This window comes from Spermophilus citellus, assembly GCF_964194105.1.
Source record: "Spermophilus citellus genome assembly, chromosome: 15".
Taxonomy (NCBI): domain Eukaryota; kingdom Metazoa; phylum Chordata; class Mammalia; order Rodentia; family Sciuridae; genus Spermophilus; species Spermophilus citellus.
This window is the reverse complement of record NC_138195.1, coordinates 86,789,594-87,077,951: the sequence shown is the minus strand read 5'-3', so window position 1 is coordinate 87,077,951 and position 288,358 is coordinate 86,789,594. Positions and strand designations below refer to the sequence as shown.

Here is a 288,358-nt window from a genome sequence, read left to right as displayed (position 1 = left end):
CTTGGACAGGCCTTGCTCTGAGGTAGAGTCTGGTTTCTCAAAAATGGAGTCACATCAGTTTCTCAAAAGTGCCTGCGTTGGCAGGACTGCCTCTCTTCTGCAAGCACCTCTCCAGAGGCTCTCTGCTCCTTCTCGCTTCCTTTGGTTGCTTCTGCTTGTGGTCACCATGGACAGGAACCAGGGCGTGGTGCTGGGGAAAGAGAAAGGACACCATTCAGGAGTAGGTGTCTCCTCTAAATGAAAAACGTCTCATTCAACAGGAGAGCTGCCCAGGGGTTGGGACAAGTCCTATCATGGGACAGGGTTGTGGCCAACCTGGCACTCCAGGACAGATTGCTCTTGGAATCCTCACTCGGGAGAAGTTTATGGTCGGCAAGCCCTCAAGATCTAAGTTTCCAGGCTACACCATCACTCCATCTTCATCTCCTGTCACTGGCTGTAGCAGACCTCGGAGCTGCTCTCTCAGGATATGATGCAAGTCCAAAGAAGGACAACAGATCCGCTTCAAAACAGCCTCATGCCAACTCCTGATTGCCATGATTCAGCACCTTATCATTTACATGGTCGGCATTTCAACAGTCACGATTGGCAGGAATTTTCCTTTAACAAATAAGCAGTGGTTCTTTTCCAGGGGGTCCCCCCACCCCTGCCCATGCTTGTGTTGGCTTCCCCTTCAAGTCCTGATGATTTGAGGCCTGCTGTGGAATGACTGCCCTCAGACAACCCTGACCACTGACACACAGGCTGTTGTCACCTACAGGGACGAGTCAAAATGGACCTACTGGCCACACTAAAATCCTACTGTCAGTAGGACACATCAACTGTTTGGAGTCAGTCGCCTGGCTCCAAAGACTAACTTCCCCATCCCCCAAGAAGAGCTGTCCAAGGGTGGGCCCTGCTGGCTCACCTGATCCTTACCCACCAATAAAAAGCACCCCATGCCAACTATCAAATAACCCCCCCACCCCGCTCTTTAAATATGCAGAGCTGTTCCTCAATAAACGGGCATTTTCTCCGATGGCAAGCCTTGATCATTCTTTCATCAACTCTTCCAAAACCAAAATTGTTGATTTTATATTCTGCCTTCAAGTATTTTATATAATCACCAAAATAATTAATTAAGCCCTGACTCTCTATATGGCAGCACTGGTCACTAAGATGTGACACCCTTATAATTTATCTTCTGAGGTACAATTGACCTTCCATTACAGTCACTAAAAGTTGCTTCCAACTTTTAGCCATAACTTTTAGTCTAGCCAACCTAAACAGGGAATTCACTCATTGAGTTCCCTCAGGAACTTGACCACCAAGTCACTTTACAGAATATACCAAGAAAGTACAATGCTTCCGGTTACGAGTCAACCCAGACTGACTCGTGGCCCACCAAGGCCTCCAAAACGGGCCCTCTCCACCTCCCTGCCTCGTCCCACACCTTTTCCCTTGCTTCCTGGGATCTGCCCACCTGGATCTGCCCTCAGTCCCTGCAGTATCAAGCACTTCCTGCTTCCAGCCTTTGCTCCTGCCGTGCCTCTCCAGTCAGTGTCTTATGCAGGCTGCAGCCTCAGTGTCCCCTGCCATGGAGAACAACTGTTCCTGTTGAGAGAGGCCCTCACCTGACTTCATCCAAGACCCCCTCACATCACCCTCCCCGCCTCCCAGCACTCAGCACAACTCAGTGGTCTTCTATTGTTTATTCACTTACATCTTCACTCTCCATCTCTCAAGGCAAGGACGTGGTCTCTGTCCTTAACACCCACACAGTGTGGGAACTCAACAATGCCCATAGTGATTAAATCTGTCTCAATATTTTTTCTACCTCAGTCCATAAAATTTGGGTGCCTTAACCTCTTGGTGAATTAGAGCAGATCCAAAATTGTTTTCTCTCTGTGGGCCACCTCCACAGGCAGATGTGCTAGCCTCAGATCAGGCCCAAGCCCTGGTCAGACGTTTTCCCTCACCTTTTTTATCAGTACGTACATTACAGTTGTACATAAAGATGGGATTCATTGCTACATATTCATACACACACACACTATAACAACGTGTGTGGAAGTCAGTATGAAGGGTCAATATAATTTGGCTGATATCATTCCCTAGGATTTCCTCCTTCCCTCCTTCCTCCCTCCCCTGGGTCCCATTGCTCTATTCTACTGATCTCCCTTCAATTTTCATGAGATCTCCTCCCAACCTTTACTTTCCTTCTTCCTCTTTAGTGTCCACATATGCGGGAATATGACCCTGGATCTTCTCAGTTTGGCTTTTTTTGCTTAACATAATGGTCTCAAGTTCTATCCATTTTCCCACAAATGACACAATTTTATTTTTCTTTAATGATTGAATAAAACTCCATTGTATATATGCCACATTTTCTTTATCCATTCATCCATTGATGGCCACCCAGGCTAGTTCCATAATTTGGCTATTGTCAATCATGCTGCTATACATATGAGTGTGCATATACCTCATGTAGTATGATGACTTTAATTCTTTGGGGTAAATACCAAGGAGTGGTACAGATCAGTCATACAGTGTTTCCATCCTTAGTTTATTGAGAAAACTTCATACTGACTTCCATAGCAGTTGTACTAGTTTAAAATCCCACCAATAGTGTAAAATCGTTCTTTTCCTCCACATCCTTTTCAGCATTTATTATTGTTTGTTTGTTTCTTGGAGTTTTTTGTTTGTTTGTTTTTGTACCAGGGAGTGAACCCAGGGGCTCTTAACCACTGGGCCACATCCGCAGCCCTTTTATGTAGATATATAAATAGATATTTTTTATCTAGAGACAGGGTCTCGCTGAGTTGCTTAGTGCCTCACTGAGACTGTCTTTGAACCTGTGATCCACCTGCCTCAGCCTCCCCAGCCCCTGGGGTTACAGGCATGTGCCACCATTTTCCCTCAAATGCCTGGCTATTGTTTGTAGTCTTGATGACTGTCATTCCGACTGATGTGAGATGAAATTTTGATTAGCCTTTCCATAATTGCTAATGATGTTGAACATTTTTTCATGTATTTGTTGCTGGCCAGACTTATGACTTCCCTCTTGTCTTAGAAGGACAGCCTTCTTTGCTCCAGCCCAAGGCTCTGCCCTTAAGGGGTGACTTGGTTAATGCTATGTAGCTGCTTGTCAGTAGACACACATCAAACTCACTGCCAGCCCACTTTTAACCACTCTTTTGTATTTGAGAGAAATAATGTTGATTGATGGCTGCCTGGAGAACCTGTCACTCATTCTTTTCTTTAATTTTAAGTACAATCTTTAGAATCAGCCAGACACTTGGATGGGTAAATGGAACCATTTTTGCTTCCCATATAAAAGTTTTTACTAAACTACTTTTTCACTATTCCATTGACCTACATTGAAAGATGCTGTGAGAAACAACCCTGGGAAACTCATTAGGACATATCATTATATATTCTTTATGAATGTTTTTCAGAGTATTATTTTCTGCTTCACACTGGGCCTCCTATTGAAGACCCACAAGAGAAATTTCTCAGCTGTCTTGTAATAATAGCTGTGCTTCTCTGAACTATTGGTTTATTTTTAATCTTTTACATGCCATGAATCTTATTTATTCCTGTGCTTGGAGGCTAAGAAGCTCATAGGCACACTTTGGGGACCAGACCATGGGCACTTTATATACTAATCCTACCCTGGGCTTCATCAGATTTTTTTATACCCTTATTTTCCTTTGACCCTAATTTCTTTACTCACTTTTTAAAATCTTGTTGAACTAAGTATACTATTAGAGACGGTCTTACATCCTTTCTGGAACAAGGTAAGGGATCTCTATAACTGAAGTTAAGATTTTGACAGTTCCATACCAATTTACACAGAACAGTGACATAGAGGCTCTTTGGGGTAATCTGACTTAAAAAGTAGACGATGAAGCATTCCCAGGATTAAGTTCTGAGTTTCCTAGGGTTACCCCCTAGGAAAAATACAATTTTTCTATTGTCAATTATGCTACTATATAAACATGGGTGTGCATGCATCATGTAGTATGATGACTTTAACTCTTTGGGGTAAATACCAAGGAGTGGTACAGCTCAGTCATATGGTGTTTCCATTCTTTTTTTAAAAAAGATATTTATTTTTTTAGTTGTAGTTGGACACAATATCTTTATTTTATTTATTTATGTGGTGCTGAGGATTGAACCCAGGGCCTCGCACTTCCTAAGCGAGCACTCTACCACTGAGCCCCAGCCCCAGCCCCCCTTATTTTAATATTTATTTTTTTAGTTGTAGTCGGACACAATATCTTTATTTTATTTATTTCCATTCTTAGTTTATTGAGAAACCTTCATAGTGACTTCCATAGCAGTTGTACTAGTTTAAAAAACTCCAAGAACGACTGAGACTTAAACTCAGGAATAAATCGATGTTGTGGTCTGTTGGAAAAGCTGCTCCATGATATCAGGGGTGAAGAAAACATAGGGTGGTTTCCAGGATAAACAAGTCAAACTCCTTAGGTTGAATGGTCCCAAGCTGCAATTGTCGATTTGTGATAGAGCTTCTTCTTGCATGGGTACCTGTTTTTAGTGTGCTTCACATGTGTTCCAGCATTGCATACTTCCTCCCTATAACTCCATCCCTCACCTCCCTGCCCTCCAGAACCCCTCTGTGCATACCCTTTATCAATGTATATCCCACTATGGTTTGAATGCATCCCCAGAATTCATGTGTTGGAAACTTAATCTTCAATGCAACACTGTTGGGAGGCGGGGCTTTATGGGAGGTGTTTAGGTCATGAGTACTCTGCTCTTGTGAGTAGATTAATGTTATTATAAAAAGTATTCATGGAAGTGAGTTCTCTCTCTTGCACCCTTTGCCCTCTGTCTTCCACCATGTGATGTCAGCAAGAATGTCCTCGCCAGGAAAATCTTTGCCACCAGCACCTCAGATAAGGCATTAGTCTCCAGGATATATAAAGAACTCAAAAAACTTAACACCGAAAAAAATAAATAACCCAGTCAAAGGAACTGGGCAAAGGAACTGAACAGGCACTTCACAGAAGAAGAAATACAGTCAGTCAACAAATATATGGAAAAAAAATCAACATCTCTAGCAATTAGAAAAATGCAAATTAAAACTACAGTGAGATTTCATCCCAATCCAGTCAGAATGGCAATTATCAAGAATACAAGTAATAATAAATGTTGGCAAGGATGTGGAGGAAAAGGTACCCTTACACATTGCTGGTGGGACTGCAAATTGTTGCAATCACTCTGGAAAGAAGTATGGAGACTCCTCAGAAAACATGGAATGGAACCAGCATTCGACCCAGCTATTCCACTCTTCAAGATATACCCAAAGGACTTAAAATTAGCATATTATAATGACACAACCACATCAATGTTTACAGCAGCTCAGTTCACAATAGATAAGCTATGGAACCAACCTAGGTGCCCTTCAACAGATGAATGATAAAGAAAATGTAGTACATATACTCATGGAATATTACTCCTCAGCCATAAAGAAGAATGAAGTTATGGCATTTGCTGGTAAATAGATAGAATATGATTCTAAGTGAGATAAGTCAATCCCAAAAAAGCAAAGGCCAAATGTCCTCTCTGACATGCAGATGCTAACACACAATAAGAGGGGGAGGAGGGATGAATAGAAGTTCCCTGGATTTGACAAAGGGGAAGGGGGGGGATGGGAATAGGAAGACCGTAGAATGAATTATGCATAACTTTTCTATGTCCATATATGAATTCACAACCAGTGTAATTCCACATCATGTACATCCACAAGAATGGGAAATTGTACCCCATGTATGTATAATATGTCAAAATATACTCTACTGTCGTATAAAAAAATTTAATAAACTATTTTCAACATTAAAAAAAAAAAGAATGCCCTCACCAGATGCCTGATGCCTGCACCTTGAGGTTGGATTTCCCAGCCTCCAAAACTGAGCTAATAGGTTTCTTTCTGATCAACATTAATAGATTCATCTGTGACATTTTGTTATAGCACCATAGAAAGACTAAGGGACCCCAAACTCCTCAGACTTTTCTCAGAAGTCTTCCTTTGTGTTCCTCTAGAAGTCAGAGGGTCTTGCAGGAGTGGGGGAAGCATGCCCTCCGATGCTCTCCATCTGTGGCTCTGGAAATGAAACCCACAAAAGACAGATTAACAAAACAATAACAGAGTTTATTAACGTGACATGCATACCCAGGGAAAAACTCAGTGACGAGTAACTCCAAGGGGTGGCTAGAACTTGGGCCTTGTTTAGCAAGGTAATGAAGAACGGCAAATAGGTCAAGAAGTGACAAGACAAAGGGGGGGGATAAGCTTTTAGGGGGAGCAAACTGGAGAAAATACACATTGGGAGAAATCAGTGGGCGATAAGGTTAATTTAGTAGGTTGGTTTGCCCAGGTCCACCTGGCTGCCCACTTTCCATCTTTCTCATGGCCATAAAACTTCCATGGGAGAGGGATTTATGGCAACCCTCATTTCTCCAGAGTTTCTGTGTTTAGTTGGATAAGGGAAGCTTTGGGAGGCTTCTTTCTGCATCTGCTGATCTTCATTTATCTCCCGTCTGAAGTCCTCCTTATGCCAGAGCGGCCTGAGTCAGGGCAGCCTGATCACAGCGCATCCCTGGAGCCAGGGACAACAGTGTTATACAGTGAACATCCTCTGTGACCCTCAGAGACAGCTCTGGCTGCAGCCCCCTCCAGCAGAGGCTGCTTTTCCTTCTGCACATCACACCCCTGAAAGCCTGGGATGTTCTTGGGAAGGGAACATCCATCATCAGACTTCATGGCTCCTCATGGCTGTCACCTGCCAAGCTCCCAGCCACTCCTCCCCGTTCACTGAGGATGGCAGCATCTGTCTCCCTCCCTTCCTCCTCCCTCTACTGCTATAATCACCTTCACTGATTTCAACACACTTATGGAAACCCCACCCCCACACTGGCCACCCAGCTTCTTTAATCTCAGCACCAGCATGAGAAGCATCTTTCCTTTACCACCTCACAGCTGGGGTCGCCGTCGGTAACCCTGTAACCTTCCACATTTCCAAGTCAAGCATCCAAAGCTTTGGCCATCCTCTCCGACCATCCCACTCACCTTCTACTGTAAAGGTTTCCTGGTCCACTGGCCCAGGTTCTTCACTACCCAGAACCCCCACTGTGTTAAGCCCAGGCGTGCAGAGGAACGCTTCTAGAGAGACCTCCGTGGCCGGGCAGAGTGGACTCCCTCCAGCTTTATGACCACGAGTGTCAAATGTGCATTCAACACCGGCAGGAACTCTACACCTCCCAAATGAACCCCCTTCCCACTCTCTGGGATTACGGAAACTGGAACAGTCCAAGCCTTCAGTGAGCACCGCCTGGTTTCCCTGACCACTTCAGGCAGTGATGGGCTACCAGAGGGGTCCAGTCATGAGAGTCGCTCAGATTTCATAGGTGAGTGAGGGTCCTCGGTTCCTTCTGCACTCCCGGGGCTCCCTGGGAGTGTTTCCTGGGCACTCCTGTGCAGTCCTTTGGCACTAACCCTTCCTTCTCCTCTCAGTGGTGTCTGCCACCCAAAAAGCCACTTGAGGAGTCACATCCCTGCAGCTGGCCATGACAGGATGACTTTCAGGTAACGCTGTGAAATGTGTGTACTGCTTGCTCAGGACCCCTCCCCATTCCCTGCAGTGCTAGTAGGACTGTCATCAATACCCCAGCCCCAGGACTCACTCCCCCTGGGCTCAGCAGATCACAGGGGGCACCTCCCTAACCCTGGTCACTCAGATCTTCTCAAAAATCATTGGGAGAGAAAAGGACTCTTTCCCAGGAAGGATGTGAATCTGAGCACCTGCAGCCATTTCTCTATCCAGGTAGAGGGAACCTTTCATCAGAGGACCACTGCTCAGAGGAGGAGGGAGCTCAAGGACCGTCACCTGAACCCTCACATCCACCCAGGCCTGAAGATTGGCAAGGCAGAACTAGACAGGGACAGGGACCCACTGATCCTCCTTCCCTGCAGGACCTGGTTGCATTGGGGGTCTTTTGTAACTAAAACTAAGCAGCATTATACGGTGAGTTGGCCGTACCAAGAATGCCACCACCTGACACTCGGGTTCTGGTCCACACCAAGGGTCAGATCAGCTTGGAAGTCCTTGGACTCTTCACCACACCTGAGCCACTCTGTGTTCCCACACAGAAGCAAGGGTGGAGTGTCCCCCACTACACTACACACGGAAGTGCAAACACACCCCAGAACCTCACAGGCTTCTATAGCTTCCACCAGTGGCCACCCTCCAAGAGACTAAGACTAAGACCTTCGTCTGAACTGGAGGTAAGTACACAAGGCGGGAGCTGTGCTGTGCTCCAAGCTCTCCCTCAGTGCAGCCAAAACCCTGGTCCTCTCCTCTCCCAGCCAATGGTCCTCTGCCGCCCATCAACACTGTGCTTGGAAGCCTGCACCCCAGCTGAATCCAGCCTGCCAGCATCCACCCACACACGCATGTGCTTCCAAGCAAAAGGAACCAAGGAAAAGAACTGTGGTATGTGTTGTTCAGAAGGGTCAAGAGGAAGGAGACCCATGAAAGCAAAATGAAGAAAACAACGAACAGAATAAATGAACAATCTGCTTTTACCTTCAAGTGCCAGCCAAGAAATAAAAAGATCCAGCCTCTACTTCAAAACATAGCCAAACTGTAACTTCACGTGATTGATTCCATTGCGCAATTGGTTTTTGCCCAGTTCCATTTCTGGGGAATTGCCCCTCCTGTCTACCCACAGGCTTACAGTGGGAACAGCCATGATCATACAGAATGAGTCCACCCCCACATGCCTCCTACCAGGAATTTGGAATGAAGACCAAAGAAGCAGCTCATCCTTGCAGAAAGGAGCAGAAGGGTACACGTTGCAGGAGATACTGCAGCAGTCCTCTAGGTGTTGCACACCTGGCCCTGATCCACACTGAAGGTCCACCATGTCTCTACTTGTGGGTTTGCACAGACTTAAGAAATTCTGTCTGCTGAAACTAGCTCTAGTTATGTTTGTCACTTGCTGCCAAAAGAGCATTCATGAGAAGAGGCTTCTAATGAGGCAAAGATGATTACTGGCGGAACTTGAAATGAAAAGAGCAAAGTGGCCCTCCTCCTCAAAAAAAGTCTGAAACCAAATCCACATCTATATAAAAGGACACGTGCATGGACCATGGGCACAGAATTCTCCCCAAAAGCTAATAATGTCAAGATGAAGGAAGGGAGTGGCACCATGAGAAAGAAAACCAGCACTGACCTGGGAACAGACAGAAGGGGCCACCAATGACATCTGACTTCATGTCTACACATGTGCCAGGTTTCACATGAACCCAATCAGCTACACTGCCACCCCGAGGTCAGACTCCCCTAGGGAGTGCTGGAAAACTGAGTTGGAAAGCTGAGTCCCAAATTTCTCAGCTAAGGACACTATTCTCAAGAAGAACCAATGAAGTGACAGATGGGAAGTTTGTTTTGCAAACTCACAGTCACTCCACCAGCACAAAAGAGAGACATCGACATCTGATTTCCATCACCCAATGGTTGAATCGAACCTGTGGAGGAACAAAAGGAGAGAGGGACACCAACCAAAGAAAAGCCACTGTCTAAAATTAAAACAAAAATTGTCAGCGTCTAGAATTCTGGTCCCATATTTCCTACAGATCAGGTCTAAGACCCCTGCACTGTGGCTCCTGCCACTGCCCAGCCTGCCCCTCTGCACACCAGCAGCAACACCGAATGCTCATAGTTCAGCCACCACGATGCTCCCCATCTGGGTCCCTCATGGTCAACTGCCAGCTCATCGCATTCCTTGTTAACACAAATTTTATTTTCTCACTTTTTTTCATCGCTTTGTTCTTTTCACTTGTAGGTAGTCTAATAATCATCTTTGTTTCACTGAATGTCCTTTAGCTAAAGCAGTAAAGGAAAAAAAATTTTAACTCATTTAAACAAAAAGAATAGGTTGGAAGGCTACTGCCTGCCCCAGCTCACCTGGCCCATTCACCTGCCTCTCTTCCTTGCTCTATAAGCTTCAGTTTGTGGATGACCCACCCTGGGAAGCATCCAGCACCCTTCTGGGTCCAATAACCCACATTTGCTCCCATGGTGCCCTCTGTAATATTTTCTACCATCTCCTCCACCAGTTTGACCATAAGCTGAGGAGGAGGACTGTATTCCCCAGTGTCAATACTTTGCATAACTGGTTGTGACAATTCTGTAAATGTTTCTGGACACATATACAAATTATCAAGAAGGCAAATTCTTGCTGGAGATCAATGTAATTAATAGAAATGCAATGACTAGACACTATCGCCACTACACACATTTTTTAAAAAATCCTAAATAATAGTTCTTGCCAGTGGAATCCTATCTCTTGGCACTCAATTTCAGTCAGTTTCACATCCATTCTGCCTGCCTTCAGAGTCTCTGGTGCCCTCTCCTGCAGCAAAGCAGATTTTCCATTTGAACTTGGGATTGCTCCATTTATCACTATTATGTTGTTCTGGAAGAAGGCACTCATTATTGTGGACTCTGTTATCTGGTGACATAAACACTTAATTAGAGATTATCTCATGTTTCAGATCTCAAGATGTTTTTTCAACAATGCTTGTTACTTAAATAACAATGATAAGTACCTTTTATTAAGACCGAACTAAACACTTTCCATGTAGAATCTCACTTAACCCTCATAATAACCAGGAATTATTATTGCCTTTTTTATAGACAAGGAAACTGGTATTTAGAGAGGTCAAGTAACTTGCTAGGTACCATTCCGATATATTGTATCAAATGGGAGAGCCCAGAACCAAGCCCAGGAGATCTGATTCAAAGTCACCCATTGGCAATGTCCAAAAAAGAAGCCAAATAAAGAAAAAGAGCTGGTGGTGGTGGTTGAGAATGGACATGATCTGAACCCAGAAAGATGGAGAGAAGATTGACCCAAAGCAGGTGGGTCATACATTTCATTATGTCCCTGTGCAGCTTTTCGATTGCTCTAAGAATATTTGTTCATTTCATTATTCTCCTGTTATCTGTCATAAAACTGGGAATCTGAACCTGAGGCTAAAAGTGAAGGAGAATGTATTATTATTACCCACTTCTCAGCTGGAATTTGACATAAGACCATATATCTAAGGTCAGATTAGGAATCTCTTGAAAGCAATAAGTTCACACACAAGACCGCCAGTGGCAGAGCAAACCCACTTGGCGTTCATCCATTATGCAGCCCCTCCCGTGGAGACTCCCATTTCTCTCAGAGAACAACGTGAGCACGAGTCTCAAGCATAATGAGGACAGGAAGACTCTGAGGGCTCTCCCTAGCAGTAGACACCACCCCTGTTCTGTGCAACCCCACGTGGGCTTCCTGAAGGACTCAACCCTAAAAACTACACGATGCTCTAACAACATCCAGTGACTGCACAGCAGAGCCTCCAGTCTGCTTGACTGGTTCTCATCAGGGAACACTCCTCCGATGGGCCAGGAAAAGGAAAATCTCAAAAGCGCCAAGTCCAGGTATTTTAAATTAATGAAAAAAAAAAAACATATCGAAATTTAATGGGAGAAAATAGGTCAGCTCCTATTTCTTATCAAGAAAAAGGTCCTGGTGGTACAGCCTTGGAATGCACCATGCACCAAAAAGTGTTGCCATTAGAGAAACTGAAATGAGGTCTAAGGGGTCCTCTGTCTTTGACTTTCTGTCTCCCCAAGTGACGGGCAATGTGGTTTATTTGTAGAATTTCACTGTGAATTGTTTGAGGAAAGTTGACTTGAAGAAAAAAAATCTATTGAAATAAAGTCAAATGTTTCCTGGAAGTCAAGGACATAAACAGAAGAGAATGTTCAGGTCCTCCTGAACTACCGGGAACAGCCAAGATGGCTGCTGTGAACCAAGGAGGGATGGAAAGGCTGCTAATCCACATAGAGTAAGCCCTGTCTAATTAATCTTGAGATCCAAGGGAAGCAGATGGGAGATAAGGCAAAGAATTCCAACTTGCCAGGTACCAAGAGCATTCTTCTCCATCTCCATAGATGAGATTGTGCCCCTGGAGCATGCCAGGCAGTGACCCTCCCAAGAGCACATGTTACCTCCCCAAGTTGTCACATGTACTCTTGCACCTGATTCCAAACAAGATATTCAAGAAAGAAAAGGCAGAAACAGCCCAAATGTCCACCACAGACAAGTGGGTAAACACAATGTTGTCTATACAGACACACAATAGAGATCCCTCAGCCATAAAGATGGGGATGGACCTTGAAAAGAGTATGCTAAGTGAAATAAGTTGGATCCAAAAGCCCACTCATTTTATGATTCCATTGTTGTTTGTATTTTAGTGGTCATTCCTTTCCTTTCCTCATCCCCAGCTTTATTGAAGTATAAATGACAAACAAAACTGTATATATCCAACATGTTTGATGTGAATTATTTGATAAACATATTCATTGTGCAATGATTTTGCCACAATCAAATTGATTAATACAACGAACACCACACACAGTTACCACTGGGGGTGGGGATAAGGATACGTAACCTCCACTCTCCTAGTACATTTCAAGTAAACAATACGGTATTCCTATTTTCACCCTGCGGTACATTAGACCCCCAGTACTTATTCATCTTATTGAAACTTTCCACCCTTGGATCAACATCTTCCTGTTTTCCCTAACTCCTCCCCCAAGCACCTGGCAGCACTGTTCTATTCTTCGATTCTATGAGATCAACTTTTCAATTCTACATATAAGTTAGACCATACAGTATTTGACTCTCCGTGTCTGCTTATTTCCCTTAGCATAATGTCTTCCAGGTTCATCCATGTTGTCACGAGTGGCAGACCTTCTTTCTTCTTTAGGGCTGAATAGCTCTCAATTGTATGAAGGTACCACCTGTTCTTCATCCATTCACCTGTTGCATACTGGGTTGTTTCCATATCTTGGCTATTGTGAATAAGGCTGCAGAGAACGTGGGGTTTCAGATACCTCTTTGACACAGTGAGCTCATTTCCTCTGGGTGTGTGCCAAAAAGTGGTATTGCTGAATTTTATGATAGTTCTATTTTAGTTTTTTGAGGAATCTGCATACTGTTTTTCATGATGGATGTTCCAATTTACATTCCCACCATTAGTGATTCCAATTTCTCCTCATCCTTGCCCACTCTTACTATCTCTGGTCTTTTTTATAACGGTCATCCTAACAGACATGATGTGATATCTCACTGTGGTTTTAATGTGAATTTCTCTGATGATTAATGATGGTAAGCATCTTTTTATATACGTGTTGAACATTCGTACAACTTCTTTGGGGAAAAGAATCTCTGTTCAGGTCCTTTGGGCATTTTTAAATTAGGGGGAGATTTTTGTTCTGGTTTTGCTATTGAGTTTGATAAGTTCCTTACATATTTTGGATATTAATCCCTTGTCAAATACAGGGTTTGCATGTATTTTTCCAATTACGAAGGTTACCCCTCCTTTCTCCCTCTTTCATCTGCAATGTTTGGAAGGAAACCAAGGCCTTACACATGCTACACAAGTCACATCCCCGTCCTGTATTTTCACATTTTTTAAAATTACTTTCTTTGCTATGAAGATTTTTAGTTTAATGTAGTTCCATTTATTTTTTTCTTTTTTTGCTTGTACTTTTGCTATCTACCCCCCCAAAATCATCTCTAAGAGCAATATTAAAGAGTTCTTTCTCCATTATCTTCTAGGAACTTTATGGTTTCAGGTTTTACATTTGGGTCTTTAATCCATTTCAATTTAATTTTTGTATATGGCAGAAAGAGAATCCAGGCTCATTTTTGCATGAGGATATCCAATTTTCCCAGCACCATTTATTGAAGAGACTCTTCTTGCTCTTGTCAATGAGTGACCATAAATGTGTAAGTTTATCTCTGGGTTTATGTGGTTCCATTTATGGGAAATATCAGAATAAGCAAATCTATAGGGTCAGAACACAGAAAGTTGCCAGGGACCAGGGAGGGAGAAATATCAGTGGTTTAATGGGTACTGGGTTTCCTTTGGGGTTGATGGCAATGTTTGGGAACTAGATAAAGATGGTGAGCATACAATATTGTGAATGTAATTAATGCCACTGAATTCTTCACTTTAAAATTCTTAATTTTATATTAATTTTACCCTGATAAAAATGATTTAATAAAACAAGAACTTTACCTTCTGTTTTATAAAATACTCTATGGAAATTCTAACCCCCAAGTAAAGATTAGGACAGAATGACAACTGCTTTTTAAACAAGATTCTGAGAGCTGACCTCCTGTCCTCCACATCACTCAAGAGTAAAGCATAAAATCCTTTGAATGGGTCAAAATTTTCTGAGGAGACATGGATTCAATGAAAGAACTGTAGGTTTAGTTAAGCAGAAAACCTCCCAGTCACAATACTGTACCCAACGTCTCCTATACACATTCTCCTAAGGGGGGAAAAAAAGGTTAATGTCAACATGTCCCAAAGTTCTTTCTTTAAAGCTGAGACTTTGTGATATCTGTATCCTGCTGAGTCCCATGGGGGTGGAAGAGCATGCTGTCCCACCACCAGAGAGGTTCCTCGGGTTCATGAAGGTGCCATGCATCAAAGGATTCATGAGCTCATCTGAGGACATAAACCTGCCTCAGGGTCCAACCCCTTCAGAGAAAGAAAACAGAACTTTCACCAGATCGAGGAACCTGAAACACCTGGAAAGCTCACTTTGCACTGACTCAGGCTTTATGATATTTGTTTCATAGCATCTCACAGAAAACCCTGCTCTAAGAAAACGCACTACACAAAGCAGACACACTAGTTATGGCTCCCAGGTCACTCAGTGTGCTTAAATCCTACCCTCCACAGAAAGAAATACCCTGGAAGTTCAAAACTTCTTGACTTATAAAATAACTTATTGGGACTTTAAAATTACTCTGTGACTATGATGAGAATAGCATCAAATTGGCTTAAGCAGGTTTAAAGTTCAAAATGGGAGGAAGAGACAGTTCAGTTCTTTCCACACAAGGCGGGGATGGGGGGCGGGATACATGGACATAATGCCCTTCCTTACACACCCTCTTTTGGGTTGAACATTTGCACAGGGCCGTGGCTATAAAATAGACATATCTGAGTGCACACAGCAGCTCATAGGCCATGATCCAGAGTTGGAACCAGGAGCTGAGCACAAACCACAAAACTGTATTTGTAGAACATCTTCATTTAAAAATTCTTAGATTTTGCAGGAGGAAAATCCAATTTGACAGTATTCATGGGAAAAAAGACATGACTATTCCAAAAACTACCTACCTTGGGACCCATTTCGACAGAGGCAGGCACAGAATTCATGGCAATACACATACTATGAACTGTCCAGGGTTCCCATCTGAATCTACCATTACCTTCCTTGAGAAAAAGGAAAGAAATAAACCAAGGGGAAAAGACACTGTCACATCGCATTGGTAATTAGAAAATCAGTAATCAACAATCATAAAGATAGGATGCTCTCATATTTGTCTTCCTCTCCTTACTCTAGAAATTTCTGCACATCCTTGGGAGGGAAGGGGACTCATCAAAATGGTAAGATACTGAAAGTCCACCTGTTTTGTCAGCTTTTTCACCACTGTGACCAAAAGACTTAACAAGAACAACTTAAAAGGAGGAAAAGTTTATTCTGGCGTATGGTTCAGTGCATGATTGGCCACAGTGAGGCAGAACATCATGGCAGAAGGGCTTGGTAGAGGAAAACAGCTCAGGACTTAGCACCAGGAAGCAGAGAAAGGGCTCTGATCATGGACAAAATGTAACCCCAAAGGTATGCCTACAGTTACCACCCAGTTAATCCATATCAGTGGATTAATCCACTGATTAGGTTAAATCTCTAGAAATCTAATAGTTTCACTGCTAAACCTTCTTGCATTGCCTCACACGGGAACTTTGGGGGACACCTCATAAAACTACCTCTCCTTGCTAAAAACACAGCATCCCTCTCTTTCTGCATCTCTACTCAAACCAATGAACACAAAGAAGACAGAGGTTTGCATTAATTCTTTTTTTTAACATATTCTTTTTAAAGAGAGAGAGAACTTTAATATTTACTTTTTAGTTTTCGGCAGACACAGCATCTTTGTTTGTATGTGGTGCTGAGGATCGAACCCGGGCCGCACGCCACTTGAGCCACAGCCCCAGCCCTGCATTAATTCTTAATCAGACAGAGACCACCTGAATCTGTGAACTCTCTAAAATGTCACACAAAATATTGGGCTTTGTGCCTCATCTAGAGAGGGGGTCAGTAAGTTCCTCAGGCTTTCTGCAGGATCCCTGAATCAAAAAAGCTCTAGATTCATTATTTTCAAAGGCTCCTAGGAGAGATCAGTAACTAAGCAGAGGGCCAATGCTGTGTTCACGACACTCAGAACCAGCTCTCCAGGAACTGCAGGGCTATTTCCACTCCACTAATTCTCTCCACCAGTTTTTGTTGTGCCTAATCTATGGTGGAATAGGGGTGGAGCCAAGAATCATAAAATTGAAAACCAGGTCCCAAATGATCAGGCACACATCACTCAAGAGAATTTACAACAGGAAACCCAATCAGGTACATTTTTACAGAAACCGTGCTTGTTCCAAGTCAGTCATGAACTTGAGTCACCCAGCCCACTGGATGCTTGAGTTCAGATCAGTCTGAGTGGGATAAACCTCCTAAACCCTTCCACCTCCCTTGGTTTACCCTGTACCCATGCATATAGCCTTGTGAGAAGGTTACAATTGAAATTCACATCACATGTCTGCAGATAACAAAACTGGATTAAGTCATTAACATATTGTGCTTTCCCAAGACTTTAGTCCTACCAGCTGCTACTGATTTATCTGGCATGATTCCAGGTGGGACCAGTTCTGTTCCCTAGAATCTTCTCTGGCAGATTCCAGAGTTACCCACAGTAACTCAGAAAGCATATGTCAGATTCACATGGATGCTGAGTTTTAAAAATCTTGTTTCAGGATGGAGAATGAAGGACCCTTACAGACCTCTTGCCATCCTGTTCCCAATGTATTTCTTTCATTCTCAGACAGTTGGCAAGGCTTGGAGATGTTCAAGTTCACATAGATAGAAAGCAGCAGGGCTGGATGGGAAGGAAGTCCTTGCTGCAGCTGCAGACCCTAGCTATTCTGGGAAGGCAGCGTCCCACTTTACAGATGAGATAACAAAGGTACATCCACGCCTACAAAACATCTTAGTCACCCACAGGTCAGCATTACTCCCATGCCTCTGGCAGCTGTCAGTTACTCTGAAGGATCTATCACAGCACGGAGTCAGCACTGAGCGGAGCCCCCATCAGTCTCAGGCAAGACAGGGCTGGCCGCCTTGGGCTTTCTCTCCTCTCACCCCTCTGCCCCTCTGTTGTATTGGACAACCTAACAGGCACGGTCCCTAAGCCACATTGCTTGTTGCTTAATTAAACAGAAGGATGGAGATGCTGAGAGCCATAGCCAAGTAGGAATGATGCATGGCATTTTTGGTTGAAAGGTGACGCCAGCAAGCCATTGAGATGATATGATTATGTTAAGATCTGCATTCAATTGGAGATTAGACCCCTGCTGTCCACCTGGGCCTGCTACTTTGGAGCTCTAGCGGGATTCCCGGAGAGTTCCCATTGGTTGGGGAAGTGCGGTAGGAGGGATTTCCGGAGGAGGGATTTTCCTGTTGGAGTAGGGTGTCCCGGGAGGAGCGGCGTGGCGACGTTTGATATATTTCCCGGGAGCGTGTGTGGAGTGTGCTGGTGGAGTTCAGAAATAAAGTTTGTTCCTGCTTCAGGGTAGTGCTACGGGGAAGTGCTATGGCCCTTTAGGAGATGGGAGGTCTTAAGTCACTGGGGGTGTATTCCCAAAGGGGGATGTTGGACCCCCATCTCTTCCTGTCTTTCTCTGCTGCTTGGCTCATGAGTGAGCAGTTTGCTCCACCAATGACCTCTCTCCATGATGTGCTGCCTGCCAGACACACTATGAGTTTAGTCTTGGATGGGAACCTCCAGGACCATAAGCCAAAATAAACCTTTTCTCTTTATAATTTAACTGCCTCAGGTGTTTTGTTTAGTGATGGAACACTGATTAATACACTCCCCGAGTCAAAATGTGTGCATCTCAGCAGTGGCTTTTGAAGATCAAGCCTCCCTAACTGTAGTCTGTCTTAGATGCTCCTGCAGTAGGGACTGTGACTTTCAGCACAGGCAGCAGGGCAAATGCAAATCCCCTGCATGTATTTAAGCCATTTGTTCCAATCTTGCTCCTGCCAGCCTTTCCTGTCAAATGCAACTTTGTGTTTTTTGGCTCCTTTGACTTTCCCTGCCCCAAATCCTCAGGGAGCTATTAATGAATGGAGAGTTGCCCAGAGAGCAGCAGCCAGAGGCCAGCAGAGGTTGCAAAGCTGGAGGACTTCCAAAGGCGACAGGCACTGGTGACAGGTGACACCGCCTACCTGTACAGCAGGACCAATGCCCCAGCTTCATGATACCCAGTGGCTCTGTGCGGTCACCTACGGGGTCCCCTTAGTATTTGGGTGTACAGGAGCAACAACCACAGACCCTTGAGCCACGCAATCTTGCACCAGACCTCCTGGACAGCATGCACACCCCAGCGCCATCTGCTGGTCGCTCTTTGCACTTGGGTCTCCATCTCTGTACACTGGGTGATTATAACAGGGATCGTGGGGAACCCTGCTTAAGAGCGAGCAAGCGCCATAGAAAAAGTTTACTCATTCGACACATTCTGGATCCCCGCCCCCCACCACGCGGTACTGGGATTGAACCCAGGGCCTCTCACATGCTTGGCAAGTGCTAGCATATAAAATACTAGCTACATTGCCCTTCTCGGACTATTTCCTGAAGACCTTAAAAGAGCACAGGGATACTGCCACATCGATGTTCATAGCAGCACAATTCACAATTGCTAGACTGTGGAATCAACCCAGATGCCCTTCAATAGATGAATGGATAAAAAAAATGTGGCATTTATACACCATGGAGTATTAAGCAGCACTAAAAAATGACAAAATCACGGAATTTGCAGGGAAATGGATGGCACTAGAGCAGATTATGCTTAGTGAAGCTAGCCAATCCCTAAAAAACAAATACCAAATGTCTTCTTTGATATAATGAGAGCAACTAAGAACAGAACAGGGAGGAAGAGCAGGAAGAAAAGATTAACATTAAACAGAGACATGAGGTGGGAGGGAAAGGGAGAAAAAAGGGAAATTGCATGAAAATGGAGGGAGACCCTCATTGTTATACAAAATTACATATAAGAGGTTATGAGGGGAATGGGATAACAAACATGGAGGGAAATGAATTACAGTAGATGGGGTAGAGAGAGAAGATGGGAGGGGAGGGGAGGGGGGATAGTAGAGGATAGGAAAGGTAGCAGAATACAACAGTCACTAATATGGCATTATGTAAAAATGTGATGTGTAACCGATGTGATTCTGCAATCTGTATTTGGGGTAAAAATGGGAGTTCATAACCCACTTGATTCTAATGTATGAAATATGATCTGTCAAGAGCTTTGTAATGTTGTGAACAACCAATAAAAAAAATTAAAAAAAAATAAAATTAAAAACAAACTTATTTTAGGAATAAAAAAAAAAATAAAGTACTAGCTACATCCCCAGTCCCTTTCTGGTTTCTTTGTAACCCTCGTTTTTCTATTATGTTTCTCAAATCACCAGATCTCACTGCATTTCAGGTCACAGAGGCGCACACTACAACACACGGCGTTGCCACTCAAGCTCTTCACTGACTCCCAAGAGGAAAACCAGGGTTTACAACCTAGATGCCCTTCAATAGATGAATGGATAAAGAAAATGTGGCATCTATACACAATGGAATATTATGCAGCACTAAGAAATGACAAAATCATAGAATTTGCAGGGAAATGGATGGCATTAGAGCAGATTATGCTAAGTGAAGCTAGCCAAGCCCTAAAAAACAAATGCCAAATGTCTGCTTTGATATAAAGAGAACAACTAAGAACAGAACAGGAAGGAAGAGCATGTGGAAAAGACTACAGATAACAAAGACGAATGGGGGGAGAGAAACGGAGAGAGAAGGGAAAGCATATGGAAATGGTAGGAGACCTTCAAGGATACATAAAATTACAAGAGGCTATGAGGGGCAAGGGGGAGGGAAAAAAAAGGGAGAGAATTGAACAACAGCAGGGGAGATAGAGAGGGAAGATGGGAGGGGAGGGGAGGGGAGGGGTGATAGTAGGGGTTAGGAAAGGTAGCAGAATACAACAGACACTAATATGGCATTATGTAAAAATGTGAATATGTAACAGATGTGATTCTGCAATCTATATTTGGGGTGAAAATGGGAGTTCAAAACACAATTTGAGTCTAATGTATGAAAGATGATATATCATGAGCTATGTAATGCTTTAAATAATCAATAAAAAATTAAAAAAAAAAAAAAAAAAAAAAAAGAAAACCAGGGTTTACTCCCAGGGGCACACAGGGCCAAGGGAAAAGCACCGTTCATCTGATCACTAACACCTCAGCCTTGGCTATGGTTTTCTATATTGTCTCTTAGCAGCTGGAATGACATCTCCTGTTGCAAAGCCATTTTGCTAAGGATTTGGGTGACTATGGTAAGACCCCCGAAGTTCTGCTTCAGTAAAACTACAGGGTCACTAAACTGCTTTCAGATGAAGGCAGGTTCTTGACTGCAGTTTTTCATCTGGCTGAGCAAGTTAGCTTGAGCCCAGCACAGGGAAGGAAAGAGACCTTTAGTAGTAAGGTAAGAGACAAGAGGCTTTGGAAGACAGGCCAGACACACCCAGTCAAGATTTTTAGGTTAGTTACTGGGAAAAAGGAGCAGTAAAATAAAATTCTTTCTTCCGGAATTTTCTAGCGACTACTCCATAGCTCCTTGGAGCTTGGGAAGGGTCTTGGCCAGTGAAAAGGACAGGGGGACAGCAGAGAGCTGGGTTAGCCCAGAAGCTATGTGTCCATAATCACTGATTGGGGAGCATGTACACAAAGAACACGGCCTGACTCCACGTAAGAACTATTCCCAGGAACAACACACTTCAAAAGCAACCAGAGGCTGCTGGGCCATCCTTCCCACTTATCGTCAAGGGAGCATCCTGAGGAAACACCACTTGGCCCACGGGCTACCAGACCAGCCTTGTCCAGCCGTCTCCAGCTCACTGCAGGTTTTCCTCGTGGACTGGTGTTGAGTTTCCTCAAGTGTTTCTCTGACACGTGTTGGGATGATCATACCACTTTTCTCGTTTGATCTCTTAATACGATCATTTACACTAATTGATCTTGTAATGTTAAAACAAAACCGACTTGTACATGAGGTACACATCCAACTGATGTAGATTTGGCTTGCTAAGATCACCTGTAGGATTTTTTATAATTACATTAAGTGACTTTCCTTTGCCATTCAGTCTTTGTGGGGTTATGGGGTCAGAGATATGCAGCTCTCAAGAAAAAAAAAATGAGTTGTGGATTAGTCCCTCTTTTTTCAATATTATAAAATAACTTATATAAAAATTGGGATTATTAATTTCTTAAATGTCTAATAGAAATTCCCAGTAAACCAGGCTTGGTGGTACATACCTGTAATCCCAGCAATTTTGAAAGTTGAGGCAGGACAATCACGAGTTCAAGATCAGCCTAATCAACTTAACAAGGCCCTAAACAACTTAGCAAGATCCTGTCTCAAAATAAAACATAAAAAGGGCTGGGGATGTAGTTCAGTGGCTAAGCACCCTTGGGTTCAATCCCTGATACTGAAAAAAAAAAAAAAAAGAAAAGAAATTTCCAGTAAAAACTATCAGGTATATCCTTTGTGGGAAGATTTTTAACAAGTGGCTCAATTTCCTTAAATAATAAGACTGCTTGGAATTCTCTTTCTTCTTGAATCAGTTTTGGTATGCTACATTTTTCTATAAAGTTTTCCATTTCATCAAAATTTAATTTTATAAGCTTTACGTGACTTGTATATCTTATTATGTTTTAATGTCTGTATTTCTAACAATTTCTATTTCAAATATATTTATGTTTCTTTCCCTCTTTTTAGATCATTCTTCCCAGAAGTTTGAAACTAATTTGTCAGAAAACCAAATCAGTTTTGCTAATTCCATCAGAAATGTTTTCTGTTATCATTCTACAATTTTCTGTTTTCTCATGTCTATGTGTAACCTATTGCTTTCATCATTTTGATTTTCCCTTGGAGTTTATTCCACTTTTCTCCTTCTGACTGAAGTTCAATTATTGTTAGCTCAGGAATATTAACATTAAAAATTAACATATTAAATATGGTAGAGTGCAATACAAATAAACTCGACTATATTTCAAATATGATATAAATATCCTATCCTAAATTATATTAAATATTTCATGCTATCAATTTCCTTCTAAGAAATATCCTACATGTTTTACTATTTTTTTTTTTGACCTTGTGCACCACCCACCCAAGGAACTAGGGGGCAGTTTGCTTGGTAAGATTAACTCAGGGCCTTTGGGTCCCCATCAGTGGCCCCCAAGTCCCATGGCAGACCCCTCTGCTTGCCCTCCCTTTCTTACTAGCAGACACCAGTACTGTCCAGGAATCCAGTGACCCCTGCTTCATGGGCTGTCCCCAGCTCTGAGGGGCAAAGGCTGAGTGGTCTCCACGGCAAGAACCCAATTCCTTGACCAGTGATGAGTACAGCCATGAGCCTGCAACTCGATCCTAGCCACCCGGATGGGGGGAAAGTCAGGGGAGAATTCAGAGAAAGGATTTTCTTTTCAATAGAAAGAGATATTATAAGGGAGAAGATGGCTCCTCTTTTCTGTATTTTGTTACCTTTGGATGTGGGAAACACACACACACACACACACACACACACACCTGCAAAGCTATGGTGTAACTATGAGGGAGGAGAAATGTTAAACTAGAACGGCAGAGCTAAAAGCTGGAAAGCCACAGAGATGATGCTGACGTCCCGCATCTGCAGTAGGTAAGAGGCCCCCCGAGTGCTTCAGGTGCACATTACAAGACCCAGTTCCCTTTGCCACAGGTGCCACAGGAGACCAGCCTCTTGGCTCCTGAACAGCATTTGACAGCAGGTTTTTTTTTTTTTTTTTTTTGTGGCTTTATAACACAGTCTTCCAATGCTTGCTATGAATCAGGCAACTGGAAAAGACACGTGGTACAGCTGTGTCACTTTTGTCACCTTCACAAAAGCACATTAATCTATGCTCTATAGCTCTGAAATGATTCCACATGCTGACATTTTGCTACATGGTGTTTGTGTTTGGGAATCTGTGTTTTTGTTTTGTTTCCATGTGTTGTTGCCACATGTGAGAACCTGCAATGAACTTCCCTTTCTCTTAGGAATGTGAGGCCACACTTCATCAGACCTCATGCTCCATGGGTGAGTTGCTGACCTCAACTACTGGACTTCAAATACTTACCAACTCCAGGGTTTGACTGATACTCTGAAAGCGTAGGCTGTGACCGGCCACATTCTTGTCAGCTGCTTCTCCAAATGCCAAGAACTCGGGCTACATCTATGCAACACCCTGTCAGACGTGTGCTAATCCCAAAGCCTCACCTGCCCACACCAGCACCACCCTGCGACATGCAGGGATCTCACGTGCCCTCCAGGATCTCTCCTGTGGCTCAGTCCAGCTTCGCCCAAGAACCACTCACATGAAGCCCACCTCAGACTCTAACTAGGCTCTACAGCCCACAGAGGCTTCTATCGTTCCTGTAACTGGACTTTAATAATTCTGCCATTCACTCGCTATGTTCTTACTGTACCTGGTCTGCCATGTCTTCATTGGGTGGCTTGTTCATGTCCTCCTCCTCCTTTAACCCTGAAAATCTGAGAAAAGTCTCTGTACAGCAACAACAAACCATGGGGTTCGTGAAGTTGAGCGCTTTCTTATCCCCACCATAGCAGCAGTCTACATTGCCCTTTTGTTCTTAGGAACTCAAGACAATTTCTTTCGTAAATTCATATTTAAATGGTAGATGGTCAGAATAAACTTCTGAGGGAAAAGCAAAATAAATGCAGTGAAATGGAGCTTGTACCTGCCCTTTGTTGTTCCCAAGCAGACTCCTGGAAAGCCCCAGGGCAAGCAGGTCTCTCCTCTCTCCCTACAGTCTGTGGGCTGGGAGCTGTCCTGCAGGTGCCTCACAACAGCCAAGGTCAGACAGGCACACTGGAATGGTCTCGGCAGAGCACTCGCTTTTCTGGGAGATAACATTTCCATTTTATGACCTTTTCTCACAAAATCTTAAGCCATTATCTTTGATTTGTATTATTAAGTGTCCTTTGGTTGCAAATGACTGAAACATTATCTCAGATTAGTTTTAAAAGGCACAAATGAGGACCACAAATTTAATGGCTCACATAAGTAAATCAACGAAAGGGTGTCTATATGTGAGAATTTAAACTATCTGGACTACTGCTTCTCCCCTCTCTTCCTTTCTCTGCACATCGACTCCATTCTCTCAGGTGAGATCTTTGTAAAGCTAGACCCATGATGGCAAGCAGCCCCATGGTGATCACACAAACACTCAGACTGAATCTCCCACCGGTTCCAGCATAAAACTCCAAGTGGAAAACTCTCTGACTGGTCCAGTGGAGTGATGTCATTATCACAGGACCAATCACTAAGGGAAAGAAGATGTGGTGGGTTAAATTGTGTCCCCCTAAAAGATATGCTCATGACCTCATTTCTGGTGTCTGTAAATGTGACTTTATTTGGAATAAAATGAAATCAACACAAGAGAAACTACAGACACTATAAAATACATGGAAATTGAAAAATACATTTTTGAATGATCAGTGGTTTATTGAAGAAATCAGGGATGGGGAATCAGAAAATTCCTAGAATCAAATGAAAATGGAGTCACAACATATAAGAATTTGTGGAATACAGCAAAGGAATTTAATAGCTATTATTTCCTAATTTAAAAATTAGAGGGATCTTAAATAACCTACTCATGTATCTCAGGGTCTTAGAAAAACAGGAATAAACCAAACCCAAAACCAGCAGAAGGAAAGAAATAATGAAAATCAATTAGAGCTAAGATTAATGAAATAGAGAATGAAAGAACAACAAAGGAACAATGAAGCAGAGTTGGTTCCTTGAATAGAAAACAATATTGATAAGCCCTTAGTTCAACTCACCAAAAAAAGGGAAAAAATTCAAATTAATAAGTTTAGAGGTGAAAGAGGGATTTTACAACAGACTCCACTGAAGTCCAGAAGCTCATTAGGGACTATTTTGAAAACTTATATTCCAGAAAATTAAAAAATCTAGAAGAAACTAATAAATTTCTAGATACACATGACCTGCCAAAAGTAAACCAAGATGATATAAAACATCTAAAAAGACCAATAACAAACATGAGTTTGAAGCAGTAATCAAAAGACTCCCAACCAAAGGTTTTTTTGGTGAGTTGAACTAAGGGCTTATCCAGGAATGGACACATTCACTGATGAATTTTACCAGATCCTTAAAGAACACACACCAATGCTCCTCAAACTATTCCATGACATAGAAAGGAAGGAATGCTTCCTAACTCATTCCACAAGACCAGTATCACCCTGATGTCCAAACTGGATAAGGACACTACAAACAGGAAAGCTACAGACCATCATCCTTGATGAAAATAATTGAAAAATACTCAATAAAATACTTTCAAACTGAATTCAACAACATATTAAAAAGATCATACAACTTAATCAAGTTGGTTTCATTTCAGGAATGCAAGGATGGTTCAATACATGCAAATCAATAAATATAATACCACATGAATAGAATCAATTCAGCATCCCTTCATGATAAAGCCCTAAAAAAGCCAGATATAGAAGGATCTTACCTCAACATAGTAAAGGGAACATATAACAAACCCAAAACCAGCATAATAATGAATTGGGGAAAACAAAGCCTTTTCTTTAAAATCAGCAATGAGACAAAGAGTTTTCTTCTCACAACTCCTATTCAATATAGTACTTGAAATTTTAACCAAAAGAATAAGGTAAAAGCAAGGGGGGGGGAAGGAATACTAATAGGAAGAGAAGAAGTCAAATTTTCCCTACTTGCGGATGATGAGATCCTATATTTAGAAGATCCTAAAGATTTCACTAGACTATTAGATCTAATAAACAAATTCAGCAAAGTATCAGGATACAGAATAAACATAGAAAAACCAATAGCTTTTTATATACCAGCAATGAACCCATTGAGAAAGATATCAGGAAAACAACTATATTTATAATAACTTCAAAAAATAAAGCAAAATACCTAGGAATAAAACTAAGCAAGGTGGTAAATGACTTCTAAAATAAAATTACAGAACACTGAAGAAAGAAATTGAAGAAGATACTACAAGATGAAAAGACCTCCCATGTTCATGGATTGACAGAACTAATATCATTGGAATGGCCATATTACTGAAAGCAATCTACAGATTCAATGCAATCTCCATCAAAATACCAACAACAGTCTTCATGGAACTTTTTTAATGTCCTAAAACTCATATGGAAGAACAAAAGATCCAGATGGCTGAACAAAAAGAGCAAAGCTAGAGATATCATAATACCCAATTTCAAAATATTTTATGGAGTCATAGTAATAAAACCAGCATGGTACTGGCATAAAAGCAGACATGTATACCTGTGGAATAGATAGAGAACCCAGAAATAACCCTACACAACTACAGCCATTGGATTTTTGAGAAAGGTGCCAAAAACATGCATTGGAGAAAAGATAGCCTCTTTAACAAATGGTCTGGGAAAACTCAATACCCACATGTAGAAGATTGAAGCTAGATTCTCTCTTTCACCTGGTTAAAAAAAAAAAAAAAAAAAAAAAACCAATTCAAAATGAATCAAAGCATAAGACCTGAAACTTTAAAACTGTCAGAGGAAAACATTTCAAGATACAGGTACAAGGAACAACTTCCTAAATTAGAGTCCTATATTCAGAAAATAATAGCAAGAATCAACAAATGGAATTGCATCAAATTAAAAAGCTTCTGCACAGCAAAGGAAACAATTAACAGGGTGAAGAAATAGCCTGAAGAATGGGAGAAAATCTTTGCCAGCTATTCTTCCAACAGAGGATTAGTATCCAGAATATACAAACAATTCAAAACACTTAACACCAAAAAAAATCAATAAATGGGCAAATTAACTGAACAAACACTTCTCAAAATAAGAAATAAAAATGGTCAATGATTATATGAAAAATTGTTCAACATTTTTAGCCATCAGAGAAATGCAGATCAAAACTACATTGAGATTCCATGTCACCCCAGTCAGAATGGCAATCATCAAGAACACAAATAATGGTAAAAGCTGGCAAGGACATAGGGGGAAAGGAACACCTGTACAGGATTGGTGGGAATGTATACTGGTACGGCCACTATGGAGTATTATTTAGCCATAAAGAAGAGAAAAATCATGTCATTTAGAGAAATTAGAGATCTTCATGTTAAGCAAAACAAGCCCAGACTCAAGAGACAAAAATATCACGTTTTCTCTCATATGTGGAATTTAGAGAGAAAAAAAAAAGATGGCATGAAAGTTTAAGGATGACTCTCAGAGAAGAGGAACAGGACGTAGGGAGGAAGATAAAGGAGAGGATGGATGTGATTAAAGTGGGTTACATCATGTGCTAATATGCCACAAGGAAAAAAATAAACAGCCACAACCCAAAGAGCAGAGAGGGCTCCGTTACTAGAAGAGAAAGGAAGGTGTCCTGGTGAAGCAAGCCCAGAGTCACTGTGACAATACATACAGTCATTGTCTTCGGCCAGATTTCTTATTCATAGAGACAAAGGAATGTGGTTTTGCCTTGGAGAAAAAATGTTTATTCCTTCTTCCAAAGATAGTACAGAATTCCTTCATTTAAAGTTAGGAATGTACAAGCACTACCATTTGAACAGCTTTATTCTTTAAATAAAGATCGAAGGAGCTTGATTTGCTTTGACACTCAGGAAGTTCCTGGGATTCATTCAGTTGTGCAATTCTGCTGTAAGAAATGTTTTATTAATTACACCAAGGCACATAAAAAATTAAAAGTTAAGTTCCTGCGAAGCATATATTCTGTCAGTTACCTCAGATTTAACCTATTATTTCCATAATAAAACTCAAATTATTCATCAAATATAATAAAGATCTATCCAATGAATTGAAACTACTTGTTACTTTAATGAGCTTTTAAACTATTTATAATTGCTAACATGACTATATTAAATGGTCAGTTCAAAGATGGAAAAGTGTTGCTTATAAGGAGTAATCTTGAAGCAGACACCATCAGAGGGCCTTGCGCTTAAAGATTCTATTTCAAGGCAAGCCCTGCTGCAGATAGAATTCTAATGAGCCACACAGACAGAATCCTTTAACAGCCTGAGCTGCGAGGAACCTTCTCCACAACCTCATACACTTTTAAAATGCAAACCTTGCAATCAAAAGTGAAAGGTAAAGGAATTAGTCCCACGAATATGCACTCAGACCAGCCACCCATCAAAGTGTCTTCTAGATGCTGTTGGTAATAGCCCAAATGATGCTCTGTGTACTCCACAGACACCAAGGGGGTTCACTGTCAAATCACCCTGTGGGTGGGCACTAGTGTTATCCCCCATTTTACAGAAGTAACCTGAGAAATAGAGGTGACAACACTTGCCCAGAATCCCAGCCAAGTAGGTGACAGAACACCAAGATTCCAACCCAGACTGTCCAGCTCCAGAGTCCCTGATCTTAACCTACCTGGGACACAAAGACCCAACAAGGTCACTAAAGGGTGATGACACCTTTGATGAGATAAAACCTCCCCAGTGAATGATACCCAACAGGGTCTGGTGGTATATAGTGAAATGATTAGTACAGAAATCAGTCCTATTGCTCAATGAGGTGTTGACGTGTGCCATCGAGCCAGGGAGAGTGGGATAGGAGGTGAAAGGGGTCACCCCAGGAGGACAGTCAGGACTGGGTTAGGATGAGCAGCATCCAGGTGCTGCAACCACAGCACAGTTTGTCTCTTCTTTGACATAGAACAGTCATGTTTTCCTTTCACATAGCTGGAAGCAGAGCCCACAGGTCACCAGGAAACAACACAATCATTAGGGCAATAGCTGTGAGCCCTTGTAACTAGGGTGAGCAAGTCACTGTGGTCTCTCCCAGTTTCAACGCTAACATCCTGAGTCTGAAAACCCCTGGTGTCCTGGGCAAAGCCAGATGGTCAACCACCCTCTTTGTTAAATTCTGATAGAATAAGAAAATATTTTCTAAAAGGAACAGTTTAAAACCAAACGTATACCATATATGTTTACATGAAATAAGGTGAATCCTTGGGATAGCTAATTTTATGCATGAATTTTAACTGGGCTAAGAGATGCCCAGATTGCTGGCACGTGATTTCTAAGTGTGTCTGTGAGGTGTTTCCAGAATAGACAGTTGAGCTGTAAACTGAGTAAAGATCACCATCACCACCAGTGCAGGGGCCTTGAGGGCCCAAACAGAACAGGAAGTGGGAGAAAAGGTGAATCTTCCCCCTGCTTCAGTTGGGACATCCAATTTCCCCTGCTTCTGGACGTCAGTGCTCCTGATTCTTGGACCTTCAGACTAGGACTGGGTCTTGCACCACTGGCTCCCCTGGTCCTCAGGCCTTTGGACGCAGATCGGATTTCCTGGTCCTCCAGCTTACAGAAGGCAGATCATGGGATTTCTTGGCTTTCACAGTTGCATGAGCCAGTTCCTATAATAAGCATATACCTCCTAAGGTCTTGCTTCCCTGAAGACTAAAGTTCTAACCACAGAGCTTCCAAAAACCACCTCAGAGAGGCTGTAGGAACTTGGGACATCAGCTCCTTTCTCTGCACCCACTTTCCCCACCTGTGAAGTTAAAGGTTTAAGTTCACATTCACAGCTAATACCTAGTCTATTGTTCTCGAGTTAACATCAGTGTTAAAGGAGAGCCCCTGACACAAACATACCCTGCAACACACCTACACAAAGTGTTCTTATTTAGGAGAAAAAAAAAACTTATGTTACACATTATTTCTCACTTAAGATATGAATTAATTTGAGGTATACTATAAGATGAATGTAATTCTTGGTTTTGGTTTATTAACCATGATTCTTCTAGATTTTTAAATGTTTCCTAATTGTATAGTCAGTTCTAATCAATTTTACAAACAAGGGTGGGAAATACTTTCAGGATAAATTAACTGCTAAAAATCACAGGATACTCCTTGTGAATAGCAGCCATTGGACCACAAGCTCAGGAAAGCCGCCACAACCAGGAACTCTCTGCTCCAAATAACAAGGCCCCCTGTGGACAGGCTACCCCCTGCCACAAGAAGGCAAGAGTAGAGTTAATGCAGTGGATTGATTATTAAAGGAATGAAGCAAAGAACAATTCAAGTCAACAAAAATTTATTGAGCATGTGGACCACAGGGAGAGAGGCTCAGCAGATACAACTGAAATATCAGCAACTCCACTTTCATAAGTAAAACATAATGATTGTGAATTCCCCTGGGGTGGAAGACAGACTTTCCAAAGGTGTATCATGTGACCCACTCACCTTTCTCCTGTGCCTTGCGGTGGCTGCACTCTTACTCTGTGATTCCAAAGGAGCACAAGGCCAGCTCACCTCATCACGTCTTTGTTCCTGAAACAGGCTGTGTACTCTAGGAATAGATTGAAACAACCAACGCTGCTGCCCTTCTGACCTGACTCAGCTTTGTTCTTGGCTCCTGGGTTCAACCTACTTAAATGGAAGGCAGGTGGCAAATAAAAGCACAATTATTTGTCCTATCCACTACAGCTGGGCTGCATCACAGGGAAAGGATTCATAGCCCAGGTCACAATGCCAATCAGAGACAGAAAAAAATGGATTCTAGACATCTGATAAACAGAGCAATAATTTTTTTTTTACTTTTCATATCAGCAAAAGGGGTATCTCATCCTCCTCAACTTGATAAGCTTTTCTGCAGAGACAGCAATTTAACCCTTCACATGTCATCTCTGATGGGAGCAAGAGCTAACTTCCTTTCATTTCATATCTCCAGGCACAGGGTAATATCCAAGACTTATTTTACAGACCCCTAAATACAGAGGCACCCCTGAGTTTGGTTATCACAGAGCATTCTTAAGCAACTTAATAAAAAGAAACTTAACTGAAGGTTTAATCCCAGAATAGAAATTCTCTTCACTGCACATGGAATTGTCCGTGTGATTTGGGATGTTCCAAAGAGTCACTTACCATTGATTGTTTTCATTAGAGTTTTATTTCTGAGGTACCTGAGGCTTTTCATTCTCTTGTTATATTTTCCCAAACTTCAGTCTTTTAAGGTAGTGTGGTTTCTATGGGAAAAATAAGTGAATAAATAAATGAAATAGAATGCTGTCCAGAACTAGACACACATATATATGATCATTCATAGTTCAACAAAGGGCAATCTATTGGGGAAAAAAAAAAAACCTTTGCAACAAATGGTCATCAATGCAAAACACCAAACACACATACAACTTCAAACTTTATCTCACATTACACAGAAAAAAATAACTCAAAATGGGTCACAGAACTAAATATGCAAGCCAATACTATAAAACTTCTAGAAGAATAGGAGAAAATCTTAATGACTTTGGGTTAGGCAAAAATTTCTTAAGACACAAAAAGCAAGAACTATTTTTAAAACTTGATAAATTGGACTGCACCAAAATACAAATCTTTCAAAAAACCACCACTAAGGCAATAAAAAAGACAAGCTAAAGACTGAGAGAAATATTTGCCAAACTTATGTCTATCTAAAATAGATAAAAAACACTTTATTCACATTTTTATTAGTGCAATATAGTTGTACATACTGATGAGATTTGCTGTTACATATTTGTATATGCACACAACCTAACAATATAATTTGACTAATATCACTCCCCAGCACTCCCCCCTCCCTCCACAGCTCGCATTCCTGGCTCCCTTTCCTCATGTGATCTTTCTTTGATTTTCATAAGATTTGCCCCCACTTTTCTTTTCCTTTTTTTTCTCTAGCTTCCATATAGGAGAGAAAACTTATGACCCTTAACTTTCTGAGCTTAACTTATTTCATTTAACTCGATGGTCTCTAGTTCCAACCATTTTCCTGCAAATACCATAATTTTGTTTTACTTAATGGCTGAATAAAACTCCATTGTGTATAAACACAACCTCTTCTTTATCCACGCATGTATTGATGGACTCCTAGGCTGGTTCCATAGTTTGGCTGTTGTTAATTGTGCTACTATAAACATGGGTATGCATGTATCACTGGAGTAAGATGAATATAAAGGACACTTATAATTCAATAATAAGATACATGGAAAAGATTTTAACAGACTCTTCCCCAAAGAAGGTAAATGATGGCAAATTAAATAAGCACATGAAAATGTTTTCCACACGACTAATCGTCAGGGAAATAAAAATTAAAGTCACAATGAGACCCAAGTACACACCCACTGGAATGGCTTAAATTAAAAAGACAATAACAAATGCTCACAAAGGTGTGGAGCAATGGCATTCTCAAACATTGCTGATAGGAGTGAAATATTATATAAATTATAAATTTAACATAGTCCTACTAGAGGAACCAGCATTCCTGCTCCTTGTTATTTACCCAAAAGAAATTAAAGCATAAATAAAGTCCACATAAAACTTTCATGTGAAGGCTCATAATAGACCAAAATTGCATATAATCCAAATGTTCATCAATAGATAAACAAATTTTGATATACCCATACTAAGGAACACTCTACAAAAAAATGAATAAACTACCAATACACACAACTTAGATATCTCAAAAACATCAGAATGAAAGAAGCTAGGCCCAAAATACATGTTCTGTATGATTCCATATACTTGAAATTCTAGAAAATGCAATCTCATCTACGTGACAAAAGCAGACCAGTGGTTGCCTAGGATCTGAATAGGGAGAGGGATGGAGAGGCAGAAGATCCTTGAACCTGGTGGAAAGGTGTATCTTGATCATGGTGATGGTCACAATGTATACACTCATCAAATTCACCAAGATTAAAATTGGTGGTTTATTTCATATAAATTTACCTCAGTAAACTTGATTTGTCGTTCTAAAAAAAAAAACTTACCAAAAAATGATGACTTAAAATGCATAAGGCAACAAATTGAAACTGTCTTCCTGGGGTAATGAGAAAATTGAAAAGGAATTTTAAAGGAGTAATTTTCGGCTTCACCCTGCTGATGCCAGCAGTATCTGTTGGAAATGTTGGACAGCTTGCAATAGATCTGATCATTTCTACATTGAACATGCGTAAAATTGGCTACTTCTATACCGATTGCCTGGTGCCAATAGTTGGGAACAATCCATATGCAACTGAAGAAGACAATTCAACAGAGCTCAGTACAAATGCTGAAGTATATTCATTGCCTTCAAAGAAGCTTGTGGCTCTTCAGTTAAGATCCATTTTTATCAAGTACTCCCTTCCGGTACCTGCTTACACCTTCTGTGCAAAAAAATGTTCAAAGTAAAATACAGAGCCTTAACTGGCAAGAAATGGAAAAAAGTCCATGCATCCCTCAAATGGGTGATTCTGAGTTTTGTGTCCGTGTTCCAGGAGGAGGGATCACAACAACACTCTATAATGAAAGCTGTTCTAAAGAAATCCAAATGGTGGTTCTGCTGAAATTTGTTTCAGAGGGAGACAATATCCCAGATGCACTAGGTCTTGTGGAGTAAGTTAATGAATGGCTTCAGATAATCAAACCATGTAGTGATAACCCTGCAGCATCTGCCTTGCCGGGGAAAATTCCAAGTTCTTGGAGGTTACTCTTTGGCAGTGGTCTTCCCCCTGCACTGTTTTGATCTGTTTCTTGTTTTATACCTTATTTATACACTTATGCCAGCACAACTGCTATTTAACAGCTGTTAAATAATCTGTATAAAGAATGTGACTTTGCAAGGGTACATTAGAAAAAGGATGAGCAAAAGATCTTTGGCTGTACTTTTCATCACATGTAACAAATGTAAATTTCATACAGTAAAATTTTATTTCCGGACTGAAAAAAAAAAGGAGTAATTTTCATCCAGTGAGTCTTCTCAATATCTGGAATCAGTGTGAGGACTCATGAGAACCATGGACTTCTGCCAGCACAACTATCTCTGGAGAGGGTCTCTCTTTTCTATCCCCTACCCCCATCTTTGGGTAAGATTTTTTTGTTGTTGTGCCTAAATAGTTACAGTTTTAAATCAAGTTGTAGATGGACACAATACTTTCCTTCCTTCCTTCCTTCCTTCCTTCCTTCCTTCCTTCCTTCCTTCCTTCCTTCCTTTCTTATTTAGTGCTGAGAATTGAACTCAGTGCCTCACACATGCTAGGCAAGTGCTCTACCACCAAGCCCCAACCCCAGCCCAAGTTTTAATTATCAGCTAATGATTTGGCAGGAATTAGTTGGCAACCATGCGAGAGGGCAAGCTTTAGAGAAATGGAGAAAAACCCTGGTTTTGCCTGAAGGGTTAGGAGCACAGCCCCAAGTACTCTGGAGAGGGAGGTGAAGAAGCAGAGGGAAGACAGCGAAAAGTAGAAAGGCCCGTGCTCTTAGCCACTCAGCCCTCTTGCTCAGGGAGTTGATCCATATGGTTTTATCTTTATTCCATGAAGCAACCTGGACTCAGGTGGGGGAGCAAGGAACCCAGCAAACCAACAGTTCAGAATAAGCAGCCCTGGCTGCCTGAGGCCAGGGTTAGCTCTGCCCACCCCCAACATGTACAGAGCTGCAGGTCAGCAGTCCAAGAGGAGGCCTCGTGTTTGTTGTGCCTAAATAGTCACAGTTTTAAACCAAGCTGTCAAACTGCTAAATGAAATGTGTTTTGTCTTTCTAAGTACAGCTTCATAAGGCTAATACTAAAAATACATGTAAAGTTAGGCTTTCACATAACTAAAAGTGGGCAAACCATCAAACAACCAAATTTGTCATTGCACATCTGGGTGCTTTGTTAAATAATAAAGGTATACATACATCATTCACAAATTATATTTATTTCAGAATTTTTCTTGACCTCCTTTCAGTAAAAGTATAATTATAATTTTGCAATCAAGATTTTCATATAATTTGTACTATATTGATATAATGTTTAAATTTTTAAATAGTAAAAATATAATATTCAAAACATACAAAATTAGAATAAATTTTCATCAAAAATGTAAATTAAAATAAAACATTTGCCCAGTTGCGGTGCACACACCTGTAATCCCAGTGGCTCAAGAGGCTAAGACAGGAAGGTAGCGAGTTCGACCCTGTCTCTAAATAAAATACAAAATTGGGCTGGAAAGGTGGAGCAGTGGTTGAGTTTCCCTAAGTTCAATCCCTGGTACCAAAAAAAAAATAAAGTAAAACATTTGATTTTGAACATGGAAATACTTTTCAAGCTTTCAAAATAGTTTTTTTAATAATATTTGGAAATGTATGTGTACACAAAATATAAATTTAATTAGCAAATATAAAATTTTTAAATCAAGAGTTCTTAAAGCTGGGGTTTTCTTTACATTTTTGAAAGTATAATTGAAGCTTATTAAGTGCATTTTTATAGAAGAAAAGTAACTCTTAGTTCTTACATTCAATTTCTACCTGGTTGCCTATGTAAAGAATAAGTATTGTATTTTGGGCATATTATATTTAGACCTACATAATTACAAATTTAAGAATAATATGTAGTGTTTTAATATTGCAAATTATTCCCCAGCTGCCATGTGTAACTACTGCAAACCCTGTGCTAATTTATGAGGACCTCTGGAACCAAGAATTGGAACACAAAGCAAAGCAAGAAAATGAACGTTTGGCACTACTATGAAACAATAACTCTTCATGCAAAAATCGATTGCAAGTTAATTAAAGATAAATTAATTAAATGGTCTTTTCTTTACCTTAGTGCTCTGCTGCCCAAATCATCCTTTCTTCCAAGCCGGCCCAGCTCACAGGAACACCCACTATCAAGGTGATGGCATTTGGGTGCCTTGGCCTTTGTTTCAAAGACTTAGGGCAGCAGATAGCCAGGAGCATTTCCCTGGAGCCTGAACCTGGGCAAATCCCCAAAGCAGATGCTTAGGGCTGTGAGTCATACTGCGCACACACACTGAGTGCTCCTGGTGGCAGAGCTGCCTGTTAGCTCTGTGACATTTGTGTGTGTGTGATATGGAAGACTCTCTAAAGCCTGAGACTCAGGACACCCTCTTATCTAGGTCCAAACACAGCACGACTTGTGACGTCTCCAAATTTTCACCTGACTATATCCACTTTTCTGATGTTGAGATCTGTTATTTTTAATTATGCAGGTAATGTGTGAACGTATTTTTTCCAAAATTATTTCAACATTGAAGATAAAATAAAGCTAAATGCCAACTCATTCATCTACCCCACCCCACTGTTAGAAGTTTGGCTACAACAAACTATGGAACTAGCCTGGGTGTCCATCAGCGGGTGAATGGATGAAGAAAAAGTGGTACATGGACAACGGAGTTTGAATCCTTCATAAAGAAAAATGTCATTTGCAGGAAAATGGATGTAACTTGAGACCCTTATGTTAAGTGAAATAAACCAAATTCAGAAGGTCAAGAGTGGTATCTTCTCTCATGTGTGGAAGCTAGAGAGGAAAAAGACAAAGGTAGGGGGTAGTTGAATGAAAAGCAAAGGGAGATAATAGAATAGAGGAAGGGAAGGGGGGGGGGAGCGGGGAAGTGCTGGGGAGGGATGTTAGCCAAACTGTATTGTTACATTGTGTTGCACATGTACTGATGTGAACCAACAAATCCCCCTGTTGTGTATGACTATAATGCACCAATTAAAAAAAAAAAACTTTGGCTCTAAGTTCAGTACAAGTCTTCCTCGGTGCATTGCATCATAGCAGTAGCTAAGGCTGCTGTGACAGACATTGCGCTGAGCATTTTACACCCAGCATTTTCATCTTTCTAAATCCTCATAACAACCCTATGACAGCTACTTTACATACTTGTATTCAAATGTTTATACATATACAACCTGGAGTGACGTGTATGTTTAACATAAAGTGTGTTGTACATAAAGTTTGTCCCGAAATGTTTCTGTTTTCTTTATCCCTCTCAAGACCTGCTCATGTTAGTACATTTAGCTCAGCTTCCTTCTTAATAACACAGTTCCTTCTTAATTCTGAATGTATGCAAATTTTGCTTTGGGAGGGAAACAATAGTTCGCTAAAGACCTTCAGACTTTCTCATTGACTGAGAATTCTGATTTCTTGATTTCCAATTACTTTCAGCTTCTGAGAGACACAGCAATTAGCCACAGGTGAAAGGTTAACTGCCCAGCTGGCCAAGGAACATCCTCCCTCTGCAAAAACTCCAGTGTGCGGTGCGACATTTTTTTTACCACTAGAGATATGACAGTTCTCCAAATGAAAATGAAAAAAAAAAGACAAAAAGGCTACTTCAGGATGATTTTATAAAACATACATATGAAAAAGCAGAAATTGCAATATCCATGTGATTTTCTTTAATTGGAGAAGCCCTACCACCCTGCACTAAATTCCTCAAGTGCCAGATTCACCTGGCCAGCCCTTCTGCCTCCTGCACCTGCACCCATCAGCACCAGCCACTCTCTCTTGCCTTCTACTCTGGCAAGCTCTCCCCCAGTTCCACACTGCTCCTTCCTCCTGCCCGCTTCCAGTTGCTTCTTCACCTTATAAACAGATGGATTCCTTTCACCTTGGCACAGAGAGAAAAATTCATCTAGGTTATTTAACACTATTAATTGAGCGTCTGGCACTTCCCCTTGCAAAACTGTCCACTGGATGTCTTGTTTCCATCTAAACTGCTCCCTGTTTGGTGAATTGAGGCTCCTTTGGGGACACCAACCAAACGCTCCTTTTTATTGTAGTCAGTAGGAAAGACTACCTAGCTCATTAGTATTTATGATGCATCAAACAAGATGAGACCAGGTAGTGATGCAAAGCAGAGCTGAGCATAAATAAACAGATAAGGTGATCATCATGAGAGAACCAAGGTCGCGGGATCGTAAACCTCCCAGCAAGAGACGGGGAGGTGGGGAGGGACTTCAACACGGTATGGGGAGAATATGGGGAGATTTAATGAGAAGGAACATTTTTATCCTTTCTTCTTTGCAATAGCAAAGTAGAACCCAACTCCTTTATAAATCAGGGATTTGATTTTTAGCAAGCAAGAACCTTTCTGTGGCTTCCTGAAAAGAAGTAGCTGGATGGTTTTCCACGTTTTTATTTGTCCCCATATTCTCATGGGGGAGGGGCACCATCACCCAGAGTCAGTTGGGAAAATAAAATTCATGAAAACCTCACCCATGTAGGTCTTGTCTCTAGGGAATCCTTTAGTTTTAAGCTCTCACTAACCCTTATGCATAAAACAGATGTGTGACATTCACACCAGCTCTGAAATGTAGTTCCAGTACAATTCACATAGTTGCGCTAACTTTAATCAACAGAAACCCGGTGATGGCAGACTATGTGGATGCTAAATTCTGGGACAACCCTGCCTAGAACAGCCACTAATCCTCCCTCAGTCTGAGGCCCAGCCCTTCTACCCAGATCCTCCCACAGCCCCTGATACTCTGCCCTCCCAGAGATAGGCTGTAAGTCCTCACAGTTTCTTACATTTGGATGAATCCACCTGCCTGGGTCTGCCAGAGCCCTGGAAAGAAGTCCGTGGTCCACTCTGCCATGTTCACACACCAACTCCAGGCTTCCCAGTGGGCAGAACGCCACACTGTGCCAGAAGGCTGGTCTTTCCTGAGAAACTGCCATTTCTCTGCCAGCAGAGCCAAGCTCTTCTCTCTCCTGCCCTCTCCCATTCCTTCCCCCCACCCTTTTTTGGGGGAACTGCTATGGAAGTTCTGACACAAACTCCTTAGCTAGAAGCTGAGCAAATGGCCACTCCACTTGCTGCAGAGCACATGGGTAGCCCAAGGCTGGGGCTGCCTATCCCCCCTTAGGCTCCCTCCTCCTAAGGTAAACTCAACCCAGGAAGCCAAGATGATTTCTAGAGAGGGAGAAGCAGCCCCCTGCACAGATGGTGACCAGCCCTGACTGCAGGGCAGCAGAAGTGGTCATCCAGCCCCTGGGCAAGGACATATAGTGACCAGCCAGAGCATCTAACAGGTAAGGGGGGAATCCTTGAATCAGGTGTTTCTGTGTCCCAATCCCAGCCCCTTCACTCACAAACTGGAGCTTCTCTGAACCTAATCTCCCCATCTGGGCATCGGGGATAATAGCATCCCTCACTGATTCCTGGATATGCTGTAAGGATCATGAACTAAGATGTGTGAAACCTTTAGTGCTCTGTGAAAGGGAGCTGCTCTCATGATCCAATCAGCAGCCAGCTGGGGCAGCTAGAGCAAACCTGAATGCAAATGCACAAGGCAGCCCACCTTCCAGGCACGCAGTCTGTGCTGCAGATGGGAAGCCAACCAGGGTTATTCCTAGATCCAGTAGAGACCAGAGGTTTCCCACAAGGACTAGAGGAAGTGCACTCTGTGGGAGATCTCAGGAACCAGGTAATTCTGGAGGAGTGGCAGGTTTGTGCAAATGAAGTCCACTTTAAAAACTGGGGCTCCTCCTGCCCCCGAGGGCCTTAGTCTGCCTTACAGGAACTTACCAGTACCCAACCCAGCTTTTGACAACTGGGTTCAAAACAGTCCCTGAACCGAGCAGACACTTCACAGAAAATAGAATCCATCAACAAATACTGGAAAAAAATGTGCAACATCTCTAGCAATTAGAGAAATGCAAATTAAAACTACCCTGAGATTTCATCTCACTCCACCCAGAATGGCAATTATCAAGAATACAAGTAATATAATAGCTAAATTGTGGAACCAACCCAGATACCCTTCAGTAGATGAATGGATAGGAACACTTTGATACATAGACACAATGGAATATTACTCAGCATTAAAGGAGAATAAAATCATGGCATTTGCAGGTAAATGGATGGAATTGGAGAATATAATACTAAACAAGAAAATCCAAAAAAAAAAAACAAAGGCCAAATGTTTTCTTTGATATGAGGATGCTGACTCATAATGGTGATGGAGAGAGGGGGAGCATGGGAGGAATGGAGGAACTTTAGATAGGGCAAAGGGGAGGGAGGGAAAAGAAGGGGTCACAGGGGTAGGAAAGACGGTGGAATGAGTTAGACATCATTACCCTAAGTACATGTATGAAGACACGAATGGTGTGAAAATACTTTGTGTATAACCAGAGACTTGGAAACTGTGCTCTATATGTGTAATATGAAACAAATTCCATTCAGCCATCATATATAACAAATTAGAATAAATAAGTAATTTAATAAAAAAAAGAATACAAGTAACAATAAAAGCAAGGATATGGGGAAAAGGTTCACTCATACATCGTTAATAGGACTGCAAATTGGTGCAACCACTCTGGAAAGCAGTATGGAGATTCCTCAGAAAACTCGGAATGGAACCACCATTTGACCCAGTTATCCCACTTCTTGGTTTATACCCAAAGGATTAAAGTCAGCACACACAGCCACATCAAATGTTTATAGCAGCTCAACTCACACTAACTAAACTATGGAACCAACCTAGGTGCCCTTCAACACATGAATGGACAAAGAAAATGTATATATACACAATGGCATATTACTCAGCCTTAAAGAAGAATGAAATTACGGCATTTGCTGGTAAATGGATGGAGTTGGAGAACATCAAGCTAAATGAAATAAACCAATCCCAAAGAACCAAAGGCCTAATGTTTTCTCTATTGTGTGGATGTTAAGTCACAATAAGTGGGGGAGGGGCTAGGGAAGAATAGAAGTACTTTGGATTAGACTGAGGGGAGTGAAGGGTGGGGAAGGGATACGGGACTGGAAGGATAGTAGAATGAGTCAGACATTATGATCCTATGTGCATATATGACTACACAACTGGGGTAATTCTACATCATGTACAACCAGAAGAATGAGAAATTATACTCCACTTATGTATGTTGTGTCAAAATGCATTCTACTGTCATGTATTACTAATTAGAACAAATTTTTTTAAAAAAAAGGCAGTCCCTGATTAGAACATGGAAATCTCCCAATCCCATTCCCTCTGTTCCTACTGAAGACAGTTTTCCCACTTTGTAGTGAAAATGTTAAAAGAATTTGCTGTGATCTTAATTTTTTACCCTGGTCCCCAAATTCATGTGTTCAAATCCCACCACCCCGGTGATAGAATTAAGAGATGGCGCCTTGGCGAAGAGATTAGGTAATGAGGGCTCTTGCCTTTATAAAAGGGATTAACGCCTTGATAGAAGAGGCCCAAGAGAGATCCTTTGTCCCTTCTACCATGTGAGGACATAAAGGAGGTGCACCTTGTTATTTTGTTCTTCTAGCCTCAAGAACTATGAGCAATAAATTTCTGTTATTTATAAATCCTAGTCTTCAGGTATTTTGTTACAGCTGCCTGAATAGACTGAGATGCTGGGGATGCAGGATTCTAAATTGTTTTAAAGATGATGCTACTAAAATACTCTGTTTAAAGATCACTAGGTCCTCAGGTTATAGCTCAATGATAGACTGCTTGCCTAGCATATGTGAGGCCCTGGATTCAATCCTCAGCATTGCAAAAAGAAAGAAAAAGAGAGAGAGATTCTGGGGTTGGATCTGCATTTTTTTAATATTTATTTTTTAGTTGTAGTTAGACACAATACCTTTATTTCACTTATTTATTTTTATGTGGTGCTAAGGATCAAACCCAGGTCTCACACGTGCAAGGCAATCGCTCTACTGCTGAGCCACAACCCCAGCCCTGGATCTGCATTTTTAACAGACTATATAAAATATTCTTACAGAAGTAGCCTGTAGATCAGAGTTTTTGAAAGACATTAAAACATGATTCATGGCTGGGTGTGGTAGTGCATGCCTATAATCACAAATTTGAGGCCAGCTGTGCAACTTAATCCCTGTCTCAAAATTTAAAAGGGCTGGGAGGTCAGACACAGGGACACACACCTGTAATTCCAGTGGCTCAAGAGACTAGGAAGGAGGATTGCAAATTCAAAGCCAGCCTCAGCAACTTAGTGAGGCTCTAAACAACTTAGCAAGCCTGTAAGCAACGTAGCAAGACCCTGTCTCTACATGAAACAAAAAAAGGGCTGGGGATGTGGCTCAGTGATAGATAGAGTGCCCTGAGTTCAATCCCTAGTAAAAGAAAAGGAGAAGAAGAGAAATAGGAAGAAAAGGAAGGACAGACGAAATTTATTAAGGAAGGAAGTTCTCCCTATTCAGGCAGTGCTAAAGAGAAATGGAAATCAAAAACTCATTTCTAACCTAGGATTTCTCCAATAGGTTTCCAGGAGAAACACAGAAGTTCTCCTGGATGTACACCATCAGCCTGAAGTCTTCCACCACAAGAAAACAGCTAATTCATCTTACCTTTCAAAGTAACTTTCTTTATGCCAAGTCATAGTAGAAAACAGTGGAAAGAAACGCCTTTCAGACCTCATGGATTTAAATGACTCTAAGAATAGCCTCACCTTTAACCTGTCCTTTTCAAGACCTCGAAAAGCAGTACATTTCATAGTGATTTATTACTGTGAAATTACTCAGTCATTTGCTTCTCAATGGGACTTGAGACTTTTTCTTTTTTCTCTTTTCTTTTTTGGTTCTGGGGATGGGAAACTTTACCTCTGAGCTATATCCCCAGCCCTTTTTATTTTGAGACAGGGTCTACTAAAGTTGCTTAGGGCCTCCCTAAGTTGCTGAGGCTGACCTCAAACATGGGATCTTCCTGCCTCAGCCTCCCTAGTGACTGTGATTACAGGAGTGTGCCATCACACCTTGGAAGAGTTTTTCATTTAAATAAATTCTTTTGTGGTATCATCTATTGAAATTTTATGTATGAACCACTGTCTTTATGTACTCTTTGCAGAAACACTAAATAATAGTTAATAATTATTCAGTACTTCACCAGGTGAGAGGTCTAAGTCCTTGATGTGTTTTGATTTATTAATCTTAGGAAGCACTTCCCATTTTACAGGTGAGGAAAATAAAGCTCAGAGAGGTTAAGTTTTCTGAATACACAACAGTTAAGTTGTAGGGTCAGAAGTCAAGCACAGACCATTAACCCTGAAGCCCACACTCTTACAAAAAGTGAGGTGCCCTGCAAGAGTGGTTTTTTTATTATCAGCAAAGAGCAGCTGATAATAAAATCAAAATCTGATAATAAAAGCTGTTCTTCCCTGATAATAAAAGGGGAAACTGAGGCCAGCAACTGGTTTGACATTCTCTTCAGAATCCTCCAGATGTTAAATACTTGAGATAATTTACCTTTGAGGTCCATCTAACCCTAGTCTGGTTGAAATTTTAAAATTAAAACAGCTTCACCCCAGCAGACCCAAAGAGACTCCATGAATGCACAGTTTCCCACACTTCATCACGTCTGTACCATCTGCAAGATTTTCTCACATTCATGTAGTTCATAATCTAATTATACACTTAATATTTTCATTTAAATCATCTACTCTGTTTCAAAAGGATTTTATAATATCTCTGAAGTCAATGGTTTGGTGTTCTGGTTGTATTTTTTCAAGTACCTTTAAAAACAAACATATAGGGCTGAGGATGTGGCTCAAGCGGTAATACACTCACCTGGCATGCGCGGGGTGCTGGGTTCAATCCTCAGCACCACATAAAAATAAAATAAAATGTTGTGTCCACCGAAAAACTAAAAAATAAATATTTAAAAATTCTCTCTCTCTCTCTCTCTCTCTCTCTTTAAAAAAAAAAATATATATATATATATATATATATATATATATATATATATATATGTATGTATATATCTCCACTGAAACTTTAAAAACCATCATGGATCCCCTAAGATCTTTTCTAATTATTCTACTGACAATATATCGCAAAGTTGGGACACACTGGAATTAAAAATCTGTGGCTTCTAGAACTATGAGAGACAAGAGATCTGCGAGAAGGTCTTTATTGGAAACCAGTATTTATCTTTGCCAATAAAGACAAATCCAAGAACAAGTTCAACACAACCTTCTGTGACTTTTAAACCCCAACCAACTGCCATGAAGAATTCAGTGAAGTCACAAGGTACAGATTTTGTGACCCTCAATGCATGGTTTGTGCTTGCATTAAGTGTAACACATCATATTATTTAGCAACTAGGTCTTGTTAAAGTCTGTTGTCTCCTGGAAGTTTGGAATCCTTTCTAATGGCCAAATACCTTGAGTTGACTGTGAAGGGCATCTTTCCACTGCTTAAAGGAGGGCAGGGTTTTAAGGTCACCACCAGTATGGGGACTAAATTACTGAACTGGAATCTCTAGCATTTGGTGAAAAGAAATTTATTAAAAAAAAAAACAGCTTTAATCACAGTGTGTCCCCCACCCCCACCCCAATGACCAGAACATAAAGGAGAAAAGGCAGGAAGTATAGCCAAACTCTACTCACCCTTTTTCTCATCATCTACATAGAATGAGACTTATTCATAGTTCTTTGGGTTAGCACCAGTCCATGCTGCCAGATGTGAAGCCACAGTACATCCCCTGCTGGCCTCATGGGTGGTTTTAGGACGCACTGAGGAAGCAGGAGGGAGCTGTGCATGTTGGGGGGCGTAGGTGGACATTGTCACCTTTCATGTCACAAAATGCAGTAGACCCTAATAATGGAGAAAGGAGCTCCACAAGCTTTTTGGTTTCATAATTGATGCGACCATTTTCCTCTATTCATCAAGGCAAATGACATCATGACACTGAAATCAATTTAGGCTAAAATTCACATTAGGAAAGTAAACATAACCACTGATATTTCCATTATAAATTTATTTTTCATTCGGCCTTTTTACAAGACCACAGAATTCACTCCTTAAGCCAAAGTTTCATTTGCATATGTTAAAAACACATCTAGAACAGTTAACTTTTAAAGTCAGCCCATCAGTTCTGTTAAAGGGTGGGCTAAAGGGGATTTAATGAGAGAACTCATCTGATAGGCCAGTAATTCACAGGACACAGGCAAAATAAGAGCTTGGGGATTTCAGAGAGATGTTTTTAAAATCTATGAAAAGATCACATGACATGTTGGGCAGTTTTATTACCTTTACCTACAGTGCTCAGATGCCAAGTACAGCCCACAGATGTGGGTTTTTTCCACCTGCATAGGCTTTTGAAAAATTGATTTCCCTGCTGCATTTAACAATTGGAGGATTTCCTATAAAAGTATGGGTTTCCAACCACACTAAAAGCATAATTTCTGGCAACACTATGCCCACCTTCCAGCATGTCATCAATAGGTGGAACTATCCTATAAGGGTTCAATTTTACCCATTTCCCCAATTCTGTCACCAACCCAGATCTGCAAGTACTTGGATTTTCACCCCCTGCTGGGGACCCAGGACCTAATGGGCAGCTGGTAAAGGAATCAATAGCAGATTCTTCTGTAAGGGTCCGGCGAAGCGTCGGAGAAGGAGAGACCACAGGAGACTAACTCCATGCAATGGCAAGGGGGATTTTTATTAGGGGGATCCGTTCCAGCGCGCTGGGACTCTGTGCTCACTCAAGAAGGGAGTGCAGCCCAGAGCCCAGAGCAGAGGTCAAGCAGAGCTTAAGTACACTTTTTGGAGAGGGTGGGGGGCTTTGCATACATCAGAACAAATCATCATGAGGCGCGGGGAAATTGAACAACAATTCTGATACATGATTAGTCCATTCATTGGCGGGAACAGTTTGGGTAGGGGTGATTGGTCACTTCTAAGTGGGGTACACCTGATTGGTTCTGGGGCCTGGATGCCTACGTGCCATGTTACCTGGAGCCCTTAGCTATTAAACAACCAGGGAATCAATAGAGATATTTACTGAGCAGCTCCCGCATTGTCCTAACAACTTTACAGAGATAACAGGTTCCGGGGATAGCAGGGGAATTGTAATAGGCTTTTACCTTTTAGCCCAGGCCTTATAATCTAGAAGCTTTACAATGCCCTAGTCTTTTACACTTTAACTTTAACTCAGGATTTTGCAGCTTAAAAATTTTACCTTTACACTTCTGTTAGTATTGGAGCCAGCATTAACACTTGCCACCTTCCCTCTGAAGGCAGGTGGCATTTGCAAACAATGTGACAATAAGGTCTTCAGGCTCTTTGATGTTTCCAGACACCTCCACAACTCTTTGCCTTAGGAGCCAACTGGGAAGCTTTCTATTTCTCCAGAGTTTCTGAGAGGCTCTTCATGTGCAAGTCTGATACACATACAAATGTGCAACTATAAATGTAGAGACACAAGATATATCCCATCTTCAGATTCTTTAATTCAACTTAAATGCAGGTAGCACCTGAAAGGAAAGTGACCACAACACTCGGAGCGACCACTGCTTTATTGCAGCAGCCCAAAAGAGGAGAAAAGAGAGAGAGAGAGAGAGAGAGAGAGAGAGAGAGAGAGAGAGAGAGATAAGAAAGAGCAAGGGAGAGCAAAAGCAAGAGAGGGAGACAGAGAGAGCAAGAGAGAGGGGCCCAGCAGGAGGGAGTTTTTATAGCCCAAATCTAATGGGGTCTCTGGGTCTGCAAGCTGCCTTGTTGGTGTACAGTGATTGGATCATACAGTAGTTGCTAAGGGTGTCATCTTCTATCTTCAGGCAGATGGGGCAGGGGTCAGATGTGGGTTTCTGTTGCACCAGACAGGTGGGGGTTGGGTGTTCAGCCTTGAGTGGGGTTGAGTGTTCAGACTTGACACAAACAGATGATAAAGGACCAGAGGGGGTTTGAGTGCATGGGTTACCCTGCAGCTAACATTCATTCAGCCTGCCCTGCAGATAACTTAGTTCAGCCTGTCCTGCATCTAACAGCACCAAGCCATGATCACCACACGCAGTGTCACTGTGACGAAGTGAGAATTAACCAGCATAGGGGCAGCACTCAGGGAAGATGCAAAGAACCAGCCTCCTCCCAGGGTCCTCCAAAGACATCAGAGGGAAAAGTCTTCTCTCCCAGAGCAGGCTGGGCTTTTGCTCCGATCTCATGTCCTGGTAACCATCCCACTCCATCAGGGTCAATGACACCACAGGGTACCAGCTGGGGATTAACGAGTGGCCGTGGTCTGTTTGGCACTGTGAGCCCATTAATTAAGTAAATCGGGCATGAGTACAGGGAAGGGGGAGAAGATATTGGAAATCTATGACCTAGTGGCTGCTGGAAAGAATACACGAAAAGGCAATTTGCAGAAGGCGCATGGGTGAAGGAAATGTCTGGAAGGATGCACACCAGGTGTCAACATGGACCCTCTGGGTGGGAGGCAGGGAGCCCTAAGAAAGAAAAGCTGTCACCTTACACAGTCTGCTCCACTTACTTATGTTTTCTAAACTGAACAGGGATTGCTTTCATAATTATAAAAACTTTCTTTCCTTTTTCTTCTTTTTTTGGTACTGGAGATTCAGCTCAGGGATGCTTTACCACTGAGCTACAACCTTAGCCCCCCTCTTTTTTTTTTTTTTTTTTTTTTTTTTGGAGACAGGGTCTTGCTAAGTTGCTGAAAGGCCTACTAAGTTGCCCAGGTTGGCCTCGAACTTGCGATCCTCCTGCCTTAGCCTCCCAGTTTGCTGTATTACAAGCATTTGCCACTGCCCCTGGTTATTAAGACTCTTAAAATAGAATATTTAAAATGTTAAATATAAAACATTCTTATAAATGGTAGCAGAATACAACAGTCACTAATATGCCATTATGTAAAAATATGAGTAACAGATATGATTCTGCAATCTGTATTTGGGGTAAAAATGGGAGTTCAAAACCCAATTGAGTCAAATGTATGAAAGATGATATATCATGAGCTCTGTAATGTTTTGAACAATCAATAAAAAAATAAATAAATAAATAAAACATTCTTATAAAATATATGTTATGCATAGAAATACACTTAGGCAGAGAAAAAATAACTTATCTGTGGGTGGAAAAACTAAAAGTAATTATTTTCTTTTCAAAATTGTTCATATCATCCAAAATTTCTACTTCTATAACCTGAGGAAAAAAAATAATAAACTTTAACAGGAAATTTTGAGATGAATCTCATAGTATCTTAATGTCACCTCTCACCTCCTCCTTTCAATTCTAAAAATTTAACTGAAACAATTTGATTTTTTTTGTCTCTGCCTCCCTGATTTTATATGTTATATCCTATAACATTCAATCACAATGTGATTAAGTCACAGCTACCCATCTTATGACAACATCTGTTGTGACCAACAAATGACAACATGTCAAACAGCATCCCAGTGTTAGGATGCTCAGAAGTAAACCTTTCCAGGTGGCTGGTTCCTAACTGTGACATTTATCAAGCTCCCCTGTGCCCCCAGTGTCCACACCCACTATGTTCTGAAGTCCTGTCACTCAAAACAAACATCCCAAGATGACTACAGACCATTTAGGTAGAAGGCACATCCCCCTGGTGGTCCTATGTTGTGCTCTCCCCTAGTCTGCACTATGGAAGCTTCCCAAGTCTTTATCTGGGTATATTCTGGGTAAAGAGCATATATGGGTTGGGCTGGGGATATGGCTCTGGAGTAGTGCACTTTCCTGGTATATGTGAGGCCCTGGGTTTATTCCCCACCACATACACACACACACACACACACACACACACTCACACTCACACTCACACTCAAAAGAAAAAAAGCCATACAACAAATTTGCTGAGCTCCAGATAATGTGGCTGAACTGCTACACTCACTCCTGAAATCTACTACAGACTGTAAGAGTTAATTTTATGTCACATGAAATGGGCCCTGGGGTGCCTCGATATTTGGTTAATCATTATTCTGGGTGTATCTTTGGGGGTTTCTGGAAGAGATTAGGATTTCAATGTGTGGCCTGAGAAAAGCCGCCCCAGTGTGGACGGCACCATCCAATCCACCCAAGGCCTGAACAGACCAGGAGGAGATGGAGGCAGGGAGCTCCCCGCAACGGCTTGAGCCGAAGACAGAGTGGGGCTTCCACTCTGTTGCCTGTGACAACACAAAGGCCGAGAAATACACGGCACAAACGGAAGGGGACAAATGGATGAGACCAGCACAACTCATGGTGGGACGGAGGTTAAGAGAATGATTCTATCAACCGAGCCCAGGGACTGGGACTGGCTCCACACGTGCCTTCTTCGCCAAAATGCAATCTGCCTGCAGCCCCGCGTGGCCTGAGGGGACAGGAAACGTCACCATCCTCAACAAACTGGGGCAGCGGCGGAAGGCCTGACAGTGTGGGTATGAGGATGGGGGTTAGTAGAGGAGGGCTGGTTATCAAACAAGAGACGGGGTTGCCAACAACTAACCCCCCAGGCCACACTTCCCAGCACGAGGCACTGCCCTGGGCTGCTCCTTGCTCCCTAGGCACAGGGGCAGAAGAGGGAAGGCCAGGTGTGGGCTCCCCACGGGCACCCAGCTCAGGCCCACTCCTCTCCAGGGGGCTCTGCTACCTCAGGCTCTTCCTTAAATAAAACTTGCTCTCTGCACTTGCCTCGGTGTTTCTCTGCGGCTTAATCCTCGACACTGGGGGAAGGAGGGCCCTTTCCTGACCTGCGAGGCTCTGGTCGGAGCGGGGGGCCCACGGCGTCTGGTTGGACCCTCCCACAGATCCAAAAGGACAAGAGAAAAAGGACCCAAGCTGCCCAGTGCCCACGCCTGGCCTCCGGGGCGGGGAGTGCCGAGCAGTGGGCAGGGGTACGTGGCCCTTCCGCCTGTCCCTGATTTAGAACTCGATCGAATGGCCGTGATAGCCGTGAGTGAGGCTCCGCAGAGGACACTGTCCTGGCAGGAACACGAGTGACCAAGTCCAAGTCATCCCTTTCTAGTTGAGGCCGAGCGGGGGTCTGGCACCTGGGGAAGGGAACGAATCACCCGAACTCTTCGGCCCTTCCCCCTGGGGGTCCGAGTCCTGCTTGACCCCACCCAGTAGGGGCGGCCCGATGATTGGCGACCTCCCACCCGCCCTGGTGTCCCTCCCTCTGTGGCGGCTGCTCCTCCTCCTACCTCCCAGCACGGGAGCCCCGGGGGAGACGCTGGTCAGGCCCCGCCGGGAAGCACGCTGGCTGCGCCCAGCTTCCCAGGGGCCAGGAAATGCGTGGTGAACCCCGGGGGCCTCCGCCACCACGACAGGCCCCCAACGACACCACAGGTGTGGGTGCCCCCAGGCTGAGTTTCCCACTCGAGCTGAGGAGGAAAAGGGGATGTTTCCCCCGTGTCGAGAAGGGACCAGAATGTGGCGCTCCCGTGGGAGGGACCACCGCGGGATCCAGGTTCTTTTGGTTGGGCACATTTTTGGACAACTGGATCAGGTCGGGTTCCGGCTGTCCGCCCTAGTGGACGGGGACTTCAAGGGAAGATTCTGAGCTCACCTTGCCCCCTCCCGAGTCTGCTACTGGAGCAGGAGGAAGAACAGGATTGGGGCAAATGTGCAGTACCTTCACGACCTGCGGGCCCAGCTGGGGACCACGGACAGGTGCTGCCTTCAGCCTCGCTTTCCTTGAGAGTCAGAGGGATTCAGGCACCTTCCAGGGCCTTGGTGAACCAGGGAAACCCTCAGTGCATGATCGCTTCTCCCATTTCCTCCCGACCCCAGGCAGATTCTCCAGGTCTGTCCTGCAGCAGCCCTTCTGAGGCAGCCCTCGCAGTAGAGGTGAGGCCAACACGTGGTGTTTGTCTTACATATGCTCCGCCCACAAGTCCCCATCTAACAAAGTTGCAGGTAACTCTCTATTTCCCTCAAAATAACATAGAACAAATCTGGGGGAGATTTTTTTAGAGGCCTACTTCAAAACTTGCGTAGTAGATGGGCACGGTGGTGCAAGACTGTCATCCCAGCAGCTCGGGAGGTTGAGACAGGATGGCAAGCCATCCTCAGAAACTTAGGGAAATCCTGTCTCAAAATAAAAAGTAAAAAGGACTGGGGATGTGGTTTAGTGGTTAAGCACCCCTGGATAAATCCCTAGTACAAAGAAATAAATTTTGCACAGTAATTTATTGACCCTACTATATTCCAGATATTGGGCAAGTACTTTATAAATCTAATATTAAGATCCTAAGAGGTGCATATTATTTTACAAATGAGGACAAAGAAATAGATATTCTTAACTGTCTTACACATGTAAAGTGAAGAGCTAAGAAGTTGCATCATTAATAATCACAATAATATGTAAGTTAAGCACGTCTCATACACCAGACATCATTTTGTGTCCCTCTCTTAAATAAAAATATAAATGTGGGGGTAGATGTGAGTGCCCATCCTGAGACACCAGAGTCATGGGCTCTCAAAAATTCAGACATCCTTGTTTGTAAAGCACTCATAATTTTTTTTTTACCCACTGGATGTGAACTCTCCCTCCTCCAAACCCTCAGAGCATTTCTTGGTCTTTCTTGTGGGATTTCTCGTATTTTGACTTAGAGTGCAGTTACTGGAGGCCTCCTCCTCTCAGCCCTTGTGGAATTGAGAGCCTTGGTTAAAAAGTAGATCTGGGGCCGGGGTTGTGGCTCAGAGGTAGCCAGCTTGTCTAGCATGTGTAAGGCACAGGGTTCAAACCTCAGCACCACATAAAAATAAATACAAATAAATATATTGTGCCATCTACGACCAAAGCAACAACAACAAGAAAGTAGATCTGGTTGCTGGGTAAAAGGCCCCTTCAAATGACAATGCTAAAACAAGTGCAGGTTTGTTTCCCCCTCCCATCCTGGTGCAGTTGCAGAGTGTGGGGCTGGAGGGAGACTCTGCTCCACAGTGTCATGCAGGGATCGAAGGACCTTCTGTCTGTGCCTCTGCCATCCCCAGAGGGCTCCCCTCATCTGACTATAGTGGCTCAACACCTTGACTACCATCCAGCCAGTAAGAAGGGGTAAAGTTAACAAGGGGAGGGCAAGCCCCTGCTTTCAAAGACAGAACCAAGTTAAAAATCCCTTACTACTGAGGTTACAATGGCCAATCCATATATGACAGAGTGCTCAACATCACTAATCATCAGGGAAACGCAAGTCACAACCACAAAGGGACACCATTGTACCCCAGTAAGAACGGCTATTATCTCAAAGACAAAAGATAACAACTGCTGGGCAGAATGAAGAGAAAGGAATTTTTGCACACTGATGGTGGGAATGTAAATTAGTATAGCCATTATGGAAAGCAGTATGGAGGCACCTCAAAAAATTGAAAATAGAGCTACCTTGTGATCCAGCAATCCCAAATCAATACTCAAAGAGACATTGGCACTCTCATGTTTATTGCAACACTGTTCACAATAGCCAAGCAAAGGAAAACACATGTCCATCAGTTGATGAATGAGTAAAGAAAATGTGGTCCATCTGGGGACACAGCTCAGAGGTAGAACACTTGTTTTGCATGCACAAGGCCCTGGATTTGACTCCCAGGACTGTTCATGCACACATGTGCACGCACGTGCACACACACACAGAAGACAATGTGGTACACATACCCAATGGAATACTATTCTGCCATTAAAAAGAAAAGGATGAAATCTTTATGGCAACATGGATGAAACTGGAGATCATTATGTTAAGGGAAATAAGCCAGGCATAGAAAGACAAGTACTTCATAATCTCATGCATATATGAATTCTAAAAAAGTTCATCTCATAGAGTTTAGAGTAGAATGGTAGTTGCCATTGACTGAGGAGAGGAGAAGAGAGGGAGAGCTAGGGGAAGTTGATAAATAAAAATGTTTATTAAAAATATTTAATTACTAATAATGAGAGGGAAAACATAGAATAAAAACAATTAGTCTGGATGAAACTGGAGAATATCATGCTAAGTGAAATAAGCCAGTCCCAAAAAAACAAAGGCAGAGTGTTCTCACTGGTATGTGGATGCTAAGCCACAACAGGGAGGGGAAAATTAGAAGTTCACTGGACCAGACAAAGGGGAATGAAGGGCAGGGAGCAGGGATGGGAATAGAAAAGACAGTAGAATGAATCGGACATCACTTTACTGTCCATACATGACCAATGTAGCTCCACATCATATACAACCACAATAATGGGATCCTAATTGGAACCAGTCATACTTATTCTATGTATGTGCAATATGCCAAAGTACACCCTACTGTCATGTATATCTTGAAAGAACAAATAAAAATGTAAAAACAATTAGTCATGTCAAGTGGACATGTCTTAGGAAATGTATTCAAAACAATGTTATATGCATGCAATACAATCTTTCTTCATTCAACAGATACATGTATAAAATGCCACCATACGTCAGTTAATGAGCTAATCGTTGGAAAACCAATGTAAAGTTTTTATGATTAATGGGTAAATAAATGAAGCAGCCCTTTTTTGGAATAGCATTCTGGAGGTAAAACCATGAAAATTTCAGGAAGTCAAATAATTTAAAATAGGAACACAAGTAATTTCTTCCCATAGAAGGTCGTAGATAAAAACAGACATATTTAAAGCTGAATTTCCTGTGGCTTGCTTAAAAATATGGAAAATCAATTATAAAGCAAACAAACAGCCCTGATTTATCAGGCTATACTGCCACTAGCAAAATATATTGCAGAGCCTCAATCCTGAATTTTTACTATAATGACTTTTTCTGTATTTGACTGTGAAACATTTTTATTTTTTCCCCATACCAAAGAAAACAAAACAAATTGTCACTTACTGCATTTAGATAAATATATGGGTCTAAAATTGAATTCTTTTCATGTCTTCTATAAGATAAACATTCAAGGGATTTAATCTGGGAGAGGAGCCAAAAGTCCAACTCTAATTTATTATTATTTTTAAATTATATATAAGCCACAGCACAGAGCCTTTAATAATAATGTCAGCGGAAATGCCCCCGGAATTCATGACTGTTTCAACCACAGACATCACCAGCTCCGCTTTTCTCATTTCCCAAATTCCATCAAGATTTATTCCATCTTCCCAGATGTGCCATCACCCCCTGCAGTTCCCCACCATAAAAAGTCCAAAAAAATTATTTGCACTTAGCCTTTAACTAAAATGCCAATAGTAATGTGAAGAGTCATATTAAAGAGTAAACATTTTAAAGTGAAATGTTGAGATGATGTTGAGTTTCTCACTGAATTAAAATTAAGTTGTATTTAATCAGAATGAAGTTGGGCTTCAGGTTTCAAAGAGGCAGAGACAAGTGAGGAATTTGTATTTTCCTCCCCCATGTTCTTGGCTCATGTTGTCTTTCTCTGCTATGGAACATTGCTCCTAAGAACCCCGACTTAATTTCTGCCCTCTCCTTGGCTTATCTAAAAGGAATAATGGATTCCCAGGAACCAAATAAGACTTACCTATCTAGGGGAGACAGAGTTCCTTAGAAACAATTTTGCAATTCTTATATTATGTAACAATTGGATAGACATTTATTTAGCAAATATAAAGTATAATGTGTCTGGCCCACACCTAATAGTTACTATTTGTTTAGGAGTTACTATAATTAAGGCACAATTCTAAGTCCTCTGAATATTGCAACTCATTGGTCCATTAAAAATATCTAGGGAGCTGGGCATGGTGACACACACCTACAATCTCAGTGGCTCAGAAGGCTGAGGCAGGAGGAGCGCAAATTCAAAGCCAGCCTCAGCATTTTAGCAAGGCTCTAAGCAATTTAGTGAGACCTGTCTCAAAATAAATAATAAAAAGGGCTGAGGCTGTGACTCAGTTGTTAAGCACCCTTGGGTTCAATTCCTGGTACCAATAAATAAATAAGAAAGAAAGGAAGGGAGGAAGGAAGGAAGAAAGAAAGGAAGGAAAAAAACAGGTACAGAGGTATATGCCTGTAATCCCAGCAATTTGGGAGGCAGAGACAGGAGGATTAAAGGTTTAAGTCCAGCCTCAGCACCTTAGTAAGATCTTATCTCAAAAATTAAAATTAAAAAATAAGGATGTAGCTCAGTGGTAAACTGCCCCTGAGTTCAATCCCCAGTTTTAAAATTAAACTAAATAAATAAAAATATTTATGGATCATTAACTATATGTATATCTGCCGCAGTCTGGCTGGGCACAAAATCACGAGCCACTCACACCTTGTAGATTCAAACAGCAACTCTTTATTCTCGAACTGTCACCGGCACTCTACACACAAGTTCTCGGCAAAATCCACGTTCTGGGCAAAATTCACATACTCCACCAGGCTCTGAATCCCAAATACTTTCTGAATCCCGTGAGAACTCAACGGGAACTCAAGGAGCAGGCTGGCGCTTGAGGCAGCAGGATACGCCCTATTCCCAGCAGGGTACACCTTAAACCTGGAACCGCCCTAAACCCAAGGAGCAGGATACTCCCTAATCCTAGCAGGATACACCCTAAACCTGGATCCGCCCTGGTCCTTGAGCAAGGTCACCTTACTCAAGCATACATGCAATGTCACTGCAAATGACCTGGGTCCAAAGGCAAGCCCATTTCCACAATGGAGAGTCCTTCCTCTAAGCAACATGGAGTAGGCTGACAAAGAAATTGCCATGCGTCATTCCTACTTGGCAATGGCTCTCAGCATATATCCATTCTGCATGTATTTATATAGCAACAACTATGCACCAGGCATCATGCTGAGTTTGCATAAGCCCCTGCTTTTATGGATCTGTGGATGATTAGGGAAGGAAGACAACCAAACACTTGTTCTCAGTACTGTAACCTGTATAAAGTCTGGGTCCCCATGGTTCAATATCCCAGCAGTGTCACAGTTAAGGAAACACAATTCAACAAACCAAAGTAATTACTATATAGCTCAGATCTCTGTCAAGGTCCTAAAAAATAAGGAAACATCAAGAAACCGTCACAAACGGGGGAGATTGGGGAGATGTGAAAACTAAATGCCAGCAAGGCCCAGTGGTACTCACCTGAAATCCCAGCAACTCAGGAGGCTGAGGCAGGAGGATCATGAGTTCAAGGCCAGCCTCAGCAATTTAGCAAGACCCTTAGCAACTTAGTAAGACCCTATCTCAAAACATAAAACTAAAATTAAAAAAACCAGGGATGTAACTCAGTGGTAATGCACCTTTGTGTTCAATTCCCAGTCCAGAAAAATAAAAAAAAAATTAAAAAAAAAATGCAATGGAGTGTGCTGGATTGGATCCTGGAACAGAAAGAGAATATTAATGGGGAAAATGGTAAATTCAATTAAAGTCTGGAGTTTGTTTACTGAACTGAACAATATCAGTTTCTTGGTTTTAACAAATATATAGCAGTACTGTGAGGTATACGGAAACCCTCTGGTCAATCTTTTTAACCTTTCTGTAAACCTAAACTTACTCCAAAATATGGAGTACACTTAAAAAAATAGCTCATATCATTACTTGAATTCTCAAAAACCCACAATGAGGGCTGGGGTCATAACTCAGTGGCAGAGCACTTACCTAGTAAGTGTGGTACTGAGTTTAATCCTTAGTCAACATAAAAATAAAATAAAGGTATTGTGTCCATCTTCAACTAAACTCCTTTTAAAAAACCACTGTGATATCTAAATACAGTCCATAGTAACATTTATGAAAGTCTTGAGCTGTGGTTTAGTTCTTAAATGAATTATCTGTGGCTGCGTGTCAAACTAACCCCAAACCTAGTAGCTGAAAATGTCAAAGATTTCTCCTCTGACACCATGTCCAAAGGCCCAGGGACTGGAGTGGCTGAGCTAAGTGAGCCTGTCTCCAGGTCTCAGGAAACCACAATCCAGTTGCAGACATCTGAAGCTTCCCCTTCTATAATTTACCTATTCACATAACTTCTCCTAATTTCCTCAAGTGCCTCCTGTTTTGTTTTCCCACACTGATTTCAGATGTTTTTCTCTGCATTCTAGAAACTATTTTTTTTTCAATCATGAATGTTACAAACACATGTCACAAGCTGTCACCTATTAATTGGCTCTGATGATGGTGTTTGCCTTCCAACAGCAGCCAGGAACAGGACTTGTTAATGTATTCAAATCTATTTTTTTTTATGTATGTACTTTAAGGATCCCATTGTGTTTGTCAGCTGTGCGTCACTGTAACAAAATACCTGAGAGAATCAACTTAATAAGCGAAAAGGCTTACTTGAGCTCACAGTTTCAGAGGTTTCAGTTCATGGTCGCTGGGCCCATTTGTGTCACATACTACATTGTGGTGGGAGCATATGGTAGAGGAGGCCCCTTTGCCTCATGGCAGTCAGGAGGCAAAGAGACAGGAAGAAGCAGAGGCCCCAATATTGCCTTCAAGGGACACTTTCCATGACAAAACTACCTTTTATGAGGCCCCACCTCCTGAAGGTTCCACTGTCTCCCAATAGCATTGACTGAGGTCAAAGCCTTTGACACATGGGCCCTTGAGGGACATTTAAGATCCAACCAAGTGGGAGTGTGACTCAGTGGTAGAGCACTTGCCTAGAATGCACCAGGCCCTGGATTTGATCTCCAGCACCACTGGAAAAAAATAATAATAATAATTAAGTTTCAGGGCAAGGCTTGTAGCTAAGTGGTAAATTGCTTGCCTGCATGCATAAGGCCCCAAGCTCAATCCCCAACACCACCAGAAAATAAATAAATAAAAATGCAAACCACAGCACTTATTAATGAATACTTCCCCACCCAAGCTCAAAAAGAATAATCTACATTTTTTCCATTGTGCTTTCTCTGTAAATTTCAGTCTTTCATCCACCAGAAGTTGACTTTTGGATATAGAATGAGATGAGGACCCCACTGTATTTTTCTGCCAGATGATGACTCAATTTTCACAAGATTATTTACTAAATATTCCACCATTCCCCTATCTCTAAAAACTGCCGGGTTCCATCTCAGAGAAACCCTATGTCTAGAGACCTGCTACTCCCCTAGGACTGTATTTGTCAGGATCTGGTAGCATGAATCTCCTTTCTTTTTTCTAAAAAATGTTTCTCAGTTATTCATGAAGCTTTATTCATCTGTCTCATTTGTAGAATTCATTTATTAAGTCCTCTAACTACACTTCTAACGTTTTAATTGAAGTTGCATTGAATTTGTAGACTAATTAGGTGAGAATCAACAGTGTTTTAATGTTGTCTTCCTATCCATGGTTCTTCATTTATTTACATCTTACTTTATACCCTTTAATAGAGTTTCAAAATTATTCTTCATAAAGGTCTTGAGACTTTTATTATTATAATTTCTAGAAAATTTATAGGTTTGTGGGATGTAGGCTTTTTTGCTGTTTTAATTGGTTCCTGATTGTCTCTCACATTTATGAATTATTTCTAGAGTGAAAGGGATAATGAATATTGACTTTGTACCCCCAAAAGCTTGCTGAGCTTTTAATTCTCATTAGTTCTAATGCTTTGTTTATTCTCTTCAGTTTACTATGTAAATTCTCATGCCATCTACAAATAATGACAATTTTTGTCTCTTCAGTTCAAAATAACTGGGGCTTAAAGACAGAAATTCATTTGTGTCACATAGAAAAGTCAGGCTGGAGGAAATTCAGTCGACACATAGCTCTGCCGCCATCCAGGACCCAGGCCAGTCCACCGACCTGGCCCCTCACCCTCATGTTCAAGACGTCACTTGTCATGATGTCCACATTCTCCGCAGCAGGACATCAGAAGCTTCACTTATAGCTCCTCTCCTATTGTCAACCTGCTCCCCAAAACCTAGTTTGAGATATTGAAAATCAACTATCAATTACTTATTTTACTTCCCTATTTCAGGAATTTCTGCTTTTACCATTATACTTTTTTCTTTTCTTTTTTCTTTCTTTCTTTCTTTTTTTTTTTTTTTTTTTTTTGTACCTGAGATTGAACTCAGGGGCACTCAACCACTGAGCCACACCCCAGCCCTATTTTGTATTTTTTTTTTTTAATTTAGACACAGGGTCTCACTGAGTTGCTTAGTGCCTCGCCGTTGCTGAGGCTGGCTTTTTTTTTTTTTTAGTTGGACACAATATCTTTATTTTATTGATTGATTGATTGATTTTTATGTGGTGCTGAGGATCGAACCCAGGGCCTCACACATGCAGGTGAGCACTCTACCGCTGAGCCACAGCCCTAGCCCACTGAGGCTGGCTTTGAACTCGAAATCCTCCTGCCTCAGCCTCTAGAACCACTTGGATTACAGACATGCACCACCGTATTTGAATTCACTCAATTTTCTATCTCCCAGGCACTTAAATTGAGAACAGAGCCCATGTGTTTTCTATATTTCTTGTTTCTAATTGTATTCAAACCACAAACTGCCCCGCCCTCCCCGTATAGTTTGAGTGGCAGTGAGTAAACTCCCCCTGGATTGGCACTTGGTCCCCTTGTGGCAGGAAGCTTCTCACTTGGCTCTGGGAATCCCTGCTTCCTGGGACTCTGTCCTTATGTAATCTCCTGCCCTTGAGGGAGGGCTTGTCCTACAGACTTGCTTCTAGACTAGGACACAGGGGATGGAGTCCCTTCTGAATAAGCCACAAAAAACTCTGAAGTCCTTCTGGTCATGCTCCCTCTCTTGCCCACTCAGATGGAGAGTTGACATAGGAGAGGAGTCCACCGAGCAGACAGCCTCTGGCCAGCCACCTGCAAGGATCTGACATCTGCCAACGGCCTGAGCAAACCTGGAGAAAGAGCCTTCCCCAGTTAAGCCCTAAAATGACTGCAGCCTCAGTCCACAACTTGACCTTGAGCCAGGGCACATAGCTGAGCTGCACTGAATTCCTGATCCACTCAAACTGTGAGATAAATAAACGTTGTGTCTTCTGCCAGGGAGTTTGGGGATCATCTGTTACACAGCCATAGATGATGTATATACCCCTCCAGCGTCTTTAACCCAGGAATTATTTAGTGGTCTGGAATTCTTTCATTAGTCTTCTGGGTTCGTTTTTTCTTACCACTGTGACAAATCACAAGCTTAGTGGCTTTAAAACAACCCAAATGTATTACCCAAGGGTTCTGGAGGTCGGAGGCTGGACAAAGGTGTCCCATGGCTACAGCCCACAGGTCTGCATGGCTGTGCTGTCTGGAGGCTCCAGGGAGGACCCACTTTCCCCCTCCTTCAGGTTGTCAGCAGAATTCAGTTCCTTGCTGTTAGGACAAAGAGCCCTGTTTCCCTCTGGCTTTTAGCTGAGGACACAGCTTCTAGAGGCCACCTGCCCTCTTAGGCCCAGAGGCCCCTTCCTCCTTCTTCAAAGCCAGCAATGGCCGGAATGTCTTTCTCAGGTGGCATCCCTGGCCACCCTTGCGTAGCCACGTGTCCTACCTGTGGAGGAGGCTCTCCACTCTTGAGGTCCCTTGTGGTGAGACTGGGCACACCTGCGTGATCCAGGCAACCCTCACCTTCTCAACCTTGACCTTCATCACTTCCGCAAAGCCACTTTTGCCACATAAGGTAACAGATTCACAGGTTCTGCAGACACCTTTGAAGGGCCCTGTTCTTCCTACCACATACTGACCCTGATTTATGATTTTCTTATGTTTCCAACACAACACATAGTTTATATGAAGTCATTTCTTCCAAATTCATAGATATTTTCTTTGTAGCACCATAACAAGTAATTTTGTGCTCTTTCTTCATGTATGCAAAAGAATACGATGTTTCTTTTTTTATTTATTTTTCACTTTTCAGTGGACACAACTTCTTTATTTTGTGGTGCTAAGGATCAAACCCAGCGCCCCGCACATGCCAGGCGAGCGCATTACCACTTGAGCCACATCCCCAGCCCTATAATCTGTTTCTTCAAGGTAAAGTTAAATGTATCTAATTTGAATATAATCAATGTTATTAAACACTCCTGTGTCCTTTGGGTTTTTTTGCTTGATTTGTCCATTTTAAATACATACTAAAATTCCCAACTGCAATTCTTGATTTTTCTGTCTCTTGTCTTAATTGTATCACAAATGCACACCCATAATCCCAACAACTTTGGAGGCTGAGGCAAAAGGATTGCAAGTTTGAGACCAGCCTCAGCAACTGGTGAGGCCCTAAGCAATTGAGCGACACTGTGTCTCAAAGTAAGAAATTACAAAAGGGGATGTGGCTTAGTGGTAAAGCGCCCCTGGATTCAATTCCCAGTACCAAACACAAAACGCAAACAAACAGCTTTATAAATTTCAACATCTGACACAAGGGTGTACATCGAGGTCGGCACATCCCTTGGTCTGTCATTCCTCACTCAGCATACAGCACCTTGCTTTGTCTTCAGTTGTGCTATTTTGCCATAAATGTTTTGTCTGGTAGCAAGCTGCTAAAGTTTGGTTTTTAGGGTTTTTTGCTTTCTACTTGCTGGGTACATCTTTTCCTCTCTTCCTTGTCCATCTGCCTCTCCTTCTGTTTTAAGTGTGACTTGGTGGATACTGAACTGGGGCCTCAGGCCCAGCTGCTTAGCACAGCAGAGGGTCTCTGACATTCAACAGCTATCTTCCTCCCAGGCCACCTGCTCCTCAGATGCCCAGCTGTTCCCAAGCTCGCCTGGTTCTCTTAAGGCTGACCACTGTCTGGCTAGTGATTGCTCTTGGTAGACAGGACAGCCACTAGGCCCTACCCAGTGCTTCTCCAGGTGAGTCTGGGGTGGAGAGACGAATCCTCCACCCAGGCTTTCTGGGCTCGAGTGCCTCCGCCTGGGGACCCTCTGCAGTGTTAGTGGTGAAGGTTCTGCTTTCCCGGAGATGGGTGCCCAATCTACGTGTATCCGTTTTCCTGCTTCTTGGCCTGCTGATTTCCGACCTTCATAGACTGAGCTGTCAGCCTCCCTGCTCTTCTGGATCAGAAGTCATCAGCTTCTTTGGCCAAAAGATAAATTCTGAATGGCCTGTAACAGGAATTTGGTTTTTTACAAGAAATTGTACAACTGGGGGATTCCAACATGGCGGCGGGCGCGGAGAGATTAAGTCTCTGACCTCTTCAGCTGTGCGGGCATAGGGAGTCGTAAACAACCTAAATCTGTTTGCTCAGGATCACTAGGCAATGCTGAGCTGACGTGGATCTGGAGCGAACAGTCTGGGCCTCTCAGAATACACACTGAGCCCGGATCGGATGAATTCAAGCTCCCGTTCGCCCACTTCCCGCAGACAAACAGCTGTGACTCAGCATTAATCCATCCGGCTGAAACAACTGGTCAGCCCTTCTGATCCTACGGAGGTAAATGCCTACCGAGCCTTCATAAGTAGTGGCCACAGGTTTGAAACGGGGCTTGGGAGAGACAGTAAGGACCCACCCGTTGCATTGGTCGCCCGGCAAAGGGAAACAAACTGTCGCCATTTGCAAGAGACACCACTATGGCAGAGAACTGACGTCATCAGACTGCGGCGGAGGAGATAACTTCATTGAAACCTGCGGCTACAGGTGTGTAATCCCCTAGCCTTCCCTTTCCACACATCGGGGAAACCTTAAGGGCCCCTCCCAGCTCTCCCGTAAGGGCCCCTCCCAGCTCTCCCGTGAGTGCGACAGCCAGCCCGAGGGAATCAGAGGTTGCGCAGGACCCGCGGCGCGGAACTACCGCTCCCACCAGGGCTGACTGCTGAGGTCTCTTGCACCAGCTACTGGGGGAGCGGCTACCGGAGGGCAAGTAAAATTCGCTGAGGATTCTCAGCCCCAAGCTCTACAAACTTAGGGTCTGAGGGAATGGCAAACTGGAAGAGTATGCCCAGTCGTTCATGAAAACAGGGCTCCCGGGAGCAGCAGACCTGGCGTGTAGCCAGTATTGTGATGAGCGGCACCCGTGAGAGGGGCCTGGCTAGAGGAAAAGTGGGAAGTGACTAGACACAAGAGGAGGCCCTAGACACTCAGGATTGGAGACTCGCCCAGTCTGGGAGGAGCTGCTCCCAGTGATTGGTTCCCGCGTATTGACAGGAGAAACTTGACCTGGTGGGCACAGCGCCACCTACTGGAAGAGAAGTTAATCAAACTCTAAGACTGCATTTATTAGTATTTTTTTTCTTTTTTTCTTTTCTCTTTTTTTTTGATTTGGGTTTTTCTTTCATTTTCCTTTTTCTTTCTTATTGTTTTTTTAAATTTTTTTTACAATTTTTTTAAATTTTTTTTCTTCTAATTTTAATTTTAATTTTTTTATTATTTTTTTAATTTTTTTTCTTTTTTATTTCCTATTTTTTTTCTTCTTTTGTCTTTTCATTTTTCTTATCCCCCCTTCCTTGAATTCTACCTGCTTACTGTCATTCTCTTTAGTGACTTCTTCCCTTCCCTTCTAATACCTTTCCTCCCAAGCATCAAATAAATTTATAGGAGTAAACAGTAACTCAGCAGTCAAACAGAACAAGAAGTAACATGAGCAGCTTCAAAAAGCAAGGAAGAAAAGGAGTACAAACAATGCAGGACAGCCTAAATATTCAGGAGGACCTAGAGTCATCAGAAAAATGGTCATATAAAGACCTCAAGGAACACCTTAGAGAGATGGAATGGAAACTTAAAGAGGATACAAGACAGCAAATTCAAGCAGCGAAAGAACACATTGAGAATGAATTACATAAACAGATAGAAGAAGAAGTTAAGCATCTTTATCAGGAGATAGAGATTATAAAAAATAATCAAACAATAATTCTAGAAATGAAGGAAACGATAAACCAAATTAAAAACTCAATTGAGAGTATCACTAACAGAGTGGAGCAAGTAGAAGCCAGAACGTCAGATAATGAAGACAAAATATATAATCTTGAAAAGAGTCTAGCCAACTCAGAAAGGCTGGTAAAAAATCACGAGAAAAACATCCAAGAGTTATGGGATAACATAAAAAAACCAAACTTACGAGTCATCAGGATAGAAGAAGGTACAGAGATTCAAACCAAAGGAATGAGTAACCTGCTGAATGAAATAATTACAGAAAACTTTCCAGAAATAAAAAAGGAAACAGATATACAAATTGAAGATGCATACAGGACAGCGAGCACACAAAATCACAGTAGACCAACGCCAAGACACATTGTTATGAAGATATCCAATATACAGAACAAAGAGAAAATATTAAAAGCTACAAGAGAAAGGAGACAGATTACATTCAGGGGTAAACCAATAAGGTTAACAACGGATTTTTCATCACAGACACTGAAAGCAAGAAGGTCATGGAACAATGTATTTCAAACACTGAAAGACAATGGATGCCAACCAAGAATTCTGTATCCAGCAAAATTAAGCTTCAGGTATGACAACGAAATAAAAATCTTTCATGATAAACAAAAGTTAAAAGAATTTGCAGCCAGAAAACCAGCATTGCAAAGCATTTTGAGCAAAACACTACACGAGGAAGAAATGAAAAACAATAACCAAAACCATCAGTGGGAAGTGCCTCAGTAAAGACAGAGGGCGAGGGGAAAGATAATCATGGAGAAACAAACTAAATTTTTTAAAAAAAGGATAAACAATCAAACATGGATGGAAGTACAAACCATATATCAATAGTAACTCTGAATGTTAATGGCTTAAACTCTCCAATAAAGCGACATAGGCTGGTATCATGGATTAAAAAAACAAATCCAACAATATGCTGCCTCCAGGAGACACATCTGATTGGAAAAGACATACACAGGCTGAAGGTGAAAGGATGGGAAAAAATATACCAGGCACACGGTCCTCGTAAGCAAGCAGGGGTGGCCATCCTCATATCGAATAAAATCGACTTCAAGACTAAGTTAATCAAAAGGGATAAAGAAGGTCATTATATACTGTTAAAAGGAACCATTCACCAACAAGACATAACAATTATCAATATTTATGCACCAAATAATGGTGCTGCAACATTCATAAATCAAATTCTCCTCAAGTTCAAGAATCAAATAGACCACAACACAATAATTATGGGTGACTTCAACACACCTCTCTCACCATTGGACAGTTCCTCCAAACAAAAGTTGAATAAAGAAACTATAGAACTCAATATCACAATCAATAACCTAGACTTAACTGACATATATAGAATATATCAACCATCATCAAATGGATATACTTTTTTCTCAGCAGCACATGGATCCTTCTCAAAAATAGACCATATATTATGCCATAGGGCAACCCTCAGTAAATATAAAGGGGTGGAGATAATACCATGCATTTTATCTGATCATAATGGAATGAAACTGGAAATCAATGATAAAAGAAGGAAGGAAAAATCCTACATCACATGGAAAATGAACAATATGTTACTGAATGATCAATGGGTTACAGAAGACATAAAGGAGGAAATCAAAAAATTCTTAGAGATAAATGAAAATACAGACACAACATATCGGAATCTATGGGACACAATGAAAGCAGTTTTAACAGGGAAATTCATCGCCTGGTGGTCATTCCTCAAAAAAAGAAAAAACCAACAAATAAATGAGCTCACACTTCATCTCAAAGCCCTAGAAAAGGAAGAGCAAAACAACAGCAAATGTAGCAGAAGGCAAGAAATAATTAAAATCAGAGCGGAAATCAATGAAATTGAAACAAAAGAAACTATTGAAAAAATTAACAAAACGAAAAGTTGGTTCTTCGAAAAAATAAATAAGATCGACAGACCTTTAGCCATGCTAACGAAGAGAAGAAGAGAGAGAACTCAAATTACTAACATACGGGATGAAAAAGGCAATATCACAACAGATGCTACAGAAATACAGAAGACAATTAGAAATTATTTTGAAAACCTATATTCCAATAAAATAGAAGATAGAGAAGACATCGATAAATTTCTTAAGTCATATGATTTGCCCAGACTGAGTCAGGAGGATACACACAATTTGAACAGACCAATATCAATGGATGAAATTGAAGAAGCCATCAAAAGACTATCAACCAAGAAAAGCCCAGGGCCGGATGGGTATACAGCGGAGTTTTACAAAACCTTTAAAGAAGAATTAATACCAATACTTTTCAAGTTATTTCAGGAAATAGAAAAAGAGGGAGCTCTTCCAAATTCATTCTATGAGGCCAACATCACCCTGATTCCGAAACCAAACAAAGACACCTCAAAGAAAGAAAACTACAGACCAATATCTCTAATGAACCTAGATGCAAAAATCCTCAATAAAATTCTGGCGAATCGAATACAAAAACACATCAAAAAAATTGTGCACCATGATCAAGTAGGATTCATCCCTGGGATGCAAGGATGGTTCAACATACGGAAATCAATAAATGTTATTCACCACATCAATAGACTTAAAGATAAGAACCATATGATCATCTCGATAGATGCAGAGAAAGCATTCGACAAAGTACAGCATCCCTTTATGTTCAAAACATTAGAAAAACTAGGGATAACAGGAACTTACCTTGACATTGTAAAAGCTATCTATGGTAAGCCTCAGGCTAGCATCATTCTGAATGGACAAAAGTTGAAGGCATTCCCTCTAAAATCCGGAACAAGACAGGGATGCCCTCTATCACCACTTCTATTCAATATAGTTCTTGAAACACTGGCCAGAGCAATTAGACAGACGAAAGAAATTAAAGGCATAAAAATAGGAAAAGAAGAACTTAAATTATCACTATTTGCAGATGACATGATTCTATACCTAGAAGACCCAAAAGGGTCTACAAAGAAACTACTAGAACTAATAAATGAATTCAGCAAAGTGGCAGGATATAAAATCAACACGCATAAATCAAAGGCATTTCTGTATATCAGCGACAAAACTTCTGAAACGGAAATGAGGGAAAAACACTCTATTCACAATATCCTCAAAAAAAAAATAAAACACTTGGGAATCAACCTAACAAAAGAGGTGAAAGATTTATACAATGAAAACTACAGAACCCTAAAGAGAGAAGTAGAAGAAGATCTTAGAAGATGGAAAAATATACCATGTTCACGGATAGGCAGAACTAACATCATCAAAATGGTGATATTACCAAAAGTTCTCTATAGGTTTAATGCAATGCCAATCAAAATCCCAATGGCATTTCTTGTAGAAACAGATAAAGCAATCATGAAATTCATATGGAAAAATAAAAGACCCAGAATAGCAAAAGCAATTCTAAGCAGGAAGTGTGAATCAGGCGGTATAGCGATACCAGATTTCAAACTATATTACAGAGCAATAGTGACAAAAACAGCATGGTACTGGTACCAAAACAGGCGGGTGGACCAATGGTATAGAATAGAGGATACAGAGACTAATCCACAAAGTTACAACTATCTTATATTTGATAAAGGGGCTAAAAGCATGCAATGGAGGAAGGATAGCATCTTCAACAAATGGTGTTGGGAAAACTGGAAATCCATATGCAACAAAATGAAACTGAATCCCTTTCTCTCGCCATGCACAAAAGTTAACTCAAAATGGATCAAGGAGCTTGATATCAAATCAGAGACTCTGCGTCTGATAGAAGAAAAAGTTGGCTCCGATCTACATATTGTGGGGTCGGGCTCCAAATTCCTTAATAGGACACCCATAGCACAAGAGTTAACAACAAGAATCAACAAATGGGACTTATTTAAACTTAAAGTTTTTTCTCAGCAAGAGAAACAATAAGAGAGGTAAATAGGGAGCCTACATCCTGGGAACAAATTTTTACTCCTCACACTTCAGATAGAGCCCTAATATCCAGAGTATACAAAGAACTCAAAAAATTAGGCAATAAGATAACAAATAACCCAATCAACAAATGGGCCAAGGACCTGAACAGACACTTCTCAGAGGAGGACATACAATCAATCAACAAGTACATGAAAAAATGCTCACCATCTCTAGCAGTCAGAGAAATGCAAATCAAAACCACCCTAAGATACCATCTCACTCCAGTAAGATTGGCAGCCACTATGAAGTCAAACAACAACAAGTGCTGGCGAGGATGTGGAGAAAAGGGTACACTTGTACGTTGCTGGTGGGACTGCAAATTGGTGCGGCCAATTTGGAAAGCAGTTTGGAGATTCCTGGGAAAGCTGGGAATGGAACCACCATTTGACCCTGCTATTGCTCTTCTCGGACTATTCCCTGAAGACCTTAAAAGAGCATGCTACAGGGATACTGCCACATCGATGTTCATAGCAGCACAATTCACAAAAGCTAGACTGTGGAACCAACCCAGATGCCCTTCAATAGATGAATGGATAAAAAAAATGTGGCATCTATACACAATGGAGTACTATGCAGCAATAAAAAACGACAAAATCATAGAATTTTCAGGGAAATGGATGGCACTAGAGCAGATTATGCTTAGTGAAGCTAGCCAATCCCTAAAAAACAAATACCAAATGTCTTCTTTGATATAATGAGAGCAACTATGAACAGAGCAGGGAGGAAGAGCAGGAAGAAAAGATTAACATTAAACAGAGACATGAGATGGGAGGGAAAGGGAGAGAAAAGGGAAATTGCATGGAAATGAAGGGAGACCCTCATTGCTATACAAAATTACATATAAGAGGTTGTGAGGGGAATGGGAAAATAAACAAGGAGAGAAATGAATTACAGTAGATGGGGTAGAGAGAGAAGATGGTAGGGGAGGGGAGGGGGGATAGTAGGGGATAGGAAAGGTAGCAGAATACAACAATTACTAATAGGGCATTATGTAAAATTGTGGATGTGTAACCGACGTGATTCTGTAATCTGCATTTGGGGTAAAATTGGGGGTTCATAACCCACTTCAATCTAATGTATGAAATATGATATGTCAAGAGCTTTGTAATGTTGTGAACAACCAATAAAAAAATATTTTAATAAACATTTTTAGATATTAAAAAAAAAAGAAATTGTACAACTGTTCATTGCCTAAGAGTCAAATTCATTTAGACTTGGAGCCTTGCCTAGGGTCAGGCCAGCGGGAAACACAGGAGCCCTTTCCATCTTTGTTTTCAATAGTTGGTATGTTCACATGGCTCAAAAATAAAAAATAAAAGTGTTACTGTGAGATCTATCTCCCGCCTCCATCTATAATCACCGATGTTGGTTTCTTACTCACCTTCCCAAAGTTTCATTCCACACACAACAAGCATAAGGATGTCTTAGAGATATATGGGCCTCCATATTCATTCATTCTCATGTCCTCTCTCTCTGTCTCTCCCTCCCTCTCTCCCTCCCCCAACTCTCTCCAAAGAAACACTCTTCTGTACAATCTACTCAGCATTTTGTCTTTGTTATTTCACTTTAAATTCTGGTTGATCATTCTTTTCTACAGCTATGTGGGATCCCATGGCATGGAGGACTGCCGTTTATCTAACCATCTCCCTTTGATAGACGTTGAGGGCATGCACAGTCTTCAGCCATTAGAGACAGCGCTGCGTTGAGTAAAAGAGAGTTAAAATAATGGGGGGGGTGCTTTGAGGGGACAAGTCGAGGAATTTAATTTTCAGAGTGTTTCCCTGTAATTTCTTTCCTCTGTTGCTGTTTCTTCCCACTGCATTTTTATTCTCCTGGGAGCCAAATGTTGATGCTTTATTGCAGTTTGCACATTGTTCAGGGTCATTTTAGTGGTTGGAATTACGCCATAAAATAGAAAAATGTACATTGGTGGAAGTCCTGAAAGTTAACAATAATAGCTACAAATCTCCCGTTTGCTGGGTGCCTTCTATAGCCCCAAGCGCAGAGCCAGTCTACGGTGGGGACTTGCAAGCTCAACACAGACGATCAGCCAAGACACCTCCTTGCTGTCACGACAGCCTAAGAGGCACAAGGAGTGACAGACCACTCCTCGCACAGCTACTGAGACCACAAAAGGTTGAGAGAACTTTTCTTCATTGCTCCATAGTTTTCAAAATCCCATGGGGTACACATCCAAAAGAATTGAAAGCGAGGACATTCATACAATCACCAAGGAATGGTAGCAATCTAGATGTCCATGGACCAATGAATGGACTGAAAGAATGTGGATATATACGATGGAATAATCCACCTGGAGGACGTTATCTAGATGAAATAAGCCAGGCACAGAAGGACATGCTGGCACTCACCTGAGGACCTGCGTATATGAGGTGCCCACAGTAGTCACGTTCACAGAGACGAGGGGCAGTGGGGGTGGGAGTGTTGTCTAAGGAATGGAGTGTAAGATGTGTGAGATGAAGAGCGCTCTGGCTATTCGCATGTACTTAATGCCACTGAACTTGTCACTTAGAAATAGTTACTTTGGTAAATTTTACATTATGGTAGTCTTTCTGTTTAAGCAGAGCCCTGCTCTGATCAAATCATTTCCCCCAATGATCCATTTTTCCACTATAAGTGAAGAGAAGCACATAGGAAAGATCTCCTCATGAAGATGATGTTAGTGAAAATCAGAGTTCACAGAATCAATCAAGCCCACTGGGCTCCTCACCTCCTCCCACTGGGTCCTTGGAAAGCGCTACAAGGTCAACCTCTGCACATCCAGGAGGAACCACTGAAAACTGTTGGCACCAACAAGAAGGAAGGATAAGGCAGACAGACATGCACTGAGGGTCAGTCAGCCCTTCCCAGGTATTAGAATAACCAATCCGCAATTGTTAAAAACAAAATTCACAACAGGCCAAGCTACAAAATACTACAAAGAAACTATAAAAATCTACTGGAGAAATATAAACAGGATAGGCTAATATTTCTGATATTAGGAGAAATGTATTTTTCCAATTTTATGCAGTGTATTACATTATAATTTAAACTATATAAATATGCATTTACAGGCTGCAGTTGTGGCTCAGTGGTGGAGCGCTTGCCTAGCATGCTTGAGACACTGAGTTCGATCCTCAGTATCACATAAATGTAAAATAAAGATATTGTGTCTACTTAAAACTAAAAAATAAATATTAAAAATAAGTAAATATGCATTTACAAGGAGAGCAAAATGAATCAGAGTAAAATACCTAGTGTGTATAGATGTAAATAATTATTGAAATATATAAATTACATGAAAATATAAAAAAATTCATATATGAAAAAAATTTACCACCCAAGAAATAGTAGTCAGGTTAATGAGCAGTTGAATTAGGAATACAAGATTCAATTAATGGAAATTGTTAGGAAATAATTTTCTGATAGACAAAATGGTGAATTTTATGCATCCTTGTTTCTAAAAGGCAGGAAAAGGTGTATCTTAAATTTGGTCTGAGTAGTAAACTTTTATTATCAGGAAAAAAATCCTTTAACCATCCAGGTGGTTTATTTGATCCTATTTATCTAGCTCTTTGGAAACTTTTCAAACTTAGTGTTTACTTCTTCCTTTGAAGGGTGGAGTTGGCCAACTCTTGTACATACTAAAGAGATTAATTTTTAAGCTCTCTCCTCTGATTTAAAATGTACACCATTTCTTCTCCTTTCATGTTCAGCTCCCACTGGAGGAAACCAAGCACTAAGATTTTGGAGAAGTCTCAACTATTATTAAGGAAGAAATAAGTGGCTGCTGATCAGCCTGAAGGAATAGGTGGAGGAGATTTGAAAGCAAACCAACCCATGAGTGGGCTTCTCTATGTCAACCACTTTCAATTCATGAGCTCATTTAAATCTCAGAGCAGTCCTGAAGAGCAAGTTAAGGTTGTAATCTTTGTTGTACAATTTGGGGCACTAAAGCTTTGAGAGGTGAGGGACTGGTCCAAGATGTCAAGGTGAGTACATGGTGGATCAAGGACTTGGACAAACACAGCAGTCTGTGCTTTCCTGCAGCCTCAGCCTCCTCCCTACATCACCTCCAAGCCTGCAGTGATACCATAAATGGGAGATATGCCAGGGCAGTTGAGGTATGCACTCTGGTGTTTCTCCCCTTGGATTGTGGACAAAAGTACCCCAAGACCACTAGCTCTTGGAGCAGAGCAACCTCCTGAGGACAAAAGCTGGTCACTGGGTAAAATTCTGCATCATGAAAGCTGACCCTTGACATATGTTCCCCACCAGAGACTCGACTAGTGGGAACTCCAAAGGCAAGCTGTGGAAGCAGTTATGGAATTTCATGGCAAAGGTGCTTGTCCATTGTTATTAATCTGTTTTCTGTCGCCAATAGCACAATACCATAGACTGAGTGATTTATAATGAAGAGGTTGATTTTGGCTCACGGGTCTGGCCAATGTTGAGGGCCACATCTGATAATGGCCCTGCTGGCAGAATCCCAAGGCCATACAGGATATCACATGCAGGAGACAGGAAATTGTGTGTGTGTGTGTGTGTGTGTGCGTGCGCGCGCGCGCATACACAAACATGCGTTGGTCTCTCTTCTTATAAAGCCACCAGGCTCAAACAAGGCTGACCCAGATGACCTTATCTAATCAAAGTCCCCACCTTTTTAACACCAGTCAGATTAAGCATCCATCTTCTTAATGCCTCACATTGGGAATTAAATTTCAATCCATGAACCTCTGAGGAACACAGTCAAATCAAAACTAAGACATAGCACCATTTAGGCGAAGGTCTATTTAGACCTTCTATTTAGACCATTATTGTCAAGTAGTGACTTTAGCGATTTTGAAGTCACCCAGGATTTTACCATCATGGGTCTTAATGTCTGCTTTTCTTTGCATTTATCCAGCTTGTTTAGTGCTTCACCAGTTTGGGACAGTCCTCATTATCCCTTCAACTACTGCTCCTGCCCTGTTCTCTGTCCTCTGCTCTCAAGGTCTCCAGTTACACTCTTTCCTGTGTTTTCTGTCCTCTTCCTCTCTGTGCTTCAGTTTCTTTCTTTCTGACCTGCCTTCCAATTCACCATTTCTCTCTTCAACTATGCCTTTTTTGTTGTGAAACTCATTGTTGAATTCTTAGGTTCTGTTATTATATTTTCCGATTCTAGAATTACTATTGAGTTCTTTTTTATATCTTCAGTTCTTTAGAAGTCTCTACATTGTCATCTAATTTCTTGATAATATTTAATCAATTACTCTTAAGACTCCGTCTAATAATTCCAACACCTGGATCTGTTTGTTTACCATGTTGTCTTTTTTGGTTTTCAGTTACATACATTAGACATTGTGGGTGAAAAACTGTGGAGACAACTTAAAGTTCTGGGTGATACAATCTTCCTCCCAAAAGGATTTGTTTTGCTCCTTGCAGGTGGCTTGGAGTAGGTTAAATTTCCTTGAAATAATCAAGGATGAAGCTGATTTAAGTCTGAGCCTCAATCTTTGGGAGGGCTGCTCTACTACTGTCAGAAGTTCAAACTGGAATTCCAGGGTACTTAACCAGAGTCCTTCCTCCTTGGTATACCCTAAAATATAATTTTTTTGTCCCCTCAGTCCCATAGGTAAGCCAGAACCTCTACAATCACCTTTTCCACCTCTCAGTCATCACTTTCTGCCTTGGCCAATCACTTTGCCGTCCTCCCTTCTTGTTCTGGATCTTGGCCCCTCATGTCTTCACTTCCTTGATGGGTCTCTTTTTCTATTAAATAGATTTTTTTTCTGTATGCTTTATTTTCTAGGAGGAGGTCTGGTATACAATAAGCTAGTATACCAGTTTACCTATCCAACTGAATCGGATGGGTAAATAGCCAAGAAGGAGACAAGACTCCCTAACAAGAGAAACACTGGGTGGACTATTCAGATCTCTCCCTTCTCCTTTCAGATGCATAATTTAGATTTAAGAGCTTCTAAGAGGTAAATTAAAGATCTGAACAGGTTTGTGGGGAAAATAATACCTACAGCCAATAATTAGATTTTCTGAAAATAAATTTTTATGTTCAGGGGAAATTTTCATTTTAAAGTAAGAATAAATGAAATGAAATGCCACAGACACTGCAAAAAGAGTTTAAAATATTACTAATGCTAGCTATGGGAGTCAGCCCAAATACTAAAATCAGACATATGCATCTGAACAAAAACAAATAAACACAATGCAAATCATACACAAGGCATAAACAAGATAATTCAAAACTTTCCAAAACAGAGTCTTTCTCAGATTGGCTCAGAAATGGCCACTGAGTTACATGACCATATGTGTGAGCCATATTTGAATGGCACCCACTGGCCAAACCAGTTTATATATTTGGAAGCAAGGTGCAACTTTGTAATGAACTCTCTCCTTCTGGCTGAATCGGACTTGAAAGCTCCAATAAATGGACTAGAGGGCTGCTGAGTTCTAGTAGAGAATGCCTTACAGAAGTCACTCGCTTCCCGTAACTGACTCTTCTTCTCTTCCATCTTCTTGTCTGGTTCTTTAGGATTCATTTTTTACTGAAAAATAGATCACTTTTATTGCCTAGCTGGGTTGCTAAGGTCTAAACCTACATTTAACATACTTTTGGTGGACACTGGTGCTGCCACTCAGGGACCAGACCCCTCATGAGCTTCAGAGGGGATGTGCCAAGCCCTGGACAATATTCATCCAATAAAGTCCCATTTCCTTAGCAATTTCTGTTTTATTCAGCCTCAGAGAAATTTCGTACATTCTGTGGTTACATTTCAAACCTGACTCAAACATTCACAGAGCTTCCTCTAAAAAGAGGCTCGTCAAAGGGTGAATCCTCAACAACTCTATTTTCCATCCATAGACACACGCACACACACAAAAATCAAATAATAGAGGGCTAAGTAAAAATAGATTTCATGGGACATCATTATACAAAGTACATGTATGAAGACTTGAATTGGGTATCAACATACTTCATATATAAACAGAGATATAAAAATAGTGGTACATATGTGTACTAAGAGTTGTAATGCAAAAAAAACCACAAAGTACATGTATAAAGGCATAAATTGGCGTGAACATACTTGATATGAAAAAATGTGCTCTGTGCAATAAGAATTGTAATGCAAAAAAATAGATTTTATGAAAGTTTTTTGTTGTTTTGTTAGCAATGAAAAAATTTTCAAGATCTTGGAACTAGAAAAAGCAATTCCAAACATCATATAATGTGATCCCATTTTTATAAGAAAAAAATGCAAAAAGAGAGGATGGAATACATTTTATTTTTATTTTCTCAATAATACTTCTTTGCATTTTCCAATTTTTTTTTAATCCAACATGGTACCAGAAACTGTTTTGTATCTACCTACTTTAGGGCCTCTCAGAGTTATCAATAATCAATATTAGATTTCCAAAGAGAAACAAAACAGTGCCACAGAAAGAGGACTGGGCCTAGGATAGGAGGCTCCCACAGAAGTCCCAGCTTCCCACTTTTCCTGACTCACTGTGGACAAGTCACACAGCTTCCAGAAGCCTCAGCGCTCTCATCTGTAAGATGGAGACCATCCAAGGATGTGAGGTAATACAAATTTATTAGCTTGATTTGGCAATCCACAATGGGTGCAAGATCAAGACATCAGATTGAGCACCATAAATACGCACGATTTTTATTTGTCAGTTTAAAATGAGAAAAATGCGTGGAAAAAATAAATTAAAAATGAAAAAAATTTTTAAATGAAAAATGTGAAAAAATGGAGCTCATCATCCCTGTCCAGCTTTCCTCCTTTAATGAACATTCAGAGCAAATGAAATAAAGTCTCTAAAGCCATCTGCAAAGCAGACGTGCAATTCAAGAAAAGGAAGACTCCATCACTACTAAAGATGCTCTGCAAGCTCATGTGCAGCTGTGACTCCAGCTCCCAAGGGTCAAGGCTCAGAATTTTAAATCAGATAAAACCTCCATCCTCACCATGCAGCTGCTCCCCCACACGTGATTGTGGGAACCTGCAAGAGGACCCAAGAAGGAGAGCGGGACAGGCATGTAGTAACAGAGAGAAAACAAGACGTTCACAAAAACCATCAAAGTGAAGACACAACTGCCCCGGGGAGGCACATGATCAACAGAGACGAGAGGCAGACAAAGGCAAAAACAGGCTGTGTCCACCTAGGAGGGACAGGATCCTGTTTCAGATGTATACAATCTCCTCTCCCTTCCAAATGTACTGAAACGAAATGCTGATGAACGTGCTGTGAGACGTGTTCCCTGAGAAACACTCGTAAGTGAAACTTGGAATTTCATCTCATTTAAAAATTTCTGCTCTTTACTCTGTCCACAATTCTACCACTTCATCTTTATGTGATGCTGGACAGGCCATACCACTTTTCTGACCTGTTCCCTGTCTGTAGGCTGGCCCTGCACCACTCCTTCACTGCAAACATGGGAGTGAGGTATGAAGTAACTCATCAGTTTTAGATTCAAGTTGGATACCAATGAACTTGCCCCTAGGAGCCTGGACTCCAGTGTTGTTGGCATGATCTACAACGTGACCACACCTGCTCCCCTCTCAGATCACCTGTGACTGGTGAGGAGGACTCTGGAGCCCCACTCCAGTCCAATTACATGCTGGGCCTCTCTGTTGTCTCAGACCTGTCGGTTTACATACAGGTGACCCACCTGTTATTTCTACAGTGACAGTGCTGCTTCTGTACAGAGTGCTGACTTCATATAACTGTACTACCAGCCTGCCACCAATAGATAGAGGGTCACTTGATTTTCTAGTAACAGAATGATCTGATCCATCTATGAGTTTTTATTGTCTGATTAAGATACCTGTTACCAAGACTAGAAATTTAGACTAATAATTCAGCATATATTCATCTCTGGTTTTTTTTAAGATTATTTCTAAAAATGTGATTACTGAGTTAATAGGTACAGACCATTACATTATACCTTATTACACCAAACTGTTTTCTGGAAAAAACATACCACGGGGCTGGAGTTGTGGCCCAGTGGTAGAGTGCTTGCCTAGCATGCATGAGGCACTGGGTTCAATCCTCAGCACCACATAATAATAAAAAATTAAAGATATTGTGTCCACCTAAAACTAAAAGATAAATATTAAAAAACATACAAATTAATTTCCCTACTAGCAATGTGAGTTTAATATGCCCATCTTTTTCATTAGCAGCTAAGCCAGGCGTGTGCTCAGGAGGCTGGGGAAGGAGATCACTCTGGCCCAAGGGTTAGAGAATAGCCTGGCAACATAGGGAGATCCTGTTTCAAAGCGGGGAAGGTGGAATCATAGTTTAAAAAAAAAAACACCTCTTCAGATTTTAATTTACATTTTTGAGATAAGAGAATGAATATTTTCTTTCAAGGTTACTGGATTTTTTTTCTTATTTTTTAAGTTGTTAAAAAATGCATCATGACAAAAACGTGAAGAGAGCGCCTACAAAATGGGAGAAAATCTTTGCCACCTGCACTCAGAGCATTAATCTCCAGGATATATAAAGAACTCAAAAAAATTAACATCAGAAAGACTAATAACCCAATCAATAAATGGATACAGGAACTAACAGGCACTTCACAGAAGAAGAAATGTGATCAGTTAACAAATATATGAAAAAATGTTCAACATCTCTAGCAATTAGAGAAATGAAATTAAAACTACACTGAGATTTCATCTCACTCCAGCCAGAATGGCAATTATCAAGAATATCAATAACAATCCAGGTGCAGTGGTACATGCCTGTAATTCTAGCAGCTCGAGGAGGCTGAGGTAGGATGATCACGAGTTCAAAGCCAGCCTAAGCAATTTAGCAAGGCCCTAAGCAACCCAGTGAGATGCTGTTTCTAAAATGAAATACAAAAAGATCTGGGGATGTGCCTCAGTGGTTGAGTGCCCCTGAGTTCAATCCCTGGTACCAAAAAAAAAAAAAAAAAAAAAGGATATAAGTAACAATAAATGTTGGTGAGGATGTGGGGAAAAGGGTACACTTATACATTGCTGGTAGGACTGCAAATTGGTATAATCACTCTGGAAAGCAATATGGAGATTCCTCAGAAAACTTGGAATGGAACCACCACTTGACCCAGCTATCCCAATCCTTGGTATATACTCAAAAGACTTAAAATCAGCAACAATGACACAACCACATCAATGTTTATAACAGCTCAATTCACAATAGCTAAACTGTGGAACCAAACTGGGTGCCCTTCAACAGATGAATGGATAAAGAAACTGTGGTGTATATACTCAATGGAATATTACTCAGCCTTACAGAAAAATGAAATTATGACATTTGCTGGTAATGGTTGGAGCTGGAGAATATTCTGCTAAATGAAATAAGTTGATCCCAAAAAACCAAAGGCCAAATGTTTTCTCTGATATGTGATGCTAATTCACAAATGTAGGGAGCGGGGTTAGGAAAGAATAGAGATACTTTGGATTGGGAGGGGAGTTAAGGGAGAGAAGGGATATGGGGGGTAGGAAGGATAGAATGAACCTGACATATGGTCCTATGTGCATATGATTACACAACTGGTGTGATTCTACATCATGTACAACCAGAAGAATAAGAAGTTGCACTCCATTTGTGTGTGATGTGTCAAAATGCATTCTACTGTCATGTATGACTAATTAGAACAAATTTTAAAAAAGAAAGAACACCACGAGTATGTGTTCCAATCCTAAGACAGAGAAGAGCTGCTGCCCTAGAACTGAAACAAAATCTCTCCTGCTTTCTCTCTCTCACACTCAGGATAGAACAGGCTGGAAGGTGCTGGGGTGGAGCTCGGAGGCAGAGCACCTGCCTGGCACGCACCAGGCCCTCGGTTCAATCCTCAGAGCGGAAAACCAAAAAAGCAAGCTGGAAGGAGACTTAAAGGCCCAGCCAGACGTGAACTGCAGGAAGTCCTAATACAAATAACAGAGAAGGCACACTTCAAAATAGGCAAATTAAGTCTCTCTAGGCAAAGCTATCATAGGTACAAAAGAAGCAAAAACAAATGTTTTGACACATGATAATTTGGAGAGGTTTAAATCTTTCCACAGACAAAACGCTTTATAATAGGTTTTCATTCAGATGAACAAAGAGCATTAAATCCAAAATCCCTGAAGTGAATTGTACTTCCCACCAACAAGGCCACCTTCCCCAGATGGCAGCCTATTCTAGACGGGCAGCTTCTTTCCTCAGCAACCGCAGCCAACAGGGCATTGCATAAGCACTGGAGAGCGGGGGTGAAGGCGTTATTCATACTCCAGCTTACAGTTCACGAGGGCCAAGGAGCGACTGTGACTAGACGCTTCCATGCTACAGTTCCCGTCCTGGTTGGGGAAGGGGGTGCAGGAGCACTGAGCTGCAGGTGCCAGGGAGGAGAGAGGAAGGGGTCCTCATAGTCCTTTTCTGACTCTGGCTGTTCCTCGAAGGACATGAATGAATAACTGGGCTCAGTTTCTGCAGAGGGAGCAAAAAGCAAGGCCAGGGGAGAAGCTGGGGAGCAGGCAGCGAGGATGGAAATTCTGGGCCAAGGACATCAGCTTGTCCCTTCCCATGGTATGGGGAGCTAGGAAAGGCTTCCCAGGATAAGCTAGGAAGCAGAGGTGTCAGGATAGATGGAGCCAGAGGAAGCCCAGCTACCCAGGCTCAGCAAGCAGAGCAGTGGACGTGAGAATGGAGAACCAACCCTCAACAGGGACCACAAAGCAGCTAGGGATGGGGACACAGGCTAGGGACACTTTCTATGCTCTTTAAGAATAGAACAACTGGGCTGGGGTTGTAGCTCAGTGGAAGAGCACTTGCCTAGCATGTGTAAGGCACTGGGTTCGATTCTCAGCACTATATACAAATAAAAAAATTTAAAAGTCCATCAAAACTAAAAAAAATAAAATAGAACAATTTGCTAGGCATGGTGGCACATGCCTGTATTCCCATCAACTTGGGAGGGCCTTGACCATGCTAGGCAGTCTACCACTAAGCTACACCCCAGTCCTGGGTCCTGTTTAAAATCGTATTTGAAAACCTTCATTTTTATCCCATTAAAAAAAAAAAACCTACTTGAGGCAACACAGCAAATTATAGTCCCCATCTCCTAACCTCTTCTTTCAAAGGTATCCTTTGAAAAGATGTTTGCTTGTACAAAAAAAAAAAAAAAAAAAAAATTCATTGCCTAGGTGTTTGCAAAAGAGAGGCAGGCAATTTGCAAGTATTTGAAAAGGCATCTTTTTAGCAGAGACTTCCCTTTATTCTTTTTTTTTTTTTTTTTTTTAATGTAAGCTCAGTTGATTCTCCCCTGCAGGACAGCTAGTCTGCCTACTCGAGCCTCAGTCCTCTCATCTGTAAACAGGGCAGATGCTACCTACCTCAGCTGGGCTTCTGTCACCATTACAGGAAGTGAGCTTGCAGGGCCTGAAACAGTGGGCACCCAACAAACCAGAGTCCCCTCCCCAGCTCTGTTCCAGAGAGCAGCACTCAGAACAGCAGCAGCCTAGTCCACCTGACACTGCTCAGAGTCAGAAGTGTTCTTCAGAATGGCTGAGCAACTTCTGACTGGCCAGTCGATGCTGGAGAGAAGCAGAGGCCTGGGAGAACGAGCTGGGCGTCAGTTTCGAGAGGCACAAACACCTCCCAGAGCTCCTTTCAACAGGAGTGAATGCCATCACATGGCCGCCAACGAGAAAGCACCACTGGAAATGCTTTTGAAATCGTTTAATGAAAAGTACACCTGACATTCTTCTTACAGCTCTTGCTGCACTTCATACGGAACTTCATTTCTTCAGTTGCTCCCATGAGTGATGCCTCCCAACTCGTGTCTTTCCACAGGTGCACCTTCACCTGGCCACTGGACTCACCTTTTTAGGTACCAGACACCACCACCAAAGCTGGGAGAGCCGCACATGGGGATTCATTACCACCCTGTGCTTCTGAGTGTATGTACACATCCCTTAATAAGGTCTTAGAAATAAGTATTCATCAAGGGATTGGGGGTGGCTCAGTAGCAGATTTCTTGCCTAGCACATGTGAGGCTCTGGGTTACACACACACATACACACACACACACACACACACACACAGAGTCACACTTTAATACAAGAAATAAAAGAACACAGTGGGCCATTCCAAGTACACCAATTCCATACCCTTGAACCTAAGCTGCAGCTCACCACTGACTAATGTGCGGCATTTTGTCCACTATTTTATGGATTTTCTTGCTAACCCCTGACCTGTTTTATATGATGCCCTACAAAATGTCCTATATGGAAGATTGCTGTGATCTTTTCATATTTACCCTAGTGGTACACATGTGGACTGCCCAAGCTCATTTCACTTGGTCTGAAGCATAAAGAAGAAAAATAAGCATTTTCTTCATCCTTTGATCCTTATTCCAAATGAGTCAAATTGTAGCACACTGACATTATCCAAAGGCATTTTGCAAGAGGCCAGATGAAGACAGGCAAATAATTATCACCATCCCTCACTTCCACCCATGCCAACACACGCCATGCCACCCCCCTTCTAATGGCTGCACCTCTCCAGCCTTGCACACCCTGCACCCCTGCAGATCTCCAGGCTCTGCCGCTCCTCGGACGGCTCTGTGAGCAGAGGAAGGCTCTCTCTCTGTGGCAGTGCTCACTGCCAGAATCCTGGCCACCGTATGACCAGGAAGGATGAGGGTGGTAGTGACCTGCCACTGAAGGCCTGGTCTTCCCAGCACCTGAGCACTCGTGGCAAAACAATAGCATGGTACTAACCAGCTAAGGCTATGAGTGCCTACTGTGTGCTGAACACAGTACTAACCAGCTAAGGCCACGAGTGCCTACTGTGTGCTGAGCATAGTACTAACCAGCTAAGGCCACGAGTGTCTACTGTGTGCTGCTCACCAACAAAGGGGCCTTACTCATACTTTTGTTTAATCCTTACAGCTCCCCCATGAGGTTGAGGAACTTCTGGGTAGAGGAAACTGACCCAGAACAAAACGAAACCAAAACACACTTTGCTGAGAAGTTAGTGGGAAGAAATCATGCACAAGGATTCACAACTGAGAGGTAAAGCTTGGACACAAGCCAACACAGGTAGACACTGGAGGTTTACTATGCTTTTGAGTTTTTGGTGAGCTCAATTTGTAAAAATAAAATACCAGGACAAAACCGATAACTTGGTCAAAATATCACAGAAACATCAACAGACAAGTCAGCTGACCATCCATCCTGCACTCCCCAGGGCAATGGCTGACAACAGGAGCAGCGTTGGCACCTTGGCACATGAAGAGTGTGAACTGCCAATTCGCCCCGGGAACAAACCTATTTTCAGAATGCCATCTTGCTACGTAATAATAAGAACTACACTTGGAGGAAAAGCATCCAGTGTCTGCCGTTCAATTCACCCTCCTCTGAGTGGCAAAACTGAGTTCTCACCAAACAAGTGCTTGGCATACACGACGGCCCAGCACCAAGGTGGTGAGATGCCTCCCAATCAGATGCCTGAAACAACAGAACATGAACACCACCAGGGCCAGTCACCCTGGCTTGTCTGGGACAAGCCTGACCTCCAGTTATTCTTATAGTCACACCAGGTTACCATTTCAGCTCTTAGAGCATCCCCCCAGCACAGTGGTCTCTACTCTAATGCTCATTCCCAAGGGTCCATGTCAATCACACCTTTCAGGAAACATACTTACCTCAAAAATAACTATAGCTTGTGTTGTTTCCTTTTCTTTTAATCATACTGTTCAGAGAAAACATGCTTATCTGCTTGGATTCAAGAAACACAAGTGACTGTCAGACTTGGGAAGCCACATGCACTCATGCACTACAGCATTAGCATGACTCACTAGGCTCGAGGTTCTGGCCAGTTGTAAGACGACTCTTATCCTTTGAGTTCAGATGCTAACATTTTTAAAGTTTTGTTCCAAACTCTGCACATGAACACTTCCAGAATGACTAAAGACTTGATTTTCCCCACCTAGGGAAGATAAGAGCATTAGTCTAGAACAGGGGCTGGGTAAGGTCTCAAGCTGCTCCTGAGGAGAGGAGGCAGTTTGGTCAGCTGTGCTCTCATCTTGTCTACAAACTGGAATTTGAAAATGTTTTCAATGAAAGAGTCCTGCTGCTTTTCAAAACCCTGCAAACCACCCATCTAGATGATCCTCTCGGGTCTCTTTCAAAGTGTCAAATTATGGTTTTGATTTTAAAAATTCCCTTATTCAACAAATATCTGGGAAGTGCCTCACTCTGTGGAAAGACTCTGTGCTCGGCATGGTGGTGACAACAGTGACCAAGACTTTGCTCCAGACTCTGCCCTCAGGAGAACTACAAAAAGACTGTATAATGATGGAAAAATAGGTCATCGGCCAGGTCCAAAAAATTCTATTTTATGCTTCTTCAGGTTTAAAATGAAATGGCAAGAATCCAGGCCTGGCACACATTTCTTCCATGGACAATGGCCCAAAGGCCCTTCTCTTAACCCATCACTCAGAAGACAGGCAGAACAAAACACAAAACTCACTGTAAGTTGAAAAATCAAACAGGATTTTATTAAAATATATATAAATAACCCTCTTTTTTTTTATTTCATCAGTACTGGGAAGTTAAGTGAAAATTAAGTGAAAAGCAATTTGTCCTGGTGTGGAGAAACGAAGGCTGGAAGGGAGTCAATAAATCTGTGTTCCAGCCCAGATCTGCCATGTGTCAGTCTGGAAAAGGCATTTAGTGTTGTTCCTCAGCTAGAAAATTGAGGCGGTTGGAATACAGGCCATCCAGGGTCAACTGCAGCTCCAAAATTTTACTGTTCTCATTCTACTATTAGTAGCAAATTATAAACTCCTGTATTAGCTACAAAGCAGCTACTCACAATAGAAAGGGAATGACACTGAACTCATAGGATTTTTCTTCTCCCCCAGTACTGGGGACTGAACCTAGGGGTACTGTACCATTGAGCGACATCCCTCAGCCCTTTTTATTTTATTTTAAGACAGGGTCTCACTAAGTTGTCCAGGCTGGCCCTAAACTTGCGATTCTGCTGCCTCAGCCTCCCAAGTTGTTGGGATTACAAACATGTGCCAGCACGCCTAGCTCAAAGGAATACTATTAAAGGAAGACATGAGAATACAGAAGTTTGCTGCTTAAAAAATCATTGATGTTACTGTTTTATTCACACCAATTAGAATATATATACACAAAAATGTGTATCATATATAGCTTTCAAAAAATTCCATGTTCCATGAGAACTATATAAACAATGTAAAATGTTTCCACTACATAACACAAGAAGAAAATCAGCATTTCTGTGTAGGATTAGGAAAATATTTGGATAATTTGAATTTATGGTAAAACAAAGTGAAATACCACAGAGCAGTCTTTTCGTGAAGTAGCTTTACAGCCTAGAAGCAGAACATTTCATACTTTCAAAGACTTTGGTATAAAGGAAATTAATAAACCAGAAAACAAAAACCTCTACTTTGGTTCTCACGTTAAGTAGAACTTCAGCAATGAGGCAACTGCCAGCTTCATCTGATGACCAAATGAAACCTGACATGTGCTCCTTCCTCCTTGCGTAGGTGGACACTCCCAGAGAGCCCATCACAGGACTTCTGGAAAGTCAAAGCACTTCATAACTAGGCTTCCGGTAGTGTGAAGGCTCCACAACACCGCAGACCCAGCGTGGGCTGCAAGTGACCTTGGCCACTTCCTCAGAAAGGACCCTGCATCCCAGCAGCTCAGAACCATGCTTCACATTGAAAGTGTGATATCTTTCCTGAAAATCATGTTACCAGAGTTTCTCAAGAAGTCCATACCTGAATAAAAGGAACATACTGCACTAATAAAAAGAAAAATGTAAGTTTAATAGCCCATTGATGGTGGTTTTTCAGAAACAGAAATAACCATTTGCATGCTACAAATATTTCTTCATTTAACTCACACTTAACTTGGACAACTATACAACTAAACAAATCGGAGGAATTTTTCATTGCATTATTTTTATAATTACATTTTCTCATCCATACTGTCCAAATGCAGTAGATTTTGTCATTGCCTTTTCGCTCCATGTGTTGCCTTCTGAATGAAGCCCACACCTGAGAGTCATGTGTGAACAACTGTTGACGCATCGCTTTTCAATCTTCCATCACAGGAGCAGACTGGGAACATCCATGGAGAGTTCTTTCAGCAAGGTGATTTTCCCTGGGACTTTCTGTGAAGAGAAGAAAGTCTTAAAAAGAAAACTTGGTAAATGTCACAAATTTACAGTAAGAATATAATGCACTGCCGCTCCTTCCTGAAGTGAAAGAACATACAGGTTCATGCTCAACCTTCCTGAGCAAACACTGCAGATGGCCTCCAAATAACACAGCCTGGGAGCGCACAGCCTCAGACGTGCCATCCGAAGGCTTGGGAGGGCACAAGGTTATTTCAGCAAGAGAAATCTTTGTAACAAAGCAAGTATGGAAAGTGAAAGACAAAATCTTAAGTTAATTATCAGGTTAATTTAAGGCTTTTTAAAAAAGCAATAAAAGGAAATAAACATGAAAATATTATTTAGCTTAACTGGTCTCTGAATGAATCAAGCATAATATTTTCAATTAATTATTTTATCAGTTTAGTATTAAAAACTTAGATTCTAGCCTAAATTTTATAAGCAAATACATATGGAAATAAAGTCACTAGAGTGAACAAATCCTATGTGAGATAAAAGGTTCTGACTGAGGTTTCCAAAATCCAGGAGTGTTGTTTTGGGGTTTTGTTTGTTTTAAGAGGGTAGAGAGAGTCAAGACTGTGGTATACTGAGAACTTGTATTGCCAGACATTCAAAAGTAAAAAATTACCATTATTAACACACCATAGAGCATGCCATTGTTTTATGCACAAAATGAAAGATGCCCAGGAAAGAGAGTCTCAAAGGAGTCAGGAGACTTTCAAACAAGTAGGGATACCGAATGGTCACAACCCTGATTAGTTAGACATAAAAAGAAAAACCATCCAAGCAAAAAGGATGGCAAAAAACCCTCACACCTCTTATCTGACATGGGAAGAGGGGGGAAAATTCCCTGTACACTGAATGGTACCGTTGTCCCCTCCACCTGCAGATTCTGAGGTCTGAGTTGACACTACCAGCATGGACCAAGAACATCTCAAGTAGAGAAATCAGCTTAAGTAGACCAGGTGGGTAGTGACCCCCAGTGGCTGGCAGAGAACAATACATGCCCTCTCAGAAACCAACTTACAGCCAACAGCTGATGTTGAGATGCATTCCAAACTTAAAGATGCTAAAATAGGGTATATGACCTGAAATCAATGAAATATGATGGAGAGATAAATAAGTCAATAGAAAAGACCAGAAAGCTCAGGAAATGGGCTAGGAGTACAGCTCAGTGGTATGGCTTACTAATATATGAGGCCCTGTAACTCTAAAGCATAAACAAAATTAAAAGTAACATGTATGAAGACATGAATTGATGTGTACATATTTTATATACAAACAGAGGTATAAAAAATTGTTCTATATGTGTAATAAGAATTGTGATGCATTCTGCTGTCATGTATTTAAAAAAATAAAACCAATTAAAAAAAATTAAAGGGGCTGGGGATGTGGCTCAAGCGGTAGTGCGCTCGCCTGGCATGCGTGCGGCCTGGGTTTGATCCTCAGCACCACATACAAACAAGTTGTGTCCACCGAAAACTGAAAAAATAAATATTAAAAAAAAAACTAACTCTCCCCTCCCTCCCTCCCTCCCTCTCTCTCTCTCTCTCTCTCTCTCTCTCTCTCTCTCTCTCAAAACAACAACAACAAAAAAAATTAAAACCAGCCTACCTCACACCTCCAGAAAAAATACAAAAGGGTCAGGAACAAGCAATTAACAAAAGAAGAAATACAATCAGGGAGGCATATTCATACACCAAAAATACTCAACTTCACTAGTAATGGGTACATGGACAGATGGATGGGTGCATGGACAGATGGATGGGTGCCCTGATATGGAACACTCTCCAAGACACAAGGTCACTTTAAAAAAATGAAAAATTTTACTGTGTGTAAGCAGAAGTCTGGAAGGATACACAAAAAAGATGATCCTTCACTTCTGTCACTTCAAAAATCTAAATCAAGTGTTTATATAACTCATTCAGAAAAGCAAACAAGAACTGTAAGTATACCAGACACATGAGCACATGCATGCACACACGGTATAGGCCGATATGGGAAAATTACACAACATCTTAAGCAGAAAAAACAGGCTATAAAATAGCAAACAGTGTAAAACAGACTTAGAAATACTTTAACATTTTTGGTTGGTAAGATTATGGGTAGTTTCTACTGTTGCTTATTCTTTTCTGTATTTTCTTTCTTTTTTGTGTGTGTGATACCCAGGGGGTACTCTACTACTGAGTTCCATCCCCAGTTCTTTTTATTCTTTTAAATTTTGAGACAGGGTCTCAGCAAGTTGCCCAGGATGGTCTATAACATGCAATCTCCTGCCTCAGCCTCCTAAGCAGCTAGAATTCAAGGCACATACCACCACACCCAGCTCTTTTCCGTATTTCTTACATCTCAAGGCCCTACAAAAAGAAGTACAAATCAACACCAAAATCAGTAGAAGACAGGAAATTAATCAAAATCAGAGAGAAAATTAATTGAATTGAAATCTTTAAAAAATGTTTTTTAAATCAACAAAACAAAGTTGTTTCTTTGAAAAAATAAACAAAACTGATAAACTCTAGCCAAACTAACCAAAAGAAAGAGGGGAAAAAACTCAAATAATTAAAATTCATGAGAAAAAGCAAATATCACCACAGACAATACTGAAATACACAGGATAATCAAACTATTTTGAAAATTTATAATCCAAATAAATTAGAAAATCTTGAAGACATCAACAAATTTCTAGAATCAACCTACCCAAATTGAATCAGGAAGATACAGAAAATTTAAACAGATCAATTTTAAATCATGAAATTTAAGACATCAGCAAAAGCCTACCAACAAAGAAAAGCCCAGGACCAGGGCTAGGATCATAGCTCAGTGGTACAGCGCTTAACCTGCATGTGTGAGGCACTGGGTTTGATCCTCAGCACCACATAAAAAAATAAATAAGTAAAATAAAGGTATTGTGTTATATACAAAAAAAGAAAGAAAGAAAGAAAGAAAAAACAAAGAAACTTTTTTTAAAAAAGAAAGAAAAACCCAAGGCTGGATGAATTCTTAGTCAAGTTCCACCAGACCCTTTAAAAAAAAAAAAAAGCTAATACAAATCCGCCTCAAATTATTCCACGAAAATAGAAAAGGAGGGAACTCTTCCGAATTCATTATATGAAGCTAATATCACCCTGATATCAAAACTAGACAAAGACACATTAAGAAAACTTCAGACCAATATCCTTTATGAACATAGATGTAAAAATTCTTAATAAAATACTAGCAAATCACATACACACATTAAAAAGATAGTGCACCATGATAAAGTGGGGTTCATCCCAGAGATACAAGGTTGGTTCAACATACAGAAATCAATAAATGCAATTCACCACATAAACAGACTTAAGGTCTGAGTCACTATCATGACTGCTTTTAAAAATGGCCTTCAAGTACGTGGAGCATTTGTTTTACAGTATGAAAGCACCAATCAACTCTATCATGATAGAGTTGATTGGTGCTGTCACACTATGAAACCCCCATTCCAAATGGCACAATTCTCCTACCAAAACCTCCCATTCCCATCTTCAAATCACTAACGAGGGTGTTCCCCACTCCCATCTGTAATCTCTCCTGCCACCAAGTCTCTGTCATCTCCCATTCCTGTCTGTCTTTCCCTTGCTGTCCCGCTTATCGGCTAACCCTTAACTGGCAAACCTAAATACCTGCTTACTGTGAACTTCACCCAAGGAGCAGAACATCACCAAAGAAAAGCCAGGCAATTGTGCCAACTGTACTGACTTCAAATATATGACCAAAATAGCAAACGGGCTTTCGGCCTGCAATACAATTCTATTACCCCAGGCTGGTAAATTCCTTTTCCCACACTGAGGTAATATCACCTATTCCTCTCTCCTCAACCTCTCAAACCCTCTACACACTTCAGAGCAAAAACTGAAGTAACCCCAGGACCCTCCTCCTCCCACCTGCAATCGGTGTCTGAATTCTATGCCCTCCTCCAGGGCAGGGGATGCATCCCTGCTCCTTTCCTAAGGCTCAACTCTCCACCTTACCCTGGCCCCATGCCTCCCATCACACTCCTTTCCCAATATTTCCTCCATCAAGTATCCCCTCGCACTCTTATATTATCAATTTTCCCCTTGGTTTTGAATTATTCCTACTGGCAAATAAGCACAACTTACTACCATCCACTGCCACCCTCTGCCTTACTTCCATTACTGTTTACAGCAAAGCTCTTTCCTCACTAATCCCCCACCTCTTCTCAACCACTGTGACTCCTGCCAAGACATTAAAACAGCTTTGATCAAAGTCACTGATGATGTCCCATCTCTTCCTGAATCCAAGTCCTCTTCTTGCCTAACCTCTCAGCAGCATCTGACACTGCCTGAAGCAATCTTCCCTGAGCCTCCCTGAGATACAGCCCTTGGGTTTTCTTCACTTCACTGGCTCCTCCTTCTCCACCTTCAACACTCTAGGTGAACTCACCGTCTGCAGCTTCAAATAGCAAGTATATGCCCATGAGCATATACTCCAAAGTTACCTTGAGCTGAGCTTCAGGCCAACATCATTAACTACTGACTGGACAAACAGAACTACTCATTCCCCATGCCCCACACCCCAACAACATCTGTTCCCACAACAGCTTTGCCAGGGAAATGCACACTGACCACCCAACTGCTCACATCAAAATCCTAAGAGTCACCCTGAATTATTCTTTCCCTCACAGTGAATTCACCAGTAAGTCATTGTGGGGAGCCATTCTCACACGTGACTGGGCAACTCCGGGATTGGGTGTGAGGCGCTCTGGCTAAACTGTGTCGGAGTTTTCCCGACCCTCTCCTGGTGCGAGAGCCTGTCCGTGTGGGGGGTGTGACTGACCACTAACCTGGAGGCCAATCATTGACCCTGACCTTGGAGTGCTGCCCCCCTCAACCTTCATTGGATGGAATTCTCCCCTGAATTTCTTGTTCCCCAATAAAAGGCCACTCCCTGGCGTGCTCTCTCTCTCTCTCCTGCTAGCCCTAAGTAATCCTTTCTGCCCTACCGGGTGGTTCGAGGTGTGAGCCAGAGGGGGAGCTGTCTCGGACCTGGTCATAGAAAAAGGTAATTGAGTCTGTGTGTTTATTTTGATCTCACTAGCTAACTTTTATGCCAAGAACCTCTTTAATGAAACCAGTGCGCTGGTCGCATGGTGGAAAGTCATGAACTATTCTTCCTCCAAAACAGACCCAGATTTATCACCTCTCATCACTGCTAACCCTGTGCCCTAATCAGTCACCACTGACCTTTTAACTATCCTCCCTGTTCCTTCCTTGACCCACTAATAGGACACCCTCCACCCAGCACCCACACAAGCTTTCTAGAGAAACCAAATCATGTCACTCCTCTTCTCGAAAGCCTGCAATGTTTTCACCCCACTTAGAACCAGGTTCTTCATCATCAAACCCACCTATCTCTCTGACTCCCTCACCCCCACTCTGCCTTCACTCACACCTCCAGCTACACTGTCTGCTCTCTGTCCCTGAACCACGGCAGGTCTGCTCCCCTCTCATGACCTCTGCAGCTGCTCTTCCTTCTGCTTTTTCTTCCCCCATCCCCGCATATGTCCACCTTCTTCTCACCCAAGACTCAAATTTTAATCCAAATGTCATCAAACTCAGCCAGGAATTTCCTGGAAATAAGCCCCATGTTATGGCTTAGATGTGGTGTCCCCCAGAAGCTCATGTGTGAGACAATGCAAGATTTGGAGGAGGAATGATTGGGCTATAACCTTAACCTAACTAATGAATTGATTCCCTGACGAAATTAACTGAGTGGTGGCTAGAGCCTGGTGGGGTGTGACTGGAGGAAGTGGTTAATTGGGGGCATGGCTATGGGGTATATATTTTGTATCTTCAGAGTGGAGTCTCTCTCTTTGCTTCCTGATCATCATGTGAGCTGCTTCCCTCTGCCACACTCTTCTACCATAATGTTCTGCCTTACAGTGAGAGCCTTGAGGAATGGAGCCTGCCTTTTATGGACTAAGAACTCTGAAACCATGCACTCCTAAATAAACATTTTCTCCTCTATATTTGTGCTGGCAGGGTCCTTTATCACAGCAGCAAAAAAGCTTGACTAAAACACCCCAGCTGCCCTCTATCATTTCCAATTTAATCTTCTCCACCAAACCTACAAATATTTGAAGTTGTGCATTAAAGGGATCAGGTTTACTGTCAATCTTCTCCCAGTAGAAGGTAAATCCCTTAAAGGTGAGGATGCAATCTTGTTGATTACTTATCCTCAGCATAAAAATGGGTGTCTGGCACACAGTAGGTACTGAATAAATATTTGTCCATCAAGTAAATAACTATTTTATAATTGAAAATCTGTACTATGAGAAGCTTTTGACATTACATTCAGTTTATTTTAATATTATAATATCAGAAGTGGTGGGAACTAATAAAATGATATACGATGTGATTATGTAATTATTTTTTAGATGAAACTATTCTGAAATATTACAATATCAGAAATGGTAGGAACTGATAAAATTATATACAATACAATTACAAAGTAGTTGTTTAGACCAAACTATTCTGTTGACTAAGACTGCCTAATATATAGCATTAAAAAACACTGAAAATTATCTAAATGTTCATTCACAGGAAACTGGCTCACACACACGATAGGAATACCAAGTGAGCTGCTTGGCTGACGGAAAACAGCCAAGTTCAAGACAATATATTGAATGAGATCCCTTTGTTTTAAAATGCATGAATATTTACTTGAATATATGCATAAAAATTTCTCTAAGGGAACCCCAGTGAAAATGGTTACCTCTCTAAAATGAGAAAGTGGAGGCTAAAGGGAATCTTCATTTATCATTTACTACCAGAAAACCAAAATGTGCTAGGAGTTACTTTTGATTTTGGCAATGTAGAGATCAGTACTTTTTATTCCATTCTTTCAAAGGCTTTAAAATGTCTTTTTAAAAGTAATGCATTATCTAGTGATGAAAAACAAGTATCCAGTGTCTCAGGAGGACAGTTAGGAACATAGAGCATGACAAAAACACAGACTGGCACACTCATCACAGACTTAACCCTCTTCTCTATTCCTTCTCTAAAGACTGGGAATACTTACAGCATCACCTTTGCTAGGGTGGCCACAGGCCTAGTCTATAGGTGTGAGAGAGTATTTGACCACGCTTTTGCTTTTCTAATTTAAAAGGGATAGGCAAGGTAGTCGCTGCTCTGCATGCCAGATACAGACATGTCTGGAACGATGGGAGCATGTTATAAACACAAGGCAGTAAGAGCCGACACTGATGCAGGAAGACGCCAGCAGTCCAGGTGTCTGGTGGCATCACTCAACAAAGGAACCATTCCTGTCACTGAAGGAAAATAAACTCTACTTGTTTAAAGTGTTGTAAATGGGTAATGAGACCTATACCCAAAGGAATTCTCAACTGACATTTCTAGGATCTGTTTTTTAAAAAAAAGACAAAACCAAAAAAAACCAAAAAACTAAAAGACTCAAATTCTGTGTAGTTTTGGAAAGAAGATAATAATGAATCAGAAATACATACTGCAAACTAATCCCCTTCCTTGCTATCTGTATTCTGAATTTAAACAAAACAAACAAACAAACAAAAAATCTCAGAGGAAACAGAAAAGAGCAAAGAGAAAAATCCCAGTCAATATCAGCTCCATACAAAAAAGCTTCAGAATGCAAACATTCAAACTTTTTATGTATAAAAGAGATAAACTCACAGTAAAATAGAAGTCCGATCAATGCTGGGGCTGCTCTGGACTAATGTTCATTGTTCGATAAATTTCTTTAAGTAGTAAGAGAGCAGTATCTTCCGATTCCCTATCAAAAAGAAAAGCATATTTATTTAAAAGACAATTAGTAGAATTAACTCTGTGCACAAAGGTGGTAAATGCAGTTTAGTTGTTCTATTCAACTCTATCTAACAGGGGCAAATGATGGCAAGGCAATGTGATCTCACAGCTATCCTTAAAAACTGCACAGAGACCAGCTCCAGAACAGTCAAGCTCTTGGTGATAAGATCATAAAGAAGAAATGGCTTTCCCAAATCCCTACAACTCCCACTACGAAAGACTCCTACAAAAACAGTGTGCAAGCACCAAAGGCCTCTGGGTAAAGGCAGATAACATACCGCCACCTTGTGGATAACTCAAATATGCAGATTAGAAAGATAAAAAGTTAGAAATATACTGCACACCTCTATTCTGAATTTTTTTAAAAATTAAAGGAGAAAAGTTATGATTTGAGATATATGAGTTAGAATTAACAGACCATAACAAATATTGAAATCAGTAAAAGAATCTCACTAAAACTAAACTGTCGTTATGTGATGGCATCTAAAGTCTCTCAAATGTTATCAAAGTGAAGAACACTTACCAATAGCACAAATGACTCTGAAGAGCGAAAAGATATTCATTAAAACTCTCTATTGGCTTTTCTTGAAGAACGTAATCGATTCGGCGGCCTCCATTTAACATTCCAACTTTTCCTAAGTAGTCTTCATCCTTGGAAAAATCTGGAGTTTCAACAATCTTTTCTGCTAGAATTTAAACCATTTCAATATAAAAGTCAATCACTTAATCATTATCCTTTGACTTTAGCTGACTTTCTGGCTCAATGAGTAATATGGCTTGACACACGTAGCAACTGGGGAGCTACCAGGCTCACTCCCCATTCCTCCAAAGAACAGGGGAAGAGAGAGGAGAAAGAGCCAACAGCTGACAGAAGTTGTGAAGATAAGAGGTGAGAAAGCATTGTAGAGAGAAAGGAAATAGAATTAGAATCTGAAAGTCAAACATATCATGGCACAATGACCTGACATTATATATGAAGTCTATAAGGACACAGTTAAACCACAGTATCAGGAAGATAATAACTTCTTTGAGTCTTTAAAATGCCTGAATACAAACACTTCTCAACTCTGATATTCCATTCTGGCCTTAAGAAACTCAACAAAATATTTAAAAGTTCAGTAACTATCAGTTAAAAACCTAGTTAACAAAGAATGATGTTGAAATAATGCACTTGATGGTATAGTTTACTATGACAAATTCTCCTTTATAGGAAGGATCTACACAATTTCACAAAATAAGACTAGAAAATAAAAGCATTATTAAGTAATGCATCAGTGTTATGGTTCATAAGTAACATTTGTACTGGAAAATGCCTCAAATGTCAAATTTACCTTCAACTACTTGCTTTTCTTCTTCCTCTTTGATTTGATGGGCAACTTTCTCCAATTCTTCTTGCAACTGAGTTGAAGAGGTATGAGCACGGGCAAACTCATTAAGTGTCTGCCAAGCACTTTTCAGAGAGCTAATAAAACCCTGCTTCAAATCAGATCCCATTCGAGAGAGACTTTCTTTCAACTCTAAAGAGATCAAGAAAACACATCAAGTTAATCAGTCACTGGGTAAAATTCCATTATCACAGAAATTAATATTCCATTGAGGAGCTCTTCTTCCTCTCTTAAAGTCAAATATACAGAATGACTCAGCCAGAATGCTTAGCATGATAAAATAACTTGATGAATCTAATTCTGTCATTTTTTATTTTTATTTTTTGGTACCAGGGATTGAACCCAGGGGTGCTTAACCACTGAGCCACATCCACATCCCCATCCCTTTTTATTTTTTACTTTGAGACAGGCTCTCACTAAGTTGCTTAGGGCTTCATAAAGTTGTTGGGGCTGGCTATGAACTTTCAATCTTCCTGCCTCAGCCTCCAGAGCCACAAGGATTATAGGTATGGGCCACCACGCTTGACTTATTCTGTCATTTTTTTTCATGACTAAACTTGATCCAGCCCAAGAATATAAATTTCTCCTATCCAAAGAAAGAAGTTTAAATACTACAAAAATATAAGCAACATTCATAAGTACTTTTTACTGGAAGTTTTTTTAAAAATGGACCCAAGAGACTAAAAATATCACTGCTTTTCTAATCTGTAACAGTGAAATGGTTTTGAGAATTTAAGATTCTAATAACTACAATTTAAACCTCTACTTTAGAAATGAAAAAACCTCTGCTCCTTCATTATTTCTCCTCTTATATAATAATCATATTTGAATTCAAGGTCTTTGAGTTATCAAATTTCTCATTTTAACTTCTAAAGAGTTAAATATTTTTTAAAAATCATGCCACCAGCCAAACAAACAAAACATATCCCCCTTTTTGGGTGTGGGGGGGACACTGGGAATTGAATGGGGGAGGGGGGTATCTACTACTGAGACAGATAGATACTCATTTATTTTTATTTTGAAACAAGGTCTTGCCAAGCTGCCCAAGCTGGCCTCAAATTTGCAATCCTCCTGCCTCAGCCTCCCAAGTAGCTAGAAAAAAACTTTTTCTTTTCTTTTTTTTTTTTTTGGGGGGGGAGCACTAGGGATTGAACCAAAGGGTACTTAAATCACTGAGCCATATCCCAAGCCACCCCCCCCCTTTTTTTTTAGAGAGAGACAGGGTCTTGCTGAGTTGCCAAATGCCTCCTCACTAAACTGCTGAGGCTGGCTTTGAACTTATGATCCTCCTACCTCCGCCTCCTGAGTTACTGGAATTACAGGCATACACCACCAAACCCAGCTAAAAACATGTTTAAATAAAAGGTCATGATCACTTTTCCTTTTCTTGTCCATGCTCACAACCCTTCCACCCAATCTTTTAAGTCTAGGGATAAGTAATACACATAATTAACAGAAATTATCCATCTATTAGGCTAAATGATGTGTGTGTATGTGTGTGTATGTGTGTGTGTGTGTGTGTGTGTGTTGCTAGGGATGGAACTCAGAGCCTCAATAAAGCTAAGCATGTGCTGTACCACTGAGCTACTCCCCAGCCCTGCCAGGGGAATTTTTTTTAATAGGAAAAGTTTGTCTAGTTACAAGAAAACAACACTTTTCTTGACTTAGACAACATCAAATTAATTTCTTTATTATTTGGTCATTAAGTGTTACCCTTCTTCCCAGTTTCAAAAACTGTAACCAAATTACCAAAATTTAATTATTTCTTATTGCTTTATTACCAACTTGCCCCTTTTTCAATATCATCAAAAAGAAGGAATTCATTTAAAACTTTATACCTCCTTCAAATTCTTCCTTTTTCTGAACTAAGTAGACATTTAAGTAGTATTAATTCTATCAGAAAGAATTTAGTGTTACAATTTTCATAATACTAATATTAGAATATTAGATTACAAAATAATACTAATAATACAGATTATAAAATATCAGGAGTGACAAGTTTTTACACTTGTTTCTTACCCAAATGAAGTCTTTTTCTGCCTTTGTGATGTGGGATGAGGACTGCTTTTAGATCCAAATCTGGAACAATCATAGGTTCTAATCTATATGCCACTGGATCAAGCTACAAATGGAAGAATTGAAAAGCTGTTTTGAGTTGTATGCTTTTAGTTGGGTAAGAAAATGATAACTGGCAAATCAGAGATTGACTTTTTCCTACTCCTTATTCAAATACTGGCAATTTTAAGAAGTTTTTCTATAGTCTATAGGTAAAACTAATTTGCAAGCAAAGCAATAGAATTATTTCTTTGAACAGGATTTCTGCTATTAGAAAATAACAGACTATATCTCTTAGGATGGAAGACTTAAGTCCTACAAAATCAAGATCAATATTAACTCCCAAGAAATAAGAACCTGAGAACCTTTAAGGTAAAGAGGACAGGCTCTTTTTCAAAAGAAAAAAAAAATCAGTTCACTCACAGGATGATAAATATTGAAGAATCCTTTACAAGTAGGAAGCCTGTAGTTTTCATCTATCTTATCCACTCCTCGGATGGTAAGAAACATACCAACTGGAGATCCCAAAGCAAAGAAAATCTCTGGCTCAAAGTCTAATGAGCTGTAAATAACAGAAACCTAGAAGAAAGCAAGTAGCAATAAAAAAAGATCATTCCAATATCACAAAAGACAAAATTCTTTGGGGTTTTCAAGTGTTCTTGGAGTATACTTAATTTAAACACAGAAGATACTCTTCTATGGATAGCTGCTGCTGCCATAGAAGACTAAAAAATTCTCTCTAAAATCTTCAGTCTATCACATCCTCTGGCTACAAATTTATTTACTGTCCTATATAAGAAACACAGTATATAAGCATGACCGTATCAATTATGGTCATATATGTGGTTAAAACTGTAGTAATCTGGAGTCACACTGCTGGGTCTGAATCCACTCTTTATTCACTGTGTTTTGGTTTGGGTCTGGAATGTGCTCATGTGCTGAAGGTTTGGTCCTAGTGCAGCAGTGTTCCAAGGGGAGGCTTTGGGGGAAGTGATTGGATCATGAGGGCTCTGACCTCTTCAGTAGATTCGTCCACTGACAGATTTATTATCTAATGGCATTACTGGAAGATGGTGGAAACTGTAGGAGGGTGAGCCACATTGAAAGAAGTGGATCACTGGGGTCATACCCTGTAAGGTATTATCTTGGCCCTGGCCTTGATTCTTTCTCTCTCTTTCACCCCTGAAACCATGAGTCAAAATAAATCTTTGCTCTGTTGTTGTTTATCTCAGGTATTCTGCCAAGTGACAAAAAACTAACACACTGTGTGACCTTGGGCAAGTTAACTTCTTCATGAGGACTACCTTTATTATAATTTCCATCCTTTTGAAGCCAGACAGGCAAGGGTTGGATCCAGAGAATGGAGGAATTAAAATGTTAATGCCTTCAGAACCCTTCCACCACCCTATAAAGATAACCTGCCCCTGTTCCAACCTATTGCTAAGGTAACCTGTCCCAGGAATTGCCTCTCTCTACAGGGAGTTATAAAGTTATTAATTAATGTGTGCTGGGCCAATCCATCCTGCCCTTCCCCCTTCCCCGTTTCCCACCTTTAGGCCACAACACCCAGCATCTAGGAAAGAGATAAGGGGAAGAGAGCAGGAGAAGAACAGAATCCTAAGACATATAAAAAGGCAAAACATCCTCGCTTCTTGGGATACCAGGATACTAGCTTTGGCCCCCTTCTCCCTCCTAGGAGAAGTCTGTGTTACCCCTTTTAAAATAAACCTTGCTTTATGTGCTTGCCTTGGCGTGATTTTCTAATATTATACTTCAACATGTGAGGGAGCAGAACTCATCACCAGTAACCCCGGAGGTATCACTTTCTATTTAAGGCAAGTTTCTTCAGTCAAAATGACTTATCCTGAAAGAACTCTCTTTGGGTAGCTTGCACACAATTGTTCTCTCAAGAAAAAGTAACAAGGGTACAACTCTTTCATTTTCCTCAGTGGTAGGACAATGTCTTTTTCATTTTAGTGTCTGGAACTCCTACAAAGAACAATGAATGGCATAACCCGAGTGTGCAACAAAGGTCCACCAGGAGAAGAAGGTATCGCAAGACTCACCATGCTCACTTCTCAGATGAAGAGACTGAGGCTTAAGAGGTGTGTAACTCACCCAGGGGCACACAGTCAGTGAATGACAGAAAGTAGACTTAGCCCAGCACTTCTAACTCCAAATCCAAGCCCTCTACCATGCCCGGAGAGTCCCTCAACAGTCTGGACTTCATAACCTGAGGTTTGTCTTTATATTTGCAAATTCAATAGTTTGGCTCTCCCATAAAAAGGCGGGGGGGGGGACTTAAAAGAAATTATATAAACTGAAAAAATATTTACAACATAAATGATAAGGGGCAAACAGTCAATATATACAGATTTATTAAATATCAGTAAAAAAAATCCAATAGAAAACAGGTAAAAACCAGAAGTTCATAAAAGAAAAATACTTTCAAAACATACAGAAAATATCTAACCTCTCAAGTACTCAAAAAAAAATGTAATGCAATACCATTATTCCTATCAGTTTATCAGAAACAAACAAAATGCTAAAAAAAAAGGTAAAAAATTTACTTTCACATAACTCATTTATTTAGAAGTAAGTTATTAAAGTGAAACTACTACATGGTTTTACAGAAGAATGAGGGCTGGTGGTGTACCTCAGTGGGAGAACACTTGCTGAGCATGGGTGAGAAAGGTCCTGAGTTCCATCCCTGGCACAGCGAGAGAGAGAGAGAGAGAGAGAGAGAGAGAGAGAGACAGAGAGACAGAGAGACAGACAGAGAGAGAAACAATTATGCCAGTACTGGCAAGGGACAGATGAGAGCATCAACCTTATAAACTGCCAGTCGGAGGCAAATGGTACCTTTCAGAAGTACAGAAACCATCAGAACTTTCACGTGTACATCTTTTGGCCCAACTACTCTGCTTCTCCCAATTTAACTGAAAGAAAATAATGAAGAATATACACAGAAAGTTGATTTTAAAATGTTTATCACTGAATTGTTTAAGAGTGAAAAACGGCCAGGTACAGTAGCACAAGCCTATAATCCCAGAGACTCAGGAAACTGAGGTGGGAGGATCTCAAGTTCAAGGCCAGCCTCAGCAACTTATGGAGACTGTCTTGAATTAAAACATAAAAGGGGTTTAGAGATGTAGCCAAGTGGTACAGCACCCCTGGGTACAATCCCCAGTACTGCATACAAAGAAAAAATAGAATACAAATTGGAAATTGCCTAAATGGTGCAATGTTATAGGCTGAACTTGTGTCCTCTCAAAAAAAGATATAAAATCCTAACCCCCAATATCTTTAAATAAAATCTTTAAAAAGGTAATCAAGTTAAAATGAGATCATTATGATAGGCCCTAGTCCAATTATGACCAGTGTTGTCATAAAAAGGGAAAATTTGGACACAGAGTCCTACACACAAAAAGGGATCTCAAGTTTGAGGCCAGGGAAAAGACAGAAATGACATAAAAATGGGGGATTAGAGAGATGGTCTATAAGCCAAGGACAGCTGAAGACAGCCCACGAACCACCAGGAGCTAGAAAGACACAAGGAAGGAGTTCTATACGGGTTTCAGAGGAAGCATGGCACTGCCGACACTTTGTCTCAGACTCTTGGCCTCCAGAACTGTGAGAGAAGAAATTTCCATGTCCAAAGCCACCCAGGATGTGTACTTTGTTATAGGAGCCCTTGGAAACTAATAAATCCAGTAAATAATAAGGAAACGACAGAACACATAATTATCTTCCCAGTGATTTAAAATCCCAACAGTCACTAAAAATAAAGTTCTGGAGGAATATTTACTTACATGGGAATATATTTATAATACACTATTTGAAGACAACAGGATGATTTAATAAAATACTACATATAGCATTTTCTCATTTTGGTTAAAATATACATGTAAACATATATCCAAACAAAATTCCAAAGGCCTTACTCAAATAGTTGATGGCATTTAGCTGTAGCTGATGAGGTTAGAGTAAAGCCAGGACAGTGACACATGCCTGTAATCCCAGCTGGGGGTTTATTTTCTTTTTCAAATGTCCTGGTGTTTAGCTGGTTTCTGTGACTTTCTGGCAATGAATAATATACTCTGTGGCTGCTATTTGTATTGCCCAACAACCCTTTGGTTACAGATCTTGCCTACCTGCCTCAGTGCTCCAACCACAGAAGTGGCATATGAACTGGTCTGTATCAATCTGCGGCCACACCCAGGCTACAAACTGGTCCAGAATGGACTCAAACCAGGTAAACCAAAATCACTCTTTGGAATTTTCCTAACTGGACCTAGCAGGACAGATTCCTTTTCTTTTACAGTCCTAACACTATAAGGAGATGACTCTGGTTTCATGGACAAGGTTCCCTCCCAGAGAGGTGTGTACTGAGTATCCTAGTAGCTCATAGACCCCTATACTTTCAGCTTTCAAAGGAAGGTGAGAAAACATTTTGCCATTTATTTGTTAAGGTCTGATCACATTTGTCATGTTTGAAAAAGAAATATTTAAAATTGCAACCAGTAAGAATGAAATGGGCTTGAAATTTTAAATGAGGTAATGTAAAAATCAAGTTCCATCTTGTACCTTCATGAACTCACTTGTGATACTCAACTGTAAATACATTGAAAGCAATGCTGTCTAAAAGGAATTTAATATTTCTAAGCCACTGAGATACAACTATATGAAAGCATAACGTTAAATGAAGCATTATAAACTACTTGATCAATTTTTATAAGAATTTTTCCCCAAGGCAAGAATTGTGAACACTAGAAAACATAAGTTGAGCAAATACAACAAATTTCTCCCACAGAAATTTAGGTATATTCTAAACATAGTTTTCTAACATAGCCACTTCTGATTAGTGATAATGACACTAAGGGTATAAAATTATGAGTGTAAAGCCAGGACAGTGACACACGCCTGTAATCCCAGTGATTCAGAAAGCCAAAGCAGGAGAATCACAAGTTTGAGGCCAGCCTCAGCAATATTCCTCCCTGTCTTAAAACTTAAATAAAATAAAATAAAATAAAATGGTCTGAGAATATAACTCAGTGGCAAAGTGGCCCTCAGTTCAATTTCTGGTACAAAAAATAGAAAATTTTTGAGTGTTAGAAAAGCTGAAATAAAGCTAACTTCAAAAGTAGATGTCTTGTACTATACAGGTTCAAACTTTTACTGGGAACATTATAAAAAGCATTAAGTAGTAAAAGGAAATCAGTTTTCTCCACACAGCCCCAAATACATGTTATATAAATATTTAAAGAATGTACAACCAATCCAAATGATAAAGATGTGCTCATTCCAACATAAAAAATGTAAACTCACCTGTCCAGTGCCAACTTCAAAAGACTCATAATCAATGTGCACAGAAGAAACGTAAGCACCAACTGGAAGCTTCCTCTTAGATTCACTAGATTCTGAAGGGACAGAAGCCACTTCTTTAGCTTTCTGAGCACTTTCATCTTGTCCCTTTGTCGAAGCAGCCATCATTGCCTTCTTTTCTGATGCTGCTTTTTTCTGTTCCTATGAAACACAAATACTTCACAACATAATCTTGAGGATAAGTTCAGTTCTCATCTATCACTGCAAAACATGCCATCTCAATATTAAGGAATGATGAGTAACATAGGCATAATAATAGCACTGGGGCCATGAGAGAAATGTCCTTCTGGGACACAACTAACCATTTAGGGAAAAAATGCCATGGCATCTATAATTTACTTTAAAATTCTTAAGAAAAAAAGATTACAAAAGAAAAAAATTAGTTTACAATTAAATAATTAAAATTAAACATAAGTATCGGCTCCCGCAACTAGTACTCGGGATTGAACCCATGGGCACTACCACTGAACTATACTCCAGCCCCTTTTATTTCTTATTTTGAGACAGTTTCGCCAAATTGTCCAGGCTGGCAGAGAACTTGTGATCTTCCTGTCTCAGCCTCCCAAGTAGCTGGGATTACATGTATGCTCCACCATATCCAGGTAAGTACTGGCTATCTTGATGAATCTTAAAATATTATTTGTTTTTAAAGATTTGCAATTTTATGTATTTGCAGTGCTGAAAATCAAACTCAGCACTTTGTGCAGGCTAGGCAATTATTCTACTAAGATCTATATATCCAGTCCTCAAAAACATTATTTTAAGTATAAGAGGGCAAATACAAAACAGTACATGCTATTGATTCTACTCAGATGAATTTCTAGAAATCAGGACAGTGGTTATAGGGAGGGTGGAGGAGTTAGCTAGAAAGAAGCATAAGGAGCTACCTAATGGATAGATGTGTTGGGTTTTTGTTGCAGGTCATGATTACACAAGTGAATACAACCACCAAAACTTACTGCACAAAACTTTCAAGATCTGTGCATTTCCATAAACAAAAGCCATGCTCGGTGGTAACTGCATCCTGAATTCAGCAATGTTGGGCGAATGTAAACCTTGTCTTGGGCAACTCATCTATGCCGCAGGTTTTTTTTTGTTTTTTTTTTTTTTTTAGATACAACTATATGAAAGCATAACGTTAAATGCAGCATTATAAACTACTTGATCAATCTTTGTAAGAATTTTTCCCCAAGGCAAGAATTGTGAACACTAGAAAACATAAGTTGAGCAAATACAACAAATTTTTCCCCAGGCTGAGGACTATGTGGTGGTCTCTGTGTTTTCAGTGTGTGTCTGTGTATGGTACTAGGGACTGAACCCAGAAGTACATTACCACTGAGCTATATCCCCAGTCCTTTTTATTTTTAATTTGAGACAGAGACTTGCTAAGTTGTTCAGGGCCTCACTAAGTTGTTGAGGCTGGCCTCAAACTTGCATTCTTCCCAGCACAGCCTCCTGAGTCACAGGCATTATAAAGCATGTGCCACCATGCCAAGCAACTATGTTTATTAGTTTCTGAACAGACTGACTCAACAAAATATTTGGCCAAACTGGTCAATCTGCTAATTAAAGTACTAAGAAATCATAAATCCAACTGGTTAATCCAAGAGACAAAATAGGAAAATGAAAACTCAGCCAGATTTTAACTGATTCTATCATCAGTGTTTTGGAAAGTTTATTTCTTCCCTTTTGAGGCAGCACAAGTTTTTTTGTTTGTTTTTGTTTTTTTAAGTTGTAAATGGACACAATATCTTTATTTATTTAATTATTTATTATTATGTGGTGCTGAGGATCGAACTCAGTGCCTCACACATGCTAGGCAATCGCTCTACCACTGAGCCACAACCCCCAGCCCTGAGGCGGCAGAAGTTTAAAGATGAAATCCAAAAAGAATATTTTCAGAGTTCTTCAGCTTAAATATGCTTCTCACTCAGAACTACCACCTATTATACTCATAAAACCTGACATTACACATTGCTAAAGAGAGTTCTCACAAGAGATCATAAACCGATCTATTGCCAAGAACTATTTTGCTCCCCTAAAATTCTATGCATTAAGTTTAAAACTAAGTGAATCAACATATAAATACTTAACAATACTGCAAACCCTAAAAACTATTACTTTTCAAAAGAAAAATCACTAAACCCATTTACAAAGAAAAACAGCACATGGGCCATGTATATTTGATCTCTTTACTATAAAATAATTGGCTAATTTTGGTCACATTGTTTCAGTGATAGTAAATCAACAGGACACACCATATATTATCTTATCTGGCAGCACTTTGTTATCTGAGAGCAACATAGAACAATCAATGTAGCTCAGCCAAGAACACTTCATAGTTCATCCAAAGGAAATTACTCTTAAATTTAAAAAACAAGATCATGTTATAGATTTTTGTTCATTTCAAAACACCCTTATAATGTCATAATTTACATATCTAAGCAACTGTAGTTTATAAAACAGGCTCCTAGAAATTATTCAATAACTACAGAATACTTTTCCACTTATCCTTTTTTACAGAATAAAATTAAGGATATGACGTAGGGCCTAAAACACAGCTCTTCTGGGTTTTGCCTTGCTTACAGGCCTCTGCTTCACTGCTGTGGGCATGCAGCACCCAGTCTACAAACAGCAACACCACAACACAGGATCCCAATCTTGGTTTAACCACCAAGTTCATCACAAATTAATACCTAGGGATCTGCCCACAGTATTGCCAGGGACTCAGGTGAGACGAACTACAGAATGATTTAGCATACAGAAAAAATAAGATGAAAGACACCCCTCAACTGCCAAGTGAACAATCCTTCTCAACACTTAACTCAAATATGGTATGCTCTGTTCCAGATGGTTTTGAGAGTTGCTTCTTTCCTTTCCATCTCGTGAGTTTATATCCCAAATCACAATTCCACTCACTCACAATCATCTCTCACTCACAATTCCAATAACCACTCTACAAATTCCCAGCAGCCTCCAGCTTCATCCTCTTCCAACACCTGATAATGGTAACCAAGAGGACTCTTCCTGTGGTATTTCCCACACTGTCCAATGGCCTAAGCATGGCAAGGTTCTCAAGTGGCATCTAGGTAGACCCTGAAGCAAGGATTTACTGCTGCTAAAGGGAAAGTGTGGCTCAATCCACAGGGGGAAAAAAATCAAGCTGATAACAGGCCTGTCTCAATATTAAGATTTGTTACAAGTTTTATTTTTGTTTGCCTTTAGTACTCTCTATAAACCAACAGACCCTGGTCAACAGCAAAAGAAGGCAAATAATAATTTAAGAAAATAGAAGAGTTAATACCTTAAAATTTCCATTCATTATAAATAACTCATGGATATTTTATTTATAATATAGTTTATGGCATTTATTTTTAATTTTTTTTTAATTTCTAAGCAAGTTAAAACTAAAATTTAGACTAAATAGATTTGGTGCTAAACCATAACTTGTCACAGAATTAACCAGCAAATCCGCACCATGACTTTCACAGCTGTAAAACTGTATCTGATAACCACTCCTTTATAAAAGAGAATCCAACCTTCCACCTGGTACTTGGGCCTCTGCAGCCTTCCCTTCTCTCCATTCACACCTCACCTGACATTTCGGCTGTGGAGAACATGGGCCTGCTCCTGGGGGGCCATTTCACTCCTACTCCCTCTCCTGCTCAGCAAACCACGGTCCCCTCTCCACAAGCAGAACTGCCACCCTTGGTCTGCTTCGGGACATGCAGACAGCACCTCGTATGTGGTCACTTGTGGTCAACTCTTTACCCTAACTGGACTAACTGGACTGCACACTTGTGGTTCATCTCCAAATCCCAAGATTCAAGCATCGTGTCTGACCTAGATGTTTAGTAAAATGCTGACTCAATTCCTTAAGCTAATCATAAAAAAATCAATGTCTAATCATATCATATAAAGAAGTGGTATATGTTAACTTCCAAATAAGTACCCAAAACAAGAGAACCAGAGATGATCAAATGGAAAGGATCAGGGCTGGGAGTGTGGTTCAGTGGCAAAGCACATTCCTAGCATGTATGAGGCCCAGGATTCAATTCCCAGCATTGTAAAAACAGAAACCAAGATGCCAGAACCATCAGAGACCATATGCTGATAAGTTAAAACAAGTTTTTCCAAAGATGTTTTTTTGTTGTTGTTTTGTTTTGGTTTGGTTTGGTTTTTTTGGTACTAGGGGGGGCAGATGCTTAACCACTGAGCCACATCCCCATTTCTTTTTATTCTGAGACAGGGTCTCACTAATTTGCTTAGGGCCTCACTAAGTTATAGAGGCTGGCCTCAAACTTGTGATCCTTATGCCTTAGCCTCCCTAGTTGCTGGGATTACAGGCGTGCACCACCACACCTAGCTGCTTTTTTAAAAATGATTTTTAGTTGTTGCTTTGTTGTGCAGTAAAATTTGTTGTGTAGTTGTTACTTAGTGAGATTTCAGCATATGCTTCCTCACCTCTCTAGATGGGGAGAAAGAACAAGTAAGCTGCTGCAGGTGTGACCACATACATCATTTCTCGATCACTCCAACCTATCTACCTCTCCCACTTTAGAAAGAAGGAAATTGGGGCTGGGGATGTGGCTCAAGTGGTAGCGTGCTCGCCTGGCATGCGTGCGGCCCGGGTTCGATCCTCAGCACCACATACCAACAAAGATGTTGTGTCCGCCGAGAACTAAAAAATAAATATTAAAAATTCTTTCTCTCTCTCTCTCTCTCTCTCTCTCTCCTCTCTCTTTAAAAAAAAAAAAAAAAGAAAGAAGGAAATCAGAGATCAGAGAAACTAAACCAATGTCTCATGAGTGTGCAGTTAATAAGTGTCTGAACTGGGAGTCAGGGCAACCAACTCATCTATTTGACCAGTACTTCACCAGTTTAAAAACAAAAACCTCCGGCCTGCAAAGTCTTTGGTCCCAGGAAAACAAGGATGGTCAGTTGGCCAGATTTGGATTTAAGCCCAGTTCTGAAAAACTCAAGTGTGGTTTCCATCAACTCCATTACCATGCTATAGATAGGTGCAAACAAACTTGCCTAACCACAGGGGTACTAAACACTTCTAAAACAAAATGTGCTGGTCACACATTGAGAGTAGAAATGAACGTTACCAATTTGGCTGCTTTAAGTTTTACAAAGTTAGCTATCTTCTTCCTGGGTCCAAGGGGTATTCCCATTTCCTTCAGGTCATCAACTGTACACATAAGCTTTAAAAAGAAACAAGCACATTATTAATCATTTTAGAGGTAGACGAATTGAAATTAGAATGTGAAAATTATAAAAGACATCATCTAAAACAACCTAAGAGCCAACTTTTAAGTTAATTTGTTTTTAAATAATAGATTATTTTAAGCTATATAATCTTATCCCTGTCCACCTAAAACATCCTATTATTATTATTTTAGTTGTTGATGGGCTTTTATTTCATCTATTTTTATGTGGTGCTGACAACTGAACCCAGTGCCTCACACATGCTAGGCAAGTGCTCTACCACTGAGCCACAACCCCAGCCCCCTATTATTTTTAATAGAAAATATGTACATGTTGTACAAAATTCCAAAGTACAATCAAGCACACAATAGTCATTTCCTTCCATTCCTGCCTCAACCACCCGACTCACCTCTCAGCAACACCTGCTCATAATTTGCTTCCCTGCAGAGATATTTCATGTGCACATAGCATCTACATGTATATTTATATGTTTATGTATGTATCTTATACACACACAGCACTGAACTTTAAGAATAAAGTTTCACCAGATGTATCTAAGAGATCAGTATACCTGTGACCACCTCATTCATCCATTCACAATGCAGGTTTGCCTCTCCGCTGTGTTGATGCCCACTGACAATCAACTAATTTCTACTAGTAGGTACGGAAGGTGTTTCTAAGTTTTCACTATGTTAGCAATAGCTCTGCATCACATGTCCTCACAGATTTTTTTTTTTTTTTTTAAGTACTGGGGATTGAACTCAGGGACATTCAACCACTGAGCCACATCCCAGCCCTATTTTTTATTTTATTTTAATTTTTTTAGATGGATACAATACTTTTATTTTATTTATTTTTATATAGTACTGAGGATTGAATCCAGTGCCTCACACATGCTAGCAAGCACTCTACAACTGAGCCACAACCCCAGCCCCCTTTTGGTATTTTATTTAGAGACCGGGTCTCGCTAGTTGCTTGGTCCTCCAAGATATTCTTATGTATTTCTCTATATAACATATTTCTGGCCAGACACAGTGGAACACCTGTAATCCCAGGAGCTCTGAAGGCTGAGACAAGAGGATCACAAGTTCAAAGCCAGCCTAAGCAAAGGTGAGGTGCTAAGCAACTAAGTGAGACTCTGTCTCCAAATACAACACAAAATAGGGCTGGGTTGTGGCTCAGTGGTTGAGTGTCCCTGAGTTCAATCCCTGGTATGCAAAAAGACGAAAAGGAAATATGTTTAGCAGTAAAATTCCCAGGGAAAAGGATATTTTAAAAGGTGTTTATTTCAGAGCTGGGTGCAGTGGCACATGCTTGGCTGTAACCCCAAATACTTGGGAGGCTGAGATGGGAGGATACTTGAACCCAAGAGTTGGATACCAGCCTGGACAACACAGTGAGACCATGTCAAAAAACAATTAATTAATTAATTAAAAGATGTTGTAGGGCTGGAGTTGTGGCTCAGTGGTAGAGCACTTGCCTAGCATGTGTAAGGCACTGGGTTCAATCCTTAGCACCACAGAAAAAAATAAAGTTATTTTTAAAAAAAACAGATGTTGCAAAATTGACCTCCATAGAGGCTGTACCAGTTTACATGCTCACCAATAATAAATAATAGTACCTACTTTTCCCTATCCTGGCATATTATCCAATCTATTTTTGTCAAACTCAGAAGTTAAAAAAAAAAAAAAAAGAACTGCACTTTTAATTTGCATTTCTCTTCTGAGTATTCATATGGTATGAAGTCATTGGTCTACAAATCACTTTTATATCCTTTGTCTGAACTATTACTTTCTTACCAATAGTTTTGCAGAAGCTTTGAATACTAAAGTCCGCTATTTGTAATGTGTGCTCCATCTATGTTTCCCCGTCCATCATTAGCCTGCAATGTAACTTATGGTACCTACTGCGTTGCACTTCTTTTTCTTTTATGATTTCTCGATTTTGTGTCATACTTAGAAAAGCTTTCACAGGTACTATTCATTAATAATTCCTGTTCTTTTGAATTTTTTAAACATTTAAACATTAAACATTTATTCCTGCCTCATCAGGAATAAATTTTGACATAAGCAATATTCTAAATCATTCTTAGTTTTCAATCTTACACATAGAAAAAATAATTTTTAAAAAAATGAATTCAATTAACATCAGTACCAGAGATTCCATATCAATCTTTTCCTTCTCAAAAGTATTAACATATTCAGAGAGGCTAAGTGCTTCCAGAGTTTCTTGCAAAGTTAGGACTTCTTCATTTTCAACATCAAGGTCACATGAATCATCCAAAGCCAGCTTTGACTCTTCGTGCATCTTAATAAAAAAAAAAAAAAAAAAAGGAGGAAACATTACAAAGCTCAGAAAAACTCCCATAAAATGTCTTCTGATTTATAGAAAATCTTTAAAAAATTCTGCCCTATAGACAAATCAAAATTTTAGGTAGTCTGCCACCCAATGCTTGAATGTTTCAAAACATATATAAACTTATCAATCACTCACATTCCTATTTTCTATAATTTTCTTTGTATTTTTAAAAACCATAAACTTTCACATTTACACTTATAATCCATAAGGAAAAGAGAAATGTTTAAAATGAGTCACACGACTCCATTATACTTCTTAACCTTTTGATAAATAAAAAGTTTCAGAAAAAATTTCAGTTCCAGCTCTAAACCTAATGCTAACAGGGTCAGGTGCAGACATACCTGCTTGTCCTGCAAATGGGGCTGCTTCACAACTCCATTAGCAACAGCGGGAGGTCCCGGAGACTTGGAGAAATTCAAATCTTTTTGATTAGATAGGATATCAAACAATATTAAAGAACCTAAGAAAAAGAAGTATTTTGCTTTATAATGTACTTTCTGGGTGTTTTTATAATACTAAACAAATTCTCCTTTCTTTCAAAGTCCCTAGGCAGAAGTCCTCCGAAAATTACACGTAAATTAAGATCTGATAATCAACATTCTTCTTCTACCGAACAGCAGAATAAGTTAAAATATATGGCAGTCCTATGAATCATGTGAAGAAAAAAAGGCAGACTGTAAGCTCAAAGCATTCATTTCTGCCCTTTATAAAAGTTAAGATGTATAATTCTGAGTTCCATACTAAAGATGTTATCCACAATAAAAGAACTAACAACTTAAACATCACATTTATAAGGTGTGTATTTAACAGCTTTACCTAAACTGTGTCCAGCAACAGAGACTCTTCCTTTGAAATCTGGATTCCGACTCATGAAGAGTGCATAGAGACGATTTATTTCCACTCCCACTTTCTCCACAATTGTTTGACAGTAGGTGGGGCTATTATAAAATAAAATATCTAGCAAGGTCTCATTGGTAAAGTGACGAAAACGACCAATACTTGGCAAAGTGATTTTCTTGATATTCCTGTTTAAAAACAAAAAAAAGTCAGTACCTTCAATCTAAGGGTTTTTAAAAGTTTTAATTTCTTATTTCTGAAAAAATAGAGTAAAAACGTTTAACTGATTAGTACATTATTAATTAATTATCAGTGAAGTTCATGAACATCCACTGAGAAAGAAAATGCCCTCATAAAACCTAACACTAACAGAATGCTGTTTGTACAATTGGTTTTATTAAAACCATGTGCACTAAAACATTATTTTAAACATTTATTTAAAATCCAGATGCTATTAACCTCTGTGCCAGCATTAATATAGCCTGTATTTGTGGCTCTCAAATGGGCATATTCAAAATTGAGTGGGGTGTTTGTTGAATTTATCACAGTTCCTGGTGAGCATTGCTACCACTGAGTAGCATTCAGACAAGAGATGCTAAGTGGTCTACAATGTAACACAGTTGTGCCACAAAGAACTGCACTACTGTCAAGAGTATTCTCCATTGAGAAACAATAAGTCTACATCAGAGGTTCCCAGCCATAGGTGACTTTACCCCCCAAGGACATGGAAGTTTCTGGAGATATTTTTGGTTGTCACATGGTGAGGGAAAGACACACTACCATTATTTAGCCAGGGATGCTGCTAAGCATCCTAAAATGTACAGGACAGCACCCTGTCTAAACCACCATATACTAGTATTTCATAAAAATCATCTTAGGGTCCAGTGAGATAGCTCAGTGGTAGAGCATGTGCTTAACACACCTGAGGAATGGGTTCAATGTCCAGGTCCAAAAATGATTATCAAAACCAGCTAAATTTCTTAGATTCACTTAAACACACAGAGAAAAATGGTATATAAATGGTACAGCCAGTAATCACATGTCAGAGGAAGTATGTAATTAAAAAAAAAAAAAAGAAACATTTGTTGAAGTCATAATAAACTACTTCATATTACTATTTAAATTTTGAATCTAGGTTTAACTAATCTGAAAAATAAGATGAAAATCTACAAACCTGTCAACACCCGTTGCATCCCCACCCAAGGCACTGTGCCAGTGAACTGGGAGGAACTCCACTCGGCTGACTTTCCCCTCATCTAAAGATTTCTTGAAATGTGTCTGCAGCAATTTGAGAGAAACCACCCTAAAATCATCCACTTAAAACAAACAAACAAACAAACAAAAAAAAAACACATAAAATTAAATTGATTAATTTTGAGACAGATCTTGCTAAATTGCTTAGGGCCTTGCTAAATTTCTGGGGCTAACCTTAAGATTGTGATCTCCTGCCTCAACCTTCCAGATTGCCAGGTATACAAACATGCACAGGAAAGTAGTTATAGCACAAAGAATGGTACTTCAAAAGAATTTGTATCATTTTGTATTTGTTCAATTCAAAATAAGAGAATATTTGCTTTTACTCCTCTCTAGCCATTGATTATGTTGTCAAATTTGAATTTTTGTCTATTAATGTCATCAGCATAATTTTAATTGCATTTATTATGAACCAGTATTTTTTCAAATGGTCAGGAGCCACTTGCCATTGGATTTTTGTTTTGAGAAGAGTTTTGACCTTGACATAGCTGTTGCTACCTTTTGCAGGCAAGCATCCCTCCTACCACAACTTCCTGAGTGCTGGAACTATATGTGGGCACCACTGAACCCAGCCCCCTTTTTATATTGTAGTAAATCCTTTGGTAGCTCTTGCAGGACATTTTTTCTATGGGACTGTTCTTAACTTTTTTCTCTCTCCTGTTTTTATATATCAATGCTACTAAAAGTTTGCCTGGTTTATAATTTGCAAATTATTTTCCCAGATCATTTTTCTTTATGCTTTTTGTTGTTGTTGTTGTTGTAGGTGGACACAATACTTTATTTCATTTTTCATGTGGTGCTGAGGTACAAACCCAGTGCCTCACATGTGCTAGGCGATCACTCTACTACTGAGCCACAACCCCAGCCCCTCTTTATACTTTTTCTGTGCCATTTTTGTTTCCTTGCTGTTTTATTATGTAGTGCTGGGAATCAAACCCCAGGTTTCTGTATCCCCAGCCCTATGTTTTATTTTAATATTTGATAGGACTCACTCACATTCTTGCTACTCTGTAAGATTTTCTTTTCTTTTTTAGTATAATATATGTGATTGTGTGTGTTTATTAATGTTGTGCTGAGTGTCAAACCCAGTGCCTCACACTCGCTGGGCAAGTTCTCTTACCACTGAGCCACAAGGCCATCTGTAAGATTTTCTTTTTTCTTTTTGCTTCCAAATATAAAATTTTATTTTATAAAATAAAACTTTGTATACTTTTAATAATCTAATGATATAACTGGCATCTTCATAATATTGAGTCTTATTCAATAGCATGAATTTTCTATTCATTCAATATAGTTTCCCTTAAGAATGTTTTAAACTTTTCCACATAAGTTTCCTTAAAAGAAATGTCATTAAGCAAAATGTAAATGAAATTTTACATCATTTTCTTCCCAATTCTTACATAAGATAAGGTTAATTATTTTATTATGTTGATATATAACAGTAACACTTCCAGTATTAAATTATTTCATGAAAATTGCCTTTTAGAAAATATTATATACTCTCATTCACATACCGTTTTCTTGAAAAGGTGCATTATAGTCACTTTCCTCTACCTAAAATTCAATGTGTTTTATTATTTTGTTTTTTAGAGTTCAAAGAGCTTTTATTTCAGTTTTTGTTGTTTAGGGCATTGAAATCATTAAAGGGAAAAGTTTAAAAAAAAATTAAATTGATTAAATTGTCTTACCTTTGAAGCTAGTTAACAATTATATCAAATGTCAGCATTTACAAATAAAATTTTTTTAAATGATGACAAAATTAGGAAAAAATAGCCAACCTTTAGGAAGCTCTTTTAACTTTTCATTGTTTTAGAGGAATGTATAAATGCCTAAAAAAACTTAGTTTAAATGCCTCTACTAGGGGGAAGCATGGCACAATGGGTTAAGACCAAAAGACTAGAATCAAAACTACCTGCTGTGGGGTCCTGGAGCCAATACCTGTTATTGACTATGACACAAAGGAACTGAACTTACCCTTGGGCCTTAAGTTCTCCACCTAACAGTGGGGGATAACAATAATAGCGCCTACACCCCACCATTGTATCTGTGAGGGTTAAATGACACACTACATACAAGGTACTTGGCACATATCAGGTATTCAGTAAATATAAACTATTAGTATACAGATATAAAAATGAACCTTCAAAAATTTTAAGTCATCCAGGCAGATTTATGAGTTCATTAAGCAACTTTTCACAACTGTCTCCCTATAAATCAGTTCAGTGCAAAGGTGCTCAAAGTTGCTGGAAGTACTCAGTCAGAGGCTGCCTGTCAGAAAGGCTAAATTACTTCCAAGATCCCTTTTAATTCTTTAGAACTCAGGATTCTATGAGTTATTTATATGGTAAGAGAAAATCAAGTACAAATTAGTATTTCCCACTGATCATATAAATATTTACCACTCTTTAGCAAGTGGCCAGGAACTAAAAATGAAACTTAAAAGCTCTTCTATTAGTTCCCAGATCATTATATGAAATAAACTATGACTAACACTTACCACATTCAACAATGCTTCTAAAGCGCAAGTCACACACAGGTCCAATACCATGTACCATGAATACCAAATGGTCAATCTGAGGCATTTCCCCTGTTTAAAAATAAAAATATATACATACATACATAAAAACTGGGAATTGTTTGGGTTTTCTTTTTTCTAATATTTACTTTTAGTTGTAGTTGGACACAATACCTTTATTTTGTTTTTTTTATTTTTATGTGGTGCTGAGGATCGAACCCAGGTCCTCGCATATGCTAGGCGAGCGCTCTACCGCTGAGCCCCAGCCCCAGCCCCAGCCCCTGTTTGGGTTTTCTTAATAGCAAAATTCTTGATATCCCTTTTGTCATCATAAACTGGCCAAAGAAATTCATGACTCTTCCAAGTAAATAAGACTTGTTATCCTCTATCAAATCAGAGCAATTTGTCCATCTTGGCACATTAACAGGACACTAGACTGATATGGGGAGGAAGCAGACTACCTGTTCCGAAAGGCTATCTATCAATATATGGTAACCAGCAGTTTCGTACACATGGAGGCTCCATAATGTTGTGATCATTTCAGAATTCCTCAGGGCAGGGGGTATAGTTCAGTGGTAAAGTATATGCTTGTACATACAAGGCCCGGCATTCAATCCCAGCACTAGCAAAGAAAATAAAAATAAAATACACCTCCCCAGAACACTAAACCCCACCTTGAGAAGCAAACTATCAATATGAAACTTTAAGGGGCTGGCAACATAGCTTAGCAGTACAGCACTCTCCTAGCATTCACAAGTCCCTGGTTTCAATCCTACTACATAAAATCAGTATTAATACTTTCAAAACTTTCCCCAGAACTCTATACCTTGATTCACAAGTACTATAGGAACATTTCCAAATCAAATCTTTTTTTCACTCAGATTTAATAATACCCATTTATTTTATAATTTTATTAGACAAAAATGAAATATGTGTAATTATCAAAATAAAACCCACACTTCTTAGGGGAAACCAAAGCACATACACTAGGGCAGGGGTTGGCAAACTACGGTCTACAGGCCAAATCTTGCCCACTATCTGTTTTTGAAAATAAAGGTTTCCTGGAACACAGCTATGTCCATTTGTCTAAATACATTCTAGAAACACTTTCAAACTAAGCTGAGTGGTGGCAAGAGTCCACATGACCTGCAAAGCCTAAAAGTTTGCCATGCTAGAGTAACATGATGTATGAAAATGTATGAAAGCACAACCCCAAAATCTTAGTTCCAACCAGCAAAAATGATTCTTCACAATACATATTTAGAATCTATATTATGTAGTGTGCAAATATTCAACAGAATTCCAAATTTATTTATTTACTTATTTATCTTGGTACTGGGGATTGAACCCAGGGGTTAGCACTGAACTTCATTCCCAGCCCTTTTTATTTTAAGACAAGGTCTCCCTATTTGAACTTGTGATCTTCCAATCTTCCTTCCTTGGCCTCCTAAGTCACTGGGATTACAGATCTGAGTCACCATGCCCAACTATTTATTTATTTTTATTTTTAAAAAATTTTTTGGTACTAGGGATTAAACCTGGGGTGCTTTACTACTGAGTAATATCCTGAATCCTTTTTTTTTTTTTTTTGAGAAAGGGTCTCACTAAGTTGCTGAGAATCTTGTTGAAGTTGGCTTCAAACTTGCAATCTTCCTGCCTCAGTCTTCCTCAGTCACTGAGATTACAGATGTACATCATTGTGCCAGAATTATAAATTTAAAAATAAAGATATAAAAGTATTAAATAAGAAAGATATGTGTGAAATTGGCTGATTTCTGCATGCTATAGTAGATAATCCTAATAAGTATTTCTTCTTTTATCTTTCTGAAGAATGATGTTCCAATAGAGATGACTAAAAAAGACTCCACTCCTAACAAACTATACACACCATCAGGAATCTCATCAAGGTTGTCGTCAATCCCACGTTTTACAACCCTGGGCCTTGTCTGTCCATCCTGTGTGGTCCCCCACTCGTCGGGCACTGAAGAAGGCTGGAACTGAACAATAACCTTCAAGATACAATAGGATTATGACAAAGCTCAATGGCACATTCTTTTCCAATGCAGGCTAAGCAATGTATTTTAATACATAGAAAATATGCCTCATAGTAAGACAGCTTATAATCTAGTTGCAGTATTAAATGGCAAGATTCCCAATTAATTTACGAATTCAGTCTCAACTACAAAAACTTAAACCGACCACTTTTCAGGAAGAAATCTATCATTAAGTCAACTGATTAAATTCAGCCCTGTGCCGTACAGAAATTTCTCTTTCAAAAAAAAGAAAAAAGAACATACAGATAATTTTATGTAAGTCTGTGTTCATGTAAAAAAACAAAAAGTAGGAGGTTCTCATTTTTCACTTGATACTATTTTATACTGTTTAAATTTATTGTGAACATATGAATTTTTTATTTACACCGGTATCAATAAGGACTAGAAAAGTGTTTAGGATGACTTACTTTTCTTTTATATTTTTCTTTAAAAATAAATGAATAAAAAGTCTATGTTCTCAGAAGCTACCATATGCCAAGCCCTGTTCTAGATGCTTTGCATAAATTATTTCATCTAAAAATTTATGTGGAATAACATTACTGGAGGCAAGGACCTGGGGATCAGAGAAATTAAATGTGGTAAATCAAAGTATGAAAACACTACTAATCAATTATTTTTGAAAACAAGAAAAGTTTATGGAGACAATAAAAAAAAGAAAAAGAAAGCATACTTTTTTTTTTTTTTTTTTTTTTACTTGAAAGGTTAAAACAAACCATCAAGGGCAGATAAGCACATTATGGCCCCCAGGATAAAAAAGTTCCACTGAAAAATCACACCCATACAGCAAAGTAATGATTAAAATGAACCTCACACTCTAATCAACATTACCTTTGGATTGTGCATAACAATGGTCTCTCCACTTGGAAACTCTAATCTGCGGTGCCACTGATTTGTGGTTACAGCTTTTTTATATTCTGCCTACGATAAAGTAAAAAACATATAATCCAGTATGACAAATCTGTATCACGTCAAGAGTGTGGGGCACAAGGAAAACCAGGATTGTGACAAAAATAGCAGCTCTGACTTATTGTAACCCTACTTTTTAATTACTTTATATATAATTACCTCATTTAAGTAATTACTCTCAATCATTTCTAAATATTATTGTCCCCACTGTGTAGAAAGGAAAACCAAGGTTTTGGACAGTGAATTAGTTTCTGAAGTTTCAAACACAAAGTACCACAAATTGGGCAGCTTAAAACAAAATTTCTGGAGGCTAGCGGTCCAAAAATCAAGGTGTTAGGAGGGCTCTGGTCCCTCTGAAACCAGTAAAGAAATCCCCCTTGCCTCTTCTCAGTTTCTGGTGGTTGCCTGCAACCTTTGGCATTTCTGGCTTGCAATGATCTCCAATCTAAGCCTCCATCATCATGTGGCATGCCCCCCTCTGTCTTAACATGGCTGTCTTTTTATGAAGACACCAGACTGCTCAGAGGTCTGCCCTACTCATGTATGATCTCATCTTAACTAATTACATTTGCAGTGACACTATTTCAAATTAAGCTCATGTTCTGAGGTACTGGTGGTTAGAACTTCAACATATGATTTGGGGACAAAAAGGGAAGGGAACACTATTCAACACATAACAGGCAGTTTATGCACTGCACACAGTTACATAAGATCATATAATCAAGTGAGTGTGGTAGTGCACACTTACAATCTCAGCAACTTAGGAGGCTGAGACAGGAGGATCCAAGTTCAAGGCCAGCCTCAGCAACTTAATGAGACCCTAAGCAACTTAGTGACACTCTGTCACAAAATAATAAATAAATAGATAGATAGATAAATAGATAAATAAAGGGTTGGGGATATAGCTCAGTGGTAAAGTACCCCTATGTTCAATTCCCATTACCACTACAAAAAAAAAAAAAAAAAGATTACACAACCAGTTATGAGCAAATAGTAGAATGGTGGTTCACTCCCATCCAAGACTTTCCAACTCCCAAATATTGACTGTGCAACCATTTTCTTACTCTTTCTCCTCCTTCAGATACATTATTCTGCTTTCTGTAAAGGTCTGAAGGCCTCTTGAAGACAGATTTAACAGGAGGTAATGGGGAACCCCTGACATACCCAGTCTATAATGTCTGTTTTTTAATTTTGCTAATTTACAAGTATAGATTGCTAGAGTTTTTTTTTTTTTTTTTTTTTTTTTTTAGTAATGGGCTCAGTCATAGAGCACTTGCCTAACATGCATGAGGCCCTGAGCTTAATCCCCGATATGGAAAAAAAAAAAAATTAGTAATTGATTATTTGAGAATCACGTCAAAATATAAGTCTTTCTTTTTGTGTCCTGGGCAATCATTCAGTAACAATCCCTCTTCATCAGGATTCTGTACTTTTGACCTTTTCATTTTTTTCTAATTTTTAACCTATTTATAAATAAATAGACCACAAAAATGGAAGAAAGAAAAGGTTCACCCTCTTAAGAATTATCTTCACTTTAAACTCCCTTTTAATACATAACTTACAGTACTTACATATAATAGATAACTTATAGTACATCTTTTCTGGAGAGTAAGATCACGAAAAGCAATACTTTCAATTGGTCTTAGTTACTTTTACTAGTTTGATCTTTCATCTAAAATTTAGGGGCAGGGTTGGGTACAGTGGTGCACTCCTGTAATCCCAGCAAATAGGGAGGCTGAGGCAGAAGGGTCACAAGGTCAAAGCCAGCCACAGCAACTTAGCAAGGCCCTGCCTAAAATTTAAAAAAATAAAATAAAAAAGTGTAGGGATGTGGCTCAGTGATTAAGTGACCCTGGGTTCAATCCCTGCTACATAAAAAAAAAAAAAAGCAAGATACCCACACACAAAAAAAACTGCAATTGTTAGAAAAAAATATGTACACGGATAGATGAAGAACAATCTAGAAAACATTTTTTAATGTAGATGTATCTTTTTAATTTTTTAAAGTTGTGGATGGACACAACACCTTTATTTTATTTATTCATTTTTATTCGGTGCTGAGGAACCAAACCCAGTGCCTCACACATGGTAGGCAGGTACTCAACCAATGAGCTGCAACCCCAGGCCCTAGAAAACATTTTATTTTTTAGGTGTAGATGGACACAACACAATGCCTTTATTTTTATGTGGGGCTGAGAATCGAACCTGGGTCCTGCCCATGCTAGGTGAGCGCGCTACCACTGAGCTACAATCCCAGCCCCCGAAAACATTTTTTTTAAATAGAGTATAATTTGAAAAAGTGATAAGACTATGGTTAAATTTTTTTTATTATGATATATCATGAGCTATGTAATGCTTTAAATAATCAATAAAAAAAATTTATTTCTATTATATGTTCCTCAAGGGAAAAAATTATTAATTTTATAATGAGATTTGAACAGTCAGCTCCTAAACAAAATACAAGCCTTATCCCTTGCTTAAAATTATTCAAAATACAATTAACATTTTAGAGTTCTACAAGCTTGAAGAATTACTAAATTAAAAAAAAAAATCAACTAAAATGTTCTAACTTCCCAAGTATGCAACTAAATTCATTTAACTTTTCAAATATTTAACACTCAACAATTCTACTTTATAAAGTAGAATTATTATAATAAATTGACACAATTACATACAAAAATTTTAACCAGTAGTTTTTTTGGATTTTCTTTTGTTGTCATACTGGAGACTGAACCCAGGAGCACTATACATTCCCAGCTCTTTTTACTATGAGACAGAGTCTCAAACTTGCAATCCTCCTGCCTCAGCCTCCCAAGTCTCTGAGACTACAGACATGCATATACGCACCCAGCTATAACCACCAGTTTTAAGATGGTTAAGTCTACTGATATTTCTTTCTATTCTGTTTCATATTTATTGTCACAAATGATAATTTAATTTCAAGCTTTACTAAATATTAATATGAAAAATGTCTCAATGCCTGGCATCTATTGTCAACATCAAATCCCTGCATCCTATTTTTTTTTTTAAATGACTATTTATTTATTTATTGGTACCGGGGATTGAACTCAGGAGCACTTAACCACTGAATCACATCTCCAGCCCTATTTTGTATTTTATTTGGAGACAGGGTCTCACTGAGTTTCTAAGCACCTCACTATTGCTGAGGCTGGCTTTGAACTCTCGATCCTCCTGTCTCAGCCTCCCGAGCTGTTGGGATTACGGGCATGTCACTGGGCCTGTTTAAGTTCTTTTGAAGGTCTGATATAAACAGCTTATTAGATCTATGATGTGCCCCTGAAAAACACAGAAATCTAACTTTAGACATGGAAGCTACAATAAGCACATCATGAATGCTGGCACCACTTTAAAAGCAATCATCTTTTTTGTAAACAGCATCAAGACAGGCTACCTTGCAAATAAAAATCAACTCCAGTGAGTGATGTCACATAAGGTTCCAATGCTTACAGGATTTGCATGAAAAGCATTATATGAATAAAGCACTCATACCTCTAGTTTTTCACTGAACTCCTCTGTATAGGGAACAAATCTGCTATCTGTGTCCCCCTTGTAAAACCAAGTACAGCGTCTCACTTCAGCAGGCTCCTCCTCCCAGTACACAGCTTTTCTCATTCGGTCATAGAGGTAAACATCATAGCGCCCTCCATCTGTACCCAGGATCACATTCTCAGGATCTGGCTGGACTAAACAACAAAGACCACATTTTCCCCAAAAGTTATGAGGCATATTTAAAAATGATTAATGAGAATGCAGTAACTAATCAATGCTTAAAGATTAAAAACTGAGGGGCTGGGGATGTGGCTCAAGCGGTAGCGAGCTCGCCTGGCATGCGTGTGGCCCAGGTTCGATCCTCAGCACCACATACCAACAAAGATGTTGTGTCCGCCGAGAACTAAAAAATAAATATTAAAAATTCTCTCTCTCTCTCTCTCCCCTCTCTCACTCTCTCTTTAAAAAAAAAAAAAGATTAAAAACTGAGCTCACTTTAAAAAAAAAAAAAAAGAAGTTTAAGACTAATCTGTACTGTTTAAAATCACGACTCTTCTTAAGTGGAAAAGAAATAGCCAGGGCAAACTTTAAAAATGTGATCATAAAACAAATAACACATGAATTTTGTTTTTAATCAAAGCAGTAAATATTTATAAACAGCAATGCTCCATAAAGTGTTTCCAGAGTTAATACATGATTTCAAATCCCATAATCACATAATAAACAAAGAAATATATTTCTACATATTTTTCAGAGCCTTAAGGCATTCCTGTGCATCATCTCTCAAGATGGATATAGAAGCAGAATTCCCAAACCAATCTGACCATGCAACACTTTTTTCACAGAGCCAATATTCCAGAATAAGAATTCCACAGAAAACGCTTTTATTCAAAACTACAAATGAATAAGAAAAATAGGAAAACTGAAACTTGGATTATATGACCTACTCTACTTCTCTGATTTAAAACACCTTTAAACAATTTACTAAACCAGTTCTTCAGATACCTTGCTCAGATAACTTGTGATTTACATTAGTATCACATCTCATTCCTTCTCTTCCTGGAAACAAATGATCCATGATAGGTACTTACCAGAATTATAAATTTCTTCAAGATTTGAAGAGTCAAACACACTGAAAGGCATCCATAGTTGCTTATATTCTACCTCCTTGCAGTAAAACCAGTGGGGTTGAACAGGTTCATATTGATTTTGAAGTACAAAAGGTGGCGGCCCTGGCACAGAGGGACCCACAGGTCTAGCAAGTACCTGCTGCTGTGTTGGTGACTGCACTGAAGGAGGAATCTAAAAGGGAAAACAAAGAATGTTGTGTTTGTCCAAAAGAATTATTTTGAATATGCTTCAGACTCAAACTGACATTAGTAATAATTATCCTACATACTTTTTGTAATAACAATTACAAAAATTTACCAAGGATGTACACCAAATGTTTGTTGTACATTATATTCATTCAAATATTGGCATTCTCTAAAGCCATTAAAAATGTTTTAGAAAAAAATTTAGTAACATGTTCACAAAACTAAAGACTATTTTTTAAAGGATATGTATCCATATGGGATTATTATTATTTGTATTCTTGTCAGCAAGAATACAAATAGGAAGCAGGGCGCAGTGGTGCACACCTGTAATCCCAGCAGCACTCATGCTCAGGAGGCTGAGGCAGTAGGATTTCGAGTTCAAAGTTGGCCTCAGCAACAGCAATGTGCTAAGCAACTCCATGAGACTCTATCTCTAAATAAAATACAAAATAGGGCTGGGGATATGGCTCAATGGTCAAATGCCCAACTTCAATCCCTGGTACAAAAAAAAAAGAATACAAATAATAACTGGGCACGGTGTTGCACACCTGTAATCCCAGCAGCTTGAGAGGCTAAGACAGGAGGATCACGAGTTCAAAGCTAGCCTCAAAAACTTAGTGAGGCTCTAAGCAACTTAGCGAGACCTGTCTCTAAATAAAATATAAAAAGGTCTGGGGATGTGGCTCAGTGGTTAGAGTTCCCCTGGGTTCAATCCCCAGTACCAAAAAAATAAAAATAATAATACAAATAATAATAAATGCTAGAGAGGATGTGGACAGAAAGGAACACTTTTGCACTCTTGATGAGCCTATAAATTAGTACAATCACTATGGAAATCAGTGTAGAATCTAGTCTTTTGAGGAGCCTCCATACTGACTTCCACAGTGGTTGCACTAATTTATAGTCTCACCAACAGTGTAAAAGTGTTCCTAGCTGACCCAGCTATACCACTTCTCAGTATTCTCAGTATTCACAATAGCCAAACTATGGAACCAGCCTAGTTATTCATCAACGATGAATGGATAAAGAAAATGTGATACAGATACACAATGGAGTTTTATCTAGCCATAAAGAATGAAGTTATGGCATTTGCAGGAAAATGGATGGAACTGGAAACCATCATGTTAAGCAAAATAAGTCAAACTCAGGTTAAGGGTCCTGTGTTTTCACTCATATGCAAAAGCTAGAGAGGAAAAAGGAAAACAAAGGTGGGGGTTGATCTCCTAAAAATCAAAGGGAGATCAGTAGAGGAAAGGATAAGGGGTAGAGGGAAAGGAAGTGGTAAAGAGTGCTATTAGTCAAATTATATTGTCATATTGTATGCATGTATAAATATGTAATAATAAATTCCATCAATATGAAAGTATAATGCACCAATAAAAAAAAATGTGTGTGTGTGTGTGTGTGTGTGTGTGTGTGGGTGTGTGTGGTGGGGGAAGCTGGGGATGTGGCTCAATGGTTAAGTCCCCCTGGGTTCAACTCCCAGGTCTGGTGGGAAAAAAAAACAAAACCCAGAAATTTGGTTACTTTCTAATGTATGATGAAACCCAACATTATCAAGAATTTGTATACTAGTATGATTTAAATAATAAAGTAGATCTGCAGGGCGTAGGAAGTACCTCAGTAGTACAGTGTTTACCTAGCATACATTAGGTCCTGAGTTCAATCCCTAAAAAAGCATATCTCCAGGAGACATATTGTCATTCTCTCCCACATTGGGTTGGGTGCTTAATTCTTTTCATCTCCCTTTTTATTTTATATAGCCTCCTCTGGAAGTCAGATGAACAATTCGTGGGGAAAAAAGTATAAAGAAAATTCACAAAATTTACCTAAGGTAAATGTTATTCCATTACCCTCCTTCAGATAGAATTTAACTGACTGGATCCAAATGCCGTGTAAATATAAATTACTGGAGAAATCAATTTTTGTCCCTATAATTATTTGTATTAAATAGTAAATTAGGAGATGAGAAGCTGGCACTCTGTTAAGACAATAATTGCCTCAACTCTCATGTGTTCCTAGGTAACATTTATTAGTAGTATCTTACCCTAAAACTGCACTAACTCATTAAAATCAATTATTACATCAGCAAACAGGTAAAATAAATTTCAAAGCATGTAACTTACAAAGTTGAAATAAACAGTGGTGATGAAAAAAGTGAATCTGACCCCCATGGAGGACAAGTGGCCACTTGAACCTTTGATTTCAGCATCCACCAGGGCTGACAGACTATGTGCCTAATATTTCTACCTATACAGACCTACCCCATTTCTAAATCATACAAGTAAAAATCTGTGACAGGCTCTATTTTAATTTCTAAAGGGTTGAATCTAATAGAGTCTAATAAACATCTATAGTTGTTTTAGCTCTAATACCTGCTAAACAAGTACAAGCATCTTTTTTTTTTTTTTTTTGGTGGTGCTAGGGATTGAATCCAGGGCTTGTGCATGCAAGGCAAGCACTCTACCAACTGAGCTATATTCCCAGCCCCAACTACAACATCTTTGTTTACTGTCTGTTTTATGTGTACTTGTGCACTCCTGAGTATTACCTATGGTATCTACATATGTGGTTGTGTCCATACAGCATGTGCATGGTATCAAAGTTGGCTTACAGGTGGGTGCAATGGTGCACACCTATAATCCCAGCGGCTCAGGAGGCTGAGACAGGAGGATTTAGAGTTCAAAGCCACCCTCAGCAGTAACGAGGTCTCAACCCAGTGAGACCATCTCTGAATAAAATACAATAGGGCTGGGGATGTGGCTTAGTGGTCAAGTGCCCCTGAGTTCAATCCTCAATACCAAAATAAAAGTTGGCTTACAGCCAAATGAGTACAAATGAGTAAATTTCACACATGGATCCAAATGCCTTTTGGTTCATGTGACTTAAATAAAACTTTAGCAAAAAGGGTCAATTTAAATTGGTAAGAGTAATGATGTCTTTGAAATTACCAACTCATGTATTTTTAGGTGGCCAGTGAATCAAAGCACTTATTTCTATCAGATGTTTTAAGTGCAATAACCATTGCTTTAAAGGATTTTTCTTTTTCATGAAAAACTTGCTATCAGTCCCCTGTCTTGTGGGAGTTCTATCTATTTGAAACCAAATAAATCCTATTCCATTTACTTTTATGGAAAAAAAAAAAACATAAAAAACAAAAAGCATAACTCATTCTCATTTGAATTATAAAACACACAAAAGTTCTTTCAAACATTGGCCAAGGTGAGAGAAAAAAAGTAAGAGCGAATAATTAGGACACAAAACCTATCTCTACATACCAGTGGCAAAGATCCTGGAGGTGTCTGGTACATCTGCATAGGGGGTCCAGAGGGTGGAGGGTGAGAGAGATGGCCTGGTGTTTGGCACTGTTGCAGCTGTGGTGGTGCAATATATGGATTAGCCCTGCTGCTGACAGGGGTATGGCGATATGGATTGTACCCTTGGGGGGTTCCTTGGGATGGGCTCCCAAAATTTGAAGGAGGGAGACTACTTGGCTGAGAAGGCAGGTAAGTATTCATTCCCATCTGTGGGGAAGGTGGAGCACCATATGGAGGCTTCGATACAGATGGTGGAAATGCATTCAACACATCTTGGGATCCAGTTGTAAAAGGGAGAGCAGTGGGGGAATTGGAGAATGCAGATTGTCCAACCGATGTTGCTGCAGTTGTTAAGGGTGACTGTCCAATATTCCCAAAAGGATCACTACTGCTTGATACCTGAGAGAAGTAACTAAATGTCTGTGGGGTGGATGTGTGAACAGAAGTCTGACCGAGGAAGCTGTCCTCCTCACCCACATCTGTGGAATCCTCTGAAACAGAACAGGAGAGTAAATGATTTAAAGTTTTCTAACATTCTGTAGATATAATTCTGTAAGGAAAAACCAGCAATTCTACCTCTTACGTATTAATCTAACTCATATTTCTGCTTTTCATTTCTTTGAAATGAAAATCTAGAAAATATTCATAGGAAAAAATCAAAAGCAGGAAAATATACAATTCATTGATAAGCCCACCTCCCAGAGACAATCACATTTTGGTATATACTCTTTCATACTTTTTAAATAAATGCTTTTACAGAGGTGCTTTTAAAAACAGAAATATTAACTATACCTACAACTTTTTTGGGGGGAGAGGGGTGTACCAGGGATTGAACTCAGGGGCACTCAAGTCCTAAGCCACATCCCCACCCCTATTTAGAGACAGGGTCTCACTGAGTTGCTTAGCACCTTGCGGTTGCTGAGGCTAGCTTTAAACTTACAATCCTCCTGTCTCAGCCTCCCAAGCTGCTGGGATTACAGGCATGCGCCATCACACCCAGCTATACCTACAACTTTTACATATTATTATAAATTTTTTCTCTCCCTGGTAAAATATGACTCAAATGTTATTCCATCACCCAAATGCACATCATCTTAATTTCTACAGTCACGAAGAGAAACTAAAGTACATATTAACTCTGTGGACAAGAAGGGGTGTAACAGGGCTCTTACTTACAAAGCACTTATTATACAAATGAACATGTTATGTGTATTCCCAAAGAAAAATATGTCAACCTTAATTTCCATCCCTAACATCATACAGTGTCACAACCAAATAATTAGTCATTACAGAACACCAGATAGCTAGGAAAGCCATTTTTCTAAGGAAGTTCTCATCTCTCTTTGCCCAACTTGATCTTCACTGTGGGTATTAAATCAAAGGATTTTCTTTTGTTCTGCTACCAACTCATGAATAAAATAAAAGCATATACCCTCCACATGACCTACAAAGTCCACCCTGCTCTTCCTCACTGAACTTTCCCAAGCCCTGAGCTTGCAGCTTTCGTCCTTCTCCTTTCTTTCTCCTGTCTTATCCTTCTTATCTCTTACTACTGGAGGCATGGAGTCCCTCAGAGGGTGGCCTCTCTCCCAGCACACAAGTACACAGTGGTCCCTGTCTGTGGGGAGCCATTCTGACACGTGATTGGGTGACTCCCGTTAAGGGCCTGAGGCACTCTGGCTGTGTCAGAGTTATCCCGACCCTTTCCTGATGAGAGAGCCCATCCGTGTGGGGGTGTGCGTAACCACTGACCCTGGAGACCCAATCACTGACCCTGACCTTGGAGTACAGCCCCCCCTCAACCTTCATTGGATGGAATTCTCCCCTGAATCTCTTGTCCCCCCAAATAAAAGGCTACTCCCCGGCGTGTTCGCTCTCTCTCTCTCCTGCTAGCCCAGAGTAATCCTCGCTGCCCTGCTGGGCGGCTTGAGGCGGGGACCAGGGAGGCGAGCCGTCTCGGACCTAGCATTAAAATAAGGTACTGTCTGTGTGTTTTATTTTGATCTCTTCTAACTAACTTAATGCCAGAACCTCATTAATGAAACCACTGCGCAGGCCGCGTGGTAGACCTGTCCTTGGAGGCTTGCCAAGCTTTGTGCCCCTCCTTGACCTCTGCTGAGAAGACCACTGGGCTCACAGGAGATTCTGCCTTGAGTGCCTAGGCTGCTCCCCTTAGATTTCACATACACCAAACTACCAAGACACTCCACTATAAATGTTTGGACCATCATCCCAAAAGACTCACAAGATTATGGCATTAGGGATTGAATCTTTTGGATTATGATCAGCATGGTACTATTTTTCTTAATATTTACTTTAATTGTAGTTGGACACAATACGGTTGTTTTATTTATTTATTTATTTATATGTGGTCCTGAGGATGGAACCCAGGGCCTCATTACACTGAGCCACAACCCAGCCCTGCATGGTACTATTTAAAAGACTCCTAAAACTTGTTTCTTTGTATCAAAAAAAAAAAAAAATCCTTCCTATTCAAGACTCTGTCTGCTTTTCTCTTTCTACTTTTCTAATGTATTTCCAGTTTCCACCTAACCTTCACCTTCCTGTGAACCTTACTTGGAATTCTCTGTATTTCTTAGCTCATCCCTCAACAATGAACTGCGTGTGATGGGAAGAGGGGGAGGGCCTTATGTGCTATCTTTCACCCTTTAAGAGAATTTGAAATTAACCTGGTCCAAGAAATATTTTTCTAATTAGTATCAATCATAAATGAAATGACAACATTCTGTTAGCTTCCCCTGAGGTTTTGTTTGTTTATTTTTTTCTGCAGCATTGGGATTGACCCAGGGCCTCATGCATACTGGAACACTGCCCCACCACTGAGCCACACTCTAGCCCTCAGGACTCAATGTTCATGAGCAGTCTATACTCAGGACTCTACCAACTGTCTCAAACCAAGACTGCCATGTGTTCCAGAAGCTATTTTTTAATCACTCCTTCAATATTTCTGACAGATGCAGCTTCGTATGCTTCAATTTAATAGGCTTAAAACTAAATTTATGGGGTTGGGGTTGTGGCTCAGTGGTAGAGTGCTTGCCTAGCATGTGTAGGGCACTGAGTTCAATCCTTGGCACCACATAAAAATAAACAAAATAAAGGTCCACTGACAACTAAAACATATTTAAAAAAAAAAACACTAAATTTATTACACTGACCACCCCATGTCCTTTTTAAAAAAAAATATTCTTTTAGTTATCAATGGACTTTATTTTATTTGTTTATATGTGGTACTGAGAATCAAACTCAGTGCCTCATACCTGCTAGGCAAGCGCTCTACCACTGAGCCACAATCCTAGCCCCACCCATGTCCTTTCACCGGTTCTTACAACCTCAACAGGAGTTCACCAACAACATCAAGATTTCAGCAAAAACCTCGAGTCTGTCAGACCCTTCCTCTAATACCCTTCATTTAATCGGATGCTCTTCAATAAATATTTATACAGCACCCCATATGTGCCAGGTACAGAGCTTAGTCTTAGAGCCAAAACTGAACAAGAACAGACCTCTGCACTGACAAAGCTAATAATCTGACCACCAGTGAGTCAAAAACTTTATAGACTAAAAATCTCTCCCATCTGTTCCCTGCTCTCCATACCCAATGTCAGTCACCTGGGCTAGATGCCATTTGCTCCTATCTGAAGTACAATGGCCACCCAAATGACCATTCTTAGTATAGTCAGCCTTATTCCAATGCAATCTAAGAAAACTTTGGTCCTTCTGAAACATACTTCTCATTTTATTGCCTTATTAACATCCTTCAAAGGTTCCCCATACCCCTCAGGATGAACTACAAACTCCTTTTTTTTTTTTTTTCAAACTCCTTAATACAGTACTTACAGCCCACAGACCCCAAGCGCCACTCCCCTGCAAACCCTCTAGTCATAGTGACCTACTTGGGTCGGGGAGCTAGAGGACAGAACAGGAGACAGAAGAGGTCTATCCCTGCCCCACACAACCCACCACCAACTCCTCCAAGCCAGGAAGTTTTCTCACCTATGCAGATGCCCTCATTTCTATGTACCCTTCAATAGGCAGCTCAACTATCACCTCCCGTGAGGCCCTGAGGCCTAAGGGACATGCCCTTCCCACTCCACCAGCTGAGACCCACTGTGTTCACAGCAGCCTATCCATCCCTTATTCTAGCTTTCTAGGCCTGTGCCACAACTGCTTACCCAGGTGGGCATTTGTGTATACATATGTACTGTGCAGTCATTGAGGGAAGAGCTATCTGCATTTCTGTGTCTCTGTGACATATGAAACAGAGCATGGCAAAGAGAAGCTGCTCAATCCATTTGGTGAATGCATGAAATTATTCCTGTGTGCCTCTTTTAGTGATATGATTAACTGTTGCTTCCAAGGAGTCAGGTTCTTCTTTACCTCCACATATTTTCTGAAAGAATCTCTACGAAAAAAATTTTTAGAGGTGGAAAAATACTTGTTATGGAATTTTAGTTCTAAAATCTATTCATGTTCTCACACTCACACACACAAAAAAAACTTCAGCCAAACACAGTATGGCATACGCCGATAATTCCAGCTACTTGGGAAGCTGATGCAGGAGGACAACAAGTATGAGGCCAGCCTGGGCAACTTAAGTGAGACTGTTTCAAAATAAAATAAAAGGGACTGAGGATATAGCTCAGTGATAGAACACTTGCCTAGCATGCTGGAAGCCCTGGGTTTGGACCCCAATACAGCAAAAACAAGTCTGAAAAAAAAAAAAAAAAAAGGTCTGTCTTCAAGAAACAAAGAGTTTTAAAGACAGATGTAATTACTCTGTACTTACAATGACAACGTCTAGCAACAATTGACAATGACACACACAAACTAAATACTGTATAACAAGGAAGACGGACACAAACCAAACAATACTTATGGAGCAGAGGATTATACAAAAACCCCAAGCATGGCCTCATTTACTCCTAGATCCTCCCACAGCACTCTGCTCCAGCCATGCTAGTTCTTCACCAAAGACAGCAACATCTAATCTTTTGACCACATTGCCTAAATGAGACATACATATTCCTGATGCCCACCCTCCTGTTCATTCAATAAGTATCTGCTGCATTGTCTACTGCATTCCAGGCACTGGGCATATATATGCTAGTGAGTAAAACCAAGACCCTGCTTTCATGGCGCTTAGGTTTCTGGTGGGAGAAAATAAATATGCATATATGTCAGGTAGTGACAAGCACCAAGAAGAAACAACACAAAAAAAGAACTTTAATGTACTGCTGAAGTCGTTCTCCACTTCTCCATGAGATTTTCCTTAGTCCTTCAAACAGTAATAAATTATTCACTAGAAAAAAAACCTATGTGCTAGACACCAAATAAGATTCTAGAAATAAAAAGGCAATTAATTAACGCATCAAAATAAATAAATTAAGGAGAAAGGTAATTAAGTCACAGCCGCAAATTTCAACAAGCCTCAGTCCAAATGAAGAGGCAAACATGTTCAGTTCACATTTACATGTGTGCAAGGTACTATGCTCTTTTATAGAAATTAATTCACTTCTCAGGACAATGCCATAAGACTGAACATAAATGAAAATTGAAGCATAGAGAGGTAAAGTATCATGACTGAGGTCACACATCAAGTTACTGGCAGAGCCAGGACTGGAACACAGCCTGTACTACTCAACACTACGGCCTTGGTTATGCTATATAATTACCAAAAAGCAATCACCCTAGACATTACTACAGATATGAGCAAAAAGCTAGAGGTGCACAGAGAAGTGGGGGCCTAAAAGGACAAGAAAACCCTTCTTTCAGGAACTGATGCACTACCTTGAAAAATGAGGAATACATTGTGTCTACAGTTTGCAAATACTATACTTTACTCTAGAAGGGGACAACGTCCTTCGTAGGACAGTTTGTTGTAATTCTGGAGTCTCCTAGTAGAAAAGAGCCTTCTGTACTCCAGAAAACGGACACCGTCCACCCTGGATGTAACTTACCATCTCCTAGGAGAGAGATACCCTACTATATCCTGAAGTCTCCTAGGAGGATGCCTGACCGTACCCTAGGAGAAGGCGACTAATAATCTGCATCCCTGCCAGCACTCAGCACACAGTAGGTGTTCACCGAGGATCAGTGGAATGCCAGGGCACGAGTGTCGGGCACTATAGACAACGCGGACAGGCGGCTCCTTTGACGACCAGCCAGCCACATCACCTGGGCCCCGCCCTCTAAAGCTGGCACTGCTGGCCCCAGCAGGCGCCCGGATCCAGACGCGGCAGAGGAGAGCCTCGCGTCCGAGCCTCGTAGCCGGGCGGCCCGGCTCCCCGCACACGCCCACCCCGCGGGACAGCCCTCCCCTCCTACCTCCGGGCAAGAGCAGGGAGGCCGGGGCCGCGACGGCTTGGGTGACTGGGATGAAGGGCACGTTAAAGCTGAGCTCCGTGGCCGAGGAGGAGAAGAGTAAGTTAGTGCTCAACGAGGAGGTGGAGGCGCCGCCACTGCCACCGTTAGATTTCCTCTCGGCCATGGCTGCTGCCCACCGTCCGTTACACGTCTGCGGGAAGCCGGTGCAGCACCACCGGCCGGAAACCGGTCACCCTTGGGCCAGCGCACTTCCGCACTTGCGCACAGTGGCCAGCACTACAAGAGGCTGGCCGAGGGCCCTTTTCCTTCGCCAGCCCTGCTGCCAAAAATCAACATGGCGGCAGCGGCTTCAGGCCCGAATCCGCACGTGACTCGCTCATTTTCTGCGCAGGCGCAGTATGAGACGGAGGACTGCGATTGGGGCAGGCCTTTGGGGGTGTGGCTGCTGCGGGTTTCAGGTAAAACCTCAAATTGACGTTGAAAGTCACAGATTGCGGGCGGCGCTCTGGGCTTCCTGAAAGTACCGAAGGGATAGTTTAACTGGCAAGATTTTGGAGGTACAGTGGAATACGTCAGGACAAGATAGCAGAGTGCTCAAAGGGAGGGCAGGGGGAAAAAGCAGTGGAGGCAATCGCAGCCAAGGTGGAGCCAGATTCTTCTGTTCTAGCACCCTCCCGCCCTTCCGGACAGAACTGAGCTGAACTCCTGTCGTTGGCACAGAAATGAAAATAGTAAAACCATTAAGTTTTTAAAGACATTTCTTTAAAAAATAAAGTAGGGGACTGAAATGTAAGGATATGACATTTCAAAATGCTTTCTATATGTATCCACAGTAGTCTTGACAAATTGAATCCAAAATGCAGCGCAAATAATTTGAACATAATTATGATCTTGCATAGTTAGATGTTATGAAAGAAAAAGTACCATAAGCACTCTTTCAGCGGAGATAAGACCTCAAAGGAAACCGTGATATAGTGAAACACATCCCACAGCAAATTACACCTATATAAAACCTGTTCGTTAACGAATTAAATGACTACTTAATGTAACGTGTGATTATTTTTTTTAAAGCCAAACACTAGTTAAAACAGGATAGGTTTCACTTAGTAATAATTGTTGCAAAAGTGATGTCCAGCTTGAACAGAAACCAGCCTTACTGAAAGAAAATGTTCAAGACTTCCCCCCCCCCCTTAAGTTACTAAGGATTGAACTCAGGGGCCCTCTCTACCACTGAGTTACACAACTGTCTCTTCACCTGTTTTATTTTGGGACAAGGTTTCACCAAATTGCTGGAGCTAGCCTCCAGCTTGCAATCCTCCTGCCTCAGCCTCCCAAGTCAACAGGTATGCACACCCCAACTGGCAGTTTGAGACTTTTTAAGGGCTGGGTGGGCTAAGGGAAAGACACTGAGACATGCAAAGGTTGGTCTACCTGACTAAGCGTTCTGGGTTTTTTTTATGGTGCTTATCTAGAGGAGACACATGCTTCTCGTAGCTTTTATTCTCACAGAGTGAGAATAACAATCTCCTTGAATGTACACACATTTCAAAGGGTCTTTGGGAAGACAGTTCCAAGTGGTAGAAGATTTACATCTGAAAGAAGGAGAATTTATACTTGTCAGCTTTCAAAAGTAACTGTTCTAATCAGTGACTCAGGGACCTATCACCAGGTTTTGGCTGAAAGAAACAGTAAATTCTCCTAGCAGTGTTGAGCTTTCTTGGGCAGACATTTTTAAAGGGCTATAGTCACCCTAGATACATGGCCTCACACTGCTAGAAGCCAGGGTACAGGTTGCTCAAGGACAGTCTCTGTCATTATGGTTGGGCAAGGCAGTATACTAAACACTAGGGGTACGATGGTATGTAAAATATACCCTTTTGGGAACTTAGTCTGGTTAAGACAGGCAACTAAATGCATAATAACAATAACTAAAGGATAATGAATAATATAATGCAGAATTTCCTAACGTGTGTTACATAGAACACTGACATCGTTAGATAAGGAGATAGAACCTTTCCATGGAGAGATAGCAAGTATCTTGCACACCGGACCATCAACAAAGGACCTACCTAGTGTAGAGTGACATGACACACTTCCCTGAAGAAGAAAAATTAAAGTTGAGACCTGAAAGAAAGGATAGAAGTTAACTGAAAAAAAAACTTAGGGATGGAAGGATTGGAGGAAACAGTAAGAAACAAATTTACATAAAGGAACAATATGTAGGAAACACTGAGATGCCACATTTGAATGTTAAGAGAAACAGAGGTGAAACTATGGCTAGAGCCCAGGGAGCTAATGGGAGAGAGTTGGGGGATGAGGATTAAAAAATAGACAGAAGTTAGTTGCTGTTGTACAGTCTTTAGAGGGCAACGGGGAGTTAAAGGGTTTAAAGGAGGATGAAAAAATTATAGCACTTGCTCTGTAGAAAGTTCATTCCGCTTCAGTATAACAAAGTTGCCGAGGAAAGGGCAACCCTGGAAATAGGAAGAGTAGTTGGCAGACCTTGGGGGATCAGGAGAGCAATCATGGTGGTTAGTGATGACAGAAAAATGAACAGAAATCGAATAATCCCTAGGGAAAGACTGAACAGGTGCATTGCAATTGCTTCCTTCTGAAACTGTTGGAAGCACAAATAGTTTTTATTTTCAAGCACAAACCCATTAAAGATGAGTTTTCCACACCAACAAGATTTTAGAAGCAGCAAAAAGGGTAGATGAGCAGCAGAAAAGGTGGGCACAGTGGTGCATGCCTATAATCCCAGCTGCTCCAGAGGCTGAGACAGGAGAATTAAAAGGTCCAGGACAGCATCAGCACCTTAGAGAGACCCTGACTCAAAATAAAAAGCATTAGTGATGCAGCTCAGTGATAGAATACCTGCCTAGCATGTGTGAGGCCGTGGGTTCAATCCCCAGCATTAAAAAAAAAAAGAAAATATTAAAGAAATATTCAGAGGGAAAAAAGAATAACAAAATTAAAACTCAGTTGAAGAAAAATAGATGTGAGGAATTTCCCAAAAAATAAAGCAAAAAGACAAACAGATGGGAGCTAGGAGAGGAAATGTAAGAAATTAGAGTACCAAGCGAGGAAATCCAAAATCTGAATATTAACAGTTCCACTAAAAATAGAGAGAGAAGATGCAGGGAGAGGGAAATCATATTCTTATTCCTAGAAATGAAGACTATATAAGTTTCCAAATTGAAAGGTTTGAGTGCCCAAAACAATAGTTGAAAAGATCCACCCAGCAGCACTCATAGGTCACAAAAAGATCTCATAGGTCACAAAGGATACAGTCAAATGCAAAGAAATTCAGCTCCCAAAATATTTACCTCTCAAGCACACTTTTGATGAAAGCAACTGGAAAACGTGCTGTACAGAAATGAAGGATAAACTAAGAAAATTTTCCCACATGGAATACCAGAAGCATACTCTCAGGACTTCAAGTTACTTTTTTTTTAAAGACCTCAAAATGCAATGTCTTGATTAAAATAGAAGTTTGTGTCTCATTCATATAAAAGTACATATTCATGACCTTTTGGTCACTAATATTTAGGGCTTCCAAGGCTGCTCTAGTTACCACCCGAGCCAGCAGGAAATGATCAGAGAAGTCCTGGGACAAATGTTTCATTTTAACAAGTGGGAGGAAGCCGCCCACATCATTTCTGTTCACATTCCACTGGTGAGAACATTGGCAAAGAGTCACTCCTAGAAGCAAGAAAAGCTGGGAACTTGAGTTCCCACCTGGGATGCCACACCCTAACATCCTGTGAAGGAAGTTTAGGTGGGCAAATGACAATCAAAATGTGACCCTGGCCATCAAATATGCACCCATCCTCTTCACAGAGAATGTACAGATATTTCCTTCCCAAGAGAGGCAACCAGGCACTGGGCTTGAAAGTTCAGGATCTTTGGGGTGGCTCAGCCGTTTTTATTGGGTCTGGATGCAGCTCCTCCCAGTCCACTGAATTATGACCAAGTACTCCAGAGGACAATGGTAGAACAAGAACAGAACAACTGCAATTGCAATGAAGACCCCATTGGGAAAAAGGAGAAATGGAAAATACAGTAACCACTGTAACTTAGAAATGATTGACTCCCGCTAGGAATAAGTTGAAAATGCTCCCAGCTCTAACAGTGGAGAATTTTCATGGTTAGTCAGTCCAGGTCACCTCTGGTTCTGGTCTCTGGAAATGCCTTAACTCTTGAACTGCTACTGGCTCTTTCAGGCTGGAATCCTGATATTTTATTTCCATCCAGTTCCATGTTCTTTCTCTGACTCAAACTCATTTCTATCAGAGTCATGGGGCTAACTACAGGCTACCTAAAACAATAGGTTCAGGTGGGGCGGTTCTTGATCTGATCTTTTGGTTTTTCCGAATGTCAAAAGATCTTTCAAAATGCCTTTGAGCAAAAAAATCTTACTTCCTACAGGTTAAATATTGAATTGATTGACATATAGTCCTGCGAGACCCCAATTTCTCCTATGCTGTCCATTAGGCACTAACTACTTGTGGCTATTGAAACTAGAACATGACCACAATCTGAAATGTGAAGTGTTGTAAGTATAAAATGCATGCAAGATTTCAAAGACAATAAAAAAGTAAAATAGGATTGGGGCTGTGGCTCAGCAGCAGAGCACCTGCCTAGCATGTGTGAGGCACTGGATTCGATCCTCAGCACTGCAGGGAAAAAAAAAAGTAGAATATCCCATTAACAATTTTAAAATTGTTTCTTCCAAATTATAATATTTTTGATAGGTTAAATGTTAAAGGTGGGGGAATGTAGCTCAGTGGTAGAACGCTTGCCTAGCATTCATGAGGCTCTGGGTTCAATCCCTAGCACCACACATTTCAAATATAAAAACCTAAGCATAAAAACACTCATACTTAAACACTTCTTCAGGTCTTCCTTTTCTCATAAAACACAAAGCGATGAACTCAGAAAGGAAGAAAGTAATTTTTCCCCCACAGTTACCATTGCTGAATTGATATCAAGGTGCAATTCAGAAGAAGTGCATCTGAATTTAATAACTTAAACTCATTTCTATGTCATAACTTTAATTTGTATATTACTAGGCACAAAGCTAAAATACAAGAGTTCCCCCATTTAGCACCAGGGACTTGGCAACCCTCTGTGCTGAAAGAATGGTGTCAGCAATGTCCCAGACTTCACCCTTTTCTCAGCTCACTAAACTCACAAGGAACAAGTGTATAATCCAGTATGTCAATAAGGAGTTCACAATGAGAAATTCAAAATACCTCTTTTGTCCTGAAGTAAACTAGAATGTCACCCCAAAACATGCCACTCTGACAAAAGGGTTGAGATGAAGGCAAATGAGAAGCTCATACAAGAAAAGTCCCCTGCTCTCCCATCCTTCACCTAAAAACCAGGACATAAAGTTCCAAAGGTGTCCCTCCGGATATCTACCAAAGACAAAGGTTAATCACCAAAGACACCTTTAGACTCTTACCAAGCCAGAGATGGTAAGAGACATAGCAAAGTTCACTAGCTGAACTGTGTCTACCTTTAGTCTCCTGAATGTTTGCTTTCCCAGTTTGTCACCTTTGGAAACCTAAAACTGTTTTCCTCTGTCATTCTCCACAATCTATTTTTTTTTGACAAAGATGCTATAAAAGGCTAATTCTAAACCCTTCCTAAGTTACTCTTCTCCAAGTTTCTCCCATATATACATGAGATATACAGTTGATCTGCTTTTCTCTTGGTGTAGGCTTTGTTAAGGGGTCCCACTGCAGAACAGGAAAAGTTTTTCCCCTCCACTACACGCCTAAGGAGGACTTCAGGCTCCAAAGGCTGATTCGGTGTGCTTGTTTTTGAGATGCTGGGGAGGGATCCGGTGCCTGTTGCAAGCTCCAAGTGAGCTTCTGCCCTGCGAAGTGGGGTTAGTTCTTCAGCTCCCCACTTTATTGACTCCATTCGGATCATGCACCCTTTCCCAGCTAAGAGGATGCTGTGAGATCTGGTTTTCTTTTTTTTTTTTTTTTTTTTGGGGGGGGGGGTTACCAGGGATTGAACTCAGGGGCACTCGACCACTGCTGCCACATCCCCAGCACTATTTTGTATTTTATTTAGAGACAGGATCTCACTGAGCTGCTAAGAGCCTCCCGGTTGCTGGGGCTGGCTTTGAACTCTTGATCTTCCTGACTCAGCCTCCGGAGCAGCTGGGGTTAGAGGCGTGATAAGACCTGGCTTTCTGAGGTGCATTCCTGGCCTCAGTGGCACCACTGAACTTGTCCCACGTCTCCTCAGCAAAGGGTGACTGCGGGGCTTCACTCGCACGCCTTGGTGGCGCGCGGCCGTCCTGGCCCGAGAGACGCGGGGTACTCCCCGCCGCTCCAGGTTCCGCGCCAGGGCTGGGCCGGCGGTGGGTTTTTGGGCACCTGCCTCTACCAGGAGCCGGTCCCTCGGCCTCGGGGCCTGGGACGGCAGCCAGGGCGCGTGGGGGTCTTAGAAGTGCAAGTTTCTCTCAGACGGCTCTGCGGCTCGGGGCGTCTTTACTTAGGGGTTCGGAGCCGGCGCGCGGGTGTCCGCCCGTAGTGCCAGCCACAGCAGAGGCTGGGCCGCAAGTTCGAGGCCAGCCCTGTCTCAAAATTTAAAAAGGGCCGAGGATGCAGCTCAGCGGTACGGCGCCCCGAGTTCAGTCCCCAGTCCCCCCACCCCGTCGCTCCAACAGGATTTAGGGCACAGCGTCAAAGAAAAGCGTTGCCATCAGCAAAAAAGAAAAAAAAATAATAAGCAGGAAAAGGAGCTGGACTGACATCTAAGGCTCCTCCATCCCTAACTTTTCCCAGAGCCGACTCTGAGGACTCCTGGGGCTCCGCCTTTCGAGCCCCCGCGCCAGGACGCGTACTCAGTTCGCTAGCGGACTCTGGGAGGCCCGGGCACGCCCGCTCGAGTGACACGCGGCGCCTTCCGTTGCCCGTCTCCAAGATGGCGGCGGCCCCGCCCCGGGCGAGCCGGCCCGCCCTCCTGCCCGGACGCGGGGCCGCGCCGCGCGCCCCCGCCGCCCCTCCCGCGCGAGCTCCACCCAGGTCGCAGGCAGCGCGGTCGGCGGCGGCTGTTTCCCGCCATTGTGCGAAGTGGAGGCTGGGGGTCCGCGCGCTGCACCTGCAGGTCGCCAGCGGCTCCTCCGCAGCCGCTGCTCTCGGAGGCCGGGTGGCCCGCGCCCCGCCGTGCGTGGGAGGGCGCGGGCGAGGAGCACAGAGCCCCTGACGAGGAGCTGGGCGCCGGCCGCTCGGCCCGCGGAGAGCCGCCGCCCGTGCCGCGCCGGCCCCGGCCCTCGGCGAGATGCCCTGCGGGGAGGACTGGCTCAGCCACCCGCTCGGGATCGTGCAGGGCTTCTTCGGTGAGTGGCGCGCCGGGGGCGGGCCGGGCGGGTCGCTGAGTTCGCCGGGGCGGGCCGGCCGCGCGGTCCCCACGAGGGACCCCGGAGCGCGCGTGGGGCCCCTGGCCTGGCCGGGACAGCCCTCTCCGGGCCGCGGCTGCAGGTGCCTCCCACCTGCCCGGCTCGCGGCGCGGGCGGGGAAGCGCGGCCGCCAGCACTTGCCGTGATTGACAGCCTGGCTCCCGCTCGGGGCCCAGCCCCGAGTGCCGCAGACTCGGGGAGGTCCTCGAGCCCGGGGAGGGCCCGCGGAGCTGTGGCGAAGGAAGCCACCCTGCCTGTGCGAGCCTCGCAGGATGTTTCAAAACTTCCGGTGTGTCGGGGAGTGCGGCCGCCTGGCACCGAAGTTGACGCTCACCTCTGGGTTACACCAGCCTCTCCTCCAGAGATCAGATTTAATGTTGTAGCTTCATTTTTCTGTTCAGATGACTTTACAACCCGTCTGGTCTTGTATGTGCTCCTGGGCCAGAGCTAGCAAGCAATGTTGAACTTCTTCCGTGAGTTTTTTACATAGAATGAGCTGAGAATGCTGCAGGCGAGCTCAGTAAATTTTAGTTGCAATTGCTGTTGCTACTTTTCAGCGAAGGTTACAGGAAGAAAAATGTAGATCCATTTCTCGTTGGCTGGGCCCTTTGATCCCCACCCCCTTCCCTAGCGTCTTTGCACTTAGGAATGGTGGATTCACAGTCAACCCGAAATCGCTGCTATATAGCAATACCTGATTCGTTTGTAGTTAATTTAGAGTTGGAGGGCCCTTGCCTATGTAAAACATGAGAAGGACTAGGGGTAGAGCTAGTACTTAGACAGTGCTCTGGGTTGAATAGATGCATCGTGGGAAAGTAAGACTACTAAGAAACTAAGTAGTCTCCTAACTGATGACATAAAATGTATTTCTTATAGGAGGGCTCTTAGTGCTCATCGACAACTTTATTCATATTATCTATAATTCTAACTAGTGTATGGTTTCTCAGACTGAAACCAAAGGCGGCAAATCCGAAGACTGCCTGGATAGACATCCAAATTATAGCCAGTGAACACTGATAACCAGATAAGAAATTAAAAACTGTATGTTAAAAGAAAACATGGAGAAGAGGTCTATCTCAATGGTAGATCATATGCCTACTATTCCAAGGCCTGGGTTCAGTCCCCATCAACTTGACACACAAAAGGCAGAATCACTATGTAGTTGGCCAGGGTTCTTTGAAAAGGGGATCTACATTCCTTCACTAAAACCTAGTAATTGAGCCAGGCTTGGTGATGCACAACTGTAATCCCAGCTACTCAGGAGACTGAGGCAGGAGGATTGCAAGTTCCAAACCAACCTAGACAACGTAGGGAGACCCTCAAGGATAAATAAAATGAAAAGGGCTGGGCTGTAGCTCAGTGGTAAAGCACTTGCCTAGCATGCATGAAGCCCTGGGTTCAATCCCTAGTACTGAAATAAATAAATTCTAGTAATTGATGTTAATAATAATGATTATTGGAACCACTAATTGGTGTCCAGAATAATGGCTCCAAAATGTTAAGTGAAGATTCAATTACAGTATTGGTTTAAAGGTATAGATACATAGCTAGATTTTAGAGAAAAATCCTTCTACAGTGAAAAGGTTTAATGCTTACAGCATTAAGTTCAAGATTCTGATATTAGAAAATTCATTTATGAGAAATACCCTGGCTCTTGGTGGATTAATAAGATGATTTTAAATTTGACACAGATTTGAATGTATTTGTGTCAGATTTTTGTTCCCTAAGTGTGTGATCCTAAGCATATTTGATCATGGTGCAGAAAGAATACAATTTAGTAATGAAATACTGGGTGTACAGTATTTTATAAATTTGGTGGATTGTTGTGGGAATGTAAACTTGGTTTTCCCCAGTCATGGCGGTTTTGTTGCTTCTGCTGCTGCAGTACTGGGGTTTGAACCCAGAACTGCTGTACCACTAAGCTACATTCTCAGCCCTTTTTATTTTTTGTTTTTGTTTAGCTAAATTGCCTTAAACTTGGAATCTTCCCATTTCAGCCTCCAGAGTAGCTGGTATTACTAGAATTATAGTTGTGTGCCACATTGTCTGGTTTGCTTGTTTTGGGTACTGGGTAATGAACCCAGGGGTACTTTACCACTAGCCACATCCTCATTCCTTTTTTATATTAGAGACTGGGTCTTGCTAAGTTGCTTAAGGCCTTAATAAGTTGTTGAGGCTGACTTTGGGGAGGGGGAGGGATATATCAGGGATTGAACTCAGGGCATTCACTTGACCATTGAGCCTCATGCCCAGCCCTATTTTGTATTAAGACAGGGTCTCACTGAGTTGCTTAGTACACCTCACTTTTGCTGAGGCTGGCTTTGAACTCTCCATCCTCCTTGCTCAGCCTCCTGAGCCACTAGAATTACAGGCGTGTCCTTCACACCTGGCTTGAAGCTGACTTTGAACTAGAAATCCTCCTGCCTCAGCCTCTGAGCCGCTAGGATTATAGGCGTGTGCCACTGCACCCAGCTTATTGTTCTTGTTGAACAGAAACTTAACATCATTTTCACTAAGCTTATCCAGCAATTCATGCACATTATTTACTCAAACTTATTTTCTTTTTGTAGATGTTCTTCAGTGAGTCCTCCAAATTAGTCTTCTAATTTGTGCTAGTTGCTTTTATAAGTTTGTTGCATAGATGTCATCCTTGGAATTCCACCACCACCACCCCCTTTGTATTCATGAGCTCATTCTGTTCTTCTTGGATCTCATATCTTCCTCGTCAGTGGATTCTTCTTTTAGATTTTAAAATATTCTTTTAAAAGTTGATGTGAGGGGCTGAGGTTGTAGCTGAGTAGAAGAGTGCTTGCCTTGCATGTGTGAGGCACTGGGTTCGATTCTCAGAACTGCATATAAACAAATAAATAAATAAAGGTCCATCAATAACTAATAAAATATTTTTTAAAAAAACATTGTGTGTGAGAAGTGGGTTGGGGCCATAGGTCAGTGGTAGCACCAAACAAACAAATAAATAAAAGCTATTTTTTAAAAAAGTTGATGTGAGAAGAGAACAAGAGGCACCTTACATATTGATAAAAGCCAATTCATCAGTAACATGTAGAGCTTAAAACAGCATGAAAATTGGCAGAAGTGAATGAAGAGATGGGCAAACCTGCAGTCACATTTGGGAATTTTACTACTCTTCTCTCAGTTCTTGAGAGACCCAGCAGATAAAGAATCAACAAGGATGTAGAATTGCAGATCATCAGCCAAGCAGATCTGCTTGACACTCGTCCATCTAACAACACCATAATGCAAGTCCAGTTAAAGTGTACCTGGAACCAGGTTCATCGCGATAATTTGTGTCCTGAATCATAAGCCAAATATCAGAAAAGTCCTGAAAGAGTAAGTCACAAAGTGTGCTCTTCTGCAGTATGAAAGTGGATTGGCAGTCAGTAATAGAAGGTAAAAGGAAAATTCAAACTTGTAGAATTAACACTTCTAAACAATCCATGAATCTAAAAGAAGTCTCTAGGGAAATTGTTAAGTATCATAAACTAAACAAAATGAAATCATGACAAATCAAAATATGTAAGCACAGCCAAAGAGGGTTTAGAGGCATTACATGTGTTAATTGGTAGAGAACAGTCTCATCAATAATCTAAGCTCCCACATATGAAACCAGAAATGGGCTAAAGTAAACTCAAATCAGACAAGGGAAAGGAAATAATAGAGCAGAAATCGAGAATTGACAACAGAAGAAAATGAATGAAACCTAAAGTTACTTATTCTCTCTTAGTTTTCTTATGAAATTTGTTAGTCACTTTTTTCTTTCTTATGAAACCAAAAGTTCTATATTTATTTTCTTTTTTTCTGTCTGAGGACCGAACTCGGGGCCTTTCACGTGCTAGGCAAGTGAAATTTTAGCTGAGCTAAATCCCCAACCCACCGTTTCTTTTTTTTTTTTTTTTTTTTTTTTGGTACTAGGGATTGAACTCAGGGGCACTAGACCACCGCGTCACATCCCCAGCCCTGTTTTGAATTTTATTGAGAGGGTCTCACTGATTTGCTTAGTGCCTCACTGTTGCTGAGGCTGGCTTTGAACTTAAGATCTTCCTGTCTCAGCCTCCTGAGCTGCTGGGATTACAGGCATGTGCCACCACACCTGGCCCCCCCTTTTTTTTTAATATTTATTTTTTAGTTATAGGTAGACACAATATCTTTATTTTATGTGATGCTGAGGATCAAACCCAGTGCTTCATACATCCTAGGGGAGTACTCTATCTCTGAGCCACAACCCCAGCAATGCCCCCACCAATTAATTTTTTTTTTAAAGAGAGAAGAGAGAAAAATAATTTTTTAATATTTATTTTTCAGTTTTCGGTAGACACAACATCTTTATTTTATTTTTATGTGGTGCTGAGGATGGAACCCAGCACCCTGCGCATGCCAGACAAGTGCGTTACCGCTTGAGCCACATCCTCAGCCCAGCAATTACTTTTTAATGTCAGTAAAAATGATAAACCTCTAGCCAGACTGGCAAAGGAAGAGGAGGACAAATTACGAATATCAGGAAAGAAACTAATAGAAACATCTGAATGGATGTGAATTCAGCAACATAAATGGACCAGTTATTCAGACATCATTGTATTAGCTTCTTGTTTCTGCTATAATAGCTTAAAACGCTATGGATGCAGTTCTGGAGACCAGAAACCTGACATGGGTCCCACCCAGATAAACTCAGGTTGTCAGCCAGACATGTGTCCCTGTATGGAGCTCTAGGGGAGAATTGGTCTCCTTGTCTTGTTGCATCTTCTAGAGTCTGCCTGCATTTCATGACCTATGGTCCTTTCTGTCTTCAAAGTCAGTTGAGTTTTTAAGTTATAATGTTCTGACTTCCTCTTCCGTTTCCTCCTACAGATTCAGAATCTTTGTGATTGCATCAAACCCACCAAGATAATCCTGTTAATAAGAGAGCTGATTATTAATTTTGATTCCATTGGCTACTATCAACTTGGATCTGGAATGTCCCCCAAAGTTTATATGTTGAAAGCATTGACCCCAGTACTTTTAGGGGTCAGATACTTTTAATACATTAATCATGAGTTCTGACTTCATTAGATGGATTTCCACTGTGAGCTGAGTGAATTAATGGGAGGTGGAACCTAGTTGGAGGAAGAAGATGGACGGCAGTGCCCTGGAAGAGTTTATCTTCTCCCTGGCCTGCCTGCCTTCCCCTCTCTCCTGCTCTCTCCCTTTCCTGCTCTCTCCCTCTCCCTCACTGCCATGAGCTGACAGCCCTTCCTCCATGATGTTCTGCCTTACCTCAAACCCAAAGCCATGAAACCAGCTGACCATGGACTGAGTCCTCTGAAACGGTGACCTTCTTCCTCTTAGTTGTTCTTGTTAGAGATTTTGGTCAAGGTAACAAAAAGCTGATTGACACAGCTACACTCAGTTCCCTTTCCATGTAACAGGTATTCACAGGTTCTGGGGAGCAGGAATTGAACATCTTTGGCAACCAAACCAAGTCTCCGTCTGCCACAACCACAAACTATCCAGACTCACTCTGTGATGAAGTGGAGGAGCATCCCATCAGCCCCTCTAGAACTTCTGCTATGCTTTCTATGAATTTGCCTCGTGTAGTTACCTCATGAAGTGGAATCATATTTGTCCTTTTGCTTGGTTTATCCCACTTAGCATATTATTTGCAAGGTTCATGCCTATTGCCGTAATTTTTTTTTTTAGTTATAGATGGACACGATATTTTATTTACTTATTTTTTTATGTGGTAACCCAGTGCCTCACATGTGTGAGGCAAGGCTCTGCCACTGAGCCACAACCCCAGCCTTCTAATTGTTATTTAACAAAGATACAAAAGATAACAGAGGATATCCTTTTCAACAAAGATAGTTAGACATTTATATGCAAAAAAAAAAAATATAAATCATAACCCAAACCTGTGTCTTATATAAAACTTAACCTCAAAAGAGAACAGAAGGGCTAGAGTTGTGGCTCAAGCGGTAGCCCGCTCGCCTGGCATACATGCGGCCCGGGTTCGATCCTCGGCACCACATACAAACAAAGATGTTCTGTGCGCCAAAAACTAAAAAAAAAATAAATATTAAAATTCTCTCTCTCTAAAAAAAAAAAAAAAGAGAACAGAAAGAAGACCTTCGAGTCCTCAGTTATGGTTCTGAGTTCATACGTGACACTGGAGGCACAGTGCATTAAACATCTGATAAATAGGCCCCATCAAAACAAAAACCTTGTGCTCTGCAAAAAATCCTTATTGAGACTAGAAGAATGAAAGGATAAGCAGTACACTGGGAGAATATATTTGAAAAGCATATATCAGATAAAGGACTTGTATATAGAATATAAAAGAAAAACACAGTGGTAATTAGCCCAGTTTAAGAAGAAGCCAGAGATTGAAGTAGACTTACATAGTTATTCACCAGAGAGGACATAGAGTGGTCTGAAAGAGCTCAGCATCAGCAGCCATGAGGGAAATTTAAACCATGATGAGATACTACCCACATATTAGAGCACCTAAAATTTAGACAAAAACATGCATGTAAATCCCAGCTACACAGGAGGCTGAGTCAGGAGGATTGTAAATTTGAAGCTCTCCTGGGTAATTTGGTAAGACCCTGTCTCCAAATTAAAAATAAAAAGGATTGGGGGTATAGTTCCATAGTTAAATGTTCCTGGGTTCTATTTCCACTACCATAAAAATTAGAGTGCTTGCCTCGCATGCACAAGGCCCTGGATTCAATTCCCAGCACCACACACACACAGTGATAATACTAAGTATTGGCAAGGATACAAACAACTGTATATATTGCTGGTAAGAATGCAGCTAGTCACTTACCAAGTACTCAGCTGTGCCTTCTGGATATTACCCTAGAAAAATGAAGTTCTCTGCACAAATGTTTATAATTGTTCATCATGAACAAACCTGGAGACAGTCTGAATGATCTTCAGCAGGTGTGTGGCTACACAGCAGCTGTATAGAAGAGTACAACTCAGCAATGAAGAATGAGCCATTGATGTTTGCCTGTGTGCTGGGGTACCCCACACCACCTATGCTTGAGCCATTAGAAGGTCCTGTGGGCTTAGGTATTTGCACTCATGCTTACAGTGGATTATAGCAGTGAAGTCAGTACACACAGCCTGCCAGGATTGCAACCCCAGTGACTAAACCTTACTCGTGGAATTGTACTGACTTGATCCACCCCCAGCCCATTACCAGGCTCTGGTCCTGTAACCCTAGGTCCAAGGGTGAGGTAACCTCTGTTGCCTCCCTGGAAAAGAGGGTTCTGTGTCCCTAAAAGGGAGGGGGATGGGTGCTAGTATTGCAAAACTATATATTTTCCCTGAATTGTATTTATTAGTGTTACCTCCTCTGACTCCAGCAGCTCACTTGTCCCAGGTCCTTGCCAGACAGGAGGGATATAAAGGTTGTCTGTGAAAAGAGAATTTGTGGTTGGCTTTGGAAACTTCTTGAATATGCGTGACCTCATCTGTCTTTTGTCCCTGTTTTTTTTTTTTTTTTTTTTTTTCTCTTCTAGGCACTTAGTGCTGCAGGTCTTGACTTTCTGGTGCTGCCCATCCTTATCCTCTGAGTACCATTACGGTTTCTTCCCTTGGAGTGCTCTGCGTCCTGAATGCCATCCCTTTCTACAGCAGCTTGTTTCAGCTCTTTGCATCTTTCAGGGTTTAGCTCTGTTTGTTGTTTTTTTTTGGTAATGGGGATTGAACTCAGGGGCACTCAACCCCTGAGCCATATCCCCAGCCCAGTTTTATGTTTTATTAGAGACAGGGTCTCACTGAGTTGCTTAGCACTCACCGTTGCTGAGGCTGACTTTGAACTTGCCATCCTCCTGCCTTAGCCTTCTGAGCTCCTGGGATTACAGGTGCTCCACTGTGCCTGGCCAGAAACATTTTGTATACAGAAATATTCACATGCCTCAGCCTCCTGAACCACTGGGATTGCATGTGTGGGCCACCGGGCTGGCCAGGGTGTAGTTCTTTGAGAAGCCTTGTCTGAGATGGTTTTTTTTGGGGTTTCTTTTTGTGTGTGTGTGGTGCTAGGGATTGAACCCAGGGCCTTGTGCATGCAAAGCAAGCACTCTACCAGCAGAGCTATATCCCTAGCCCCTGAGATGTTTTGATCCACATTAGTTTTGCTTTTAGCCCTTCTGTCTATAGCTTATCTTGGCTGTAAGTTCCTTCAGCTGTATCCTCATATCTGGCTGAGTGCTGGACGTAGTAGGATTAAGTAGTTGACAGTTATTATTACATTCAATACTTTTTGGAATTATTTGTTCCCTTAATTGTCTGCAGTACCATATACCTGTTTTGTTTTTGTGGTACTGGGGATCGAACCCAGGGACAGTGCATTCTACCTCTGAGCTACATCGCCAGCCTTTTTCTTTCTTTCTTTCCTTTTTTTTTTTTTTTTTTAGTGGAGGCGGGTTACTGGGGATTGAACCTGGGGCACTTTACCACTAAGCTACATCCCCAGCCCTTTTCATTTTGTAGATTTGGGGTCGGGGGGTTACTCAGGAGCACTTTACCACTGAGCCATCGCCCCAGCCCTTTTATTTTTACTTTGAGACAGAGTCTCACTAAGTTGCTTAGGACCTCACTTAGTTGCTGAGGCTAGCTTTGAACTTGCAATCCTCCTGCTTCAGCCTCCTGAGTCGCTGGGATTATAAGCATGTGCCACCATGCCTGGCAGCACCATATGCTTGTAAGCTGGCCATTACTTGAGAGAATTGTATTTTTACACATGCAGGTTGCTTAGGTAACTTGCTGCTCCCGACTCATTCCTTATGCTGCTTCCCCACCTGCTTCTTACACAAATGCAGTCATGGCCAGGCGTAGGTCTTCTCCCTTTCCTCCTCTTGTTTTGTTGTCAGCAGCAGCAGCAGCATTATTTTGAAACAGGGTCTCACTATGTTGCCTGGACTGGTCTCAAGCTCAACGTTAAGTGATCTTCTCACCTCAGGCACCTGAGTAGCTGGCACAATAGGCTTGAACTACCTTTCCCAGCCCACAAGTATTTCTTCATTTTTTTCTTACTTTTGCTGTGCTGCAGATCAAATCCAGGGCCTCGTTCATGTGCAAGTGCTCTACCACCGACTACACTCTCAACCCTTGAGGGCCTTTTAAAATGAATTTCTAGGTCCCATCCTAAGAGTTGCTGATTAGTAGGACTGGGGTAGCTACAAAACCTGCATTTCTCACAAGTACTCAGGTGATGCTAAGGATGCTGTTCAGGAGACCCACTTGGGGGCCCACTGTATTAGAGTTCAAGTGCCTGCTTCCATTTCTTTTTCAGAGCTGGTCTTTGCCCAGTTAAATATAAGTGTTTGGGAATCCCACTGAAGCATGGTGTTTGCAGGATTCATTGAGTGTTTCAAATGGAATCAGCTTCATGACAGGTTCCTTTACTCCACTCTTCTGTAGCACTTGGGTGATAAATGTAAGTGGTGGGAGGATTGGCCAGCTGTGTAGTTTGGTGGATTTAGTTAACATAAATCTGTATTCTTTGCAGGCGCCATAGTGCCCTTATTCCCAGAGACTCTGGAGGCTGAGGCAGGAGGATGGCAAATTGAAGGCTAGCCTCAGCAATTTAGTGAAACCCTGTCTCAAAAAGAGCTGGCTATGTAGCTCAATGGTAAATCACCCCTGAGTTCAATCCCCAGGACCACCAAAAAAGTAAAAATAAAAAATTTGTATTGTGAATAACTCACTCTTCAGTCTTCACCACTTCCTGTAAGGGCCTTCTGCAGTTACTTATTAATTGTAAGGGGAAAATGATAACTATATAGTGGAAAAGTTGGCTGTCACTCTGGGTGATCAAAATTAATACCAGCAGTTGGGAAGGTTGTCTCTCGAGATGTCATACTTTTAGAAAGATACTTATGCAGTAGTATAATTGGTGTCCAAGGACAGAATGACAAATTTAAAGATCTTAATTGGCTTTATTTTTAATTCTGCAACTGGGCAACACTTCATGCGATATGATAGAGTATGCATTTCAGTGGACTAAGAAGACATTGGTTTTGTAGCCAAAGAAAGGCTGAAGAAAGTAAAAACAACAAAATACAGATGGGTCATTTCCAAGTTACCTTCCTCGACATTTGGGGATAGAGAAGCAGAACAATAGAAAACTGGTTAACATTGTTAGGTTGCTTTAGGTTACTTGTTTTATGTAGGAATTAAAGAAGAAGGTACTTGGTTATCCTGCCAACTAACTTGCTTGGGACATTTAGCTATCACCTCTTACTTCCTCTTGGTTTCTTGGAAGGTCAGATAAACAGCTTAGCTTTGTTTTGATGATATGGAACTTTGGCATGGGTGACTCCATTTTGGATTTCAGTCTGTTGTAGGAGCCTAGTCGAAAGCAGTGACTTCCTAGAATTTTTAACGTTGATCATTCTTTCTTTTTTTTTAAAAAAAATATTTTTATTAGTTGTTCATGGACCTTTATTTACTTATTTTTATGCGGTGCTGAGAATCAAACACAGTTCCTCGCACATGCTAGACTGCCACTGAGCCACAATCCCAGTCCACCTTGATCATTCTTAATTGGAATCTAATCACAAGGAAACACCAGATATATCTAAATGAGAAGTCATTTTTTAATTTAAAGAGCCTATATTCTTAAATATCAGTGTCATAAGACAAAAGATTAAAGAATTTACAAGTTTAAAGGAGATTTGAGAGACATAATAGCTAAATGCAAGAGGTGATTCTAGCTGGGTCCTGGGTTGAAGGGGGAACTGCTATAAAGGATATTATTGGGTTAAATTGGAATGTGGATTGGTTGGTTAGATAAAGTATCAATTTTGAATTTCCTGAGCTTTACTACAGAACTTTGGTTATATAAAATAACCTAGAAAACACATACTGAAATATTTAGAGATTAAAAAATCTTTGATGGGTGCAACTTAATGGGTAAAAAAAAAATTTATGAGAGAAATGATAAAGTCACTGGAGCAAGGTTGCAGGTGTTCTGTGTATTGTTCATGACACTTGTAAGGTTTTTTTCTTTTTTTTTTTTTTATACTGTAAGTTTAAAATTTTTCCTAAATAATAAATTTATAAAACCAAATACCCTCTGCTCTTCATTTCAGTATAATTGTAAAGTTTTTTTTAATTTACATAAAAATATTTGAAACACAGAATGGTGTACAAATAATGGTTCACTTTGCCTGGGTCTGCTGGTACCTGGTTTTATAGGTGTTGGCTGGGGCATGAGGAGACCAGCACCCGCTGATAGCTTCTGAAGGCCATGTAAGTGCTTCAGATGTATTGAAGTCAATCTTTACCACGGGAGCAGATTTTAATTGTTTTCATCGGGGTGGGTTACCTTGTGATGCACCTGAATATGGTCTGTTTTTATATATTGTACCTTTAGCTTTGAAAACTGTATTTCTCTTTCAGCTCAAAATGGAGTTAGTCCTGACTGGGAGAAGAAAGTTATTGAATATTTTAAAGAAAAACTGAAGGAAAATAATGCTCCTAAATGGGTAAGCTTATTGCTGTTTGGGGGAAGAGAGGATTGGGCAGGCTTCAGTTTATCACAGTGGAAGCTGTAATTCACCTGTAATTTAAAAACATAATGGTCTCTTTTGCAAGCTAAATTTGGGGAATTAAATACATTGTGCCTCTAGGTGGCAGTAGCTGACTGTTACTTCCTAGGACAATCTGGTTGTAAGGGCATTTATTATTACTTTTGTTTTATTACCTTCAATTCAAAAGAATCGGCATGTGTGAGTTTTAAGAGGACAATTCATCCAACTAAATGCCTTTCTGTTAACTGAAACATGTTCAGAAGGACAAGCGGCCTTTACATTATGGTCAAGTGTTACCATGCAAACTTGCAAGAACTTGGAAAGTTCTTTCATCCAGAGTTATGTTGTGTTGACCACTGAGATCATTTAACATCTTGATAGGGCTTGATTGTGTGCATGTGACAATTTGTGTCTGGGTTTTGTGTGTATATGTGTTTAATGATTTATTGTCAGGATATTTTGTTGATTGACTTGATTGTTTTCTTTTAAGGTACCCTCATTGAATGAAGTTCCCCTTCATTATCTGAAACCTAACAGTTTTGTGAAATTTCGTTGCATGATTCAGGATATGTTTGACCCTGAGTTTTACATGGGAGTTTATGAGACGGTTAACCAAAACACAAAAGCACGTGTAGGTATTGCTTTTTTTGTGAAACTTTATACTTAGGATTTGTGGTGTGAACTATTATTAATATAATACTGTTATCCTTTGTTTTGGGCCATAGGTTCTTCATTTTGGAAAATACAGAGATATAGCAGAATGTGGGGTATGTATCCTTAAGAGATATAACATTTTTTAATAAGAACTTTTTCCCTGAACAGAGAATTCATTATTCCTTTGGTCAGTCTTTAGTTTATTTGACTTGTATATAAATAAGTTCTAAAAAAATCACATGAAAGCCCTGTGAGGTTGCACATACCAGCTATTCAGAAGACAGGCCAGCCTAGGCAACTTGCAGAACTCAGTCTTGAAATAAAAAAGGCTGGGGGTGTGGCTCAGTGATAGAGTGTTCCTGGGCTCAATCCCTAATGTCACCTCAAAAAAAAAAAAATTGTGTGAAAATTTTTTTGGGGGGGCTTCGTTTTTCTGATGATCATCATCTTTGTTGTCTCCACCCCCCCCCCCTTTCTTTCTTTTAAAGATCTCTTACAAGATAGATTTTTGGGGGTGAGGTGGGTACTGGGGATTGAACCACTCAGGGGCACTTGACCACTGAGCCACACCCCTAGCCCTATTTTGTATTTAGAGACAGGGTCTCACTGAGTTGCTTAGCACCTTGCTTTTTCACCAAGGCTGGCTTTGAACTTGCGATCTTCTTGTCTCAGACTCCAGAGCCACTGGGATAACAGGCGTGCACCATTGCACCCAGCAAAAGAGAGCATATTTTAAATAACAAAATTCTTTTTTATGCCCAGTATCTATATATTTAGTTAAAAGGTTACTGATCATGATACTTTTTTTTTTTTTAAATGAAAGTGAAAGATTAGGCTTTGCACTTGCTCAGTTAAATATAATCATCCTCTTTTGCTGGGAGAAAAAAATACTTTCTGTTTCTATGCACTTTTTTCAATTATTCTATTTATTTTTTTTTTAATTTATTTTTGCAGTGCTAGGGATGAAACCCAGGGGCGCTCTACTACTGAGCCTCACCTCCAGTCTTTTTTTTTTTTTTTCCTAAATTTTGAGACCGTATGTAAGTTGCCCAGGCTTGCTTCAAATTTACGATCCTCCTGCCTCAATCTCCCTGGTAGCTGGATTTACAGGAATGAGTGACCATGTCCACTTAGCTGTTTACTATTATTTATTTATTTTTGTGCTGGGGATTAAATCTAGCACCTGGCTCATGGTAAGCCCATGGTCTACTGTAGAGCTGCACCCTCAGCTTAAAAATAGCATTGTTTTGGGGTTTGGTTTGTTTTTAGTAAACTTTTCATTGGAAAGAGGTAATAGAAGCTCTGACATCACTAATGGGGAGAAGAAAGCAGAATATTGGTTGTAATTGTAATGGTTTTGAAGTAGAAATTCACTAGAAAGCCAGTTGGGGGGGGGCATGGGAAATCTGCAATTTCTTTGTTTCTTTCCATTGACTTTTTATTATTATTTTAGTTGTGTATTTTTTACTTATTTATATGTGGTGCTAGATTCGAACCCCTACACCCCCAGTGCCTCACACATGCTAGGCAAGCACACTACCACTGAGCTATAGCCCCAGCCCTGCATTGCTTTTTAAATACAGAATTGAGTTAAATGTCATTCTGACACCTGTTCAGCATGCCTGGCACAGCTGGGAAGGTTTTAAATTTATTTCACATTTAATAGTGAAAAAGATGATTGGTAGCATGTCAAAATAAATGTCTTCCATAATTTGCTGTATGCGTTTTTATATGTTTCTGTTGCAACCCAGACTTTTGATTGTCAACTATTAAAAAGAAAACAAGGATCACAGGTGGGGATTTAGTGGTTTTCCTGATGTGGTTTTCTTGTTATCGTTATTATTAGTGTCTGTCTTTTAAATATTCTAAGTGACAGTATTGGGGGATTGACCAGGCAGGTGCCTCTGTAGGAAGTTGAGACCTCTGGAGTTACCTATGTTCTAGGTCTGCTTTATAGACCCAGAATCTTAGTTTTAGATTTAGAAAAGGACTTTTCCATTCCAGGTATCTAACTGTTACTTATCCAGACTTCAAGAGATTTTTTTGATTATTGATGGATTGAATGATTGGTAGGTACTGAGGATTAAACCCAGGGGCACTTTATTTTATTTATTTTTATGTGGAGTTTAGGATCAAATCCAGTACCTACACATAACTAGGAAGTGCTCTACCTCTGGGCCACACCCCTAGTCCCCCTTTTTACTTTTTATTTTTACTCAGCCTCCCAAGTCACTAGGATTACAGGTGTGTGCCACCATGCCCAGCAAGAGATTGATTTTAAAACCCTAATACCAGGGGCTGGGGATTAGCTCAGTTGGTAGAGTGCTTCCCTCACATTTATCAAGGCCCTGGGTTCAGTCCCCAGCAACACACACACACACACACACACACCAAAAAATAAAAACCAAAAACCCTAATAATACCAACCTCAGGGGCTAAGGATGTGGCTCAGCGGTAGAGCGCTCGCCCAGCATGTATGAGACCCTGGGTTCGATCCTCTGTACCACATAAAAATAAATAAAATAAAGGTATTATGTCCAACTACAACTAAAAAATAAAAATATTAAAATAATAATAATAATAATAACAATAATACCAACCTCAGAAGAATTTGTTTCTGATGGATGCCAGCTCAGTGGGCAGATGTGACAGAATAGCCCTAATTTGGAAGATTATCACAAAAAAAAATTATATTAAGCAGAAATACAACTTCCAACAATTATTTGTAGTTATTTGAACTCATTTGAAAGATGGGTTTGTTTAATCTCAAACATGATGAACTTCAGGCCTCCCAGTATCTTTTAGTGTTTCCAAATGTAAAACTCATGCCAAGTCTAAGGGGTCAACTTTATCAATGCCTACTGAATCCTGAGCTTAAGAAGTCCTAACACATGAGACTGGTAAATTAACACACAACTTTCCCCCAGTACATGGTGGTGTGATATAGCTCAGTAATCCTGGCATCTGGAAATGGGCTGAAGGCCCGTTGAGGCTGTGCCTCTGTGATGCTGCCACATGCTCAGAGGGTTGTTTATGCTCTGCATTTTTCTTTTTCCACACCCAGGATCCAAGGATCTTGTGCATGCTAAGCACGTTTTCTAACACTGAACTGCACCCCCCAGCCCCTGCTTTGTCTTTGAAAGGATTACAAAGGATTAATTTTGTAATCTGAGGGACTATGTTATGGATACGAGGGAGGTGGTGGATTGATTATTGCATTTGAAATGAGTATTAGCTTCCTTTTTAAAAAAGAGAAAAAAATGGTAGTTTTGAATTAGTTGTTTATTGATTAACTTTTATGGTAACAGTTACTGTGGTTGTTATTGTATAACAAATAATATGAAAACATTGCTAATTTTTTAAAAATTTTGTTATTTGTAAAAATACTTTTGTGTATATCACAGCCTCAACAAGAACTTGATTTAAACTCTCCACGATCTACAACTTTGGAAAGACAGACTTTCTACTGTGTTCCAGTGCCTGGGGAATCTACGTGGGTAAAAGAAATATCCTTTACCTGAACTGTATGCACTGAATGGTTCCTAAATATTTCTTTAAATAAAAAGACTATGATTCAGGTTTCTAGTCTTTTTTCTAGCTAGCTGGGTGGGGTGGGGGGCGGGGGATGACAAAAAAACACTTTTACTGATTATTTACAAAGTGTGGCTTTATTTTAGTAACATAAAACAACCTAGTATTTATCACTGAGAAATTCTAAAATTACAAATACATTCCTATAATGAAATACTGTTAAAAAGGTGGAGGTAGATTTATAAGTACTGAAAAAATACCATGATAATTAGGTTAAAAATAGTTTCAAATTAGAGTTCTGCTTTTCTTTTTAAAAAAATATATTATTTTTTAGTTATAGCTGGACACAATTCCTTTATATTTTTATTTATTTTTATGTGGTGCTGAGGATTGAACCCAGGGCCTCACACATGCTAGGTGAGCGCTCTACCACTGAGTCACAACACCCACGCGAGTTCTGTTTTTCTTAAGGGAAAACAACATGTTGGTTCTTTATGTGTGTGTGTGTGTGTGTGTGTGTGTGCAATTTATTTAGAGACAGGGTCTCATTGAGTTGCTTTTTGCTGAGGCTGGCTTTGAGATCAGGATCCTCGTGTCTCAGTCTTCAGCTGCTGGGATCACAGGTGTACGCCACCATGCCCCGCTCTCTTTTTCTTGATTAGTTTTGCTAGGGGTTTCTTAAACAACCAACTCTCTTGTTTTGACTGTTTTCTGTTTCATTGATTTCTACTTGTAGTCCCTTCCTTTTGGTTTTGCTGCAAATTTTATCTTAGCTTCTTAAAGTAGAATTTGGGGAAATATAAAAATCAGATCATTGATTTTTAGATTTCCCCAAATTAGCAATTACAGCAGTAAACTTATCTACTCACTGCTTTGGTTGCATCCCATGAATTTTGACTTGTCATTTTTATTGTCATTCAGTTCAGAATGTTTTCTGACTTCTCTGTGGTTTCTCCTACGGTCTTTGACAGTGTGTCTGTCCACATTGTCCCCTCCCATCCTTTGTTTTATCATGTCTTTCCTTTGTACTTAAATTAAAGAACCCATAATATGTTACTGTTCTTGCCTTAAGCAGTTGTTAGTTGGTTGTGACGGTGCACACCTATAAGCCCAGCCACTTTAGAGGCTGAGGCAGGGGAATTACAACTTAGTGAAACCCTGTCTCAAAATAAAATTCGAAGGACTAGGCTGTAGCTTAGTATTAAAATATACCTGGGTTCAGTCTTCAGAGCCAAACCAAACCACACAAAACAGAACAAAAAAGCAGTCATCTTCTACAAAAATTGAGAAAATACATCTTTTATTTGTGAACATATTACCATTTCCATCCCCCTCTATCTCTTTTTTTAATGTAGAATCCTTTCCCTTAGTTTTTTACCCTTCTTTTTCTTAGAACAGATATGTTCATGGTGAATTTTTTTCAGTTCCTATTCAACTGAAAAAGTCTTTATTTCAGCTTCATTGTTGGAGCATATTGTCACCCGATACAGAGTTCTTGATTGACGTGCATTTCCCCTCTGCAGTGTCTTAATGATACTGCGCCATTGTCTCTTGGCCTCCGTTATTTTCTGATGAAAGGTTAGTCATTCTTACAGCTCTCCTAGGGTGATATGTCTTTTGTTTTTCTCTGGCAGCTTCAAATATCCTCTCTGTGGTTTTCAGCACTTTAACTGTGATGTATGTGAATGTTTTATGTGTTTCTCTTGTTGAGTTTTGTTGAACTTTTTGGCTCTGTGGGTTGATACTTTTCAGAATGTTTGGGGAAGTTTTTCAGTCATCATTTCTCATATTATTCCTGTCCCAGTCTCTCAGTGTTTCTGGAACTTGAGGTACATGATTATTTGACTCCTTGGAATCTTGTACAGGTGACTTGGGCTCTGTTCACTTTTGAACCCCCACCCTGCTTGTTTTGGGGATAACGCCCAGGCTCTTGAGTATGCTAATAAGTCCTCTGTTACTGATTCCCCTATTTGTCTGTTAATCTTTTTCCTTTTTTTTTTTTTTAACTGCAGTTTGGACAGTTACTATTGACTTGTGATCAAGGTTACCCACTTTTTCTCTTATGTACAATCTCATGTCAAGTCCATTCAGGTTGTTTTTCATTTCAGGTGTTTTATTTTATGGTTGTAGATTTTTCAGATTGTTTTTAGTTTGTCTGATAATATTTCTCTTCTGTTTACTTTTTTAAATCTACCTTTGATTTATTTTCTTATTTAGTTACTAAGGATTGAACCCAGGGGCACTGAACCACTGAGCCACATCCCCACCCCCCTTTTTTTATATTTTATTTAGAGACAGGGTCTCACTGAATTGCTTAGCACTTTCATAAGTTGCTGAGGCTGTCTTTTTTTTTTTTTTTTTTTTTTTTTTTTTTGAGAGAGAGAGAGAATTTTTTAATATTTATTTTTCAGTTTTCGGTGGACACAACATCTTTATTTATTTTTATTTGGTGCTGAGGATCGAACCCAGCGCCCTGCGCATGCAGGCGAGTGTGTTACCGCTTGAGCCACATCCCCAGCCCATGCTGAGGCTGTCTTTGAACTTGCAATCCTCTTTCCTCAGCTTCCTGAGCCACTGGAATTACATGCACCACTGCGCCCAGCTCCTTTTTATTTTTTATTTTGTGACAAGTTCTCACTAAGTTGCTTAGGGCCTCACTGAAGCCAGCCTCAAACTTGATGTCCTCCTGCCTTGGCCTCCTGATAAGTTGCTGGTATTTCACACCTAGCCTGTCTTTGGTTTTCAAGTTGTGAGTTATAATGGTGTTGTAGTACCCTGTTTGCTAATTCTAATATCCAGGTCTTCTGTTAGCTGGTTTTGATCCTTCTTATAGGTCACATTTCCCTGCTGCTTCACATACATAAGGATGTCTTAGTTCTTACTGTAGGGTGTAAAGAATTCAGTCTTCTGTCTTTAAAATTCACATTTGTTTCTGACAGGGAACTTACTAGATGGCTTTGATCTTTTGAAGGCATGGTTTTGGGATTTGCTTAGTGGGCATAGAGCAGCCCTTGGTGGGTGGACACAGTTCTTACTCATGAGGTGTGCTATTTCTAGGTCTCTGAAGATCTGAGATGTTCAGTTCAGAAAGGTCCAATTCTAGTACTTTCAGAGTCCCCATTAATTTTTGGCCAACCAGCAGCTGTTCTCTGCAAGGCCTTGAGGAATCTTGACTCAGGATATCCGGCCAGAGGTATAGATTTTCCATCTGCACAGATTTCTGCACCTCTGTCTGCAGCTGCTTCCTGTCTAGTACTTTCTGTGAATTTTAGTTGTTTCAATAGCCCTGAGCGATGTGCTCTGTTTCTTCTGCCTGGCCAGTATGGGGCCTCCAGACCTCTCTGCTGCAGTTAGGGAGGTGTCTCCCACGGAGAGCTCCAGAATGGGGGCTTTTCCTGTTACACATCTCCCCATTCAAGCATTGTAGCCCATGACCCTGTTTTTCAGTGGCTGAAAACGGTCACTTCACTTACTTTGTCCAGTTGGATGGTTTTTTCCAGCGAGGGTGGGGGGCATAAGGTATACCTGTTCACTTTCATGACCCAAACTGGAAGACTAGCCTCCTTTAAAAAATATTTCATTTTTACTGAATTACCAAACCACTAATCTTTCATTAATCATATAATTAGCATAATTTAGCATCGCTCCGTTCATGGTTCTTAACTATTCGTTTAACGCCTATGTCAATGCAAACCAAGCTCGTGTCAGCCCCTCAACATCCTACACTCCCAGTCGTCATAAGAGGAGTTATGAAGATGATGAAGATATGGACCTACAGCCTCATAAACAGAAAGACCAGCATGCAGGTGCCAGACAAGCAGGTAGTGTGTGCCAGGAGGCTTGCCATAGACTTCTGTTCTCTTGCAGGAGACTCATTTTCTTAATTATTGTATAACATGCTTATAGATTTAAGAGCTGGTAATGATGTGGCAACTCTGCTTCATTCACATTTGTATTATAGACAGGTTTGGATCTGGGATGAAACTCAGTGGCAAGGCCCTTGCCCAGTGTGTAGGAGAGTTGATACAGTACTCTTTGCTTAAACCATGCTTCGTAATTGAGCAATTAGGCATCACTTAGTGAGAAGCAGCTGCTTTAATGTACATTTCAGAGTCTCAAGTGGTTAGCTAGAAAAGATCTTCTATCTTTTTTTCATTTTTATTTTTATCCCAACTCTTAAATAATATGGAAGTTTAGTACTTTACCCTATTTTTTCCTATATCTGAAACTTTTTTTTTCATCTTCTTTTTGGTACTTTCACTTAATTTTATAAGATTAAAAATATCAAAGGAAAAATATGAAAATGTGGTAATACTAAATATTACATGAATTTGCATTGGTTTATTTCTTAAAACACAATTAAAACATGGTTACTTTTGATTAAAATAAGGAGACCAAAGTTGGCATTTTCTTAATGATTAGAGAATTCCAGAATCCCTACATACCATTATTGATCTCAATCCCAGCTTTCATGAACAGTGGCTTTCTTTAACAAAGCAGGTAAATAGGTTTGTCTGTAGGTTTCCTTTTTGTATGTTCACTTCCCTTTTGCACCTTTAATCAGTGAAAATTAAAGGGAGAAGAGAAAACAAATGAGTCTGATTGTCTGCAAAATTGGGTTTAGAGAGCAAATTTAACCATCAGGGTAAACAGATGCACTAATGAACTTCATTTAAGTTACTTTACCTTAGGAACTCACGTTTGTGAATTGCATTAATGCTGACATGTTTTAATGTTGTAAGTTAGAATTGTGAATGTACAAATGTGGAAGTATTCTTTATCTACCCCAGAGTTCATGCAAATTACTGGTGTATTGAAATAGTACAAGATGTGAAAGTGTAGAGCTGGGCGCACTTGTAAGAAATACCACAGAGGTCTCTTACATCCTCAGTGGGTAACATCTTGCATGGACCTTGGTCTGGTCTATCAAGCTAGTTCGGAACTCCCATTTTTGCATGTGCTTATTTATGTACGTCTAGTTCTGTTTGTATTACCATTTGTATTGTGGTTTCTGCAACAGTGGAGATACATGAGGGTTTATCACCCAGCTCTCTCCTCTTGCCTCTTTATGACCAACCCTGCCACCTCCCCACCTCCTAACCCTTGGTAACCATTAATTTGCTTTCCTCCTCTACAGTTTTGGCATTATAAGAACATCATATAAATGGAATCAAGTATTATGTAAACTCTGTGGATTGGCTTTTTCTATTCAGCATGATTCCCTTAAAATCCATAAAAGTCGTTAAATGTGTCAGTAGTTTATTCCTTTTTTATTGCTGAATGGTATTCTGTGGTATGACAGGTGTCATTTTGATTCTGATTATTTATCAGCCTTAATGTGAACTATTCAGAAGTATCTTTTAATGATCTGTATATTCCCAATAATTAGTCTGATTCTTGCATAAGGGATATTAATAAATATACGGTAAATGGATTTATTGCTGTTTGATTGTAATAGAAAAAATGTGTGTTCTCCCAAAGAGTTCTGTTGTAAGTAGAGCGTGTATTCTTGGATCAGACGTGTCAGAGTAGCCATATTGAACATTAACTTCTTAAAGTGCTTACGTGAGATTGGGTGGGAGCAATTGATTGCCATTTTATGGTAGGAAAAGAATTTAAAATTTCAAATCCATATTCTTGTTCTATTTTTTAGTATTTTTTTTAAACCATGTAGCAGCTTGAGCTTTTTGAGCTGAAGAATATCATTATCAACTTAAGAGGCACTCTGGAATGTTCCTTTTCGCCAGGAGGCTTTAGCAATGACTAAGTGCAACGTGTTCTTTGAACTTAGGGAGTGCTGGCGGCCTTCAGTGGCGTGGAGAACCAAAGCGTTTAGAAACAGAAGCTTCCACCGGGCAGCAGCTGAGCTCCCTCAACTTCTCTTCCCCTTTTGATCTGAATTTCCCACTGCCAGGAGAGAAGGGCCCTGCCTGCCTTGTAAAGGTAATGAAGTCCTAACGGTGACCGGTGGGTTATATGTCTCAAAATTGAAATGGAAACCTCTTGGCATTTATGTGTGTTTTGCTGCTGTAATAAATGACAGTAAACCTGAGAGACCTGTGGCGACAGAAGCTTATTATTTTGTGGGTTTGGATCAGAAGTCTAATGTTCGTCTCATTGGGGTTAATTCCTTTCTCAAGGCTCTAGAACAGCATCTGGGAGTGAGTTTGGTTTTTGCCTTATCCAGCTTCTAGAGGAGGCTGCACCCTTGGCCAGGGCCCTTTGAAGCTCCATCTTGAACTCAGCAATAACACACCTGCCTGTTCTCAGCCACATCTCTGTCTGACCATTAGCCAGAACGTCCCCTTCTTAAGGACTTACGTGGTAGCACTGGGCCCACCCTCGTACTCCAGGGTAATCTCCCCATGTCGAGGTCTTCAGTCACACTGGCAAGCCCCTCTTGCGCTTACGGTAACATTGACAAGGACTAGGACACCAAGTCTTTGAGGGGCCATTATTATGGCTACCACAGCATTCTCAATAATCAAAAGCAAAAGTGGAACAACTTTTTAATTTATGTCTACTTCCTTCCTAGTGTTATTTCTAGTATGATATCTATTTCATTTTTGCCTTTTTTTCTTTTCATATTAAAACCCATTTCTCACGTATATTTAAAACAGAAGAAAAAACATTAAAAATTTGTTCTGTCTTGCTTATTCTGGTTTTTTGAAACTGATAGGTAAACAAGAGTTAGGAAGTTCAGAAATGATCACCGAGAATCTCCATTTGTGTTCGTTGTGGCTTTAACTTAAATGGCTCTTCAGTCACAGTGCTGGGGCTGAAATTACCACATTCTTCCGAGTCCTTGCTTGCATCCTGCCTTACAATGGGAGACTTTGACAAAAGCCCCTTTCAACAGACGGTTTTGAAAGTTTGTTGTTGTGAAACATCCCGTGGCCACGCTGTGTTTTGTATTAATCCCCTAAATGTTGCATGGGTTCTGAGGAAGCCTAACACTGACGATCCTGGAGCTCCGGGTTGGTTTTCCTGCTCACTGGTGGGTTTTGAGATGACGTGTGCCCTATCTCCCATTCTGGGCAGCCCTTTCTGTGAAGGATGGCTTGTTGAAACAGCACTGGTCGGGCTGGGTTTTTACCTTGCTGACTAGCCGTGACCGCAGGCCAGTACCTTGCCCTCTTGGTCTCCTCTGTGAAGTGCACGGGTCCCTCCTGGGCCCAAGTCTCCGGGGCCCTGGACCTGCAGCGGCAGTACTGTCTGGGCTGCCCGTGTGGGCTCTGACGTCGTGTCTCCTGTGGTTGCCGCAGGTCTACGAAGACTGGGAGGGCTTCAAAGTGAACGACGTCCTCGAGTTGTATGGCGTGCTCTCTGTGGACCCTGTGCTGAGCATACTGGGTAACGATGAGAGGCGAGTCCGTTTTCTCTGTTTTGTGCATCAGTTTTTGTTTTGGGTTTTGTTTTTTTTATATATTTGTTTTTTACTTATAGTTGGACATAATGCCTTTGTTTTATTTATTTGTTTTTATATGGTGCTGAGGATCGAACTGAGAGTCTCTTACATGCGAGGCGGGCACTCTGCCGCTGAGCCACAACCCCAGCCCCTTGTGCATCAGTTTTTATTCTGATATAATCTCACACATGCAGAAAAGTGGCAGGATAGTTAGGAGAACTCCCTCATGCCCTCTACCCAGACTTACCGGTTCTCAGTGCTCGGCCCTGTGTGCTTTGCCACTCATTCATGCTCTATGTACACACATTTGGAGAACATGTGTCGATAAATTGCAGACATCAATTTTTTGTTGTTTGGCACTAATTTGTACTAGGTATTGAACTTTGGGAGCTCTGACACTGAGCTTCAACCCCGATCCTTCTAAAATTTTGAGACAGGGTCTCACTGAGTTGCCCAGGCTGGCCTCAGACTCACGATCTTCCTGCCTCAACATCCCAAGTAGCTAGTAGGAATTTATTTTAGAATGAGTCTGTGTTGTCGCAGTTGTGTTCTGAAGTTCCTCATTTAACTTCTCTCCCCTTCACTGTGATTCCATGATTCATTTCACATAGGTTCATTTGTGTCTGATTGTTTCAGCTGAGTTTTTTCCTCCGTCCTTACTGTTTTGATTAAAAAAAAAAAAAGGAACGTTGATGTTGACAAATCAGAACATCTCAGGATGCTGTTCCTGCCATCCCCGTCACATCCCTGTTCCACCCAGCGGGTTTATCCTGCCAATATTTCTTTTTCACAAAAATAGGTAGATATTTGTATTTTTTTTAATCAGCCCTTTTTTCTTCCATAAAAGGAAGCAAACGTGTATTAAATCATTTGTACTTTTAATTTTTCTCATTTAACAAAATGTAGTAGAAATCCACATTTTCCTCATTATTATTATTATTTTTTAATATTCTTTTAGTTGCCAATGGAGTTTTTACTTTGTTTATATGTGGTGCTGAGGATTGAACCTAGGGCCTCACACATACCAGGCAAGCACTCAACCACTGAGCCACAGCCCCAGTCCCTCATTATTTTTTCTTTTACTGTTTCCCAAAGAGAGGACTACTGTTCCCTGGATACAGTAGAGTTCTCTTGTTGAAGACTAGATATTTATCATGGTCTGCAAAGGAAGAACTTACATTTTTCATACTAGATAAAAATGTTGCAAAGCACATTTTAAATAACTTAAAAGTAAATCTAATAATCTCTTAGTAACAGTCCCTAAAATTGCTTATCTTGGCTAGTTATGGCTATGAATACTTTCCTCCTGAATTATTGCTTAGCTTAGAAGTGGGAGCACAGGCTGGGACAAACAGCAGGGTTAGAATCCTCTTTGGCCACTCAGTGACAGTGCAACCTTGAGCTTGGTTTCCTCACTGGAAATAAGGGTAGCTGTGAGCTTTTCATGAATTTGTGTGCACAGTGTCGAATGAATATTGTGTATTATGTAGTATGTGTTAGAATAGTCAAAGATTTTAAAACCTTTTAGTCATTTATTTCAATCTCACAATCAATTCATTATATACTAATTTATTTAGCAAATCTGAAAAATGCATGCCATCTTAATGGCTTTTCTACTCAATATTCAAGGAAGATATCAGGTAAGAATAAAATTTAGCAAAGACAAATAGCAAGGTAGAGACAAATGATTCTCCATACACTGAAAAATAGCTACTGCATGACTTTTGAGAAAAAGACTCCAGTTTGGAGATATGTGATGAAGTACTTGATATCTCAGTTGGTAGTTCCGGAATGAGTGTGTGTGTCAAAATAACCTTATGAATGACATTCTGTAGCCCATTGATGGCAGTGCTAGTGACAGCATGTCGAGTGGAAACCGTCAGTTATGAAGAATGGAATAAGTTTATTCTATCAAACTGGCCTGAAATCTCTGTGGGGAAACTTTTGAGAATGAGGATCCACTTTCTCCTGTCTCAGGAGAGAAGTAGTCTTGGCTTGAATTCTAATTTTGCCTTCAGATATGCACATTACATTCACACCTTTGCAATTGGTGTCTAATACAGGGATGCTTCTGCATTGCTGGACCCTATGGAGTGCACAGACACAGCAGAGGAGCAGAGGGTACACAGTCCTCCTGCCTCCTTGGTGCCAAGAATTCATGTGATTTTAGCCCAGAAGCTGCAGCACATCAATCCGTTGTTACCTGCCTGCCTTAACAAAGAGGAGAGCAGAACCTGTAAGTGTAAGTGAGCCAGACTCTTCCTTCCTAGGTCCAGAGCTGCCTGTGGCTTACACTCAAGAGTGGTGCTGAGTTAGTTCCTCCTCCATCAGAATAGGTGTTTCCTGTAATGTCTGTACTGGGCCCCGTTCTCCTCATGTTAATTCTCTTATCGAGGGGGAGAGAAAGAGGGTGCAAGCTGTCATTGTCCCAGGAGCACCCTCATTTGTCACTGAGCGGCCAGTGTTCAGGTGCACACCAATTACCTGCTGAGCACAGCTCATTTGCTCCGAGATTCCTAGAGGAGCTGGCGTGTACTCTGAGTGGCTTTTCTTCCTCCTGCAGTCGTGTCGGCCTTCATGTCCGAGTTGTCTCCAGTCAGAGCAGAGCTGCTTGGGTTCCTCACACACGCGCTGCTGGGGGATAGCCTGGCTGCCGAGTACCTGATATTGCACCTCATCTCTACAGTGTAAGTGCCGTCTGTATTCTTGGTGGGTATTAAGGGCATTTCAGTGTGGTGTAGCCAGTGGAAAAGGTCGGGAAGGTTCTGGTGTAACTTATTAGGCTTCACATCTAGTGTTAACAAGTGTTAGGCCAATTCTTTGTTCGCTTCAGTTTTTTGATTATGTCCCCTCAATGTTAGAGCCAAAATCAAATAAAGGGCCTGGCTGATGAGTAAAATGAGCTTCTTCTTTTTTTTTTTTTTTTCCTTTTTCCTTTTCCTTTTCTTTTTTTGCAGTGCTAGGGATTGAACCCAGGGCCGGAACATGCTAGACTACTGAGCTGAATCCCAGCCACTTTTTACATTCTGAATTCTGTTTGCACATCCGGAGGCTTTGCTTCTAAAAGACAGTCAACAAGTTACATCATGTGCACATTTTAATTTATACATTGACATTAGCCTCACCCTTTGACTCCACTTTGTTTTCTGATTTCAAAAATAATGTGCTCCTTCAATAAGTTCAAGGAACTTGAAGAAAATAGCAGTCATCTGTTATCTCACCACTGGGAGATAATCTCAGGTACCACTGTGGTACTTATTCATGTTTTTATGTGTATATATATATATATATATATATATATATATACATACATTATATATACCAATATAGTTATCAGTTATACCCATATGTTGCCTTTTAGCATTTAATACATATAAAACATTTTCCCATTATAATTCTTCATGAACTTTTTAATGGCTGCACACTGGTTCATTATATAGTTGTGTTGTACTGTAAACATCTTCTAGTTTTTCTCTGTGGTTAACCACAACATTGTAGTAAACAGCTTGGTGCCATGATTCTTACTTTCCTCTGGTGGGATCTAAGATAGTGGTACGTAATGACTGAGAGCTCAGATATTGGAACCAAACTGCCTGATTTTGAATCTCGGCTCTATCAGTTTCTGACTAGACGAGCCTGTTATAGGTCAAATATCTCTAATCCCCAAACTGGAAATAATCCCAGCTCTGAAACTTTTTGAGCACCACTGGGCTCTGTTTCAGATTATGGAGCATTATGGGTTTTGGATTTCAGATTATCGATGCTTACCCAGTAAGGTCTATGCAAATATTCTAAAATCCGAAGTATTTTGGGTCTCGCATATTTTGAATAATATTCCAACTATACAAGTTCTGTGCCTCAATATTTCTCATCTGTAAAACAAAAATAATAAAACCTATCTCAGAATGTTTGGAAATGAAATGAGTAAGTGTATAAGCGCTTAGAATAATATTGGCTATTAATTTTATTTGCAGTTATTCTGGTAGATCAAATAGCTAGACAAATTCCAGCTGCTTGAGACTGAGGCAGGAGGATTATAAGTTTGAGGGTCAGCCTGGAAACCCTACTAAGACCCTGTCTCAAAATAAAAAAGAAGGGACAGGTGTATAGTGCAGAGGTAGAGTGCTCCTGGGTTCAATCCCCAGTACCACACACCAAAAAAAAAGAAAGAAAAAGCTAGCCTGAATATTATTCTATATTTTTAATGATAACAGTAAGCTAATTTTTATTTGCTTTTTAATGAAATCAGGAAGTCACTTCATTATCTCATTTATTGATTTATTTTTCTTTCTTTCTTTCTTTCTTTCTTTTTTTTTCTTTTTTCTTTTTTTTTCCCTAGATATACAAGAAGAGATGTTCTTCCACTAGGAAAATTTACAGTTAACTTGAGTGGTTGCCCACGGAATAGTACCTTCACAGAACACTTATATCGAATTATTCAACATCTTGTTCCAGCAGTAAGATCAATATAAATACTCATCATAAACATAAAGCACACCAAAAATCCTTCTCATTGTCTTCCATTCAACCCACATACCTAAATTTGAGATTTTAGTAGCTGTCACTTAAGGGGAAACAAAGCCTGCCAAGTTACATGATTGAAAGCATGCTCTCTCTCCTAAACGTCTCACATTTCTTGCATTAGTACAAATTTCTGTAAGTCTAACAAGTCACACAATCTCAGTAACTCTTAAAATTGTACTCTCAGTCAATGCCAATTTGTGCAATTTGGTATCCTTTGCATTAAAATCTTTAATCTAAATGAGCTCTAAATTATAGGAACCTCCTCCTTTTAGCTAAGGTAATTAAAAAAAAAAGACCTTCATCTTCATTGCCCCAGTTTCAATTGTTATTTGGGAAGTTGAGCTTTCTTTACTTGCCAGGTGATCTGGAGTACAGTATTTCTGTGTGTAAGGATCTTGGGAACAGGGGAATTGCGTCTGACACATCATGTGATAGAAAATACTGATCCCCTCTTGCTTTGGGAATGTAAGAGTTTGGTCTGGATCAGTCACTGAACCAGTTTATTGAGTGTGTCTAAGTGCTAGCATTTTTGCAGATCCTTAAGGAGCAGTGACCAGAATAGATGAGCCTTTCTCCCTCTGATAAAGTCCTAAGATGCAGAGAGCTATTTTATGTTGGGTGCATGTATCATTAATTTCCCACATTTTAGAAGTAAAATTGAAAATGTTAAAATAATAATTACATACAAACATAGGTGTTTTTGTAAAAATAACTTTTCCCAAATTAAAAAAAGAAAAAGTAGTAAAAATGACCTTTTTCTACATTTTTGCTAATCTCTTTAATATCTAAATTAATAGGAGATCCCTAGATTTTTTTGTCTTTGCATTCAGTCTGTTATAATGTGATGTTTTGATTATTTTTTTTTGGAAGGGTAGTTGGAATGTGTAATTTTATCTGCTGCAGTAAAATTCATTAGTCTTAATCTTGTACATTGAAAATATCTGGGTAAAAATCATAATTTTTATCTCATAGGCCCCATTAGAGAGTCTTGGCAATTCCCTAGGTTCTGTACCACTTTGTGGGTGTGGGTGTGTTTGTGTATCATTGGGAGTTGAACCCAGAGCAGAGGCCCTCTACCACTGCACCACACCCCTACCCCCCTTTTTTTGTTGTTGTTTTGAGATAGGATCTTGCTAAGTCGCCCAGGCTGGCCTCAAATTTTAGATCTTCCTGCCTCAGCCACCCAAGTTGCTGCTGGAATTACAGGTGTGAGCCATGGCACCCAGCTCTCTACCACTTTTCAGTAATTACTGAAATAGATCCCTTGCCCTCATGGAGCTTAAATTTTTGTGGTGAAAGACCAACAAATAAATTAATCTATGGTATGTCATTTATGTGCCCTATAGAATAAAGCCCCAGGAGGAGGAGACAGAGTCCTGGTAGTGGCCCTGGACAGGGCTGCCAACATTCATAGCATGGGCAGGAAAAGCCTAGCTCCCAGGACGCCTCCTGACAGAACTCGGGGGAGTACAGTGACAGACCTGGGGGCTGCTCAGGGGCTGTGCAGAGAACAGATTCAGAGCCACCAAGGAGTGTGTGCTTGGCAGTGTGAGGAATGCCAGCATGGAATGAGCCCTGGGGAAACCGAGAGGCAACCCGAGGCCACTCAACTGGGAGGCCAAGGTTTAAGTAGCACATATGGAGGGCAAGAGTGAGCATCCTTGCATGTTATCAGAGGAAAGTGCTATAGGTTCTAATGTGGTGTGAGCTTTCCCCTTCGTATTCTCTTCCTGCACCACTTTGGTGGTCATTTGCTTTTTCACTTTACCACATCCCATCACCTCCTGTGTCTAGAAGTACTTCCTGCACACTTGGCTATTTACGGTCTTACGTAGCAGGTTATGCGAGAATGGCCTGCCTGTGCTCTGCAGTGCCAAGCCTGGCTTCCCACCCCACCACATATGCTGCTTCTCAGGCTGAGTCTAGAAAAGTGAAGTGCATTGAGGGCAGGGCCAAGGGGCACTGGGAGTGCTGTGGGCTGAGTATAGAGGCAGTGTCCAGGGCTTGGCGGATTCCCTGCTCTGGCAGACTTGGGGCAACAGCGATGAGCTCTGCAGCACCAAGATGGTTCAGTGTGCTCTGCTCCTTGAATTTTCTCTCAGCACTTCAAAAGTGTCTGTAGTAGTCAATGATGAATGAATGTGATTTTCATCCAAAGAGCATAGTGAAAAATGATGTTTTTCTCTCCCTTTCTTGAAGAATAAAATACTTTGTTTTGCTAGCTTGTGTTATGGGAAGAAGTCAGTTGTCTACCATTTGTCACCGACAGAATAGAACTGATTCTTTAAGACTATTGAATAAGACATTTGAGAATAAACTGCTTCCAGAGTGAGTGAAAATCTAACATAGAAAATAGCTGTATCTGTGTGTCTCAGAGTTCTAGAGGTCATGTCATTACTCCCTTAGAAATATATAAGATCATTCTATCTGAAAAAAGTTTTTGACTCCAAATACATGCTTTCTTACAACAGGAAACTTCAATCCTTGCTCATTAAAGCATTTCCCTTGCAGTCCTTTCGCCTGCAGATGACTATAGAGAACATGAACCACTTAAAATTCACTCCTCACAAAGACTACACAGCCAACCGCTTGGTCAGTGGACTCCTCCAGCTGCCCAACAACACTTCCCTCTTCATCGATGAAACGCTCCTGGAACAAGGGCAGCTGGACACCCCAGGTATGCACATGGACACCCCCGTCACCCTTTTCTGGCTAAAGTTAAGCCTGGTAATGACTTTTCAAAAGGATGTCTGTGGATGAAGACAAATGTGTATTGGAAAATATTTCAGATGAAGGCTTGGTGTGTGCATTTAATTAAACATCATAAATTGTGCACTCAACTATTTAGTCTTCACGATTTTTAAAGCAGTACATTAGCACAAATAGCTTTTTAAAGGCTGAAATGGGAGGTTTTGCCTTTAATCTGCTACCTCATAGGAGAGGTATAGAGAAGATGTAGTAAAACATTTGATATCTCCCATTGAACTTTTTAAACATTTTGTAGAGAATCTTTGAAAAAAATATTTAATGGATCATATGGTTTGAACTAACCTCACTTGTGGAGCATGTTATAAAATCACAAGAAAGTGGAGTGCCTTATCTTGTGCTCAGGTGAAGAGAATCAAGATGGCATTGTGCTGGTGATCAGTTCAGGAGGTAAAAATAGAAGAAACAGTACTGTAGGCTGTGTACACCTCAGGCAAAGGTGAGAATAGGCCCAGTCAAATTGAGTAAGATCACTGTAGCCCTGTGACCACACCACCTAGGAAGTGACCTCACTTGCTGGGCTCCCATTAGTATCCTGTGGTGGATCAGACATTAGGCATTAGGGTGAGTATTCTTTGTCCCAGACAGCTCCAGCAGGCCTCATGCTGTCTGTCTGCGGAGCTCATCACCTAGTGAATGTTTGCTTGGGAACCCTCAGCTTATAAATCGGTCATCCCTCATAGTCTTTATTTAAGCAGCACAAATCTCACATCTATAATCCTTGTCAGCCAAACTGATATTCCTATGATTAAGATCAAGTGACTGAAAATGATGTTCTTACTCTTCTAGGTGTTCACAATGTGACAGCTCTGAGCAACCTAATAACCTGGCAGAAGGTGGACTATGACTTCAGTTACCACCAGATGGAATTTCCCTGCAGTATCAATGTACTGATTACTTCAGAGGGGCGGTCACTCCTCCCGGTAAAAAGAGTCACTTTTAAATGTAGATGGCTATGTTTTTGTTTTATTTTGGTGTTGCTTCTAAGTTCTATTTCTTCATTGTGGCTGCTGACTGTTAATTAGGGAATAAGTTATTTTGTTCCTGCCTTGGGATGGAAACTTACAGCTACCAAGAAGCAGCCATCAGGAAGTCACAGGATCACCTGGCTATTAGCAAGACATGCCCCCATCTGAGCGTACAAAGTAAAAGCTGTCTGCAGGTGGATTAACATCCAGACTTCTGCTTGATTGCCTTTGTCCCATTATTTTCTGTCACTTACATGAGAAATAGTTTAGCTTTCGTTATTAAATGTCCCTAATCACCTGGTAATGAATTTTATACTTTATGGTGAAATGGACTGGCTGATCAAGAGGTTTGAATTTTGAGGATGATGAGAAATACATCCCAGGTATTTAAAAGGTGTATAGCTACTCTGTAGAGTTCACTTGTGAACATGAGGAATAACCTTTGACATTAGTAAGTTTTCTGTGGAAAAGTACAATAAAAAGTTAAATTGGCCAGGAATGGTAGTGCATGGTGGTGCATGCCTGTAATCCCAGCAACTCAGGAGTCTGAGGCAGGAGGATCTCAAGTTCAGGAATAGCCTGGGCTGTGCTGGGGATATAGGTCAGTCGGTAGAGTGCTTGCCTAGTGTGCCCAAGGCCCTGGGTTCATTCCCCAGCACCATTTAAAAAATAATAATAATAATGATAACTGCCTTTTAGAGATGTCCACCTTTTTTTTATGTTTATTGATACCATTGAGGTTTTTTTTTTTTTTTTCTTTCCCCTTTTGCAGTATTAGGAATTGAATCCAAGGGTACTTTACCACTGAGCTACATTCCCAGACCTCCATTTTTTGGGGTACCATGGATTGAACCCAGGGGCTCATAACCACTAAGCCACATCCCCAGTCCTTTTTTATATCTTATTAGAGACAGGGTCTTGCTGAGTTGCTCAAGGCCTTGCTAAGTTGCTGAGGCTGGCTTTTAACTCACAATCCTCCTGCCTCAGCCTCCTGAGTCTCTGGGATTACAGGCATGTGCCACCACACCCGGCAAAAGCTAGCCTCAGTAATAATTGCTGTGGTAGTTATAATGTATGTAAATCATATTAAAAACTAATTCCCTCTCGAAAAATTAAGTGGTATTTCCTAATTCCCTTGGAAGCTGATAGAGCATGCAGCTTCTGCACATGTAGCTTAATCTAGGAATTTGAAAAATACTGGGTCCCGTTTCTCTTTTCAGGCAGACTGTCAGATTCATTTACAGCCTCAGCTAATCCCTCCAAACATGGAGGAGTACACGAATAGCCTCCTCTCGGCGGTGCTGCCTTCTGTGCTGAACAAATTCCGCATCTACCTGACCCTTTTGAGATTCCTGGATTATAGTATATCTGATGAAATAACCAAGGTACATTCAAGTTACATCAAGGATTTCCCTGTGTAAATTGTAATGTTTTGCCAATTTACATTTATTATTACAGATGGGGTAAATTTGCTCTTTGCTTTCTATGTCTTTCCTTTTTCTTCCTTTATAGTCTTTGTTTGTTTGAAATAGATATTGTTTTCTGCTGTCTCATTTTACTCCCTGGACTTTTTTAAAAATAATATTTTCTTAGTAGCTTCCCAGGAGCTAAAATTATTAATATCTTTTTTTTTTTGGCGGTACTGGGGGATTGAACTGGGGACCTCACACATGCTAGGCAAGTGTTTTTCCCATTGAACCACATCCCCAGCTCTTAATATCGTAATTATATAATCATTTAGGATTAATGGTCAATTTAATTACAAGAATACACAAAAATTTTGCTTCGTTATGATTTTTTTTCTCCATGCTATTGTCATAAAAATTCCACCTGTATGCATTGATAATTATTACTTTACGTACCTGTCTTTTAAATCAGGCATTTCTGCTGATCTCTATTAACTGTGCAGTTGCCTTTGCTGGTGCCATTTGTTTCATCCTGCGGGTTCATGTTCTTGTCTAGCGTCCTTTCATTTCAGCCTAAAGAACTCCCTTTAGTGTTTTTTGTAGGACACATCTGTTCATGAGAAAGATTTTGCTTATCTGGTATTGTCTTTTCTCTCCCATGTAATGGGGATTGAACCAGGGACACTCTACCACTGAGCTATATCCCTGGCCCTTATTGTTTGAGACAGGGTCTCACTAAGTTGCTAAGACCAGCTTCAAACTTGTGATCCTTCTGCTGCAGCCTCCCAAGTCATTGGGATTTCACTGCACCTCGATGGGATTGTTCTCCTTAAGGCTAATTTTGCTGAATGTAGAATTCTGGGTATCATCTTTTTCTTAGCCCTTTGTGTCTTTTCACTGCCTCCTACTTCTGTTCTGTGGTTTCTGGTGACAGGATCCTTCGTACATGATCAGTCATTTTCTACAGCATTCAAGAATATCTCTGGTTTTTTTGTTTGTTATTTCCAATTATTGTGTGTGTGTATGTGTTGCTGCAGAGCAGATCCAGAGTCTCAAATATGCCAGGCAAGGGCTCTGTGCTCTGCCACTGAGCCACAGCTCCCACCCCAACCCTTGTCTTGTCTGGCTTTGCCATTCTCTATTTAGTAAGACATGTTCTCTTAGTTTCCTTTAGTTTATACAGTAGCCCCTCCCCCCTTACTTACGAAAGATTCATCCCAGGATCCCCAGTGTGAGCCTGAAACCACAGATAATGCTCTCTGACAGGATTCATGCATTAAGCACAGCAAGAGATTGACAACCATAATTGATGAGAGAACATTTATAGCAATATACTGTAATAAAAGTTCAGTGAATGTGGTCTCTTCCCCTCTCAACTGCCACAGAGCAGGTGGCATACACAGTGTGAATATGCCAATGAAGGATGACATGTTCCAGACAGGACAGGGCAAGATTTTGTCACAACACTTAGAATGGCTCTCGATTTAGAACTCTTTCTGGACTGCAGGTAAAAGTGCACCATTGTACGTGGTCTCTTTTACTTCTCTGAAGATTTTAAAATAACCAGATTAAAATGTTTGTCCAGTGGGTCTATATTTGGGTTTCTTCAGGGACAGTTTCTTTTGACTCTTTATTCTCAGTTCGTGGGCTGTGTGTACCTTCATCTTTGCATATCTGATTTTTGTTGATAATCAGACATTTCAAATAACATAATGTGGCACCTCTGTTTTAGAAACTAGGTTCTAGGGTTTGTTGTGTGTTAGTGCTTTTAGATTTATCCCCCCCCCCCCGCTTTGTTTTAGAAACATTTAAAAAATATCTTTTAGTTGTAGATGGACACAATACCTTTATTTCGTTTTTATTTTTATGTAATGCCGAGGATCAATCCCAGTCCCTCATGCATGCTAGGCAAGTGCTCTACCACTGAGCCACAATCCTGGCCCCCTTTCCCCTCTTTTTGAGGTTCTAAAGATCAAACACATTGCATGTGCTAGGCAAGCACTTTACCACTAAGCCATGTCCCCATTGGTGAGTCTTCCAGGAAATCACCAAAAAGGTCAGATAATGACAGTTCTCTGGCAGCCCCGCTTTGAAGAAACTCTGGCCCTGTTCTGTGCTCTAGTCTGCCATTTTTGAAGCTATCACCAGGGGGCCCCCGGTATTGTAGAATATGGGAGTAAAACAAGTTAAAATGCCACAAAGCTCATCTTTCTTACCAAGAATCACCTCTTTTTCCTTCATAAATGTTCCCTAGATTGCTGCTAGGGTCACGTTTATTTCCAGAGGTTTGAAAAAGCGGATTCTGATCACTGCTTTCTGCAGTTTTCATGGATGTCACTCTTCCCTATTCAAAGGCATCAGTTGTTATGCAAGTTGCTAATTTGTTTCACCTTCTCATTTTATTTTGTTTAGAATATTTTCATCAGTAGCATTTTTCTGTAAAATTTCAGTTCTCCATCCTTTTTTCCATCTATATTCTTGTTTGTCTAAGAGGTGGAGCTGACATCCTCATTTTTACATTAATCAAAGGACCAAGTATCTTATTTCTTACAAAAATAATGGTTTTAAAGTACACTTAAGGGAGTTTTAAAGGAACCTTATAAAGTACATTTACTCTTTCAATAAAGGCAGTTGAAGATGATTTTGTGGAAATGCGAAAGAATGACCCTCAGAGCATCACTGCTGATGACCTCCACCAGCTGCTCGTGGTAGCACGGTGAGTAGTATATATGCTCATAATTGCTTTTTCTGAAAGCTGTGCATTTATTTAGCAGTAACTCAGACTTCTAAAAACAGCAGAATTTTTTTCTTTTTAAACAACGCCTTCTAAAGAAGGGATTATTGAGGGGGAATTCTGTTTGGACAGTTGCCTCATAAATGGAACAGGAATGCTGCTTATCCTCTAAGCTTCAAAGAGCCAGCTACCCTCCAATTCTTGCTCTTCTGGGAATTCCTTGTGGGGTCTAACCTAGCTCTTGACTTGTGTGTAGGTGGTCTTCGTCTGGACTGTGGGGTTTTTTTGTGTGTGTGTGCTTTTTTTTTTTTTTTTTTTTTGGTACCCGAGATTCAACTCAGGGCCTCTGAGCCACATCCCTAGCCCTTTTTGTTTTTTATTTAGAGACAGGGTCTCGCTAAGTTGCTGAGGCTGGCTTTGAACTCGCAATCCTCTGCCTTAGCCTCCAAAGCTGCTGGGATTACAGGTGGCACCACTTGGACAATTTTTTTTAATAGTATTCCTAGATCTTAAATTTTTTCTTAGACTTAAATGTGTTTCTGTTTCAAACCAGGTTTCTGTCTCTCAGTGCTGGGCAGACGACACTGTCAAGAGAACGATGGCTAAGAGCAAAGCAGCTCGAGTCTTTAAGAAGAAACAGGCTTCAACAGCAAAAATGTGTGAATGGAAATGAACTTTAAAGTTCTGATACCTATTTGAGTAGTAATGGGCAAACTGTAGCCACGTTATTGTAAAATTCAAATATCATTTATACCACAGTTTTATACATAATTTGTATCAAAATCCAATGACTTTTCCTGAAATCAAGCCTGGTGACATCTGAAGTTTATATGATACTCAGTGAGGGCTTTTACCTTACTGATTTTATGGAACTTTTGAAGTTTTGTTTTATAATGATATAAATTAGTAATGGTGTACAAAAATGTATTTGATATTAAAAGTTTAATATTGATAAATGTTGCTGATTATACCTATTTCCTTAGCTGCAGCTAAGTCATAGGCCAGACTCTGTTCAAATGCTAATGTTAACTTCATTTGAAGAAAATTGTTGTAATTTCAAAGTTGGAGGGATTGTGCTCTTGAGATTTCTGTCTTTCCAATTAACAGTGGATTTGAGTATGTTCAGTAGTCAAAGTTTGGTGAATGGACATACTTGCTAGATTCACGGGTGAAATCCTATAGTATCATTTCCCAGATATTTGACCACAGAAACATTCTAACAGTTATTAACAGCTTGAAAAACTAGCCTTTTACATGGCACTGGTACCCAGATTTTGCATTTTATGGACCAGTAAAATTCTGAAAATTTGGGGACAGGGTTGTCAATTTATTTTGGCAAGTAATCTGAAAGAAATCATTGTGGATATATTTGAGTTTTTTTTTTTTAAATAAAAGGACAATCTCAGAATAAGAGGTAGTCTTTTAAATGGAATAAATATAGCTTTTTGAAGAACGCTATATTGTCCTTATGTTTCTCATTACATCCCAGTACATTTGGAAACTACTATTTTATGGGACTCACTTAAGGGAACACAACCTAATGAAGTTCTGTTGAAATTTAAAAAAAAAAAAAAAAAAAAAAAAGAATCTAAGTAGACTTAAAAAATATTTTTTAAAATAACTCTTTAGGAAAAGCTTTTTTTTTTTTTTAATGGTGCTGAGATGGAAGGTAGGGCCTCACCTCTGTTAGGCAAGCTGCACCACTGCACTGTATCCCCAGAAGAGAAAAAAGGATTTTAAAACTAATAAATGGCTTTACTTTACTTTAAAGATTGGATTTTGAGACATAGAAGTTTATCAGTTCCAAATGTGCTGGATGAAGAAATATTATCTGCTAGTCCTGTAAAGGCCCAATGCAAGGTTATGTTTTCCCCAGACCAATTGGTTTTGATGTACAAATCTTTAAAGGAATGAAATATTACTAATGTGTAGAAAGCAAAATAGTATCATTGTGGCAACAAGAGTCTTTAGAAGGGTTAGAATGCTTTTTTAAGCTACCAATGGTATATATAAATCTAGTAACTTACCTCATTGAAAACAGATCAATTAAATGAGTCCTTAAAATTTTTTTCATGTAAGGAAGGCTTAAGTTGACATTGATTTTAACCAAGAAAACAGGGTCAGCCTTGAAAAGTCAAGGAATTCATTATGCCTAATGAAGGGAAGTAAAAATTAGTTGTTCTTTTCCTACATTTAAATCTATTTTTATAAACTAATGTAAATAATGTTTATATTAGAATTCTAACTGGTTTTCATTTTTATAACTGGTAGACTACACCTTCCTTCAACTTTCAGAAATAAAATGAAGGCTCAACTGAATCTGAGAATGAAAAACATTATCTTTGTCCTAGAACAAAGTAGGTTAGTTTCCATGTGTCTTGACTGTGCCAATGTAAATGATAATCTACCAAAGAAATCATAATTTTGCTTGATCTTGCAGAAACGTTCCCTTGAAATAAAACTTCCCCAATTATCAGTACCTTGGACTGTTTTTCATGAATTATGTAAGATATGGTCTATGTGTACAAGCCCTGTGTTCACTTGGAAACACATTACAGGGTGAATTTATTTACAGGAGGTGGTGCAAATGCTCTCCTGCCCACGACCCACCCAGGCAGATTACACACTCTCCCTTAGGAACACACACGTTCAGATTTGTTGTTCTTATTAAAGGCAAGATTATTAATCCAGACATTATATATCTTTGTTGTAAACATTGCCTTTAGTTTTCAAAAAATCTCTTTGGAATTCATTTCTGTGGAACTTATATATGCTTATTTTCTCACCTGATCTTGGCTTGTATTTTTACTTGTGTTGTAGAACATTATTTTCAAGACCAAGTTGGTAAGAACAGAATAAAGCATTCAGTTTTGAATGTTTGGAATTTAAAAGTACTGTTTGATTCACTTTCATCATTTTCAAAATCATGAGAATACTTCAAAGAACTGAAATAACACTCAGAATAAGTATGCAGTTATAACAAATTTACCACTTGTGAATTCTTTAAATCAAACCCTTGATCAAATGTCATGCAAGGAACTCTCACACATTATTTTAAATTACAATGGTACTTTATTTTAATAGTCACAAGATTTGACACTTCAAAAAAAAAAACACCACTAATAAATAACAAACGTGGAATGCTTATTAAAGTCACAGCAGACATAATGTTCAGCCGAGAATTGCTTTGAGATATCAGAGAAACCAATACTTGCTGGAATATGCTGTGTAGCTTTCTTACTATTTGGGTTATATAGAGGCCCCGGTTCTTTGTGGACAGGGTTACGGTCGAAAAACCAGTTTCAGCACAAGCTGTGCTTCAGACTAAATTTTCAATAGTTGTGACAGTCTGCACAAGATGTTGAAGAATGCCCCCCCGGAAAAAGGTTAAAATTTGAAAACTTCCTTCTAGAATTTCCAGTAGCCAATATATTCTTACATCCCTGAAAACAGAGCAAAATGAAATTTAATAGATAATGCCATTCATATTGACAAGACAGGTTTATATTATACTTGGCAAGTGTACATTTTGGGGGATATAGGTGGAATATATTCAAGTTGGAACGTGGGAAAAATCAGGACCAAATGAGAATATGTTTCTTGACCAGTGTCAAAAATCCTCAATCAACTTCCTAGAAAATGATTAAAAGCCATCACAACTGAACAATTTTTTTTTCAACATTCAGATATTTCTCCACACTTGGAACACTAAAGTCACTAAAAACTAAAGTGTATGATCCACCTTGTAGAGGTAATGCATAGGAATGAAATGACAACAGAAAACCGCTGAGCCTTTAAATGGGTCAATGTCTAACCTTTATATCTGCTTCCTAGAGTCCATTCCTCTTTTCCCTCTAAAAACCAGTTCAAGTTGTTCTGAAGTGACCTGTTACAGAATATAAACCGTTCAGGTCTACAGAATCTAGGATTTTAGATTTCTAGCCTTGACTCTAATTTGGAAACCTCAGGTTCAGACTTCTTTAAAACCCTTCCCAATGAAATAAAAATTTGTAATCCGTAGATTAAGACATACAAGTTAAAACAGCCTAATATGTGAAAACTCCTTTTTGAACTTTCAAATAAAAGCCAAAGGCTTCTTTGTGGCCAAACTCTAAATCTGAATTATTCGTGTCTGGCATTGTGTAAACATATTTTTAAGTTCCTTTTGCTGGACTTCGTTAACTACTTCTGGCTCTGCAGGACTCTTCTGAACTTTAGCTACTGCTAAGTTTATGCCATGGGTTAACCCAGCTTGTGTAATACTAGCAACCTGGACCATGGAACTGCGAATCTTTGCAAAGGGAGAGACTGCTCTGCTGCTACTGCTCTCTGAAGGAGAAGGAGTTACATGAAGCCCTGACTCAAGTTCCAACATGCCTGAACCAGAACCAGGGGTCTTTTGAAATATAACAGAGTGCACTGGTTCAACTGACAAAAACTGTGGGCCTGTTGCAGAAAAAGACACATCTAATTGAGATGGTCGAGAAGGTATTAGTTCTGCTGATTCTGATTTGGTTTCTTCATTAGAAACGTGATTGCTCATATGATTTCCTTCCTCACTAGCTTGCTGAGACACACACCTGATCTCTGATAGCTCCGTCATTTTGTTTTGTGCATCTTGCACAAATCTGTGGCAATAAATATCCACAGGCTTGGCAAAACCAGTCAATAGATGTATATTGTCAGCAGAAGGACTTTTTTTCAAAGGAGACACCCGGCCTTTTCCAAGCCCACTTCCATGAGCAACAGTAATGTCTGAAAGAGCATGAATGCTAACATCAGTGCTGCTGATAGACTGGGATCGACTGCCTAATCGAGGTGCTGAAGCAATAATACCACAACTAGGAAGAACATAATCTACTGGCCCTACACTCTCTAAAGAATTAGCTAGCTGCCTGTCTTCATCAGACTTGGAATTTGTAAGGAATTCATCAGAGTGGTATGAGTCATTATCTGAAGACATGTCCCCATCAGACTCTGCCTGGACCTTACTGTCCATCACTCCTGAGTGTTCCAAAGTCTCAAGACTACTATCTGATTTCCAAAGATTGACTTTTAAATTTGGTTTTAGAAAGTTAACTTTCATTTCAGGTTTCGTGAAGTTTCCTAACTTTCGAAGGTTGCCAATATTTACATTGGATTTGGTCTGCTTCACTTTTTGATTTAGAGATGAAAATTTGCTCATTAAAAAATTCTTCCCCTGGGCCAAAGAGCCTTGGTTTTGAGATCTGATACCAATGATGTCTTCGTGAGGTTTACTGCTCTTCCTATAAATTAGAAAAGAAAAATGTCAATTGTCCATGGAATCCAGTATCACCATTCTAATAAATGAAGATGATTTGCTTATTTAAATTGATTCTGATTCTATGAAAACTGCATCCTTTAATTGACAAGACAAAATAACTTCTTGGGATTTGACAATAAAATAACACTGTCTGATAGAAATATGAGAGCTACATAAGAAATTTAAATGTGGTTTCCCCCATTCCTCCCTTGGACATACCTTTAAAGAACTAAGACCTTGGATAATAATGTCTTTATTCTTGGAAGAAAATCTTTGAAGTGGTATGCTCACCTCTCAAGTTTTTTCTCAATTATAGGTACATCCAATCCCATAGCCTGCTTGGTTATCTGAAGCATCTCTGCAATGCACTGAAGGGTATCTGAAACCCAAATATAACCACTTAACATCTCCAAAAACATACAAAACTTACTAAAAATAAAGCTGCTCAAATTCAAACAAGCTTGACTAAAATCTGTGGTCATGCACTTAAATACAGGTTTAAAAATTGCTACTTGTTCACTAGTCCCCCCACTAATTTAAAATGTTCTAGGGCTGGAGATGTGGCTCAAGCGGTAGCGCGCTCGCCTGGCATGCGTGTGGCCCGGGTTCGATCCTCAGCACCACATACCAACAAAGATGTTGTGTCCGCCGAGAACTAAAAAAATAAAACATTAAAAATTCTCTCTCTCCCTCTCCTCTCTCTCTCTCTCTTTAAAAATAAATAAATAAATAAATAAAATGTTCTAAAACAAATTTTAACAGAAGATATAGAGAATCCATTCAAAGAAACTCCCTGTAATCCTGGGAACAGAGTTCGTATTTAAAAGTCTCAGATCATAATGCTGGACCACTACACTGTAGGCAATGTCCCCAATTCCATTTGGACTCAGAAGAATAGAATATATCAAGCCCACTGCTGAATATTTTTTATATCTTCCTCTTTTTTACCTTTTCCATCTTCTTCTGGATTACGCATTACAGCTCTCAGTGTATGGAAATAACCACTTGCTTCTTTATATCTGTAGTGCAGTCGCATGCAGGAGAACTTTGGTTTACCAAAGAGTGTGGGTTCAGGACCTAAAAACCCAAATGAATACATGTAAAGTTATACCTTTCACATGACATTCACTTTCCTCTGTCACTTCAAAAGATCAACAAAACATTCATCAACTAGGTAGGTAACAAGTTTTCATAATCTAAATGAGAATGTGCAAAAGACAAGCTTATTGTGACCTTTTGATTTGATGACATATAAAAACTCTTTCTGTCTCAATTATTTAAACTTGATCCCTGGTTTTATCTTCACAAGGCAAAAATAATAGAAACCCAGTTAATATTATCAGACTATCTATCACTACTCTCTAAGACTAGAAAAGAAGTCTAAAGACAAAGACTACTTGAAATATCCTCTTCTGGTTTCTATCAGATACTTACTCTACCAGTCACTTAAAATAATCTGACCTATACTTGGAAGCAAGAGAATTGGTTAGTATGTTAAAATTTACCTATTTCTATTTTTTCCAGGCCTTCTAGACTCAATCGTTGATATTGGCTTACTTTATCAACTTCATCATCATAACTAGGAAGAGGGAGGAAAAAAAGATTACAATTAAAAGCATTTTTCAGCCAACAAGCCAAATATAACTAGTAAACTACTACATGCAGTTAAAATAAAATCTTCCCTAGCACAATAGTCTGGAGTAGAGTTAAAACATAAGAAATATTTTCTAAACAAGAATAACACATATAGTTTAACAGCTAAAGAAAATTGGCTTATAGATCTTACACTAAAAAAGAAACCAATTACAAGGCAAAAAAAAATTACGTTACAAAAATTTTAAAAAACAAAATCTAAAACCTAACCTAAAATGAAGGCAGAACACTCAAAACTACTTAGAAATATTTTAGCAGATGAAAATTCCATGTGATTTATACCAACAGGCATCTGAAATGAGGACTAAAAATATAATTCTAACAAAGCCAAAAATAAGTAAATATTTATTTAGAAAATATAAATTAAAACTCAATTCTGCTAGAGCATGAGGAAATAATAAAATACTTTTATTTTGCAACTGGCATTGTTAATTGGTAGTCTTTCTGGGAATGGATCTGACAATGAACCTCAAAAGTCACATAATTTCACATATCCTCTTGACCAAAGAGAAGCTGGTGTGTGTGCACAGGGACATATACATACAAGTTATCTGTATATGAATAGCTAACATCATTCATAGTATCGAAAATCTGGAGGTAATTCGATACCTAACAATGGGGAAAATGCTTTATATGGTATGCTGATACAAAATGGAGTATATGAAAATCTGGGAGCTACACAGATAATAATACTAAGCTAAAAAAACACTGTGTGACTCTTAAAAAACATATTAATAATTCTTAAATTTTTCAAACTGAAAAATATTTCAATGAAATTTTATAATAATAAAAACCAGATTCTTTAACATTTTTTGCTATGAATTCTAAAAATTTTTTTTTCCAAATTTAAAAAGAAAATTGAAAGCTCAAAACGAATAAAGCAACTTACTAGGCCACGTAGTAGGCAGAGTTAGAAAGCAGTAGCAGCACATCCACATCTCTATGAGTAGCATCAATGAGGCTAAACAAACATGACACAGGTAATTAAATATCTTCATCTGCATTTTTGGTCAAGCATATTCCTACAGCAGAGTCATTATGACAAAAGACTAGCCAGGTGAACAAAAGAAAGACAATTTGGACTTAAATGTAATGCAATCAATGCATTTGGAAAATTTTAAAGCAATAAGAAAAAACAGATTTGGGAAGTGGGGGAGGTGGAAAGAAGGACTGGATCTGAGGAAAAGTCCTTTCTCAAAGAGAAGTAGCCAGAAAAGGGGAAAAGGAAGAATCCTCAGAGAAAACAGGATAATTGGGGGGGAGGTGGTAGGCGGTTAGTGGAAAGATAGGAAAATGTAAGACAGAGGAATCATAGATTACCTCATTGTCTAACATTCAAAACAACACTATACATTTACAATATTTTACACTCCTATAGAATACATCTCTTCAAAGAGTTTTACATAAATATAACATTTATGTGCAAAAATGAAACAAATCCAAGCTACATTCTATTTTCTCACTATAGATCAAACTAAATAAAAAATACAAGTTACAAACCAGATGAGTGTTGATGGACCATTAAATCAAAATCATAGTAAAACGTATCTCATAAAATTAATAAGGAAACAGTCAAAGTATAAAATCTACAAATTTCTGACAATAGGAAGAATGTGAAAATATGAAAATATTAATCTAATATCAACAGGCTTTCCATGATCAAAAGGTGGTGCATTCTCATAACTAGTCTCTAAATTCCACTGGAAGAGTGGACATTTCTGTCTTAAGATTTCAAGATTTCATAACAAAATCGCTAGATCTTATAAAAACGCCAGTGGAAAAGCAAATGGAAAACAATAGCGGGGAAAAAAGATTCGTAGATGGAACGAACTTAAGCCACTACTTAATCTGCGTAAGAATGAGGTCATTGTTTAACGGGTACTGCGGGATTTACTAACATCTTCAACTGCAGTCTTCCACATCCGCGGCACCTTGCTGCGGCATGACTCTAGCAGTCATCTAAAACAACAAATGCACCTCAATTTTCGCCTAATAAACTGAAGAACACAATGAGGAAGAATAAGATGCCAGAACCCGATAAAACAGATTGATTCTAAGAGCCAAAATTTGAGCATTATTTAATGAATGGGAAAAAGAAAACCACATATTCAACGATCCAGGGAGCTTCATTGAGAATAATACCGAATAACACAGTAATATGCGATTTCATTTTATGCATTGATACTTACGTGCATTCAGAAAATTGTTGCTTGAGCCAAGCCCAAAAAATACGTCACGACACATATTTTTATATGAAATAAATTCTACTCTACTAATTACAGAGATTACTTTCATCCTATCTTCCTAATTTGGCATTAATATTTACATCAGGCAAACATGATCCTCAGTCTAAAACATTATGTCCTTAATGAAAAGCACTTGGCACATAATAGGCGGTCGAAAAATGTCGGCCCTCCCCCCACCCGCATTTTTACTGAAGTCTTAACTGCAGTAAATACTTAATTTCCCTCCCCACCCACCCTTACCCCATTAAAAAAAAAAAAGCACTTTTAATACGAACAAGAAAGAAAAAGAAAGACCCCTTAGGTGCTTCCCCACCCCCCACATCTGCAGCCCTGAGGATGCTGCTCTATTCATTTTTGTTTTCCCGCCACTGAGGCAAACCCTCCTTCCACACTATGAAGACAAAAATCGCCAGCACCACATGCAGCCCGACCACCGCGACAATAGTCGCATAGAAGGCGCTGTCTTCAGGGGACATTAACATCAGGCTCTGGAAAAGAAGTAATTTACAGGAAAAATATAACCCCACAGGAACTTTAACCATAAGTCCTGCAAAAAGGAGAAAAATCTTAAAAGTCATGGCAAGAACGCCTTCAGACTTGGGCTCGGCAGCATTGGCGGCGGCAGCCCGCTGCGCGGTTGGTGGAGGCCGGTGGGAGCGCGGCATTGTCAGTCGGTCCGTCCGTCAGTCCGTCGATGTCTCGAAGCTCAGTCTAGAGCCACCTGCACCCTAGCTCGCGCCTGCAGCGAATGCGGCAACTGCTATGCGGCCGCGCCAAGTCACGCCCAGGGGACACGTCTGGTTTCCGGCCGCCCACTTCCGGAAGTGGCTGATTGGCAGTGCGCATGCGCGCCTTGCTCTGCGCATCCAGCGCCCTCCATGGAGGGCACGGACCCCGGCCCAGTGGGGGAAGGGTGCTGGGTGGTCGGCTCCCGCGATACTTGGCTCGCGCCTTTGCAACGGTCGGCGAGCAGTGGACCTCGGCCGTATCTGACCCAGCAATAGGCCTGATGGAGAGTGGTTATCCCGTGGCTCATCACTCAGCTAAACCTGGTATAGGCAGCGGCCTTGAGTGTCCAGAGGGCGAGCTGAATAGAACCGCTACACACTTGGCTTTGTAGAGTGGCTGGAGGACATACTTGTAGTTCCTCTCAAATTTAAGGTCCTCTTTCCCATTATCGCCAGACTGTGCTACAACAACTGGAGGCGGGAAAAGAGGTGGCGGGAAAGGACACAAAAGACTTGAGAGGTCAGCCCTTACGTACAGGGGCTGTACGAAATGGCCCTGTTGCGCTGGACAGCTCCCACAGGGCCCAGGCGGAAAAGCGCCACAGCCCCGGGTTCCTGCCAGCCACGGCTCGCCGCAACTACGCTGCGGCAGTGACTGCGGTTTGGCGAGGGAGGCACTGTCTCACGCATAATTAAGGGGACAACACAGGATTAATGCAGTACTTTTAAAAATCAAAATTACTGTAAAAATATGACCAAGACATCAAAAAATTAAGACAGTAAGGGTTTCTGCATTTGTACAATCCTTCCTTGTTTGCCTGACCCTAATACCCACCCAGATCTTGGTAAAACTTTATTTACAACTCAATAAAAATATAAACGTTTCAATTTAAAAATAGGCATTGAATTCGAATGACATTTTTCCCCCCTAAGGAAGATACAAAAAGAGTCAACAAGCACAAGAAAAAAAAATCCTCAACATTTGTCATTAGGGAAATGCAAATCAAAGCTAAAAAAGGTATACCTTACTTCAAATACACTAGGATGACAAAAAATCTTTTTAAAAGGGAAAAATAAGTGGTGGTCAAGTCTGGAGAAATTGGAACCCTCATACATGCTGGTGTAAGTATGAAGTAGCACAGCCACTGTGGAAAATATTTTGGCAGCTTCTCAAAAGTCAAACGGGATTACCAAATGAGCTGGCAATTTTATGCCAAAATATACACTAAAATGAACTGAAAATATGTGCAAACAAAAGCTTGAATACAAATGTTCATGCAACACTGTAATAGCCAAAATGTGGACATAATCCAAAAGTTGTGTATATCCATACAATGGAATGCTGTTCAGTTACTTGAAAAAATGAGGCTTATGCCACAATGTGGATAAACTCCAAAAACATGTGAGATCAACCAGTCACAAAAAGTATTATTCAACTTATATGAATTGTAGACCACTCCATCCCCCATATTTCCTGAGCTTCCAAAAGGGGTTCATGTTGGAGTCAGCCATAGAGTGATTTAGTGCCTCTCATTAAAAAGAAATATGACTTCTGATAGACATACCCTTTCCTTCTATCCAAGCCAAGAAGCTAAAACATGATCTGAGAAGCCACCACCTTCAAAGTATCAGCCTCACCATCTGCTCCATCCATCTCATCCTATCCCAAAGCTTCAACAAAAGCAGTTTCCAGCAAAACAATAAGATCAGGAACACACAAAGGCCAAAATACCCGGCATATGGCCAGTACTTCAACCATTGTGAGATACAGCCAGTCTGGCATAGTCAGCCTTAGAGGAGATTCTTCTGGAAAGTCTCAAACTTTAGCTGCAGTGCCTTGAGAATCAACATGTCATTCCCTCAGACACTAACACTGTCCTGGTTAGCAGTGGGACTCCCCTGCACACCTCTGCCTTAGACCTGAGGCAGCTTCTCTGGATCAAAGAGCTAACAGAACCACTCTCCATCAGGCACTGGCTCCATGTTAGTGGAGAAAACACAAACTTTTACAACCAATAAGACAAGGAAGGTAGCATCTCAGCTGATGATTCTTGGGTTGATGGGAGATCCAGAGTCTTTCAGTATTCCAAAGGTTACCAATTCCAGAGTTACCAAAGACTGTGATACAGATGGGCCTATTTTGTACACAAGGAAGAAGACGAGAACGAGGATGGCAGTAGAAGCTTTGGCAAGTAAAAAAGGCAAAGGATACTTTGCATCACTTGATAACCAACCACCTGAGGAAGAATTAGAGGACAAATATATCATGTAATAACATCTGAGGAAGAGAAGGGAATCTAAGGACAAACTAGAAACTAGTCAGGAAACTCAGCAAGAGGCCCACACCTGAATATACCCTAAAACAAAAGAATGAAGAAGTAGAACAAGAAGCAAAATACAACTAAAAAGGGGCTGGAATTGTGGCTCAGCAATGGAGTGCTTGCCTCGCACGTGTGAGGCGCTGGGTTCGATCCTCAGTACCACATAAAAATAAACAAAGGTATTGTGTCCATCTACAACTAAAAAAATATATATATTAAAAGAAAATACAACTAAAAGGCCAACTCAACAAAAAGCTCAGCCTGAGATCACAGTGACACAGTTAGAAGCATGAAGTATCCTGTGACTTAACGAGTATACAGAGATTACTATTCCCCTGTCTGTGACTGCTAGACACACAGTCCTACAAACAAGACAGCAATAAGGACAGAATAAATAAGACTGCATTGTCCATCATGAAATATAAAACTAACCCTGGGTTTCAATTCTAGTATAAAAATTAAAATATGTATGTATGTAAACACATATACATATATATTTTATATTTTTTGGTACCAAAATATAGTTTTTAAACAAATGGCTTAAAAGAACACAAATTTTTTGCTAAGATGTGTGAGAAAAACCTCACCTCACTTTAAAGGTATGCAAATTCTATCCATACATACAGTATTTACTATCAAAATGAAATCTTCCATGACATTAACGTCATGGAAGTTTTGTCTATGAAGTAAGTCAATGTTACTTTTTATTAATGTTAATATATGTAAATACTATCTTCATTTGATTGTGCTTTGAAGCATATTTAATGTCCCTTTTATTCAAATTACATGAAATGTACAAGATAAAATCTAGAATGCTTTATGCTCAGAGCGGAGCTTGGCCTAGAATTTCCTAAAATGTTTTTGATTTTGTTTTGATTTTATAATATTGAAGATTACCGTTTTAGATTTGTGTAAAAGCAAGCAATTTGGTAGATCAATTTAGATTCTGCTATTCACTGATATTTTGAAGAACCACTTGAAACTGGATGCTTTTTGTTCAAAAAAATGTCAAGTATTAGTCAGCCTATTTATTTGATGAAAGGCTAGGACCACTTTATATCCAATAAAAATAATAAGCATCACTTGTACCTCTTATGTGCATCAATACAATAAACCTAAACCTAAACTCTGGAGATGGCAAGGCAGGATCCACACTGCCAGCTGCAGGCTGCAGTTGGCCAATATAAATTTTTTTTTTTTTTGGTAATAGGGATTGAACTCAGGGGCACTCGGCCACTAAGCCACATCCCCAGCCCTGTTTTGTATTTTATTTAGTGACAGGGTCTGAGTTGCTTAGCGCCTCACAAGTTGCTGAGGCTGAATTTGAACTCACGATCCTCCTGTCTCAGCCTCCTAAGCCTCTAGGATTATAGGCGTGTGCCACTGTGCCTGGTGGCCAATATAAATTTTTTTTTAATTTTTTTTTTTTTAAAGAGAGTGAGAGAGGAGAGAGAGTGAGAAAGGAGAAGGAGAGAGAGAATTTTTAACATTTTATTTTTTAGTTCTCGGTGGACACAACATCTTTGTTGGTATGTGGTGCTGAGGATCGAACCCGGGCCGCACGCATGCCAGGCGAGCGCGCTACCGCTTGAGCCACATCCCCAGCCCCACAATATAAATTTTTAAAAATCAAATTTGTATTAAAATACTTATTTTAATTACTGAGTTTTTTAGTACTCCCTTAATTTTGCACCCACTGTATCTTTTTTTAAATTTAATATTTATTTTTAGTTTTCAGTGGACACAACATTTTTTATTTTTATGTGGTGCTGAGGATCGAACCCAGTGCCCCGCACATGCCAGGCAAGCATGCTACTGCTTGAGCCACATCCCCAGCCACTGTGAGTATCTTAAGTTAGTACTTCAGCAGCAGTCCTGTACTAAAAATTGCCATGCATCATGCATCCACGCCCACAGCTAGCATTAACTGTGACAACTTACCAACATCAGGTTAAGCAGGTTACTTATCAGGACACCATTTCAACTCACCTGGGATCACAATCAATGAGTGCCCAGCCCCCATGGAATTTCTCATCATCAGGCAGTAGTAACTTCATGTAACTTTGTAAGAGCTGACTAATTAGTTCCTGGTGGCTTCTCTGATTTTCCTTATGCAAAGCTTCATGCTCTTTCTCCTTAGTAAATATGGAATAAAGATCTTCTGTCACTGGAATGCCTTGCATCAAATCTAGGGTGGAAGGGTTAATATCTATTATCAATAAGCTAAGTAAGACCTAAAACTCTAAGAAGAACACATAAACATAAATCTTTATAATCTTTACTTGGGCAAGATTTTTTAGATATGGCACCAAAATCTTAAACAACAAAAGAAAAAATGTGACAATCATCAAAATTTAAAACTTTTGTGTTTCAAAGGGCATTATCATGAAAGTGAAAAAGACAACCCACAGAAAGAGGGGAATATTTATGACACATTATCTGATAAGGGACTTGTATACCCAATATTTAAAAAACTCCTCTGACTTGACACTAAAAAGAAAAACCAATTTTAAAATATGGTCAAAGATTTGTATAGACAAGCTAACTTCCTCCTGAAGGGGCATGCTATGCTGCTGAAGCTTAAATAAATCATTACAATCCCATTCCTGTAAACAAATTTAGGACAGTGAGCCCTGACATATCTCTGGGAAAGAACCACTAGCCCTACAAAGGGAAGCAACAAGTCAGAACTTCTACTGGCCTCCATCTCTATACCTTGAAGAAAACAAGGGTCAGAATCAGGATGAAACTGGTGGGATGGACAGTTAAATTGAGAGGATGACAGAAGCTGGGTTGCTATATCAACCAGTAGACGCAATAAACTGCTAAAATCAAATTCTCTAGTCATAGCATAGCTCGAACCACCTTCCACCTCCACTCTGGCAAATGAATCAAATTTCTTTATACCAGAATTCTCTAATTCCCAATTGGCTATTGTCTAGGCCCTGGTTTTTCATGTGTGCTTAAAAAAAAAAAAAGAATATGGTTAAAAAAAGAGGAGGAGGGGATAAAAAGATTCTCAGAAACCACAGGTAAGCTATGTTGCATTTGATTCTTTTTAAAAATTTTTTTTAATTGTAGTTGTACACAGTACCTTTATTTTTATGTGGTGCTGAGGCTCGAACCCAGCTCCTCACACGTGCTTGGTGAGCGCTCTACCACTGAGCCACAACCCTAGCCCCTGGATTTGATTCTAATCCAAAACACTCCGCATTTTCCATAAGCCTTAATTTTCCTTTAAAATTCCTCATTTTAAATCCTTAATTTTATAAAAATTAAAGACATGTCAATGCATATATTCTATTGTACAATCTACCTTCCTATTTCCTCTTCTAAATAATGATGAATTGGTAAGGATGCTGTCCAAATCTGATACTCTACTAACTTGTTAAACCATGTTTATGGAAGAAGATGATGTATTTGTCCACCACAAGAACATTTGACAAATGCTTTAATGGGGGGAAAAAACAATCTGGTTATATCACTTAGCCTTGAGTAATGGGAAAACAAACAAAATATGAAGTTTTTAGTTGTTGAGGTTTTAAGCAACTTATTCCACACTCCAGGAGCTTCAACTTTGCTTTATGTTACAGGAGTAGCAAACTGACATATATGTATGAAAGTAGATGTTTTCTTTTGTTTCTCGAGCCAAAAATATCAGTCAAATTCTAAATCTTATAAAAAATTTAAATCTGATTTATTGGGTAAGAGGTTCAATATAGAAACGCAAGTATATTACAAAACGTGAGTTGTGTTAATGAAGTTGATTCATGTAAAAATTTTTAGTCACAGAGTAAACTTTTGAGGAAAGAATATAATAAATTTTGAGGGGAAAAAAACATTTATATTCCTTACCTATAACAGCTTGCCTATAAGCATCCTTAAACCGATTGAGGTAATACCTATTTGCTGAGTTAACTCCATCTTTCATAACTCCTGCTAATTTCCTTTCCCCTGTTCTTGTAAAGTCACCCTGTTAAAAGAAAAAGCCATTTTGACAATTTATTCAAACATAAAATATTCTCAAAATCAATTCTGGGCTTTCATTTCAAGACTAGAATTATAAAGACTTCTATAATTTCCAAATCCTAACTTTAATAATTTTCAAATAGTGCAGTTAAGGTATTTATTAGTATTTGACTGATTCAAGCATGTCAAATAATTAAATATGCTATTTGTGGCACCAGTTTTCATACTTAGTTGGTATTTTAGGGTAAAGTCCTCCTTGGTAATTCGTAGAATTTCTAGAATTGACAGGCCAAAACAAAAGATTTTCAAGACTTTGGTATGATATTCAAAAACCAAATTTCTGAAGTGTAAAATGTGGATAGTTCCCTAGAATTTATTATAACAGAATTTAACCAGTGTGTGCATATGTGTAGATGAGTAGAAAGGGAAGACCATGATTTCCGTGGATCACTGCACATGTACAACAATCCAAAAAGGGTTTAAACTTCTGTTTTTCACAACAAACATGGCAGAGAAGATCCTTAGAGAGGCAGTAACTTACTTTTAATGCAAGAAAGATACATTCTTTCTTTTCCCATTCCAATCCCTCTTTCTAGCCAAGACAATCTCAAATACAGGCCTCATCCTTAAACTGAAATTTAAGGACCATGCTCCTAATCAGGCCATTCTTGGGGAATATTTGTAAAGCAATAACTATTACAGAGACATAAACATGAATCCCAAAGAAGTTTAAAATCAAATGGGGTGGGGGAGCGGTCTTATTCTTTTTTTGTTTTTAAATATTTATTTATTTTTTAGGTGTAGATGGACACAACACAATGCCTTTATTTTTATATGGTGCTGAGGATCGAACCTGGGTCCCAGGTCCCACCCGTGCTGGGCCACAATCCCACCACTGAGCCACAATCCTAGCACCACATTCTTTAAATAATAAAATGTACAAGAACTTCTAAAGCTAATTTTTATATTTATCATTCAACCAAAAAGATGGACTATGTGATGCTTGTTAAGCCCTTAATAGTACAATTTGTAAAAGAAATATCCTGAGATGAACTATTAACTTGAAGAAAAATTAACAAAAACCTAATTTAACAAATTTGACTACTTCCTATTGCCCACAAAGAGCAATACACACAAAGGCAGCATTTGGTTTCCAGAGAATATATTTACATTTAAAATTTTATGAAGACTAGCTATATGAGATTGTCAAAGACTTACAACAGAAAATAATAAAGTACTTCTCCAGCACTTACTATGTGTTAGGGAATGTTCTAAATTCTTACAAGCATTTAAGTCTATTTCTATGATGACCTTTTACAATATGCCTAGTCTTATTGCAAATGAGACAGAAACTAAGTGACTTACACAAGGTCACAGAGTTTAGGATTAGAATTCAAATTCAGCAAAGACAAATTATCATAATAGAGACCAAGTTCTGCCAATAGATATGCTTTGTTTTATCTCTACCCAGTTTTAAAATCCATTCACAGAAAATTCCAGATTTCTAGGCTCCCTTGAAAAACAAAGATATAGCAACAGAGGGCCTCCTAGGGAAACAGTGGACTGGCCCCCTCCAGGAACAGTAAATGCTCTCCTCAGTCTACTTCTCCCTCTGATCTAATGATAACCTGCTTGAGTCACATTACCTGGTAGCTGTAGGAATTTGAATGAATGACCTCTGCCTTAGCCAAACATTCCAGAAGGGAATAAACTACACAGACCTGTCATCTGTAGTCTAGATAACTCTCTCTCAAAAACAAAGTTGATCATAGTCTAATCTGCATCCCACAGAACAATCCATAATTGCTTGCTGCACACATTCACCTTCAGAGCAGCTGTCCCAGCATACTGTCTGCTAATGGAGTCACCATTGTTAGCCCACATTATCTGGTAGATTCGATTACACTTCACAGGTAATGGCTGCTCCGGGAGCATCACACCTAATTTTTTCAGCTAAAAAGAACACATTGTTAGATTATATATGAGCCTAGAAACCATAGCATCAAATGTGTACTGTATAAAAAGGAAACATATTGACATAAAATTTAGGACCCTTACATTTTAAAATTTTTTTCTGACATTTTAAAATAAAACACTGTTAAAATACAGCTTTATGAATTACTATAGTTGAATAATATATACTTTTCATGGGGGGGGCAGAGCTCGTCAGGAATTTGAACCTAGGACCTCTTGCATTTGTTATAATTTTTAATGTATTGTCTCACACTATTATATGTTAAATTCTTTGTTTTAAATTTGCCTACAAAATAAAACTAAATATCAGAAAAGCATAAGGAAAAATAATATTAACAGCAGCAAAGTAGTGAGTGCCCAGTAAATGTGAATTCTACTCTAGAGTTCTAAGAGTTTTTTCACATGAATTATCTCATTTACTCATCATAACACTATATACATCAATACTTTTATTAAAATATGACAATATTAAGGTTTGGAGAGGTTAAGGTCTATGGTAGAGTCAAAACCTAGCATGTGATAGAGCCAGACTTAAATTCAGAAGCCTGGCTATTCAAACACTACATAAGACAAAGATTCAGTCACAAGGTTGTATCACAAAAAACAAAACACAAAAATCTAGAAACCATGCTAGGTATTTTCACTTAGGTAATTATTTATTTACTTACTGCAGTAGTAATTATTTATTTACTTACTGCAGTACCAGTAAGTATGCAGGGCCTCACACATGCTGGCCTCTGAACTGAGATCCTCCTGCCTCAGCCTCCTGAGTAGCTGGGATTATAGGCATATACCACCATAACTGGCTCACTATGGGGATTTAATTTTCAAATTCATTCACTTTAGGAATTTATATAATACAGGAACTTTATTATTTGGGTGTTGGAAGACTGAGAGATCTAAAATGGAACACTGAGGTAAGAGAGATGATAGAAAACAATGAAGGAAATAGCTGCCACCCATAGGGCTAGGATAGAAGGGTAGCCACTTTATTCAACTTATTTCTAATAAAGTTTGTGATTTTCAAGTTTTAAAGCAACAGTGATGTTTATATTCTATAAATGTTCCATAGAACATCTGGAATTTGAAAAAATATTTCATTGTTTATTTATACATAAAAAACATTTAAAAATGATTATTTAGAATGAAATGAATGGACTCCAAGTTACCTGCTGTTCCATGACCACTCGTGCGATGGCAGCTTGGACCACATTGGTGCGATCCAGACAGTCCATGCAATTAACTCGAAAAATCCCTTCTTGTTTACATATTACCCCAGCTTGATCAACCCTTTTCAAAAACAGTATAGGACTATTTTACAATTTGAAATACTTTAATACATTTTTCAAAAAACAATTTTTTTTGGGGGGGAAGGTACCAGGGATTGAACTCAGGGGCACTTGACCACTGAGCCACATCCCCAGCCTTATTTTTTATTTTATTTAGAGAAAGGTCTCACTGAGTTGCTCAGTGCCTCACTTTTACTGAGGCTGGCTTTGAACCCACAATCCTCCTGCCTCAGCCTCCACAGCTGCTGGGATTACAGGTGTGGGCCACCATGCCTGGCTCAAAAACCACAATTCTTTAAAGTATAACAATAACAGAGCAGCATTAGTTAGCAATGTTCTTGGAATATCATTATGTGCCAGGAATTATTGAGTCTTTTACAGACAGTGTTGTTAATTTACACAGTAAGTTGACAGTGACAAAATTATCCCCATTTTAGAAAACACAGCAAAACTGAGGTACAGAGAAAGAGTGATTTGTCACAAATCATATAACTACTAACTACTAGGCAGAGCTGAAAACAGAGAGCACTTTTAACACCATCTCCTTCCTCCCCTTTCGATTCAAAGTAGAAATGCATCTACACTATCTGGAACAGACTAACCTACTTTACCGCCTAGTGAGGAGTCATGCAGCATGCCTTGTTCCTCTAATTTCTCTGGCCACCTGTTTAGTCTTAAAATCAAATTGAACGTTCTCTCCTGTCCTTTAAGCCATTTTTTTTCCCTACATTTACCTCCTGTAGCTGAAAATCATTTTCCTTCTCTGTTAATTTTGAATTGCCTGAAAATTGAGTACCTCTAAATCTTCTCTCCCATGTTAGAGATGGTGAGAAGGAGAAAATGTGTACCAGAGAGCATGAAAAGGAATAAATGGATGTCCTTAAAGAATAGTTACAGAGCATTTTGCTTCATTTTGCCCAACCACCTGACATCTGTTCCCTGTTCAAAGCTAACACTGCCTACTGATCAACAGTATTGTCTTAAAAAGGAGAATACGAATTGGGAAGCAAAATAAACAAAACAAAAATGCTTTCTTAGGATGATGCTATTATTTTAAAGTTCAGTTGTACTAGACAAATGATTTCACATGACAGAGCGTTTTTCAGAATACCTTCTTATGAAATACCTACCAACACCATTTCATGTCAAGAATAATGTCATAAATGGCATCTGTTAGGGTTTGAACATTCTCAAACTTCATTCCTCGGCTAAAATCCATGTGAAAGAAAGAAAATAAAAATAAACTTAATTAAGATATAATTTTTTATCTTGGAAAAAATAAAGCAATTGTTATTACATGTATATGTGTTACTACAACAATGTATTACATAGCTAATTTTATAACTGTTTATAACTAATCTGCATTATGAAAGAAAGCACACCTAAAGAAAATACCAAAACATATTACACATATCAGAAGCTTCCCTCACCACCAAATCTCCAATATCTAGGCAAATTAACCCAAGTTAGAGCCAGGAGTATGGCAAAACAAAACATCAGCAACAACAACAAAAAACAAAGAAAATCCAAAGAACACCCAAAACACCTTGCTTTCAGAACACACAAATTAAAGACACCTTCAACAAATTCACCAATTGCCATTTTCCAGAGCAGACTCTATAGTTAAGTTAGTTCATACGGACAGAGTGTGACTAATAGAGTATGAGAAGACGATTTTTTAATAAGGAAACTCTGTTGTTTCTGCTAGGCTAGACCTAAGCAGAAAGGAAATGCTCTTCAACTGGTATTACAAAGCAAAAATGAAACTCTTAAGTCTCTGTCATTTTAGAACAGAACAATTAACTAAAATATTATTTTAGCCAAAATAAGGTCTATATGAAAATTAAAACAAATGACACTCTTTCCCTAACAAAATTTTTTCTTCCCAGCAATGAAAGGAGAAACGAAAGTCCTTGTGGCAGCATCTATCAATAACACTGCAACCGGGCTGGGGATGTGGCTCAAGCGGTGGTGCGCTCGCCTGGCAAGTGTGCGGCCTGGGTTCGATCCTCAGCACCACATACAAACAATGATGTTGTTGTGTCCGCCAAAAACTAAAAAATGAATATTAAAAATTCTCTCTCTCTCTACCGCTCTATCTCTCTCGCTCTCTCTTTAAAAAAAAATAAATAAATAACACTGCAACTGCTGAAAACTTATCTCAGGAAAGCATCTTACCAATGCTCATGGAAGTCAAAGGAAACGTAAGTGAGCTGTGAGTTGTTAAAGAGCAGCACTTGTTTAAGGTAAGCATCCCCAATAATCTTCTCTCTTCCTGCCTGGTCTACCAAGTTAATAATAACCTGTGATAATGAATAAAAGGAAAAAACTTAGGTTAATTATATATTAGAATCATAATGTGATTTTTAATGATTTATTTGAAATTAAGTTTTAGAATTTTTCTACAACCATGCCTAGAAATTAATCTACTCAAACATTAATTTTTCCTATGAAATTAAAATTCCACTTGTAACATAAACTTGGGATTAGATAATTATTTAAATCAATGGCATTAATAGCTTTTCTATACATTTGCAATAACCGATTAGAATATAAATATAGGACCATGTTTTCATTGTATAACAGTATTTTAAATGTCTAGAATAATTTTAAAAGAAATAAATAAAACCAGCATACTGAACATTATAAAACTGCTGAAATTTGTAAAAGAAAATCTGAATAAATGGAGATATGTATCATGTTGCTGAATGGCAAGATTCAACATTGTAAAGACGTCAATTCTCCCCAAGTTAATATATATACTCAATAATCTCAATCAAAATTTGACATATTAATTCTAAAGTTCATTTGGAAGAGTAAATACAAAGAAAAAATTTGGAAACTAATAATAAAGAAGAATTTGCCCCACCGGAGAGCAAAATACATTCTACATAGCAATTAAAACTGTGGAACTGGAGTAGAAACAGGTAACTGACTCAATGGAACAGGACTGATGGCCCAGACAAAGATCTAAGTCCACTGAGAAATCTAAGATACACTAACCATACCACTATGGCGAATATGGACTTTTCTATCAATGGTATTGGGATAACTATATCCCCAAGGGTATTAGATAATTATCCAATGTCTCTGGGATATATGGGGGCCATACATTAGCTCTCTACATCTCATTAATTATAGAGAAAATAAATCCTAGACATATTATAATCTAATTTTTTCCCTCAATTTTTAGAAAAAAAACAACTTAATGTTTCCATAATCACAGGTTGGGACGTGACTTTTCAAGCACAACATAAAAAGCCGAGGGCATAAAGGAAAATATGGATAGATGTAATAACAAAAATTTTAAGCCTGTATGCCACTGACAATATAAGGTTAAAAAAAAAAAAAAGACTACCCAGGAGAATATACCAGCAACATGAAAACCAAAAATATGTAAAGAATATAATAAATCCAATAAGGAAACATTAGGTAAATTCACAAAAGAGAATGTATAAATAGCCAATAAATATGAGGTTACAGCCTTGTTAATAAATAAATGAAATAGAAAACTAGTTTTTACCTGTATATAGGCAAATGTGAATACTAAATACAGACAGTATTGGTAAATGTTGGGAAACGAACCCAGTTTCCATTGTTCCTGGCAGTGTGAACTGTGTGTGCTCTTTTTTGGGAGCAACAAAGTGGTAGGTCAACTTTAAATAGATATACTGTCTGATCCAGCAATTTTATTTCCAGAAATTTATTCTATAAAACACACAAGAATCCCAAAATATATAGAAGATGTTTTCTGGAGACTTTTTATAATAACAAAATAACTCGTAAAATAACTAGTATATTCTAAAGATCTACCAATGGAGAAATGGTTAACTAGCAGCCATAAAATCTTAAGTGAAAACAGTTGCAGAACAGTATACAGGATATGGCTCTCTTTTTGACTTAAGTTTTGAATTGTGAATATGCATGTGTTAAGGTGTTTTCTGCTGCAAATGACAAGCCACTGACTCAAATCAAGTAGCATGGTTCCAGAATGGCTAAATTCAGAGGTTCCCAGTACCCTCAAGGACACTGGTTCTTTCCACCTCCCCCCCCCCTCACCCCCAGTACTGGAGTTTGAACAGAGAATACTTGACCACTGAGCTACATCCCCAATTTTTTAAATTTCGAGACAAGGTCTTTCTAAATTGCTGAGGCTGTCTCCAACCCTCCAGAGTAGCTGGGATTATAGTGTGCACCACCAGGCTTGGAATTCTTTCTACCTTTTTTATTCTGCCATTCTTTTCATCTTTTTTATCCTACCAGCATATCAGTTAAGACTCTGGCTAGTTCTTTCAGTCTTGAGATAGCTGCAGCAGTTCCACATCAAATCCTGCCACAACAACCACAGGGGGACTATTGGTTCCTGTATCTCTTTTTATTAGAGCAGGAAATCTTTCCCCAACAGCCTCCCAGGGGACTTCTCTCCCATCATACTTTATTGGGCAAATCACCAATGAAGACACAGGCCCACGCCTAAGCCAATCACTAGCAAAATAAATGGTGCCACACAAGTGAGTCAGACCAACAGTAGACCCATCGCCCTGGAAAGCAATTACCCAGGAAAAGAAGGTAGATAAGCAAACACTGTTGGAGCACTGTTAGAAATCAGCAAGTGTCTGCTCAATACAGACACCAATAAAATTGATGTGAAAATCAAAAGGAAGCAGGGGTAAGTGTAGGTTATTTTTTCTGCTTACACACCTCAGTACCACTCCAATTTTATGATGTGCCACTTTTAAAATGTGTTCTATTCTTTTAATGCTACTTACAATTACACATATCACTAATAAATGAACTTACATTGTTCAAATACAGAATAGGGCCAAATCCTCCTTTACCACAACCCAATCCCGAAGTCCTCCTTGACAATAACTCCTTTATCAGTTGGATGTGTCCTTTCAGATCACATAATTGCATTTCTGTACACTTGTGCATGCCATATATGTGTGTGGATAGGTGAATAAGAACTACTTATATGTAACTGACACAGTTTTGTTTTGTTGGATGTTTAAACTCACATACCACATGCTGTTAATAGTTTTTTATCTTCTTGCTCCACAATGTGATTTTAATATCTTTCCATCTTAGTATGTGTGGACCTACCTAATTCATTTTAAGCAACATTTATATATGCTGTATTTTATCATTGTCTACCTGATGAATACTAGTTTGTTTTTTATTCTGCAATGCATGTTTTTGTATGTGTCTTCTGGATTGAATATGTTTCTCTCAAGTAAATTTAAATTTTTCCCATTCAAGTTCCAGTTGTTCTACATTCTTGCCAAAACTTGGTATTTCTCATCTTTTTCATTTTAGCCATTTTGGTATGTGAGTCATGGTTTTAATTTACATTCCCTTGATGATTAATGAAGTAGAGCATCTTTTCATGGTTTTTTTGGCAGGATTTTTTGGGGGGTTGTACATTTTTTTAAAATACATTTTTAGTTGTAGATAGACACATAACTTTATTTATTTATTTTCATGTGGTGCTGAGGATCTAACCCAGTGCTTCACGTGTGCTAGGTAAGCGCTCTACTACTGAGCGACAACCCCAGCCCCTATACATCTTTTTAAATGAATTTATAAGAGCTTTTAAACATAAAAGAGATCTTTGTCATAGACATGCAATGGAAATCTTAAACATCTTCTCCCACTTTGTTAATTTTCTTTTCATTCTCTAATGGTTCCTTTTAATGAACAATAGTTCTTTATTTCAATAAGGTCAAATTTATCAACTTTTAAAATTATAATTAGTGTTTTTAAGTCATACATTATTTTAATAAAGTTTTAACACATGACACATAACATATATAACAGTATTTTCATATGTATAAGTTAATAAAGTTAAATAATCAATTGTGTTTTAATAAAAATTAATTTAAAGTCAAAGTCAAATCTATTAATTTTTTCATGTGTTTTTTAAAAAACTATTTCCTTTATGGGTATTACCCTGTATTAAACTGTTAATAAAATATATGCTATACAATCATACATTGAAAACATGGGAAGGGGCCGGGGTTGTAGTACAGCAATATGGCGCTTGCCTAGCACACGTGAAGCACTGGGTTCAATCCCTGGAACCATATAAAAAAAAAGTATTATGTCCATCTACAACTAAAAAATATTGAAAAGAAAAGAAAACATGGGAAAACAATGGTTAGTGCTCTTTTGAGTTCTACTTTAGACCCAAAATAAGAGATATTCTATATTGCTTTCTAAATGCTTTAATGTTTAACCTTTCACATTTATATCCATAATCTATCACAAATTGATTTTTGTATAAGGTATGTAGAATATCAAAAAGAAAAATTACTGTGTTAAACAGTATGTTTTGATTAATAATATTCAAAATGACTGTACCAAAATTGTGCTTCTGCTAACAATATGTAAGAGTTCAATATGTAAATTCCTGCCTTCATCTATTATTATATTCCTAATTTTTTTCTAATGTGAGAATTCCTTCCTGAGACTTTGTTTCATATTACATGAAGTTTATATATTAATTTGGAAAGAACTGAAATCTATTCAAATTGAGCCTTTCCTTCCAGGAACATGATATTTTCTCTCCATTTAAATCAGGTTTTCTTTTGTGTTCTTCCACAACTTTTTTCTTTTCCACATACATTTTATCTTTTTGTATGGCTACTACATTTTAGATTATTTCTTCCTATTTTATGTATTATTACTATAAGATAAATGCATCCCATGGCATTACACATTCAGAGTGGTCACTGCTAGTAGATAACATTACTATTATATATTAATCTTGTATCAAAATTATTGAACTTGTATTTCACTTAAAAGCTTTTAATTGATTTTGGATTATATGATTACATTCCTACATATGAGTTTATGAAAGATTAGCAGAGAAAAAACAAGATACTGAAAAATGCATATCAAATTGTTATCTCTAGTAGGTACAAAGAGGTAACAGTAACTGAGAGATGACTTTCAATTCTTAGTCTAGATACTTCTTGGATTGTTAATAATTAACTGATAGCAACTTCATCTATCTTATCCAAATACAGTCTAAAATAACTGGAGCCAATGTGGTGGCACACACCTATAATCCCAATGACTCCAGAGGCTGCGGCAGGAGGATCACAAGTTTGAGGTCTCAGCAACTTAGTGAGACCCTAAGCAACTTAATGAAATCCTGTCTCAAAATTAAAAAAAAAAAAAAAAATCTTAAAGGGCTGGGGATGTAGCTCAATAGTAGGGCACCCTTAGTTCAATCCCCAATACTGTAAAAATAAAATAAGTTGACTCCATAAATACTTTTTTAAAAAAATATTCTTAGTTTATACATGGTTTTTAACTTCATGACAGTTGCTGCTTTGTTTAATTATGAATAATAAATTGTATTTCTATGAAATTTAAAGAAATAGAAACACAGTCAATTCTATAGATAAAGAAACATTTTACTACTACATATCAAAGCCCACCTGTTTTTTGTAAATTTTCAGTTGTTCTTCGAAATGGGCACAGAAATAGGCAACAGTTTCCTTTTCACCTACAAAGAAGTGATACAAAATCTATTTTTCCTTCCCATGTTTAAGACAAATTACTGTCTATTCCATCTTTATCCTTACTTCTAAATAATTTATTGACAACTCAAACTTAAGATTGTCTAACTATTATTTTAAAATAAAATGCTAATGAGAGGATATAGCTTTTCTAATTTTACATTTATATTTCTCTTGAATTAAAATGCTTAATGGCTACTTACTATATTTTAATTTTGAAATAAACCCAACCAAATTACTCCTATTTAAATTAAAAAGATAAAGATACATCAACCCAATGATATGTTAAATTTTTAAAAATAACATTTATTTTTAAATATGCTCCCATAAGATTTCCCAAAGAATCTATGTTTGAATAATCTTTATTCCTATGGGAGGAGCAAGAATGCTTTACCACCAAGCATGTTTGTAATATTTTCTTATGCCATAAACTCTCTACTTGCAGTTAGTATCTAATCCTAAGGAGTTGCCAGGGCCAGCTTTGGCAAAATGTAAACTTTGAGTTCAACATTTTATAACTTGTCTGAATAACCTGAATTGGAACCCATAAATATCTTTTGCCTGCAACATTTCAGTTAGCTCTCAGATATAGCTACCAACTAATTCCCCAAGAAAAAATGCTTAGCTTGCTTCTAATTTGTCAAGTGTATAAGTAATGTAATTGAGCACATTCCATTTTAATGCTTTCTAACCCCATACCTCTGTATAGCATGTACTTTGTCTTTTCAGATGTTTTGTTTTGTTAGCAGCTGGGTCTTAGATGAAACCTTATAATGGTTAAAATAACAGAGTTTGACAACTTCAGACATCCAGGAAATTACCTGACATAGAACTTCTTAATCTTAACACCTAAAAGCCCCATTCTTTTAATAACTGAATTCCCTGCTGTGAAATCTCTGTGCAAATGTCATACTAAAATAGTCATTCAACTGATATTTAACAATAAAAACAACAGGGAAAAAAATAAAATGCTAAGCCAAAGATCTGTGATTGTTTTTCCCTATTAGACTACACTAAAACACCTGGAAGTGCCAACTGTGAAACTATGACATTTAGTATTTATATATCCAGTCTACTTTTCACAAAAGGTTTCATGTGACTTACAATTAAAAAAATAAAAATCACTCTAATACAATGATATTTTAAAAACTGAGGTCTTACTGAATTATCCCAAAGAACACAAATTAACTTTTGAGGAAAAAAATACTATAAGAAAAAATTTTAAAAGCAACCACATTTAGTACTCTAATTAGATAAAAATGACTTAGTACTACAATGCTGAAGTTAAAATACTGGAAGAAAATGAAATTCTCAATTAAAAAATAAATTACATTTGAGTAAAGTTTTCTCATTTTTTTTTTTGGCAGATTTCATCTTTAAGCTATTCCCTGCCTCTACAAATATTGACTACAGGTACCCTTTTTTCAAAGTTAAACATTTAATAAAGCAGTCTTCAAAGAAACAGCAATTTAAAAATCTGTGAAATAAGGTGGTTTACTGTTGTAGAAACCTTTTTATTTATTTATTTACTTATTTATTTTTGTGGTACTGGGGATTGAACCCAGGGGCACTTTACCACTGAGCTACATCCCCAGCCCTTTTTATTTTTATTCTGAGACAGGGTCTCACAAAGTTGCTCAAGTTGGTCTCAAACTTGCCATCCTCCTGCCTCAGCCTCCCAGATAGCTGGGATGACAGGCATGTGCCACAGCACCCATCTTGGAGAAAGTTTTTTTTTTTTTTAAGTATTTATTTTTTAGGTGTAGATGGACACAACACAATGCCTTTATTGTTATGTGGTGCTGAGGATCGAACCCGGGTCCCGCCCGTGCTAAGGGAGCGCTCTACCGCTGAGCCACAATCCCAGTCCCAAGAAAATTTTAATGTTAAATAAATGACTCAGTCAACTATTACTATCCTGTGAGTATTATATCACTTTCTACTACATTTCACAGTAAGCGTTTTTGGTTTTGTTTTTGTGGTTCTGGGGATCAAACCCAGGCTTTGCACATGCTAGGCAAGCACTTCACCATCAAGCAACATCCCCAGCCCTAAGAGTTATCATTTTGAATGAACTATATGGCAAAGCACTTCTAAAGCTACCAAGTACCTAATTTTTAAAAAATCATTCTCTCTGAAATAATCATTTGCAAACCAAATAAATGACATGCTTACTTTTGTCCAGCCGAGGTCTTGGATTATATCGATACCCAACTTGGCTCCAAAAGACAGGCACCGAGCCTCGAGTTTGAATAAATGACAGGGTATGATTATGAACATGAATTAATTGCTCAGTCTCCACATAATTTGCAACATTTCCATTTTTATCCACTCCTCTTCGTTTATAGCGCATTCCTGAAAGAAAATTAAAACAGAAAATGGCAACATTTTAAAAACTTTAGTCTGAGTAGATGAGGCTTCCTAATTAAATATAAGTCTTCCAGGAAAGCCTCGGGGATCCTACCTACAACTGGCGGGCAGAACAGTATCAATTTACCCCAAATCATAACTGTATGCATTTTGTTTTTAAAAAGTTCAATCTAAACCAGCTCCTCTAAACTGAAAGAGAAAGGCTCCCCCAAAGGCACTAGCACTCAGGAAGAATTTACCACTGGGGTACAGGCTGTCAGTTGGAACACTAATATTTAAAAGCACATCCCAAGTGACTTCCTTCTCTTCTGTATATATAAATCTCCTTTTCTATCTCATTTTGCTAACTCTCCTCTAATTAATCCTCTTCAAAAATTAGTCCCTAATTACATCACTATTTAGAGTCACCAAGCACTTTAAAGTCAACTGTGCTTCCAAATCCATAACCATCATTAGCATTTCAACACATCTGCAGCTTTTCCATTCTTGTCTGGATCTAATTTGTATACAATTATAGCCCTCTACTCACCTGCTCTGTGCCTACTCCGCCGTGAAATGAGAGCCACTAGAAATCGTGGGTGAATGTCATCTACACAGGTGGACTCCTGTGGGGGGGTCTCTGGGCTGCTTTTCTCATCATCAGATGATTCATTATAATTAACCACAAGTTCTTCAATCTGCACAAAACCTTGGATAATGGGGATAATCCAAAAGTCCACATCTGGCATCTGAAAACAAAATGAACAATGCATTGTTTATATTCTGCATAGTACTGTTACTTTCTTAAGGCAAACAAGAGTCAGCACATACATGTCAGCTTATTAGAGGCAGAAACCTTCCATTCTTCACCCATATTTCTGCTTACTGAACACTAAGGGAGGAAGGAAAGAAAAGAGATTTAAATGAATTGTGGTTTCAATTGCCAAAAAAAAGAAAAGAAGGCCTTTCCTTTTCTTTAGTGATCATTTTAAAAGAGCTGAGAGTGAAGGTAACACAGGAGAGAGTGCATGGGTAGAAATTCAAGCTCCACCACTCACAAAAGTGCTGAAGGAAATGGCCCACACCATGCCTCAATGTCCTCCTCCCTGAGATAGGAATAACTAATACTTCATAAGGTTATTGTGAAAGCTAAGTGAATTATATATGTAAAGTGTTTAACACAGCGCCTGCCATAGAGTAAGTATTTCACAAATGTAACTTTTGTGATTATTCTTTTTGGTATACAAAAATAAGGCTTTAAAGTTGTTTTTTTAATTTTTACTTATTTTTTAGAGGTAGGGTCTATGTTGCCCAAGCTGATCTCAAACTCCTTGACTCAAATAATCCTGCTACTGCTACCTCAGCATTATGAGCATCTGGGGCTATGGTATGTACCACAATGTTCAGATCCTTAAAAGTTGATTTTCAGCTCACTATCATATTAAGGCTTTAATAAAATGCAATCAACTCTTATTGATTTTTTTTTTAAAGAGAGGGTGAGAACGAGAGAGAGAGAGAGAGAGAGAGAGAGAGAGAGAGAGAGAATTTTTTTTAATATTTATTTTTCAGTTTTCGGCGGACACAACATCTTTGTTTGTATGTGGGGCTGAGAATCAAACCCGGGCCGCACGCATGCCAGTCGAGCGCGCTACTGCTTGAGCCACATCCCCAGCCCTCTTATTGATTATTATGAAACACATAAGTCCACTTTATTTTCTAGTTTAGAAAAACACTTGCTTCACCAAAATAAAATCCAAACAGTAAATGAACAACAACCAAACAAACATTGTACTGCTAGGTATTGAACTCAGGCCTCACACACGCTAGGCAAGCATTCCACTACTAAGCTAAGTCCCCGGTCCTATACATCTTATTTTAAAATGTCAACCAACATAATTAGGAGAGTATAGATTAGAGTTAGAGATTTTCCTCCTTTCTTTCAGAATAAGTATATTCAGATTTCTCAATTGACTATATGCAGAGAATATAAAAAGCCTCCGGAAAGCTATTCTTAGTTCTACATTCTCTCATCTTCCTAACTGGACGCAGCCTTGATCTCAGCATCAGTTTCAAATCCACCTTTTTCTATAACCAGGTAGTCCAGGTTCCATCTGTTTTGTTTTGTTTAGAGAGCCTCCAGATAGGATTTTAGGAAGGCAGAATTGAAACAGTGAGGTGACAGGTCAACTGCATTCATTATTCTTCATCACCATTTTCACTATTTGTGTTTTTATTCTAGCCACAACTGCAAGGCTCATGACAAGAACAGAGAAATGTGTTTTGCCAAATGTCACCTATATTTCAAGTATCAGTTTTAAGTGGTAATGTAAATCTTTTTGAGAAAACTCAGCAGAATATAATTCAATATTGTCATAATACACAACAAGTTCTCATTATACTTATTGTGCATGCGTTTATTTTTCCTGTCACCAGGTTTTGGTGGTCATAGTTTGATCAGCTTTATAAATAGAGGTGAGAACAATTTCAAACTTCACACCACTAAATAAAGTGAAAATCATTTATTCAAACCACACTTATGGAAAGAAAAAGAAAGGAAGAAAAATTCTGAAGGTTAAGAAAAAGATTAACATATGATCCTATTTAGCTATTTGCCTGCTTTGTTTAGTATCCAAAACAGTAAGTGGCAATAGCAAGGCTTCAATAAATATTTGTTGATTGAATGAATGAACTATCTTTGCATGGTCATAATTCTCCAACATAAGTAAAAGGGAAGGAAGAAAGTGATTATCAAGCAAGAAAGAACCTCTGACGAGATGTAATTATCTCATTATATTCTGTGTCTTCTCTGAATCAAACATTGGCAGTATTGGAATGGCCTTAGGGATTTATCTACTCCAATTCCCAGATGAGAAAAAAAGAGGGAAAAGGAAGGAAGTGAGTGGTACCATTACAGGAAACGGGGGCTTCAACATTTGACTGGGTACAAACAAAATACTTCTTCATAGGAACTCTTTGGACATTAGTTTCACAGCCTTGTATTACAACTATCTTGTAGAAACCTAGGCAATGGAACTGAAAACTGCCTTAAAGGAATGCCTTGATTTTTCCTAGCTAACTAATTCCCTTCCATAGGGGAAAACATAGTGAGATTTAAAAATTTATCTTAATGCAATTTTAAAAAATTTGCTAACAACTATAATTTAGGATTATATAACAACTATAACTTTAGAAACTACTCACACCAATCTCAGTAAGATCTCGTATCATATATTTATTCCAGAAAAATCGGTCATCAACCTAGAAAAAAAACAGAGATAATCCAGTTCAAAAACACATTATTTCAGTTTTTTTACAAAAGACGAAAGGGTCAGCAACTGTTCCAGAGGGCAAACCCTGCTTGTATCTGTGAGTTGTACCTTTTGCCAGAGAGGACGGCTGTCCTTCTCCCCAGTGCTCTGTCTCTGCACGGAATTGGTCAGGTCATAAGTCAAGCTATAATAAAAGGATTCTGAATCCATAAACATCTTTAGCAACTCTTCAAGTAATCTTCTCTCCAACTTCTCCTTTTCTTTACTTTCCTTAACCTATAAGAAATTAACCTACTATTACTGCAGGAATTAAATGTGAAGTATTTGAGTAAGGCTGGAAGTGAAGCTCCACGACAGAGAGCTTGCTTACCATGTACAAGGCCCTTAGTTCAATCCCCAGTACTAAACAAACAAACAAAAGTAAAATATATGGGTAATACAAGACTTCCAAGTTAGAATATGAGGAGACACTGCTTCATAGAACAAATAGTTTGAAAATAAATTTACTGGCAGAAATGTTACCCCTCAATTTAAAATTAGTTAAAGATGAATCAAACCCATATGAACTAAACTCTTACTTTCTTTTTATTAGGAGCAGACACATTGGATTTAATATGCGTAAAGGTCTTCAGTAGAAACTTTGAGTCATCAGGAGATGGTATAATCTTCTCTGGTTTGTTAATCCCAAAATGATGCTTCTTACAGAGCTAAATAATTAGGGAGAGAAAGATGATTCATTATTAATTAATAACTGCTTGTTAAATGTGTCTAAAAGTAAAGAAGTGAATGCTATTGATCATGCATTTGGGTTAAAAGTTCAAGAGTTAGTGAAACAACCAAGTAGACTAAGTATATAGAAAACAGCTGTTGTTTCAATGATTAAAAAACCACAGTAAAGATTTATATATTTAGGATTTAGAGGCAAAAAAATTCAGTTTAGGCCCATAATTACAATAAATTCTTATCTAATATAATTGCAGAATAAAATGTTCTAAGGTTATTAATGCTTTGAAAATTGGCATCTCCTCTGTCACAAGGTTTTAGCAGTCACAGTTTGAGAACAATCTCATACTTCATTCTCAATAGAGGCATGATAGATACCTTATTGAAGACACCAATAGTGAAAATTATTTATTTTGACATGTAGGATAAAGAATAAAAATTTTGCTAATACACATTTGCTATGCTTCAGGGTCATTATTAGAATCTGTCCTAAATATACATTCATGATCACTAATTGTTTTGGCTAAGAAGATATCTGGGATCTGCTCTATTAGGAATCTTAAAAGCTGGACATTTCAACCATTCCCCTTCTTCTATTCTTACAAACCCTAGTGAAATCAGCATAACAACATTTGATATGAGTCCAGAGATTAAATGTAAAGACACAATAGCCAGTGGTGAAATCCCAGCATCTCAGGAGGCTGAGGCAGGAGGATATCAAGTTCAAGGCCCATCTCAGCAACTTAGCAAGATCCTATCTAGAAATAAAAAATAAAATGAGCTGGGGGTATATACCCTTGGGTTCAATCCCCAGTACTACAAAAAAGGAAGGAAGGAAGAAAAACAGGAAGGGAAGAAGGAGTGATAATTAAGGGCTGCAGGAAATGTGTAATATAACAGATAAAGGTTAAGAGGAGGATGGGACCATAAGTGTGACTGGCTGAGAAAAGTGTAGGGTATGGAAAGTTCTAAAATAGGCTACCTGGTTAGAGTCAAGAGCTTTACATATTACTTCACATATCTCAACATATTCTGAAGGGTACACAATTTTATTAAGAATACATAGACCAATTTCATTTCTTCAACACTCTAGTTTTATAGCTAAACTATATGGGAAATTCATATTAAGAACTAAGTTATTAGATGGGGTTGTGGCTCAGTGGTAAAGCACTTGCCTAATACAAATGAGGCACTGGGGTCAATCCTCAGCACCACATAAAAACAAATAAACGAATAAAGATATTGTGCCCATCTATAATTAAAAAAAATTTTTTAAAGAACTGTTTATTAAATTCTAATGATTATTATTATTAGTGTCTTAACAAATAACAATTAACAGATGATGAGAACAAAAGCTAGTTCAAATTAAATTATAAAAAGGGAGAGAGCCAGGATCAGTGGCACATGTCTATAAACCCAGTCACTCAGGTAGGCTGAGACAGTAGGATGTCAAGTTTGAGGCCAGTCTGAGCAATTTAGCCAGGCCTTGTCTCAAAATAAAAATGAGAAGAATTGGGGATATAGCTCAGTGGTAGAGCACTTGCTTAGCATGCATAAGACCCTATCAATCCCCAGTACCACAAAAAAAGAAAAGAAAGAAAAATGAGAGAGAGACAAAGAAATTATCCTGTTTTATAAAATGTGGGTGTAGAGATTAATAACTGGATCAAGTTTTCAGATACGGTGAAATTTCTAGCTTATTAATGCCTTTTCAAAATCATTGTTATCAAAAATTATTCACATGTGTTCACAACATCACAAGTTTTTTCTTTTTTATATTATAGCATATATGCTCTTAAGTAAATTTGCATTTTATTAATCATAACCACATTGACATTTATCAGAAAGGGAAATCTATTTTTAGAAAAGGAGAAATACTTGCAAGCTGCTTCTGCATTCTGGGAAAGTGCAGAATTCACCTCAAAATTATTCATTCTTTTTCACAACCCTTAGACTGTGAAAGAGAATACTCTAGGCTAGTCTGATGATGGGGTCAGGCTGAAGGGAAATAAACTGTTTTGCATAATGAAAGATCTTTTTTTTCCCTTTCCAAATTTTTTATTAGTGCATTATAGTCATACATAATGATAAGATTTTTTGTTACATATTTGTACATGCACATGATATAACAATATAATTTGGCCAATGTCACTCCCCAGCACTTCCCACCTCCCACCCCATGGTTCCTTTCCTACTGATCTCTTTTTGATTTTACATGATTACAACTTTAAGCTGCTCCTGCACCACCATTAGAGACAAGGGGACTAAAGATGAGGTAGAAAAGACAGTATAGTCCTGCAAAATCAAGTTAATTTCCCTTCAAGTAAGGAAACTAACAAGACCTTGAGCTAATGAGGAAAGAAAAAAATGAAGCATACAGACAACTCTCCAGCAATTCTCTCCTCCTCTCTTTCTGTTTATGATTCTCATCCTCAAACATACTGATGTTTCTTTCCTCTTAACATTTCCCCTTGACCCTGCTTCCTCAAACAGGTATTGTCCTATTAGTTTGTGCACCTCATCACCTCCAACACACTCCTCTAATTCTTCTTTCCCAACACACTCCAATTTGGTTTTGTCCTATTAATACTCTAAACCACTATCTTCAGCAAGATCTACATTTTGCTGAACTCAATGGTGGATTTTTGGTTCTTGCAACATCTGATGCAATTAATCACTCCTTCACCCTCTTTGATAAACTTCACTTGGCTTCCACTGGTTGCTCCTCCTCTATCCCTTTGACTGGATGCTTTCCAACTACCTGACTCCTTAATGCCTAGACAGGCCAAAGTCCAATCATTGACACGACTCCTGCATATTCACTCCCTCAGTGATTTTACTCAGTTTCATGGCTCCAAATACCATCTATCATATGTCAAAACCTCCCTCCCAAATGCATAATTCCAACCAAGTTCTCTCCCCAAACTCCAGCTTCACATATCCCAACATTCCACTTGGATTTCTACCACACATCTAAAAGTCAACATGTTCAAAACCAGATCCTTAGCTCCCCTCACTGTCTTTACCACCTTGCTATTCTCCACCTTATTAAGCCTCCTTTCTGTTCCTCAACACATCAGGACACTTCCACCTCTGGGCTTTTGTTCTAGCTATTCTCTCCCCTTGGACCCGCTCCTCTCAGAAATCTTATCACAACTTCCACTCCTGGACACTCCCTCCACCACCCTTACTGTGCTCAACTTTTATTTACATTAGCATTATTACTTTCCAACATACTTCATAATATTATGCTGACACTTATCGTCTGCCTCTCCTCCTATAATGTAAGCTCCATAATAAAGGGATCTTTATTTCATTAACTCACATATCTCCAGTGCCTTAACAGCACCAGGCAGCACAGGTTGAAATAAATATTTGTTAAATGAGTGAGTGGGCTCTGATGCTACAAATAAAAGTAGAACTCTTAGGTTCACAGGGGGCAGATAAGTAGTCCTGGGAAGACCATCATCTCCCTTCCTCATTGTAGTATCTCTAGGACAGCCAAGATGCAGTTTCAAAAAGATCAAACTTTTTCTCCCTGTTACTTGTCTGTGATGCTTTGCTTGTGGGTCCAAGCAATTTTTATACAGAATGTTAATAATTATCTAGTCATATTAGTAATACTTTCTTTTAAAAGTCTGAAAACATACTCAAACCCTAGTTATAAAGGCTGGGGATTTGACTCAGTGGTAGAGTGCTTGTCTGGCATATATAAGGTCCTGGATTCAATCCCCAGTGCTAGCAGTGGGGATCCCTAGTTACAGGTGGTTGCAATTTAAAAAAAAAATTTTTTTTTAGTTGTAGATGGACACAATATCTTTATTTTTAATTAATTAGTTTTATTTATTTATGTGGTGCTTAGGATTGAACCCAGTGCCTCACAACTGCCAGGCAAGTGCTCTACCATTGAGCCACAACCCCAGCCCCCAGGTGGTTTCAATTTTAATATTCAAAACAGAACATTGTGCATTTATTAGACATAGTTACTCTTTAAGAACATTCAAGCCAGCAAAAATTTCCCCCAGGAATATATCAGACTGTTCTAAAGATCTAATTGTTTTAAAGCAAGCTTGTGGCAGCACATCTAGTCTGCACCCACACCTTCCTCACTCTCAGAAGGGTGGAGTCCATTTTTCTCAGCAAGGCTGGCTTCTGTCTGTGTCTCCTGGAGGACCTCACCTCATCATTCACCCTTCTTTCCTGTCCCAACCTTTCTCTAACAGCCTCATTCCTTAACATCTATCAACATGTTCTCATGTGTCAGAATCTTTTTTTAAATCCATTTCAGAGCTCTGAATCCATTCTGAGAGTTAGCAGAGTATAGTCTCCTGTCTCGGGATTGTGAGGACATTAGTCTGACTCTAAATTGCACAGGGAGTGAGTCAACAACCTCCTCAACTCTGAAAAAGAATGAATGTCTGCAGCACTAACAATCTCTTCCTGTTGTCCCATCTTTTGGTTCTCCTGACACCAATCTCTCTGTATTCTCCCCTAGCTCTGGCTGCTCCTGCTCAGACACCTTTGTTGGTGTGTGTTCCCAATGTTCTGTCCTCAGCTCTTTTTTCCTTTTTCATACTCTGTCTAGCAAGTGTCACCTTCTTTCCATGTTTTAAATATCACTGTTTAATGCTACTTTTTCACTCTGAGCTCAAAACCCTTATAATGATATGCTCCTCTCACTGAGGAACTAGATGCTAGTCCCTCAAATTCAGCATCCTTAAACCTGATCAACATCTATTTCCCAGATCTTGTTCCTTCTCTGATATGCCGAAACCATCCACTGGATCACTCATGCAACAGAGCTTGAGTCATCTCCTTCCTAAAGTCTCTGTTATCAACCTCACCACTTCATGCCCATTGCTAACAGATGCTTAATCTTTTGCCCTGGCTAGTGTTTCTTATTGGAAGTAGCAAACAGGAGATTCTTGATGCTGGATTTTCCTACTTAGTGTAGACATTGTAACAGCCCACTTTCATGAGCTGAGGAGCTCCGCTTGAGCTCATGTCTTACAATAGTAAGTACACTTAGCTACAGCTCCAGGCTCCTAGCTCCCATCTCCTATGAAGCTCTATTTGTCCTCTTATCATGCAGAGCCAATTTCCATGTGCTACTGCCTTGCTCTGGATCCAACCCAGAAAGCCTATGGCTTCAGTTTGATCTACCTTTCCATTTATGGTCCACAAAACTCCTCCTTCTCTCCAAGCCCTGCAATGTTGTTTTTGTTTTTATTTCTTTCATCTATTCTCCTCCAAGGCTTGGAAAAGAGTTGATATATGCCCACCATTTTTTAACTTCCTTATCCACAACTCCAAAATCCAAAAAATAACTCTGGAACCTGAAAATTTATTAAAAACTCACCTAACAGGGCTGGGGTTGTCACTCAATGGTACAGCACTTGCCTCACATGTGTGAGGCACTGGGTTCGATTCTCAGCACCACATATAAATACATGAATAAAATAAGGTCCATCAGCAACTTAAAACTTTAAACAGCAAAACATGCCCTAAACTGACATGAACATGAGGATACTCATGGTCATCACTTACCCACCTTAGTATGAATATTCCTATGATTCTCTAAGAAATATCAATGTGTTATACTGTAGGATAATGCTCTAGACCCAGTGGTTGTGCGAATACATAGAATAATCTTTTCAAAACACACACAAAAAAAGAAAAGCTGAATTCTAAAATAAATATGGTCCCAAAGGCTTCTGATAAGGACTACAGATCTGTATAACAAAGCAACAATTGAATCACTTTAACCAGAAGTCTTTATCTCTTAAAACTGGTTTTTCTAAGTAGAAATTTATAGTTAATATAAACAAACATTTTCAATGAATATTTTAGAATCTTCTATACAGTTACTTTTAGAAAATAAAGTATAGAGACCACTATCTTCTGAAAAGGTTAAAGTCAGTCCTTTATTTCCCAGGGTCCCTTCCAGTCATAAAAGATTTGTTTAGACATAACCCTTAAAATTACAACATATAGCACTGGCAACAGATCACCTTCCAGAGGCCTGGCCAATTCTGTACAGTGTGTGGTTAGGCCCTTATCACAACTTTAATAACACCCAGTCTCAAAAAGAAAATCATTATCACAGGCTTCACATTACTCTCTTAGTTTTTCTATTACTCTTGTAACTCACATTTCACAACCTTGATTAAGAGACATTATTGCTGTTGTTGCTTAAGAAAAGAAAAATAAATGATTTTACCTTAAAAGTTAGTGGTCTACAGCCATTTGGAAATAAAATTTTCAACAGATGTCTGATGAGAAACTAAATATGTAAATGATGCATTTTTCTATTAAGGGGCAATAGATAGAGCAAACAGGATATGCAGACATGGAACACAGACTATAAAATTTTAAAAAGATAATTTTTTTAAAGAAACAACATGTTATTTCATTCTCCTTTATTTAAGCCCTATAGATTCTTTCTAACTTTATTTTTTTTTTAATTTTGCTTTGCAAAACAGTCTGGTAGTTCTTTAAAAAGTTAAACAGAGGGCTGGGATTGTGGTTCAGTGGTAGAGCACTTGTCTGACATGTGTGAGGCACTGGGTTCAATTCTCAGCACTACATATAAATAAATGAATAAAATACAGGTCTGTCAACAACTTAAAAAATATTAAAAAAAAAAAGTCAAGCAGAGTTACCATATGACCCAGCAATTCCCTTCCTAGGTACCTATCCAAGAAAAATGGAAACAAATGTCCACCAAAAACTTGCATGCAAAATCATAGCTGCATTATTCATGATACCTAAATAGTGAAAACAACTCAAATATGTCCATCAACTGATTACAAATTTTTAAAAAGATGTAGTATACTCATACAATGAAATATTATTTGGCAATAAAAGGGAATAAAGTACTGATGTGCTACAACAGGCATGAACCTTGAAAACATTCTGCTGAGTAAAATAAATCAATCACAAAAGGTCACATATTATAGAATTCCATTTACATGAGATGTCCAGAATAGGCAAATTCTTTGAGGATAGATAACAATATGTTCTAAAATTGATTGTGGTGATGGTCACATAATTCTGTGCACATTCTAAAAAACACTAAATTATATACTTTAAATGGGTGAATTAGAGTATGTAAATTATTTTTTTAAACTAGCAAACAATCATATACCTTGGGTAAAAAAGGTAACTGAAGCAGAAAACTAGAAATTCTATTAATACCAGACTCTGAAATAAAATTGTTTGTGCTCCAATTACAAAAGACAGAAAAGGCTTTACCAAATCTGAGAAGGCTGCCCACACTAAAGAGCCTCAGGGCACTACTAGAGAGAATGAAAGCAGTAGACTACTCAAAGTGATACACAGGCATCCAAATTAGAAAGACATACTACATTAAGAAGACATAGAACTAGTTTTGTTTAACAAGTCTTTTTTATGCATAAAATATACATGTTCATGACAAATGGGAGGAGTTAAGTAGAAAAAAATATGTAAAAATATAAAATATAAAACTTATTCTGCAAAATTTGAAAATAATATTTGTACTCCCAAAAGCTTGAGGCAAAAGGAAACACTCAATGGAAAATTTACTGGAGTTTTAACTAGAATGTTAAAAAGAATTATTTTTAAGTGGTGGTATTTTTTTTCTTCTCCTTTACGATTTACTGTTTAATCAAATTATTAATACACAAAAAGTGAGGACATTGTAAAAATAATTAAGCTTCTAAAATGGAGTCATACAGAAATTGAAATGGGTAACAAACATTTAAATTAACATGTTAAAAGATTAGCAGGAAATTAGTGATTTTTAACATAGCTAGTTCTTTGTCCTTCTTGCTGTTCACTGTAACAAAGCTCTTTTACCACAAATCAGGATTAAAAGGAGAGAGGAGAAAAGGCACAAGTGCAAATTTCAAAAATTATGATCTTTTGAGAGACAGATGTACCAAACTACTCATCAAGACAGATTCTGAAAATATTTTATAGTTATTGTTACCATAATTAGCAAAAGTCATTACATAAATCCAATTCCTAATATGAACCAAAATCTTTGGTTAATCTAAGTAACATACTGACAGCTGTTAAAATACTCAGTTGCCACATGGGGGAAAACCCATTTCCTTTTTTTAAAAATATTTTTTAATTGTTAATGTATCTTTATTTTTTATTTATTTATATGTGGTGCTGAGGATCGAACCCAATGCCTCACATGTGCTAGGCAAGCGCTCTATGAGCCACAGCCCCAGCACCCCAATTTTCATTTTTATGTGAAGATAATCTCTTTCCTTTAGACTATCAAGAAAAGTATGGATATAGAAATCCATACAACTTTGATAATATTCACACTTTTGTGTTTAAAAATTCTATGTAAATATTATTTCCCAACATTCTTCTTTACCCCATTTATACCAGACAGATATTAGTCTCAAAAATGTTACAGATTGGTGGCCATGAGGAATCTGAAAACCTCCCTGAAAAGTCCAAAAAGGGTCCAAGTCCTCTCTAGATGAGGTGTACTCCAGGGCTGGGAGTGCCAAATATGCAAACTAATGAGCTGGACAATGAACAAGACTCTAGGTGAGCAGTTCCCTCCTCTAAATCTGACTGCCAGAGACTCCAGGCTTAATATTCAAGCCTAAGTTCTAAAGGGCTTTATTGTCTGTTGCCTTCTGTTCAGGTAACTTGAAGGCAGCTCAGCAGAGGGATACAGAACCAGACTACCAGAGTACCAGGTCCAGACCCCACCACGTGCCAGGTGTATGACTCAACCTTTGCCAAGCTTCCTTTCATTATGTGCAACAATGCCTACCATACAGGGTGGTTCTAGGACTGATATTATAACCCGAGTAACACACAAAGCTTGCCCAGCACATCACACAGTGAATAAAATATGTCCAAGTGATGACAATTTTTACATGTCAAATCCCCATACCAATAGCAGACATCTATAAATACTATTGGAGGCAGCACCTTGTGGTGAAAAACCACTTGTCCTATGCAATATTATTATTTTGGCCTTAAGTCACTCTACTTGTGGGCTTGGTTTCTCCCCTGGAAAATGAAAAGACTATACAAGACTATACTACAGCAGTGGTTTTCCTTCTTTAAAAAAACTTCCTTTTAAAACTATAAGAGTAACAAATGCTTAGAAATTTTTTACACAAAAAATATATATACATATATATATATATATATATGTACATATATATACATACATATATATACAAACCCACCCATACACACACACACACACACACACACACACACACACATATATATATAAGAAAGAAGACCAAGTAAAAGTTAAATATCCCATTCTTGACTCCTCTCCCACTAAATCAGGAGTTTTCAAACTGAATTGTGCAAAGCACCAGGGCTCCCTAGAAGTGGAAGGTAGCTTTTCCAGAGAAGTCAAGTGAGCAAGACCCCAATGATCCTCAACCCCAACACCACCTCAACTAAAGGGGCTCAGCTTGCATGTGTCTTACATACTGGATTTTAAAGTTTCTGAAGCAAGGGTTCTAATACTAAAATGAACTTTGAAAAACACAGGATTAAACTATTTTAAAGATATTATCCAGCTCTTAAAATGTATGTTCCTTGTCTATTGAACCAGATCCTTATATTTGCTATTACATTTCATCAGGTTCCCATAGAATCTCCCTTGATTTCACCTTACCTCTAGCTCCAGATCCTGAGGTTCCATTTCTGAAAGTGATATCACAGCAATTTTGGTAACTTTACAGACTTCATGGTCTCCTGGGAGTTTGCCCACCAATGCTTTCTGCCGAATTAGAATAAGCCACCATGGGAGATCTGAAAGAGAAAAGTTGTATTAATGTCTGGTATTTATAGAGTATTACCGTCCTGGCAAATTGAAGGTGAATGACCTAATGATAACAAAAAATGTATCAGATACAACTTTTTAAAGTAAAACACAACAAAGATACAAAAATAGCCCTTAAACATGAAGAGATTCAATCTCACACAAAGAAAAATGTAAATTAGAACAACATGTGATGCCATTCTCACTCATTGGATCAGGGATAATTAAATGTTATGACAACATGTTTGCTGGTAAGGCTATAGGGAAACCAATACTCTCTCTCATACAACAGTGCCGATGGGAATACCAACAGACACAACTCTTCTGAAGGGAAATTTAGCAATACCTAATAACACAATATGCACACTTACCTTTTAACCCAGCAATCCCACTCTTGGGAATTTACCCTGAAGATACACCTCAACAACAAAAGTATACACTCTCCAGCCTATTCATTGCAGCAGTCTGTAATTGCAAAATACAGTATAGGAACAACCTAAGTGCCCAGACACAAGAGAGTGGTTGAATAAACTATGGCACATCCATACAATCAAGTACTATGCAGCTATAAATAGGCCATTTCACCATCTGTTATCATTAAACATTAACTGAGGATCTACCATGAGCTGGGAAATTAATCAGACATAGATCAAAGTTACAAAGCACCTAATGCATAATAAACCAAACACATAATAAAGTTTATGATTCATAATAAACAGCTGAATGCCAATAAATATTTTTTGCAGTACTTTCATTGAATGTTAAAGTGTTCTATGAACTGATCAGGAATGATTCCTGGATGCATTAGTAAGTGGATAAACTGGATATATTATTTACATATAATGTGACTATTTGGTTTATACATGAGGTATCTCTCAAAAGCTCATGTGTGAGACAATGTAAGAATTTTCAAAGATGAAATGAATAGATAACTGTAACCTAACCAATAGATTAATCCACTGATATGGATTAACTAGGTGGTAACTGTAGGAAAGTAGGATGTGGCTGGAGGAAGTAGGTCACTGGGGGTGAGACTTTAGGGTTTATATTTTGTCTCTGGTGAGAAAAGCTATTCTGCTTCCTGGTTGCCATGTTCTGAGCTGTTTTCCTCCGTCATGCCCTTCTGCCATGATGTTCTACCTCATCCTGGGTCCAGAGCTATGGAGTCAGCCAACCATGGACTGAACCTCTGAATCCTCCTCTATGGTTCTTGTCATGTCTTTTGGTCACAGCAATAAAAAAAAAAAGCTAGCTTTAAAATGGCTATACAGTCAGCTTCCACATAATGAGTCAGTCCATGACAATGGTCCCATAAGATTATAATGGAGCTGAAAAATTCTTATCACCTAGTCATGTCATAATGTTATAGTGCAGCATGTAGTCACATGTTTGTAGTGATGCTGGTGTAAACAAACCTAGTATGCTGCTAGACATATAAAAATATAGTATATACAGCTAGGTGTGGTGGTACCTATTATTCCAGCTATTTGAGAGCTGAAGTAGGGAAAATGTATGTTCAAGGATGGCCTGGGCAATTTAGTAAAATCTTGTCTTAAAAACAAAAAATGTTTAAGGGCTAAGGATATAGCTCAGTGGTAAAACACCTCTGGTTCAATCCCCAGTAACAGAAAAAAATACAATTATGAACAGTACATAATACTTGATATGTTTGATAAATGACTATGTTACTAGTTTATGTACATACTATGCTATACTTATTTTATTTGGTTGGTTTTTGTTTTGTTTTGGTTTTGGTTTTTTGGCAGTGCTGGTAATTGAACTCAGTGCCTTGTGCATGCTAAGCAAGCATTAAAGAAACTGTGGAAAGCTTCACTAATAGTAACAGAGTTTATGTATTAATAAACAAATGATTACTATGTATAAAATCCCCATTGTCTGCATAAAAAGGATACCACAAAATTCCGTACCTAATGTCTTGAACATCTTTTCATCACACTATTTAGAGTCTTCATTCAGTTTTTTAAAAATATAGTACATAATATTTTATTGTACAAAATTACCATAATTTATTTAGCCTTTTTTCAACTTGTAGAATTTTAGATCACTTCAAATTTGTTTCCATTATAAATAATGCTACTTGGGGAAAATCTTGTACATATATAACTTCCTATTTTTTTCCAGTTGTAGATGAACACAATTCCTTCATTTTATTCATTTTTTAAAAAATATTTTTTAGTTGTAGATTGACACATTACTCTTTGTTTTATTTATTTATTTATTTTTATGTAGTGCTCAGGATTGAACGCAGTGCTTCACACATGCTAGGCCAGCACTCTACGTTCGTTTTCATGTGTTGCTGAGGATCAAACCCAGTGTCTCACTAGGCAAGCACTAGGGCAAGCACTCTATCACTGAGCCACAACCCCAACCCCCTTTTAATTCTTGAAATGTATCAATATTAGTGAAAATATGTAGCTATCTGGAGTGCTGTTTGAAGCAATAATCAAAATTATCCTAATGAAATGAAAAGGGAAATAATGCATTGAACATTGAGTTGTTTTCAGGCAAATTAATTCACTTTAGAAAAATAAAACAAGCATAAAGCCTCATGGAAAACAATAGTAATCTCTAGTCTGGTAATTATTTTGCATTAGGTTGAATAAAACACCACTACTTCCCTGAAAGCCTGAGAAATCCAGCAGAAATGTGTCTGTTAAGTTACATGGTTAAATGATCCAAATATAGTTTTTAGACTTTGAGTTTTAAAATAAGACAAATGTGAAAGTATAGCACCACTACTGTTTAGCAACCCCAGTATATATCAGGCACAATATTATGATAAAAAAATTTTAAAAGCATCAAAGCTATTGTATCAATTTACATTACCCACCTGGAAAAGAAACTTGGTTCTGCTAAAGTTTCAATGTTGAGATTGGGATACACAGTTTTACAAAGAATCAAAAGGTAATTTAATCTAGAAAGATCTGATGGCATAAAGATGTTTTTTTCAAGGTTTTAACCTATAAAATGGGAAGGAGTCAATTTTATAACACTGTTCTCCAGGAAAAGAAAGACAAGAAAGTCTAACCTCCCTAGCAAGATAAGAAAACCGATTAGGAAGCAGGTATCTTGAAAAACATGAACAACAGAGCAAGCTAAAACAATAGCCCTAGAAGAGGCTGAATAAAGCTCAGTATTGAACTTTACAATAAATTATAATAATAATTGCCCTATTCAATTAAAAGGGGTTGAAGATACTTAGGACAAAAATTTTCATTCAATTTGGGGAGACAAAAATGTCTTCTTCTGTTCTAGTCAGGTTCCCAAAGAAACAAACCAGCAGAATACTTGTAGATATACCTAAGAGGAGATACATCACAGGAATTGCTCAAGAGATTACAGGAGCAAAGAAGTCCTTCGATGTGTCATCTGCAAACTGGAAAACCACTAAAATTGATGGTATAACTCAGTCTAAGTCCAGAGAAGCCAACATATAAGTCCCAAGTCCAATTCCAAAGACTGAAGAACCAGGATAGTTTAAGATGAAAGGCCTGAGAACCAGGAGCTCCGATGGACAGGAATAGATGGATGTTCTGTCTCAAAGAAAAAGAATTCACTCTTTTCCCTTCTTTTTGTTCTATTCCAGCCCTCAATGGATTGGATGATGCCTACCTACATTGGTGAGGGCAGAGTTTTATTCAATCTACCAATTCAAATGCCAGTCTCTTCTGGAAACACTGTCAGACACACACCAGAAATACTATTTTAATAGCTATCTGGGAATCCTTCCTAGTCAAGTTGACACATAAAATTAACCCATCATATCTCCCTACTCATGACCTCACCCCTAGGAAGTATTGCATCTACATATTTCTAAATAAGGTTATCCATCCTTACTTAGGAAAAAAAGGTTATCCATCCTATTGTCATATAGAAAAGATATGCATTTATTCAACAAGACATCTCAGCAATCATTTTTATTAAATGTTAATAATATAAGGAATATGTAAATATATTCCATTTTTTAAAGTTTTAAACATTACAGATAAAACTAACGTCCCTTTGGCCACTATTACCGACTCTATGGAAATTCTTTAGTCCAAACCCCACTATATTAATTCTCTCATATAAGCAGAACAGAAGAGTAAATGGTTACCATTCTTGGCATTAGTCCTTAAGAGTTAAAAATTACTTGTAACCATAACTTATTATTATATAGGTTGTATTTTCACTGCCTTTTGAACACTTTCTAATTTAGCTGTCTACAAACTTTTACATTATAAACAAAGGTAAAAATAAGAAGAGAAGGTTTGTTTGCTAATGATTCTCACGTTTACCTCCTTGGTGTGGCCCAATACTACAGGCTAGATTCCTGAGGCCACCAAGTTATATCTCCTAGACCATCAAAACGGAGTACTCAACTTCCTCAGCATTCATATAGCTGTGTGATTACGAGAGCCAGCACAAGAGAATTTATAACTATAAGGACATGCTAATAAAGACTACCCAAAGACAAAGGTAGATATTAGCTACTCCAAAGTCTTTTTGCAACATAATACGCAAAAAATACTCAAATAAGATTTATTTATTTATTTAATAAGATAATGAATACTCAAATAAGATTTAATTTGTTTAAGGGCTTCTGTTGTTTATGCCTTAAAGAGCCACAGAAGTCTCTCTACATTTGCACCAAGTGCTGGTAAGAAAAAGAGATATTATACTCTGCTCACCTTTCCTTCTTTTGTTAAGTTGCCAGTAAGAACACTTGCATGTTTCCCTATCATTTCAAATTGATATCTAAACTAAAAAATGTAAGCCAAATGACTCACTGTTCTCTATATATTTTGAGGTTATGCTTCAGTATATATAATTTTTTCTTTTTTTTTTCAGTGCTAAGGATCAAATCCAGAGCCTCATGCATGTACTCTACCCCTCCAACATGAGCTAAATCCCCAACCCAGCTATAAAATTTGTTATATCATTCTAATGACTTGAACATTATTATCTGAAAAGTCTCTCTCTCTCTCTCTCTCTCTCTCTCTCTATATATATATATATATATATATATATATATATATATACACTTTTTGCCTTACAGTCTATTTTGATATTTGCAACACTGCATCAGTTTTCACTAGGTTAATGTTTGCACAGGTCTTTTGAAGTTCTTTTACTTTCAACTTTTCTGTACTTACATACCATATAAAGTGTTTGTCTTGAAAGCAGCATGTAGATGGATTTTGTTCTTCCCATGTGAAAATCTTTGTGTTTTATATGTAATGTCATTACCAATATGTTTAAGAATCATTCTTTCATCTTACTGTTTTTCCCACCTATTCCGTACCTACTTTTTCTTGACTTCTTTTAAGTTTTTAAATATAATTATCCCATTTCTCCACTTTGTTAGCTTTTTATAATCTTTTATTATTCTGCTAGTAGTTATACTGTAGGGGATGAACCCCACCTTACACAAATCTAATGTAAATTAGTATTTGTACGGTTCCTAAACAGTGAAAGGACCTTAAGAGTACCAACCTCTTTTAACTCTATTGTTGTTATTGTTGTGTATTTTAATTCTACATGAAATTAAACACAGTATGGAGCCAAATTCATTTACATTTACCCACTTATTTCCCCTTTCCATTAATCTTCATTCCTTCCTACATCCCCACACTCCCACTGGGTATCATTTTCCTTTTGCCTGAAAAACTCTGGTAATTTTTTTTTTTTTAAGTTCAGAGACCAGCAGTAACAAATTCTCTCAGAAGTTGTCTGGTTCAAAATGTCTTTATTTTAATTTTTGAAGATAGAAAATTGTAAACAGGCACCTTGAAGATGTTATTCTATTCTCTTCTTGGTTTCCATTGTTTCTCTCAAGGCCTAATACACATCTTTAATGTGTATTTTATCTTTGGCTTCTTTGAGTTCTATTTGCTTTTAATTTTCATCCATTTTACTATGAGGCACCCAAGGATAGTTTTCTTTATATTTTCCCCTTGGGGTTCAAAGTCCTTGAAACTGTGGCAATGTCCAACCAATTAGTTTTCCAGAATTAGATGGTTCTGGAAAACTCTTGGCATTTATCGCATCATAAATTCTAGTCTGTTGCTAAGCTACACCTCTGGGCTATGGGTGTAGATCTGTAGTGGAGCACTTGCCAAGTATGTGGGAGGCCCTAGGTTCAATCAATCTGCAAAGCACAACCAAAAAGTTTCAAGAAAGATGGAGAAGACTTCTGATTGTGTTTCTTGACCTCATTTTTTAAAATGTGTGAAGAAGCCAGGCACAGTGGTGCATGCCCATAACCCTTAGGAGGCTAAGACAAGAAGATCACAAGTTTGAGACCAGCCTCAGCAACTTAGAGAGACCTTAAGCAACTTATTGAGGCTCTGTCTCAAAATAAAAATAAATAAATTTTTAAAAGGGCTGGGGTTATAGCTCAGTTGTAAAGCACCCCTGAGTTAAAGCCCCAACCAACCCTCCCCCAACACACACACATACACACACACACACACACACACACACACACAAACTGAATATTTAGCCAAACCTTTGTTTTTCTGGGGTTTGTTTTTGTTGTTTTTTGTTAGTACTGGGGATTGAATCCAAGGATGCTTTACCACTATATCCCCAGTCCTTTTTATTTTGAGATAGGGTATCACTAAGTTGCTCTGGCTGGTCTCAAACTTGTGATCCTCCTGCCTTAGCCTCCCAATCACTGGGGTACAGGCATACACCACCACACCTAGCAACTAAAGTTATTTCTAAGTAAAATGTAATGGCTTTGTTCCTCCTGACTGATCACAGTAAAATTCAAGAAGACAGATATGACTTAAATACAGAATTATTAAGCAAAAAAGAAGCAGCAAAACTTAAAGATTTGAAAAAATTTCAGCTTATCCATATTGACAAAAAAGAGAAAGGCATTAAGGAGAAAATATTAATGGAAATCAGCATGGTTGTGAACCACAGATTTAATTAGCCAAGACAGCAAGAAAATTGCCAGTTTAAGCTTCAAGGAAGGAGTTGAAAGGAGGACTGTCAGATCTTTTAGATTTTTACAAGACAATCATAGAGCTATTTGATAAGAATGTGCACTATTGTTCAAAATAAGGGAAGAATAACCCTGTAGGTGATTTGAAGATCATCAGGGTTGTATCCTTGGTTCCAAAAGAGAGGACTACTGACTGACTTTTAACAGGCTAGACAGTCTCTACCCAAAGCCACAAATAAGCCCACTCTGCAGAGCCCCAGGATTGCAACCCTTCTTGAGTAGAATTTTGAAGGCAGGACTTTTATCTAAGTAGATTTGGAAGGTGGGATCTTCTACTTTAATATGCTTAGGGTACAAAACTAACCCAAGAGGGTTATTCTCAAGCCTTAAGATCTCAAGGAGTTTAGTTTGGACTGGCTCCATTACCCCTTTCTTTTTTCTCTTTTCTGGAATGAAACTGCCTATCATATGCCTATCCCCATTAGTGAATTTAGGAAGCATGTAACTTGTTTGGCTTCACAGGTTTGCAGCTGAAGAACAATTTGCCTCAGGATGAATCATATCTTGAGTCTCACTCATACCTGATTTAGATGATGTTTGGATGAGACTTTGGATTTTAGAGTTTACAACTGATGTTGGAACAAGATAAGATTTGAGGGCTGCCAGGATGCAATGAATGTATTTTGCATGTGAAAAGAACATGAATAGGGTTGGCTGGCCAGGGTGAAATACTGTAGGCTATATGTTTGTCACCCCTAAATTCATGTGCTGAAATTCTAACCCCTAATATGATTGCATTAGGATGTAGGAACTTTGGTAGATGATTAAGTTATGAGGGCTTCAGCCTCACAGTAAAGAATTAGTATCTTAATAAAAGAAAACCAGAAAAAAATTTAAAAACATAAAGAGAACTAGAAGAGATCCTTTGTTTCTGCTGCCATGCAAAGTCTCATGAGAAGAGACCATCTATGAATTAGAAAGTAAACTCTCATCAGATACCAAGTCTCCTGGTATTTTAACCTTGGACTTCCCAGTCTCCAGAAGTGTAAGAAATAAATACTGTTTATAAGTCAACTGATACATGGAAAACTGTTATAGCAGCCCAAAGAGACTAAGACAGAACTATATAGTATTATATTAACAAGCTATACATTCTAAGAGAATCTAAAAATGGGGTATCTTAATAGCTTATTCCAAAACAAATTATGTTCCAATTTAACATAATTTTTTTAAACAAATCTTTGGTAGGAAGATTTGTTTAAAAAAAAAACAAATGCACATAAATGCACATAAAACTTACTTCATTTTACATTTTTATGAATATAAGCATGAGTCTGTAAAGTAGGTTTTCTGCAAATATGCATGAACTTAAATTTCTACTAAATATATGAATTCATGGTATATTTAATACAATATTTTTTGGTTTATATTTAAATTCATTTACATTTTTTAAACTATAAGAAATACCTTTTTTTCCTAGTGGAAATAGAGCATCATATTATTCCTGAGTATATTTCAAGAAACACCATACATCAATTATGTGGAATAACAAGTAATAGTACCACAACACCACGCTACTTTTTTTTTTTCAACGTCAGGTATCTGGTTACTAAAAGTACATCACTTGCTTTCAGTGACTAAAGCTAATTATAGATTTGTTCATCTTCCACACATAGTAGCCATTCAATATTTCTTGATAGGAAAGCCTACTAAGCAATAGAACAATGTAAGTATGGGTTTATAGAAGACTGATGATTCATGGGGAGAGATCTAAGACGAGACATTTTTAATTTCAAAAATAACGAAGAGTGCAATTACAAGGATATTCAGTTTAACCTGTGAAGTTTAGAACTGAAGTTAAAACCCTAAAAAGGATATGCCATAAAATTAAATACGAAACTCTGGCTTTGAAGCCATATGTGGAGTTAGAAGCCTGGTCTTCCCTCTTAATTCTGAGAAACTAAACAAATTATTCTCCGTCCCTCAGTTTCTTCATCTATAAATGAAACTAACAATGAAACCTTCTTCCTGAGTTTTATTTTAGGGCTAAAATAATACATATAAAGGACTCAGAAAAATACTCCATGAATAAAAGCTATTAATAATAGCTAATAATCCAGATTAGCTGGATGACAATATAAATTACAAATACATTCATTGGTCTGTAAAACTTGATTCCAAAAATAGCCAGTCACCCTAGAAAGACCCTTAGTCAACCGTCAAACATAGGGAAAGGGGAGACAATTTTGCAAAGATAAATTTTTTCCGTCTTCAAATTAAAAAATGCACAGCTGGATATGGTCATGCATGCCTATAATCCCAGCTACTCAGGAGGCTGAGGCAGGAGGATTACAAGTTCCAGGCCAGCGTGGGCAACATAATTAGACATTATCTCAAAATAAAAAAGGGCTAGATCAATCCCAACTACCCCCCCCCCCACACACACACACACGGTTTCTAACTCACCATATGGCTTCAAAGCCAGAGTTTCTTCATTATTGACAAAATGGTTTATAAACTTTTCTACCTTCTGAATTACAAGACTGTAGGATTTATGTTTTAATGGAAATAACTGAAATGTATCTTTAGATATCATAATCATTATAGTAGCCTATATGTAGAACAAAATAGCCCCCAAGTTAAAAGAGAGAAAGAGAGAGAGAGAGAGAGAGAGAGAGAGAGAGAGAGAAAAGGCTCCAAGCACAGTGGCATTGAGCTTCTGATCCTAGCTACTCAGGAGGCTGAAGCAGAAGGATCATAAGTTAGAGGCCAGCCTAAGCAATTTAAGGAGACCATGACTCAAAATAAAAAGCACTGAGGATGTAGCTCATTGGTAAAGCATTGCTGGGTTCAATCCCCAGTACTGAAAAAAAAAAAAGTATTTAAAAACTAGAAAAGTCTAACTTATAAAGTATCATTGGGCAAAATAATTTTCTATATAAAAGTACATTTCCCTGATAACTATACCTTATCCCCCCTGAAGTGCTAAGATGTTTTCTTAAATATTTATTTAAAAATTGACCATATTATATATTGTCCCTCAATATTAAATGCCAGCATAGTAAAAATAATCAATTTTTATTCATGACTCAAGTTCATCACCATGAAGATAATCTTGTGCTTTGAAAAGGGGCATAAGAATGCTTCAAGGTTGGAGATGACTGATTCCTAGGCAAATGGACTCAAGTTCCCAGCCAGTGACAAACCTGATAACCAAGTCAGTTAAGCAATGTTTTGCCCTCAATAACCCTTACTGGGCACGATTAATTAAAATCAGGTTATATATACATACAATTGACCCTTATTATTCACAGATTCTTACTTGTGAATTTCCCTACTTGACAAAATTTATTTGCAATCCCCAAATCAATACTAGCTACAGGGGCTGGAGATGTGGCTCAAGCGGTAGCACGCTCGCCTGGCATGTGCAGGGCGCTGGGTTCGATCCTCAGCACCTCATAAAAAATAAAACAAAGATGTTGTGTCCACTGAAAACTGAAAAATAAATATTAAAAAAATACTAGCTACACTTTGGCAGACATTCATAAATACACACAGAATACTGAAAAATTTGAGCCACCTGATGTACATGTTCCCAGATGAGTCAAATAAGGCAATGCTCTTCCAAATGAGTGTCCAATCTGCAAACAAGTACCCATTTTCCAGTCAATTTAGTGGCATACATTCTGCATTTTAATGCTTTTTGTTGATTTTGCACTGCTTAAAATGACATTAAGCCAGGCATGGTGGAGCACACCTGTAATCCCAGCAGCTCAGGAGATGGAGGCAGGAGGATCAAAAGTTCAAAGCCAGTCTCAGCAACTCAGTGAGACCCTAAGCAACTCAGTGAGACCCTGTCTGTAAATAAAATACAAAAAAGGACAGGGGGAGGCTGGGGTTGTGGCTCAGTGGTAGAGCGCTTGCCTAGCACATACGAAGCCCTGGGTTCAATCCTTGGCACCACATAAAAATAAATAAATAAAAAATAACAAATTTTAAAATTTTAAAAAAAGATCTTTTGAAAAACAAAAGGTGGGTGGTGTGGATATGGCTCAGTGGTTAAGTGTCCCCAAGTTAGTTTAATCCCTGGTACAAAATAAAATACAAAATAAAAATAAAATATCAAAACATATTGCTCAGCTGGGCACAGTGCCACACTTATAATCCCAGAGGCTCAGGAGGCTGAGGCAGGAGGATTGTAGGTTCAAAGCCAGCCTTAGCAATGGCAAGGCACTAAGCAACTCAGTGAGACCCTAAAATACAAAATATGGTTGGGGATGTGGCTCAGTGGTTAAGTGCCCCTAAGTTCAATCCCTGGTACTCCCCCCAAAAAAACCAACAACAAAAAATAGTGCTCAATGTTATCTACTGTAATGTGCCTTACAGACAAAATGTATGTTGGATAAGCTTCATTTGGGTATTAGTTATGTTGTTGGTCATCAGTTCAATAATCATCATCAAATCAATAATAAATATTAAATATCTTTAAATAAAAACAGACATAAAGCAGGATATGATGGCACACACCTATTACCTCAGCTACTCCGGACGCTGAACCAGGAGGATCACAAGTTCAAGCACAGGGGCTGGGGATATAGCTCAGTTGGTAAAGTGCTTGAGTTCGATCCCCAGCACCAAAAAAACAAAACAAAACAAACAAACAAACAAAAAAAAAAAAACAAGTTCAAGCACAGCCTTAACAAGACCCTATCTTCAAATAGATAAATAAATAAGGGGTTATGGACATAGCTCAGAGGTAGAGCACATAACTTGAGATCCTGGGTTCAAGTCCCCCACTAAAAAAACAAACACACATAATACAAGTTCATATGTTGAATGGTTGACCAAAATGTGATTGGCAGCTGGCAAAAATGTAAGCCTGTGTTTCTCATAGGAACAATGGTTCAATACTCACCACATCTGGAATTTGTGGTGACTTTTTAGAATATAACTACTTAGGATAATAAGCACCAATTATACATACAAATACATGTACATATATACATATATATGCATATATTATATACATGTATATAATTGTGTGTGTGTAATAGTGAAAATTTGATGATTACTACAAGGATTTGTGCCACTGCTGAGAAGTTATTACATTTACCAAGAATCCTCTTAAACACAGCTAGCCCTCATAATAATCTGAATGGGATTATTTTAAGATGTTCAATAAGATTTTTAAAATCCAGGAATATAAAGGAAGGAATAAATATAAAAAGCAACCTTATAAGTGGCCCATACAGTCATCTTATCATAAAAAATTTCCACTCTTTCTGAGGTAAAAAAACCAAATTTTTGCTATTGATGCCACAGGAAACAGTGGAGAAGTTGGGCATAATGATTCATGACTATAAACCCAGAGACTCAGGAGGCTGCAGCAAGAGGATCCCAACTTTGAGGACAACCTAAGAAATGTAGTAAGACCCTTTCTCAAAATAATATAAAAAAGGTTGGGGATGTATCAGTGGTAGAGTGCCCCTTGGTTCAATCTCTAGTACCACCCCCAAAAATAATAATAATTATTTAAAAATTAATTAATTAAAAATTCCTGGGGAAAACAACTGGAGTTCAGGAATAAACAAATTGTGACCAGAAAAAAGAATGAAATTACAATATTATGGTGAAAGTTGGCCTGCCTTTAAAGTATCTCTGCCTAAAAATACAAGAATCCTAGCAGGGAACAGTGGCACATGCCTGTAACCCCAGCAACTTAGAGAGGGTGAGGCTGAAAGAGCCCAGCAAATTAGTGAGACATTACACAACTTAATGAAACCCTGTCTCAAAATTAAAAAATAAAAGGGCCAGCGATATAGCTCATTGGTAAAGCCCCCACCCCACCCCCCGTGGTTAAATCCCCAGTGTGTGTGAGAGACAAATACAGAAATAAGTAGCATGCTTGTTAAACAACACTCTGAGAAACCTCATTACTCTGAGTCACATCACATGACTAGATCAAGCATTGTTTCTACCCAACTGGAGCTCAGATTAGAGTCAAGAGAAGAGAGAAACTCTAATGAATTTAAAAAAAAAAAAATGGAACAAGCTGAGAGGAGCAAAGAGAAAAAGATGGAGCATTCAGCACCTGGGCTAAGACCTGAGGAGAGAGTAAAGTGAACAAGAGGGAAGTGGAAAAAATAAATAAATAAATACAAATAGATGAGAAGATGTCAAAGAAAGTAAATCCTCTCACACCAACCACTTCCTGCCTGGTCCACAGGGCCCAGGGCCTGGCATTTCTGTTCCTTTCTGATGCCCTTGAGGAGTAAGAGTTTTCCAGTGGCTTTATAGGCAAGTACTAAAATAATGCTAGTACCACTTAAGTCACTCATCACTAAAACATACATTTCTTGTCATCAGTGCCATAGCAAGAAAGATAAGAAGACTAAAATCAATTCTAAAATCATATGCATAACGCATCTTACCATCTTAATAATTGGGAGACATCTTCAACACTTCAAAAGTGGAGGAAGAGCAGATGGTGAGTACTATTTAATGAATGAGATCTACTTCAGTGAATTTTGTCTGTGATTGTTCAGTGTTATGAGGAGTCATTCACTTAATTACTAAACAAAGAGACTCTATTACCAAATTAATAAAGACAATTTTCTCCTCAAACTATTTCTGAATATATCATGGGATTTATATCTTTGCTAGTGAATTTCTGGGCTTTTTAAATTCAAATACATTACCCTAATTGAGCTTATCCTCTCCTCAGTCTTCAAAATGCATTTTAACTTGAAGAGCTTTGATGATCCATTTAAAATCTCCAGCCTAAAGCAATTTTTTTCATGGATGTCTGTGTGGATATATGGCTATACTCTGGGCATTACAAAGAAAATAAGTGATAAAAACATATCAATCATGTGGGCATTTACACAGCTACTTAAAAGGCCATGTACCATCTCTCCTCACTTCCTTGCCTTTCACTCTTCCCACCATCCACCATCCTTGTCCATCAGCCCATATCCCACATACTCAATTCTCCAAGTCTTGAGTCATCCATTACTTACTCAGGGATATCTTTCACCCCAACCTTACCAGTCAGGCCTATCACCATCTATCCAAGTTGGCGACCTATGCTGTGTTCACAAATTCTGATTATTCCAATAACTTAAGAAAACGGTAAAAGAAAGCATGCAAACACTTAGAAGTACCTTTTTAAAATCTAGGGACAGCTCTGTGACCTTAGGGGTCCATGGAAAGAAAGAGAGCCACTAAGATTCTTTATTCTTATATAGGGGACACACAAGGGGAGGTTCCATGGGACATTCTATCCCAAAAAGGGCAAAGGGGTAGGATTACCAAGGAACAGGTGGGTATAACTCAACCCTACCGGGTGAAGTCCACTCTTGGAGCCACACCTCACTATTTGAGCCAGGGTAAAAGTCCAATGTATTGTGGGGTGCAATAACTGTTCAGTACCCCTTTACTCAGGACTTAAAGGTGTGTACATAGCTCCTGTTCACAGTGGCTTCCAACACAGGCCAACAGTACCCACACTTTTCTTCAGAAGCTTAAGTCTATACTAACAAAACTGTGATTAGGTAATTAATGATTTTGCTCACATTCAAGCCTACAATCCTGGAAGCTCAAGTTTTATTCACCCAGCAGCCCTCTGTACTGAATGCAGGTGTTGACACACAGTAAGCACTCCATATCTTTTAAATTGATAAGTACTTACTGAATATTTTTGAATATTCAAAAATATTCAAAATGCACATAGGAACACAGCAAATGAGCAAAACAGACAGAAAGCCCAGGCCCTGTCTTCTCACACCTTATCCTTCAGAAAGAGAACAGACAAAAAACTAACATGTAATTACAACTCTGAGGAAAAATTTCACTATCATTCTTACTTACTCCTGAACGTAAATAAAAAATTATTGTTTTTCTTGGAGTTTTATTTATTTGGTACATCATTTATCCCTCCTATTTTCTGTTCCTCATATTAATAAATTTCAACTGGCCAAAACAAAGCCAGACACATTCAAGCTGTTGGAGAGAGACTATGTGATAACCTGGCTTGAAAGCCCACCGGCCAGCAAATGTCTGAAGAAGCCTTACAACCTAAAAAACAGGTCAAGAGTTCTAAACAATATTTTCTTGGCACTATGGTTAATTATAGAACAATTATTTTGGTAGAGTTTGCTTAAATGAGTGGGCAATTATCAGCCCATGGTTGAGATAACACAAGGAAAACTACTTTAAAAATTCTTCCAACATGGGCTGGGGATGTGGCTCAAGCGATAGCGCGCTCGTCTGGCATGCGTGCGGCCCGGGTTTGATCCTCAGCACCACATACAAACAAAGATGTTGTGTCCGCCGAGAACTAAAAAATAAATATTAAAAAGTCTCTCTCTCTCTCTCTCTCTCTCCCCCCCCCTCTCACTCTCTCTTTAAAAAAAATATTAAAAAAAATTCTTCCAACATATATATTTTTAAAGGGGTATACAGATTATGAAATCTAGCTTCCACTAATGCTACTAATATTTTTACTACTAAAAGCATTACTTTTCACAATTTTTACTGACTCATTATCATAACAGTTTCAGCAAATATTAACATTAGAAAAATAGTCTAAGTTTAAAATTTTTTCAAAATTGTATATATAGGTGGTTCTCTAATCAAGTATCTGACATGTCTTATGATCTTAAAAGAAAAATGTTCATATCAGTATACACTGCTTACTATGACCAAGAACTCAGTGTGTTTCATTAAATCCTCACAATAATATTGTCAAGGAAATATCATCTTGGGGTTTAGATGAAGTGCTCAGACCCAAGAATATCATGGGATCTTTCAGGATTAATCCACCTCTGCAGTGGGTGCCTGGTCAATGACATTTGGAAAATGGCCTATCACACTGTGAATGAAATAAAGGTAAGAAACAGGAATCAGCAGTATTAGAACAGAGGGTATTCTCTTTGAAACACTTTGTAGTAAACATTTCAATGGACATTAGGTTCCTATTATGGTCTGAATCATCAACATTTATAAACTGAAATTCTAATCCCCAGTTCCACAGAATGTGGCTGTATTTGGAGCTAAGGTTTTAAAAGGGTAATTATGTTAAAATGAGTTCATTAGGGTGGACTCTAATCCAATACAGGGAGTGTGATTCATTATAATATGAGGAAATTTAGACACAGTTACAGAGGAAGACTGGAAGAATACAGCCACCTGCAAGCCAAGGAGAGAGGACTCTAAAGAAACCAACCCTGCTCACACCTTGATTTCCTCCACTTCTGACCTCTGAAATTTAAAAAAATAAAAATCTATTGTTTAAGCCACCCAGTCTGTGACACTCTGCTCTGGCAGCCCTAGCAAACTAATACCATTCCTAAATCACGAGAGCCTGCTACATTCCTCAGAGCTGACAATCAGGAACAGTGGCATAGCTCACCCACGCCATTTTAAGACTGTCAATGACATTTGTTCAAATAAATTTATGTTCCCATCACCCTAGGCAAGAACAAAAATTTGTACATTAATATGTAGAGAATCAGTAGGAGGGAAACAGGAGTGAAAGAGAGTTTAAGCACAGGCATTTTATTCCCTTTCTCCTCTCCCCACCCCACAAAGATAAGATGTTCCCATGGGTAAATGCCCCCAAAGTGATTTGCTCAGTTCTGAAACACAGCTCCTTCGGGCCAGTCTAACTCTCAGCAAAAGTGTTAGTAGGGCACATGGAGAGGATGGGATGATCCTTGAAAATAAGAATGACAGGGAAAACAAGAAGAGAAAGACGAGGCTCAAGGGCAAGAAGCTGGGGGCGGAATGACACAGAGAGGGCAGTAGAGGGAAAGAAAGAACAACAGAGGGCCCTGAAAAGAATTTTTGCTTCCTGTTGGCTCCCTTTCTTCAGAAACAAACCTGTTAAGTGATGTGACAAGGTTGGGGGCAAGGGTGAGATCTGAGGATTGGGTTAGAAATTTAAAGATTTTCCGTGCCTTTCTTTCCTTTTCTATATTTTCTTTCTATAGTTCGCTCTACTCCCCTCCCCTCCCTCTTCCAAAACATCCCCCACAGGTACTTTCACTGCTTGTCAACCTCCTATTCTAGGACAAAAGAAAAGCAAGGAAACAAGGAAGAAAAGGACATATAAACAGGTTGACCACAGATGCCGGGACATTCACTGCATCATAAATTTGGAAGTCACTAATTTATATTTGTACTCTGCTGATAGGAGACTTCTTTGGGGTTGTCTGTCAAGTCCAAACCCTCCTGCTCTGACTGCTACTCCCACCTCAGGGGGGTGGGCCTATGAAGCACTTGAGGTGACCAGGAAAAGCCTTTGGAAAAGCTAGGCCAATAAGTCTCTTTTCCAGGAGTCTGAATCAAACTCACTATTCAATTCTTTTTGATTGCTGGTCAGTCTCCACTGATTACAGATGTTGATTTGAGGCACAAGGGTGCAATTCCATTAAAGAAAGATTTTTTTTTCCTATATGCACAAAAATAGAAAAAGCCCAAAAAAGAAAAGAACGATGGGGCTGGGGCTCAGTGTGAGGCACTGGGTTCAATTCTCAACACCATATACACATAAGTAAAAAATAAATAAAATAAAATAAAGGTCAACAACTAAAAAAATATATTTAAAAAAAAGAAAAGAATGAAGGAGATGTATAGGGAGAGGTGGTAGTTAGAGACCCACTCCAAGAAAATAATCTCAGATCCTGTACAATATCCACTTCCAACTTTGGTCCCTTGGATTCCTTATAAAAAATTTGTTTTTGCTTAACCTGATAGGTTTGAATCACAAAGAGAGTCTTGATAAAATAGTGGTATTTAATTTACTAAGAACCTTCAGGTATGTTATCTCATTTGGCACACAATACACTACAGAAATAAAACAGTTACTTTTACTCTTGTACAGCTTAAGAAGTAGAGACCCTTACACTTTGAGGTCTGTCTTCCTGGTACCCAGTCACAACTTTGAAAGGAAGTCCAGGTTCTCTAGAAGAGGGAGAAGGACCCAGTGAGATGCCCTGTGTGATGAGACCCATAGACAGGCCACATGAAGGCAAACCAAAGCAATCTGGGCAAACCCATGGCTGCTGCATGAAGAACCCCAATCAACAGAAGAGAAAAGAAGAATAGAAGAGTCACTTAATCAGACCACAGAATCATGAGACATTATACGTTGTTGTTCTTTTTGAGCCATAGCTTTGGGATGGCTTATTATATAACAACAAATGAAACGGGTAAGTTCCCCTCTATCACAAAGCTAATAAATGGAGCTTGAATCCTGGTCTCCTGACTGATTGCAGTGATTTATTCACTGCTCCAAGATGTGACTGAAATTAAAGAAAACTAACTCAGAAGTTTCATACGTGTCATTTAAATAATAGAAAATGAATTTTAGCTCAGAACATCCAGCTGTGAAATTATCCTGTCAGCATGTAAATGAATTAAAATATATGTATGTAAATGTGGACAGGTAGAAGAGTGTCATTAAAATACTTAGCCTGGTTACAGAATGACTAAATGCTTTTCTCCTCTATGTTGAAAGAATTTTTTTTTTAACCTACCAAAGACAGAATATACAACAATGCTCAAAGCAGTTTTATTTCTAATAGAGGGAGAAAAAAGAAGAAACAATTTAATTACCCAATGACAGGAAAAAGGACAAATCATGATATCTTCATATAATAGGGAAAATACGGAATTCCAATTTCATACATGAACATGAATAAATCTCAAAAATAAACAATAAAAGTAAAAGAACAGCCAGGCATAATGGCACATACCTGTAATCCTAGCTACTCAGCAGGCTGAGGCAAGAGGACCACAAATTCAGGCCAGCCTCAGCAACTTAATGAGACCCTGACTCAAAATGAAAAAAGGGATGCAGATGTAACTCAGTGGTAGAACACTTGCCTAACAACGTCCCCAGTACAACAATGGCAGGGGGTAAGGTGAGAGGTGAAGAACATGAATAGCTTAATGTCCTTTATATAAAATCTCCAAAATACAAAAGTTAGCAACATATTTTTTTGAGAGAGAGAGAGAGAGAGAATTTTTAATATTTACTTTTTAGTTCTCGGTGGACACAACATCTTTGTTTGTATGTGGTACTGAGAACCCGGGCCGCACGCATGCTAGGCGAGCGCGCTACCGCTTGAGCCACTCCCCAGCCCCAGCAACATAGTTTTTAAGACTTAACATATAATAAAAGCAATAGTGAAAATCAAAGGAATAAGAACAAAATTCAAGATAGTGGGCTCTTGCCAGAATGGTAGTGTACACCTATAATTCTAGCTACTCAGGAGGCTAAAGCAGGAGGATCACAAGTCTGAGACCAGCCTCAGAAATTTAGTGAGCTCTTGTCCCAAAACAAAAAATAAAAGGTGTTCAGGATGTAGCTTAATGATAGAACCCCCACTTCTGGGTTTAATCCCCAGGACCCCACACACACACACACACACACACACACACACACAAAAGATAGTAGGTTTTCTTCAAGAAAAGAACACACCTAAGAAAGACACAGAGAAGGCTCCAAAGACACTAGTCATGCTTCATTTCTTACTTTGTATGGTATATATACATGTGTATTTGTAAAGATGACCTTAGGCCTTAGCCTAAGCAACTCCATTTTAAAACTCCACTTTGAAACCTGCAGTCTCACCAGGCACGCCTACGGAGCCCTCCAATATGATCATCATGCATAGTCCTGACATAAACAAGTCACTTATCCCCTCCCTGACAAGCTCAGAGTGAAGTCTCTGTCATGTTGCCCTTGCCCTGATAAGGAGAAAAGGCAAGAAAATCAGGGTGGGGACCCCTAGACCAGATGCTTAACCACAGGGCAAATTACTTCACCAAGAAATCCTGTGGCAGCTGATAGGGATTGAAAAGGTGGTTTAGTATAAATGATGGAGCAAATGAAGAGACATTCAGTCAGCCAACACTGATGCCCCCCTGCTGGAGAGCCTGATGAGGACCTGGACTGACATCCCAACTCTTCTCATCGTTTGCCTGATCCTCTGCATCTTCCTCACTGCTCTCAAACTCTACAGCCACATCTTGACCCTGGTGAGAAATGCAACTTCTCCCTACAACCCACTCTTCAACCAGCTGTCAGCTCTACCCCAGGAGAAAACTGCCATGGTCCCTTACCTGATCACTGTGGTCTGAGTGAGTCTGCATCTGCTGGACTTAGAGCCTAAGGCTTGAGACATTAGATCTGGCACTTGAGATTAGCATGCAGAGGGAATGTCCATCATGAGCCTGTCATGATTAAGAGTGCTTGCAGTGTTTAGAATTAATCTAGAATTATTTGCTGTGGATTGATTATGTCTATTGCAGTGCCTAGCATTAAGGATAGTCATTTTCTTGATTAAGAGCCTATTGTATTGAGTGATTTGAGTGAATAAATCATTGAAAGGACAGAAATACGTGGACATTCTTTATTTCTCCCCCTTGACTGTGTAAGTCGCACCTTTGCCCATTTTAACAGTATTTTACAGCATTTATAAAATATTTAATAAAAAAACCAAATCTTAAATCACAATCAAAGAATTTGGCAAAGAAAAATTAGACTGTCCCTGGAAATATATGTGCTTTCTAATTAACAAAAATAAACCTAGCTTCCAAATACATAATAATTTTACTTTAAAAGAATAAAAGCCAGGTTCAATGTCGCACACCTATAATCCCAGCTATTCAGGAGGCTGAGGCAGGAGGATCATGATTTCAAAGCCAGCCTCAGCAACTTAGCAAAGCACTAAGCAACTCAGTGTCTCTAAATAAAATATAAAAAAAAAAAAAGGGCTGGGGATACGGCTCAATGGTTAAATGCCCCCGAGTTCAATCCCTGGTACCCAAATAAATAAATAAGGTACGTTACAGAGATACGTAGTACCTCTATTACACAGCAATAATGGCAAAGCCTCCTATAGTTCACAGCACATATTAAAGTTGATACCAAAGTTAAAATAGATATTTGAATATATTGCTTAAAATATTTCATTTAGCCTTTTTTATACACCCACCTATGACACTTATATTTTCTCTTTTATTTATTTATTTTTTAATTTTTTTATTAGTTGTTCAAAACATTACATAGCTCTTGACATATCATATTTCATACATTTGATTCAAGTGGGTTACGAACTCCCATTTTTACCCCGTATACAGATTGCAGAATCACATTGGTTACACATCCACGTTTTTACATACTGCCATACTAGTGTCTGTTGTATTCTGCTGCCTTTCCTATCCTCTATTAACACTTATATTTTCTCACAAACAAAATTCCCTCTGAACCCAAGAAACAGGTTCCTGCCTTTCCAGGTGAAGCCCTGGTGAATGGCCTAAAGTTTCCCTAAAAAGACCACACTGCGTACTGAGAGACCCATTCTCTCCCCTGGCTAGAGATGACTGTATCAGGAATAGGCAGCTGACCCAAAGCAGCTAATCACAGGCTGCTGCCTCCCTACTTCTCCAGATTTATTCCTACTATTTTCTCCCTTGAAGTCAATGTACTTGCTACATCTTTCCCGCACAGAACCCATTACAATTCTCTATTATATATTTATTTCAGTGATTTATGTCTTTCCTAAATTTAGCTCCATGAGGGTAGTGAAGGGTCAGTTTGTTCATTATGTCACACCAACTACCATAATCCCTGAGACTTAGTAGGTATTCTATGAGTTTTTTTTTTTTAAACCAAAAGAATGAAAGCCTCCATTTCTCTATCTCCTTTTCTTTAAGGCTTTATTTTTATTTCATTAAACTTACATAGAAATACCCACGTTGAACACTCAAAATCTACTCATGTAACCTCAAAAAGGAAAATGTCACAGAATGCCACATTAAATTTGCAAGTTTAAGATTATAGAAACATACCTGAATGAAGTTGAATTTTCCCAATAACACCTTCTACCAATCCCAAACAAATGGGATTCCAGGCAAGAAGTAGATCAGTAGCTAAAATAAAATAAGAAGCAGTCATGAGAACATATCACCAGAAAAATAAACAATATATTTAACAGTATATTTAAAAAGGATCGATGTTCCCAAAAAAGCAGTTATAAACATCCAGCACTGAATTCATTATCATAAAGCAATTTGTACAAAGCATTAAATCTGAGGCCTGAATAAGGCTTCTGATACTAGGAGAGTTACAATGGGAGAATTGACTTGAAAAATACTACCCAGATGGAATGCAGTATCTTGGCGCCCTACAGTGGAGGAAAGAGGCTGCTACAAGAGGGCAAACACAAGGAACTGCTCAGTCCTATAACACAGATCCAGTCCCAGTTCCAAAGATAAGGCCTGGAAAACCACCATAGCACTGTCTACTTACTGAATTCTACTCTGCTAAAAACTTTCTCCAAAGGTGCTTACACCAAGCAAAGAAAGTCACTGCTCTTTTATACAACTTCTAAAGCATAAACACTTATTGAGTGCTCCCATGTGCTGGGTATCTCCATCAGGGTTCTTCATCTGAACCAGAAAACAGATCTCAATGATTTAGGTGACTGTGTTCTCATTTCTCTCATATGAGAATGCAATATCATGTAACTGGTACCATTCTACATGCACAGGAGAGAAGCAAATTCATTACACACAAAGGATGCCTAAGGATGACGGGAACCCATGTTGCAAAAGGCTGTTATGTACATGGTGAGAAATGTTACATCTGTGGTAGTTAGCTCAACAGCTGGAAAATATTAGCAAGAAAACAATATTTCTCTTTGTAGAAAGTTAAAATTGCACTTCATTTATTACCATTTATTTTACCAAATAAATTTTAGTTTTATTTTAGCAAAACTAATACTTGATCTGTAATTCACAAGACAATCATACATTTATTTTTTTTTTTGAAATCTTTTTTTTTTTTTAGAGAGAGTGAGAGAGGAGAGAGAGAGAGAGAGAGAGTTTTTAATATTTATTTTTTAGTTCTCGGCGGACACAACATCTTTGTTGGTATGTGGTGCTGAGGATCGAACCCGGGCCGCACGCATGCCAGGCGAGCGCGCTACCGCTTGAGCCACATCCCCAGCCCAACAATCATACATTTAAAAGCTAATTTAGTCTCCGAATTTGTTTGAACTTTGACTACTGTATCTTGAATGTCTTTATTGTTACATTCAATAAGAGGCAAAAAAGTTGACTTCAGTGGGTTTTTTAAATTTTTTTTTTTTAGTTGTTGATAGACCCCTATTTTTATCTATTTATATGCAGTGTTGAGAATCAAACCCAGTGCCTCACACATGCCAGGCAAGTGCACCACCACTGAGCCACAGCCACAGCCCCACAACTTCACTGTTTTTTGTTTTGTTTTGTTTTGTTTTTTTGGTTAAAGAATTGATTTTTTAAAGTTGTTACATATATATTTTCATGTTCAATCCATAAACTTTATGAGTTAGGTATGAGGAGTCCCACTTCACATATGAGGAAATATATACTTTCAAAACTAACAGGGTAAAGTCAAACAAAGGATGGGGGCACTCTACAAAAGCAAGGTCTTCCTGAGTCAGGGCTGTGTTCCAAACCAACCTGCTACAGTGCCACACTCAGAAACTTCAAGACATTTTAAGTAACATTACAGAAATTATCATTCCACTCCTCTCCACACCACTCAGAGAAATTTATTTTGCTATATTTCGGATCACATGGTTTGTATGCCAACCCACAATACTATGAACACAGTATTATAATGTTATAAGTATTATTTCACAAATACAGTATTTTCTCAGTTCTTTGAAATAGTCTTCAAATTGGAATTTCATGGTGTCATAACTTTACTCTTAAGAAAGTATTACCTCAATCTTAGGCATTTAAGTGATTGCAAGTTTTACCCCTGTTACAGAAACACTATGTTAAATAATTAATTTTACGCAGATATGTTATTTTCCTCCCTAATTAACAGCTTTTTTTTTTTTTAATTTAAAATATTTTATTTTATGTTATTTTATTTTATTTAAAGAGAGAGGAGAGAGAGAGAGAGAATTTTTTTTTAAAGAGAGAGAGAGAGAGGAGAGAGAGAATTTTTAATATTTATTTTTTAGTTCTCGGGGGACACAACATCTTTGTTGGTATGTGGTGCTGAGGATCGAACCCGGGCCGCACGCATGCCAGGCGAGCGCGCTACCGCTTGAGCCACATCCCCAGCCCCCTAATTAACAGCTTTAGGACAGATTACTAGGAATGAAATTAGTAGGTCAAAACATTTTAAAAAAATGTAAAGTTCTCAAATATTACCTAATTGCTTTCTACAAATGTTATACCAAGTTGTATCTTCAAAAAGCATATAAAAATGCTTGTTTTAAAGTACTCTGGTCAAAACTTTTAAATTTTGCTAATTTGGTGGAATCCACCACTTAAAATGATGTTCATTTTCTTTCTGTTGCTGGTAAGATTAAATATTTAACTATAAGATTGCTTATGTTTTTTTCTTCTACTATGATTCCCTTGTCCATATCTTCTAATAATTTTTCTTTATATTTCTTTTGACTCAAAAGTTCTTTGTATATTCAGGACTTCAGGAGAAAAAGATATAAAAAGCCAGAAGCAAACATGAGAGTCAGAAAAAGATATGAAGATGATATGCTGCTGATATGAATGACAGAGGAAGAAACTATGAGCCAAAGAATGTAGGCAGTCTCTTTAAGCTTAAAAGGGAAAACAAAGAGCTATAAATGAAAAAAGACATTTATCCAAAAAGATTAATAAAAATTGACAAAATTAGTAAGATTTGGGCAAAGAAAAGGAGAATAATGGAGTCACTAAAACCATCTTGTGGCCAATATGCTGAGGTCAGAGGGGAGAAATAAAACAAATCTAACCCCTTGAAAATATCATGGAGTCTCTGAATAAAGCAACTCTAAAATCACCTTGTTTGGTTTTCTTACTATGTAATAAAATTATGATAATAAAATTATGTAAAGGAAAAAAGACTTCAAATCCTTGACATGTTTGCAAATATGTTCCATTTTAATTTTTTATGGAAATCTACCATTTTCATTATTTTTAGGCTTAAAGAGGTATTTGTTAATTGATATCAAGTATCTATTTTTCTCATGTGTATGCATGGCAGTGTGTGTATGCAAGTGCTGGGGATTGAACTCAGGGCCTCACACATGCTGAACAACACTCCACCACTGAGCTATATCCCAGAACTTACTGCTTTTATCCGTTATTTTTTAAATATTTAACTTTTAACTCCAATAGTGAGCCAGAACCCCTGTATCAGACAGGCCACGTCTCAATGTCTGTCAACACAGATACTCGTGCTAAGGAAAGAACTCAAGATCTCCTAATGGTGCCACTCTGATCTTCAACAGTTATAAGAGCTCTAGGAATAGGAAGGAGGAATAAAAAGTTAGAGCCAAAGTAGTGGGGAAAAGTCACACAGAAATAGATCTTCAGGCATAATAAGGAAAGCAGCAAGAATAATAATGCAGAGAAAAGTATAGGATTTTTTCTGAAATTTGTCCCATCATTAGGAGAACACATACCAAATACTTACCAGGAACCAAACACTGTATCAGGCAAAGATGATAGAAAAATAAAAGAATGAACGATCTAGATAACAGAAGACCAGCAGACACAGTAGAGACTTGATTTCATAAGACTATAAACTGAGGCCAATTATGGTAATGAATCTGAACTTTCTGGCAAGCAGATAGTGACATAAATAAAACAAGATTACAAGCAGGGATTATATCTCAGATGGCATAATGATCCTCACCTGAAAGTCAGAGTTTTCAACTGTTTGAGGTCCATCATATGAAATACTTTGTATATCATGACCTAGTAAACACATACACATCCATACCTATGTACCAGAAACAAAGTTTCATGAAATGATACTTGAAAAGAAGTAAAGACTGGAAGCAGGGAAAAATAGCTGGGTTATTATTGCAAAATCTGGGCTTGCAAGGACATGAAAGGTCACAAAAAATGAGTTTGGGAAATGGGTTGTCAGTGGGTGAAGAATGCCGAAGAGGAGATTAACATAAAACTCCTCAAAGGAAGCTATGGGAAGGTCAGGAAGAGAGCAAATATCTTAAAGATGACTCTGAAACATGCATTGTCTCCTGAGTGGGTGAAGACACAGGCAAGAAGAACAAGAGGAAGCAGGGCAGAAAGGACAGGGTCTACAGCAGCTGAAGGAAAATAAAGGTGAGAATCTCCTAATTCAATGGCCTTTTTGCATCTTTGGCATTTTGAACCATGTAAAAACATCAACCATTCAAAAACATAAGATTTTAATTTTAAAAAGTAAACATCCATGCTGTAGTCTAATGATTAAAAATAAATCACTGATGATGTCTGGGATCCAGAATAAAAACCATTGAAACCCACTAAGACTGAGTTCATGATGGAATGGTCAAGGAAAAATGTCTAGATATAAAATGAGGGGAGACACTGAAGGAGGAAAAGAAAGCAGAGGCATGGTGGCACATGCCTGTAAGCCAGCCGCTGAGGAGGCCCAGCTGTGGTGGAAGCCAGCCTCAGCAATTTTTTTTAAATTTTTTTTATGTTACCTTGAGTTATAATTGTCTGCTTAATGTAATTTTAAGCCTCGGCAATTTCGCAAGACCCTGCCTCAAAAAAACAAAACAAAAAAGTTCTGGGGATGTTGCTCAGTGGTTAAGCATCCTTGGGTTCAATCCCTGGTACTACAAAAAAAGAAAAAAAAAAGAAAAAGAAAGAAAGAAAGCAGGCAGAGATGATGAAATTAAAAGTACAGGTGTAAAATCTAACCTTGAAATAGAGGAAAGATGTTCTTTTTTTTTCTCCTAAGTCTGGAAGATAGACTAAATATAGAAATAGAGAAGAGAAGCAGATGAACATATCAGATGGCCTTGACTCAGTAAAATTAGGAGTCAAAGTCATCTTTGTTTTATCAAGGGTAAGGACAGAATGGTGACAGGACCCTGGAGGCTTGGTAAGAGGGAAGTTGGAAAGTCAGTTTGTAAATATTTAATGTGTGCTTATATACATGTATTTTTAAGCTGTTTTCAAGAATGTGTTATTAAGTCATTAATGTGTCATTAAGTCAGTCATGGTGGCACACACCTGTAATACCAGCTACTCAGGAGATTGAGGGAAGAGGATAACAAGTTCAAGACCAGTGTGGGCACCTTAGTGAGACCGTCTCAAAATAAAAAGGGCTGGGGGTATACCTCAGTGGTAGAGCTCTTGACTAGCATGAATAAGGCCCTGGGATTCAATCCCCAGTGCTACAAAAAAAAAAAAAAAGAAAAGAAAAGGGTCGTGAAGTCAATTTTGTGTACTGAAATAAGCATTAATACCAACAGAATAGAAAACAGAAAAGCTGCATAACATAAGAAGTCATATCATTCATGAAACTTTTGTTTACATACATGTATGTATTCACCAGATCATGACATTAAAAAGTATTTCCTACTCTGGACCTCAAACAGCTGAACACACAATTTTGAGTGAGGGTTCATTATATTAACCTTGTAAATTATTTTGTTCAATTCTTCTATGTACTCGCTAATTTTTCTGACTGCTTAACCTATTATTTTTGAGAGGTCTTATTTTTTAAAAATTCATACTTTTTTTATTTTTTCCTTCTTGATTTTTACTTTATATCTTTTGAGACTAGCTGTCAAGTATGCAGAGATTCAGGATTATCATATCTTCCTGGTGAACTGCTTTATTTAAAAGGATGTAATAAATGGAAATTGTACTCCAATGCCATTTTTTCAAATAAGTTTTTGCTCTCAAGACTAGTCTATTAATATGTGAAATAAATATATTAGATATTAAAAAAGGATAAATATGAACATTGCTAATTGAAGGGAAAGCAAGGAGCTCTACGGGTAAGCAAGAAATGAAAGACAGAGACCAGGCAGAGCTGACAAATAAACTCTTGTGTGTATCTCTACCTGGTCTCCATCTTCCATTTCTCGCTTACCCCGTCTCTCGTTCCTTGCTTTCTCTTCACTAATCCAATGGTATTCTCCTCCCACAACCTTGAGAATAAAGTCCAAATTCATTGGCAAGGCTTGTCAAACCCTGTTAGGCTACAGCTGCCCACTCTCCTCCACTCTAGCATCTTATGGAATGATGCTCCTCACCCACTTCTGCCTGCTCTTCATTCCAGCCTCAGAACAAGGGTCATTGGTCTTCCTGGTCACATTCCCCTCTCCACCCACCCAGTAGGGCTGACCTGACTCTCTTGTTGGCTCCCCTGAACCCAGTACAAATTTCCATCTCAGCATCTTCATTGTTGTTTTTTGTGGTTGTTTGGGTTTTTTGTTTTTGTTTTTAGTGTTCCTAATTATTCATTCGACTGAACAGAAACTCATCAAGAACAGGGAACTCACTGAGACCTGTTCTATGTTCAGCTTTATGTTACCAGTTCATGGTACACAGTAGCCTCCAAAATGGATGGGTTTTCATTGTATGACACAGAAAGAAGCAAACTGAAGTCAGATAATTTGTATGTAACCAGGCTGGAAGTTTACTATTTAAAGTAGGAAAAGTTAAACTCATCCAGTCTATTTCAGATAAGGGACATTGAGGCTGGTAGAGATACAATGACCACCCAACACTACTGAGTTTGTTATCATCAGAACAAAATTTCTCACTCTCAGTCCAGGATTACTCTTCCTAACACATTTCTAACACCATCAGTTTTCCCACCAAATATTCTCTGCTGTTATACTCTCATATTTGCATGGGGCTTTCGGCTCACCATCATCATTCCAGCTGCCTATGCCAGAACCTAGGAGATACCCAAAATGACTTTTTTTAGTACTGGAGATTGAACCCAGGGGCATTATACCATTGAGCTACATTCTTATTCCCTTTGTATTTTGAGACAGATTCTCACTATGTTGCTGAGAGTTTCACTAAATTCTTGAGGCTGGCCTCAAACTTGCAATCGTTCTGCCTCAGCCTCTGAAATCTGGGATTACTGGCATGGGCTACCACTCCCACCTCAAAATGCCTTTCTTGCTCACCAAGTCCTACTGATTGTATCTCATCAATATCTGATGAATATTCTCTCCACCCCTAATACCACTATGCTAGCTCAGGGACATAACCTTCACCCTGTGGATCAAAAGAGATGTTGTTGTTGGCCTTCAACAGACTGCTTGACACACAACAGGCACTCAAATACTCATGAATGCAAGGGGAATTCAACACTTTGGTACTCCTGACTCCTGCTGAACCAGGCATCATATTGTAGAGAGCCATGAGAATGAGGCTGAAGAATTAAACTGACCAACTCAAGAGGACAGGAGTTGTTTCCTCCAGAAAGGTCAGATTTACACTTGAGATAGAATACCAGGACAAGTGTGAACAGGATGGATATGAGAGGGCAGGTTTGAATCCAGAGTTTACTAAATAAATGAATAAAACTAATAAATGAATAAACTAAATAAATGAATAAAAATAAGCAAAGAGGACTGGGCTTGTGGCTCAGCGGTAGAGCACTTGCCTAGCACATGCAAATCAGATGACAAATAAGAATGGGCAGCGTGGCCTGGGGCTGACTCTAGAATGGAAAAGCTAGACAGAATCAAGATATTCAGATCTGACATGGACACAGACTGTGTTTGGTGTTCTGGGCCAAGAATCCTAGCTCCACTGAAATCTCCGAACCCCTCTCAACTTCAGTTTCCTCTTTTGTAAATGGGAAGTCCATTTAATTTATAGGGTTTTCAGGAGTATTAAATAAATTTTATGAAATACTCAGTATAATGTCTGTCACATAATAAATATTAATAACTCTCAGATTTATTAGGGTGGGATATGTGTATGCTATTAAAAACTCAAGGTTCAATCGATTTTTAAGGTTTTACATATGGCTTTAAAAAAAGGTATGAAATTTAAAAAAAAACAAACCAACTTCATTATGCTTTTTATTTATTAAACCTTATGGTAGGACCATAATTCTTGGAAGCTTTCTCAGAATGATAAACACTTCATGGAAATATGCCTAGATAACGCCTAGATATACACCAGAACTCTATTTCCTCAGAATATGAAATACTGTGCTGCAGTTCTGATGCAGCTTAAAACTGGTCATACAGTCTCGGTCCCAGAATTTGGATACAATTCTGGTCCAAATGGCAAATCAAGCATGACCGCCAGCTTTCTCTCTTCTCCCAAGCCCTAGATGGATGAGAAGGAAAATCTAGAAGAGGCAGAGTCTAAAAGGAGGAAAACTTTCTTGGGAAAGATATGGATATTTACATATGATCAGTTGCATATGTGAAAAATACATAGTGGGTCCTAAATTTGATGAAACTACAAAAGAAGACATTGTGTAACTTTTAATCAGCAACAGAAAAATACCTGACAAAATTTGATCTATCTAATGAAAGATAAGGAAAGCTGGCAGAGAAAGAAAAAGCATAATAAATAGAAAAGATAAAAGTTAGAAATTAACCAAGTGTGGTGGCTCATGCCTGTAATCCTAGCAACCTGGGAAGCTGAGCAGGAAGATCACAAGTTCAAGGCCAGCCTTGAGTATGTATAAATGTGGCTGTATAATCAACGTGGATTCTGCAATCTGTACACAGGGGAATAATAAGAATTCATACCCAATTTGAAACAAATATATGATATATGATATGTCAAGATCAATGTAATGTTTTGAGCAACCAATAAATTTCTGATGCTTAAAAAAAACAAAACAAAACAAAAAAACAAATCCAGAGATCACCAATAAACAATTTAAACCTACAAAAAAAAAAAAGGCCAGCCTTGGCCAACTTGGTGAGACCCTATCTCAAAATAAAAAGCTTTAGTGGAGAATGGGATAGACAGCAGAATACATCAGTCACTAGAAAGGCAATTTGTAAATCAATGGAAATGTAACTGATGTGACACAGCAATCTGTATACGGGGTAAAAATGGGAGTTCATAACCCACTTGAATCAATCTGTGAAATAAGGTATATTAAGAACTTTGTAATGTTTTGAACAACCAACAATAAAATAATTTAAAAAAAATAAATAAAAAAAATAATAAAAATAAAAAGCTTAAGGGCATCCTTGGGTTCAATCCCCAATATTTCTCACATACATACATACATACATACACACACACACACACACACACACACAACTTACAATATAAACAGTTTCAACTAACCAAGTAAGAGACTATTGAGTCTCAATTCCTCTTATCGTTTATTTAATTACATGGCTATTTTGTTTACCACTGCACACTCATTCAACAGTTAGTATACTAAATAAATGAATAAAAATAAGCAAAGAAGACTGGGATTGTGGCTCAGCAGTAGAGCGCTTGCCTAGCATATGCAAAGCCCTGGGTTCGAGCCTCAGCATCACATAAAAATAAATACATAAAGGTTAAAAAAAAAGCAAAGAGTAAAAATAGATTACTCCTACCAATTGTTTATCTTCATCAATTTGTAGTAAGACTAACATCTTAAGTTTCATTTTGGCTTCTGGGGGGTTTTGTTTTGTTTTGGGCAGTGGTGGGATCAAACCGAGGACTTTGAACATGCTAGGCAAGTGCTCTAACATTGAGCTATATCCCCAGCCCTACAAACATTTGCCTTTTGGTAAGTACAACAAATGATAAGCATGTGATTTCTCACAATAAAAAACAACTAAAAATTCTGGGCAACTTTAAATTACCTTGTATCTCTAGTAGGTGCACATAACTTCTCATATCAATGACACAAGAGACACAAGAAAGGTAGATCTGAACAGGGCACTATAACTAATCCAAGAAGGGAGGTTTGGTGCATTGTCTGAACACCCATGACTTTCCTTTCTGGTATACTGCCTGGCACATAACAGACACTTCAAAATATGTCTGTGTGCATGAATATATAGATGATTTTAATCTGCTACTCTTCACTAAGGAAATAAAACAAGTTGGCATTAGAAGAATCTGAATAGAGGACACATGTAGATATTAGTCTAGGCATATGCAGAAACTAAACTTAGTAGCTGACACACTGTCCATGATATTAATGGCTACTCAGGGGACAGAAGGCTTTGGAATGAAGTGACCAGTGTGCTTCCTTCCACAAACAACAAACACGTAACTGAACTACTCCAAAAAAGGTACTATTTTCTAACCTTTCCCTCAGCAGATATATGCTAATATAGCATATAAATTCAAAATGGAAATATTTTAAATTCGAAAGTAAGTTTTAAAATTTAAGTTTATCAAGTTAGGAGTAGAGTTGCTTACAAATTACAAAAGTACAGCATTTTAGAAATAATGCCAAATTGTGATTAGTGAAATAATAAAGCAACATACACTCAAAGTCCTAAGTACTTGTAATGAGCCTAATTGTTTGACTCATTAGATCAACATTTCCACTCTTCAGATCTATTTGGCAGCACAGAACTTCTATTTTCATATGCCCTCCTCTTTCTGGTACATAAAAAACAAGTGATTAAGTACTACTGTGTGCCTGCAGAGAGCATGAGTCATTCATTCCAAGATCCCAGAGTGAAGGCACTCCCTCAAACCAAGAACAAGCTTGGGTTTTACACAGCTAAAATTTATAGACAGTTTCACCTGTGTCTTTAAAAAAAAAAAAAAAACAGTGCCAGCGTATGCATAAGTAATCAGACTCAACTTTTATTTCCTGCTAAAGATAAAAGATATTGCTCTGAAAAGACAAATGCCAATATCAAAGTCAAACAAATGAGAAGAAGAGTTTAAGAATGAGAAATTGAGGGCTGGGGATGTGGCTCAAGCAGTAATGTGTTTGCCTGGCATGCGCGGAGCGCTGGGTTCGATCCTCAGCACCACATAAAAATAAAAGATGTTGTGCCACCAAAAACTGAAAAATAAATATTAAAAAATCCTCTCTCTCTTAAAAAAAAAAAGAATGAGAAATTGAAAATTCCAATTGTTAGTTCATCCATGCTGTAATTCTCAGAATTTAATTAATCTGGAAAACAGGTTAAGAAATAGTTTTTATTCAGGTGCAATCTTAAAAAAATCAAAATTTAAAACATATTTCCTTGAACTTTCTAATGGTAATTATCTCTCCAGCATGCAGCAAGCTAAAAAAGAACTAATTCAATTTAGAAGTTCCAGCAGCTGGTGATTTCCCAGTGTGAAATCTACCTCAATGGTAGTCAATCTGGGCTGTTTATTATCATCTAGGAGCTTTAAAATACTGATGCCCTAGGCTTCATGTCTCAAAGACTGGTTAGGGTAAGGCCCTGCCTGACACAAGTACTTTTTTTTTTCATCTCCCCTATGTACTCTAATTTATAGCCAGATTGAGAACTACTGACTTAAATGATTATAGGTCACTGGGAGAAACTACTGCATTAGTGGTTTTATCCCATCCATCTGATTCAAAGATGACTGAAGCATTTATTATATGAAAGAGTTTAAAGTTGAAGTATCATAAACTTCATAAAGATCTCATAATACAAGTTGGCAGAAAAACTGTTCTAAGCTACCAGAAGGAAATACACTTCAAAAAACAACTCTAAGAATACTTAAAAGATGAGGGAGCCAGGCATGGTGGTGCATGCCTATAATCCCAGTGACTCAGAGTCTTGAGGCAGGAGGATCACAAGTTCAAAGCCAGTCTCAGCAACTTAGCAAAAACCCTGTCTCAAAACAAAAAATAAATAAAAAGGACTGAGGATATGGCTCAGTGGTTAAGTAACACTGGGTTCAATCTCAGGTACCAAAAAAAAAAAAAAAAAAAAGAGAGAGAGAGAGAGAGAGAGAGAGCTATACCACCTAGGAAAAGAACTCCTCAGTAATTTCTACACTTACATATTAAAATAGGGACCTAATTACAGTGTAGCAGAGGAGCCACAAAAGTTTTGATCATCCTGAAGCAAATTAGAAATTGCTTTTTAAACTCTACAATATCCAAACACAAAACTATTATAACTTTCTACATGATGCATCAAGTCCTAATTGTCAAATCTCAAGAAAACAGCCACTGTAACTCAAAAAAGAACAGAAGATAACTAAGAAAAGAATTTTATGAAAGGTTAGACAATGTAATTAGGATTTTATGGGTATGGACTGAAGGAAATGTATAAAATTATGAAAGGTCCGGACTTTACAGTATAGTCACAATACCAGAATAGAAGATATATACATTTCAAAGAATAAAAAATGGAAGTATGGCTTAAATTACAACTTTCCAAATTCATTACCTTAGGAACCCTTGATAATAAATTCATAATACATCACCCAGACAGGCACAGTGGCACATGCCTGCCTGTAATTCCAGCAGCTCAGGAGGCTGAAGCAAGAGGATCACAAGTTCAAGACTATCCTCAGCAATTTAGTGAGACCCTATCTCAAAATCAAAATAAAAAGGACTGAGGGTGTAGCTCAGTAGTAGAGTGTCCCTGGGTTCAACCCCCAGTATAAATGAAAAAAGGAAAAAATGCAACATAAAGACATCACTCAAGAAACATAGCAATATATTAGGATACACCTACACCTCACCTTCTGCTCTCCCAAAAACTTACTTCAATATCACTTTCAGAAACATGATTCTGAGAGCTAAATCAAAAGCACAGATAAGCTAAGTATTGGTATTTTCCCTCTCACTTTAAAAAGTTATTAACAGAAATGCATAAAATTAGCATTTCCATCATGAAGTAGGTGTAACCTTTCTCCCAGCTGGTGTTTAAATAATTGTATAGCTTATCCTAAAAATTTTGTTCAAAACTCATTTACTCTCCTCCATACAATTACTTGTACAGTCATTCTGCCACCACAGGTCCTCACCAACAAAAAGTTCTGCCTTCAAACCCACGGTCAGGTCAAGTCTAGATTTGCCACTTTACTTGACCTCAAATGAACTGCTTCCATATCAACAAGGACCAGAGCACAAAGTCCTGGAGGAGTGGAGAAGAAGGGAAAAATCCATACTACATCTTACATTTTACCCAGTACAGTGAAGTACTGTACTATTCATTCTCATCTTTAAAAAAAAAAAAAAAAGTGATATTTCTGGTAAAACAAAAGGAAGGACTCAAGAACCTGAAGCAGGAGGATCACAAGTTCCTGATCAGCTTCAGCAGTTGAGCAAGACCTCAGAAACTTGGAGAGACTATCTCAAAATAAAAAGGACTGGGGATGTAGCTCAGCGGTAAAAGGCCTCTGGGTTCAATCCCCAGAACCAAAAACCAAAAACAGAACAATCCAAATCTCCCACAGAACTCTGTTAAGGCTGTGTGCCACATCTGTCTCTCTATAATCCTGTGTGTCTCCTCCAGTGGACTGCACCCTCTGCTAGGGTGATGGCAGTCTTATCCATCTTCTCACTTCGGCACATGCCTACTACAATCAATGTTTGATGAAAGAATAAATGACCTCACAGAATTTCAGACTTACGGCAGGGGGTGGTGAAACATGCCTGAAATCCCAACTACTTGGGAAGCTGAGGCAGGAGGATCACAAGTTCAAGGCTAGCCTGGGCAATTTAGCAACACCCTGACTCAAAATTTAAAAAAAAAAAAAAAAAAAAAAAAAAAAGGAGCTGAGGCTGTAGCTCAATGGAAGAGTACCCCTGGAGTCAATACTCAATATGGAGGGTGGGGGTGAGTGAGAAAGAAAAGGGAATATTTCAAAGGTGCAAAGGAAAATAAATGCCACCACAGCTAGAAATGAATCCTGGAAAGAACATAGCAAGCCATTACTCTGCTACACCTTTTGGTCTGCCCTCCACAGCTGTCCCTATGAGAGAAGAGATATATTAAGCTGGAAATAGGAAGAAGAATCTGACATGAAAGCAACATTTAATGATACTGTAAAACATCAGTAATATTATACCCACAAAATACTAAAAAAGTACTGTAGAATGTTTAAAATTTCCTAATATTTCAGTCAGGTGTTATAACTGTCTCAAACTATATATATTAATATATGGCAGAAATTGTGAAGTTTGAAGTTTCAGTGTAACTCAAAAGAAAATGAAAAGCTGTTTCAAAGAGCAAAAAAGTAAGTTGCTTTGTTTGTTTGTGTTTTTGTTTTAGGTGGTACTGGGGATTGAACCCGGGGCATTCTGTGTTGCTCAGACACATTCCGCAGCCCTCTTTATTTGTTTATTTATTTATTTATTTATTTTAATTTTGAGACAGGTTCCCACTAAACTTCTGAGGCTGGCCTCAAACTTGCAATCCTGCTGCCTCAGCCTCATGAGTCACTGGGAATGCAGATGTATACATGCCCAGCTAAAAAAACTTACAAGTCCTTTAAAATATCCCACTATCAACTTAAAGAGATGTAAGGAAAAATCTGAAAGAAGTTGAAATTAAAATGACATAACTTGAAAGAAAAAAACACAAGGAATATTGACCCAAAATCTACCTGTATTTCACTCAACCAGCCTTACCAATACCAAAGAAAGCATGAACAAGCCAGGCATGGTAGCACATGTCTGTATTCCCAGTGACTTGGGGTTTAAGGCAGAAAAACTAAAGTTTGAGGCCAGCCTTGGCAACATAGTGAGACTCTGTCTCTAAATTAAAAGGGCTGGGGGTATGGCTCAGTGGTAGAGGGCTCTGGGTTCAATTCCCAGAAGGAAGAAAGAAAGGCAGAAAGAAATACTGAGTGGAAAATTTTTTGTGAATGGAAGCAGTTCCCATAGGGGTCTTCCAGCACCCACAAAACGAGTCATCCAAACAGAACATGTAGTTTCTAATTTGAGACACTACTGGTATTGGTTGAGTACTCTAATACTGTTCAGTGTTTATCCTCACTTTAAAAATACTATTTATATATTATTAATGTATTAGCCAGAACCATTGATAATTTTAAAATTTCCCCTATCTTGTTAAACATCCTGATTCAAATGTTCTTTTCAGCTCATTTATGGCCAGTTGACACACAATGATTATGACTGAGATCAGCTAACAAGTAATTATTTGTTAGAGCCTCTGTGATATTGCTGTTACCTCTCAGAATTGTATTTACAAGTCAGTCTATATTTTATAAGGTTATGCTTTAAAACATGTGAACAGAAATATTACAGTTTGCAAAAAGACACACAGAGACAGTAACACAGCTTGTAAAGATCTAACACATTTAAATCCCCATAAAAACCATGCCAAAATGAGGTTAGACTATGATTCTGAAAATGCACTGAATCAATAGCACAGCTGAACCGGTTTGATTTTTCCAATAGTCTAGCACCTATATACAAATTCCTTCATAAATCACAAATACCAAAATATCGTTTTTGGCATGAGGGTCAGTGTTGGAGCGGGGGTGGGTGGAATAAAGATGTCTATGAATCCCATTTATTTTCATTCAAAAAGAAAAAATTTATTGAATTTTAAAGGCTTAAGAAGTAGATTTCTCGGATAGGAAGAGCAGCAGAATAGACATTATGATTGATGTATGTACATTCCATGTATGTATTATATGTCAAAATACATTCTGCTGTCATGCATGGCTAAAAAAAATAAAAATAAATCGTATGGTAAAAAAAAAAAGAAGTAGATTTCTCCTGTAACTGAATAAAATGACAATGAGAAATTGGCAGGTTTTTTCTTTTAAAGTGGCACAAGAGGCAGTGTTCTAGTCTTTTGTTCTTATAGTCACCATGTAATGCTCCCAATATGCCCTTTGCACTCACACCATACAGGGTAGATCAGGAACTAGAATTATTTCTTCATTCAATACAACTTTTTCAGAAGATCTGCTGAGAACCAGGTACTGCAGACCCACTGATGAGTATCCTTTTCTCTCTCCATATTATGGCTGTTGTAGGGTGCACAGGTGGAACAATGCTGCTAGGCATCATGGAGCAGCACCAATGCAGCCAGACTCTCCAAAGACCCCACTGCCAAGGCATCTTGGTTTCTGGAACCTATAGGTTCTACCTTAAAAAGTTTTGATGGTACTATCCACTAAAGCCAGTTTTTGGCAGGGCCTGGCCAGAATACAAGTATCTAGGAACCAGGGATTCTATAAAGGTTTCTTCCATCTTGAAGGTAGGTGCTTGCCTTAACCATTTTTTTCTCCTTCATCCTATCTCTGCTTTGTATGCTCTAAAAGGTTGTACCTGAAATTAGATCTTGGACTCTTGCAAACCTAGACTGAGAAAGGCTTCAGGTTGCTTATCACTGGAGGAAAACAGTTTGCATCCACTACGTATCAATGTTTCTGCTCAAAGATCTATCCTATATCTCTGTCCTTCCAAACTGCAGATGTTCTAAAAACTTAAGAAGAGAAACCTGATAAATTGACCTGAGCAGGAAAAACTACTAGCCGATCTATTACATAACAACACTCCTTGTAACTATATAAACTAATTTTGCAAGAAAGGAGGCAGAGCAGGCATAAGATCAGAGAAACATCATTATCAGCCTTTTCATCCTATATAGCTCACTCTTCAATGTGCTGGCTTTAACATTTGGGGGCTATTTTATTCTATATATAGGCTACTATAATGATTATGATAATTAAAGATACATTTCAGCTATTATCCATTAAAACATAAATCCTACAATCTTGTAATTCAGAAAGTAGAAAAGTTTATAAACTATTTTTGTCAATAATGAGGAAACTCTGGCTTTGAAGCCATTCGGTGAGTTAGAAGCCTGGTCCTCCCTCTTAATTCTGAGAAACTAAACAAATTATTTCTCTGTCCCTCAGTTTCTTCATCTATAAATGAAACTAACAACGAAACCCTCTTCCTGAGTTTTATTATAGGGCTAAAATAATACATATAAAGGACTCAGAAAAATACTCCACGAATAAAAGCTGTTTTATTAGCTAATAATCCAGATTAGCTGGGATGACAATATAAATTACAAATACATTCATTGGTCTGTAAAACCTGATTCCAAAAATAACCAGTCACCCTAGAAAGACCCTTAGTCAACCCTCAAACATAGGGAAAGGGGAGACAATTTTGCAAAGATAAGTTTTTTTCTGTCTTCAAATTAAAAAATGCACAGCTAGATATGGTGATACATGCCTATAATCCCAGCTACTCAGGAGGCTGAGGCAGGAGGATTACAAGTTCCAGGCCAGCCTGGGCAACTTAATTAGCCACTGTCTCAAAATAAAAAAGGGCTAGATCAATCCTAACACACACACACACACACACACACACACACACACACACACACACACGGCTTCTAACTCAGCATGTGGCTTCAAAGCCAGAGTTTCCTCATTATTGACAAAAATGGTTTATAAACTTTTCTACCTTCTGAATTACAAGACTGTAGGATTTATGTTTTAATGGAAATAGCTGCAATGTATCTTTAGTTATCATAATCATTATAGTAGCCTATATATAGAATAAAATAGCCCCCGTGTGTGTGTGTGTGTGTGTGTGTGTGTGTGTATAAAATAAGTACATGCATTAAAAAAAGCAGACTTATTCAACTCAACTGCTAGTCTTAAAATATGGAGTAAAAAGTAGTAAGGAATATAAAATTGCTAAGTCTTCTAAGGAACTGAAGACCAAAGACACTGGTTATTCAACAATAACAAAAATGATTTATAAAATTTAAATGTACTTAATAATTAATTTCTCAATTAAAATGTACTATTACATTTTGCCATGGTAATTTTTCAATTTTTAGCAAACACAATGTTTTAAAAAGGTAAAGATTCAAATCTTTTTAAAAAATAAAACCAATGACACAAAACTCTAAATAAACTGAATACAGGAAATAAATATGGATTTCTACTTTTTTTTTTAGGTGTAGATTGTCACAACATAATGCCTTTTTATTTTTATGTGGTGCTGAGGATCGAACTCGGGTCCCACCCGTGCTAGGCGAGCGCTCTACCGCTGAGCCACAATCCCAGCTGGATTTCTACTCTTTAATTTCTTTTTTTTCCCCCCTTTGCAATGGAATCCAGAGCCTCATACATGCTAGGCAAGTGATCTGCCACTGAGCTACACACCCAGTCCTTCTTTTTAAATTTTGAGACAGGGTCTCACTAAGTTGCCCAGGTGGGCCTGAAACTCCTGATCCTCCTGCCTCAGCTTCCTGAGTGAGATTAAAGGTGTGTGCTATCATGTCTGGCCTATAACTACAAATTCTTATTCAAAGTTAACTTCATATGACATAGAAAAAAATACTTTCATTATCAAAACTTGAGAAGGAAAACATTTTTATTTTTGTGAATTCTGATAGCTAGTAACCCCCTGCCTCCCCAAAAAGAATGAATGTCTACTGGTTTTCATCATTTAGAGTATCACATTTCTATATATAGTTCACATGCTCATGAATGTTGTGTGTATGACAGATGCTTTGAGATCTTTTCATGGTCACTCAGTCTCAGAATAGAATAAGGCAACACAGAGCAGTAAATTATATAACACTGCCATATCAGACAAAGCCACAAGGGCTAGTGGAAGCAATTTTAAGATTAAAGAGATAAGATCATATCACTATTCCCCAAAAGTGGATTGTGTTATATTCATTTTTTAAGTCTTTAAACTACAATTCTTATTCTCAGACATTAAACTCTACTCTCAGGAAACCACTGAATATGTACACAGGGTTTTGTCATTTTCCTGGGAGAAATTAAAACCTCAATATTTTTCTCTGGTGGTTATTACCCTGCAATAGACATAAGCATCTATCAAAAAGCAGTACTATGCCTAAATGTAGACTACTCCTTAGCCTTAGAATTATTTGAAACATCAGAAAAATAATACTCAGTTATTTAGCTAGGAAAAAATTGAAAGACCTTTAACAGCATTAAAAAGAAAAATAGGAGCACCACCCAAAAAATAAATAAATAAACAAACAATGTTACCTCAGTCAAGGAAAAAAAAAAACAACAGAAGTACTCCTTTCTTCATATTTCCTCATCCAGCTGGACAGAGATTTTCCAGCCCAATTAAAAAGATACTCAAAACAGCCTAAAATTAGTAATAAGCAAAACATAGCATCTTCTTTTTAAGGCAATGATTTAACTCAGAGAAAACTTGGACCTAAGTTTTATTCAGCTAAACTCAACAAAAAATGTCTTCTGTGTTCTAAACATTCTAAAGCCTAAAGATACCAAGATGAGTAAAGTACAGTCCTTGCCTTGAAGAATACACTGTCCACTGGAGACAAACTATCACTAGGTGAGATGGCGTATGCCTATGACAATTACCTGGGAAGCTAAGGCAGGAGGATCACAAGTTCAAGGCCAGTCTGGGCAACTTATCAAGACTCTCAAAATAAAGTAAAGGTTGGGGATGTACCTCAGTGATAGAGCACTTGACTAGCATGTGCAAGCCCTAGTACTGGGTGGGGGAGGGGGGTCAAACTATTATTACATGGTATAATAAGGAAGGGCTATAATGGAAGTGTGCACTAGGTACACTAAGTACCTGGAAACACAATAAAGGTGGCCAATAATTCTACCCCAGTCATAAGGTTTAGGTGAGCACAAGGTGGGGATGGCTTCGGAGTTGCATTACACAAACAGCTAGGCAGAAAAAGGGGCTAAGAGAAACAAACATTCCAGCCTAAATATCACTTTAACCTTAAATATCAATTCTTATTATTCTGATGTCTCTAGGAAAAAGAAAACTCCTGTCTCAGCTATTCAAATGCAACATGTAAAAAAATCACAATGTCCACAAGCTTTTTTGGTCTTATCATACTGCTGTGTGATAAAGAAAAGGGCTTGGTCAGTAATCTATTAAATTGAATAACTAATAGGAAACAACCAAAGATTGTAAACGCTGACCCTACAAACAATAGCAAAACTGGCCATAAAGGATAGGGGAGGCAAGTCCAATAAATAGAATTTCAAATAATCCAATATGTACCATGTAGTAAATTAAAATGCCACTTTAAATAGCCATATTTAGGAAGGATATTGAGTACTAAGCAAGATAAACCATTTGGTAAAGTGTGGGGATTCTTTATTCACTGGGAACAACTAAAGATCAAAACAGTGGTTACTTCTGAAACATAAAGGCCTCTTCCTTCTTATAGGTTATTGGACTATTTTATCCTGTAGTCCAGTACATTCCAAGAAGTTATCTAACTGCAAAGGCTCTAGCCGTTTCATTTGTTTAAAAAAAGGTTTAAGTTTGCCTTTCAATATGGACTCTGGATAAAGAGCAACCCAAACCACATGACTTAATCCAAAATTTAGGACCAGGTTATAGTTGAGAAAACTAAGATGCAGAGAAGCCGGTCCTGTCTAATGACTTCATGATGATCTCAACTTCCAACCAGCTCTAAGGGTCCAAGGTCTTTGACTCCAAGAAGTTTGCTTTTTTTGAAAACCTGGAATTTTACCCAAATTTGGAGGGGGAGGGAAGCCAGGTTAATGATCAAATCAGGAAAAAAGAGAAAAATGACAGAAGACTGGGCAAAATTATTTTATCTACAATGTCTGTCCCAAGATCATCAGGAACCTTATGAAGATGCAGTAGTTTCTCCTCCTTTCTGAAGAGGAAATAAAATGTAATAGCAAGAAAAATATAGGCAGAGTGTAGAAAAAAGAAAAGTTCGTTGCTGTAGCAAAGCAACTAATCGGACATCATAAGAAAGCAGCAGAGCCTGCCAAGAAGTGTTCTGACAGAATGGAAACTGCCCTGTTACCAAGTATCCCAACTCTACAAACTCTTGGGCACATTGCTCCTCACCTGAAAAAGAGGATGCCACCACCTGCGCGAAAAGGAGGTTGTGGGGATTGGGAATAAGGCTAAAGGTTCTGTCTTTGGAAACTATCTTATAAATGGTGACAAGCTGATCTGAAAAGTTCATTTGAACCTTTTATATTTTTCAATTCATACCATGTAAATCTTTGTCTAGATGCATGCATGCAAGAATTACAAGGAAATGTCCAATGCTTGGGCTCTTTTTTTTTTTTTTTTTTTTAAGAGAGAGTGAGAGAGGGAGGGAGGGAGGGAAGGAGAGAGAGAGAGAATTTTTTAATATTTATTTTTTAGTTCTCGGCGGACACAACATCTTTGTTGGTATGTGGTGCTGAGGATCGAACCCGGGCCGCACGCATGCCAGGCGAGCGCGCTACCGCTTGAGCCACATCCCCAGCCCCTGGGCTCTTTCTTTTGAAAACTCAATTCTCCCACTTTTCCTAACGTGAAAAGATCTTGAATGGTTAAAAGAAAGGACTGGCACTTGAATCAATCTGTGAAATATGAAATACGGTATATTAAGAACTATGTAATGTTTTGAACAACCAACAATAAAATAAAATAAAATAAAGAAAGGACTGGCAAGCGGGAGGGGCCGCCTGTGCCCTCACAGAGGGAACCGACTGTCAGCTCTCTGCGGGCAGGCGCAGCAGTTACCATCCGCAAACTTCCCTACAGCAAACTGAAGGCTGCAGCCCCAGGCTCCTCTAAGGGACACCCAAAACATGGGCCCACAGTACTTCTTAAACATCCAAACTCTTCAATACAAACTGTAATACTACAATTGAAGACAGGTGCCTCACATCGAGAGCCCATGAGGTAACCATCACCAAGCCGCACTTATCAATAATAAGACACTAGGAACACATGGACGGCAACAGAAGGTTCCACGGACTTAGTGGAACTGGAACCCAGAACCTCGCGAAGGGCTGGGAGAAGTCCTCCAGGGGGAGGCCCGGGGGCCTCCGAGCGCCTGCCAGAGCTATCCGCCGGGCAGGACCCCGGCCCGGGACCCGATGGCGCGCCGGACGCGCAGGCGGCGAGGGTCGCAGGCCCTTTCTCCTCCGCAGAGGGCAGGGCCGCGGGCGCCAGGAAACTGACAGCTCGCTCGCCCGCGGGCGGCGGCTCTCCGCGGGGCCGGGCCGCGCCCCCTCCGCTCCCGCCCGGGCCCAGGGCGCCCCAGCCGGCACCGCGCGCCTCACCCGGTCGGAGCTGGAGGGCGCCGTCGCGGCGGCTGCACCACAGCGCGCGCTCGCCCTGCTGCAGGATGTAGTGGTCCTTGGCTTGGAAGAGCTCCATGCCGGCCCCGCGCGCCGAGGGAGGCGGCGGCCCGCGGGGGGCGCCCAGGGCGTCCTCGTCTGCGCGACCGCCTGAGCCCGCGCCTCAGGGAGTGGTCGAGGACCCGCAGAGCCGAGTAGCTGGCCCGAGGAGAGCCCCCGGTGTCCAAACCGCCCAAGGAAAACGAGCGGCGGCGGCGGCAGCGGCGGCTGCCGAGGAGGTCGCTCCCCCGGCACCTCCCCTTCCCGGGCTCCTCCCCCGCACCGCCCCACCCCCGGCTCCGCCCTCGCCGGGAGCCTCCCCCGACCCGCCGGCCCCACCCCTATCCTGGCTCCTCCCCCGACGTCTCCTCAGGCCCCGCCCTTGGCTCCGCCTCGACTCTCCGACTCCGCCCCTTCCTTGCCTCTTCCAGCTGCGTTTCTCTTTTCCGTTCTCACTGCAGGCTCGCTTTGCTTTTCCTGCTCCCAGTACCTCCCCCTGGGCTTTTCCTCCTCCCTTGTCTGTGGCTCCACCTCCCGGGCTCTTCCCCCGGCCCTTCCTTCGGCGGTACCGCCTTCCCGCCTGCGGCGGCCTCGGGCGGACCCTGTGCGCCTGGCTGAGTCAGGCTAGACTGGCTGGCCACCCTCCTCCGCGCGGCCTTTGGGGCAGAGGCCCACTCACTCTCCCACCTTCCCATGCGGCGAGTTATTCATTCCTTCCATTTTACCCAAAAAGAGCCAGTCCGAGTCCCTGAGTCCCCCCCCTCTTCCTCGGGCACAGTCCCTGAGGGCCCAAGTGCCTGCAGAGACCGAGCCTAGCCAGGAGAGCAAGCCAGAAGTGTGACCCAAGGTGCTGGCTAAAAGGCTTCATCCCAGGCCTGGCTATCCACTGAGCACAGGCAGTATAGGCAATTCCTATTAGAAACTTGTGACGTTTGACAACAACAGGCATTCAGTAAGTGCACATCAACGAGAAGGATGTAACAACCAAAAATACACAGTGTTCACACGCAGCACAGCGTTAAATGGTGAGAAAGTACAGATGACCATTGTGCCTGAATTAAGCATGAGGTTTGAGGATATTTCATTCAGGGAATCAGTTAATGAAGTGGAAGACATGTAGTTTGGCTGGGTAAGATGGCCCGTGTTACCTTGAAAAGAGTGGATTTGGGAAACAAGGCCCCCAGTTCCAAATCCAGCTCCAAGTCTGTCCAGCTGTATAATCTTAGGGCAGTCTTGTTCTCAGATGGCAATTGAACTTTTATTACACTCCCTGTTATATAAACCAGTTAGTTTTTCTCCCATCTCTTGCCTTCTCTAATGCCTTGGAAGGAAATGGAAAAAAAAAAATGATAAGAAAAGGGAGGTAATACCTTTCACCTTCTGCTCAAACAAAAAATGAGAGGGCCCAAAAGCAGGAAGGACTTGCATTTCTACTTATTTCACTCCACACTGATTTCATTGTTGAATTTCCATAGCAGAAAACAAGTACCATAACAACAAAATGTCCTGGAATCTTTTTCTGTAAGTACTGTGCCTAGTGGGCTGCCCAGACATCTCAACCATAAGTATTAAGGAGGTTGTGCTTAGTGTATCATATATTTTTAAAAAATATTTATTTAGTTGTAAATAAACACACAGTATATTTATTTTTTTTTTTTTTCATGTGGTGCTGAGGCTTGAACCCAGTGCCTCACACATGCAAGGCAAGTGCTATACCAGTGTATGTGATTTGGACAAAGATAATGAGGATAAGAAGATTCAGCAGAACCATCAGTTTCACATTTATTGTTGAATTCAGCCATATGTTGTCTTTCCTTAGCAAAAATGAGTAATGAGAAAAACTTTTGAAGACAGTATGTCCTACAAATTATTTCAGTATTTTTAAAGAATCACATGAAGATGAAAAAAAGCAATGTTGTTTAGTTCATTAAAACTTTTCCCCTGATTTCTGTTGGTTTTGGGGATTTGTTTTCTTTCTTTTTTTTGAGGGGAGTGGTACTAGGGATTGAACCCATAGGTGTTTTTCCACTGAGCTACATCCTCAGCTCTTTTTATTTTTATTTTAAGACAGGGCCTTGCTAAGTTGCTGATCCTCCTGCCTCAACCTCCTTAGTCAATAGGATTACAGACTTGTACCACTGCACCCAGTCATGAAGGAAACTTTAATCGGTGTAGCTACACCAGGAAAACAAAGTACCTATATTCTTTTTTTTTTAAATGTTTGTTTAGTTGTAGATGAACACACAGTATCTTTATTTATATTTATGTGGTACTGAGGATTGAACCCAGTGCCTCACAAATACAAGGCAAGCACTTTATCACTGAGCTACAGCCTCAGCCCCAGGACCCATATTCTTAACCCTTTCTTTCTCCTGATGTTTTAAATCAGTGATTCCAACCCTGACTACCTATTAGAATCACCCAGGAGTTTTTCAAACATACCAATGCTTGGACCTCAGGCTAATTAAACTAGAATTTAACTGTGGAAGGGTCCTGGCATTAGTATTTTTTTTCTAAGCTTCCCAGATAATTCTAATGTACAACCAGGATTAAGTGCTACTGTTTGGAATGAAATTAATTAGAAAAATTTGCCTGAAAGCACCTTGAAAAAACAGCAATCAGTCATTAAGGCCAATGTATGGAGTTGGTCACCTATAAATTCAGAGTTAAGTAGAGTCCTTAGGAGAGAGGAAAACTTGGCAGGAAGATGCTTCTATAATCTGTGTGGCCCAAATGTAGACTACTATCTCAGTGAAGCTCCAAATGCAAGCTCAGTTTAGGAGTACGCAAGCTGAGCAAAATGATGAAAAAAAAGAAAATGCTTTGTTCCTAGGACAAGTTGCATCCCCAGTCTCCCGGGACAGTTACCTTGCCTTGCTCCTGCTTTGGAGTTTTTGAAGGACACTGCAACTTCTCCTCTCCTTTAGTGACCCCTCCTTGGCCTGTGGCTGTGCCAGCATTCATCAGCCTCTTCCAGCTTTCTAATTCAAGGTCCTCCTGCCTGGTGTCACCCAGGTTATAATGGAAAGTTTTTGTGATGCTATTCTATCTTTTTTTAAACATTGATGATCATTGTTCATATTATTTATCTTCTTTTACACATGTGACATACTTTTACTAATTTAAGTATATTCATTAAAAAAGCTGGGTTCTAGCCAGTTCTGAGTAATCCTGATCAAGTCACTTAATCCCTTGCAGTCCATTTCCTTATTAGAAGAGACAATCACAAAGAGTTCTTCCGGTACAGAAATCAATGAATGTGAGAAAATATGTCTACATAATTAATATCACACAAATAATGATGGTAAATGACCTAGCTCTGATTATCTTGTTGGCCCTTCAATGTCAGGGTTTTGTTTTTGTTGTTGTTGTTGTTGTTGTTGTTGCAGTACTGGGAATAGAACCTAAGGCCTTGCATACTAGAGAAGCAGTCTCTCATTCAATTATACCCGCAGCCCCTCAATGTCAGGTTTATTACTTACCTCTGAGATTTGGGAGTTCTGATTAGACTTTGGTGTCCTCTAGTAGCATTGGACTTTTAACATCATCTCCTGGCTTCTATATGTATCTATGAGAGCTTTCATCATCCTTGTCTGTATATGAGAAATCTGCTGCTAATTATTTAGGTCAGCACTCAGGGTGGCTTAACTTTAGGGTTAAGAGCCCAAAACAGGGGCTGGGGATGTGGCTCAAGTGGTAGCATGCTCGCCTAGCATGCATGGGGCACTGGGTTCGATTCTCAGCACCACATAAAAACAAAATAAAGATATTGTGTCCACCTAAAATTAAAAAATAAATATTATTTTAAAAAGGGCCCAAAACACTGTGATGATTAATTTTTTAAATTTTTTTATTATTTTGTGGTGCTGGGGGTAGAACCCGGGCCTTGGAGATAGTAGGCAATTGCTCTACCACTGAGCTATATCCCCAGTCCACATGATGGTTAATTTTATGTGTCAACTTCACTGAGCTAAAGGATGCCCAGAAAGCTGGTAAAAGATGATTTCTGGGTGCATGTGAGCATGTTTCCAGAAGTGATGAGCATTTAAATTGGTAGACTGAGTAAAGAAGTTGTGGATGGCCGTTATTCAATTCGTTGAGGGCTGGATATGACAAGAATGCAGAGGAAGGGGGGCTGGGGTTGTGGCTCAGTGGCAGAGCACTTGCCTTGCATGTGTGAGGCAGTGGGTTCGATCCTCAGCACCACATCAAAAAATAAACAAACAAAATAAAGTTATTGAGTCCATGTATAACTTAAAAAAAAAAAAAAACTAAAAAAAAAAGAATGCAGAGGAAGGGCAAATTGGCTTCCTGAGTTGGGATATTGACCTTTTTCTCTCTCAGACATCTGAGCCCCAGGTTCTCAAAACTCAGGACGTGAATTAAGACTTACACCTTTGGTTTCTCTGGTTCTTAGGCCTTCAGATTTGGCTGGGAATCATGCCACAATGTTTTCCTGTTTCTCCAACTGCCAGACAGTAGAACAAGGAAATTCTCACCTTCATTATCTCATGAGCCAATCCCCAGAATTAATAAACACACACACACACACACACACACACACACACAAGTTATGGGTTGTTTCTTTGGGAAATCCTAGGGACAGAATGCAATGGACTGCATATTTATATCCTCCCCGTTCCCCAATTCATATATTGAAGCCCTAATGGCAAGGTGATAGTACTAGAAGGCCAGGCTTTGGAGAAGTAATTAGCTCATGAATGGCATTAGTGCCTTTACAGAAGAGTACTTGCTGAGGTGTCTTGCTCCTTTAGTCATGTGAGGACACACCAAGAAAACAGGTGTCTGCTATATACCAGAAAGCCCTCATCAGACACCAAGTTTGCCAGCATCTTAATCTTTTAACTTCCCAGCCTCCAGAACTGTGAGGAATAATTTCTGTTGTTTATGAGCCACCTAGTCTATGACATTTTGTTGTTAGCCAGAACAATCTAAGATATAAACCAAATGTTTACATTTGGCCAATCATCAGCCAAGCTTTCATGGATTTCTCTTTGTCCTCCCATGGTTTTTTTAAGGATAACTGGAAATTGTAATGACCATTCTGGAGCCTTTGACCTATATGAAGTTGTTCAATTAAGAAGCATCATAGACTAAAAGAGGGAAGTCTCTAATAAGGAGACTGTCATGTTGGTCTAAAAGAGATCATTTTGTTTTATGTAAAAGACCATCTGCTGTTCTTTAAGTACTGACTTTTAAATTGTGTGACCTGATAAAATTTTCAAGGACCTAAGTTATTGTTTAAACTACCTTGCTAATTTTTTCACACAAGAGAGTGAGAAAAAGAAAATGTGTTTCCTGCACCTGCATATTTCTCCTCTCTCCTTGCAGAGGAAAGATAATTAACTTTTTATAGTAATTATTTCATATTTCTCTAAGACCAGCTGTCTCTCATAACTTCATTTCTGTTATGCATTTTCTTTTCAGTTTAAAAAAACATTTTTTTAAAAAATTACATAGTTCTAAATAAGCTAATGTGACAAAAATGCACTATAACAGATAGGCTGTTAAATAGAAAAAATCTAAGTTGCAGAATATAATTTTATAGTATCTCATTTAGGGGTTTTTAAGAAATTTTTTTTAGTTGTAGATGGACAAAATATCTTTATTTATTTCATGTGGTGCTGCGTTTTGAACCCAGTGCCTCACTCATGCGAAGCAAGTGATCCACCACTGAACTACAACCCCAGGCCCTCATTTAGAGTTTTTAAAAAGGGAAATGAGGGGACTGGGGACATAGGTCAGTTGATAGAGTGCTTGCCTCCTCACAAGGCCCTGGGTTCAATCACCAGCACCACAAAAAAAAAAAAAAAAAAAAAAAGAGAGAGAGAGAGAGAGAGAGAGAGAGAGAGAGAGAGAGAGAAGTGGGAAAGAAGTTATATTTTTATAATCCCAGAACATTTCTGAAACAAAACAAAGTATGGTCACCTTGGTCAGGTACAGTGGCACATGCCTGTAATCCCAGTGACCCAGGAGTCTGAGGCAGGAGGATTGCAAGTTTGAGGCCAGCTTCAGCAGTTTAGCCAGACCCTAAGCAACTTAATGAGACCCTGTCTCAAAATAAAAAATAAAAAGAGATGGGGATATAGCTCAGTGGTAAAACACCTCTGGTTTCAATCCCCAGTACCCACCCCCGAAAAAAAAAAAATATATATATATATAGTCTCTAAGGAATAGGAGTGGAGAATAGGAATGGAGATGGAGTAGCAACAAGTGGGAATCAGGAATGTAGGAAGGAAGATAGACATTTTTCCTTTGCACATTATATTCCGTATACTACTTTGATTTTTTTTGATCATTTGCTTTCAATGTTTTAAATTATATAAAAACCCCTAGATGTGTATGTGCATATATATCTCATTTCTCCACCACATTCAAAGAAGGCAATTTATTACTTAAGACTGTAGACCCTTCTGCCTTTGCAAGCTGGAAATCCAAGGGCATAATTCTTTTAGTTATTCTTCATACACATTCTTCATAATATTTTTGAGCTTTGCTAACTTAAACGCTGTCAAAGAGTGGTACAATTGAGGATGTAAGCCACCTTCACATGCCAGACACTCTTTTAAATGGAGTATAAAGAATGGAATTTTTTCCTGCCATCTTTTCATAGCCACAGCAATAGTGTGGTTCATTCTGCATCTGCAGACTGATGGCCTGTCAGGGCCTGTACCATCACAAGTCAATAACAACTGTCAAAAAATGCCTTCTGTTAGATAATCGTTTTAGAGACTTTTTTAAACAATGCTTTGCGTTGCATCAGAAAACAACAGGGAGAAAACTATTCGTGTAGCAGGTCTACACATCCTTGAAAAAGCTGTCCAGTGGATTTTTAACTTCTTGTTTCTTCTCCCTCTTAAAGAAAATAACATGGTGTTTTGTAGTTAGTAAAGAGCAGCACAAGTGACAAGGAAATACGGCGTTTTGGTTTTCCTATTACTGCTGCACTCTATCAACTGACCCCTCAATTTTATAGCAATCCTTCTATGAGCCTGAAGAACGCAGTAGAGGGGGTGGCCTGGGTGGGGTATGTTGGGTGGGGGTGTTTAGATGGCTCCTGACTGAATGAGCACAGAAGGTTTGGGGGTGGGGTGGGGTTAGGGGATTTTCCAAATTTCCAAGATAATGTTTTTAACTGTGAGGGGTAACCAGGAATCAGCTGCAAAAATGTGACAAATACATCTTTTTCCTAAATGTGGCCCTCACTCTAATTTCAGGATTAGAGTGTTCCCACTTAACTTCTCAAGTGTGGCAAGATCTTAACCTTTAAGTGACAATCCACTCCCAGCGATGTGCAATTTCTCATGACTTTTCTCATTGCTATTCTCTGATTTAATCATCAGGATTCTAACCTGTAGGTATGATGTTTATAAAGCTACATACAGCACAAACATTCAGTCCAGGCCAGCACTGAGTTAATAATTTTTTTAAAAGGCATTCATATAATTAAAAATAATGTGGAGAAAAATCAAGTGTTTTGTGTGGTGTATTTCTCAAATACGATAAAGCCCTCTGTATTTCTCTTCTTTTCACCTTTATCCTGTAGTACAAATACCCCACTATCTCTTCTCTCAGAATTCCTTCTGGCTTTCTCTCCTGGGCCTCTTTTCTAGCTCTTTGTTGTGGAATCTCACCAAGCCACTCAAGGGTATTTCCCCTGGCAAGGCCTGGCCTTCTCTGGAGGTTGGGAAAGGGGAAGTTATGGCACAAAGTTAAGCCAGAGGCGGGGCTGGGGGTGGGGGTGGGGGGTGGGAATCTCGGTCATGAACAAAGCCTGCCCCTTCACTGCAGTGAGAAAGCAGCTTCCTCTTGGGATACAGGAAAAGTATTTTGGTTCTGAATGGGAACAAAATGTGGCCTGGAGACAATTTTATTTGGGGCCTCAACATTCAAAGGCTGCAGACTAGTCTCTGGACTTCTCCCCTGTGATTTCCTGACTGGAACTGAGAGTCTGGTTCAGAGAAGGACAGCAAGTTTCAGGGACTGGGAGCTGCCTGCAGAGATGGACAAGCAGGCTCTGAAGCAATTCCCCAGAGCCTCACCATTCCTGTTTACTGCTGACCCTGCCTATTAGGAGCAAATTACTTCCTGTGCTGCCTGTGGAGCGTGGCCTTGAGAGCCAGGGCAGGGATGGAAACAGGTAAGCTGAACGGATGCTGTGGCAGGCAGCTGAGGGGAACCCTGTGATCTAGCCTTGTCTTGGTCTCCTCCAGCCCTCTGCCCAGCTTTGGTAAGCAGAAGTGCTTGCTAGTTGTGGATCTCATACACATAGACTCTCAACACTGACAAGTGTCACCAAGGTCCCAGCCCACGCTGCCCCCACCACCATCACTAACCAGCCAGTGTACTGAGGCGAATATCCCAAATCTCAATGTCACTTTCCTTTATATAAAATGGGACAAAATACAAAATTGTCTTTTCAGGGCTCTTCTCAGGATTGAGTGAAGCAAAAGTCTTTGAGCCAGGCATGGTAGTGCACACCTGTAATCCCAGATGCTCGGGATGCTCAGGAACTCCAGAAGCCGAGGCAGGAGGATCGCAAGTTCAAGGCCAGCCTGGGCAACTTAGTGAGAACCTGTCTCAAAATAATAAAGTACTGGGAGTGGAGCTCAGTGGAAGAGCATATCTGGGTTCAAGCCCTAGTACAGGAGGGAGGGGGGCCTTTGAAAAGGTGTCCTAAACTATAAAGTATTATAATAATATTGTTTTACAGTTTTCTTTAAAACCTACTTTATCAGCTGGGGTTGTGGCTCAGTGGTAGAGCACTTGCTTGATATGTGTGAGGCACTGGGTTCAAGCCTCAGCATCACATAAAAATAAACAAAATAAAGGTACTGTGTCCATCTACAACTAAAAATTTTTGAAATTTTATGTGTAAGGTTTTCCCCTGCATTCCTAGCCAAAGACAGAGGATGTGCCCAGAAGCTAATGAAACTCAATTTTTAAGACTTCTCTATGTCCTCCAGAGACTAACTCTGTATTTATAATTTTGTGTTCTTTCTGAGGACCCTTCGTATTTGCAAGTGCTTCAGGAACCAAGAGCCTTGATCCCAACACTAGCATAAAAGAACTTTCTGTGCTTCTCCCTCCCAGGAGGATTTCCTGCCTGCTCATTGTCTCTTCCTGATTTGTCCTCCCCTCTTTGACCATTCTCTTATATCATTTTAGCCCCTCATCCTTTTCTGAGCTTATACACACTTTCTGCTCCTTCCAGTTTTCTAATGCATTCATAATTGTGTAGCTGGATGAACACACACACACTTCCATGGGGAGATAAATTTAGAGGTTGGAAACTGTGTGTTCAACCATGGCACCATGCATCCCAGTGACTCAGGCAGAGCTATTCCCAGTGCATGTGGAACCCTGAGAGTGAAAATAGAGCTGGAAAGAATCTTTGATTCAATAATGGTAGGGTTATAGATTTTCCAGGAATGGATTCAAAAGTACTATTAATAGGAGGGAAGTGTTTTTATGTGTAATGTTAGACTGGATTGTGAAGATATGCAGTACTCAATGGCAAGGTGTGCTTGTCCTTGGGTGATCCATGAGAAACCTGGCCACGGCCACGTGGGGTCAGGGCACTGCTGCTGGAGGCAGCTAGTTACCACGATATGCCCCCAACCATAGGGGTCCAAGCTCCTAGCCCCAACCTAGAGTCGTCAGAGTTGAATTGGAAGAGATCACAGTATTCCTGGGGAGAAAAGGGGCAGGTCCTAAACTTCGGGGAGGAGTAGAATTTTTAAATCAGGGGATGGGATTTGTCACACTGGAAGAAGGAGTGTAGGAAATAGAATTGAGAGAACAGGTAGGATTCATTTAGAATATTCTCTGAAGACCTAAACTGAGAGGCCTTGCTCCAACCCACCCCAACCTCACCATGAGTGGTAGGAGCAAAAGACTAAGTTAAATGAAGGTAAGTTTCCAGTCCTATCACTGTATGGCTTTATCTGACATGTTAATAAAAGTACCATCTAAACCCCTGTGACTAGCTGAAAAATGGCCACAAAGATATTAGGAGCCTGTAGTTACCTATATGGAAAAAGGGTCTTTGCAGATACGATTTAGAATCTTAACCTGAATAATCCAGGTGGGCAGGATAATTGCACAGATTATCAGAGGGAAATTTGACATACACAGAGAACACAATGTAAAGACAGAGTTGAAAGAGATGTGAAGATGCTGGCCTTGAAGATGGGCATGGTGTGGCCAGAAGTCAATACTAATAGCTACCAGATCTGGAAGTGGCACGAAATTGATTCTCCCTTAGATTCTGGAACCAGGTCCCATTGACACCTTGATTTTGGCCCAGCAAGACTGATTGTGAACTTCTGAGTTCCTGGACCATATAAAAAAATAAAAATGAGTGGTTTTACCTTACCAGGTTTGTGGTGATTCATTACAGCAGCCATAGGAAATGAACACAACTCTTATTAGAATTCTGTGTGTGTTTAGTCTGGCTTCTCATCATTGGGTATGGTGATGATTACCTGTGTCAGTGCCCTTCTACCCTGTAGGGGACTGTATTCATTTGATAGAGCTGCCACAAAAATGACCACAAACTTGGTGGCTTCAAACCACAGAAATATATTCTCTCACTGTTCTGGAGACCAGAAGTCCAAAGTCAAGGTGTCAACAGGGTGATGCCTTCTAGAAGCTCTGAGAGAGAATTCAGTTCATGCCTTCCTCCCACTTTCTGGTGGCTCCCTCAATCCTTGGTATTCCTTGGCCTATAGCAAATGTCTTTGATCTCTGCCTTTGTCCTTACATGGCTCTTCCCATGGCCTTATTCCCTGTGTCTCTTCTAAGGACACCAACCATTGAATTTAGGGCCCACTTAAGTCTCATCCTGAGATCTTAAGTTCATTGCATCTGCAAAGACCCTGTTTTCCAATAAAGCACATTCAAGTACCAAGAATCAGGACTTGGACTTCTTTTCGGTGTGTGTGTGGGGGACACTATTGCACTCACTGCAAGAGCCAATTCCTCACTCTCCCTCCATTCCATCAAGGATAGAGAACAGCAGCCATCACCTGTCTGGGTTTATGAAGACCCCAGCAAGTTGCAGCGAATTTCTGACATCAGACTTCCTGGAATCCAACCTCAGAATTTTTAATCCAACATGATTCCCACCACACCACCCAGCCTCTTGGGTAGTATTTCACTGACAATCAACTTCAAAGGTACACCTTGCTCATAATCTTCACACAATCCCTTTTGGCAGAAAAGAAAGCATTCCAGCCAGCAAACATGAAAGCCAGGGCTTCATTATAGCACTTGCCTATAGTCCCAGTTATCTGGGAAGCTGAGATGGGAGGGTTGCTTGAACCCAGGAGTTCGAGACCATGCTGGGCAACATGGCAAACCCCCCAACTAAAAAAATGAAGAGAAAGAAATGATTTAAGAAAACATTGCAATTCTAACACTTACTTTCCTATTCCTGTTGCTAAATGATAATTCTATCTCATCAAGAGACAGTGTTTTGAAAATTTGGCTGATTTACATTCCTAAGCTGCTATTCTGCTGGTTCAGAATATTGTGTGGAAAATTCTTTACACAAGAGGAAAAATAATCCCCTCACAGTCTGGAATGCACTCTCTAGTTTGAAAGCTCTTTGTGTTATCTTATTTCCTGACGAAGACTCTGAAGAGCAGCTCTCATGGTGAGGCAGGGGAAAAGTCAGGCAGTCAGTGTAGACAAGAATGATGAGAGTCAGAAAAGAGAAAGCTGGTTAACAATTGTTTTCTTTAAAACAAGCAGTCAACATGGGTAAACATGATGAGAGACTAGAGGGCAACAATTGTTTTTTAAGGAGAGAACAAAGGGTTGCTGACAATTATTTTTCAAAAAAGATTTAAAGAACTTCCACGTTTGTGCTCCTAGGCACATAGACCGGGAAGAAAGGAAAGACATGATTGATGAAAAAGAGGAATTCTGAGGGCTCTAAAAAAGGGCAAATAGCACCCCTCCCACAGGCTTCCGGCCCCAGGTCCCCTTCTCTCTGGAGAAGTCTGTTCTCTATCACTTTCTCAAAACTTGCTAGTTCCACTTGCCTGGGGCATTGGCAGAGTTCATCTTCCACTAGTAGAACTCCAACCCACCGCACTGGATCAATGGGTTCTCATCTTTAGCATGCAGTGTGTGTGAAGAAGGAGGGGAGAATTGTTTCTAGAGGCCTGTGCCAGATACTTTTGAAATGCCTCCCTTGGACGTGTGGCTACAGGGGACCCTGGATATCAGGAGCCAGCAAGCGCTTGTCTGGCACTATGTCCCTGCTCTCAGTTCCCAGGGCTGCCAGACCGGGTGCTGTAAACTGGGTGGCTTCAAACAATAGAAATCTATTATCTCACAATTCTGGAGGATGGAAGTTCAAAATCAAAGTGCGGGCAAGGGCTGGGCACCGGCCAGGCACGGTGGCACACTCCTGTAATCCCAGCGACTGGGAAGGCTGGGGCAGGAAGATCATGAGTTCAAGGCCAGCCTCAGCAAAAGCAAGACACTAAGCAACTGAGTGAGACCCTGTCTCTAAATAAAATACAAAATAGGGCTGGGGATGTGGCTCAGTGGTCAACTGCCCCTGAGTTCAATCGGTTGTAGCAAAAACAAAAAACTGCTGGTAGGGCCATGCTTTCTTTAAAGGCTGTCAGGGAAGATTTTTGTTTCTTCCTAGTTTCTGATGCCTTCTGGTCATCCTTGCCTCTCCTTGCCTGGCAGCTGTGACATTGCAATCTTCACCTTCATAATCACATAGCCTTTTCCTCCTCTTTGTTTGCATTCAGATCTCCTCTTTCTAAAAAGACATCAGTCATATTACATTTCAGTCTCATTTTAACAACTGAAAGGGTAAAAGAAACTGAAGTTAAAATGTAAAGGACCAGGTATCCTAAAGTTTCTAAGCTGCAAAGTCAGAGTTAAAATGTAAAGGACCAGGTATTGTTAAGTTTCTAAGCTACACTCGAAGCCCGAAATTCCTGTAGCTGTTAAGACAATTCCCGGGACTGCCCATTAGATATGTGTAGGGATCCCCCTTGACTACCTAGTTGCTTAATAACCTGGACCCCGAGCAGCTCAGCACGTAGGCACCTCAGGGCCTAAACCAATCAGTTTGAATGTATACCCCGATTTAGGACTGACCTATCACCCCTGCCCGACCTGTTCCCACCAATGAATATACTAATCATGTTTGAGAGTTGTTCGATTTTCCCACGACTCATGATGATTTGCTCTGATGTATGCAAAGCCCCGGCCCTCCCCAAAAAGTGTACTTAAGCACTGCTTAACCCCTGCTCGGGGCTCTTGGCCGCTCTCCCTTCTTGAGTGAGCACGGAGCCCCAGTGCGCTGGATCTGCAATAAACCCCCTTTTGCTGTTGCATGAGTCGGTCTCTTGGTGGTCTCTTCCTCCATCGTTCGCTGGTCCCTTACACAACTAATTACATCTGGAAATAGCCCCATTTCCAAGTAAAGTCCTATCGACAGGTTCCTGGTGGACATGAATTTGGCAGGGGGAGGGAGGAACTGTTAAACCCAGAACAAGTTCCCAAGACAATTTGCTTTTATTTATTTATTTTTTAGTGCAGTCCTAGGGATCGAACCCAGGGGTGCTCTGCCACTGAGCTCCATCCCCAGCCCTTCTTAGTTTTCATTTTTATGATAGGGTCTTGCTCAGGTACAGAGGCTGGTCTTGAATCTACAATCCTCCTGTCCCAGCCTCCAAGGTTGCTGGGATTACAGGTGTGCCCCACCACGCCCACTTGCTGGGAGAGATTTGCTGCCTTTTGGGATGGCTTCATTTCCTTTTACTGCCCCTTTGAATATACAATTCCTTCTGTCACTCAGAAAAAGTCATGCAGAGAGTAACAGAAGCCTGTACAAATTAATTGTACTGTTTCCTTCTATTTTTAGAGGCTACAGATCTATTTACTCTTAAGGAAAAGTAGAACATTGGCCATCAGGGATCCGAGTATGACAGCAACCAAATTGCTGAAGTGTGGATGTCTGCAGCCAGCTCCCTCTGCCCAGCCAACCTGAATGTGTTTTGCCGTTGCCCACATTTCTCTCCTTGCTTGTCCTCAAGAAGGGTTCCTTCACAGTTGGCCAGCCTTTATCTGATGACTTGCTCAGAGCTTTCAAAGCTGTATCCAGCAGGTGTCCAAATAGATAGCTCTGTCACTTCTTTTCTCCCCCATACTCTGCCCTTCAAACTGAGCTCCAGGGCAGGGAAGAGCAGATGGCAGGGACCCAGCTGTGTTAACCTGCTGGAGCTGCTGTGACAAAGTGCCACAGGCTGGGAGGCTTAGCCAACAAAAGTGTATCTCCTGGCAGTTGTAGAGGCTGGGATCCAAGGTCAAGGTTGATTTCTCCTGAGGCCTCTCTCCTTGGCTTTTGGTTGGCTCCCTCATGCTGTGTCTTCACATTCTGATCTTTCAATCTATTGTTGTATGTGTTTTAATCTCCTCTTCTTTAAAAAAAAATATATATATATATATATATATATTTTAGTTGTAGTTGGGCACAGTACCTTTATTTTATTTATTTTTATGTGGAGCTAAGATTTGAACCCAGGGACTCACACATGCTAGGCGGCGCTCTACCACTGAGGCACAATCCCAGTCCTAATCTCCTCTTCTTATAAGGACACTTGTCATATTGAACTAGGGTCCAGCTGGGTATGGTGATGCAAGCCTGTAATCCCAATGACTCAGGAAGCTGAGGCAAGAAGATTGCAGGTTCAAAGCCAGGCTCAGCAATTTAGGGAGCTGTAAGCAACCTAGTGAGACCTGTCACAAAATTTTAAAAAAGGGCTGGGATGTTGCTCAGTGGTTAGCACCTCTGGGTTCAGTCCCCATAACTAAAAAAAGAACTAGGGTCCATCCTACTGACCTCATTTTATTTTAACTAGCTCCTTAAGGTACCTATCTCCAAATGCCGTCATAATCTGAGGTATGAGGGATTAGGACTTCAACATGACAATTTTAGAGGAACACAGTTCAGCCCAGAGGACCAACCAAAGATTTTATCACCAGCTTACCTACTCTTTTCTCCTTTCCCTATTATTCTCTACCCATCCTTGGGATCCATCCAAATTGCTCTACAAAATGTGAATCATTTCTCTGTTCATAATATGAAATAGGACCTATAGAAATCAGACACTTGGGCTGGGGTCGTAGCTCAGAGGTAGAGCACAGGCCTACCATGCGTGAGGCACTGGTTCCATGCTCAGCACCACATAAAGCAGAATAAAGACACTGTATCCACCTATGACTAAAAATAAATTTTTTTTTTAAAAGAAAGAAAATAGACACTTGCCACAATCTACCCATGATGATAAACTCTGTGAAGTTCTTGGAAGTTCTTGAAGCCATAGAGATTAACCCAAGGCCAAGAGGTCTCACCAGGAAGAACTCCCAATCACCCTTGGTGATTTTCTCAAAACCCAGGACCCAAACAAAAGACCACCTATAGACCTGGTCGAAAGGATCAGCCATAGCTGTGGAAGCTGTGGCTGGTGATGCCTCTGACCACATGGTAATCCTGGGAGTGCTAGATGATCGGAGGTCATTTCCCGAGCCATCGTTTAGGTCAATCCGGAAACGGGTCTTACCTGAAACGTCCGGTGGTGGATGCAGAGAGTGCGTTCTACAGAAGGGAGGGCCTGGTCCCTGGACGGAATTTGGATAGGGGCCTGGGGATACTCAGTGACCCTTGTAGAGGGGAATGGGCACATTGAGGAACCCAATCCCGGGTTTTGGCACTAATGAAAGGAAAGTGAGAAAGTGGGTGACCAGGCAGAGTGACACACGAAGGTTTATTTGTCAGAGCTGGGTTCCAGGACTTTTATGGGGCAGGCTCAGGAATCAGAGCCAGTTGGGTCCTAATGCAGGTGGTTAAGGGTTGGGTTGGTATGAGAGAGTGGTGAGCCTTTCTCAGAAATGCCCTTGGGCCGGAAAGCAAAGCTTTTTCTTAAATATGGCAGCTGTCACTTAAGATAGGCATCCAGATGCTAAGCAAGGACCTTCCTCTTGTCTTGTAAATATTAAAGAATAAAATCCTATGGAAAAAAAAAACCAACCATGAACTATCACTGAAGGGAAGAGGTTAAAAGATCTGGGTTCATTTAAGTGACAAGAAATAGAACTCCTGCCATTCAGGAGGGGGCCTGATAGCATAAAATCCATTTTAGTATGTGCTGTGAGGCACGTCACTCAGAAAACACACCAAGCCCCAGTTTTGTCCATATTGAAGAGTCTTCCTCCCCCCACCCCCATGGCCAGAAACAGCCTCCAGCCATAACATTTGAGGCTATTTAAAGGCAAAAACTGCAAAACTCACATTCGGGTTGACATAGCTTCAAGCAAGCAGGTATAGAAGCTGAATTGAGCAGTTAACAAAAGGACTTTCCATGTTAGCATAGCAGCAAGCAAGCAGAAGGGAAGTGGGTCAAAATTACCCTAGTTAAGTACAGATTAGAGAATGGTTACTAATGTCTAGACAATCAATTTATGATAGAATACATTGTCCAAGAAAAATGGGAACCAAAGACAGAACAATTTTACATTGTATAAAAATTGCCATTTTGTGTTGCCAAACACGCTATGCTAGGCAATTAGTAAAGGGTACAGAGGTGAGGCTTTCCCATGGGAGAAGCATTTCTTACGTGATATGGAGTCTCAGGGTAAAATGGAGTCTGTTTGGTCATTGCCCGTACAGCCTGGCCCATAACAGTGTGTCAGATTAGGGAGTTTATATATGGTTCTGGTCAGAGCAAGAAACACAAAATTCGTAAAGTGGTTATTGAAAAGGTATTCTGGGGGACTGTAGGGAAGGAAGGGGAGAAGGGAATAGAAAACATCTTAGAATGAATTGAGCATCACTTTCTTATGTGCATATATGAATACACAACCAATGTAGTTTCACATCATGTACAACGAGAAAAATGGGAAGTTGTACTCCATATATGTATAAAATTTAAAATGCATTCCACTGTCATGTATAGCTAATAACAAATTTTGAAAAAAGAGAGAGAAAAAAGAAAAGATAGTGTACCCTGGGTACTAACCTCCTTCCTGTAAATTCCATCTGGCAGCAATACACACGAGAGTTTGTGTGTCGAGCTGACAAATAAAGGCCATCTCTCTATAGCGGAGAGAGGCGAAACAGGCTTGGGTTCTGGGACTTTTGGGGGGAGGCCCAGGAATCAGACCAGGTGGGTCCTAATGCAGGTGGTTAGGGGTTGGGTCGGTATGAGGGAATGCTGAGCCTTTCTCAGAAAGGCCCTTGGGTGGGAAATTGAAACTTTTTCCTTAAAATGGCTGCTGCCACTTAAGATGGCCATCCAGATGCTAAGCAAGGATCTTATATTCCCCCCTTTTTTGTTTTTATTGGGCCACTTAGGGACAGGGACATAGGTCAATCTTCTATAACTGCCTCCTGCTGGGAGATGGCTGTGTTTGAATCCCTCATTAAGGGGGAGTGTGGAATGTCATCGGAATGATGACAGAGGTTGAGTGGTGGTGGAATGCTGTCTCCACCACCCAATTATGTGAGGGATTGGTATTTCTGTAACAAAAACTGGTTTATAGTTTGTTTAGAGATTTTTTGGATCTGGTCTTGAACCAATCTAATGACACAGGGGGCAAACATTCAGGAAAGGAAGTGCCCAGTGGTAAAGGGGGTTACTAAGCTGCCATCCTTCAGCAGAGGAGAGCTATTGTTTCTGATGTCCAAGGTCCAGCTGGAGTTGTTTTATCTTGTCCTTTACTGTAGCAGATTGATTGACATAAAGATAGCAGTCCTCCTGTAAGTACAGACAAAGTCTGCCTTTTGGGGCCTTAAAAAGATCAAGGCCCCTTGGATTCTGCTAAAGAATCAAGCTGGGGTTGTATGGTTCATGTGGTTTGAGCAAGTTGCTGTAAGTCTCCTAGAAATTGGAATGGTAATTCCTGGTAGTGGTCCCCCTGGGAGGTGAGTGCAGAATGAGGGAGGAGGGCAAAAATGAAAAAGGGAAGGATGGTACTCAGGGTTCTGCAGTGTGCTTGTGGTCCCCAGAGACCAAAGGAAGACTGGGGGTTCCAGCCTTGGAGAAACACAACTTGAGAGGGCCTGTGAGTGTCACTTTATAAAAGGGTGGAAAAACCCATTTTAAACGGGAGTTATGAACCCAATATGGGATGCCCTGAAGATGGGCCGCCAAGGGAGTGGTAAGAATAACCCGATAGGGTCCATTTTGTGGAGAGTTGAGAGGAGGAGGGAGACTTGTTGATGGGGATAGTTAAAAGGTACCAGGTCGTCAGGAGACAGAGTGGGAGAAGGGGAAGAGGAGGAACTAGGCTTTGCCAGAAGAACATCACTGTATTGCCAAAGAAGGTTCCTAATGTATGCAAAAAGGGGACAGAAAAGATGAGGAGCAAGGGGTGGTGGAGAATCAGAAGGTGGCGAGCTGAGCAGGGAGATGGGCCGTCCACATAGAAGCTCAAAGCAGGAGATGTTGAGTGGTCTCTTTGGGAGGGCCCGTAACTTAAGAAGAGCCAAGGGAAGGAGTTTAGTCCAATCTAAATTCAATTCAAGGGATAGTAGACATTGAGGGAGGCTCCCTTTGCCAAAGTGAAGGCTGTGATATTGGGGAAGGGAGCCATTTCCACAACCGAGGTTAGAGAGACTCTAGCATGGCAAGGGGGCTTCCTGTATGTGGGAAGGATGTGGAAGAAGCTCCTCCAGAGTTTCAATACATGAATGGGTAAGAAGAGAAGAGCAGGAGGAGAGCAGCAGGGTTTAAAGATGAGCATGTGTGGACAATAAGACTGGGATTTTCCACCAGGGAAACCTATAGAGATAAAGGCGTCAGGGGGTAAGGAATGTAAGCCCTTGTAGGTGAGGAGTTCCTTTAGGTATGGGGAGCCAGGATGGTGAGTGGGGCCCCAAAGGTAAGTTTCTTTGACTCATTAATGAGTGTAGAGGGTGCAGCCCATCTTCAAACAGTAGGGTCCAGACCCTTCAATAGATAAGCCACAGGGGCAGAGGTTGGCCCCAGCATGTGTCTGAGGACCCCTAGAGCAAATCCCTGCTTCTCAGCCACATAAAGGTGAAATGGTTGTGTGAGATCAGGAAGATGGAGAGCAGGGCCTTGGAGGAGGGCCTGCTGGAGCCTGGTAAAGGGCTTTGTAACAGAGGCAATGGGGGTTCAGAGAGGGGGCCCCGGGCCGCATCATATAGACACTTAGCCAACATCAAATATTAGGAACCCAAACTCTGAGGAATCCTGCCATACCTAGAAAGGAGAGAATTTCTTCCTTAGTTGAGGGCGTTGGTATATTAGCGATAAGGCCTTTGTATCAACCATAATGGGTTTGTGTGTAGGGCTCAGGAGAAAGCCTAGATATGTTACCATTGCCAAGGAAAGCTGTATCTTGGATGGAGAAACCCTGTAGCCACGGGCAGAAAGGAAGTTAAGTTTATAGGTGTCCTGATGGCTGACCTCAAAGGAGGGACTGCAAAGAAGGAGGTCATCAACATACTGTAGCACCATAGACTGAGTGAGATGTGTGGATGCTAGGTCCTTAGCCAAGGCCTGTCCGAAGTTATGAGGACTGTCTCAGAACCCTTGGGGGGAACTGTCCCCGTCTGCTGAGTGGAGTTATAAGACTCAGGGTCAGTGCATGTAAAGATGAAAATGTCTTGAGAGTCAGAATGGAGGGGAATAGAGAAGAAGGCACCTTTCAGGTCTAGCACTGAGCAGTAAGAGGTCCCAGAAGGAATGGGGGAGAAAAAGGTTTAAGGGTTGGTTACCACAGGATGGATTGGGACAACTGCAGAGTTGATGGAACGGAGGTCTTGGACCAAGTGGTAGGAACCATTGGGCTTTTTTTTTTTTTTTGGCAAGATGGGGGTATTATAAGGGGAATGAGTAGGTCTAAAAAAATCTCTTTTGCAAGAGGTCTTGAATGATAGGCTGCAAGCCTGGGAGTTTTTGTCGGGAGAGCAGGTATTGTGATTGGGCCAGAAAATGGAGGGGGTCTTTGAGATAGATGTGAATAGGCTCATGGTGTGAGGCGATAGAAGGATCTGAAACATCCCAGACAGTAGGGTCCATCTCAGAAGGGGATAATGGGAGGCACTGGCAGACGGAATAGGGGGGATGGTCCTAAGGTCAGGGTGAGGATCAGGGGAGCGGCAGGTGAGTCTGGATGGAAGCATGTTTGAAGGGAGAAGGAAAGCGTAGCCCCCAACTTTGTGAGGATGTCCCTTCCAATAAGGGGATCAGGCACTGTGGGATGACCAAAAGGAGTGGGTAAGAACTAGAGAGCCAAAAGCACAAACAAGGCTAGGTGTCTGTAAAGGTTGATAAGGTTCACCCTCTACTGTCATAGAACGAGTAGTAGGCCTCATAGAGTGAATAGTAGTCCCCCAGAACTCCTTGAGGACTGAATATGTAGCTCCAGTGTCTAGGAGGAGGGAGACAGGCCTACCTGAAATACGCAGAGTTACCCTGGGTTCTCGAGGAGTGATAGTAGTGGTCAGGTGATGGGGACCTGGGCCTCGTTCATCCTCTGCAACCAGTCCTAAGAGTTAAAGGGAAACCAGAAGGGATGGATGGCTGAGGGGCCATCATAATCTCGGGGACAGTCAACAGCCCAATGTCCCTTCTGATGGCATTTAGGACAAGGACCCAGAGGCTTGCAAGGCCTAGGACATGTACAAGCCCAGTGACCCATCTGATCACATTTAAAACAGCATCTGGGCAGTCCCGAGGGACCCTTCCATAGGCCAGTGGAACCAGGGGCAGATGCTAAGGCCGGACAGATGGCTTGAGTAAGCTTCTGATATTTCTGCTTCTGGGCTCTCTCATCTCATTATACACCTTAAAAGCCACTTTAAAAACCTCAGCTTGGGGAGTTAGGGGCCCCCACTTGAGGCACCTTAGTTTGGCCTTAATATCAAGAAACTCTGGGAGGAAAAGTAGGTCATTAGTAGTTGTCTCCCATCTGGAGTCTCAGGGTCAGATTAATATATTGTAATAAAGCCTTGGTCAGGCGATTTAAAAATGCTGAAGGGTTTCATTCTTATCTTGAATCATTTCCTGGAGCTTTTCATAACTGGTAGCCTTATGGGCTGCCTTTCTAAGTCCTGCCATGAGGCAAGTAATAAATTGGTTTCTACTAGTAATTCCTCTGGGCGAATTATAATCCCAACTGGGGTACAATCGGGGAGTGCTTCAGTGCCAATCAAATGGGCAGGGGAGGCTGATGTACCTCATCAGCATAATTTCTAGCTTGCTCCCAAACTCCTTGGGCAGGAGGATGTTAGATAAGATTATATGGCCATCCTGGAAGGTCAAATCATGATTGGGTCAGATATTGAAACTCTTTGATCTATGTGGTGGGACTTGAAGTATAGGACCCAAGCTGCTTTTCTATCTGTGAAAGATCTGACAAAGAGAAAGGTACATGAACCCAGATTGCACCATCTACCCCAGCCAACTAGCATAGAGGACACAGATGCAGGTTGGGCAGTGGCAGCTCGTGCCCATGTGGTGGGAGGAGAGAAGAGTGGAGGGGCTGAGGGGACTTGCTGCAGAGGCTTCATTAGAAAGAGAATTGTGGTACGGTGGGGGCTCATCTGCTGGGCCAAAGGAGAAGGAGTCCCGGGTAGGATCTTCTGTCCCTTTGGAAGGAGGCGTAGGGGAGGTGAGAGCTGAGAGGACTTGTGCAGGAGAGCCAGAGTTGCAGAGAGAGGGCTTAGAACGTAGAGAGAAAAAGGCTGAATGTATGATATCTCTTTCCATTTTCCCAAATGCTCACAATAGTTGAAAAGATCCCTGATAATATTGGGATCTAGAGTGCCATTAAGAGGCCATTTAGAGTCTTTATCCAAAGGATATTGAGGCCAGATCTGATTGCCCAAGCAGATAAGTTTTGGGGGTTTAAGTCCAGGGTGTGAGAGAGTCTAGGTTAGCCAGGAGGCAGCCTAGGGGACTATGGGAGGGAATGGATGTAGAGTTACCCACAGTGAGATTTAGGAGGTGAGTTTAGAGGCGGGGTGTCACCCAGACTCTAGTATCACCTAATTGAGAGGACAATTCTGCTCAGGGGGTCATCTCCACCGCTGGGTAAGCATGAGCCTGTAGATGCACTTGGGCACCGGCTGGGACTACGTAGTAGGGGCAGAAGCCTGTAGCAGGGGCAAAAGCCCATAGACATTAACCCAAGGCTGAGAGGTCATCTCACCAGGAGCAACTCCCAATCATCCTTGTGTTTTTTTCTCAAAACCCACGACCTAAATAAAAGACCACCTATATACTCGGTTGACAGCAGGGATCAGGCATAGCTATGAAAGGTGTGGTTGGGGGGTGCCTCAGCATTTATAGATACCAACTGCACCATGTGAGAAATAGAGAGTCCAGGGGTCCATTTTGAGAATACAAGTATTTAGCCTTAAATGTAAATTTGGGATTTAAGAAACGTAGCCTGAGGGGAAATAGAGCAGAAGGAACGGTTACAAGCAGTTAACACACCACAGCACCACAGTCTGTGGATGTGAAAGATCAAAGTCCATGCACCTGAACAGCCCTTGACAACGGAGCTGGTGCAAGGGGCAATCCAGACCAACAGAGGTTTCTTTTTAGAAATAGTAACTAGGTAAAGAAGAACTGTGTCTGTGCCAAAATACATTCACCCCAAGAAGACCTTCCTGCCACAGAGAACAGATGGAGGTGGGGCAAGAAAAGGTACATTTCTTTAACCCAATAGGAGACGGTAAAACCTACTTACGCTACATTCAGAGGGGACTGTCAATAGGTCCTTGCTTAGCATCTGTATGGCCATGTTAAGTGACAGCCGCCACTTTTAACGAAAAAGTTTTGCTTTCCTGCCCAAGGGCATTTCTGAGAAAGGCTCAGCACTGCCTCACACCAACCCAACCCCTAACTGCCTGCATTAGGACCCAACCAGCTCTGATTCCTGAGCCTGCCCCATAAAAGTCCCAGAACCCAAGCCTGTTTTGTCTCTCTTCACTATAGAGAGATGGCCTTTATTAAACTCTCAGCCTGTATCTCAGCCTGGTCTCCATCTTTCATTTCTAACTTTCTCGTCTCTCGTTCCTTGCTTTCCCTTCACTGCCCACTCAGCTAATGAGGAACTTGGTGAGAGACCTTCTGCCCTAGAGATGAAATGCTGATTGTCACAGGTGTGGATGTGCCACATCTGCAAAATCCTTGCTTCCTGCTCTACTGATGTTGCAGACCATTCTTTGGGTTTGCACAGGTGCACAGTCTCTCACAACTCACCAGGGCACACTTTACCAACCATTTGTTCCCAAGTCTGCATTCAAGTGGAGAGTATAATTTTAACGGTCATCGTTTCACTAAGTACTAGATGCCACTTTTAAAAGTTTTTTGTTTTGCTTTTTTTTTTTTAATGTGTCTGAATATCTCCCGGTTGGGAGGGGGGAGGTCAGAGTGGCATGACCTGAGATTTGAGTGTAAAAAGATCTTGCCTAGGCACAGACATCTGTGCAGTGTCTTTAGGCCACTTTACTGGGTCTCATGTCCTCAGGCATTGTCCTTTCCTTTCCTGGGGCTGCCACAAGATGCCCACAGCTCCTGTTCCCTGCAGGGTGCAGGTAATTTCAGGCCCTGGGTGAGCTCCTCCTAGAGGACAGCCCGAGGTGTGGGCTGCAGGCTTTCAGGGAAGCAGCTGGAAGTACCTAGGCCAGTCATTGAGATGCTGGTGTTGAGGGAACATGACAGATATGGTTCCTGCCCTCTGGATTCTCAGAGCTGTGAAGGAAGAACAGTTATCCCAAAGAGCAGGGGAAACGGAGTCCAGCAAGGTAGAGAAAAACCCTACAAAGGTTTTCCACAGCAGGAGGGTGGAAGGAGGATAGGAGGATGTGCCTGGTGACAGACTGACCTGAAGGTGGAGTCTGATATCAGTGTCCAGTGGTTCTGACCTCCCTGGGTTTGTTGACTTGGAAGGACTTGTTCATTTATTTTATCATCAGTTTTTTTTATTAATTGTAAAATGTAACTTATTAGTAGAGCTGAAAGATTAGAAAATATTTGTAAAGGCCAAGTTAGAGGAATAAGTCAGGTTAAAGAAGAAATAAATAGACAAGAAACATAGAAACATGTGGTCTTGTATTCCATTAGTTGAAACTTCTTTTGTACTGTTTTTCCTCCCCAGAGTGAGTTCACTGAGTTTCTCAGATTCATTTATCCTTTCTTTATTTTCTTTTTTTTTCTTATCTCATTTTATTTTTTGCCTTTGGAGGATGTTGCTAATTTAAAATAGAATTCCAGGGCTTTGCTTTGGGAATGCTTCCTGGGAATAGAAATGAGGAAAACCTCTGTATCATTGTGGCTGCAGAAATGAATGCATTCCCAGAAGAAAGTGTGGTACATAAGTTGGTTTCTTTATTACAAAGGTTCACCAAAACCTAAGTTCCCATAGGAACTTTGCAAGGTTGTAGCAGTGGATGGCTGTGTTTTGTATACTGTTATCTGCATGCGAATGTTTAACCGTGATGCTAAAGACTGGGACTGAGAATCTCTTAGTTCTAGTCACCTGTGATGATTGATTACCAAATATTATCTTGGTAATCACTGAAATAAATAATGTTCATTTTCTAAATGAGATGGGTAATTTTGATTTTCCTCCTGAAGAATTAAATGTAAGTGGCTTAAAAATTTTCCTCCCATGAAAATAAACACTGAGTTTGAGTGTTTTTACTGGGTTCTTTAAACACCAAGTCTGTTCTGTTGAAAAGTTGACTGATAAGAAGACTCCTTGATCCCAGTGAGTGTAATCCAAGGTCAGACCTGATCCTGCCAAAGGAGGTCATTGAAGGTGCATTCAGTGGTTCTTGGGCAGCCTCCCCTGCAGAGGCCAAGGCTGCTCACACCAAACCTGGAAAGAGCCCTTTAGACTGGAAAGCTGGGGTCCTCAGGCAGACGTGATGGGGGACCAGATGGGAAGGCTGAGGAGAAGCCATGTCTGAGTTGATATTGCCCAGGACTGTTCCCAGAGAGTCCAATGAAACAAGTGCAGATGGAGGTGAGAAGCGACTTTATGCTAACGGAGTACTGCAGTAGTGGTGGGGGGGACCACAGGTGAGCTCTGTAAAGAGCTGCTTCCCTAGGGAAGGGCTACACCGTTGGGAAGAAGCTGGAGGGGAGGGCAGCAAGGACGGGCAGGGTCAGATCCCAGGTCAGAGAATGTTTCACCCAAAGTGAGCCTGTTCTCGGGAGGGGTTAAAGGGAGGGGTCCTATGTTGTCTCCAAGTACCAGTAAGTCAGAGTTTAGGGTCCTGGAAGAAGGAGAGAAACTTGAGCCAAGTTTGATTAACAAGGATTTTTTTCTGAGTACTGAAGAGAAATCTTTTCAGCTATGTGCTTATGAGGAGGACAAGAGGGGTTGAGATTTTCAGGATCAGTGTGTCTGCCGTGGGTTAAAAAGGGAGCATCTTCTGAGTTACAGTGGAAAGGGGGTCTCTGTGCAGGATCTGCTCTAGCAGCATGCAGAGGAGGGGGATTTCTTCATTTATAGCTCTGTCCCAGGATTCCCTTTGGCAGTTTCATTTCTTTTTGGAGATTTTTAAATAAATTTTTAATTTGTTTTAATTAGTTATACATGACAGTAGGCTGCATTTATGCACTTTTATATATCATACATAGATGGGATATAATTTCTCATTTTTCTGAGTGAGCATGTGGAGTCCCATTGGTCATGCAGTTGCATATATACATAAAGGAATAGTGTCTGTTTTATTCTACTATCTTTCCTATCCCTGCATCCCCTTCCCTTCCTTCCCTTCACTTCCCTCCACCTAATCTAAGGTAACACTATTCTTCTCTAGTCCCCCCCACCACCTTTTTGTGAATTAGCATCTGCATATTAGAGCAAATATTTGGCCTTTGGATTTTGGGGATTGACCTAATTCACTTAGCATTATATTCTCCAACTCCTTACATTTTTCTGGTAAATGCCATAATTTCATTCTTCTTTAAAGCTGGGTAATATTCCATTGAAAATACATACCACATTTTCTTTATCCATTCATCTGTTGAAAGACACCTAGGTTGGTTCCATAGTTTAGCTATTATGAATTGAGTTGCTATAATCATTGATGTGATTGCATCACTGTAGTGTGTTGATTTTAAGTCTTTTGGGTATAAACTGGGGAGTGGGAGAGCTGGTTCAAATGATGGTTTCATTCCCAGTTTTCTGAGGAATCTCCATACTGCTTTCCCTAGTGGTTGTACCAATTTGCAGTTCCACCAGCAATATACGAGCGTACCTTTTTTCCCACATCCTCGCCAACATTTATTTTTGCCTGTATTCATTTAAAAAAAATTTTTTGTAGTTGTAGATGGATAGAATGTCTTTTTTTTTGTTTTGTTTTGTTTTTGCTTGTGTGTGTGTGTGTGTGTGTGATGCTGAGGATCGAACCCAGTGCCTCATGCATGCTAGGCGGTGCTCTGCCGCTGAGCTATAGCTCCAGCCCTGTTGCCTGTATTTTTGATGATTGCCATTCTGACTGGAGTGAGATGAAATCTTAGTGTGGTTTTAACTTTCATTTCTCTAATTGCTAGAGATGTTGAACACTTCTTCATATAATTGTTCATGGATTATATTTCTTCAGTGATGTGTCTGTTCAGTTCCTTAGCCCATTTATTTAATGGGTTATTTGGGTATTTTGGTGTCAAGTTTTTTAAGTTCTTTTTATATCCTAGAGATTAATGCTTTATCAGAGGTGGATGTGGTAAAGATTTTATCCCAATCTGTAGGTTCTCTCCTCACATAGTTGTTTCCTTTGCTAAAAAGAAGCTTTTTAATTAGAATCCATCCCATTTATTGATTTTTTAAAAAAAAATTTGTTTTTTAGTTGTAGTTGGACACAATATCTTTATTTTTATGTGGTGCTGAGGATCAAACCCAGCACCCTGCACATGCTAGGTGAGCACTCTACTGCTGAGCCACAACCCCAGCCCTTCATTTGTTCATTCTTGATTTAATTTCTTGCACTTTAGGGGTCTTGTTAAGGAAGTCAGGGATTAGGCCAACATGGTGAAGATTTGGGCCTATTTTTTCTTCTATTAGGCATAGGGTCTCTGTTCTAGTGCCAAATCTTTGATCTACTTTGAATCTTTTTTATAGTAAACTGAATATAAGTGAGGTGCTTTGCTAAAAATCAAATCATTGACCTGCGGAGGGGTTAATGTGAGTCACAGTTTGTAGTTATTTGCTCTCAGGAGTGTGGCTGACCCTCCTCCCTTGCAGCAGGCACCTAAATTGAGGACGTGTCACTGAGTAGATCTGTGAACTTGGGTATTCCCCTGTTCTTTTGCGTATGGGCCTTGAGTTGTTCAAATTTGTTTTTTTATGTTGACAGTTTCATTCACTTTTGTCCCATGAGCTAATGCTTCATAAATTTTGTACACAAGGGAATTGTCCAGTCAGCGAACAGAGTGGTACTGAGACCTCAGGCCTTGTCCCAGTGCTAATCCAATAATGAGGACACAATTTTGAGAAAAAAGAAGTTTTATTGCATTGCCAGCAGAGGAGAAATAGGGAACTCCTGTCCCATAGGCTGTGAGTCT

At 39.7% G+C, this 288,358-nt stretch overlaps 3 protein-coding genes and 1 pseudogene across 19 annotated transcripts; 2 read left to right on the top strand and 2 right to left on the bottom strand.

Annotated features, from left to right (window-relative positions):
• The first annotated feature begins 33,204 nt into the window (after positions 1–33,204).
• Positions 33,205–34,029, top strand: LOC308634466 (proteasome assembly chaperone 2-like; annotated as a pseudogene). The gene has a single exon. The product of its transcript is annotated as a proteasome assembly chaperone 2-like (transcript).
• A 48,884-nt stretch (positions 34,030–82,913) lies between these two features.
• On the bottom strand, positions 82,914–131,128 carry SEC23IP (SEC23 interacting protein). Of its 6 annotated transcripts, none has more exons than XR_014019046.1 (20): positions 130,881–131,128; positions 124,497–125,026; positions 120,994–121,204; positions 119,903–120,096; positions 116,315–116,404; positions 115,321–115,441; positions 113,415–113,504; positions 110,838–110,979; positions 109,643–109,851; positions 109,168–109,286; positions 108,623–108,775; positions 106,369–106,464; positions 101,201–101,398; positions 96,296–96,451; positions 95,837–95,939; positions 93,764–93,949; positions 92,956–93,118; positions 92,301–92,400; positions 86,912–86,954; positions 82,914–84,594 (listed from the first exon to the last, which is right to left on the bottom strand). XR_014019046.1 is itself a non-coding variant. In XM_081268608.1 (20 exons), the coding sequence occupies exons 2-19, from the start codon at positions 129,219–129,221 to the stop codon at positions 92,319–92,321; spliced, it is 2,850 nt and encodes a 949-aa protein (XP_081124734.1). In that variant the 5' UTR covers positions 129,222–129,264; positions 130,881–130,980; the 3' UTR covers positions 82,914–84,594; positions 92,301–92,318. The 6 variants fall into 6 exon arrangements, 5 of the variants coding, with proteins under 5 accessions (XP_081124734.1, XP_081124730.1, XP_081124731.1 ...); XM_081268608.1 differs by lacking the exon at positions 86,912–86,954 and adding an exon at positions 129,215–129,264 and having other exon boundaries at positions 130,881–130,980; XM_081268604.1 differs by lacking the exon at positions 86,912–86,954.
• Positions 131,129–137,883: 6,755 nt separating this feature from the next.
• On the top strand, positions 137,884–176,704 carry MCMBP (minichromosome maintenance complex binding protein). 2 transcript variants are annotated; one of them, XM_081268356.1, is made up of 16 exons: positions 137,884–138,240; positions 149,704–149,789; positions 150,325–150,465; positions 150,560–150,601; positions 153,893–153,994; positions 157,696–157,840; positions 159,811–159,962; positions 161,285–161,385; positions 163,491–163,663; positions 163,991–164,114; positions 165,767–165,884; positions 168,463–168,628; positions 169,507–169,640; positions 170,906–171,070; positions 173,719–173,807; positions 174,379–176,704. In XM_081268356.1, the coding sequence occupies exons 1-16, from the start codon at positions 138,183–138,185 to the stop codon at positions 174,503–174,505; spliced, it is 1,923 nt and encodes a 640-aa protein (XP_081124482.1). In that variant the 5' UTR covers positions 137,884–138,182; the 3' UTR covers positions 174,506–176,704. The 2 variants fall into 2 exon arrangements, with proteins under 2 accessions (XP_081124482.1, XP_081124481.1); XM_081268355.1 differs by having other exon boundaries at positions 163,491–163,669.
• Positions 176,705–176,883: 179 nt separating this feature from the next.
• INPP5F (inositol polyphosphate-5-phosphatase F) lies at positions 176,884–261,059 on the bottom strand. Of its 10 annotated transcripts, XM_081268073.1 has the most exons (21): positions 260,691–261,059; positions 238,776–238,856; positions 216,812–216,948; positions 207,012–207,140; positions 206,542–206,709; positions 206,366–206,422; positions 203,715–203,913; positions 202,991–203,170; positions 200,735–200,802; positions 195,468–195,592; positions 194,420–194,497; positions 193,170–193,290; positions 191,851–191,979; positions 189,913–190,030; positions 188,047–188,245; positions 181,652–181,723; positions 180,615–180,688; positions 180,058–180,186; positions 179,401–179,488; positions 178,960–179,092; positions 176,884–177,268 (listed from the first exon to the last, which is right to left on the bottom strand). In XM_081268073.1, the coding sequence occupies exons 1-21, from the start codon at positions 260,785–260,787 to the stop codon at positions 177,158–177,160; spliced, it is 2,493 nt and encodes an 830-aa protein (XP_081124199.1). In that variant the 5' UTR covers positions 260,788–261,059; the 3' UTR covers positions 176,884–177,157. The 10 variants fall into 10 exon arrangements, 8 of the variants coding, with proteins under 8 accessions (XP_081124199.1, XP_081124196.1, XP_081124197.1 ...); XM_081268070.1 differs by having other exon boundaries at positions 176,884–179,092; positions 260,691–261,051; XM_081268071.1 differs by lacking the exon at positions 181,652–181,723 and having other exon boundaries at positions 176,884–179,092; positions 260,691–261,051.
• Between the last annotated feature and the right edge of the window lie 27,299 nt (positions 261,060–288,358).

Coding starts and splice junctions, on each gene's coding strand:
- SEC23IP (XM_081268604.1), bottom strand. CDS start 131,043: ATGGCCGAGAGGAAATCTAACGGTGGCAGTGGCGGCGCCTCCACCTCC. Junction 108,776..109,167: donor CCCATTTGCAGGACAAGCAG/GTATGTCTGCAC, acceptor TTTTTTATTAAG/ATGCACGAAGAGTCAAAGCT. Junction 95,940..96,295: donor TCTTCAATATTTATCATCCT/GTGAGTGAACTG, acceptor TTCCATTTGTAG/CTTGATCCAGTGGCATATAG.
- MCMBP (XM_081268355.1), top strand. CDS start 138,183: ATGCCCTGCGGGGAGGACTGGCTCAGCCACCCGCTCGGGATCGTGCAG. Junction 157,841..159,810: donor TGCAGGTGCCAGACAAGCAG/GTAGTGTGTGCC, acceptor CTTTGAACTTAG/GGAGTGCTGGCGGCCTTCAG. Junction 165,885..168,462: donor TTCAACATCTTGTTCCAGCA/GTAAGATCAATA, acceptor TTTCCCTTGCAG/TCCTTTCGCCTGCAGATGAC.
- INPP5F (XM_081268070.1), bottom strand. CDS start 260,787: ATGGAGCTCTTCCAAGCCAAGGACCACTACATCCTGCAGCAGGGCGAG. Junction 206,423..206,541: donor GCCGTCCTCTCTGGCAAAAG/GTACAACTCACA, acceptor TTTTTTTTCTAG/GTTGATGACCGATTTTTCTG. Junction 194,498..195,467: donor TTTGACTTCCATGAGCATTG/GTAAGATGCTTT, acceptor CATGGATTTTAG/CCGAGGAATGAAGTTTGAGA.